Consider the following 221,910-nt stretch of genomic DNA (forward strand, 5'->3'; position numbering starts at 1 on the left):
GACAAGCGGCGGAGCCGGGATTTAGAACCATAATAATACTAACGATGGTATTTGTTAAGCGCTTACGATGTGCCGAGCACTGTTCTAAGCACGAGTAGATACAGAAGAAGCAGCGTGGCTCAGTGGAAAGAGCCCGGGCTTGGGAGTCAGAAGTCATGGGTTCTAATTCCGGCTCTGCCGCTTGTCAGCTGTGTGACCCTGGGCCAGTCACTTCACTTCTCCGGGCCTCAGTTCCCTCATCTGTCAAATGGGGATGAAGACTGTGAGCCCTGTGTGGGACAACCCGATCACCTGGTATATCTACCCCAGCGCTTACCACATAGTGCTTGGCACATAGTAAGCGCTTAACAAATCCCAACATTATTATTATTATTATTATTAGGAGGTAACTGAGGCACCAAGAAGTTATGACCTTTGACTCCTAAGCCCATGCTCTTTCCACTGAGCCAATTAAACTCTTCCTCCCAGCGACTCAAAGCAGGGGTCTCCCCTAACTGGCGTGTCCGAGAACCAGCCCTTCCCCCTGGATGCTGTGGGGCCCCCTCTGTTGCTCTTCCACGCACCTCTGCTTATGGACAGGAGAAATGAAGGAAAGAAAATGACCCCAAAAGGCCGCTCCTGCATGAGAAATCTCCCCTCGAAAACCTCCCGCGATTGGATCTGCCAATCTCACGATAATCCCTCTCAGACAACAGTGGGCCAAAAGCACTCAGTACAGTTCTCTGCACTTAGTAAGCACTCAATAAATAGGATTGACTAATTTACAACATGATACAGTAAAGAGGACTGGTTGTCAGGGGACAAGCGCCTTCATCTGGATTCCACCTTTTGTGTGCTGTGTGACCTCAGCCATAGCACTTAATTTCTCTGTGCCTCAATATACTCATCTGTAAAACGAGGATTGAAGGTCCGGATGTCTCCCCTGTAGACTGTGAGCCCCATCTGGGCAGAGAGAGTGTCTGATCTGATTGTGTTTTAGCTACCTCAGCACTTTGGCACCCACTACGCATTTAATAAACACGATTATTAATTTATTATAATGATGATGATGAGACCATCTTGACCCTCCCCAATATGTGGCCTGGGGCGAGGGGACCCTGAGATAGGTCACTCAAGCCAGTGCAACTTGGGGGTTGTTGGCAGGTTCATTGGCTTTGTTCGGGGACAGGAACCTGACCCATCTCCTCCTCGTTCTGGGGCTGCTGGCTGGCAGCGGGCTCCCCTGAGGTCTGGATTCATGCTGGGGCTCAGCCCCGGTTTGTTCACTCTCGCTATGTTGCAGGACAGGACTGGGGAGGATAGCCCAGGGCCCCAGGAGTCCCTTCACCAATACAGGTCCAAGGAGGCCCTGGCATAACCAGGAATTCTCTCGATTTCTTCTCCAAACTCGGCGGCTACCTGTGCATGCCACACTACCCCAGAGCATCCCTGCTGGTACTCCAAACTCAACACTGCCCTTCCCCCCATTCATCTGAGCAAAGCAGCCCCCAACCTTTTCATTCATTCATTCATTCAATAGTATTTATTGAGCGCTTACTATGTGCAGAGCACTGTACTAAGCGCTTGGAATGAACAAGTCGGCAACAGATAGAGACAGTCCCTGCCGTTCGACGGGCTTACGGTCTAATCGGGGGAGACGGACAGACGAGAACGATGGCAATAAATAGAGTCAAGGGGAAGAACATCTCGTAAAAACAATGGCAACTAAATAGAATCAAGGTGATGTACAATTCATTAACAAAATAAATAGGGTAATGGAAATAAATACAGTTGAGCGGACGAGTACGGTGCTGTGGGGATGGGAAGGGAGAGGTGGAGGAGCAGAGGGAAAGGGGGAAAAGAGGGTTTAGCTGCGGAGAGGTGAAGGGAGGGTGGTAGAGGGAGTAGAGGGAGAAGAGGAGCTCAGTCTGGGAAGGCCTCTTGGAGGAGGTGAGTTTTAAGTAGGGTTTTGAAGAGGGGAAGAGAATCAGTTTGGCAGAGGTGAGGAGGGAGGGCGTTCCAGGACCGCGGGAGGACGTGGCCCAGGGGTCGACAGCGGGATAGGCGAGACCGAGGGACGGTGAGGTGAGCGGCAGAGGAGCGGAGCGTGCGGGGTGGGCGGTAGAAAGAGAGAAGAAGACGCTCGTTTTTTCAGGTCAGCAACTCCCCACTTCAACATTCATTCATTCATTCAATAGTATTTATTGAGCGCTTACTATCCCACCCCGGGATTAGGCTGTCTAGCACCCAGATCCGATATTTACCACCCTCGGGGTAGGGGTTGGGAAAAAGGGAACCCTCACCCTTCCTGGACACTGAACATGGTAGGCATCCAGGACAGGCTTACCTGCTAGATCACTTTTTAAATCACGATGTGAGTAGAATGGAAGAGGTTACTAGAATACAACTAACATGATGCAGCTCTGCCGGGGAGCCGTTTCAAGCAAAATGACAGAATCGTGTAGCCATCACTGTGAGTAGATCATAAGCATTTCACAAAGAGAACCAAGTGTGACTAAAATTCACCGTTTATTAGAAAGTCATTGCTAAGCAATTGTAAATAGGTTCCTGAGAGGTGCTAATATCTACCGATGAGTTCCAAAGAGGTGCTAACAACTACTTGAAACAGCCTTATAAAGCTTCTTCGACTTCCATAAACTTAAAATTCCATTCAGAGTGACGAAGCCGGATACTATTTCGATTATTTTCGAAACATTTTCCCCTTATTGCCCACTGAAACAAATGGTTGTCGTAACTTTTTTTTTAAAACAACACAGTGATTGCAGGAACTCTGATCTGGGAGGAAAGTTGTCTGTATGGGGTCTTCCTGTGGGGAGCACTCGATAAATACTAAGGCGACAACAATCCTTTCCTGGTTAGGGTTGGAGGAGGGTTAAGGTTCAGGGAACTCCAGTTTGCGCAGCAGACAAACAACTTTAAAGTTTTCCATCACCTTGCCCCCTCTTACCTCACCTCCCGTGGCTCAATGGAAAGAGCCCGGCCTTGGGAGTCAGAGGTCATGGGTTCGAATCCCACCTCTCCCACCTGTCAGCTGTGTGACTGTGGGCAAGTCACTTCACTTCTCTGTGCCTCAGTTACCTCATCTGTAAAATGGGGATGAAGACTGTGAGCCTCATGTGGGACAACCTGATTACCCTGTATCTATCCCAGCACTTAGAACAGTGCTCTGCACATAGAATGCACTTAACAAATACCAACATTATTATTACCTCCCTTCTCTTCTACAACCCAGCCCATACACTTCACTCCTCTGGTGCTAACCTTCTCATTGTGCCTCGTTCTCACCCGTCTCGCTGCTGACCTCTGGCCCGCGTCCCACCTCTGGCCTGGAACGCCCTCCCTCCTCAAATCCACCAATTTCTCTCCTCCCTTTCAAAACCTTACTGAAAGCACATCTCCTCCTGTAGGCCTTCCCCGACTAAGCCACCTTTTCCTCATCTCCCACTCCCTTCCGCATTCATTCACTCAATCGTATTTACTGAGCACTTACTGTGTGCAGAGCACCGTACTAAGCGCTTAGAAAATACAATTCTGCAATAGAGAGAGACTATCTCTGCCCACACCGGTCTTGCATCACCCTGACTCGCTCCCTCTGCTCTTCACCCCTCTCCCCGCCCCACAGCACTTATGTATATACTTGCAATTTTATTTATTCATACTGATGTCTGTCTCCCCCCACTCTTGACTGTGAGTTCGTTGTGGGCAGATTGTCTCTCTTTATGCTGTACTTTCCCAAGCGCTCAGTACAGTGCTCGGCACCGGTAAACGCTCAATAAATATGTTGGATGAAGGAAGGAACCAGGCCCAGGCAGCATGGGCCCGGAGCTAAATTGAGGCTTAAGAAGTCTCCTAGTCTACTTCTACCCAGCGAGTCCGTGGAAAAGGCACACAGACAGTCCACAGAGAGTACAGACATTTGAAAGTTGGGTTTTTAATAGTACGGAGGCGTGTCCGATAGTCAACGTGGTCCCGGCCTAGAAGTGGGGGCGATCCAGCGGGGGTGGTCTGGCTTGGGCTGTGCGGTGCTGAGCTGTGCTGGGGGGCACAGGGTGCGGGCTCAGAGGACGGTGCGCGGCTGCTGGGTCATGAGCACCCCGAAGCGCTTCTTCACGGTGATACGGTGGCGGGAGTACTTGTCGTCCGGGGAGAAGCGGGCAGGGTGCGCCGAGCAGGTCTGCTGGCCCGCGGGGTCCAGTTTCTTGGAGTTAGAATAATAACAACAATAATGATGTTGGTATGTGCTAAGCGCTTACTCTGTGCCAAGCGCTGTTCTAAGAGCTGGGATAGATACAAGGTAATCAAGTTGACCCACGTAGGGCTCACAGTCTTCACCCCCATTTTACAGGAGAGGTAACTGAGGCCCAGAAAAGCGAAGTGACTTGCCCAACATCACACAGCTGAGCTTGGGAGAAACAGCGTGGCTCAGTGGAAAGAGCCCGGGCTTGGGAGTCAGAGATCATGGGTTCGAATCCCACTCTCTGCCACTTGTCAGCTGTGTGACAGTGGGCAAGTCACTTGGCTTCTCTGTGCCTCAGTCACCTCACCTGCAAAATGGGGATGAAGACTGTGAGCCTTACTTGGGACAACCTGATTACCCTGTATCTACCCCAGCGCTTAAAACAGCGCTCTGCAACAAATACCAACATTATTATTATTATTATTACAAGCGGCGGAGCCGGGATTAGAACCCTGTGAGTCCGTTATTGGGCAGGGATTGTCTCTCTGTTGCCGAATTGTGCATTCCAAGCGCCTAGTACAGTGCTCTGCACATAGTAAGCGCTTAATAAATACTAATTGAATGAACCCACGACCTCGGACTCCCAAGCGGGGACTCTTTCCACTGAGCCAGGCTGCTTCTCGATATGCATGAGGGGCGGGGAAGTGGGGGGTAAATGTGAGAGCAGGAGCCCCCGGCCACCTGCCCGGAGCGCTCTGCTCTCTTACTGCGTGGCTCAGTGGAAAGAGCACGGGCTTTGGACTCAGAGGTCATGGGTTCGAATCCCGACTCTGCCACTTAATAATAATAATAATAACGTTGGTATTTGTTAAGCGCTTACTATGTGCAGAGCACTGTTCCATGCGCCGGGGTAGACACAAGGGAATGAGGTTGTCCCACTTGTCAGCTGTGTGACTGTGGGCAAGTCACTTCACTTCTCGGTGCCTCAGTGACCTCATCTGTAAAATGGGGATTAACTGTGAGCCTCAAGGGGGACAACCTGATGACCTTGTATCTCCCCCAGCGCTTAGTACAGTGCTCTGCACATAGTACGCGCTTAACAAATACCAACATTATTATTACAGCAGCGTGGCTCAGTGGAAAGGAGCCTGGGCTTCGGAGTCAGAGGTCATGAGTTCGACTCCCGGCTCTGCCACTTGTCAGCTGTGTGACTGTGGGCAAGTCACTTCACTTCTCGGTGCCTCAGTGACCTCATCTGGAAAATGGGGATTAACTGTGAGCCTCACGTGGGACAACCTGATTCCCCTGTATCTCCCCCAGCGCTTAGAACAGTGCTCTGCACATAGTAAGCGCTTAACAAATAGCAACATCATTACTGCAGCCGTGCCCGCCGGCCTCGTTGCCTCGGCCTCCTCCTGCCAACCGTGGAGCTGCTCCCCCGGCTCCCTCCCCGGCCCTTTCCCCCCCTCTCCTCACCTTCAGGGTGTAGACCCGATCCCCCTTCTCGTTAAGGTAATATTGCAGAAACATGGCTCCGGGTCCGGGTTCAGATTCGGCTCCGAAAGCAGCAACGGGGCTCGAACCCCCCCCACGTGGCCGTTGGTCCCGCCCAGGCACTTCCGGTAGACCGCCCCGCACTTCCGGTAGACCGCCCCGCGGAATCCTGGGAATTGTAGTCCTCGTCCCCTTCTCCCGCTGCTCGCCGGGAGGGGGCGCGCTGGCTGGGGAGGTGACGGTGGAGGGCAGCCGCTTCATTCATTCATTCATTCAGTTAGTCAGTCATTCATTCATCCATCCCAGCGTATTTATTGAGCGCTTACTGCGGGCCCAGCACCGGACTAAACGCTGGGAGTGGACAATTCGGCAACAGACAGAGACAATCCCTCCCCAGTAATAATGTTGGTATTTGTTAAGCGCTTACTATGTGCAGAGCACTGTTCTAAGCGCTGGGGGAGGTACGCATAGTCTAAAAGGGGGAGACGGACCGCAAAACAAGGAGAGTCGGGCATCAGTGCCATCAAGTAGAATCATAGATATATAAACATCACTCAGAAAATGAATAGAATAATAAATAATATATAGAAATATGCATAAGCGCTGTGGGGAGGGGAAGGGGAAGAGCAGGGCAGAGTAGGGGAAAAGCAGAGTAGGGGGAATGGGGAGGAGAGGAGGGGAGGAGGGAAAGGGAAGACTCAGTCTGGGAAGGCCCCCTGGAGGAGGGGAGCTTTCAGGAGGGCTTTGAAGAGGGGAAGAGAGTTAGTTTGGTGGATGTGAAGAGGGAGGGCATTCCTGGTCAAAAAAAAATTTGTTCAGCGCTTATTATGTGTCAAGCACTATTCTAAGCACGGGGGTAATCAGGTTGTCCGACGTGGGGCTCACAGTCTTCATCCCCATTTTACAGATGAGGTAATTGAAGCACAGGGACGTGAAGTGATTTGCCCAAAGTCACACAGCTGACAGGTGGCAGAGCCAGAATTAGAACCCATGACTTCTGACTCCCAAGCCCGGGCTCTTTCCACTGAGCCACGCTGCTTCTTCATCTGCCGGGAGCCGAGATCCAGGCGGTGGCCCGGGCGCCTCGCTTTGTCGCCGAGTCCCACGCCTACATGGGAGCCCCCCCGGCCCATTGCCGGGAAGGGAGGAGCGGGAAGAGGCTATTGTAGAAGTGGGGCGCTGGAAGAGGGCAGGACGGGGGAAAAGAGCATCTGGGAACTGGAAGGGAACGAGCCACCAGTTAAGACAAATTAATTTTTGTGTTCTGCGCTCCCGGCCCTTGGTGGACTCCCCACTTTCCATCAGGCTGGGCACTCCACTCTGGCCTGGCCCCCTCTCTGCCCCTCACTCCCTCTGGCCCCCATGAACTGCCTGTCCCTCCCTCCTGACTTCCATGAATTGTCACCCTCCTTGTCCCCACCCTCCGCCTGGCCCCCATGGACTATTCCCCTCTCCACCCTCCTCTAAGCCTCCATGAACTGTCACCCTGTCCTCCTCCCCCCCGTCTGGTCCCCATGGATTGTTCCTCTCTCTGTCCCCCACGTCCCTCCCCCGTCCCCCACCCCCATGACAGTTCCCCTCTCCGTCCCCTCCCCCCTCAAGGTCCCCATGGATTGTTCTCCATGTCTCCCCCCCCCTTTCTGACCCCTCTGGCCCCCCATGGATTGTTCCTTTCTCCTCCCCCCCATCCCCATGGAATGCTCCCCCCTTTGCCCCCCCCACCCCGCCGATTGATTCTGTTTTGATTCAATCTCCCTCTTCCCCCCACTGTTGCCCCGGACCCCTGTGTGGTTGCTGCCAGGGCCAAGGGCCCTCTCCCTGTGCCAAACTGGAGCCCAGCAGCCCCCCGACATTGGCGGCCAAGGCCGAGGAGACAGAAGGGGATGGAGGTGAAGGTCGGGAGACCTGGGAGGGGTGGAAAAATTTTCAGATATTCCGCTCCCATCCTCCCCCGCTCCGGAGAGAGGTGGGGGCGGACTAGGCTGGGACAGGAGCAGAGGGCGTCCCGCAGCAACTGCCTGCTGTGAGCATCTGTGAACTGAGGCAAGGATCTGCTCCGCAGAGAATAATAATAATAATAATAATGGCGTTTGTTAAATGCTTACTGTGTGCCGGACACTGTTTTAAGTGCCGGCTTAGATACAAGGTAGATCTCACTCTAAAATACTCAGGGTCCTTCTGGAGACAGGCCGCAGACTGTAGATCGTCCTCTAGACTGTAAACTCGTTGTGGACAGGGAACGTGTCTACCAATTCTGGTATACTGTACTCTCCCAGGTGTTTAGTACCATGCTCTGCACACAGTGAGCGCTCAATAAATACTATCCATCGATTGATTGAGGGTAGGGCACCAAAACCCCAGACCATCCATTCCTACTTTCTCTTCCACTCCAGGAATAGCTAGAAGCTAGGGGAGGGAGCAGCCAAGCTGAAAAATCTTCCCTCTCCTCTCCTCTTCCCCGACTTCCAGGGTCACCTCCCTCTCAGCTTTTGGTCTGAGGGTGGCCAGAGCCATACAGGCTGGTTGGACGAGGCCACTGACCTCTGCCAGGAACCTGATGTTCAAGTCCCCCCGCCCCGACCCTTCTACCCACTTTCTCTGCAGGCTTGGTTGGGCAGGAGACAGCCACGAAGCTCAGCTGCATCCCCTGTCCTGCCATCCCCGACACCCTGATCCCACCGGCTCAGCCCTCCTGGAAGCCCCTCACTATGTTCCCGCTGGCCAGCCCGCTGCTTCAGCCTGTTTTCCCTGGCATGATGCTGCTGCCAGGGCACAGGGCAGCAGCCGGAGTTTCTGCCCCTGGGAGAGTCGTCATCAAGGTCCAGGCGGACGGGCATCCAGAGGAAGCCCCCCACCCTCGGACCTTCGTCCTCACCCAGACCACCCTGAACTGCGTCACGCCAGGCCCCCACACTCTCCCAAGCCCGGAGGGGATCCCTCCCCACTTCCTGGCTCCTCCCAATGTCAAGACCACCATGCTGCTGGCAAAGGCTCCCCCGGCCCGCTTCCCCTCTTCCGTTCCCCAGAACCAAGCCTGGGCAGAAGAGAGGGCTCCCAGGGGGTGGGACCTCCCCTCGGGGCCCCCCGACCCCAGGACTGAACTGGGCAACCTGTCCTGCGCCTCCAAGGGTGTCTATGAGAACTTCCGCCGCTGGCAGCACTACAAGGCCCTGGCGCGGATGTACCTGCCCTGCAGCCCTGACACCGAAGCTCTCGCCTGCTTCCTTATGTGAGTTGAGCCAGGAGAGGGGAGTGGGGTTGGGCGGGCCTGGACCTCTGGGAGGGAGAATGGTGGGCAAGGGGAGCGGTTCTCGGAGCCTGTCACGTGCCGAGCCCTGTACTGGCCATCTACCTTGTGCAGAGTACTCTGTTGGCTGCCGACTGTGTGCAGGGCATTCTATGGGGTGCTCTGGAGTATTCAGCTGAAGTAGAAGATGCAGTCCCCAGCCTCGATTTGCTCTCACGCTGTAACTGTGTGCAGCCCAGTGCTGCGTTCGCTGGCCCGGCTGAAGCCAACTATGACCGTTGAGGAGGCTCTGGCCCGGGCTGTGCAGGAGTGGGAGCGAAACAGCAATTTTGACCGCATGATCTTCTACGAGATGGGCGAGAAGTGAGTGCCCCCACCCACCACTCTGCCACTGGTGGAGAAGTGAGTCTGTCCGCCACTTCCCCCTTTCCTCCCTCCCTTCCACTTCCTTCCCACTCCCCATCGTGTCCCTGCTGCCCCGTGGGGTCCAGGCTCCCTCTTGGCTGGGGGGCAGGAAGCCAGGAATGGCACTGTCTCCTCCTGCCCCGGGCTGCTCCGGGTCAGGGGTCAGGGGTCAGTGGAGACGTACCCCCACACCTCTCCCCCTAGGTTCATGGAGTTTGAGGCCGAGGAGGAGATGCAGAGAATGCAGCTGTTGGGTGGCTCTCTGTATCCAGTCCTCCAAGCTTGCCCAAAATTTGATCCCTCGGGACTTCCGGATCCTGACGCCTGCCAACAACAAGGTGCCAGCCACTAGTGGGCTTGTGGCCACAGGAAAATGGGGAGCTGGAACAATCCCTCCGGGGAAGGAAGGGACCTGCTGACACCTCCCTCTCCTGGCAAACCCGGCTCCTCTGCGCTGGGGATGCTGATATCAAGAATGAGGAGGAGGGGAGGAGGAGGAAGAGGAGAAGAAGAAGGGAGAGGAGGAGGAGGAGGAATGCGACTGGGACTGCAGCCCCCTGGCCCTTGTGAACTTTGGGCCCCACAATGGCACCCACAGTGGCAATGATCCTTCATCCCCCACCCCATGTCCTTGGACCGCTGTGACCTGGGCTACCTGGAGCTCAGCTAAGCCTCAACCATCGGCCTGAGCACTGCCCACGGCCTACCCAGCCCAGGACTATGTCACCACCAGGGGTACAGGGACCCTTGGAGGAACTGTGTGCTGCTCACCCTACTGTACACCCACCCTCGTGGTCAGGGGTAGACCATCCAACACCCCTGACTCTCCCTTCTCCATCTCTGACTCTCCCTCCAGTGACCCAGCACGGACCACCTAGCAACCCTGACTTTCCCCGCTCCATCCCCGACTCTCTACCAAATGACCCCCACTTGAGTTTGTCCCCCCTGAGCAGTTAGCGACTCATCCCACCTCCACCCTCTCACCCACATCTGTCTAGACAGCAGAGTCCTGATGCTTACGGTCTTTCACTGTCCAGAGAGACTGCTCCATATCCCAGATCACCTTGGCTGCCCTGCTCTGTGCTGGTTGGGAAGCTCCTCCACCTCCTGCTTCCAAAGGGGGTCGGCGATGAGGGATTGGGCTGTGGGAATCCAGCTTGGCTAGACACTCCTGGCCCTCACTTTGCCTTTCCTTCCTCTCCTTCCCAGTTTGCACCTCCCCGAAGGTGGCTTTCCAGATCCACCACCAGCACCAAGACCACCAGGGGCCCCCGCCCCTGCCTTTGCCCCACGAGAGCCCGCAGGAGGCCGTGACGCAGTGCGCCGACGGCATGGCAGGCCAGCCTGGAGCTCGGCCGGCCACGGCCCTGGGTCAGTGGCAGGAAGAGCCAGAGGAGGCGGAGGAGGCAGAGGAGGAGGTGGAGGAGGTGAAGGAGGTGGTGGAGATAGAGGAGGTGGAGGAGGCAGAGCAGGCCGAGGAGGTGGAGGAGTCAGCTGAGGCGGAGGAGGCGGAAGAAGTGGAGGAAGTGGAAGAGATGGTGGAGGAGTCAGAGGAGTCGGAGGAGGGGGAGGAGGAGGCCAAGGAAGAGGCCTATCTGGACCCTGGGCTGCTGCGGTACGTGGAGGAGCTCTGCACCCAGGATGCCTTTGTCTCCAAGGTGAGCCAGACACTGAGGCATCTCCGTCTGCCAGAGGCTCAACTCCAGGTTGGGATTTAGGACAAAAATGAAAACAACAGGGGGACCCCGTGAGCCCCCGTTCTTGGTCAGTCCTCTGACTTCCCCATTACGATGATGCGATTTCCAGGCACGCTGCCAAGATGACGCTGCCTCCCCTGTTGGCAGCCTGATGAGGCAGCCCCAATTCTCACTGGCTTCAGGCTGAATGCCAGGGTCCCGTGGGGTCAGAGGGTGAGTTGAGGATTCTGGAGCCGGGGACCCAGACAACCGGCAGGAGTGGGGTGAGGAGACTCTTGACCCCGAGTTCTAATCTCTCCCCCCGACCCCGACCTTGACCCAGGTGGAGGCTGTGATCCACCCCCGTTTCCTGGCAGAGGTGCTGTCCCCCGAACTCCAGCGAGACCCTCTGGCCTTGAGCGAGGAGCTGGAGCAGGAGGAGGAGCTGACCCCCGCCCAGGTGCCCTCAGTGGGGGAAGGGGGAGCCCGGGGGGGTGGAGGGCGGCCCGTCGAGAGGGAACAATCCCAGCCCTCCTCGCCCGGAGTGGAGAGGAGGGATGGGCGAGTGGGGTGCCGGGAGGTTAGTGGGGAGCTTGGGGACATGAGGGAAAGGAGAAGAGAGGAGAATCTGCAAACACGGAGGGGAAGGGGGGTAAGGGCTGGGGACAGGCTAGCAGGGGAAGGTTTGGGGAAGCCCGAGGAAGAGATAAAGGGACTGGGGTGTCAAGACTGGTGAAAAGGAGGTAAAGGGCCTGATACTCCCATTCCTTCCTCTTCCCTCTCCCACAGCTGATACAGAAGCGGTTCCTGGCCCTGTGGGAGGAAGGGGTGGAGCAGGAGCCCTCCAGCTTCAGGGAGATGTCCAATTCCAGCCCCTCCTCTGAGGAGGAGGGGGTGGAGGAGGAAGAGGAGGAGGAAGAAGAGGAAGAGAAGGTGTGGGGGCCATCCTGGAGGGGCAAGTCAGCTTCTCTGGGCAAGCGGGGGAGGGGGCTGGAGTGGATGGGGTCCAGCCAGAGATTCGAGCAGACAGTGGCAGGAGTCCCTAGGGGGTTCAGGTGGGGTGGGACTCCCCGGCTAAACCTCAGTCCCTGGGACCCCCAACAGGTGTCCCCGGCCCCAAGGGTGGGGAGTAGAGGACCCAATCCCCACCCTGAGATGGCCAGATCACCCGCCAGGAAGGGGCCCTCCCTATTCCCTCCCTCTTGGATGGAGACCAGGATCCTGAATCCTCTTTCCTGGGGGCAGGGACCACCCCTATCTGGTGCCCTCCAAGAAGGCTCTGAGGCTTGGGAACTTCAGTGCAGAGACCATCGGGGCCCCAAGGCGGAGAGGGCGACCCCCAGCCTGAGGAGGGAAGGAGAATGGGAATGGCCCACCCAGGCCGCACCATCCGAGAAAGGGCCCAGCCCTCCTGGGGACCAAGTGGGAAGACAGTTATTCCAGGCCCCTCTTCCGGAGGCCAGACATCAGAGTCCCAGCTTCGAGGCACAGGGTCACTCTGACCTCGTCAAAGGCAAAGATGGCGACTTCCCCCAAGAGTCCAGCAGTGCCCTCTCCCCAGCCTGGGGCCCCTCCAATCTCCAGGGCGGGCCTCCGGTGGGGTCGAGGGGAGTGGAAGGCGACAAAGACTCAGACATGACGGTCTTCTCCTTCCTGCTAGCAGCCAAGCTCAGCCTCTCTCCCCGGGGCCCCGCTTCTGGGCCCAGCACGGGGAAACCCTCTTTGAGGGGACCCCCACAATCCCTAGACACGTGGTCCCATCCCACGGGAACCCCAGGCCTAAGTGCACGCAAGAGATGCCGAGACAGCAATGGCCCCGGGCGGCGGAAGAAACGGCGGAGAAGCCTGTAGCGAGAGGGAGGGGGGACCGGTCCCCTCCTCCCCGCTCTCCCAGTGTGGCCCCATTTCGTCTTCCGCTCCCCCCAAGTCAATCGCTGCTCCCCACTGGCTCGCTGAAGGGTTGGGAGAGGCCCCTCACTGGCCGGAATGTGGGATGAGCCATGCAGGAGGTGGTGCCTCGGCTGTTGATGAAATAAAGATATTTCCCACTAGAGTAGGTCTCGTCAGTCTCCAACAGAGGAAGATAGTGTCGGGGCGGGGGGAGGGGTCCCGGGAGTGGTGGTCCAGGAAGGAGCCGGGATGGCCTCGTGTTCCCCACCGGCAGTCAGAGCCAGACCCAAGCGTCCTGCAGCCTCCCCGTGCAGTGTCCCCGGCCCCAGCATAGGGAGCAGGCCGGCTCTGATATCCACCTCCACTTCCTTGCCCATCCTCTCAGATCAAGCCGTCCTTCCCTCTGCCTCTGCACTCGAGATCTGCCTTCCATAAACCAGCTCAGCCACCTGCAAGTGCCTCGCTTCCGACCTCCATCCTTCCTGCTGTAGGGCAGTGAGTCTTCCCGGACAGTCTCACAGCAGAGGGCTAGTTAGGGCAAGTACAGAGAGAGCTTTGGGAAATAGGGCCACAGAATGAGTGATGGGTGAAGGTGTTTCCATTGTAGAAGGGAAAGTCGACGGCTGTCCAGGGACACATTTCTCACGCCATTCGCCAGAGCACTCCCTACCCATCGTCTGTGGGGTCCGAGCAGAGGCAGTTTGTCCATCTGGAAGCAGGGGGATGGATGGGATGAACCTTTGAGAGCCCAGTCCCCTCCGACCCCAGCCAGGTTCTTGCATGGATGTGCTCCCCACTGTAGAGTTTCCAGTTTTTAATAGATAGAGATATAGATTTATATTTATATACAAAATACTTTTTTACAAAAAACAAACGAAATCAACTTAAAAAACAAACGGAAGGTAAGGGCCATGACCCTGAGTCTGGGGCTTGAGCGAGCTGGGCGCAGGAGATGTGGAGGGTAGGCGTCGCCTCTCAGTCACTCTTTGGCTTTGATGGGGTCACAGTCCCTTGAGCCAGGGGCCCGTGGCCGCAGGCGGGGGCCGGGACGGTAGGTGCAGCCTGGGCTGGGCGGGGCGGATGCAGGTAGGTGCTGAAGAGCCTCCCATAGAGTGGGTCGCGAAGGGCGAAATTTTGAAATTGGTCTGGGGATGAGATCGAGGGAGGCAGGATCAGAAGAGGAGAAGGGAGGGCCAGAGGGAGAAGTAGAAAGTGGGAGGAGAGAGAGAAGGAAGGAGGGAGGAAAAAGAGGCGTTGATAAGGGGAACCTCTTCCTCCTCTTTCTCCAGATCAGGGGAGAATCCAGGCTGCCATTTCCCAGCCTCCTCCTTTCCCTGGACCCAGGCATCCTGCCCCTCAGCCTCCCCCCTCACCCCCTGCAGATTACCTGGGCTTTCCCTGGAGTCGGGGAGACTCACCCAGAGAGAGGCCAGGTGCAGGTGTGGTTGCAGGTGTCGACGCCGGTGCAGACGCCGGTGTCAAAGGCGGGGCAGGGGTGGGGGCGAGCCGGCAGAGCTCGGCGTGGAGGGCCGCGGCCGCGGACGGTGGGGAGCCCAGCAGCAGATGCAGGATCGCCCCAAACCCACGAGCGTACAGGCGGCGACCAAGCCCCCCAGGGTGCTCTTCGGCAAAGAGCTGGGGGGCAGGAGGGGCCTTCAGGTCCGGGAACCTGGTCCAGCTGCCCCAACCTAGCACTGCCCGGCCCCACCCTGCTCCCTCCAGCTGTTCCTGCCTGGTCACGGGAGCCTGCTCCTCTGTAGATTACATGCGTCAAGGCCCCTCCTTCTGCGTGACTTCAAAGCACCTTACAAGTCTGGTCCCTTCACTCTCAACTCCTCTCCAGGGGCGGGGAGGGGAAACTGAGTCCCAAGAATAGGTGAGGGGAGGGGAGCTGGCTCCCCAGCCCCTAGGCCCGGATGGGTGTGAGGGTGGAGTGGGGGGCCGGGCCGCGGCCTGCGGTACCTCGAAGGCCAGGCGGGTGAGCTCCTCCAGGCGCCGCCCCGCACCGTCCAGAGCGGCGAGGGCCAGGGCCACATCGCGGAAATCCACACAGCCATCAGCGTCCTGCAGGGCCCAGAGAGAGAAGGGGTAGGTGATCCTCAGGGGAGGGAGAGCAGGGGGAACGCTGATGACCCATCCTACGGTGGCCTTGGGGCCTGGTTCTCCTGGCTTGCTAAATCTTCTAGTACTGTCCTTGTCCAGCTCGGTTTAGCCACCCGACCTCCCTACGGGGGGTTGGGTAGGGAGCTACCCTCTGGGGTAGCTGCCCAGATGGGGCCCCTGGTCACCCTGGCATGGCCGGGGAAAGGGAGCGAGACCCAGGCCTCCCCGGCGCCCTCGTTCCCCCGGTCCCCTACCTGCTGAAAGAAGCTGAAGGCCCCAGAGACCGTGCACGGGTCCGAGAGCTGCAGCTGCTGAGCAAACTCCTCACGACTGACCATGCGGCTGCGGCCTGGCTCTGCCCCAGCATCTACCCGGCCAGGGGACAACCTGCAGCAGGGGCAGGGGGTCCAGAGTCATGGGGTCAGAGGTCAGTTCCCTTGATCCTTGAGGCCTATCAGTATCCCCGGCTGGACCCCCTGCCCCATCCCCTCTGTGTTCCTCCCTCTGCCCAGTTTTTCTTCTAGTCTCCCTTTCCGTCTTGAACTGAGTCACCCAGACTTGGGCTCTCCCTCTGCCCCTGTACTCCCCTCCCAGGCCCCCAGCCCTGACTCCCATGCACGAGCCCTGGGCCCCTCTCCCCATAGCCCCCACAGTCCCCACGGCCCCTCACTGACCCGGCTCTCCTGAGCACCTTTTCCAGCTCCCAGAGCCGTGGCTCCAGCGCCACCTTCAACTGCCCCACCACAGTCACCGGAAGATTCCCTACAAACTCACATTCCGTGGCTGGGATGCCCAGGGCCCTGGCGGGGGGAGGGATGGGGTTGCTCAGTGAGTAGCCCGTGACACCCCCAAACTCTCCGGGACCCCAGGTCCTCACTCACCGATCTCCAGACCCGCCTCCCCCACCCGCAGCCCTCCGGTCCCTCCGCCTCCTCCCTCCGGCGTAGGTGCGGTCAGTCGCACGGGCTCGGCACACTCACTGGGCCATGACCCGCTGGACATTGCTGGCATACAGGGTGGGGTTCGCGCTCTCCTCGGGGCTGGGCTGGTACACGGGGAGGAACTGGAACAGGGTTACCCGTCCACTATCAGAGCCTCGATCCCATCTCCAACCGAGTCAGAGTCCTGATCCCGTCCCTCTCACCACCCAGTCAGACCTCTGATCCCTTCACTCCCATCCTCCAGGCAGACCTCTCATCCCATTCTCCCACCCCTCAGTCAGAGCCCTGATCCCAGCCCTCCAACCCCCCAGTCAGCGCTCAGACCCCAGCCCCAAGTCAGAGTCTTGATCTGGGGCCTCCCTCACCACCAGCCTTCCCCTCTCCCAGCCGGCTAGGGTCTCACCTCAACTTCCACGATGCTGCAAGGCTGTGAGGCCGTGAGCCAGAGCACCTTGAGCCTGGGGGAGAAGCAGGGGAATCAGGTCAGTCCAGAGTCAGGGCATCCCTTTCCCGCTTGGGGTGTCTCAAATTGAAATGGGGAAGATCCCAGGGAGAGATAGTGTTTCCTTCGCCCACTGGTCACACTCAGCCCTAGCCAGGCCCTAGCCTGGGCCTCTGCTGGCCCTGCCCCTAGGATCCGGCAGAGGATCGGAGAGGCACGGACAAGGGGCTGGAGACGAGTCCCCTGAACGAGGAGGGGACTTTGGGAGACAGACACCGGTTGGAAAGGTCCAAGGGAAAGGGTGCTTTAGCCTAGAGAAGAGATGGCTGAGGGTCAAGGTCTGAAAAGAAATCGTCACTTAAGTCAGGACTTGAGTTTCAGCAGGAGACTGAGGGCAGACAGCAGGAAGGACTTCCAGACAGGGAAGGAGGAAGGAGTGTGAGACGGGGTGGAGGGGGGGGTTCGAGATCACCTTCCTGAGCTGAGGAGGAGGGGAAGGGAATAGATCAGCTTGTCCAGGGGCAGGCGGGTGGACACATTGACCTCCACCTGCGACCCCGCCCCACCCGCCCTGAGAGTGTCTGTAGGACTCACACTCCGGGGCCTCTCCATGCCCAGCTGGTGGTGTCCTGGAGAGAAGCAGAAATGGGGGAGGCTCACTCTCTCCCTAGAGACCCACCCAACAGCTCTTCCCTCTCCCGCCCCCCCACCTCACCCAACCGGAACTCACCACGCTGTTGGGGTAGCGGATCAGAACTGGCTGCACCGGGACCCCTGCGATGAAGGCTCCTGCGTGCCCCCGTCCCACCCCCCCACCCCCCGGGGACAGGTTAGCTGAGGAGGACAGACAGGGAGCTGGGGACTGGCTTCCTCCCCACCCCTACTCCCCCACCTCTTTCCCAACCCACTCTCCCCCGGGGACGAGGGGTGTCTCTACCCCCATTTGGTTGCTCTCAGCAAGAGCCCTCCGGGCCACACTCCTACCTGGTTTGAATTTGAGGAGAGCCTTTTTGTTAGAGCAGGTGCCCTCGGGGAAGAACAGCACCTGGAAGGCCAAACGGTGGGGCCATGAGGGGGACCCCTTGACGGGCCTGGGAACCAACAGTCTGGACAGAGTGGGACGGGCCTACGGGTGCAGGGGAAATCCCGTGGGGTCGACCTTCACCTGAGGCCACCTGCCTCCTGAGGTCGCCCGGCGCCGCACCTCCTCCACCACGTTGCGGCGAGAGGCGGGGTCGTGGCGGTTCACCAGAATGGCCTGGTTGAAGCGGAGAAGCGCTGGAGGGGAGGGAGGGGGACGGCGGGAGGGTCGATCAGCTCGGGGCCTGAGGCCTCCCCTTCTCATCCCCCTCCTATCCGCCCCCCATTTTCTCCCCTTCCTCCCCGCCCCAGCGCCCCCCATCCGGCCCCTCCCGGCCCGATCCCTGTCCCCTCCCCCTCCGCCCAGCCGGACCTCCGATGACCGGCACGGAGAGGTTCTCTGCCCGGGACACGACCTTGGGCAGGTCGCAGGGCAGCAGCACGATGGGGTCGAAAAAGGTGGAGTGGGGGGCGGCCACGAGGACGGGCGCCTGGAGGCGGGAGGCGCGCCGGCCCCGCACCCGGATCCGCAGGAAGCCCAGAAGGAAGAAGAGCAGCCGGCTCAGGCCCAGGACCCCGCCGTGGCACAGCGTCCTGTTGGGATGGGCGCGGGGTCAACGACGGTCAGCGGGGTCAACCGGGCCCACACCCGCCCGCACCCACACATCCTCTCCGTCGGGAGGTGCGGGGCGGGGGTGTGGGGAGGGGTCGGGGGGTGGGGGGGGGGTCCCCTCACCTCCGCCAGCCGGTGACGGGCTCCCGTTGCAGCTGTTCCTCGGAGAGCCCGGCTACCTGCAGGCGGGCGAAAGGCCACAGCAGGAACAGGACCAGGAAAGCCAGGAGCACGCGGACCGGGGCCAGCAGCGCCCCCAGCAAGCAGAACTGGGCAAGGAGAGGCAGCGGTCAGGGCCTCAAGGTCTAGCCAAGAAGGGGCGGGGGCAAAGGCGGGACGATGGACCTGGCAGCGGGGGAATTGAGCTTTCCCCGTCTCTTTCGCTGCTGATCTGCAACAAGCGCCCCCGCCCCCCGACCCCCCGACCCACACACAGTCACACAGTCACACATGCACGTGCACGGACAGCCACACACACACACACACACACACGACCCTGGAGTGTTCTCCAGTAACCAGGGTGAGGAGCGGAAGAGGGAAAACAGGACAGGGTGGGGCGGGACTGCCAGAAGCCCGGACACTGGGTCGCGTCCGGCCCCAAGGAGACCGCAGATAAACAGGGGGGCACAGAGAAGGGGGAGGAGGCGATCCCATGCCCCCTCGGCCCCTCCTCTTCCCGCCCCCTTCCCTCCCTTCTCCCCCCACCCCCCACCCCTTTCCGCGTCCGGGCCCTGCGGATGCTGCAATGCAGGACGAGGTGGTGCGGGGCGGGGGGGGGGGGGGGGGAGGGGGGGAGTGGAGGGGCAGAGCCCGGCAGGCGGGGATGAAGCCTTCAGCCCCCGCAGCCCCCGCAAGCCCCCGCAACCCCCTCCACCGCCCCCAGCCCCCTCCACGCTCCTCGAGTTCGGTCTGTCGCCCCCAGCCGCCACTCCCCACCCCGGCCTTTCAGCCTCATCCTCCACACCTCTCCCGTCTCTCCTCATCCGGTCTGCCAGACCACCTCCTCAAATCCCAGGGACGCCCCAGGGCCCCGGAGCCCCCTGCCCGGCCCCCGGGCCTCACCTTGATCCTCTGCAGGCGGGAGAGACGGAGCTCGTGCACGAAAGGGTTGGGGGCCGGGAGGGGGCTGGGGGTGAGATCGGAGGGGGCCCGGGGGCCCGGGTTACCCTGGTTCATGGCGGCGGCTGCCGGCGGCCCCGGGCCCGGCTCTGCGGAGCGGCTGCGGCGGGCTCTGGCCCCGGGCCCGGCCTGATGCTGAGGAGGAGGAGGAGGAGGAGGAGAGGAGGAGGAGGAGGAGGAGGAGAAGGGGACCTAGGGCGGGGCTTCCTACCTTCCGGACCCGAGACCCCGCCCCCCGCCCCCCGCCCCTCCAGCCCGGACTCCCCGGATGCTCCCCCTCCCTGACCCCCCTCCCTCCTATCTCGCATCCTCCTTCTCCGCTTCCCACCTCCGGATGGCAGGAAAGAAGCCACCCGATCCCTCCCGGACCCCAGACGTCCCGGCCCCAGTCCTCAGCCCCCAGCCCCCAGCTGGAAGTCACCCCCCGTGTCTTTGACCCCAAGGCGTGGGGAGGAACGGAGGTCATGGACGGGGGCGGGGGGAAGCGCTAGAGAGACTTGGAGGTCCCAGAAATAGGGACTCTCGGGAGGGGAAGCCCTTCCCTGCACGTTCCTCCCTCATCGAAGGCTGGGCAGAGTGACCCTTTCCCAAGAGGCCTCAGACCCAGATTGCCCGATGTCTCAGCCCCAATCCCAGTTCTCCCTTTTACCCCGGCCCAGTGACCGGGGAACAAAACGGAATATAGGGGTCACCTTGGAGGGAGTTGGCAGAATTAGCTCCCTCCAGGAGGAGCGGCTGGGGACCTCTGCGTTGGGAGAAGAGAGGAATTTTCCCTACCCAATTTTACCCAACCTCCACCACCCCCCTGCACAAACACCCCGCCCCGCGTTGGGTCCCTTCCCAACTCAGAAACTCCCGCCTCCTAGATACTGTTTGGGAGAGCCCCCCACGCCACCCCCGACCTGAGCTCTAACACCTAAAGCCGTCCTGTCGGTCTGGCAGCAAATCATTTGTTTGTCACCAAGAGCCCCCCACTGGGGCTCTCATATTTGGGATCTTCCCACACCGGGAACCCTAGGGAGCCTCAGCCTATCTCTCTCTCAAACCCCCACCCACACAGAGAGGACCAGGACATCACGGATGGGATGAAACGTCCAATACCCCGGACTTCCGTTTCTCTCCATCCCTGACTGTCCTTCCGAAAGAAAAGCTTCCGTTATTGCTCTGGGAGGAGGCTCGTTGCCATCGCCCCGAGCCTGGCCCAGACGCTACTCAGAAGGCTGACACACACACGCACAGATTTAGAGGAGTTAAATCCAAATATGCCCAGAATAAATCATCGCAGAAGCGTTTGTCGCAGCGCCCTCAGGTGAAGCATTGGTTTAAGTGCTTCTGTGGTTCGCTGCTGGTCCCCTCTCTGCCTGATATTGCGAGTGTGACTGTGTCTGGTTTCTGTGCGTCTCTGTGTAGGCCGGACCCCGTGTCCCTCTGAACAGCCCGCTAGATGACTCGGTTCTCTTAGTTCCTGGAGCTTCTCTCAGTGGCTTCCCGGCTCAGGCTGAGTTCCTGCTTTGAGGGAAATTCCAGGTCAGGGAGAGACTCGGGTTGGACAGTGCCTTTCCCTCAGTGCGGGCAGTCGGGGATGAGGATAGAGAGCAAGAACCCGGAGAGTGGAAAGAGCGGAGAAAAGGTTTGGGAAAAGGGAAGAGTGAGGGAAAGTCTAGAGGGAGATGGATGGGGGCGATTCCAGAGCAGGGATGCAGCAGAGCTGGGGATGCAGAGGAAACGCTGGAGGGGAAGGGGCTGGGGAGAAGGAAGGACCACTGTAGATGAGAGTGAAACTGTGAAGGAAGGAAGAGAGTCGGGGAGGATGAAGCTGACGGTGAGGGAATTCTGCCGGGTCAAGGGTGGTCGGGAGGATACAGGAGTGAGCAGGACGAGGGGGAGGCTGGAAGGCTCACAGATCAGAATCAATCAATCAATCGTATTTATTGAGCTTCTGCTCTAGGCAGAGCACTGTACTAAGCGCTTGGAAGAGGTAATAGAATTAATAGACAAGGTCACTTATTTACTTATAACCATCCTCGGCACTTTAGTATATACATTTACTCAATCACACATTCACTTATTCGTTTTGATTATCCAATTTGTAGAGAACTTTGATGTTTGTCTCAGTCAGTAGTTAGAAATAGGAAAAATGTGATATTTACTTGTTTTGAACTTCCAAGGCCTTATTACAGCATTGCACTTGAGGGCGGTGGGGCGGGGGCGGTTGCTCAGAAACTGATGCTGTCAGTCCTACTGCTCTACTATCAGTCAGTGGTATTTTTATTAAGTACTTACTGTGCACAGCACTGTACTAAGCACTTGGGAAACTCCGGTATGGCAGAGTTGGTTGACAAGTCCCCTGACCACAACAAGCATAGAATCTACTGGGGTAAACAGCAAGAGGACAGAGATTTGGGTGCTGGTATTTGCTAGTCCCAATAAAGCAGGCTAGGAGTAAAGGTGACTGGGGGTGGAGAAGGGAAGACGGGCAGAGAGGCACACAGGGAAACGAATAGAACCACAGGCAACTTAGTGGCAACGTGTATTGGTGGCTGGAGGGAAAGGGAGTTAGAGATGAGGCAGGCAGAAAACTGACCGAACAGTAAAGAAACAGTAGGGGCAGCCTCTGGAAAGAAGGACATCATATTCTCAACCCACCAGGACACAGCTCTCCCTGATCAGGGTGCAGCTGCTGGAAAAAAGGAGCTGGAATGGACATCTCCTGGGCTTCAGTAGTCCGCTTTAGACTGATGGAGTTTGGAAAAGGCCTAGTGTCTCCTCAATAGCGGTAAATCACACCGGAGGAGTAATTGAATTGACTTGATATGGCACAATTCAAGTAGCGGTATATACCACGGTAAGATTATTATGAAACGCTCAGGGCCTTAAACTGTTTATCATCAACCAGTTCTGGCAGATTTTGCTGGTCTCCCCACGTGAACGCTCAGTCTCATCATTGCCAACTTCATGTCCTTGTTTCTGAAGGTGTAAATGATGGGATTCAGGAAAGGAGTGATGACTGCATCGAAGACGGCCAGGGTCTTATCCACGGGCAACTTGGGGAATGGCCAGATATAGACAAAGATGCAAGGACCGAAGAACAGAACCACCACCGAGATGTGAGCCGACAGGGTGGAGAAAGCCTTAGACAGCCCAACGGAGGAGCGTTTCCGGACACTGACCAGGATGAAGACGTAGGAAAAGATCAGGAGGAGGAAAGTCCCCATGGAGATGAACCCACTATTTGCTGTGACCATTAACTCCAACCAGTAGGTGTCCGTGCAGGCCAGCTGGATGATGCGAGGGAAGTCACAGAAGAAACTGTCCACTTCGTTCGGGCCGCAGAAGGGCAGGTTCACGACAAATGCTGCCTGGCTCATAGCATGGATAAGCCCTATGATCCAGGCTGCGACCACGATCCAAATACACATTCGAAGGGTGACAATGGCCACGTAGTGGAGGGGACGACAGATGGCGACGTAGCGGTCATAGGCCATGGCCACCAGCAGCACCATCTCAGAACCCCCAACAATGTGAATGAAGATCATCTGAGCGAAGCAGCCCCCAAAGGAGATGATTTTGCTGTCCCTTAAGGTGTCATAAATCATCTTGGGGGTCACAGTGGAGGAAACACAGATGTCAAAGAAGGAGAGGTTGGCCAGCAGGAAATACATGGGGGAGTGCAGGCGGGGGTCGGCGACGACCGTGAGCACAATGAGCGAGTTCCCCAGCACAATCGCCATGTAGAAAACGGAGAAGAGCACGAATAGGAGATGCTGCATCGCCCAGTAGTCTGAGAGTCCGAAAAGCTGAAACTCGGTCACAAACGAGTGATTTTCCCTGCCAATTGGTTCCATGCACGGGGCCGGCATCTCGTTCCCCTGCAGCAGGAGGAGGGGGTGGGGACCGCGATTACTGGGGTTTCAGTGCTGCTGGATCAGAGAGGGACTCCGGGGAAGGATTAGAGCCGGCAGGACTGGGGGCCGAGGGGAGAGTGGGCAGGAGCAGACAGGCAAGCAAGCAGGGACACGCTGCCCTTTCTGGAAACAGAGCTTTACAAAGGACTGGAGTGGGGGTTTCCCCGGGCTGTGCTGTGTTCCTCCTGCCCCCGACATCCCAGCCACAGACTCATCCAGCAGCACTGCATCTTGGCTCTTGGTCTGAATGGAGAACCTTCCAGGTCCCACTCCCACTCATCTGAGTTCACATACGTGAGTCAAGGTGGTCAGTCTCTATGTCCTCCCCCGTCTCCATCCACCCCTTGATCTTCAGGCCACCCCATGATGTCCATTTGTATTCTGTTCCTGCCACCCTGTCCATCCTACCTCGACAACGTCACCCAGTCCACTTCACCCCCATTCTTGTTCCTGGGGTACAATGCTGCCCTGCAATTTTTTCCCACTCCGGTTTCCCCGGGCCACTGTGGGTTCTGGGTCTTTTCTCAGAGGTCCTGGCCACCTGCTCACATTCTCCTCCCATCCAATATGCTGCTCCCTGGCTCATCCCCGACTCACCTTGATCCAGCGATTTTAGATCTGCTTTCCAAGCACTGTGAGTATTTGGTGCTCTGGCACAGTGCTCCGTTTGCAGTCAGTGCTCAATAGATATCATTCATTGGACTAAGAAATCCGAGGAATCAGAGGGAAACAAGTCACTAAGCATAAATTGGTCCTGGGCTTTGCTGATCAAGCTCTCATTACTTCAGTAAGAAATCCAGGTTCCTGGTTCCAACTCTGGGACTTCAGGGGTCCAGCAGAGGGGGATTCTGGTCAGCAGTGCTGGGATCAAGTATGGTCACTGCTCAGCAGCACTGGGGTCCAGCTGTGACCTCTGGTCAGTGGTCTTGGGACACAGTTGGGGTCACCTACTTCAATACTCAAATTTCACAGCACAGAGTCGTTGGTCTCTCTGAACCCCTTCCCTCCCCAACATTGAACAGGGGCCACTTAATGCCCCAGATAGGTGCCCGTCTTCCATTCTTAAATAAGAGGTTCCACCTCTCAGGGCCCTGGGCAAGAAGCGGAGAAGAGGAAAGAAAACTGTCACTGGTGTGGGCAAAGATGCAGACATCAATGGGGCAAGTAATTGGACCAGAGTCTCTGCTTCGGTCCAGCTGCAGCAGATCGAGGCAGAGTTGGCCAGGACCCTGCAGAGGGACAAGCCCCAGCCGCTGGAGTGGCCCCAGGTGACAGGTGGCATGGTATGGGGGCCAGAAGGATGGAGAAATGTTTGGGGAACGGCAGGGAGGGTCTGGTCTTGTCCGGGGGATGGGGGAGCAGACTGGCTGGTGCTGGGCTTTCTCAGCTGATGCTCCTGGAATTTGCCCTCCCAGGTCCAAGGTGCCAGTGGGAACTGGGGGCTTTCTTCATTGGCCATTCGGGGTCAAGGGCCCCTCCCTACCCGATACATCTTTTGCCGAGGCAGCAGGGACGGTGGTCCTGAGCAGCTCACCTCGGCCCCTTCCCGGCACACAGCTATATCTCGGTTGCGGAAAGGAGCCAATTAGTAGGCCCGGATCTTGGTGGCCAAGGGCGGTGCCCGCAGGGCCCTGGGACTGCAGGCTGAGCCCAAGGTCCCTGGGAAGACGTCTTCGAGTCCCACTACGGGTCCCAAAGGGGATGTGCTGGCAACGTTGCCTGGTGATAACGGGGAGGGGTTGGGCAGAGGACAGAGAGAGTAGCAGGGGGTGGTTGGAGAGTTGGGAGCTCCCAGTGGGAAGCCAGTCCTTCCAGTGAGAATCCAGGCTTTGATCCCTCGGGAGAGTCTGAAGGAACTGGGGGGAGAAATTCCACAGCAGTCCCTTGGGAAGAACCTATGTATCTGTAAGCCTTCCCTGAGACCTGAGACCTCTCTTCTTCTGGGTCATCAATCAATCGGTCAATCACGTGAATGTCTTGAAGGTCTCCTGGCAACTAGGCACTGTACTACGTGCTTGAAAAACACAGGATTAGCCACACCCTCCTTCCCTTTCCTCAAGGAGTTCCAGTTTAAAGGGAGAGACAGACAAAAATTATTTCCAGATTGTCAAAGCGGTAGAAGAACAAGGATAAATAAAGCGAGGCAAGTAACAAACACAACAGACACAAACAATGGAACAAACAACTGCATGTACATTTAGAAGGAAGAATGAAATACGTGAAAATAGGTACATGTGTATAGGGCTTAACTTCTCTCCATCTAGGGAGAGGCATATCACTCGCAGGGAAAGAGATATGTCTCCCACTGGGCCAATGACTTGGGATCACGGGTGCTAGTCCTTGCCCAGAGAGTGCAGTCCCCACCCTTGCTGTGAAATTGCCCCATCACAGACTTTTGTACCTCTCCCTCTTCCCTTCCTTCAATCAATCAGTGATATTTACTGACTGCTTACTATGTGCAGAGCACTGTACTCAATGCCTGAAAGAGTACAATATAACAGACATACTCTCTGTGTACAATGATTTTAGCGATACTGTGATGGTTGAACTGATAGATTTTGGTGACAGATTGGACATGTGGGTTGAATGGGAGCAATAAGTCGAGGATAATGCCAAGAATACTGGCTTCTGAGACCGGGAGGAGCGTGATCTAGTGGAGACAGCCCAGGTCTGGGAGTCAGAAGGACGTGAGTTCTAATTTTGGCTGTACCACTTGTCTGTTGTGTGACCTTGGGCAAGTCACTTAACTTCTCTTTGCCTCAGTGACCTCATCTGACAAATGTGGATTAAGGTTGTGAGCACCATGACAGACAGGCACTGTGTCCAACCTGATTAGCTTGTGTCTACCCCTATGCTTAGTATAGTGCCTGGCAAATAGTAAGTGCCTAACAAATACCATTTAAAAAAGGAGGGTGGGCGTGCTGCCTACTGTAATGGGAAAGATAGAGGGGAGGACATGGTTTAAGTGTGAAGGAGTTCTGTTTTGGAAATGAGGTTTTTGAGGTGTTGGTGGAACATCCAAGGAAAGATATCCTGAAGGAAGGAGGAAATATGGGATTGAAGAGAAGGGAAAAGATCTGAGATGAAGATGTAGATTTGAGAATCATCCTTCAGTGATGGTAGTCGAAGCCATGGGAGAGCATGAGTTCTCCAAGGGAGCGGATGTAGATGAAGGGTGGAAGGTGGGGATTGGGGGGTAGATGTTTTCTTCACGAAGGAAGGAAACAGGAGGAGAAGCAGATGCCGTGATTTCCTGTTTCAGATCTGCTCTGGTGTACAGCTCCAGGAGTTCTGGTAATCTCTGCTCCTTCTGGAGGGCAGAGATCCTGGAGCTGTGCAGGTAAGAAGGGAGGATTGGAGAGCTGACTCGACCCGAAGGGATTGGAGACCCCCAATGAGACCCAGATTGGAGCTCGCTCCCGCCATTCAGCCAATTCAGCACACCCTGGCTGTGGAGCTGAAGCCCAGAGTATCTCAGACATCCCGAATCGGGTCCCACACTTGCCTACAGATCCAAGCCATCTGGCCAGGAGCTGAGGTCTTCCACCATGCCAGGCCTGCAGCAAATTACCCCAGATTCTGCCCTGCTCAGTGGAGCCCTCTGACCAGCTCTTTCTATGGAGGCTCCTGGGGTGCAGGTGATCCCAAGAGGACAATGCAATTGCTTGATACAAACTCCTCTTGCTCTCCCTCCCATCTGGAGTGAGGGAATTAGTTCTGGAGTGAAGGTAACAGTTCTGGAATGAGATCTGGATCAAATGAACTGAATCCGGGAATGAGGGAGTCAGATCTCGAATGTGGGAAGTGGCTCTGGAGTAAGGATGTCATCCCTGGAGTGAAGGTCTCATTTCTGGAGTGAAGGTGTCAGTTCTGCAGTGATGTCATCAGTTCTGGAGTGAGGTAGCTCATTCTGGAGTGTGGGAGTTGGTCCTCGAGTGAGGGAGTTGGTTCTGGAGTGTGGAAGTCTATTCTTGGGCGAGGGAATGTGTTCTGGAGGGAGGATGCCAGAACTGGAGTGAGGGAGCTAACTCTGGAGTATCCCAGGACTGCTCTCTCTTCCTCACGTTTCCAAGTTCCAAATGAAAGCAACCCAGGAGAGCTGCCCTGGCCCTGGCCCGGCTGGGCCACTGCTTCCCACACCTTTCCCGCTGGCCACCACGGCTGAGACAGATCTGTTCAGTTTTCTTTTCTCCTCTCGCCTTCTTCCTGGAGTCCACGACCAGCAATCGTGGCCTATCCCTAAGGGTCCAGCAAAGCTGTCATTCTCCTCTCTCCTTTCTCCGCCCCAACCATTCCCTCTGGGGTCACTCTCTGACCAGGCCCCGGGAGACTGCGTTCTACAACAGGGCCGCCCAGCACCGTGCCTTCTGACAACCTGGCTGGCCCCCTGCCCGCCTTCGCCAGGCAACATCACCAGAGGGTCCCTTGCTGAAACCCCGGGGGACACAAAGCCGGGAACCCGGGGAACGCCAGGACCAGACGGTGGCCCCTGCAGCAGGGCTCTCAAGAAGCTGCCCCTGGCCCGGGGGCCGACATCTAGCGCTCGGCTCGGGGTGGACACTGCGCCGGCGGAGTGACCAGAGGACATTCCTCACGCTGCTGCCCAGAGTCTGGGATGGAAGAAGAAGTAGCGAGGGGTGAGGTAATTACACCCGCCTCCGTCCTCCTCATCCTCCTCACGCTCCTCTTTCCCGTTTCCCTCTCCGTCCTTCCTGCCATCCCTCACGACGGCCCCGCGTCAAGCGGGAGCTAAAAAACAGAGAACACGAAGTCGAAAACTATTGTCGTTCCAATGCTCCCCTCCCTCTGCCTTCCGCCCCGGCCCTGTTCTCCCCAGCTCCCCTCCCCCCGCCGCCCTCGCCCCGCTGGGGCTGGGAGGGGTTGGGGCTGTCCGGCAGAACGCCGCGAACTTTCAGTTTACAGGACACATTTGGTCCCACTGAGGGAAAAACTGGAATAAAAAACAACAACGCGGTGCCCTAATAATCAGCCAGAGGCCGTCGCCCTTCCAGGTCTAAGCGTGAACACGTTGTCAGACGAGAAAGGAAAAAGACATTCCTGACTTTCCTAAGGAGACATGACCAGAACCGTGAGGGGAGATCCACCGGGACGGCCGCTCAGGAGCCCAGCGGGGGCCTCAGGCGTGAGAGCAAACCGCTCCGTTCTTCGAAGTTAATCAGTCAAAGGTATATCGTGATCGCTATGTGCAGAGCACTGTACTGAGTGCTTGGGAGCGTGCAATACGCTCCTGAAAGGCGTGGCTGTCGGGAGCTGCGGGCGCGGAGCCCCGAGCGCTGGGCGTGGAGCTGACCCTGGAGGGCGGCCCGTCTGTCCCGCGGGCGCGGCGCAGGGCCGGGCGGCCGGGCGGCTGGGTTGGGGCCAGCCCGCCGCCGCGGACACCGTCGCTGTCTGCTGTCCGCGGTTCCGGAGGCCATCGGGGGATTCCTCTCTCCCCTCGCCCGGAAAGGAGAGCGGGGCTCCGCTGGCGACTGCGGGCCCCTCGGCAATCCCATCATCGCCGAAAATTCCTCTGCGGTCCGTGATTTTCCTTCTGCGCCGCTCGGTCCTGACGCCCCTCGCCACTCCCGAAGCCCCGCATTTCTCTCCTGTGAATCGGAACCTCCGTCCCGGCAGGACCAAAGGGACGTTTGCGCGGACTCCGGCGATCCCCGCCTGCTCCCCTCCCGCTCTGCACGGGGGACCTGGTCCCGGCCCTGCTCACCGAGCCGATGGGCGGGGACAATCGCTCGGTGGTGACCGAATTCGTGCTGCTCGGACTTTCAGACTACTGGGCCATGCAGCGTCTCCTGTTCGTGCTCTTCTCCGTTTTCTACGTGGCGATCGTGTTAGGGAACACGCTCATTGTGCTCACGGTCATCTCCGACCCCCGCCTGCACTCCCCCATGTATTTCCTGCTGGCCAACCTCTCCTTCTTTGACATCTGCGTTTCCTCCACTGTGACCCCCAAGATGATTGATGACACCTTAAGGGAAAGCAAAATCATCTCCTTTGGGGGCTGCTTCGCTCAGATGATCTTCATTCACATTGTTGGGGGTTCTGAGATGGTGCTGCTGGTGGCCGTGGCCTATGACCGCTACGTCACCATCTGTCGTCTCCTCCACTACGTGGCCGTTGTCACCTTTCCGTGGTGGTGGCCTGGGTCGTCGGACTCATCCACGCCTTGAGCCAGGCAGCGTTTGTCGTGAACCTGCCGTTCTGCATCCCCAACGAAGAGGACAGTTTCTTCTCTGACTCTCCTCGCGTCATCCAGCTGGCCTGCACGGACACGTACCGGCTGGAGTTCGTAGTCACGGCCAACGGCGGGCTCATCTCAGTGGGGACTTTCCTCCTCCTGATCTTCTACATCTTCATCCTGTTCAGTGTCTGGCATCGCTCTTCCTTCGGGCTGTCCAAGGCGTTCTCCACCCTGTCTGCTCACATCTCGGTGGTGGTTTTGTTCTTCGGTCCTTGCATCTCTGTGTACGTGTGTCCATTCCCCACTTTGACCTTCGATAAATTTCTTCCCCGTTTGATGCGGTTGTCACCCCTGTTCTGAATCCCCTCATCTATACCTTCAGGAACAAGGACATGAAGATGGCGATGAAGAGACTGGGGAGTCACTTGGCGGGTTCAGGGAAAACCCTAAAGAAGACTTTGTTGATAAGGAGCATGAGAACTTGTGAGCTTCTGTGTCTTTGGTCACAAACAGCATCATTGATTTGGCAACCAGGACGCCTTACATATCCTGCGGTGGCTGCATTTCTTACATGGTCTTTATTTGCATCATTCATTAGGCATAAATTGAGCATGCACTGAGCACTGGTCATTAGGTATTTATTGGGCAGCAGACATGCATTGGACATTAGGCATGCAGTAGGCAAAAGACATCAGGTTTACACTGGACACAGGACATACTTTGGTCTTGCATTAGGGATTCTCCACCTTGCCCACTCACATTTCAGGGGGGTTTTGTTCTTCAGTCCTTGAATCTTCATCTATATCTGGCTATTCCCCAAGTTGGCCATGGATAAGTACTTGGCCATCTTCGACAGAGTCGTCTCCCTTTTCCTGAATCCCATCATCTACGGCTTCAGGAACAAGGACATGGAGGTGGTGATAGTGAGACTGCACATTCATCTGGGGAGACCAGCAAACTCTGCTAGAACTGGTTGAGGGAAAACATTTAAGGGCTGAGAGTTTCATAGTAATCTATCCAGTGCTTAATATAGTGCCTGAAACATAGTAAGTGTTTAACAAATGCCATAAAAAGTGCCTAGATTTTGCCTATTACTGAACTAGTGCCTTCTTGGTTTTGGTTTCCTTCTCCCTCACCCATCACTGCATCATTGGTCAGTGGGCTAGCTAAGAAAGAGAATTTTGCAGCTGTGTTGAGCTCTGGGTTGCCAAAAACCATTTTGGGTTGCATGCATGGTTTTTCTGGTCCAGGCTGATACATCACCTCAGTTTTCTTTAGCCACACTGTCAGCCCGTAATGCCAAGCTGATTCTGACACTGAAATGGTTTACAATTATTTGCATGCCTTCTTGGATGACTGTTTCTTGGGCTTGGGAAGATCCTTGAAGTCTGTTGAGTTGAAAGAGTTTCCCAGAGCTGCAAAAGTGTATTCTAACATTTTTATCCAATCAATTAATCAGTGGCATTAATTCATTCAATCATATTTCATTCAATTGTATTTATTGAGAGTTTACTGTGTGCAGAGCACTGAACTAAGCTCTTAGGAGAGAACAATATAACAGAGTTGGTGGACATATTCCTTTCCCACGAGTTTACAGTCTAGAGAGGGACACCGGCATTAATATAAATAAATAAATTACGGATATGTACTAGCATGCTGTAGGGCTGGGGGAGGGGTGAATAGAGGGAGCAAATCCCAGCGTAGGGGCAGTACAGAAGGCAATGGGAGAAGATTATACGAGGGGTTAGTCAGGGAAGGCCTCTTGGAGGAGATGTGCCTTCACTAAGGCTTTGAGCTTGGGCAGATGGGGGTCACATAACTATAGCTGTACAAATACCAAATACCGTTATAGCTGTTATCAAATGCTTCTGTAATTATCCTTCAAAGGCATTTCTTTAATTGCCATAATCTTTAGCTACAGGCCCCAGGAGAGTGTGTATATGTGCAAGCATGGGTGTGTGCGTGCGTCTGTGTGTGTGTGTGTGTGTGTGTGTGTGTGTGTACACATGTGCGTGTGAGTAACTAGAGAGCAGACCCTCTGGCTTCTTGTGTTCATATAGATAGAACACAGAGCCCAGCGGAGCAAAGTCTCATCCAGTCAGGGAATGTTTTGCCAGTCAGTAACTAGGGTTTGTTAAGGTTAATGAGAAATGGTGCATGGGGACCCCAAGGAGCCAATTAACACCCCACCTTCTTGTCCCAGGGGTCGCAGCAACCATCACCCATGCACTCTCCTTAACAGCCAAGGAATGTCACCTGGGGCAAAGGCCAATTACCGGCTCTTCCTGTTCTTCACTTGGTCTTAACTGGTAGCTTTACCTCTTGGGCTTCCACAGTCCCCTGGGCTCCCACCTGGCTGACCGCGGGGTGGAGCAGAAAGGGAGGGAAGGAGGAGGAGGAGAGATAGGGAGAGAGGACGAGTGGGGAAACCTGGAACCAGTGTCAGGGTGCCCAGGAGTCTGCCCTGGGAGCTCGGAAATGGAGGTGCAGCATGAACGCAGAAGAGCTGGGTTGGAAGGGACGCTGCGGGGTGGGTTACACATTAGGGTGGGCGTCTTTGTGGTGGGCTCTCCAGTCCAACCCTTTCGGCTACCAGTTCCAAAGCCTCTGCTTGTGCCAGCTCCCAGGAGGTGAAGCGGGGGTAGGGGGTGGAGGTCGGGGGGGAGAGGTGTCTCTTTGTGACTAATCCTTTGCTATTCCTGCCCAGATGCCAGCGGCCATGTGCAAATCAACCAATCCAATCAACAGATCAGCGGCATTTGCTAGAGCCTCTTGGGTATAGAGTGCTCTTCTGAATACTTGGTATGTACAACAGAGTTAAAAGACACTCTCCCTGTCTTCCAGGAACTTACAATCTAAGAGGGGAGACTGCCAGGCAGACATAAATTACTTACAAATTGTGGGAGCAGGAGAAGGAACAAGGACAGGACATGTAGCCTTAGTATACCAGGAGGAAATAGCTCTTCTACGTTCATGCCTGAGTCTGTGCTTTCTTGCCACGGAGAGAAAAGCACTCAGGGCACGGGGAAGCTTCTCAGACATTGTCTCCAGCATCATCTCAGGCTCTGTCTCTGCCGAGGAGACAGAGGCTTCTGCTCAACCTCTGCCACTTGGAAGGAGGGGAAGGGAAACGGCCAGACTTTTTTGCCTGGGGCTGGACCCAGCCAGCTGAGGCAGGATGAGGTAATTGAGGCACAGAGAAGTTAAGTGACTTGCCAAGGTCATACAGCAGACAAGTGGGGAAGCCAAAATTAGAACGCTTGACCTTCTGACACCTAGGCCCTTGCTCTATCCACTAAGATATGCTGTTTCCCTGACTTTTTCTCTGTCCTCCTGCCTGCTCTAGAGAAAGACCTGGGCAGTGAGGTCAGGGCTACAAGATGTTCTCTCATCATCCTGTGACCTGCTGGACCTTGCCACGGAGTTTTGGAGCATCCTCTCTTCCCCATCTCTATGGGAGCTGTTGGAGTGCCAATCAGAGCAGTGATGGGTGGGAGCTCTGAGACTCCATCCGTGGAGGCAAGGATCACAGCAATCAGTTGGTTTTCCCAGGGGTGGGAATGGGTGAAACCCTGAGTGGCCATTGGCAGAAATAGTTTACAGGCAGGTCCCAGGTTCCAGACACCCCAAGGGAAACACTGCTACTAACTGATGATTCCTTAACCCAAAATAAACCACTCCATGGTTCAACAACTCTAGGGATGCATAGATATTTTTGGATGCCTTAATCCAAATTAAACCTCTCTACAATACAACCAACCCCCAGGGATATATCACTATTATCAGATGACTTATCCCAAACTAAACCACCCCTTGATATCACCACCCCAGGGATACATCACTTATTGCCTTACTTTCTGCTAAAGCCCAGAAGCCCTGACGTTTCAGCTGAATGATATAGGCAAACAAGTACTTTACCGCTTTTTCCCCAGAAATGACTGCATCTTGGAGGTAGCTCTATCTACAGTTTGAATCAGATCATTAAAATGTAGGGCAGACTCTTGAAGAGCTTGGAATGGATGATGCAGAAGTCGGTGAGTTACCCTTAAGCATACTAAATTATTATTATTGTTATTATTATTATTATTATCTGCATCTCATTCAGAGGAATAATTGATCAACGAGGACCTCATCCAACTTCAACCATCCCCTGCAAAAGATGCTAAAACAGATGAAGAAAATATAAACCACCAGCTAAAATTTGGGGACTCAAGAAGACTTGGTATTAATTTTCCAAAAAAAGATGAGATATAAAAAAAGTTTGACAAAGACCCCTAGGAAGAAGGGTGTTCACAGATGTGTAGAGGGGTTCAGAATGAGTTGGCTTACTACAAGATACTTTACAGAGATGAAGAGAAAATGGTGCTGACCACAAGTCAGCAGGACAAGCTACCACTTCTAGGCTGAAAACTCCTTTTGAGCAGGAATCATGTCTATCAACTCTATTGTCTTGTACTTTCCTAAGTACAGCATGACAGTGTAAAAAGCATGAGCCTGGGACCCAGAGGACCTGGGTTCTAACTCCAACTCCCCCACTTTTCTGCTGTGTGACCTTACAAAAGTCACTTAACTTCTGCGGCATACATTGGCCTTCATGGTGATCCTGCCCTACTTTGGTCTCAACAAGGTGGATACTGTTTGGGGTTTTTTGGTTGTTTTTTAATGGTATTTGTAAAGCACATACTATATGCCAAGCACTGTACTAGGCACTGGATAATTAATAATTATGGTCCTTATTAAGTGCTTACTGTGTGCCAATCATCTTGCTCACCTCCTACACTGTCAACCTGCTCACCTTCCAGTGCTGATCAGGAACCAAGTCGGGCAAGGCACCATCCAACAGCTCGGCCCACCTTAGGGTGGTCACTCTCTTTTCCATGCTGTGTGTTTTTGTCTGTGTGTGGTCATTCAGCTGCTTTTCCACAGACAAAGTCTTCTCGGTATTTTACACTATCTAACCCTTCCCGAACCCCTTCATCTATAAGTTGAGGAACCAGGAGGTACAGGGGCTATATGGAGGCTGAGAAAAGAATGTGAAAGCTTCTAATGAACATGGTCCCACAGGCAGGGTTCCATGGGACTCAGACAAATGCTTCTCAGCCCCATAATGCTCCAGGGAGACGATCACCACATCTGACACATGCCACTCGGCCTTGTTCCTTCTCCTCAAACCTGGAAGGGGCTGTCACTGTCACGGTAAAGGGTGAGGGGGTGGAGACCCTGCAAGAGAAAAGATGTGAGAAAGAAAACACAGAACAGTTTAAAAATGGTGGAGTAAACCTCCAGCAGTGGGAGATGGGCCCTTTTCTTGGAAACTGTTGGAGTCATGGTGGAGCATCGACTAATCTGTGAGTATAGGTGGGAGAAGAGTGGGCAAGGAAGGGAGGAATCACTTCCTGATGATGCAAACACTGGTCCCAGAATTGCTAGTGTCATCTCTTTTCCTTGCTGTAACGACTGCCTCTTTTCTAGGATGGAATGCTGGTCTGAGCCCTGTAAACTGCAGACCCAAGATGGCTCAAATTTTGGGGCCCAGCCCAGTCCAACACGGCCCTCTCTATGCCAGCCCAGTCCAGCCCAACCCGGCCCAAACCACCCTAGCCCATCCCAGTCCTGCCCACCCCCAACTAAAGCCCCAAGCAGACCAACCCCCAGGTGTTGCCGTGGTGACATACAGTTGCCATGCTTTCCTGGGCCCTTGGTTTAACTCAAGCTGGATCTCCTGCTGCTTTGTGATTAAGGCTCAGGGAAACAAGTATCCAATTCAGCAATGGGTTTGGGGAGATGGATAGTCTGATTCAAAGGGCTCTTTTTTACAAGGGTCATTTTATGTGAATAATGGGACAGTGTGGATGATGGTGAGAACCAGCATGGCCTAGAGGAAACAGCATGGGCCTGGAAGTTTGAGGAGCTGGGTCCTAATCCCAATTCTGCCACTTTGTGACTTTAGGCAAGTTATTTTTACTTCTTGGTGTCTCAGTTTCCTCATCTGCAAAATGGGGATTTGATATACTCTCTCTCCATACACTGTGAGCCCAATGGGGGACAGAGTTTGTGCCTAATCTGATTTATCTTGTATGTACCCCAGTGCTAGGTACGTAATAAGCATAATAACAAGTGCCACTATTATTATTATTATTTATTATGGCATGTGCTGAAACCCACTAGCACAGCTACAGAGAAAAAGAGTTCCAAGAATAAAATTGGTCATTTTCTGGGCACCTGTGGCAAAATATTGAGTCTCACCTATCTTGTCAGCTGCTCCTGCTAATGAATTGAGAGGAAAATCAAATTGGAATCAAAGTCAGGAACCATGTTCCCAGGCTCCAAGAACTCAAAATGCAGCCAGATTGGCGCAGAGGGCAGTGACAAGTTCAGAGTGACCAGTTATCTTCATCTTAATAATAATGGCATTTGTTAAGTGTTTACTATGTGTTAAGCACTGTAGTAAATACAGGGACTGTACCGACCTGTTTACCTTGTTCAACTAAGGGGTTACACTCTGATAAGAAGGAGAATAGGTTTTGAATCTCCATTGTACAGATGAAGAAACTGAGGCACAGTGAAGTTAATTATGTGACTTGCCTAAGATTGTGAAGCAGATAAGTATCATAGCAAGATTAGAACCCAAGTCCTCAGACTCCCCAGACTGTGCTCTTTCCACTAGGCCATGCTGCTTCTATCCCAAGTGTCCTTGCTTCAAAGAGAAGCCATCCAGGACAAGGTGGTTTGTTAGGTCAGTTACAAGCAATGTAAGCTAACTGAATGGGAGACAGACTTGTGTCCAGCACTGAGTGTGGGAAGAATCCATCACTCTCATTCCCCTGGGGGAAAATAGCTTTATTTACTGCTTCTTTCAAGGTTAGGGGGACTGAAGCCATCTGGCCTGAACAGTCTAGTTCCTGGGGGTTTAGCTTAAATACCTAAGGACTGTGAACAAGAGGGAGAGCTGGAGAAGGGATGGACTGGGGAAGAGGGGTGGGGGGGTGGACTGGCCCCCAGGATGCAGAGAGGTATGGTCCACGGGAGATCGTGGTGCACCCAGGTCCTAACAGGTCTTCTCCCATCTATCCAACCCACCTGAAGAGAATGAGGGGAGAAACGGAGGCAAAAACCAAATTTTTAGCAATCACTCAAGACAGCTAGGGGCAGGTTTAGTCAGTGTCTTGGAGAAGTGGAGTGGAGAGGGAAGGTTGATGACCTTGTCCTCACCATGGTTCTTTATTCCTTCAGGCTGATTAAGAGGTTCAGCAACTGGACTCCCATGAGCCTGCAAGCAAACCAGTCCAGTGCCATTCAGGAGTCCCAACAGGCTGTCTGGTGAGAAGGAGCCCCCATGGGGTGTGGAGCCAGGAAAGTGGGGAGTTGTGTCTCCCAGTCTGGGGACCAGGGCAGATTTTATGACCAGACCCTGGGTCCCCTTTCTTTTTCTCTCCAGAAGAATATAGGACATTCAGGAGAGCAGAGCGTTTTATTTCATCCCAGAACTGCTACAGTAGCCAACTCCACACCATCAATGTCAAATAAAGGGACTATTTCCCCTCATGTTCTTCTAAAACCACCATCACTCAGCACTTCCTGAAACCACTGTGAGCAAGATTTCGGGGCCTGTGGTTAGGCCAGAAATCTGGTCGCAGACACTATTAGAAAGTCAATTAGCTGTGTCAGGGAAGGAAAGGAAGGAAGGACAGAAAGAAGAAACAGAGAGAGGATGCAAGAATCCTTGCAAATATGAGCTCATCTTCCCTCCCAAATCCTCTCCTCCATTTAACTTTCTCAAAGTTATCATCGCCACCATTTCTGAAGCCTTGGCATGAACCTCAACTCCTCCTTCTCTTTCAATCGCTCTATTGGTTCTGTTGCTAAATCCTGTCTGCTTTTCCTCCACAGCTCTTTCAGAATCCACTCCTTCCTCTCCATCCTAACAGCCACCACCCTGGTCCAGAAGCTTATCACATCCCATCTTGATGACTGCATCAGCCTCTTCATTCATCTCCCTGCCTCCAGTCTCTTCCCTTTCCAGTCAGTCCACATTTAATTCCGCTATCCCAAATAATTCCATAAAATATTGTTCAGTACACATTTTCCCATGTCTTAGAAACCTCCGATGGTTGCCCATTCCTCTCCACATCAAGCAGAAACTTCTGAGCATTGACTTTAAAGCACTCAATTGATTTTAAAGCTCTCTCTTCTCCCACTTCACCCCAGCTTGCACACTTCATTCTCCTTAGGTTAACCTATTCATTGTACCTTGCTCATATCTCTCTTACCATTGACCCTTTGCTCTTGACCTTCTCAGTGCCTGGAATTCCCTCTCCCTTCAAACCTTCCAGTTCATAGCTCTCCTCATCTTTAAAGCCCTTTTAAAATGATATCTTCTTTAGAAGGTCTTCCCCAGTTAATTGCTAGTCACCCTAGGTAACCCTTCAGCACCACCTATCCTACCCCTAACAATTGTGAACATACCTTAATGAACTACTAAGTAGCCCCTTTGTCTTCTTCATTTTGTATTTTTAGTGTCTGTCTTCCTCCACTAGATTGTAACCTTCTTGAAGACAGGGATTGTGCCCATTTCTATTGTACACTCTTGAGAGCATATAACGGTGAGTCCCATGTGGGACAGGAACTGTATCCAACCTGATTAATGTGTTTCTACCCCAGTACTTAGAACAATGCTTGACACATAATAAGAGCTTAATATGATAACAAAAATAATAACATAACTAGTGTACTCTCCTGATAGCATACTAAAATGCAGTAAGTGCTCAATAAATACTAGCAATTTATTGATGAATACTCTGAGTTTTAACCATCAACACCCATACTGTTCACTGCCTAAGGAATTTTTTCATTCTTCCTAACAAAAATACAGACGTTTCTCTGGGAAGAGTCAGGTTGGTAGAAGTCACAGAAACCTACTCTGATCTCTCACTGTAATACACGCAGAGGCAGGGCTCAGAAATCTCTCTCTCAGCTTGGTCAAGGCCACCTTCAACTCCCCATTCCAAGGTGTAGGTAATAGGCCTTGGGAATACAGTGGGTGAAGACAGTGTACAGCATGTCCAGAGCCTTGTCTATGTGTGGCTACTGAATGGCCTCAGGTAGACGGCCCCACACAGATGACCATGACTAGGCGATGTGGGCAGATAAAGTGAACCACACCTTTGTCATGCTACCTGGAGAGCCATTCTGCAAGATGATCAAGGTGACTGCATATGACAGACCAAGAGAAGAACGGAACTCAGGGAGAGATACCTGCTGTCTGTGACCATAGACAAATTGACCATTGAGATGTCCTCACAGGCCAGCTTAGTCAACATATAGTCACAGAAAGAATGGCCCACCTTACTGAGGTTCCAGAAGGGCTGGTTGGTGGTGAAGGTCCTGCTGGCTGGCAATGTGGATAAGCCCCAAGCTCTAGGAGATGATCTCCAGCAGGAACCAGGCCCAGTGGCTCATTAAACCCCACTGGCTGTACTGAGCCCAGGGTCCAGCCAAAATGGGCAGCCAATGGCCTAGTGGCATAATGATATGGTCTTGTCCTCATGTCTGGGTAGTCAGAAACACAGCAGGCACTATGGAGGTAGCTTTGGGAGACACATAGCTGCATCAAAATCCACAGGGAATGCTGGAGTTTTCCACTCTGGACAGCTGCAGAGCAGGCAAGAGGCCAAGGGGTGGGACTAGATGTTTCTCTTAGCTGGAAAGGCCATGAAGTCTCCAAAAATGGGCACAAGCAGCAGGTGAGTGAAAAGGAATTTTAACCAGGAAACTCAAAAGGTGGGCGAAGGGCAAAGACAAAGGAAAAAACAAGCTCTTGTGGGCAGTTATCCTCCTCCAGACTGCCCCACACCACATCCCACACCACACTCCTGTCTGTCTCCTCCTCATCCCCATTTCAGTCCTGCCCCTGTGGAAGGGGAGGCAGCAGTTTGGGCAGCCAATGGTGTCTGAAAGGCCCAATTCAGGAGCCCATGTTAATAATAATAATAATAATAATGTTGGTATTTGTTAACTGCTTACTATGTGCCCAGCACTGTTCTAAGCACTGGGGTAGGTAGAAGGTAATCAGGCTGTCCCACGTAGGGCTCACAGTCTTCATTCCCAATTTACAGATGAGGTAACTGAGGCACAGAGAAGTGAAGTGACTTGCCCAACTTCACACAGCTGACTAGCTGCGGAGTCAGGATAAGAACCCATGACCTCTGACTTCGAAGCCCAGGCTCTTTCCACTGAGCCATGCTGCTTGGCAGCCAAGGTATGGGGCTGGGTTGGGAGCTCCAGCCTGGGTGTATGCACACTGAAAAGTGCACAAGAAATTCTCTGAAAAACACACTCATGAATACGCTTTTGCTTTTGACTGCCTCATCTTGGAATCGCAGAACATTCTTCAACACTGCCACCCCCGACAAGGCAGAAGCAACACCAGCAAGAGGTCTCTCTCTCCCCTAAGGCAGGGCCCCTCCCCACTAGACCCAAACTGTCCTTCCGGTGGCTCCCCAAGTGACCCGTTTATCGTTGTACTATACTCTCTCAAGTGATTAGTACAGTGCTCTGCACGGAGTTAGCGCTCCATAAATACGATTGAGTGAATGAATGAATAAATAGAGTCTTGGCCGAGGAAGCCCCTTTGGCATAAGAGGGTCAGCAGACTGGGAATTGGCAGCCATTGCTGATGGGTCAGAGAGAGTGCGGGCTACTTCACTTCCTTCCTCAGAGTCATGAAACGCTTTGCAGTCACAGCCTGAAAACCCTCCCCTCCCAACACTCTGAGTGGGTGGGCAGTGAGCCTAAACCCTACAAAGGAAAGGTCTTCCTCCCCAGAGACCCCTGGGAACCCTTTGAGCTGAGATGGTGAGAACTCAGCTTCTTCAGAGCCGCCTTCATGTCCTTGTTCCTTAGCGTGTAGATGATGGGATTCAGGATGGGGGTGGCCACGGTGTAGAACACGGCCAGCACCTTGTCCACAGGGTAGGTGGTGAAGGGCCATAGGTAGATGAAGACACACGGGCCGAAGAACAGGATCACCACGGTGATGTGAGCAGAGAGGGTAGCACGGGCCTTGGCCATGCTGGTGGAAGACTGCCGCCGCCAGACGGTGGCCAGGATGACCGTATAGGAGGCCAGCAGGAGGACAAAGCAACTGGTGGAAATTAGGCCGGCGTCAGCAATGATGAAGAGCCCCAGCACATAGGTGTCCACGCAGGCCAGCTGGGTCACCCGGGGGAGATCGCAGAAGAAGCTGTCCACCACGTTGGGTCCGCAGAAAGGCAAGTTGACGGTGAAGGCCAGCTGGCTGGAGGAATGTATGAAGCCGATGACCCACGAGGTCACCGACAGCCCGACGCACTTCCGCCAACTCATGATGGCCATGTAGTGGAGGGGCTGACAGATGGCCACATAGCGGTCATAAGCCATGGCCACGAGGAAGACCTGCTCGCTGCCAGTGAAGAGGTGGACGAAGAAGATCTGGGTGATGCACCCATTGTACGAGATGGTCTTGGGCTCTGAGAGGAAGTCGACGATCATCTTGGGGGTGGCGAAGGAGGCTTGGCACACGTCGATGAAGGAGAGGTTGGCCAGCAGGAAGTACATGGGCGAGTGCAGGTGTGGGTCGGAGGCCACGGCAAGGATGACAAGGAGGTTGCCCAGCACGATGGCCAAGTAGAACGCAGAGAAGATCACAAAGAAGGTCAGCTGCAGCTCATGGGAACTGGTGAGTCCCAGCAGCACAAACTCGGTCACCAAAGATGTGTTCGTTCCGTCCATCACTGGCGTTGCCATTTGTCCTGAGATTGCCCCAAAGAGAAGAGAGGGTCAGACAGGGGCCCTGGGGGTAGTTTCCCGGTGAACTCACAATGGCAAGTGAGTTCAAAGCCTTATATTGAAGGCACGTCTCCTCCAAGAGGCCTTCCCTGACTAAGCCCTCCTTTCCTCTTCTCCCACTCCCTTCTGTGCTGCCCTTGCACTGGGATTTGTTCCCTCTATTCATCCTTTCCTCAGCTCCACAACATTTATTTATTCATTCATTCACTCGTATTTACTGAGCGCATACTGTGTGCAAAGCACTGTACTAAGAGCCTGGAAGAGAACAATACAACAACAGGCAGAGATATTTCCGGCCCAAAATGAGCTCAAGTACATATCCGTAATTTATTTTTTTATACCAATGTCTTTCTTCCCCTCTAGACTGTACACTCCTTGCAGGCAGGGAACGTCTCTACCAACTCTGTTATATTGTACTCTCCCAAGTGCTTAGTACAATAATCTGCACAGAGTAAGACCTCAATAAATATGATCGATTGATTGATGAGTCTTCCTGTCCACAGATTCGAATTTCCTGAGCTCAGTCACCAGCCCCCGCCCTTTTTTCTCCTCCTAACTCTCCAAGAAGTGCCATCTACCCACCTATCCCTACTTAACTCCTGCCTCTCTTACCTCTGCCATCTCCCTGGGGGTCAGCCCAAGAAATGACCCTCTTCCCTAATACCCCAGAGCAACTTAACCAGGACCTCCTGATTACCCTCCCCTTCCCCTTGAAACCTCCTGGACCATGAGACCAGAACCAGGCCAATCTACGGCTACCTTGATCTGATCTGGAGAGAGCCAATGACTTGCGTGTACCGCCCGGTGAACTGATGTAATCTCTGCCATCCTGGCTGGCTTCTCCATAGCCCTCCCCTCCTCCAGTGCCCTCTCCTCACCCAAAGCCTCAGCTATGGGGAAATTAATGTTCTTTCCCAAATCCTAGGAAAGCACCTGCTGGGGCCAACAGTTTGCCATTCTATCCTGATACACGGTTATAATCAGTCCTTGATTTGACCTTTTTTAACCAGTCGAATTCCTGTTACTCCTTGCTACAGCCGCCTTCTTCTTCTTATTTCTTCAATTTGTATCTCATTTCTGCCTGTGACCCTACTCTGTTTACAATCCCTCCCACCTACCCCACCCGCCCTGCTGCCCCTCCTTCTCGGCCACGGTTGTCCTCTTTACCTCGGTCTCCCCGCCGCCCCGTACCCAGCCCTGACCAGACCCTGGCGCACGGCATAAGAGCCGCTCCTACGGTTTCCCTGTCCATTCCGACGCTGCTGCCCTTAGCCCCAGAACTTGCTCCCGGCCCGCCGGAACTCGGACAGTGGGCAGGTAAGAAAAGGGCAGCAGGGGAAACCCTGCTTCAAGAGTCTTTCCCTCCCCCGCTGTTTCTTAGACCCGCCGTGTCCGGACCCGGGGTCTGACCCAGGAGATGTCGCCGGAATGTTACCCCACCAACCCCCCGCATTCATTCATTCCTTCATTCAATCGTATTTATTGAGCGTTTACTGTGTTCAGAGCATTGTACTAAGCGCTTGGAAAGCACAATACAGCAATAAAGAGACAATGCCTGCCCATAACGGGTTTACAGTCTGGGGGGGGGGACCCCAAATCAGTTTCAGCGCCGCGCGCGCATACACACACACACACACACACACACAATCTTTAGTGACCCAAAAAGCGCTTTCTCCTCCCGGACAATGGAGATACTCTTCCATGCTGGACAGACCAGGTCTGCCCTCTCGCTAAACAGCACCCGGAACGGGGCGGAAGAGGTTACCCTTCGGATGGCCTGAGTTCCCCCCATCTCCAACAGGGCCTGAAGCCAGAGTCACTGTATCCGCCTCCCTCCTTCCCCAGCCTTCCAGCCCCTTTCCTCCCTCCCGTAGTGCTAACCAGCCCCCTCTCCCATCTCCTGCCCCATCCCGGGCGCCTTCCAGCCCTGCGGTGCTAGCCCCCCACCGCCTTCCCGCTCCCAGTGAGACCCTGAGCTCCAGGCATCGCGGACGGGCAAAGACCGTCCGCTGAAACAGGCAATTAATTACTGTCCAGGCCTGTGGCCGGAGTCCCTGCAGTCCGGCCCCGCCCTCGGTCCGTGCTCGGTCCGATCTCCCACCCTAATTCCTCCAGGAGCTGAAGCCGGCTGAGCGCTGGGGAGACGAGCTGGCAGTAACCCCGCTGTGGCCACTAGAAACAACACGGAGCCGGTGAGCCACCTGGATTTTTCGTCTACACCATCTTTTCCAAGATGTGTTTTCTGGACAGAAGCTGTTGGGTGGTGATCAGAAAAAATAAGACCGAGAGGAACGACAAAACGTTTTGCTAGACTTCAATAATAAAATTCAATAATTGCCTCTTCAAAATTGTTTGGTTTATTAGACCAGAAAGGGCCAGTTCATGGGTGACTGCCAGCCCCTACCTCCGGACGCACTCGCACCTGTAGTTTGGCAGTCAGGGCTGTCCTCTTCCAGGGTCGAAGCCACACACATTCACCCTCAAGTACACGTATCTTTTTCATCTGAAAAATCCATGTCTTCCTTATCCCTCCTCTGTTGGTTTTTCTCTGATTTCAGGTCTCTGAATAATCTTCTTCCTCCAGAACTTCCCCCCTACGCTCAGCCATCGGCCACTGGCTCCATCCTCCTCCTTCCTGGGCACCAACACTAATAGCTGCTGTTAAAAATTAGAATAGTGTTCGTGCCCACATTTTCACGAGTTAATTGATAAAACTCTGCCCCTCCATGAGCTCTGCCCACTCTTGTCTCTCGGCTGGTGCCTCTCTTCCCCCACCTTTCCCAGGGCTTACTACAACTTCTCTGTACTCGGACTCTCGTGCCCCCCAAAATTCGCCTTTTGGAGTCCCCAGCTCCGCTGGTTTCTTGCCTTCTCCTTCACTCTCTAGGTCTCCGTCCCCACCCCTCCTTTACCGGATCCCCTTTCTCCCCCACCTACTTCCGAAGCCCAATGAGGAGGGAGGAGTCGTCAGGCTCGTCCGGCCAAGTCAGGACCCCCGGGACTCCCCATCAGCTTCAGGGCAGGACGGGCCTTAGACGAGTTATATCAACTTCTTCCCACAGCCCCTGATTCCACTGGGCCTTAGTGAGCGAGCCACATCCTGGATCCCACAGGGGTCGACCTGGAGTCTCCGTGCCAGAGGAGTAATTACAGGAGTTCTGTTTCTCTGCCACCGGGGAGAGAGTTCACGTCTCCTGGGTGACTCGGGGAACGGTGAGAAGGCCCAAGGCCACGATCCCTTGCTGATGGCAATGACCCACCTTCTTGGCTCTGAGCCAAGCCTCTGCCGCGAGAGGCCAGAAGATGGCACGTCTGTAGAATCTTCATCTGAGACACCTTTGCTCTTGGGGACCACTGGGCCAGGAACCCAAACCCTACCAGGACTGGGGCTCACTGGAAGAGCTAATTGGCTCTGGGTGGACCTGTGGTCCTACTCATCTGAAGCGGGCAGGGCCATTCCCAAAGGGAATGGCAAGCAGCTCCGTATCCACATGTGCCAGCTCACAGATGCACAGTCGGGTGGAACCTCTTTAGTCTGTGCCAGGGATATCAAGCAGCAGGAACCTGTTCTCATTACCTGTCCCGTGGAAGTGTGGGTGTAAGGGGTGGGGGGACAAGAATAGTCTACAAAGTCAGACAGGGAGGGAGAAGAGGGGGACGGAGAATAGTGGAAACAGCAACAATCTTTCAGATGAGGAGGATGACGACAACAGTGTTGACCACAATCTTCGCATTCGTCACTTAGCACGGCACTCGACCTTCTGCTTTTGTCTTCTTTCCCTTCTTTCAGGCTGGCCCCTTGTCCATGGAGTGATTGAAGCACGAATTTCTTAGCCTCTGTCTTTCCTCAGCACCTCCCACTCGACCCAGCCAAGGGTAGGGTTGTATATGCACTGTGAGCATGTCACACCTCTCAGACACCCGCAACACCCCTTTATGCAACATCACACCGTCAGTCCTGTCACTTTTGAAGACGAAGCGTTGATTCTCTATATTGAAGAACCCAAGACCACCATCACCATTGTACTCAGTCAGATCTCTAGTCCTCCCAGCTCAGGGTTCTGGGTACTGATGGCTCTGGGCCCGGGAAGGTGAGGGTCTCCGTGCTGATGGGGCCATACATTTTGACGTTCCATCAATAACTCCAATTCATAACATAACAAATTAACATAACTTGTTCCCATTGTCTTGAACCCAGAGAGTGAGCACAAACTCCAGGTCCAACAAACAGTTGGATTTGGGGTGGGCAGGCTTCCAGGGGTCCTAATTGATCTGCAGCCTCTTGCCCACATCGCAGTCTGCCCTGCATTTGACCAGACATGTGTTTTTCTTTGGGCTACATTTCAACCAGTTATCATGGTCAGGAGGGGTCAAACTCAATGAAATCACTGAAGGCCTTCCCTGAGATTCATCTCCCCACTTTAGTACTCCAACTGCCACTTCAGCACTTCCTTGTCACCTGACACTTTAGTATTCATCCTCATCCCACTACCCCAAATCACTTCTGTGCAAATCTTTACACTCTTATTACTTCTTAGCTGCAGTTTATTTCTGCACTTATCTCTTGCTCTAGACAGTAAGCCCCTTAAAGGCAGGGTTTGCGTCTACAATCGTGATCTCCCGAGTGTATAAAACAATGCTCTGCACATAGAAGGCTTTCAGGAAATATTATTAATCGACTGATCCCTCAGCATTGACAGATTTTGGAGAATTAGATTAGGGCCACACTACTGAACACAATCATTTCCATCCAGTACACTTTGGGCAAAATTATCCAGATACTTCAAGTGCACCCTGGCTTTCATCTGGAAGCATGTGGCTTATGGAGAACCAAGTCTGCTGGGGCTGACAGGCCCAGGAAATGGGCAAGCCCAGAAAGCTGACTGTGTCTGACCTGATGATCCTGTGCCTAACCAGGCTCTTAGTAAAGTGCTTGACACAAAATAAGTGCTTAACAAACATCACCATTATTATTATTATACCAGATCCAGCCTACGTTACTGGCAGCTTCCCCCTGTCTCCTGCTCCTGAACCATATGGCAACAGCAAATAGAAATGTTTCCAGCCGAAGACGTTGCAAGGTTCTTGGCGGGAGGTGGTGATAGGGGAGGAGGGGGAAATTTGACCCTCATTAAGAGACGCTCCTCATGACCTGTGAGGTCTCAGCTACTATCCTACTCCATTGGCATCGGGTCCTCAGGTGTCTCAGAGCTGCCTTCATGTCCTTGTTCCTTAGCGTGTAGATGATGGGATTCAGGATGGGGTTGGCCACAGTGTAGAACACAGCCAGCACCTTGTCCACAGGGTAGGTAGTGAAGGGCCACATGTAGATGAAGACACATGGCCCGAAGAACAGGATCACCACAGTGATGTGGGCGGTCAGAGTCGAGAGGGCCTTGGCCATTGCAGCCGACGACTTGAGCCAGAGAGTGGACAGGATGACCGCATATGAGGTGAGCAAGAAGAGGAAGCTGGTCAGAGAGAGAAGCCCGCTATTGGCCATGATCAAGAGTTCCGTGACATAGGTATCCACTCAGGCCAACTGGGTCACCCGAGGGAGGTCACAGAAAAAGCTGTCCACCACATTGGGGCCACAGAAGGGCAGATGGACGGTGAAGGACAATTGGCTCAGGGTGTGCACGAAACCAGCCGCCCAAGAAGTCAGCACCAGGATGGTGCAGAATCGTCGGCTCATGATGGTCACATAGCGCAGGGGCCGGCAGATGGCCACGTAGCGGTCATAGGCCATGGCCACCAGCAGCACCATCTCCCCACCAGTGAAAAGGTGGATGAAGAAGATCTGAGTGATGCACCCATTATATGAGATGGTCTTGTGCTCCGAGAGGAAGTCGGCGATCATCTTGGGAGTGGCGAAGGAGGCCTGGCACAGGTCGAAGACCGAGAGATTGGCAAGCAGAAAGTACATAGGTGAATGCAGGCGGAGGTCGGTGGTCACGGCCAGGATGACAAGGAGGTTGCCCAGCACGATGGCCACATAGAGCGTGAAGAAGACCATGAAGAAGCCCAGCTGCAGTTCATGGGAGTCGGCAAGTCCCAGCAGGACGAACTCGGACACAGCGGAACGGTTGTCCCCCACCATTGGCTTAGTCTTCAGCCTCCTCGGACCTGCCCTGAAAGGGTGACAAAGCAGAAGGAATGGGGAATCGGCCGTTAAGAAGGGAGCAGTGTCGGAGAACCTGACTCCAATAATACAGGCTGATTAGCCCACAGTGAGTCAGTCAATTAGTCAGGAAAACCCAAGGCTTTTAGCCCTCCTTTGAAGGGGGGCCAGAAACTTAATCATCTTGAACTGCTTGCTCCTAGTGCCCAAATGTGCTGGGCCCCTCCTACAATACCTCACCCTGCCCCCAGATGTGAGCAGCCCATTACCCAGAGTCAGGGTCTTAAATCCCTACATGGTGGGGGGGAAAAAACAATTCCTGGGACCCAGTGGGAGTGAAGAAACACCCTCCCTGCTCCCAATCTAAGCAGGTCTCTTTATAGCAATCCCAGTCAAGAGGCGGATTGGCAACGTGGAAAGCACTGACTCCATCAAAACTTCTAGGCCAATTGGGCCCAGGTTACTGATTTTTTAAATAGGATTTATTATACACTTACTATATGCCAGGCACTGCCCTGGGGTAGATGCAAGCTAATCAGGTTGGACACAAACCATGCCCCACTTGGAGCTCCCAGTCTTAATCCCCACTTTACAGATGAGATAACTGAGGCACAAAGAAGTAAGTGACTTACCCAAAGTCACACAGCAGACAAATGGAGGAGCCAAGATTAGAACCCAGGTGCTTCTGACTCCCAGGCTCACACTCCATCCAATAGACCACGCTGTTTCTCAGTGTGGATTGACTTTCACCCAATCCCACAATAAACCAGGTTGCTAAAACCCTTTCAAGTTTGGCTGAAAATGAATCCTGATGCAAGGCAGAAAGCCGTCTCCCGGAATTCCAAGCAGCTGGGGGCAAAATGCATTCTCTCCTTCTCGAACGTGATGAAACAGCCTGTAAGCACACAAATTCCAAAGGTCCTGATTAATTTCCCAGCACTCTGAGTCAGATCATCTCTTCAGCCAACTCCAGCACTTATGAACTTATTTATATCCCCCTCAGTGCTCATGTATGTATACACATGCACTCTATTATAGTTACTTTGACCACACTGGTGGTAAATATGCTTATGTTTGTCTCTCCTGTTAGAGTGTAAATTCCTTGTGGGGAGGGAATGTGTCATTTTGGTATTCTGTAGGGGGCTTCACAAAAAGCGCTCAAAAATACCATTGATTGATTGTTCATTCCTAAGTATCTAAGGACCTAATCACATCAAGGGGATGCTCAATAAATGCTGTTGTTTCTACTACTGCCCAAGGCAAGCACAGATCAATACTAAAATTTCACCGTTAACCAGAGAAGACCCCAAGGGCAAGAAGACTTTGCAAACTGAAGAGACTAAATCAGCTGGATGACTCAGGAGTACTTACTGAGTATCAAACACTGTGCTAGGCACTTGGGAGAGTATAACAGCCATCTCTAAACCTCACATTTACTTTTACCCTCCTAAGCACTAGTGTATCTATGTGTAATCAATTACATAACCAATATTTGTGGTTATTCTATTAGAAAATACTTATGTCTGTCTCAACTTGCATTTCTGCTATATTTTCCCAAAGTTGAGTGCAGTGAATTGCACCCAGCACGTTCTCAATAAATGTCATTTACTTCTAATACTCCAGCAGAAGCAAGAACACAGTTCCCTTCCAAAGACTCCCGGGAGTGCTACCCTTTTCCTTTCTCTCACCATGACTCAAAGCCCCACCTCAGAGAAGGTGTTGGTCAGTGGTCTGTTGTCTATTGGTCTAGGAAGGAGTTCTGACCGGTCACACACACATCACCTACTCCCACTTTTGTGGCCAATGGATGGCCTGATGTCTTTAATAACGACAATAGTAATTTGGTGCTTACTATGAGCCAAAACATGATGCCAAAAGCTGGGGTTGATACATGACAATCAGACTGGACGTATCCCCTGCCCCATTCGGGGCTCATAGCTCAAGGGGTAGGAAGAATGGATATACCATTTTTGCAGATGAGAAGATGGAGGTCCAGAGACATTGACTTGCCCGAGGTTACCCACTCTTCTCAATTTACAGCCCCTCTCTTGGGGTGCTCATCCACCCCCACGGCTCATAGTTTCTAATCTCTATGCAGTTGATTCCCAAGTCCCAGCCAGGGGAACTAACTGGGAAAACTTGGGCGCAGTCTGGAACTGGGAGTCAAGAGACCTGGAAGTCAGGTTTTAGTCTCCGTTCTGCCACTTGCCTATTGTGTGACCTCGGACAAGTCACGTCTCTGTGCCTCAGTTTTCTTGTCCACAAATGGGGATAAAATACCTGCCCTTCTTCTCTCTAAGACAGTGAACCCAATAGGGGGCAAGGAATGTGAACAATCTGATTATAACTCCCCCAACGTTTTTAGCACAGGGCAAGTGTTTAATAATATCACCATCATCAAAACAGAGGATGAGACTGTTCTCGAACCACCCGCCGGAGGATCAGTTCAGCCCAGCCCAAACCCGGCCTTTTTTCAATTATCCCGAGTGGAAGGAAGCATATCGACCGGTGCTGCCAGGCAAGGAGGGAGGGATGGATGGTCAGACAGACCGGGCACTCACCCCTACTCCCACCCCCGCCCCGAGGACCGAGAGGAGAAGGGAGGAAGAAATGTTGGAGCTGATGGATCCAGACCCTGTCAAGGGGCTTGAAGCAGCCGCGAACCCCTCGGAGGAGCCAAGTCCTCTTGACAGTTTCTCCTGACAGTTTCCTCCCTGGGTGGGTGCGGCTGGGAGGGAGGGACTCCTAGTCCCCCGACCCCCGAGGCCGGGCAGCCCAGGCGGCAGGCGGGGAGGAAGATACAGTCGAGGATGAGGAGCAGGGGGACAGGGAAGGCAGGGAAGGGTGGGCAGCTGGGAAACCCAACCTGGACGGCGGTGTGTCCTGGAGAAGATCTGGCCCATCGCCTCCGTCTCTGCCTCAGGTCGTCAGAACTGGCGGCTCAGATGTGCGGGACCGAAGCACCGGCGCGCTGCTGGCAGCTCGGGCTTTTTCCTACCTTGTCAGGGGAGTGTGAGGCCTCCAGAGGGAGGTTCAGCCCGCCCCGCCCCGCGGGTCAGGAGGGTCCCTCTTGGACACCCCCACCCCCCACCCCGGGCTTGGCCCTCCCTGCCAACGAACCTCAGTTTGGGCCTAGCAGCGTATGGGCGGCCGTGGCCCAAGCCTGCTGGCCGCCGGCATTAAGACTGGGAGAAGGGGAGCTAGAAGAAGTTCTCCCTTCAGGGGTTACCTGGAAAGCAGCCCCCAGACTCATTCCAGAGCCCCTAGAACAAGCTTTGTGCCAGGCACTGTACTAAATGCTCAGGCACTATACTAAGAGCTGGGGTGGACTCAAGCAAATCGAGTTAGTTACAGTCTCTGCCACCTGGGGCTCACAGTCTTAATCCCCATTTTACTAATGAGGTAACTGATCTGATGGCTGAAAAGGGGTCAGCATTACCACCAGCACCCTGGAACTCTCCTTTCAGGAGTTATTTACCACAGCAAACTGGACGTGCAATGGCCACTGTGCCGGGGGAGACGGCGGGGGTGGAAGGAGGAGGAGGTAAAGGAGGAGGAGGACAGACTTCTGGCGCCTGGTGGTTGGGAATGGTGAGACCCCACCTGGGGCGAGGAGGTTGTAGTGGCCTGTAGAAGCAGGTGGAGGGCACGGACTGGGGCCGGGAGTGAAGGGAACTGGCTTCTCTTCCGGCTCCTGCACCGACTGATTGATCGTTTTGGGGAGGGGAGAGGAGGGAGGGTAAACTGTCGACAGAGCTGACGGGCTCCAGGCTTACCGAAGGCGACACCGTTAGCTCCAGATCCGTGCGGTTTCACCGCTGGTTCAGATCCCGAGATGCTCATAGCCCCTGGGGCCTCTTCCCTTTTTTCTGACTTTCCCTTCCCGTCTCATGTCTCGCCGCTTCTCCTTTCCTTTCCCATCGGGTGTCCTTCCTGGACTTCCCTTCTGAACTCCCTGACTCAGTCTGGCCCACACACGAGCTCATAGACACTCACAGGCTCGGCCACACTTGTGGCCTCTCCCAAACACACAACCCCCGGACCTGCCCATGCTCAACCCACCCTCTGGCTCTGCTCCACTGACTATGCTGGATCAGGTCTTCCCCCACCCCTGGGCCATTTCCGGAACCTAAGCGAGGTGCAGGAAACAGTTTGGTGGCACAGATGCAGGCCAGGATTATTAATCAATCACTGGAATTTATTGAGTACTTACTGTGGGCAATGCATTGTACTAAACGCTTGGGAGAATCAGCTTTGAAACTGTCCGTTTTTTTTTTTTTCCCAAGGCCTTCTGGCAACAGTGGACCAGGACTGGGGGTTAGAAGACCTGGTTCTAATCCTACCTTTGCCAATTTCCTGATGTGTGAGATGAAGCTAGTCACTGAATTTATCTGTGCTTCAGCTTCCTCATTTATAAAACGGGGTTTTGATGCCTGTTCTCCCTTCTACTTAGATTGTGAGCCCCCAGTGGGACAGGGGACTGTGTCCAGCTTAATTTGTACCTACTCCAGCGCTTAGACCAGTGCTTGACAAGCATCTAAACACTTGATAAATACAATAATCATGGTAATAATAGCCTCACAATAATAATAATTGTGGTATTTATTAAGTGCTTACTATGTGCCAGGCACTGTTCAAAGCGCTGGAGAAAATACAAGGTAATCAGGTTGCCCCATGTGGGGCTCAGTCTTAATCCCCATTTTACAGATGAGGTAACTGAGGCACAGATAAGTAAGTGGCTTGCCCAAGGTCACACAGCAGACAGGTGGAGGAGCTGGGATTAGAACGCTCGTCCTCTGACTCCCAAACCTGTGACCACCATCTTCTCCCTACTTAACAAGTTAGGAAATAGAGGCCCAGAGAGACTAAGTGATTTGCCTGAGGTCACAGAGCAGGCCAGGGGCACAGTTGGATCTCAAACCTCAAGGCTCGATCAGATATGGAGCATCTTCCCTGTCAGATTTCTGCGCCACAGTGGCCCAGGGTGGAAGAGACCCACTTTTGTGTCCCAGGAAGTCCCATCACTTCCTGGAATCTTGGTCCTTTGATCCACGAGAAGCGCTTTCTGAGCCCCATGTGGGACAGGGACTGTGTCCAACCTAATTAGTTAATATACCCCAGAGCCTAGAACAGTGCTTGACATATAGTAAGCGCTTAACAAATACCACCACCGTCATCATCATCAAACCCCTGACCCTCACCCCGGGTCTCTCCCAGGAAGCACCAGGAGTACCAGCCCTCCGCTGCAGACACGGTGGGGAGGAGCCCTGATGGGAATGATAATAATTATCTCTTCTCATTGACCACGTCCCTATCCCTGCGCTTCTCCCAAGGGTCTGGAGAGCTTCTGAAGCCAGCTCCACTGGACAAGACCGGTCAGCTGGGGTCCCGCAGAGGAATAGGGTCATTTAGGATGCCAGAAAGGGCTGGCTGCCGGCAGGAGGACCTAAGTTCTGTGCGGCAGGAAGGGGTGGCAGAATCGCTCTGAGCGAACTCCCTCCTGGTTGTATCGCATTGCAGCCTGGCCGGCCGCGGCCTGCCGGAAATACCCCCAGGAACCCCAGTGGGATGGGAGTGGGGGACACTCCTTATGGGGGAGGGAGAGACAGGGAGGGAAGCTGGGAGAGCCCCTAGTGAGGCTGGGACTGTCCTAGAGAGATAAGAGGGAGGGGCTGACAGGGACAGGTTCGGGGATGTGTTTATGGCGCTTCTGCTTCCACCACCCCGAACTCGGCCACCGGTGTGGGCAGCCAGGACCCTCCTGGGCCCTCCCGGACACCCTCCGATCCGCAGAGCCCCAAGTTCCGCGGCCTTGCTTGGGATAACCGGAGGGCGTGTGACTTCTCTGAGACCGGCAGCCTGAGGCCCGCGGGACTCGGGGGGAGCGGATAGCTCAGCTGGGGATGGAGAGCTCGGGTGGAAACGGAGAGCTCGCGTGGGAATGAAGAGCTCAGCGGGAGGGCTCACCGCCTCCAGAAGGCCTTCCCAGACTGAGCCCCCCTTTCCCTCTGCTCCCCCACCCTCTGCTCTTCCCCTTTCCCTTCCCCTCAGCACTGTGCTCATTTGTATACATTATTTATTACCCTATTTATTTTGTTAATGAGGTGTGTACCTCCTTGACTCTATTTGTCTTGATGATGTTGTCTTGTTTGTTCATTCAATAGTATTTATTGAGCGCTTACTAGGTGCAGAGCACTGTACTAAGCGCTTGGAATGAACAAGTCGGCAACAGATAGAGACAGTCCCTGCCGTTTGACGGGCTTACGGTCTAATCGGGGGAGACGGACAGACAAGAACGATGGCAATAAATAGAGTCGAGGGGAAGAACATCTCGTAAAAAACAATGGCAACTAAATAGAATCAAGGCGATGTACATTTCATTAACAAAATAAATAGGGTAATGAAAATATTGTTTGGTTCTGCTTTGCTTTGCTTTGCTGTCTCCTTCGTTTAGACTGTGAGCCCGTGACTGGGCAGGGATTGTCTCTATCTGTTGCCGAATTGTCCATTCCAAGCGCTTAGTACAGTGCTCTGCACAGTGTAAGCGCTCAATAAATACTATGGAATGAATGAGGGGAGAACTCGGGGGGAGCGTGCTGCGCCTCCTGCCGGAGCTCGGAGAAAGGAGGCCCAGGCCGCCTCCAGTCAGAAGAGCCCCTCTCCTCTCCCCCGGCCCGAGCGGGGAAGTTGGTCAGTCCCCCCGGCAGCCCGGGACAGGGCGTGGAGGGGCCCGAGGGCGGTCCTTTGGGGTGCTTCAGGAGGACTGATCCCTTCCAGGCGAGCGTCAGTGGAGACGACGCCAATGCTTCGCGCTCGGCAGCCGGGTTTGGGGTGTGGGAAGGGGGAGGGACTCTTCCCATCTCTCTTTAACGAGGTTTCCAACCTAATGACGGACTGGGCGGGGACCCCTCCCGCCCTTCGACCCCACCCTCCGCCCCAGAAAGCTTCGATCCCGTCCCCAGCCGCAGCAGCGACCCCCGGGACGGCGGGGAGGGGACGGGGGACGACCCAGCCGGGGCTCCGTCTGCGGATCGAGTCCCGGGCGGGTCACTCTCCCGGCCGCCGGCGGCGGCAGGAGGCAGCGAGCGTCCGCCCCAGCCTTTGGGTGGCCGCCTTCACCTCGGCGTTCCGCAGCGTGTAGACGAGCGGGTTCAGGCCCGGGGTGACTACGGTATAGAAGACGGAGATCACCTTGTCGACCGGGAAGCTGCGGAAGGGCCGCAGGTAGATGAAAACGCACGGCCCGAAGATCAGGCTGACCACGGTCAGGTGCGAGGCGCAGGTGGCCAGGCCCCGTCCGTGGCGCAGGCGCGACCTCAGCGTGGCCAGGATCACGGTGTAGGAGGCGAGCAGGACGACGAAGCAGGCGAGGGACAGCAGGCCGCTGTTGGCCACCATGAGCGCCTCCACGACGGCGGTGTCGGCGCAGGCCAGCTTGGTGAGCTGGGGGACGTCGCAGTAGAAGTTGTCCAGCCGGTTGGGGCCGCAGAACGGGAGCCGCAGGACGAGGGCGGCCTGCGTGGCCGAGTGCACGAAGCCCCCGGCCCAGCAGGCGGTCACCAGGCGGCGGCGCAGGCGCCCGTCCATGACGGCCAGGTAGCGCAGTGGCCGGCAAATGGCCACGTAGCGGTCGAAGGCCATGGCCGTGAGCAGGAGCATCTCGCTGGCCCCCAGCAGGTGCAGGGCGCACACCTGGGCCAGGCAGGCCGGGAAGGAGATGGTGTTCCGGCCCCGCAGGAGGTCTTCCAGGACCTTGGGCACGGTGACGCAGCCTAGGCCCAGGTCCAGGAAGGCCAGGTGGGCCAGAAACAAGTACATGGGCGCTTGCAGGAGGCGCCGGTCAGCGCGCACGGACACCACAATCAGGAGGTTCCCCAGCACGATGGCCGCGAAGGCCGCCGAGAAGAGGCAGGAGAGAAGCAGCCGCGGCGCCCGGGAAGAGGGCAGTCCCAGGAGGACAAACTCCGTCACGGCAGAGTTGTTCGCGCTCTTCTCGGCCCTGAGGGACCTGCACACGGGAGGGTCCGGCTCAGGCAGGGGGTACTGAGGGCAGACCCCCGACCCCGCCGGCGGAAGTTTAACCGGGAGGGAAGGAGTCGCCGATGCGGGCGGGGACCCGAGCGTCAGGCCCCTTGTTTCTCTGCCTGGGAAAGGGCAGAGCCGGCAGAGGGACAGAAGGCGAGAGGCCGGCTCGGGGAGAGCAGGAGAGGGTCGGGCTTGATTCCAGGGATCCTGTTTCCCGAGGATCAGGGTGTCGGGTCCCTGGGATTGGGAAGGGGAATGAGTCGGGCGGCGGGGGCTGGGGGGGGAGCCCACCAAGGCCAGCAGGGCCACCGTGAGCAGGACAGGTCAGCCCCGAGGAGTCCGTTCAGACAGAACCCCAGCCATGGCCTTCCGGGTACTCTCTGGGGTGGGTAGGACGGGGTTTGGTGGAGTTGGGGTGAGGGCTACCTGTCTGACGGCCCGTGACAGGCGCTGGGTGTCATCGGGGCCACGTTGGCTTCAGGCAGCTCAGCCGGCCCAGGTGCTCTGTCCAGAGGCAGGACAGACTGTCAGACACCGCCCCCCTCTTGCTTCCCCCCACCCCCGGTCCGTTCCGCTCCACTGCTCACCCCTCTGCACAATGGACAGTCCCACTGCTCCACCTGCCCCTCCCCCAACTTACCCCTCCGCACCCTGGACCCCGCACTGCTTCCCCTGCCTCCCCGGACCCCGGACCGTCCCATCCCACCGCTCACCTGGACAGTTCCCCTGCACCCCTTTCTCCTCTAGACCTCCCCACTGGAGGGAGTACCAGGGACCGGGGAAGAGTTTGAACGAAGTTTCCGAGGCGAGAGAATCAGAGCGAGGTCCGGTCAGACGAGGATCTGGGGAGGAACAAAGCGCATGAGCAATCGGAGCAGTGGATGATGAGAGCGGAAAAGTAAGAAGCGGAGAGCGGCAGGGGAGCCTGAGAGATGACGACTGGGCGAGGAGTGAGGAGGGCAGCTGTCAATCAGGTGAGCTCTTGGACCAATCAGAACGTAGCCCAAGGAGCTACTCCTAGAACAATAGCCACTGTGTCTACGGCTTCGGCCTAGCGCTCTTCTGGGCGGAACAGCGGACAGAAGAATGAATAAAAGGACCTGTCTTTGGAAGATCTGTGGTTAGTGTGTTTTGCCTTCTCGAACTAATGATTGGTTTGGCCCGACTCCCTGTGCATGAGGCCTCCTGTGTCTGGGTGTAAGGAAAGATTTAGGGGATAGGATAGAGAAGCATCATGGCTAGTGGATAGAGCACGGGCCTGGGTGTCAGAAGGTCATGGGTTCTAATCCCGGCTCCCCCACTGGTCTGCTGTGTGACCCGGGGCAAGTCACTTCACTTCTCCGAGCCTCGGTTACCTCATCTGTAAAATGGGGATTGAGTCTGTGAACCCCGCGTGGGACAGGGACTGTGTCCAACACGATTTGCTTGTATGCACCCCAGAGCTTAGTGCAGGGCCTGGCACAAAGTGAGGGCTTAAATGCCATGGGAGAGAATTAGAGAAGGGTAGGGCCACTGGGATGGTCAAAGAACGAGAAAGCATGGACCTGGGTGTTCAAAATGCCCAAGAGAAGGTTGAGGAAGCAGTCTCCTAACTCTGTTCCAGACCAGAGAAGTCGTGATCACGTTTCTCGAGCTAGGAGCCTGCGCGGAAATGGGCTTACTCTGCTTCAGGAAATACTTCAGGTAGACCTTTCGTGCAAAGTGCAATAATTCTTGCTGCTCGGGGTGACAACGAAATTTCCATGTTCAGAGTCCTGCAAAGATGTCAGTATGTGAGTCCTGATTGCTTAGCAGCCATCCTACCTGCTGACAGGGGGATCATCATCAGTGGGGTTGATTAGGAGCTTACTTTGTGCAGAGCACTGAAGTAAACCGGGATCGTCCAAATGATACATTAGTGTCCGACCCAGCTCCAAGGTCCCGGGACCTTGCCATGGGCTAGAACAGGAGTCTCGGTCCGGCCCTAAATCCCCTCGTCAGGATCTAAATCTGAAGAATTTGACCCCAACCCCAACCCCACCCCGGTATCTAATCTGTCCTTCAGCGCCTTCCGTCCCGGTCAACTATGGCAACTCGATCTGAGGCAGAAGATTTCCCCGCTATTCCGATCCGTGGGGCAGAAACAGAACAGGAAGCAGAAATTTGTCACCATGCAGAGCCACCCAACGCCACACTAGAATGCTGGGGGCGGGGGCGGGGGAACACACGGCCCTGGAAAGATCAACAGCTCCCCACGAGTACGGAGCCAGAGGAACTAGAGAAATTGCGAGCAGCGGGAGTGGGGTTAGACCCGCAGGGTGGAAGGGCCGTTCTGGTCTGTCTCCCCGCTCAGGGCCCGATTCGACTGAGGGCAGGAGCTAGGTTAGTGAGAGGGGGAGGGAGAAGGTGGCCTAGGCCCCCGTGGCTCCCCCGGCTCCCCCGCCCCTTACACAGAGAGAGAGAGAGAGAGGCAGGGCAGCCTGAGGACCGCGGTTCCCGTCGTAGTGGAAGGAGCGGGAGGCTGAGGAGGCGGAAGAGGGCGATGGTCGAGGAGCGGAGGCCACAGCGCAGGGGTCAAGGGCGGGGGGCGGCTGTGCTGGGGCCTTTACCAGTCTGAGCTCCTGGAGCCGCTCAGGGGCCAGCACTGCCCCAGCCTGCGCTCCGCTGGCCTCATCCCTTTATAACGCTGCGTGGCGCAGGGAGGGGAGGAAGACAAATGGCGGGAGGGGTCTTCCGTCTTGGAAATACTCTTCCCCCTTCCCCATCCCCCCTCTCCCCTCCTCCCTCCTCCCTCCTCCCTCTCCACCGCCCTCCCAAGACCTTGCCGACTCACTCACCCAGATTAACAAGCTGTGTGAATTCCATCGCTGCTCAGGGGAGACTTCTGAGGGAGCCCGGAGACGATGCCCCAAGGTGATGGCGCCCTGAGGAGATGCCCCGGGGTGATGCCCTGGAGCGATGCCCGGAGGCGATGCCCCGAGGGGATGCTCCGAGCGATTGGAGGAATCTAGATGGGGGAAGGGCTAAACTTCCGTTGGCGTTTCATCTCGCTCCTCTTTCCACCTTCCTGCCCGCTTCACGACCGTTTGGGGCTAATGATGGAGCCGCAGCCCCTCCAAACCCTCCACCCTACCGTCCCCACCCGGATCCCGCCTCCAGAGAACGTGGGTTCTGAAGCAGCCTGTCTTAGTGGAAAGAACCCGGGCTTGGGAGTCAGAGGTCGTGGGTTCTAATCTTGCTCCTCCACCTGTCAGCTGTGTGCCTTTGGACAAGTCGCTTAACTTTTCTGACCCTCAGTGATCTCCTCTGTAAAATGGGGATTAAGACTATGAGCCCCACGTGAGACAACCTGATTACCTCGTATCTACCCCAGCGCTTAGAACAGTGCTTGGCAAATCATGTGTTTAACAAATACCATTATTATTATTCTTATTATGTCAGATTCTATTCGGGCTTTCGGTGTCCGGGGAGAGCTGTTGCCCGCAGGAAGACCAAAAGGAGAGAAGGGAAGGACAGGGCAGGACGGGACAGGGGAGGAGAGGACAGAGGAACATAAACCGGAGGCTGCGGGAGGGTCGAAGTGGAAGGAAGCTCAGGAAGGAGAGCCGACATCTGCCTGCCACCATTGACCTCCAACTGGGATCCGGGCTGACATGAGCAGATCCAAGCTCTCCAGCTCCTTCACACCTGCTCCCTCCAACCTGCTGCCTCCCACGCCCACTCCCGACCTTTGCAAAGGTCATTCCCGTAGAGGGGAGGGGTCTGCGTCGTCCGGCAAGGAATAGCAAATAGCAGTAGTGGTAGGTAAATTTCCTGCCCACAACGAGTTTACAGTCTAGAGAGGGAGACAGAAAATATAAATAAATAAATTACGGATATGTACATAAGTGCTTTGGGGCTGGTGGGGGGGACGTTAATGAAGGGAAAAAATTAGGGAGAAGGGAATGAGAGAAGAGGATGTGAAGGCTTAGTTAGGGAAGACCTCTTGGAGGAAATGTGCCTTCGATAAGTGCTTTGTCTTGTCTTGGCTGTCGAGTCGTCTTCGACCCAAAGCGACTCCATGGACACATTTCTCCCAGAACGCTCCATCTCCATCTACAATCGTTCTAGTAGTGTATCCATAGAGTTTTCTTGGTAAAAATACGCAAGTGGTTTACCATTGCCTTCTTCAGCGCAGTCAACTTGAGTGTCAGCCCTCGACTCTCTCCCATGCCGCTGCTGCTCAGCCGAGGTGAGTTTTGACTTGCAGCAGATTGCCTTCCATTCGCTAGCCACTGCCTAAGCCAGGAATGGAATGGGTATGCTTCTGCTTGACTCTCCCTCCCTTAGTCGAGATTGGTAGAGTACTGGAAGCTCTCCAAGTGCGATCCTGAGAGGGGTCAATAAGTGTGTACCAGTGTTTATTAAAGTTCTCACTTTGCAAGTAGCCCTATACTAAACTCTAGGTTAAGAGAACACGGGTGAAAATTAGACAGGGGTCCCTGGCCTTTAAGGGGTTCACAATCTAAGAATTAAGGGGGGAGAAACTGGCGACAAGCACATACGGAAAAAATAAACCTAAGAACACAAAAACAACTTAAAAAGCAAGGAGAGGAATAGATCCAAAAAGACACTAAAATAAAAGCCGTAGGGGACTGTGAGTAGGAGACCGGAGTTTCAGGCTTCTCGCGGCCTCAGTCTAACAGTAAAGTCACCATGAGGCTTAACTAAAATCCGCCCTTTCCTATCCAACCAAACTGCAACCAAGTTAATCCAAGCACTTATCCTATTCCGCCCTGATTACTGTATCAGCCTCCTTGCTGACCTCCCTGCCCCCTGTCTCTCCCCACTCCAGTCCAGACTTCACTCTGCCGCCCGGTTCATTTTTCTACCAAAACCTTTCAGTCCATGTTTCCTCACTCCCCAAGAACCTCCAGTGGTTGCCCAACCACCTCCGCATCAAACAAAAACTCCTATCGGCTTTAAAGCACTCAATCACTTTGCCCCCTCCTACCTCACCTTGCTACTCTCCTACTACAACTCAGCCTGCACACTTTGCTCCTCTAATGCTAGTCTTCTCACCGTATCTCCAGCTCGTCTCGCCGCCCACATCCTGCCTGTGGCCTGGAACGCCCTCCCTCCTCAAATTAGACAGACAATTACTCTACCCAACTTCAAAGCCTTATTGAAGGCACAACTCCTCCAAGAGGCCTTCCCTGACTAAACCTTCCTTTCTCTTCTTCTCCTACTCCCTTCTGCGTCGCCCTGACTTGCTCCCTTTATTCATCTCCCCTTCCAGCCCCACAGTACTTATGTAAGCCCCACAGGACTTATGTACCTATCTGTAATTTTTTAATTTATATTAATATCTGTCTCCCCCTCTAGACTGTAAGACCGTTGTGGGCAGGGAATATGTCTGTGTATTATTATATCGTACTCTCCCAAGCGCTTAGTACAGTACTCTGCACACCGTAAGATCTCAATAATTACGAATTAATGAATTAATTAATGAATGAATACCCAAATTGATTCTCCCTGCTACTTAGGCTGTGATCCCCATGTAGAACAGGGACTTTGTCCAAGCTGATTAACTTGTATCTACCCCAGCATTAAGAACAATGGTTGACACATTGTAAGCGCTTAACTAATATTATACAATAATAATAATAGAACTTCCCGACTATCGGGGAAGCGAAGCATCAGAATGAGCGACTGAAGTGTGGCGCCTCCAAGCCTGGAATCTTTAAGGAAAAAAGAGCCGGTTTTCTTGGAGCGGTTAATCACTCACCTCCCAGGAGGCAGGAGACAGTACACGACGACCCCAGAAGCCCCTCCCGGCCCCTGAGGTCTACGAGTGTAGGAAGAGAGTCCCAGCTCGGCCCCAACTTCCCATCTCAGCGGTTCTCTCCCCTCACCCGTCCGCCCTTAGCCTCCCTCCGTCGCCGCCCACCCGGTCGTGACTTCCTTCTCCTTCCCGCATCCGGGGGCTGTGTGGGATTGGGGGGCTGCGAGGAGGAATGGGGAGACTGGAGCCCCTTCCCCCGCAAATGAAAGTAACTTCTGCAGGAGGAACTGAGCCCGAGGCCCCGGGCGGGATGAGGGAACAACGGGGGAGCTGGTGGACGCGGGACCTTCGGAGCCCGGTCCGGGGGCTCCTGGACACTTCACGAAGCTCAGAGTTGGCATCGTTCAAGGGCCGCGGTAGCACCCGGCCAGTGGACTGCAGGGCTGGACCTCCCCTTCCTCCACTCCCTCTCCCCTGGCCACTGAGCGGCCGCCGGGGCCAGCGCGCCGAGGAGTAACGGGTGAGTTGGGGGTGGCCTGGGGTCGGGGCTGGGGGCTGTGCCAGAGAGGGAAACGGAGGGAGGGAGGGACAGAATTTCGATTACCCTCTTCCCCTCCTCCCTAGCCGCCCCCCTCTCCGGGGATCCCCGATTCTTCCCGGGGCCAGAGCATCGCTGGGAGTCCAGGCCCCCAAGGGAATTCCCCGTACCCTGAACCCAGCCCACCTCCTGGGGTTTTGTCCGAGCGTCGTCCTGTCCCCTGTTCGGGGAGGTCCCGCCTGTCCGGATCCTCTTTCCGGGTTGGTCCCGCCGGCTCCTTGCCAGAGTGAGGAAAAGAGTGAAGACCCAGGGGTCCCAGCCCAGGAGAACCCAGTCCCCACCCCATTCTCACCCTCCCTTTTTTGACCGTAGTTGCCTCTCTCCCCTTGCCCCACCCCACACGCTCATCAGCCCCGAAGCATCACGTAGGCATCCATAATTTATTTTCCTAACCGTCGTCTCCCTCTTTAGACCGTAAGCTCCTTGTGGGCAGGGGATGTGTCTCCCAACTCTGATGTACTGTACTCTCCCGAGCGCTCAGTACAGCGCTCTGCCCAGGGTGAGCTCTCAATAAATACCAACGATTAATTGACGGATCGACCGATTCCTCCCCCCCCCCCGCCCCCGCCCCTCGCAAACGGCCTTCCTCCCCGGGAGCTCCTCTCCCCGGGTCGGCCGGGGTCCCCGCGAGGGGACCGAAAGCGGGGTCGGTCCTGACCTGTCCGGTTTCCCAGGAGCGGAGTCGCCAGAGATGGGAGGACCCCTACCCTCACCACGGCTGCTGTTTGCGCTGCTGCTCCTGCCGCCGCCCCCGCCGGCGACCCCGCCAGCGGCCCGGGCCTGGACGGTCCCGGGCTGCACCGTGCTGGACAGCGGCCTGCTGCCCCACGCCCGCGCCCTCGCCCCGCGCTGTCCTGGCCCGTCCGGCCCGTCCGGCCCGACCGGGCCCGGGCTCCTCGTGGCCTGTGCGAACGTGACCCGCCTGGCGACGGTCCTCGAGCGCGTGCCCGCCCGCGCCACCGCGCTGTGCCTGGAGGGCACCGTCCCCCTATTGCCCGGCGGCGTCTTTGCGCGCTTCTCGGAGCTGCGGCAGTTGAGGCTGCAGCTGGGTCCCACCCGCGTCCAACAAGGGGCGTTCCGGGGCCTGGGCGCGCTGCGCCAGCTCCACCTGGTGCACCTGGCGCCCCGCTGCGCCGCCCTGCGCCTGCCCCCGGGCGCGCTGGACCCCGTGGCCGCGCTGAGGGTCCTGTCCTTCCAGGGCTACTGCCTGCGGCCGAGCCGGGCCGTGCGGCTACCCCGCCTGCTGCGCCACCTCGCCCTGGGCCCCAGCTGCCTGACCCAGCTGCAGGAGCTGCGGCGGCTGTTTCCCGGGCTCGGGCGCGGGGACCTGAAGACCCTCGACGTGTCCGCCAACCCACGGCTCCGCGGGACGGGGCCGGCCGGAGCCCTGCGCGGCCTGCGGCTCCTCTCCCTGAAGCTGGACGGCACCCGAGTGCGCGCCGCCGAGCTGATGCGGTCGGGGCTGCGCGGCGTGGACGCGCTCTCGCTGGCGGCCACGGGGGCGGCCCAGGTGCCGGGACCCGCATCGGCGCGCTTCCAGCTGCTCCGCCTGGAGCTGGCGGGGAACCGCGTGGAGAGGCTGCGGCTGGAGTCCCTGCGGGGCCTGCGCCGGCTGGAGGCTCTCGGGTTGCGGGCCAACGCCCTGCGGGAGCTGCCTCCGGGCTTCCTGGCCGCCCTGCCGCGGCTGCGGAGCCTCGACCTGTCCCGGACGGGGCTGGGCCCCGCCGCCCTGTGCCGGGGTCCGGGAGGCTTCGGGAGCGGGCCGGGGCCGGCCGAGGGCGGCCCGGGCCTGCGCGCCCTCGACCTGTCGCACAACAACCTGAGCGCCCTGGAGCCCGGCGCCTTCGCCTGCCTGGGGCAGCTCCGGAGGCTGCGCCTGGAGGGGAACGGGCTGGACCACCTGCAGGGCGGGGAGCTGGGCCCGCTGCGGCGGCTGCGGGAGCTGGAGTTGAGCGGGAACCCGCTGGGCAGGCTGACGCCCGGCTGGCTGGCGCCGCTGCCCGCGCTGACGGCCCTGGGGCTCCTGGACACGAACCTCCACGTCGTGCCCGGGAGCCATCTGCGGGGCCCCGCGGGGCTGCGGCGGCTGCGCCTGGGCACGGCCGGGGACCTGGAGCTCTACCCGCCGTGGCCGCCCGCGCTGCGCCATCTGGAGCTGCGGGCCGAGGGCAGCTACGTCCAGTTCACGGTGCACAAGGCCGAGGCCTTCCCGGCGCTGGAGACGCTGGTGGTGCGCGCCCACTACCTGCTGACCGACCCCTGGAACGCCACGGCGCCCTTCCCGGCCCTGCGCCGCCTCGACCTGCGCGGCTGCAGCCCCGAGCCCTTCGCGGCCGCCGGCTCCCGCCACTTCTTCCCCGCCCTCCCGCGCCTGGAGCGGCTGCGCTTCCGCGCCGACGGCGAGGGCAGGGGAGGCCTGCGGCTGTTGGGGCTCCCGCGCCTGCGGGTGCTGGAGCTGCGGGACCTGGGCCTGGGCCCGGCCCCGCCCGGCCACCGGAGCGAACGGCTGGCCGACCTGCTGGGGCCTCTGCCGGCGCTGCGGGTGCTGCTGCTGCACCGCGTGGGGCTGAGCGCCCTGTCGGCCGAAGCGCTGGAGCCGGCGGGCCCGGGCCGGGCCCGGCTGCGCCTGGTGCGGCTGAGCTCCGAGGAGGCGCTGGAGCCGGGGCCGGAGCTGGAGGAGCGGCTCCCGCGGCTGCCGGCCTTCGTCTACTTTCGCCACGTGTCCTTCGCCTGCGGCTGCGACGGCGCCTGGCTGGGCCCGTGGGCGGCGCGGGCCCCCGCCTCCTACGTGTCGGGCCTGGAGGGGGCCGAGTGCGAGGCCCGGGCGGCGGCCCCGGGCGCCGGCCCCGGCCCCGGCCCCGGCCCCGGCCCCGGCCCCGGCCCCGGCCCCGGCCGCGCCCCGCTGCTCCCCTTCCTGCACGCCCACTGCCCGCCGCAGGGCCCCGGCCTGCTCCTCTTCCTGGCCAGCTCCGCGCTGCTGCTGCCGCTGCTGCTGCTCCCGCTCCTGCCGGCCGCCGCCCTGCGCGGCCGGGCCTCGGGCTCCGGCCGGCGGGGCCGCTGCCTCCTGCTGCGGCGGCTGCTGCCGGCCCGGCGGCCGCGGGGCCCCTACCGCTACGACGCCTTCGTGGCGCACTGCGCCCGCGACCGGGGCTGGGTGGTGCGGGAGCTGCTGCCCGCCCTGGAGGAGGCGGCCGGGCCGGGCCGGGCTCTGCGGCTCTGCCTGCCCGAGCGGGACTTCGTGCCGGGCCGGGCCCGGGCGGACGGGGTGGCGGCGGGGCTGGCGGCCAGCCGCGCCGCCCTGTGCGTCCTCAGCCCCCGGGCGCTGCGCAGCCCCTGGCTCGCCCTGGCCCTGCGCCTGGCCACGCAACACCTGCTGGACGCGCCCGGCCCGCCCCGCCTGCTGCTGCTCGTCCGGGACCCCGCGGGCCGCGGCCGGCCGCCCGGCTGCCCCGGCCTGGCCCGGCTCCTCGGCCCCGGGGCCGTCCTGCGCTGGCCGGGGGCGGGGCCGGGGGCCGGGGCCGAGGCCGAACGGACCGAGTTCTGGGAGACGTTGAGGGAGCGGCTGGAGGCGGCCGGGCGGGAGGACTAGGGGCCCTCGCGGCCGGGCCCGGCCAGAGCTCGGAGGGGCGAGCCCGGGCTTGGGACTCGGAGGGCGTGGGTCCTAACCCCCGTCCCGCCACTTCTCGGCTGTGTGCCCTCGGGCGAGCCACTTCAGAATAACGATGGCATTTGTTAAGCGCTCACTCTGCGCCAAGCACTGTTCTAAACTTCTCTGGGCCTCGGTGACCTCATCTGTCAAATGGGGATTAAGAGTGGGAGTCCCGTGCGGGCCCGCGACTGTGTGCAACCTGATTTCCTTGTGTCCACCCCAGCGCCGAGTACAGTGCCTGGCACGTGGTAAGCGCTTAAAGAACACCACCATTATCGTTCTATCTTTAGGCACCTTAGCCGGTTACTGTTTCCGGCGTCCACCTCTCGGTCACTTTGGGTCCGCCTGCTCCCGCTTCCACTCCGAGTGCCTCTAGATCAGGAACCTCGACTTCTATTCCTTCTATCCTCTAGGCGCCCCCCACAGCGCTCTGCGCCCAGGGGGGGTTCAGAACAACGCTGCTGGGGGGGATGATGATGAGGATGATCGATTAATCAATCGATCCATCAGTGGCATTTGCCGAACGCTTACCGTGTCCAGAGCACTGTACTAAGCGCTTGGGAGAATACGATTTAACAGAGTGGGTAGACATGATGGAGTGGAGGAAGAGGAGGAGAAGGAGGAAGGGCGGCCGTGGCCAGGAACGGGAGGGACACTGTTGTCCATCGGGTGGAACCGGGGGCGGCTTTGAGCCCGGGAGGCGGTGTAGACAGCCTCCGCTGGGCTGGAAGCTACCGGACTCTCGTTGGAGGACTGGCCGGGGAAGCGAGCCGGTTTCTCTCTTTGTGAATTTCTCCACTCCCAGCCTGGCTTGGCCTCCTGTCCGTCCCCCTTCTCCTCCCAGGCCCCCGGCCCCACTCTCTCCTTCCAGATCCGAGCGGTCCCCTCTCCCGACGGGGCCTGTGGCCAGACCCGGCGTTCGTCGGAACGCGAGCCGGGATGCGGCTCAGAGGACGGGACTTGGCAGCCTTTAAACCGGCTCCTTCTCCCCGGGGATCGGGCCCGGCAAGGGTCAAACAGTCGATCGGTCGTTCGTATTTATTGAGCTCTTACGTCTGCAGAGCAAGGTACTAAACGCTTGGGACGGAGGGGTTTCGGGGACCTGCCTCCCTCGTCCCTGCCGAGATCCCAGGGCGGACCTCGGCCTCTCCCCCGGGGCTGCGTCTCTCCGCTCCGGTCTCGAGGAGACCCCAGGGGCAGCCGCCGGCTGGGAGGAGAGGCAGCGCTGACAACTGGCAAGACGCCTCCCGCTGCCCCGGGGACCGGGGCCGGGGCCGCCCGCTCCTACCCTTTCCGCCAGGATAAATTCCAAGCCGCCCAGAAAGCCAGACCGCATTTCGGCGCTGTCGTGGCACCGGACTCAATCTCCGTCCACGGGTCCCGCTGACCGGGATTGCAGCTCGATTCGGAGAAGCGGCTAACGGCTTGAGGTAAAAGGGTGCCTCGGTTTCCCCACTGACACCTGAGGATTCCGGCAGTGAGGAGGAAGCAGAGCCACTCTTGTGGGACAGAATGGCCCGGCCCGGGTCTCAGGGAGCAATTGGGCCGGTGCTACCCGTCGCAGGCTCGGGGAGGGGATGTCTCAGCACTGACCAGCAGAGAGTAGGTCGGGGGCGATTGGGGGCTTCGGGGGTGGGGACAGCCTGGAGAGTGGGCACAGGATCAAATCCTCCCGGTCCTGGGTCTCATCGGCCAATTTACATCCCTGCAGACCTGTAAGTTCAGCCAGTCCACCCCTCTCCATCCAGCCTCCAGCCCCTATATCCAGAGAGGGACCAGCAAAGCACACGTTCCCACAGGGAGCCACGTAGTCAGAAGCATCAGCGGGTCCTGGGCGGGGGAGAGGACAGGTCCACGGACCAGTGTCCACTAAGTGTCACTGGGGGAGAGTCAGGGATGGAGAGGGGAGAGCCAGGGGTGTTGGACAGTCCATGCTGGGTCACTGGGGGAAGAATCAGGGGTGTTGGATGGTCCATGCTAGGTCGCTGGGGGAGAGTCAGGGGTTGAGAAGAAAGAATCATGGCTTTTGGATGGTCTGTTCTGGGTCATTGTGGGGAGAGTCAAAGCTTCCAAAGTCGATGTGAAGTGAAGCCAGTATGTGCCCAGCTCCCTCACTCAAAGTCTGGGGACTCACGGTTGGAAAGCCCCTGACTCATTCCTCCTCACCCGCCAAAACCCAGGCCACTAAGTGCTCTTTTGATTGGTAATTGACAGATTCATTTATATGTGCCTGTGACTGATAGTGGTAACAATAATATTATTCACTGATGCCCGTTGGATGCAAAGCACTGTACTAAGCTCTTAGAAAATAAAACAGAGAAATTATACAATCCCTTCCCAAAAGAGGTTAGCCTTCTAACAGGGGACAACAATATAAAACTACTTAAGGAGTGATAAAAAAAAGTGGGTAGATAGTTGAACAAGCAAACAAACCTAAGTGCTAAGGATGGATGTAAATAACCTATAAGAAGCAGCGTGGCCTATTTGAAAAAGCACAGGCTTGGAACTCAGAGGACCTGCGTTCTAATCCTAGCTCTGCCACTTGCTTGGGCAAGTCAATTAACTTCTCTGTGCCTCAGTTTCCTCAACTGTAAAATGGGGATTCAATACCTGTTCTCCTTTCTACTTAGAATGTGCACCCCACTTGAGCGGGAACTGACCTGAGTAACTGGATTCACTTTCCCCTCTAGACTGTTAATAACAATAATAATAATAACAATAATAATGACACTTGTTAAGTTATCGGCGAGGAGTCGAGGATGACCCCTAGGTTGTGGACTTCTGGTAACAATTAAAATTGTGGTAATAATAATAATAATGGTATTTGTTAAGTGCTTATTTTGTGCCAAGCACAGTTTTAAGTGCTGGGGTAGATATAATCAGGTCGGTCACAATCCCTGTCCTACGTGGGGTTAAGAGAGGAGAAGAACAGGTATTTACAAGGAGAATGATAGTGTCAATGGCAGAGATGGGAGACTTGTGAAGAGGAGCGGGTTTAGGAAGGAAGATGTTTCATTTTAGCCATTCTGAGTTTGTTTGAGGAACCGATGGGACATAGAGATGGAGAGGTCCTGGAGGCCAAAGGAGAAGCAAGATTGCTGCTTAGATGAGAAGTCAGGGCTTGAGAGTTAGATGTGGGAAGCGTCCTCACAGAGGTGGAAGTGAACCTGTGGGAACTGATGAGCTCCCCGCGACCGTGGTTATAGAGTCAGAAGAGCAGGGGACCTAGAGCAGCCCTGCACAAAACCCAAAATTGAGAGCTGAGAGGCAGAAGAGGAACTGGTGAAGGAAACTGAGAAGGAGCGGCCAGAGAGGTGGGAAGGGAACAAGATTAGAAGCAGGTCAGCAAACCCGGGACCTCATAGTGGTTCCAGAAGGGGGGAGTGGTCCACAGGGTCAAAGGTCCAGGAGAACTAGGACAGATACCTAGTCTCTGGTTCCTAACTAGGAGAAATTCACCCACCTGTGGTTATTTGTTAAGTGCTTATTTTGTGCCAAGCACTGTTTTAAGTGCTAAGGTAGATATAACATAATCAGGTCGGACACAATCCCTCGAGTTCTTCTTTCTACCCCTTTTCTTATCGTACTTGTTAAGTGCTTACTCTGTGTCAAACACTTGTAGGAGCTTGGGAAGGGACAAGTTATTTAGGTTGGTCACAGTCCCTATCCCACCTGGGTTTCACACTCTAAGTGCCCGTCCCCTAATGCCCAGTAGAACGCTCTGCCCACAGTAGGCATCCAGTAAAGCATGGATCCCCACCCAGGCCTCGCCCTAATTGGTTCCTGTTGATGGCGTGACTCCATTTCTTCTCCAGGACAAATGGAAACCCTGGGAAAAAATAACGACTCTGAATCCGTGAGCGGGTTCGTCCTCCTGGGCTTCCCATGCCGCCGGGAGATCCGGCCCCTCCTCTTCTCCTTCTTCTCCGCATCTTACGCGCTGACCCTGCTGGGGAACGGGGCCATCGTCTGTGCCGTGCGCCGGGACCGCCGCCTCCACACCCCCATGTACCTCCTCCTGGGGAGTTTCTCCTTCCTGGAGATCTGCTACGTCACCTCCACGGTCCCCAACATGCTGGCCAACATCCTCTCCGAGACCAAGGCCATCTCCCTCGCGGGCTGTTTCCTCCAGTTCTACTGCTTCTTCTCGCTGGGCACCACGGAGACCTTCCACCTGTCGGTCATGGCGTTTGACCGGTTCCTGGCCATCTGCCGGCCCCTGCGCTATCCCTCGATCATGACCCCGCAGCTCTGCACGCTCCTGGTGGTCACCTGCTGGGTGGGAGGCTTCCTCTGCTTCGTCCTTCCTGTTTACCTGGTGGCCCGGCTGCCCTTCTGCAGCCCCAGAGTCATCGACCACTTCCTGTGTGACCCGGGGCCCTTGCTGGCCCTGTCCTGCACGCCCGCACCTGGCGTGGAGCTCACCTGTGCGGGGCTCAGCTCCCTTCTCCTCTTGTCCACCTTGGTCTTCATCCTGGGTTCCTACGCGCTGGTGCTCCGGGCGGTGCTGCGGGTGCCCTCGGCCGCCGGCCGGCGCAAGGCCTTCTCCACCTGCGGCTCCCACCTGGCCGTCGTAGCATTGTTCTACGGCTCCGTCATGGGCACCTACGTGAGCCCCGGGGCCGGGAGCCCTGGAGGAGGCCAGAAAGTCGTGACCCTGTTCTACTCGGTGCTGACGCCGCTCTGCAACCCGCTCATCTACAGCCTCCGGAACCAGGAGATGAAGGCCGCTCTCTGGAAAGGGCTGGGGGCGCGGGGAGCGGGTCCGAGGCGGGGGAGGGGCTGCAGGGACCCGACCAGCTCCTGGGAGCCACAGAAATGAACCTCGGTGGGCAAATGCTACGGAGTCCACTCGCTCCCCAACTGCTCACCCTGAAAATCTCTCCAACCATGGTTCAGAGAGAGGCTGGGGTTGGGGCTGGGATTGGGGGGCGAGCGGGCAGGAATACCATCTCTATGGTATGGTACTCTCCTAAGACCTTAGTACATGCAGTGTCCTGTGCAGAATAAGCGTTCAATGAAAACCACTGATTCAAATAAGGAACTCGAAAGAGTGGCTAGGGCTTCGCTTCTGCTCTAAAGTCTTGTTTGGTGGTCGAAATTGTGTTGGCTTGTCTCCTCTTTTAGACTTTAAGCTCAATGGGTGCGGGGATCACTCTTTGTACCTCTGAACCATCACAACAAAATGTACTGAGCTTCTTCTGGGAACCTACTGTATGCCTAGTACTGTACTGGCCATGGTGAAGCAGTGTGCTATAATGGATGGCGCACAGGCCTACGAGTCAGAAGGACCTGGATTCTAGTCCAGGCTCCACCACTTGTCTGCTGAGTCACCTTGGGCAAGTCACTTCACTTCTCCATGCCTCAATTACCTCGTCTCTAAAATGGGGATTAAAACTGGGCACCCCACGTGGGTGGGACAGGGACTGGGCCCAACCTGATTAACTCGTATCTACACCGGTGCGTAGTACAGTGCCTGGCACATAGTGAACACTTAACAAATACTTTTTTTAAAAAAAGCACACCGTATTGAGAACCTCCTGTGTGCACAGCACTGTACTGGACATCTACTATGCGCAGCATGCCATACTGAGAACCGCCTATGTGCAGAACACTGTACCGGACATCTACTGTGTGCAGCATACCATACTGAGAGCTTTCCGGGTGCAAAAAATTGCACTGGGCATTGGTGCGCAAAGCACTGTCACGGGTGGCTTCTGTGTACAGAGCACGGGACTGGACACCCGCAGTATGCGGAAGCCGTGCTGGACGCTTAGTACTTGAAAGAGTGGATGGACGGTGAGAGCTCCAGGAGGTCGAGATCGGTCTGAGAACCTGGGACTCCCCCTGGGCCTTCCCCGGTGCTTTCCCCGGAGAGCCACTGTAAACCCAGACCCAGCCTATCCCCGTTTAGTCACCCCGGGAGGAGGCGCCTGAACCTCTCCGACCCGCGGGACTCGGTCGGTCCCAGGGCTCCCGGCACCCGGCAGGGCTCACCCCCGTCCTGAGCCTGATGCCCCTGCCCTGCGGGCTCCGACCCCGGGGCGCCCGGGAGGGAAGGGCCGGGGAGGAGGAGGAGGCAGCGCCGCGGGGGAGAACACGTGCCACTGTCAGCCGCAGGGAGAAGCCCCCGCAGAGCCGCGCGGGGCCAGGACCCCTGGGTCCCATCGGGCCTGAAGGCGGCTGAGCGCGGCGCCACGAATGAATTTCAAGCCGCGGGCGGAGCGTGAAGAGACCTTGGACCCCGTTCCCGCCGCCACTCGCCACCAGCCCACCGGCCCGCTCCCACCGGCTTCCACCTAGGCCCCGCAGGTGCGTGCCCGCGTTCGTCCAGCGCCCTCGGCCCTGAGACCCTGAGCTCCGACCCCAAAGTCTCCCTTCCACCCATACTCCACCCTGGATCATCTTCCTGGAACATCGCTCGGCGCATCTCTCCCCTTTCCAGACCCCTCCAGGGGCAGGTTACCCTTCTCCCTCCCCCTCGCGCAAGAATTCCTGACCCTTGGCTTCAAGGCGTTCCCCATCTCATGCCTCTGCAATCTTTACCTGCTACTCCCCTGCTCCCTCTCTTCGCTGCTTTCATGCCCACCTTCTCCCGGGGCCTGCCTCTCCACTCGGCCACCTCTGAGGACCCTTCACTCATGCTGTTCGTCCAACCGGCACCTACTCCCTGCCAAAAATCTGCCAGATCACGGCTTTCCTCTTGAAAATCTCCTGAAATCCCACCACCCCAACAACCCTTCCTACCGCCCCAAATAGCATCAACCCAGAAGTCTCCCAAAGCCTTTGTCTTTTATTTCTATCCTCAGAACTATATGGACACTCTGCAAAATCATTCGATCAATCGCGTATTCAGTTACTTCATCTCAGTAGAGTCGTTTTACTACCTAACAATTAACCGGTGGTGTTTATTGAGTGCTTACTATGTGCAGAGCACTGTACTAAGTCCTAGGGAGAGTACAGTTCAACTGAATTAGCAGGCACGTTCCCTGCCCATAACACACAGTCTAGGGGACTGTTATATCCTTGCTCTTCCTTCCAACAATAATAGTAATGATAATAATAATGATATCTGTTTAGCACTTTTATGATGCACCAAACACTGTTCTCAGTTCTGGGGTAGCTACAATACAATCAGATCAGATTAAAGTCCTGTCCCACACAGGGCTCACAGTCCAACAGTGGGGAGAATATATATTTAATCCTCATTTTTCTAGATGAGGAAAATGAGGGACAGAGAAGTAAAGTAACTTGCCCAAAGTCACAATGCTCTCACGATTTATAAATATTTTTTGTCTACCTCTCCCATTAGAGTGTAACCTCCTTACGGACAGGGAACATGAGACCTGCTTCTGTTGAATTTCACCAAGTGTTTGTAGCCTCTCGGCTTCTTGTGGGAAGGGATCACATCAACCAAGTCTGTTGTAATGTACTTTCCCAAGTGCTTTAAACAGTGCTCTTCACACGGTAAGCACTCAATAAATACCATTGATCTGTTTCTATTTTTTAATGGTGCTTAAGCACTTATTATGTGCCCAATACTGTGCTAAGGACTGGGGAAGAAACAAGGTAATCAGGTGGGCACAGTCCCCGCCTACATGAGGCTTACAGTCCAGTTTAATCCCAATTTAAAAGATGAGGTAAACGAGGCACAGAAAAGTTAAGTGACTTGCCCAAGGTCGTACAGTAGACAATTAGCAGAGACAGGATTAGAAGCCAGGTCCTCTGACTCCCAGACCTGTGATCTTTCCAAGCTGCTTCCCACTGACTGATTAGTTCGAAGTTTAGTACTCAACAGGTCGTCAATAAATAACATTATTTGCAGAGCACTGTGCTGAATAACTGCCTTATTCAGAGCATTGTTGGCCAAACTCTACCCTGGTGCCAACTCTGTCCAGAAATTGTATAGGGCACCCCCTGTGTTCGGCATTACGGTCCCAAATGCCATTTTGGTGAAAAACAATAAAAGAAAAAATGTGGTCCTTTCCCTGAAGGAGCTCAGCGTCGAATGAGTGAGGCAAGCGGGTATATCTTGTAAGTGTACAGTAGGTATGGGTGAGAAAACAGAAGTAAATCGGCAGGTGCACAGATTGCTATACGCACAAAAGCTGAGGGAGTCGTGAGGGCGTAAAGACTGGGGCTCATAGGAAAGATTCCTGGAGGTAGAATTTCAGGAGGTTTTGACAAAGGGAGGGCTGAAGTCGGTGAGGAAGGGTGAAAGAAGTTCCCTGTAGAAGGAAAGGCCTAAGAAAGAGTCGGAAGCAGGAGAGTTGAGAAGGAAAAGGTAAAGAGGTTAGATGGGGAGGAGCAAAGAGGGAGAGTGCAGGGCAGGAGGTTTGTAGGGGAAAGCAGCATTTAGGAACTTGAAGTCAGTGGTAGCTGCATCGTTCACTCTGGTCACCACTTGCCCTGCCGCCCCACTCCCTCCCACCCATTAGGCAGAAATCACTTCCCTTGCCAACCTGTTACCCACCTCACCCCCGCCCCGCCATGCCGACGGCCTCCTATCCCGGTGTTCCCCAACCCCGACACCCAAGCCGCCGTTTCTCCCACTTCAGCCCCTTCCAGGCTGCGGAACGATGACCCTCCCGGGCAGCGGTAACTTCAGCGGCTCCAGCAATGGGTTCATCCTCCTGGGCTTCCCGAGCCGGCGGGAGATCAGGCCCCTCCTCTTCTCGCTCTTCTCCGCGTCCTACGCGCTGACCCTGCTGGGGAACGGGGCCATCGTCTGTGCCGTGCGCCGGGACCACCGCCTCCACACCCCCATGTATCTCCTCCTGGGGGGTTTCGCCTTCTTGGAGATCTGCTACGTCAACTCGGACGTCCCTAACATGTTGGCCAACATCTTCTCCGAGACCAAGGCCATCTCCCTCGCGGGCTGCTTCCTCCAATTCTACTGCTTCTTCTCGCTGGGCACCACCGAGTGCCTCTTCCTGTCGGTCATGGCGTTTGACCGGTTCCTGGCCATCTGCCGGCCCTTGCGCTACCCCTCGGTCATGACCAAGAGGTCCTGTGCCCACCTGGTCATCTCCTGCTGGGCGGGCGGCTTCCTCTGGTTCCTCCTTCCTGTGTACCTGGTGGCCCGGCTGCCCTTCTGCGGCCCCAACGTCATCGACCACTTCTTGTGTGACCTGGGCCCACTGCTGGCCCTGGCGGCCGCCTGTAGCCCCATCCCGGGCACCGTGCTCATCTGCGGGCTCATGAGCTCCCTCCTCATCTTCGCCACCTTGCTCTTCATCCTGGGCTCCTACGCGCTGGTGCTCCGGGCGGTGCTGCGGGTGCCCTCGGCCGCCGGCCGGCGCAAGGCCTTCTCCACCTGCGGCTCCCACCTGGCCGTGGTGGCGTTGTTCTACGGCTCCGTCATGGTCACCTACGTGAGCCCCGGGGCCGGACAGACGGAGGGCATGGAGAAGTTCACCACCCTGTTCTACTCGGTGCTGACGCCGCTCTGCAACCCGCTCATCTACAGCCTCCGGAACCAGGAGATGAAGAACGCCCTCCGGGCCGGGCTGGGGCGGGGCTGGGTCTTATCCGGGTGGACCCTAGGGTGGGGCACGGGGAGGGCTGGGAGCCAGAAGTGATGGGGGCCACCGGACCAAATGCCACCGACTCTGCTGGGTCCCGGGCCTTGGTGCTGCCCTTTGAGGAGCCTGCCCCCCAAGAAGGCTGTCGTACACGTACCGCTCCCTCCCCTCCTCACTGACCTCCAGGTCGGATCCTCAACATTCTTCCCCTTTGCAGCCTCACCCAGGCTCCTGTGGACCCTAGTCAGATTAGCCACGAACTCCCGGTCCAGCCCCGCTCACCCACCCCCTGCCTCCGCTTGAAGGTTATGTTCATGAAGACGCTTGCGGAGGGGATCGCAGTGGCGAAGGAGAGGGAGGGGGCTGCTGGTGGTGATTTTGATGATAAGGACTGTGGCGAAGATGATTAGATTTTCAAATCCACCCAGAGATACAAGGGAGCGTCGCGTGTGGCCGTGCCGCCCCTGAATCTTCGCGCTGGGTTTTCAGAACACCCCAACCCCTCCAAAGCTACTCTGAGGGTCTTCTCGCTGTACCTCAATCTCATCTATTTCGCAGTCGACCTCTCCCCCACGTCCTGCCTCGGGCCTGAAACGCCCTACCTCCTCATATCTCACTGACAATTACTCTCTCCCACTTCAAAGCCTTATTAAAGGCACATCTCCTCCAAGAGACTTTCCTAAATCCTCCTTTTCTTTTCTTCAACTCCCTTCTGCAACACTCTGACTTGCTCCCTTTATTCATGACCCCCGCCCAGACCCAAGGCACTTTTGTTCATACCTGTAATTTATTTCCTTGGGTTAGTGGAAAAGAGCACGGGCTTGCGAGTCAGAGGTCGTGGGTTCTAATTCCGGCTCCGCCACTTGTCATCTGTGTGACTTTAGCCAAGTGCCTCAATTACCTCATCTGGAAAATGGGGATTAAGACTTTAAGCCCCCGTGGGACAACCTGATAACCTTGTACCTACCCCAGCGCTTAGGACAGTGCTTGCCACAGAGTAAGCGCTTAACAGATTCCATTATTATTACTAACGTCTGTCTCCCCCTCTAGACAATAAACTTGTGTGGGTGGGGAATGTGTCTGTTATACTGCATTCTCATAAGCGCTTTGCAGAGTACTCACCTACCACTCCCTAGCTCACACTCTTCTCTCCCCTTTACTATTTCTTCTTCCCTCTGACCTAGAACATATTGTCACCCAGGCCTGGAGCCCCTTCCCTACAGCTCCGCCAAACCACAGCTCTCCCCATCTTCGAAATTCTTCTAAAATCCCTCCCCTGCCAAGCCTTGTCCACTAATTCCTTAAATGCCAAATTGTAGCATGTAAACCACCTACAGTTAGGTATTCCCGTCCTCGTGTACATATGCATATTCAATTATACACTTATTTATTCTCATTCCACTACTGAATCTGTAAATATTTTTCATTGCCCAACTGCTTAGCTCAGTGCTCTGCAGAGAGAAGGTACTCAAGCAATATTATTGCTTATTAGTATTATTAAAAATAATAATAATTCTGGCACTTGTTAAACACTTATGTGCAGACACTGTTCTAAGCACTGGGGTAAATCCAAGTTAATCAAGTTGGGCACAGTCCCTGTCCCATATGGGGCTCATTATCTCAATCCCCATTTCCCAGTTGAGGTAGCTGAGGCCCAGAGAAGTAAAGTGACTAGTCCAAGGTCACAAAGCAGACAAGTGACAGAGCTGGGATTAGAACCCTTCTGACGACCAGGCCCGTGCTTTATCCACTATGCCACTCTGCTCTGATTGCTGGCCTTCTCCAAGTGCTCAGTAAACTCTGCAAAAACTGCAGGGACCCCCTAGATCAGGGAAAGGGTTAGTGTGAGGGTAGGTTGGGGGAGGTGGGGGGTGCTCTGATGGCTCCCCCTGGCCACCTTGGCCCTTCCTGGGACCCAGGACGGTACCCATCATGCCTCCCATGAGCCTCCCCGTTCCTACCAGACGCCTTACCAACCCTAGAACCCAAAAGTTTCTCTCGGGCTCAGCACTGGCAGAGCTAGAAGTGACCACCCCCAGCCCAGCCCAGCCCAGCCTTAGCATCGGCTCAGCCCAGCTCTCTTGGTTTCTGAGTTGAGGAGAGACCAGCCTGGTCTCCTGACTCCCCCACGTCACATAGGGGGCAAATACCCGGGCCCCGGGACAGGAAGAGTGGGAAGCCAGAGATTAGGTGTCAGTAAGGTCAAGATGGCCCTCCCTCCCCAGCACATTTGGTGGGGCTGGAAAGGTGAGAAGCAGAGAGGCACAGGGGCTGCTCAATGAGACCCCCGGGATCCTCCTTCCAGAGCCCAGCCCGCTGAGACAAAATCAATGGAAATAAGACAAACTCAGAGCATCCATCGCCCCCAACTCTGTCTCCCAAGCTGGCCACCCTGGAGAGCCAATTAGCCAGGAAGGGAAGTTGCCAATTAGAAACTAGGGCTGCTGCTTAGAGTGTGGGGATCCCAATTAAAGTGTTGTGTGGTCGTGAGCATGTCAGCCTTTCTCTTAGGCCAAGTTCTACCCTAGTTTCCTGGGTACAATGGGGGAAAATGCAAGGGGGGACTCAGGGCAGTTCTGCTCACCCCATGAGCAGGAGATGGGCAGTGCAGGCAGCCTGAGCAGGGGTCTGGACATGAGGCATGGGGATGGGGAAGAGGGAGAGCCTATCTAGCCACAGCATTGGACCCGTTCTGTCCATTTTTCTCCACTCCTCAAGAACTTCCAGTTGTTTTCCATCCACCTCTGCCAACAAAAACTCCTTACCATTGGCTTTAATGCACTCAGTCACATTGCCCCCTTCTACCTCATCTTGCTATTTTCCTCATCCAACCCAGCCCACATACCTGGCTCCTCTAATGCCAGCCTACTCACTATACCTCGGTCTCATCTACCTTGCCAATGACCTCTCGCTGACGTCCTTCCTCCGGCCTTCATATCCGATAAACAATCACCCTCCCCACTTACAAAGTCTTTCTGAAGGCACATCTCCTACAGGAGGCCTTTCCTGACTAAACCCTCCTTTTCCTCATCTCCCACTCCCTTCTGTGTTGCCTTTGCATTTGGATTTGAATCTTTTATTCACCACTCCCTCAGCCCCACAGCACTTATGTACATATCTGTAATCAATTTATATTCATGTCTGCCACCCCTTCTAGACTGAAAGCTTGTTGTTGGCAGGGAATGTATATACCAACTCTATTATATCGTACTCTCCCAGTGCTTACTACAGTGCTCTGCACACAGTAAGCACTCAGTAAATAAAATGAATCGATTGATTTACCTGGCCACGTACGTGGGGCTCCCTGAAACCTTGCTATATTGGCCACATGACAATTCCCCGGGGTCAACCTCTAGGGCCAACTGGGTCGGCTGCCGTCCACACCATCGGCTCCCCTCTCGCCGGTGAGCCGCTGTCAGTGCCTCCAACTCCCCTCCCACCGGTCAATACCTCAGGCTCCCCTCCCACCAGTTAGCTGACATCAATACCTCAAGGTCCCTTCCCACCAGTCAGCCGCCATCAGCGCCTCGGGCCACCCTCTTACCAGTCAGCCACCGTCAGTGGCTTGGGCTCTCCTACCACAATCCTGGCCCAGACCCACCCTATTAGATGAAGCCCAAGGGCACATCCCCTGGGGCAGGGTGGGAGTCATCATGGGGTGGGAGGGAAGGGGGCAGTGGGGTGGGGGAGGCCCTAGGTCCCAGCTGAAAGCCCCACAGGCTTAGGGTACCTGTGGGACCTGGGGGCTGGGGGACCAGCACCAAGAAGACGTTAGCTCATGAGCAACCCGGAGCAGGGGGCGTAGTGAGTGAGCGGGGCTGGAGCAGGTGCCTGCAGGCTAGACGCTTCCCCCAGGAGCGGCGAGGCCGGTTCAACACAAACAGGCGGGTCTGTCCAAAAACAACTGTAAAAGTCCAGCCGTAAGTGGTCTGGCAATAAATACGAAATCTACACATCGGCAGGCCCGGCCACCTGGGCCCCCTGCCCTCCCGCCCCCAGTGCCCCGTTAGGTGAGCCCGGGGCTACTCGCTCTGCGGCCGGTAGGCCACGGTGGCTGCGGCCTGGCTGCTGCAGCCCTGCAGTTTCCCATTCACCACCAGGAGGAGGGGCGTCTCCACACGCAGGCTGGGGAAGGAGAAGGCCTGGAGAGAAAGGAAGCTGCTCAGCACAGGCCCTTTGGCCCAGGAACGCAGACACACAAATACACACACACATGCACACTCTCTCTCTCTCTCATGCCTGTACATACACACGTACCTTGCCCTTGTACTGGATGTGATGCAACCGGAGGTGGGGCTCTGGGATGGCCACAGAGTCACCGATGAGGACCCCCCAGCTCTGTGCCATATTGTACACAGTCACTGCATAGCAAGGCCCCTCGGAGTCCGCGAGCCCGAATGTGCTGTTGCCACGGGAAAGGTGGGACGAAGAGGAGGAAAATGGGTTACTGGGTTACCCCCTCTCCGGCATCCAATTCCCAACTCTTCTTGGGCTTCTCCAAGGCCTAAGTTGGGTATAGGCACCTCACCCCTGCCCCTCTGGAAAATTTCTACGCCCAAAATGATCCAATTTATTCAATTTGAGCCAGAGAGGATTGTCTGAGCTGTGAGGGGTGGTGGTCTGTGCTGGCTGGAGTCTCTAGACTGTTAGCTTGTTGAGGCAGAGAATGTGCCTGTTATATTGCTATATTGCATTTATTCATTCATTCAATCGTATTTATTGAGCGCTTACTGTGTGCAAAAGTACTGTATTACGTGCTTGGGAGAGAATAACAATAATAAACAGACACGTTCTCTGCCCATGACAAGCTACAGTCTAGAGCGGGGGAAGACAGACAGCAACACAAATAAATTACAGCTATGTATGTGCTGTGGGGCTGGGAGGGTGAAAGAACAAAGGGAGCAAGTCAGGACAATGCAGAAGGGAGTGGGAAAAAAGAAAAGGGAGGGCTTAGTCAGGGAAAACCTACTCTCCCAAGTACTTAGTACAGTGCGCTGCACACAGTAAGTGCTTGATAAGTAGGATCGACTGACTGAGTCAGGCTTGGGAGATGGAAGGAGAGAGCGGGGAGGGAGTCTGTGCTGAGGCCAGGTTGGGGGGTGTCCAGGCTTGAAGTCTGTATCGGAGCTGGGGTCTGCACTTACAAGGGCACTTTCTCCTCGGTTGTGAGGCTGAACAGCACCTTCCCGAGCGCCACGGCACCGCTGTTGGCTCCAGGCCTCAGGGCACTCAGAGCCTTCCGCTCCAGCGTCATCTTCTGCCCAGAGGCCGCCTGGTAGCGCCCATCCCCACAGGGGCCCAGATGGGCCGGCCGCAGGCTTCCCAGCATATTCTGCAGCTTCTTGGTCTTTACCTTGCCCTGCAGCATAGGAAGTGGAGGTCAGGGAAGGGAGGTGAGGAAATGCAGAACGGGGCAAGGTGCTGGGCACCAACCCCCCACTACTCACCCCTTCCACTCTGCCCCGGGCCCGTTCCCTGAGGCACTGGGCCCCGATACCTTGCTGTCCAGCAGGCTGGTCAGCCTCTCCAGAAAGTCCAGCAGCTGCTGCTCCCGCCGCTGCGGCTCGGGCCAGGCCGGGTCCAGCACTGCCGCCTGAGAGAAACCTTGCAGGGCCTCGGCGTAATTCTCCTCGTACTTGTACAGCTGTGGGGAAGGGGAAGAGGGGGAGGCGGAGGGGGAAGCAGGGGACGAGGCTGGCCCCAGCTCGGCACAATATCTTCTCTCCATGCACGACCACATTCCACTCTCCTGCTCTGCATTCCATACTCACCCTACCAACTCCTGGGCCAGGAGCTACTAGGAGCCTCTTCGATATGCCGTCCAAAGTGGACAGGAACACCCCCAACCTGCCCACCTCCCTCGCCCCACGCCCAGCCTCACCGTGGCCCTGTTCAGGTGGAGATCGGGGTTGCAGGAGGCTGTCCTGTCCACCTTCTCCTAAAGGGGCAGCAGGAACACGGCCACTCAGAGGGGCCAGGCCAATGACCTGGGGCGCTGGGAGGGAGGGCTAGTTTGGGGGAAGGGGGAGGGAGCCAGAGGCCGGTTCTTGCCTCTGGGGCTTTGAAAACATAGACTCAGGGTGCAGTGGGCCAGAGGGAAGGCAAAGGGACCCAAGGGACCCATGGGAAGGCAAGAGCCATCAGCTAGGGGTCCTCGGGGGTAGTGGTCCCAGGGAGAGGGGCTGGTGGGGGAAGAGGGAGCGTCTTAGGGGGAGCGGCCCCAGAAGAAGGGCCCAGAGAACAGGGTGGTTCCTGTCACCTCCCTCCTCTCCTCCCCCCAGCATCCCCTTAGGGATAGCCAGTACCCACCGCATGTGCATAGGCATTTAGGGCCTGCTGGGAGACCTTGGGGTTCTGGCCTGAGTTGAAGAAGAGGGAGAGATAGGCGTTGCCCAGGATATCTAAGAGAGACACGGGGACACATGGAAATCAGAAAGTCCAATCTTTCCCACCGACACTCACCAGGTCTAGGGCTCGACACATCCCTCGAGTCTAGAAAAGAAAGCCGGTATCCCCACTGCCCCCAGTGCTGTCCAGTGGCTCCCATCCACTTTGCAGGAGGGGCAGGAGTGGTCAGAAGAAACAAAGGAGGTGGGAGAGTCCTGGGTGGGGCCAGCGTGTGCGGCCAGAGAAGCTCCACGAGCTACTCAACTGGCAGCAGGATCCCACTGGGACCCCGGCTGCCACCGCCGCCGCCAAATCGCAAATCCCACATCCAGGGTTCGCTGCCTGGGGGCTTGGCTGGTGCTGGGCCCCGAGCCCCTGGTTCCACTGAGTCTCTGGGCTCACTGCTGGTCCTCAGCACCTGCCCACCTGCAGCCACCCCCGCCCCACCCAGGACATTCTACCTCTCAGCTCTGTTTCTGATGATCTGCTCCCTCCTCCCCTAAGGGTCTGGTGGGACAGAGAGGGTGGGTTCGCCCCTTCGGCAGTCAGAACTTCTATTCTCCAACTACACCCACTCCCTTGGAGATCCTCTTGCCTTCAAGACATCTCTACTGGGATGTACTCACGTCACCTCCATCTTAACATGTCCAAAACAGAACTCCTTATCTTCCCACCCAAACCCTGTCCTCTCCCTGACTTTCCCATCACTGTAGATCACCTTGCTGACCTCCAGGCCTCCTGTCTCACCTCACTGCAGTCCAGACTTCACTCCGCTGCCTGGGTCGTATGTCTACAAAAATGTTCAGTCTATGTTTCCCCACTCCTAAAGAACCTCCAGTGGATGCCCAATCAAATCACCTCTGCAAACAGAAACTCCTTTACTATCAGTTTTAAAGCATTCCCTCCTACCTTACCCTGCTACTCTCCTACTACAAGCCAGCTCGCACACTTTGCTACTCGAATGCTAACCTTCTCACTGTACCTCCATCTCGTCTATCTCACCGCTGACCCCTCGCTCCCATCCTGCCTCTGGCCTGGAACACCCTCCATCCTGAAATCCTACAGTTAATCTACCCAACTTCAAAGCCTTATTAAAGGTACAACTCCTCCAAAAGACCTTTCCAGACTAAGCCTTCCTTTCCTCTTCTCCCACTCCTTTCTGTGTCGCCCTGACTTGCTCCCTTCCCAGTCCCATAGCACGTATGTTCAATACCTGTAATTGATTTATATTAATGTCTATCTCCCCCATTCTAGACTGTGGGCAGGGAATATGTCTATTGTTGCATTGTACTCTCTCTAGCGCTTAGTACACTGCTCTGCACATAGTAAGTGCTCAAATATGATTGAATGAATGAACTTCTCTGGGACCCAGTTTCCCCATCTGTAAAACGGAGAGAGAAAGCTCTGCCCCTCCCTGCCCTCAAGAGGGTAGGATGGGAAAAATAAGGTAAATGGTGGGAAAGGGGAATGGGGTGCTGGCCACACAGTAAAGGTAGATACTCACGCACATGACCACCCCCCCAGCTCAGGAGCAGTAGTCAACAGTGCTGCATCAAGGACGAGCAGGGACTCAAGAGAACCCCTAGTTGCCAACAACCCCCTTAAAGAGATGGGGAACCCCCATCCAGTCTAGCAGACCTGGGCCGGAGAAGACACTCACACCAGGAACGGCCATCATGGACATCCATCTGCACGGCCAGCTTGGCTTGCCGGACACTGTCCACCACATGGCGGGTGTGCTCGTCCCCACTCTCAGCCCGCAGCTGCCTCAGGACCATGGAAAGGTTCTGCAGGGAAACCTTGTTCTTGCACTGCATGTAGAGGGAAGGAAGGCAAGAGAGGAAAGGAAGAGAGAAGGATACAGTCAGTCCCTCCTTCCTCCCTCCCTCCCTTATTTCCAGTTGTGCCCCCACCGGCCTCATGGACTAAGACCAGATGGGAAAGCCTCGGGGCCTGGGGCCCGGGTCACTGGGTCCCTCCTCCTGCATCCGCGAAGGGGAGGGGCTCACGTGGGTGAGGGCTCCAGAGAAGCAGGTGTGGGCTGCAGCCAAGTCCCCTTTCTTCCAGTAGACCTCGCCCAGCTGGTTCCAGGCCTCCACCAACCCGGGCTCCAGCTTCACGGCTTTGGAAAGCAGCTCCTCGGCCCGGGGGCTGTAGTCAGGAGTGACGTTCAAGGCCTTCCCGGTCAGCATCAGGGCCAGCGGTTGGGCCTGGACAGAGCCTGGGAGGGATCCAGAGAGGGACTGGGGCTGAGATCCGGGGCAGGAGTGCAGACTGGAGCTAGGACTAGACCCGGGGCAGGGGGCAGGGGCCAGGACTGGGGCTGGGATCCGGGACAGGAGCACAGGCTGGAGCCAGGGCTGGGCCCAGAGCAGGGGCTAGGGATGGGCTTGGTGTTACAGAGGTTGGGGCCTCCAACCGGCCCAGGGCAGGATTAAGACTGAGCAATAGGACGGGATCTTTTCGACCCCACAGCCCTGGCCCTACTTGGGGGCACAGAGGGTCAGAGGGTGAGTGCAAAGAAGAGGGTCCCTCCAGGCTTCCCAGCTGGGACTGAAAGGTGATACCCTGGCAGGACCTTGGGGAGAAGCTAACTGGGGTCAAGGGGAGGGTGGTTGGTCCTGACCGAAGGGGGTTGCCAGAGAACATACTTCCCATCTCTTCCATCTGCTGCAGGGCCAACTCCATCTCCTTCCGCACATCCTGGGCCTTGCGGCCGGCTGCCTCCACACCGTGCGTCTCCAAGTAGTGATCCCGGAACGTGTACAGACGGTCCACCAGCTCCTGGGGGCCACAGCAAGGGGGCAAGAGGGATGTCAGGGGCTGGGGGAGCCTGGGCGGGAGTCAGGGAACCCAGGAAGGGTTTCCTCCCATCCTCACGGCATAGTGGATAGAGCACGGGCCCGGGAATCAGAAGGTCATGGATTCTAATCCCGGCTCCAGCACTTGTCTGCTGTGTGTCCTTGAGTGAGTCGCTTCACTTCTCTGTGCCTCAGTAACCTCATCTTTAAAATGGGGATTAAGACCATGAGCCTTACGTGGAACAAGGAACTGTCTCCAACCCAATTTGCCTGTATCCATCCCAGCAGCTAGTACAGTGCCTGGTACCAAATGAGTGCTTAAGAAATGCCCTAATTATTATTATTATCCCTCTGGAGGTAGGATCCCAGAGTCAGAAATCAACTAGTCCACCTCGCTGCCTTCAACCAAGATCTCTAATTTAAGACCAGGAGGAGGAGCTGGGGCTTAGCGAGACCTCTGTGCTGCCTTTGATCCTGGGAACCAGTGCCTTCGCTTTGTCGACACAGTACTCTCCTGGTTCTACCCCTACCTCACTGACCTCTTCTCTTCCATCTCTCATCCCCTAATCATGACCGCCCCACAAAGCTCTGTTCCAGGTCCCCTTCTTTTCTCCCTTTACTCTCAGTCAGCTCATTCTCCCACCTGGCTTCCGGTACCTCCTCTCTCAGGCCGACTCCCAAAATAACTTCTCCAGTCCTCTCACCTAACCACAATCCGGAATCTCCTCGTCTCCAAGACATTTCTTCTTGAAAGCCCCACCGACACCTCAAACTCGACAAGGTTAAAACTGAACCTATTTCCTCCTCCTAATTTTTCCACCTCTGTCGGTAACACCTCCATTTTCCCTGCCCCAGAAGGCTGAAACTTTGGTGCCACACTTGACTCTTTCAGTTCTCACATTCATTTAACTGCTAAATCCTGCCAGTTCTTCCTCAACATGACCTGATTCTGCCCCTTCCTCTCCACCCAAATAACTACCACACTGTCCATGCTCTTGTCATATCATGATTAGGCTACCGAGTGAGCCCCTCCACTGGTCTTTCTGCCTCCAGCCTCTCCCTCCTCTAAACTACACATCATGATGCCATACGGATCCTCTTCTGGAAACATCTCTCGGCATGTGTCTTGTCACTTCTCAAAACCCCTCAATGATACCTATCTCCCTTCGCATCGAAAAGGAACTCCTACCTATTGACTTCAAATTTCTCTTCACCTGCTACGGCCCAGCCTGGAAGTTCTTCCCTCCCCTCCAAAATCTGCCAGATGACAACTTTCCTCATCTTTAAGATTCTCCTTAAAAATTCCCACTTCTTCCAGGAAGCCTTCTTTGCTTAACTCCCACCACTCCAAATGTGTTAACCCAATCCCTCTCTTGGCCCTTTGAAGTTGCATTCCTATCCTCAGCACCTCAGCACCTTTACACAATATATATTTTTATTTGTAAGACTAATATTTATTTCATTATTTCATCCTGATACACTTGAAAACCCTGAGCAGCTGGGTCAGTCCCGGCAGGAGCAGAGGAGAAGCCGGAAGGCTGCCGGTCCTTCCAGGAGGGATGGACTGGGCTTCTCCTGGCTTGTGTGAATTCACCATTTCCCTGCCCTTCTTTGAATGTGCTGTTTTCTCTTCACCTTCCACATGGATTGGTAGCCGCTGGCCCTGGCGATCCTTCCCCAGCATTCAGCAGAGTGCTTCCAGTCTGTACGCCCCTCGAGAAACCATCTTATTCATTCATTCGATAGTATTTATTTAGCCCTTATTATCTGCAGAGCACTGTACTAAGTGCTTGGAATATACAATTTGGCAGCAGATAGAGACAATCCCTGCCCAATGGTGGGCTCACAGTCTAATCAGGCTCACAGTCTAAAGAGAGTCTTATCACTCTCTTATATGTTACTCTCCCAAGCGTTTAACACAGTGCTCTATGCACAGTGAGTGCTCAATAAATACGACTGAGACGTGTAAGTCCTTAATAAATGCACCTGTTACTGCTGCTATGAGAAGCTGCATGGCTCAGTGGAAAGCGCCCGGGCTTGGGAGTCAGAGGTCGTGGGTTTTAATCCCAGCTCCGCCGCTTGCCAGCTGTGTGACTTTGGGGCAAGTCACTTCAGCGTGCCCCAGTGGAAAGAGCCCGGGCTTGGGAGTCAGAAGTCGTGCCACTTCTGCCACTTGTCAGCTGTGTGACTGTGGGCAAGTCACTTAACTTCTCGGTGCCTTAATTACCTCATCTGTAGAATGGGGATGAAGACTGTGAGCCTCTCGTGGGACAACCTGATTACCCTGTATCTACCCCAGCGCTTAGAATACAGCTCTGCTCATAGTAAGCGCTTAACAAATTCCAACATTATTATTATTCGCTTCTCTGTGCCTCGGCTACCTCATCTGTAAAAGGGGGATTAAAACTGTGAGCCCCACGTGGAACAACCTCGTATCCCCCAGCGCTTAGTAAGCGCTTAACAAATACCACCATTATTATCATTACAGCCACGCCTAAAGGGGTTCAGAAGGACACGCCACTCCAGACACACGACTGCAGATCGTTTTCACGCAACTCCATGCACGACTACAGACAGGGGAACACAAACACCCACAGGTGACCGTCCGAAGTGCTCACTGCACACTCCCACCCACACTGGGCTGTGCTCGGGCCCCTCTCCCTGGCGCCCCCCGGGTGGGGAGCCCACCCTCCCTCCGCCCTCCTGCTCCTCCTGCCCCCTCCCCCGGGGCCTGGCCTACCTGCAGCGTCCGCAAAGACCCCTCGGCGTCGGCGGCCCGGCCGGCCATCGCCCCTGGGCCAGGCCGCGGTCCCGCCGCTCGCCCTGGGCAACCTGGAGCCGAAGCCACAGCCCCCCTCCCCTCCCCCCGCGGCCACAGCGCCCCCCCGCGGCCTGGAGGTCTCGCGGCGGCCGCCGCCTCCCCCCGCCTTCATTTCCTTAATAATAATGTTGGTATTTGTTAAGCGCTTACTATGTGCCGAGCACTGTTCTAAGCGCTGGGGTAGATACAGGGTAATCAGGTCGTCCCACCTGAGGCTCATAGTTAATCCCCATTTTACAGATGAGGTAACTGAGGCACAGAGAAGTGACTTGCCCCCAGTCACACAGCTAAGTGGCAGAGTCTGGATTCGAACCCATGACCTCTGCCTCCCAAGACGAGGCTCTTTCCACTGAGCCACGCTAATTCCTTGACCTCCCTACGACTCGGCTTCGGGCCACTGGCCATTTCCTCGGTCGCCCTCGCCCCTGAGCGGCCCCCCACCCCCAGCCCGGGCCCCATGCTGCCCAAGGGGCCAGCAACGCCAGGAGTCCCCGAGCTCATTCCCTAAGTCCCACCCCCAACCGCACCCCCATCCTCTTCCACAGCCAAATGGCTCTCCACCTTTTTTAAAAAATAAGGTATTTGTTATTATTAATAATAATAATAATAATAATAATGTTGGTATGTGTTAAGCACTTACTATGTAGCACTTACTATGTGCCTAGCACTGTTCGAAGCACTGGGGGAGAGACAGGGTCCTCAGGTTGTCCCCCGTGAGGCTCCCAATCTTAATCCCCATTTTACAGATGAGGTCACTGAGGCACAGAGAAGTGAAGTGATTTACCCAGAGTCACACAGCTGACAAGTGGCAGAGGTGGGATTCGAACCCATGACCTCTGACTCCCAAGCCCAGGCTCTTTCCCCTGAGCCACGCTGCTTATCACTACATGCCTGGCACTGTACTATGTGCTAGGGTACATTCAATATAACCAAGTTGAACGCAGTCCCTGTCCCACCTAAGGCTCACAGTCTTAATCCCCATTTGACATGTGAGGTAACTGAGGGACAGAGAAGTGAAGTGACTTGCCCAAAATCACACAGCAGACAAGTAGTCTGTAGAGAAGCAGCGTGGCTCAGTGGAAAGAGCCCAGGCTTGGGAGTCAGAGGTTGTGGGTTTGAATCCCGGCTCTGCCACTTAGCTGTGTGACTGGGGGCAAGTCACTTCACTTCTCTGTGCCTCAGTTCCCTCATCTGTAAAATATAAGACTGTGAGCCTCACGTGGGGCAATCTGATACTGTATCTACCCCAGAGCTTAGAACAGTGCTCTGCACATAGTAAGGACTTAACAAATACCAACATTATTATTATTAAGTGGTGGAGCTGCGATTTAGAACCCAGGTCACCTGACACCCATTGTTCCAATCGATCGATCATTAGTATTTATTGAGCACTTACTACTCTTGGGAGAGTTCAGTACAACAGAATTAGTGGACACGTTCCCTTTCCATAACGAACTTACTGTCTACAATCAGAGGTCCTGGGTTCTGCTGTGTGACCTCAGGCAAGTCACTTCACTTCTCTGTGCCTGTTACCTCATCTGTAAAATAGGGATTAAAACCTACTCCCTCCTACTTAGATTGTAAACCCCATATGGGACAGGGACTGTGTTCAACCCGAGTAACTTATATCTACCCAAGTTTAGAACACTGCTTGACATACAGTAAGCACTTAACATGCACTATAATTATTATTATTATTCTGGGCTTTGGTCAGTCCCTGGGGGGCTGGGGCAGAGGGCTACCCAGACAGCCAATAGCTAGCAATGGATCCTCTGGGAGCTCACCCCCTCTCCAGCCTCTTCTCTGCCTCGGAATCCATCCTGACTGACCACCCCCTTCAGGCTTGGGTGCATTTGGCATTGGGAAAACCCACCCTCCCCAAACTGGGGGAAAGTCTCGACAATTTTGGCCTTCCAGTCACTCTCCAGGATGGTATTGTTCATTGGCAGCAGGAATGATGGCCTTCTGGTGAGGCTCTCCAGCGTTCTTGGGAAATAAAAAACAAAGCACAGACCAATCCCTGATTTCAATACTGTATTGAGGATGGAAACTTGTTACAAACAGCCTGAATGCCCAGATCATCCCCTCTTTCCCCCACCCGAGGGGAAGGCTGGTTTCAGGGCTCTCTGTTTAACTCCAATAAATAACTAGACTAAGACGATGACCAGGGTGTGAATGGGTAGGGTTAGGGAGAGGAAAAAGACTTGATTGGCTGGGAGCAATGAGAGCCCTGGCCGTGAGCAGTCTGGAGTTCCTAGGCCGTGAGCAGCCCGGCATCCCTAGGCCAAACTTCTCCTCCGGGGTTCCTCCAGGATGGCTTCACCCAGGCCCGCCTGATCCTCCACAAAGGAAGATGGGACAGGTGACAATTGCCCAGAAACCCCTGGGAATTTCTCATAAACAACCTTAGCCTGGGATGCAAACATGCTGCAGGCCCCTCCCTCCCTTCCTCTACCCTCCACCCTCTTCTTGCTACTGCATAGTCTAAAAGAGGGGCACCCACTGAGGCAAAAAAAAAAAAATGCAACAAGAAATAGACCAACTCTTGCCTCTTCTGAACACTCACCTACACACTAGATGAAACACCAAAACACAAATGCATGAAGACTCAACAGATTCCCCTCTGGAGACAGATGGGTCCCCAAACCCCACATCCCATGGCCCGCCAGGCAGACATATGAAATGGCCCACGGTGCCAGCTAAAAATGTCTGCACCAGCTTCCAGCCCCCAAATCCTGAGACCCACCCTTAAGAGGAAAACACCCTCCACTCTTAAGAGGAAACACACTCCACTACCCTGCCCACACATCCAAGCTGCTTATCTGAATATTAACCCAAGCCTGCCCCACTCTCACTTCCCCAAACTTGTGTCTAATCGCACACTTCCACCCCAAGTCAGACAGACGCCGACCGGACCGGTGACGCCTGCATATTGCTGTCGGTGGGGACCTGCTTGCAGTCTGCAATGGAGCCGGGGTCACCTCAGTGTTGGTTCTCTCTCTGCCCCAAGTCCAAGGAGAAGTGGGAGGGGAAGTGGGATTTAGAAGAGAAGAGGGAGAGAGAGCAGGGAGGTGTTCTAGGGAAAGAGGGCGTGGGAAGGGGAACAGGACCAGGACGGGGAGGCCACTGACTGCACGGTGTCTGAACCGGACAGCCTGGCCCAAGCCCGCGAACCCCTGGATGTGGGCTGAATGCCAGAAAGTGGTGGCTGTGCAGGGCAACCTGCCCATCCCTCCCCCGGGGCCCCGGCTCCACGCCAGTTACAGCCTCTTCCCTTTGAAGGGTTTGTTGAGGCCAAGCTGGGACTCCTGAGCGTGGCGGGGGGAGGCAAAGCTGAAGAAGGTGTTGCTGGGCTCAGCTGTGGGAGGGGACCCTACAAAGAGTGGCCTGAAGAGGAAGTCTCCGTCCCCAGCAGCCCGGTTCTGAGCCGGTGACGCGTCCGCAGGAAATTTGGGGGCATTCCCTGAGGAGAAAGGAGAGAGAGCCAAAGCAGTGAGCGGCAGGGAGGTAGAGCCTGTAGGAACAAAACTTTTGAAATGAGAAGCTGCGTGGCCTAGTGGATACACATGGACCCGGGAATCAGAAGGACCTGGGTTCTTACCCCAACTCCATCACTTGTCTGCTACGTCACTTTGGACAAGTCAATTTAACTACTCTGTGCCTGTTTCCTCATCTGTAAATTGGGAATTAATACTGTGAGCTCTATGCGCGACAGGGACTGTGTCCAACCTGATTATCTTGTATCTATCCCAGTGCTTAGTACAGTGCCTGGCACACAGTAAGCACTTCACTAATACCATATCCCCCCCAGAAATGGGGATCTCCCTGCTTGGAACCCCTCCACCAAGGAACCGTTATGCAGGGCCCTCCACTAGGCCCCCAATTAATGGCCCATAGCTCCCTCCCGGCATCCCCAGGAGGGTAACAGAGGTTTGGTCATGGCTGCACCTTGCTTTGCCCATTCTTTCCGGTTGGCCCTGCCTGCTCTGCTCAGACCCCACCAGGTTCTGCCTGCCCTGCTCTCTCTGCTCCTCTTGGTCTGCCCTGCTCACTCTGCCGCTCTGCCTCGCTCTGTCTGCCCTGCTTACTCTTCTCGCTGCCTTATTCTTACCCAAGGAGAAGGCCAGAGCAGGTGGCTGGGAGGGCATGGTGGGTTCCATACTGCCCTCGTGGTTGGCGAGAGCGATGTTGCGTAATCTGAGGCTGTCGTAGAGGCTTTGCAGCTTCTGGTACTGGCGGTTGCGCTCCATGAGCTTCTCAGAGATGTCGCTGAACTTTTTCTTGTACTCTTCCAGCACTCTCTTCAGGGATGTGACCTCCCCTTTCATGGAAGTCAGCTCCACATCCTTGCTTTGGATCTGCTGGGTGTACACCTTCTCCATCTGCTTCAGATGACTCTCAGCCCTACTGAAGTTGTACTCCTGATAGAGGTGTTCCTGGTGCACCTGGTCCAGAGGAGCAAGAAAGGAGACTTGACGGTCCAGAGGAGCAAGAAAGGAGACTTGACGGTCCCGGGAGTGGGACCCTCTTGTCCCCGGAAAACCAAGCCCAGAAAGAGGGCTGGAAAGCTGGGAGGGGAGAGCACGGGGCCTCAGGTTCAAGATTGAGACGGGGGGAGCTGTAATGGTATGAGACTCCCAGGGCTTGTGGCACCCCCACCATCTGGCTTCAGGGGCCACTGATGCCTCCTCCTTCCCTTCCCATCATCACAAAAATCATTATTATTGTTATTATTTATAATAATAATTGTGGTATGGTTTACTATGTGCCAACCACTGAACAAAGTGCTGGGCTAGCTACACGTTAATCAGGTCTTACACATTCCCTGTCCCACTTAAAGCCATTAGTCTAAGTAGGAAGGAAAACAGGTACTTAATCCCCATTTTGCTGATGAGGAAGCTGCGGCACAGAGGAGTTAGGTGACTTGCCCTAGGTCACTCAGCAGGGAAGTGGTGGATCCGGGATTAGAACTCAGATCCTCCATCTTCCAGAACCAGGCTCTTGCCACTAGGCTACGTTGCTGAGGAGAAAGCCCATCCTGCTAGAGCTAGTGGGTGAAACCTGCCCTCTGTGACAATATCTGGACCACTGGGAAGGCTTTTACAGTTAAGAACAATAATAATAATAAACTCCGCACCAGGCACTGTTCTAAGCGCTGAAGGGCTCTGGCTGGAGTAGGGACAAATATGAGAGCAGTTCCCTCCAGTAGAGAAGTCCTGCTCCTTCTCCTGTGGTTTCTCTTGAATTTACCTGATTGTTTTCTGCCCCAGGGGGTCGGTCCGGTGCTCTCCCCACCTTAGATCTGCACTCCCCATGGGTCAGGACTGTGTCTGAATCCATATCCTTGTAGCAAACCTTTCCTCGGGGCTCAGTAGTGCTTGGCACATTATAACATAATAAATCAAAATAAATGAGCAGCAAAACAAAAATTCATGAACCCAAAGGGAAGGCTCACTCCCTAGACCACCACCCTTTTGGTTCTAATGGGGCATCAATTCAATTGCCACTTGGATGTGTCACCAGATGGGAAATGCCCCCAACGGTTCAGTGTTTCAGCAGCAGCAGGACCACCACCACTGGGGATCCCAGCTACCTAAGGCACAGGATGCTCGACTTTTTCAAAAAGGCCAGACAATCCCTCCAGGAGCTTCCAATCCAACAAACCAGCCCATGGGGAGGAAGGATACCTGATACGTCCAGAAGGCCAGGGCCCGGGAGCTGATGTCCAGCACGATCTCTGGCCGCAGCCCAGCCAGCACCATGGCCTTGTACTCCTCTGAAGGGCTGAGCTCCGTGCGGACGATGTCCAGCTTGCCGGAGAGGGTGCTGCTACAGGCAGGGCAGACGGCCGGGGAGCGACTGAACTCCCCGCTGCCGTGTTGGTCGCAGAAGATGTGGGAGCAGGCGGTGACCCAGGCGTAGCCCGAGAGCTTGGCGCGGCACTTACGGTAATTGCAGAGCAGCATGTCTTCACACAAAGACATGGTCCAGAGAGGGGGGCATCAAGCCCCAGGTGGGAACCCTACAAGTTGTGGAAATAAAGAGAACCCCGATTAAGTTCGGATGCTGATCGGAAGGGTCTGTCAGGGCTCAGGAAACTAAGCAAAGCCCAAATTGCCTATTCCATTTACTCAGAGAGCCACTTGAAATCACTCCCTAGGCTGCAGAGGACTACAAGTTTTGCTTTTTTATCATTATTATTATTAATGATAATATTGGTTTTATTTGTGGTATTTGTTAAGCGCTTACTATGTGCCAGGCACTATGCTAAGCGTTGGAGTAGACACAAGCAAATTGGGTTAGACTTAGCCCCTGTCCCACATAGGGTTTACAGTCTTAATCCCCATTTGACAGATGAGGTAACTCAGGCACAGAGAAGTGAAGTGACTTGCCCAGGGCCACAGAGCAGACAAGTGGCGGAATGCGGGATTAGAACCCGTGACCTTCTGACTCCCAGGCCGCTGGGGAAGGTGCAAGATAGGTAAGACAAAGAACCAGTCCCACATGGGGCAACGTTAGTGGGGTGTGAACCCCGTGGGGGAGGTCCGGTAGGAAGGTCGTCAGCACGAGGTCTGGGGGCAAATCTGCCTGTCTCCATGCTCACATCTGCCACCTGAGTCCCTTCCCTGTGGCCTGGAAGGCCTGAGGCCACATTGTGGGATGCAGAAATCCAGGTTCCTCCAGTGGCATTTCTTGGGTATAGACAGGGTGGGCGCCTGGCCGGCTTCGGCCCAGAACCCGTCGCTCCACCCGCCTGTGGACCTGGCAGACCCCAAGAACACCGTGTTGGGGCAGCTGCGACACTCCACAGGAGGTGGGAATTCAGCCCCCTCAACACTACCCTCTCCCCAGCAGCGTGGCTCTGTGGAAAGAGCCCGGGCGTGGGAGTCAGAGGTCATGAGTTCGAATCCCGACTGTGCCTCTTGTCAGCTGTGTGACTGGGGGCAAGTCACTTCACTTCTCTGTGCCTCAGTTCCCTCCTCTGTAAAACGGGGATTAAGACTGTGCGCCTCCCATGGGACCTGATGACCCTGCATCTACCCCAGCGCTTGGAACAGTGCTCTGCACAGGGAAAGCGCTTAACAAATACCAACATTATTATTAGGATCACACCCGGGGTTGAGGAGAAACTCCCCAAGGAAAAACAAGGCCTGCTCTCCTGGACCTCTCCGGACATGGGGATTTTCGAGGGGGAGCGGCCCTAGAGACCTCAAAGGGTCCGTTGCGGGAGCCCCGGGCCTTCACTTGGGCGATGAGGCCGGGAGTCGCCTCAGCCCCCAAGGCGACGGCGCGCGGGCTGAGGGGAAAGCGCGGGAAAAGCCGGCTGCCTCTCTGCGCCTGCGCGGCGCTTCACCGCGCAGGCGCCGTCGCTCCGTCTCGCGCGCCGTCGCTCCGTCTCGCGCGCCGTCGCTCCGTCTCGCGCGCCGTCGCTCCGTCTCGCGCGCCGTCGCTCCGTCTCGCGCGCCCTCCCTCCCTCCCTCCCTCCCCAACGGAGGCAACGGCCAACAGGGAGGCGGAAGCCGCCTTGAACATCCGCGGGAGCCCCTCCCTTCAGTCCTCCGCCGCCCTTCCCCTCTTACTTAGATAGCGTGGCTCAGTGGAAAGAGCCCGGGCTTGGGAGGCAGAGGTCATGAGCTCGAATCCCAGCTCTGCCACTTGTCAGCTGTGTGACTCTGGGCAAGTCGCTTCACTTCTCTGTGCCTCAGTTACCTCATCTAATAATAATAATGTTGGTATTTGTTAAGCGCTTACTATGTACCGAGCACTGTTCTAAGCGCTGGGGTAGACACAGGGGAATCAGGAGGTCCCACGTGGGGTTCACACTCTTAATCCCCATTTTACAGATGAGGTAACTGAGGCACAGAGAAGTTAAGTGACTTGCCCACAGTCACACAGCTAACAAGTGGCGGAGCTGGGATTCAAACTCATGACCTCTGACTCCAAAGCCCGGGCTCTTTCCACTGAGCCACGGTGCTGTGTGGGACCACCTGACTACCCTGTATCTCCCCCAGCGCTTAGAACAGTGCTCTGCACATAGTAAGCGCTTAAATACCAGCATTATTATTATTAAAACAAATAACCACCCTACCTGTGCCTTCCCCTCCCTCCGCCTCCCTTAACTGCACCACAGTCTCGACCTTCCCACAATCAACCGAATTCATTCAATAGTATTAATTGAGCACCTACTATGTGCAGAGCACTGTACTCGGCACTTGGAATGTACAAATCGGCAACAGATACAGTCCCTGATCGGGGAAGAGACAGAAAGGGAATGTACATCTCATTAAAACAATAGCAATAAATAGAATCAAGGTGATGTACATCTCATTAATAAATAGGGTAATAAAAAATATATGCAATTGAGCCCTCACTGTATGCAGGGCAGGCACTTGGAAAAGTTCAACCATATTGGTCACATTCCCTGCCCACAAGTTTATAGTCCCACCGTCAAACCTGAAACGGCCCTTTTGGTGGTATTGTTAAACTCTTACTATATGGCTCAGTGGAAAGAGCCCGGGCTTGGGAGTCAGAGGTCATGGGTTCGAATCCCAGGTCTGCCTCTTGTCAGCTGTGTGACTGTGGTCAAGTCACTTAACTTCTCTGTCCCTCAGCTAGCCCATCTGTAAAATGGGTATTAACTGAGCCTCACCTGGGACAACCTGATTACCCTATATCTACCCCAGCGCTTAGAACAGTGCTCTGCACATAGTAAGCGCTTAACAAATACCAACATTATTATTACATGCCAGCCACTGTTCTAAGCACCAGGGTGGATAAAAGCAAATTGAGTTGGACAGTCACAACCTTAATCCCCATTTAACTGATTACACCAACCCAAGAACAACCCAGAGCAATTATAATTATACAGAGGAACAAGATAGGTTTATATCTTCAATTCTTTATTCAGCCGTACATATTCATTCATTCAAATATTTTGTAAGCACCTTGAAGAGAATGTAGGATTTTTTTTTCTGGAAACTCTCCCATAGTGCTCTGCAGTCAGCATGCACTTACCAAATGCCCTTTCTTGACTGAAACTGCCCTACATGCTGGCAGCCACTTTTAAGTAATAACTCCTCCCGCTATGCCATGTGCAGTTTCAGTGCCCTTGTGCAAACAGAGATGAGTGACTCAGGCCCATTTTATTAGAGGGACTAAATATTGTTAGGGTTTGCTCCAATTCCAGGCTTCAAGGGTTGGGTCCCAGACCCATTTCTCCAGTCTAATAATGGACCTCTTCGAGCGAGACCAGGGCCTGTGAACAGATAGGAAGAGTCATTCTAATGCTATATATAGGAGAACACTTTATTTTCTGTAAAAAGGTATGCTTGTCTGACCCCGCAAAGTTCGGAGGCACGAATAGATGGCCGACCCATCTCATGGTGCCCCGAGTGAAGACAGGCCACTTTTCTCTGTGATGGACTAAAATCCCACTGCCCACAGCTCCAGACAGCAAGAGGAACAGCCATCAGGGGGTTGGGAGGCACGGGTGTGCGCGAACACAGACACACACCACAGAGCAAGGAGGGGGGCATGAGGCTAGCTGCTGTAGCCTTGTTAATGGCTAGACACTGGACTGGACACTCCCCGGGGGAGTGCTTGGGCTGTGTTGGCACAGCTCCAAATGATGGGGACAACAGGCAAGCAGTTGATTTTTCCATCAGGCACAGCTACTCGAGGCTACATGAGTCCAAAGGAAGTTATTACTCGAATCAAAGGTATTTATTAAGTACTTACTGTGTGCAGATCACTGTACTAAGCAATTGAATTCATTTTCAAATCTACTTGGCTTGCTTGTCCCCATTTACCACAGTAACTAGATAACTATCATAACACTTTGGGAGCCTTTTTGAAGACTTCAGAACTCAGACTGCCACTCTCCCAGAACTTACCCCTGAGACTTCTACCATCCTGAAGTGCAGGCTGAAAAAGACAAAGTCAACTTCAGTTGGGGTTTTGTTCCTCCTGAGGAAGGGTCTCTCTGGGGTTTCCTGCAAGGAGACAATGATGCTGCCTTAAGGTTGCTGAGATAAGGCCTGAAAACCCCTGGGCCCTACCAAAATCCAGCCCTTTTTCAGGAACTGGCAGTGGGGACGAGAACTCCCAGTCAGCATGCCACCATGTGACTACTGTGCAACACATAAATGGATGGATTGGTCCTACAGCTGGCTCCCTACTCAATCCCAGTGACCAGATATTCATTCATTTCATTCAATAGCATTTATTGAGTGCTTACTATGTGCAGAGCACTGTACTAAGCGGTTGGAATGTACAAATAGGTAACAGAGACAGTCCCTGTCCTTTGACGGGCTTACAGTCTAATCGGGGGAGACAGACAGACAAGAACAATAGCAATAAATAGAATCAAGGGGAGCAATAATGCCCAGTTCCATCCGCAGGATGGCCATAAGTAGGCCTCAGGCGAGAGACCCTTCCCTCCTGCTCAGCGCATGTGTATAATCAGGGTGGTCAGCTGAAACACGGACTGAACATGCATTTCATCAAGGCAGGGGGGGCAGGTGATCCTCAGGGGGCAGCCCAGGTTGGCGCGCCATGGGCTGCTCCCACAGAGTGGGCTCCTCCAGATTGACTAAGGGGGGCCCACGTGTTCAAGCTCTACCCTCACCCACAGATGGCATGGATGCAGTCAATCGAACCTTACCCTCTCTTCCTCATCACCGATTCCAGGGCATTTCCAGCCTGGGCAAGGCCAAATAACAGGTATCACGGGGTCCTTGCCACCATCTCAAGTCTCTAGGGAACAAGATCCACATGAAAGCTGGAGGACCCTGTTTCCCCATCCCCTTCCCCCAGCAATCCCACATCAGAAAGTCATGGAGTTGGGGGCTCTGCTCAGTGCATGTGTGTAATCAGGAATCAGGTGAAACACGGACTGAACATGCAGTTCATCCCAGCAGATGGCCTTTGGCCCTGGATCTCCATCAACCATAAGTGAACAGGTAGGCAGGGGAAAATGGCAACGAACCCATCATCTTAACCATCTCTCCTCCTGCTCCACTCACTTGCTCCTGTCTCACCACCCTCCCCAAACGGCTCGGCCACTTCATCCTCATCACTGACGACTGAACCAATGGTTCCATTCGAGAGGACCAGATACAAAGCCCCCACCCCCATTAGGGGCAGGGGCTACCTTCCCACCAGACAAGTTACAGCTCCCTCTTTGGCTTATACCTCTCCCAAGCGTTAAGTGCAGTGCTCTGCACGCAGTAAGCGCTCAATAAATACGATTGATCGACTGATTTACCTTCTCCCAAATAGGCACGTCCTGACGCTGGTCCCCATGCCATGTCGGGCTGCTGGTTCTGGCCGTCAGGGAGGACACTTGAAGACCCACGTGGCTCCTTCACTGGGCTGGAGCTGGTGAAGCATCAGGGCACCAGAGTTGCAATCGGCTGAAAGTGCGGAGGAGCCCAGGGGCATGTTAAGTGCCGAAGCCCCTTTCTCTGAGCAAGTTGGAGGGAGAGGGGGAGAGTTAGACCAGGAGAAGCCTGGACTAGACGGTGCCATTTTGTCCAAAGGGGCAGGAGGGGGTATCTCCGGCTCCCGGGTAGCGGCAGGGAGTTATTTTACGCTATTATATTTTATATTCAAGTTTATATTATAGTTTAAGGTATTCTAAGTGCGGATCAATGCCCCCACCCCCAGCCTCTGACGTCAAAAATCACGAGATTGGACTGGTCTGGTAACTGGGAGCTCACCCAGTACGAAATTCCCTCTCCCCCTAAGCCCCCGCACTTGGCCGAAGCAGAAACTCCCACCCTTCCTTCACCATCAGGCCAGGCAAGGGAAGAGTGAGAAAGGGCCCTAAAATGCGTCACCCATTCGGTGCAATATTCAGCGTTTAGAAATGTAAACGGAAACACGGTACCTGCCCCCCGCCAAAAAGGAGACGGTCCTTCATTCCTACGGTCCCGCGCGGGGGTAACCCAGCTGCAAGTCGAAGAGAGGTGGCAGATGCGGCCCATCCAGGCTGCACGGGATGGGAGATGGCGGCGGATGGAACCTGCAGGAAAAGAGAGCGGGTGGGCCGCATGGCAGCGCTTTTGGGGGGCAAGAAAGAGTGTGATTGGCTAGGGAGGCCCGAGCACCGCCCCTAACCGGAAGCCTCCCTCGTCATCCGGGAATGTATGTGCAGCAAAAGTCGGCAAAAGTGGCAGGGAAGAGTAGTCTGAATTGGGTTAGGGAGCCGGCGGCAAACCAACCGTGCCCCCCCTCAGCCATTGCACTCAGCCCGCCGGCCGTGAGTCGTTTCCAAGCCCCGGCGGGAGGGGCATCCGCCGCGGGCCGGGCGGACGCTAGGGGGCGCCGGCGCGGCGCGGCTTCTCCTGCCCGGTCGGCCCCCGCGCGAGGCCCCCTTCTCTGGGAACTCACCCCCCCGCGGCTCGGGGGGGGCCCTGCTAGGGCCGCCGCTGGCCCTCGTCTCAGACCTTCCCAAGGGCTGGCCAGAGAGTGACGCATGCGCACTCCGCCCGTGGCCCCTCCGCTGAGCTTCCCACTGCCACGTGCTAAGGCGCTGCGGCGGAAGTCTATATAAGCTCCGGAGATCACCCGGCCTTTACCTTAGGGCGACTTCCCATGAGGTAGAGCGGCGGGGAGAGATGCAAATGAGGCCGGCTCCTCCCTTCTGTCCGTGGGGGCCCGCGCGGGCCTCGGGACCGCCCGTCCTTCTCCACCACGACTCCATGGCGGCTCGCCGCCGGACCGGGAGGAACGGGGGCCCTCGAAGGGCGGAATTAGAGGTGTCCCCGTGCCCGCAGGGCGGCCAGGGTCGCACGGACGGGCTGCGCTGGGAATGGCAGGACCGAGGGGGCTCCTGGCGCCTCTACGCCCCCGCGCTGGACATGGACATCTCCCGAGCTTTCAGGTCCGGGCCCCGTCCCAGCCCCCTCCTTCGCCCCTCCCCACTTTCTTAGTGTCTAGAGCCCGGGCTGGGGAGTCACAGGTCGTGGCTTCTAATCCCCACCCCGACTTGGGGCCAGTCGCTTCACTTCTCTGGGCCTCGGTGACCTCCCCTGGAAAATGGGGATAATAATGTTGGTATGTAAGCGCTTACTACGTGCCGAGCACTGTTCTAAGCGCCGGGGTAGCTACAGGGTAATCAGGTTGGCCCACGTGAGGCTCACAGTTAATCCCCATTTTACAGACGAGGTCACTGAGGCCCAGAGAAGTGAAGTGTCACACAGCTGGCAAGTGGCAGAGTGGGGAGTCGAACCCATGACCTCTGACTCCGAAGCCCAGGCTCTTTCCCAGACCGGGAGCCCCAAGTGGGACGAGCTCATCACCTTGTACCTCCCCCCCGCGCTTAGAACAGTGCTTGGCGCACAGTCAGCGCTTAACGAATGCCGTCATCCTAGGACGAGGCCCGCAGAAGAGGAGAAAAGCCCCAGTGACTTCCCTTCGCAGCATCGTGGCCCCTCCCTCAGGCGACCCACCGTTGGTGGTCGTCGGGGTGTGAGCCCATTTCTGCTCCCGGCTTGCCCCCTTCCCCGCACACCTCCCGTCCTTTCCTGCTCCGGGACACCCACCCCGGCCACTGCAGCTCGAATCATTTTTTGAATTACTGCCTCTCTTCCTGCTGAACAACCCACCCTGCCTCTCCTTCCCCCCTCCAAGGCGAAGTCCCGGCCACCACAGCCAGAAACTGTTCCCTGAGCCAACCTGCGGCTACCCCGCGCTGATGCGAGTGACAGCACCCCGCCGTCTGTCCCCATCCCACACTCTCTCCCTTGTGCCTCTGTACACACTTTATTTATTTCCCTGGCTCCCCTCCCCTCCACAGTTCCCTCTTGGGGACTTACCTCTTCAGACAGTGAGGTTTCCTGAGTGTCTACTGTGAGCAGAGAACCGTTCTAACTCTAGTAGATATAATCTACTGTAGAAGCAGCATGGCCCCGTGGAACGAGCAAGATCCTGGAAGCCGATCCCAGCTCTGCAAATTCCTTACTGTGTGACCCTGGGAAAGTCACTGTGCCTCAGTTTCCTCATCTGTTAGATACCTGTTCTCCTCCTCCTTAGACTGTGACCTCATGTAGGATAGGGATTGTGTCCAACCTGATTAATTGGTATCTACCCCAGGGCTTAGGACAGTACTTGACACATAGGAAGTGCTTAACAAATGTAATAATAATAATAATAATAATCCCTGCCCTCGAGGAGCAAAATCTTCCTGTGCTTATTTGGTGAGACCCAATGGTTCCTCTAATCTTCAACTCTTGGAAACTTAGTATAGACCCAGTTATTTTTTTCCTTCTTCTTCAAAATGGTTGCTTGAGTTTTCCCTGTGCAGTAAACAAAACTGAAGGGACCTATGATGGAGGACTTAATAATAATATTTATTGAGCTCTCAATGGATGCAGTGCATCGAATGAAGCAATACGAAGAGATAGGCCCCCTGACCACAAGAAACTTGCATTCTTAAGAGCGGATTCAGACATAAAGGTATTTACAAACAGAGTGGTCTAATCGATAGTGTACCATTTAATAAACCGGTGCTGAGGGTGGCTGTAAAAAAATGTTCAACTGCTAGTAGTGGCCAGTAGGTTTGTATTGTGTGGGTTGTTGGAAATTAACCTGGGAGGGCTTCCAGGAGGAGGAGGAACTTCAGAAGAACTTTGAAGAAGAGGAGAGCTACTATCTAATAAAAATAATAATCATGGCATCTAAGCGCTTGCTATATGCCAAGCACTGTAATAAGCACTGGAGTATATACTAGATAAGGTTGGACACAGTAACCATCTCACATAGAGCTCACAGGCATTGGGCAGGTATTGAAACCCCATTTTACAGATGAGGAAACTGAGGCAGAGAGAAATTAAGTGATTTGCCCAAGGTCACACAGCAGGAAAGTGGCAATGTCCGAATTAGAACCCATATCTCCCGGCTCCGCGGCCCGAAGTCTTTCCACTAGGCTACACTGCTTCCTGATGGATGGTCTGACAGATTTGGGGACTTAGGGTGGGAGTTCTAGGCCTGGGGGACGGAGTGAGAAATGGAAGTAGGAGAGCCAAAAGGGAGCTTACATTGAGAAGGCAAACTTTGGAGAAGGGAAGAGGCAGAGCAGATAGGAAGTAGCAGGCGAAGGAAGCCACGTAGGTAAGGATGAGAAGAATTTTTTTAATGGTATTTTGTTGTGTATCTTCTAAGGGCCAGGCACTATACAAAGCACTAAGAATGGAAGCTGATTGCTAGAATTCTTTGAGGCAGGAAGAAATGGAAATCCAACGAAGGGTGTTAAGGAGTGGAGAGATGTGTGGTTTGTTTCTCCCTGTAAGTCTTTTAAGAATGTTACATTCCTCAGGAGTCCAGATCGTAAGGAATTTCTCCTTGTATCCATTATATCTTTGTGTTTACTTCACCTTCCCCCATTAGAATGTGAGCTCTTCAAGGGCAAGACACAAGGTGAGTTTGTCCGACCTGTGTCCGGCTGGCTCAGAGGAGCTACTTCCACCGTGGCCGGTGGGCTGGACTAGGCTGGGCCGGGTAAGTTCTGTTCTCTGACTCCCTGACTTTGGGAATTGTATTTCAGGGCAGGAGACAGTCTGGTGAGCATCTCACCCGATGGGGGAGACACAGAACTGCAAGTGGACCTGAAGAGGATGGTCCAAAGAAACGTGCAGACCGGAATGGAGCAGCGGATCGCCGCTGCAGTAGGAGGGCCCGGCTCCTGTGAGGGTCTAGCAGTGTCCCAGCGGGCGTGGGTGGACCTTCCTCCTAGGGACAGACTCCTGCCTGCCCTACCTGAGCAGCAACCCCAGCCCTCAGCCCGGTAGCCAGCTAAGACCAAGAGGGCTAAACTCAGGTGGGGTTTGATCCTGCCAGGGAATTGAGGCGTGGGCCCCAGGCCTGGGGTTGGGCATCTGGAGTCCTTTGGCTGGAGGGATACTGAGAGGCCATGAATCTCTTCTCTTCCCCCGGCCTCCTGAAAGGCGAGTCCAGGAGGGGAGATGTGTGGTGCAGAGCCCCTCTCTGCTCCGACAGTATCCCCTCTCGGTCCCTGTTGGCCCACAGATTACATCTGGCAGTGGCAGGAAGAGGAGGAGTGGGTCCCATACCCTCCCGAAACCTGCCTGGCTCTGGAAGCAGCCCGGGAGGGAGGGGGCGGCAGCAAACCGAAGGTGGACCTAGCAGTCGGCCGCACCCGCTACACCCTGGACCCAGGCAACATGCTGCAAACCAACCGCAGGAGTGGCTTCCAGCGCCAGATGGAGCGTCGGCCCTCGGGTATGGCCTCTCCGGGGGCCGGGGGTTGGGGGAGAGCGGGCCGAAGAGACCACAACCTAGTGGGCGGAGTAAGAGTGAGGGAGAAGGGAGAGATAGATTTGGGAGTACAACAGGGTTCCGGGGATCCAGAGAAAACTCCTCTGTGTTGAGGGAGGGGAGAGGTGGACCGGATCCTGGGTTGGGTAGGCTAGGGTAGGGGCTGCCAGCTCTGTTTGAGCATCCCCATGAATGGAATCCTGGTCTAAGCCAGGCAGAGTCGAAGTCAAGATGGACAGCCCTGGCCCTGATTCCGTAATGGGCCAAGGTCCACCGTGACTGGCCAGGGCTAGCCAGGAGTGACCAGTCATGTTGATAAGCACCTCTAGAGTAGATCCTGCTGTCTGTGTTCCCTCTTTCTCAAACTCTTCTTGGCCCGTTCCCCCCACCCCCACCCCAGGTTCTCTCTGAATAAATGCTCCCCGTGACCTCTCTTCTGCCTTCTATTTCCTCCTTTGCTCAGTTGCTGTGGAATTAAATGGAGCCGGAGGTTCCAGTGACATCTCATTGGCGGACGGGCCCCCTGTGGTCAAGAAAGCCCGTGGGCGCCAGCAGCCAGGAAGGCCCGCGGATGCCAGCGGTAGGAAACAAAAGGCAGTGGCAGGAGCAGATGCAAAAGGAGATGCCAGAGAAGGAGAGAGCAGTGGTGAGAGCCTCAGGAAGTGGATTGGTTGGGGGAAAGAGGTGGATAAGGGTGATGAGGCTGGCATTGTCCTGGGCCTACAGCATGCCACTCTGGAAATGGCAGCTAAGCTTAGCCCAGCAACCACCAAAGGCATCTTCGGACAGTAATGATGGGAGCGGGTGGAGAGGGGCAACACCGTGCCCTATCCAGGTGTGGATGGGCAAGGGACAAACTGATCTGGATCCTCCTACCGGCTGACAGGGAGCTGCCAAGGGTAGTTCTCTGCAAGGTACCAGGGGTGCCTTCTGACTCTGAAAGGGCCAGAAGTGGCCCATGGCCCCAGCCTGGTCAGGGTTAATCAAGGACACTATCATGGGCAAGATTGCTGGACTGGGCAGTTTGGGTCATGGGCCAAGGGCAGGACTGCCTTGCGGACAGTACCCTGTCAGGAGCAGCTGCTGACATGATTTTGTGTGTGTGTGCGTGTGCGCACATGTGCACATGTGTATACATGAATGCAGAGGCTGTGAAGACCTTGCTTTTGAAGGGGAAGGCTCCAGTGGATCCAGAGTGCACAGCCAAACTGGGCAGGGTGAGCACATTCACAGTCTCCTGACTCCTGGGGATGCCCGCGGGGATTTCCCCTCCTCTCCCCCGAAGCTCCCGGGAATGACTCCTTACCCTGGTGAGATTCAGCCACAGACCTGTAATCAGGCTCTAGGCGAGAGGTTCACCATCCTGGTTTTCTCACAGAACCCTCCAGGGTCATGCCTCCTTTAGTAGGGCTCCCTGGTAGTCTCTGGCAAGAAATTCCCCCCTGCCTAAAGCAGCTCTTTATCTTCCCTTGGTTCTGAAGGGAGAAGTGGGGGCTGGGTCACTGACCCTCCAGATGGGGCTAGGAGCAGGGTACGCAGAATGCAGGAAAAGGAGAGCCAGTCTATCAGTCCCAGAGCCTCGTCGCCACAAGGCGTTGTTCTCAGGACTGAGGCCGTAGGCCGGGGTGGCCAGGTACTGGCCAGAGCTGCTGCCAAAGCCGGGGCCTGTCGAGGAGGAGCTGGCCTAGCCAGGCTCTCGGTCCTTCCCTGGGGGTTTACGAGAACTGCAGCCCTGACTGCTCTTGGCCTCTGCTCTCTCTCTATAGGCCCATGTGTACTGTGAAGGGGACGACGTGTATGACGTCATGCTGAGCCAGGTGAGCTGAGCAGGGGGGCTGGAGGGAGCAGGAGGGTGAAAGGAGCTCAGCTCCCACTACAGGCACCCCCAGAAAACCATCTTCCCAATACCCCTGACCCTTGTTTTGTCTCGTCTTCTACCTCTCCCCGCCTCTCCCCGACCCCTTTCTGCTTCCAGGACCTCTCAGCCACCTTTACTCTAGTCCTGTTTCTTGGGCAGATCCAGCTGGCTGGCCGGCCGGCCGGCCTGCCTGCGCCCCACCTCCATCCAGAGAAACCCTGCCCTTTGCCCTCTCCTCGCATTGTTCTCTGCTGCGGCAATGGGCCGGGGGCCCAGGCCGCACAGACCAAAGGTGGAGGGAAGAATTGCCTGGCGGTGACCCTGAAGCCTGGGGTGGGGGACACTTTTTTCTTTGTTACAGAAACACAATGGGGGTCCCAGTTCTGGGGCCAGAGCTGGAGCTCAGGGTCTGTTCTGAAGCTCTACGTTGGGATTAAGTGAGAGTGGAGCCAGAAATGGATTTCCTGGGCTCCAGGGGTCCCGCAAGAGCCAGTCAGCGGCTGGCCTCATTTTCCCCAGCTCCTCAGGGGTCAACACCCACTGCCCTAGGACCAGGAGCTGGGGGGCAGGTGCACCTCCCTAGGCCCAGGGCCCCAGACTGAAAACTGGGACTGATCACCCCATCCTGCTCTCTCGCCCTGCTGCAGACCAATCTCCAGTTCAACAACAACAAGTACTACCTCATCCAGCTGCTGGAAGACGACAGCCAAAAAATCTTCAGTGTCTGGATGAGATGGGGGCGAGGTGATGGGTTGCTGGGAGCTGGGGAGGGCCCGGTCCAGCTCTCTGTGGGGGCTGGTTGAGAGCGGAGGAGCCCAGGGCTCAGGCTGGATTTCCTGAGGAACTGGACCACCCCCACCACCTCCCTCCCCTGGAAAGGGTGGGATCTCTGCGGAGGGGTGGAGGGGAGAAGTGTAGCAGGGCCCCGAGGCAGTTCACCTCAGGTGAGACAAGGCTGACACTGGCACTCCCCAAGTGGGTACAGGGCAGGGACTGGCCGAGCGGCACAGCAGTCAGGCTCGCAACAACCTGAAAGGGCGTAGTCCCTGGCTGGTCAGCCCCCTGCCCCCCGCATCCCAGACATAACCTAAGCCCATTTCTTGCCTCTTCCAGCAGATTGACTGATAACCCTTTCTAGGAGATGACCGGGGACTGTCCCTCCCCCGAGGAGAAGTGTCTCTCAGGGCGTTTCCATTTCCTTTTCAGTGGGAAAGTCTGGACAGCGCTGCCTCATGGCCTGTGCTGGGGATCTCAGCAAGGCCAAGGAGATATTCCACAAAAAGTGAGTGGCTGGTTGGATAGAGCAGGGCATGGCAGGGAAGAGCTAGGCAGAGCAGCACTGGGCTGGGCAGGGCAGAACTTATTCAGGCTCTCCTTTCAGCTCAGGAGTTTCCCTCTCAGTTCATCTCTGCCCTCTGCCTATCAAGTCCACCACAGAGCGAGCTGACCGCAGATTGGACCGAGCGCTTGAGGGAGGGAGGTGGGGCCGGGAGAGGAGGTGCAGCCTGCTGCAGCCAGGAAGAGCTAGAGGCTCTGCAAAATAATATTGCAATGTATAAAGTATTTTTTAAGCACTTACTCTGTACCAGGCACTATACTAAGCACTGGGGAAGATACAAGCTAATAATTTGGTATTTAAGGACTTAAGAACACTGTTCTAAGCGCTGGGGTAGATACAGGGTAATCAGGTCCCACATGAGGCTGACAGTCTTCATCCCCAGTTTACAGATGAGGTAAATGAGGCACAGAGAAGTTAAGTGACTTACCCAAGATCACACAGCAAACAAGTGGCAGAACTGGGATTAGAACCCAGGTCCTTCTGACTCACGGAACTGCTCTATCCACTAGGCCATGCTACTTCTCTACATTGCTGAACTGGGCCCAAGGGAGGCCTCAACCTCTTTCAGACCTGGGGGACCTGGGTAGGGTGGGGGTGGGTGGGGGCTTGTGTGTGTGTGTGTGTGTGTGTGTATCTGGGGTAGGGGGGATGGAGGGAGGAGGAGAGAGCCCTCTTTGGCAGGGAATTCTGTGGTACTAGGGACAGAGGCCAGAAGCTGAAGGGAGGGTGGCATTCTGAGGTGCTGGGGAGGGGCTGTAGCACAGGTAAAGTATATTTGAAATGCTGAGCTAGAAGAGGGTTAGGCGCCTCGCCCCCTGAGGCCTGGTCCCCACCCAACCCCTGAGCCCACTGTCCCCTGAGGCCACTGTCTTGGGGCTCTGCAGGTTTCTTGACAAGACAAAGAACCACTGGGGGGACCGGAGCCACTTTCAGAAGGTCGCGGGCAAATACGATCTGCTGCAGACAGACTACACCAGCGAAAGCCAGGTCTGGCTGCTGAGGGAACTTGGACTGGACTTTCCAAACCAGGGTGGGCAGGCAGGAGGGACCCTGGAGCAGAGGGAGATGAGCTGGAAGGATAAGGATGAATAGGGTGTTGGGTTTCCTGGAGCTCATGGGGGCAGGGCTCTCTCTGTATCAGGGCCTAGAGGAACTCCCCCCACCTACATCCCGGCCCCTGCCAGAGTCGCAGTTGGACACCCGTGTGCAGGCGTTGCTCAAGCTGATCTGCAACGTGCAGGCCATGGAGGAGATGGTGGTGGAGATGAAATATGACACCAAGAAGGCCCCACTGGGTATGGAACCCTCCCTGCTCTGCCCTGCCCTGACTCTGTGGCTCTCGATGGGGCTTTCCTGAGTAGGGGGGGCAGGGGTGAGTGCCCGGATAGGGTGTGCCTAGCTATGTACTCCATTCTCCACTCGGACGACTCACAGGGAAGCTGACAGTGGCACAGATCCGGGCAGGGTACGAATCCCTGAAGAAGATCGAAGCCTGTATCCAAGCCAGGCAGGGCGGGCGTGCCCTTGTGGAGGCATGCAATGAGTTCTACACCAAGATCCCACACGACTTTGGGTGAGTACTGGGCCCAGTTCCCTTGGCCTTTTCCTGTCGGTCTTGTCTTCCAGGCTGCAGGGGAGGGTGGGGGACTGCCCATGGGGTGTGCTCTTCAGGGCCTCTGGCATGATGGGATAGGGCATAATGTCAATGTTCTCTGGTCTCTGCTTCTGGAAGCCCGGGAGTCTTCCGCCCCTTCTGCTTTGGCTATGATGTCCTGCCCCCACCTCCCCCATCCCTGAGCCAGGGGCATTGCAGAAGGCACAGAGCTGCTTCCTGCTTGCTTCCCTCTCTCTGCCCCCGCCTCAACACCTGTCCTCCCTGCCCGCACTCTCAGTGGGCATCTCAGAGAGGCTTCTGCTACTGTCTGTGCCCTTAGAGACCAGCCTGGGGCTTTCCGTGGACCGGCCTGGACCTTTGCTGCCGGACACCATGGCTTGGCCCAAAATCTAGAGCCCATCAGCCCTGATTGGGCGCTCACCCCAGACCCCCTCTCCCCCTGCCACCCTGGGATCCTGATCAGCTGGGCCAGTCCCCTGTCTCTGGCAAAGGAAAGAAATTCTACAAACCACCTTGCCTTGTACCAGCTACTTCACCAGGGAGTCGTCCTCAATCCTCACCAGCTGCGATGTGTCACCATATCTTCTCGTACCACACTGTCCTCAGCCTGCTCTTCTCCAAACTAAATTGTGATTCCTGTTCCCAGGTCCGTTTCACCCCTGGGTTCACGGCCACTCTGGGGCCTCCGCGCTTTCCACCCCCCACGCGGGGCCCCCAAACCTGGCTTCCCTGGTGGTACCTTCCGCAGGCTCCGCCCCCCACCACTCATCCGGACAGAAGAAGAGCTGAGTGCCAAGGTGCAGCTCCTGGAGGTGAGGAGGCCAAGGAGGCTGGTGGGGCGGGAGCAGCAGGGGCCGGGGGAAGGAGCAGCAGGGACCGGGCACCCTCACACCCCGGCACTGTCCGAGCCCAGCTGTGGTCCGTGTGGTCCTCACAGGCCTTGGGAGACATTGAAATTGCCATCAAGTTGGTAAAGTCAGAACAGGATAGCCTGGAGCACCCCCTGGACCGGCACTACCGCAATCTGCACTGTGCCCTGCGCCCGCTGGACCACTCCTGCCATGAGTTCAAGGTGAGGGGCTGTCAGGGCCACCCTGGGGGAGAGATGAATAGGGGGAAACAGGGCAGCCGAGCCCAGCCCACCACCTCCCGCCTCTTGCTCAGGTCATCTCCCAGTATTTGCAGTCTACACACGCGCCCACACACAATGACTACACCATGACTTTGCTGGAGGTCTTTGAGGTGGAGAAGGAGGGTGAAACACTGGCCTTCAGGGAAGAGCTGAGCAACAGGTACGGTCTTGGGTCGGAGAGGGGGAAGAACCGGGGGCGCTGAGCAGGGCTCCTGGGCCCGGGTGGGCCCTGCTGTAATGACCCCTGGGCTTCCTTCAGGATGCTGCTGTGGCATGGCTCACGGCTGGGCAACTGGGCAGGGATCCTGAGCCAGGGGCTCCGCATAGCCCCACCTGAGGCTCCCATCACAGGCTACATGGTGAGTAGTGGGGCATGGAAGTGCAAGTCTCCTTGTCAGGAGGCCTGTGGGTCCAGACTGAGAATCCCACCACTGGGGTGAACTACAGGGCGGGCTCCCTATCCCCCAGCCCGGCCTGCGGGCAAGAGTCCCTGCCTCTCCCTGGATTCCCCAGCCCTCAAAAGCGCCGTTGGCTTGCTCCAGCCCGGGGAGGCGTGAGGCTGGAACTGCAATGGCATTATGCCTGGAACTCGGGGAGGGCAAGGGCTGGGTGGCACCTGGACGCTAGTGCCTGAGCCTGAGTCTGTCCTCTTGCCAGTTTGGGAAAGGAATCTACTTTGCCGATATGTCTCCAAGAGGTGCCACTACTGCTTCGCCTCCCGCCTCCATGACACAGGACTGCTGCTGCTGGCAGAGGTGAGGAGGGCGGCGGGGGTGGGGGGCTGGGGACCAGCGAGGGGCGCCAGTCCCAGCTCCTCTCATCCTGCAGGTGGCCCTGGGGGAATGGAACGAGCTGCTGGAAGCCAACCCTGAGGCCCAGGGGCTGCTGCGGGGCCGGCACAGCACCAAGGGGCTGGGCAGGAAGCCCCCGAGCCCCAGCAGCTGCATCTCCCTGTGAAGTACGATTGGCCACTCTGCCAGTCCGGGGCCGGTTGGAAGACAGGACCGGGGAAGGCCGGACTAGGGAAGGCAGTGATGTCTCCCTCCTGGCAGGAATGGAGCGGCCGTGCCACTGGGACCCACCGGCTGACACAGGGGTGCAGAATCCCCACGGTACACCCTCAACTACAATGAGTTCGTCGTCTACGACCCCAGCCAGGTCCGCATGCGCTATCTGCTCCAGTTCACGTTCAGCTTCACGCAGCTCTGGTGAGCATAGAAGCTACGCAGGGCATGGGCAAGTGTTCCTTCGATTTTTTACTCTCCTGAGCGCTCGGTACAGTGCTCTGCCCCCAGGAGGTTCTCAATAAAGGCTTTCAATGATAGTGCTGATGAGGGTGAGGGATGCGATGGAAACACCGAGACAACACTAGGGCTTTCTCTGACAGTTTTAATATAGTAAACATCCCCCTGCCCCACACCTCCATTCCTGGCACCCGGGCCCCACAACTGGACGCTCCTCACTCCCAGGCCAAGAAATAGACGTTGCCCATCACGTCTCCCACAGCCAGTGCAGCACGAGCAGGGCCTGGACGGGGTGCCAGACAGCTCACAGCCCCCTCGCAGCGGAACAGGCCCCGCTGCAAAGGTCAGAGGGGGACAGGAAGGACGGGGTGAGGACTGTCCTCCCTGGCCCCCTCCCCCGCCACCCCCCACCACTCCAATCACCCCAGCCCCAGGTCTCACCAGTCTCAGGCTGGGCCGCTCCCACAGCTTCACATCGCGGTCCCTTGCGGCAGTCTACCAGGAGGCCGGCAGCACGTGGAGCTGTGACTGCACCTGTGTGGATCTGGGTCGGGGGTGGCAAGGGGTGGATTTGCATGGCCTTTCTCCATTAGGGTTTCCAGCCTGTGCTCCTCCTCCTTTTATTCCCCCCCCCCCCCCGGCTAATTAATTATTGTACTTCTAAAGCCCTTACAGTGGGCCAAGCATGTACTTAAGCACTGGGTACATACAAGATAATCAGACTGGAACAGTCCTGGGACAGGGAACATATCTTCTAACTGTTGTATTGTACTCTTCCAAGTAGTATAGTGCGCTCCACATAGTAAACGCTCAATAAATACCTAGTGATTTGATGGCCTCTAAGTAGGAGGAATAGGATTTAGTCCCCATTTTTACAGATGAGAAAACTGAGGCACAGAGAAGTTAAGTGACTTGCCCAAGATCACACAGCAGCCATATGGCAAAATGGGAATTAGAACCCAGGTCCTCTGACTCCCTAGCCCATGCGCTTTCCCTTTTCTATCTTTTCCCTTCTCCTTCCCCACTTTTTCCATCCCATCTCCCCCTACCACCCTCCCGCACACACCTTCTTGCGCAGACACGGCTCCAGTTTCCTCTTGCCACGGTCCTGCCGCTGCTGCCAGATGTCACCTTCAGCCCATTCCCCACCAGGGTCTCGCTCCCCCAAGCGCCACAGCAGCCCCTGGGAGCTGGCACACAGGAAGGAGCAGCCTGCCAGCCACAGGGAGAGAGAAGGGTCAGAGGCTGAGCCCCCAGGGGCACCCTTCCCAGCAGTCCCCCCCAGCCCAGCAGTGCCCACCTCCAGCGGCCCCAGCTCACCAGATTCTGGCACCGGCCTGGGTCACCCACAGCACCGGTGGCTGGGGCCGTTCCAACTCCAGCTCGAACTCCAGGTCTGAATTGATCTCGCCGGACTCACTCTGCTTCTGCATGGACACAGCAAATGAGACTCGGCCTCTTGGCCCTGGGCTCCATTCATTCATTCATTCATTCAATGGTACTTATTGAGCACTTATATTTATTGAGCACTTACTGTGTGCTGAGCACTGTACTAAGTGCTTGGGAGAGTCCAATATATCAATAAACAGACTCCCTCAACAAGCTTACAGTCTGGAGGGGGGCAGCGGGGAAGATGGGGATCATGGTGCCCCCACCCCCCAGCTGGCCCCACCCCCAGCAAGGGCCACAAATTCCCATGTCCCTTCCCACCCCGTCCCACCCTCCCCAGCAGGACATACAGGACCGACAGAAGGCAGGGGACAGGGACTCAGGAGAAAGACACCGTGCTCCTTGTGTGTGGAAAAGATACTGAGGCCCGTTTTCTGGCATGGGACCCTGGGGGAAGGAGCGGGGGTGAGTTAGGCCCTTGGGATCAGCCAGCCCGACGTTGGCCAGAACGGTCTGGAGAGGGAAGTAGCAAGCCATTCCTCTGAACAGCTTCCCCACCCCTCCGGTCCAGACCAGGTTGTCCCACACACACATACACCCCACCACCTCCAGCCTGCTTTGCGGCTGCTTCCTTCTCCCCCAGGTCCTCCCAGTGCCCCCACCAGAGGCAGCGGGCAATCTTGACTAAAGGTACTTTCCCAACCACTCGGATATTGTTCTGCATACAGCATTTGGTAAATGCCACTGATAGATGGAGTTTTAGGGCCAGTTCCTGGCGCCTGAGGGGGGCCTCACTGGAACGTCTTGCTGGAGGTGGTCCCCGGCTCCAGCAGCAGCAGCTGGTCAGGAGGATTCCCCAAGAGCAGGGTTTGGCCGTCGGGGGTCAGCCCCAACCCGGAGACGAAGGGAGCTGGGCGCTGTCGGCTGTGGCAGAGCTGCAGGCTGTAGATCCAGATGGGGTGAACAAATGCTGATGATAGCATGATGGCCTCACGTCCCCTTCTGCCACCCTTCCCTCCTCCATCCGGGGCGGACCCCACAGACACACACACTCAGGCACACACACCCGCCGAGGGGACTGGCAAGACGGGGATCCAGGGACCGGGTCCCCTCACCTGAGGCTCCCTCCAGCAGCAGCCTCCTCCGTCACCTCCCACTCGCTGACATCATGGTCGTCGTTCAGCAGCACGAAGTTTCGCCGGGTGAAGCCAGCTCAGCGAGCAGACACGGCCGGGGGCCTGGCAGGCCCAGGCGGAGCAAAGGGGGGTCAGGCTCCCCGCTTAGAGGTTCACTCCCCCCTCCCTCCCTAGTGCAGGCAGTTGAGGGTCCCGCCTCCATCCCCAGACTCCCCACTCACCTGGGCGGAGGCCACGGGGCTGGCTTCCCGCCACAGGATCAGCTCCCCAGCCTCGTTGCGGATAGAGCCAAGGATCCAGTCGGGGGCCCAGGACACAACCGTGATTGGCCGTGGGGCTGCCTGGGCCTCACTCGGTTGGCTCTGCAGACAAGGGACAGGGGCTTCAGGCCATGGCTTCTGGTAGAGGTGCAAGCCCCCACCCACCTTTGCTCTCTGCCCACCTCCCCTTCCCCTGGCCGACCTGTCTCCTCGGGCACCGCCCAGAGGCGCACGGACCCATCCCGCGAGGCGGTCAGCAGGCAGCCCGAAGCCTCCGATACAGCTGCGGTGTCAACTGAGTCACTGTGGCCCAGCAGGGTCTGGGTCTGGGACACCTATGGAGGGGTGGGTGGAGAGCCGGTCCAGCAGGGGCCCCGCCTGGCTCCAGGCTGAACCCCTTCCCCACGGCACTCACCAGCAGCGGACCCCAGAGATCGGGCGTTCCATCCAGCCCAGCGGTCACTACCAGCAGCTCCGACCCAGCCTGACATCTGCTGCCCATCACACACAGATGAGAGCCTTCAAACCACCGACCGGTGTGCACCCCCAGGGTAGATTTCTCGGTAACTCCCTTTCGCCTTCTCATGGTCGTTGAAGGGAATTGGGGGCTGGGAGACAGTTGGCTCGGGGGGGGGGGAAGGTAGCGGCAGAAGGACAAGCCTTCCTCTAGCAGGGCTCCAGAGTGCGGCAATAGGGCCGCTGCCCATTGGTTGATGGCCCCGGGGAAGGCAGAGTTAGGGTTAAGGATGGGGGAGAGGAGATGGGAGGATGGGGGGGAATCCTCACCCGAGTGGGACTTCAGGGCCGCTGCACACTGGCTGATGGGCCCGGAGTGGGCAGGGATGCTGGTCAGCTCCACCCCCATCCTGTTCCACACCTTCAAGATTCCATCCCGGTCCACAGAAAGCACGTGGTCCTCCTGCCCCCCCCGACCCCAAAACTGGTGTAAGATCCCCGATCCTCCCTCTCCTCCTCATCACTGGACCATCTGTGGGTCCTCCTTAATTCCACCATGCCCCAAGATCACCCCCTTCCCCTCCCTCCTCCACCCCCCCCAAACCCTTTACCCACACTGTCCACTTCAGCCCCTCTTCAGCCCCCGTCCCCCTTCCCGGAAGGCCAAAGCCCAAACCGCCTCTCCCACCCCATGCCTCACCACAGCTAGCACGGCGCTCACGGCACCCTGATGCCCCTGGAACCGGCCGAGCTGCTGACCAGACACGGGTGACCACAGCTGGACCAAGCCATCATTGGAGCAGGAGAGCTGGGGTTGGGGGGGCAGGGGTCAGGGAGCCACGGGCAAAAGCCCCTGCTTTGTCAGCCCAGGGTCAGCTCCCCCTCACCCTCTACCCCCACCTGCGTAGTCGGTCTAGGGAGGCAGAGAGTGACGCCAGCGGCGGGAACTCCTGCCCCAGACATCCTAGAGGGTTTTGGTGGCCGCCGAGCTTGGGACCCAGGACTGATGACCTCTCTGCTCTTTCGGGTCATACCAACCTTCCCCATTCCAGAGAGGAGGGAATTCTTGGGCCTTGAGGAGGTGGGGACTTGGTCACCAACCCCCACCTTCTTCTGCTCTCCCCCATCAAGGTCGCTCACCAGCAGGTAATCGGGGGTCCAGGCGCAGCCAGTGATCCAATCGCGGTGGCAGGCAGGGAAGGAACTGGGTCAGGCTGGCGTTCCGGCACGTCCACTCTCCAGCAAAGGAGGCTCTGCATCCACAGGGGTATAAGACACGGTCAGGGAGGAGGGGTCAGCCACAGAGGGGAGGGAGGGGCAGCCCATCTGGCATCCAGGACGGGCTCTCACCCAATCACGGCTTCCGCTGGCCAGGTACTGCCCGTCGGGGCTGAAGCTGCAGCAGGTGACCGGGCCCGTGTGGCAGCGGAGTTCCGAGCCGGCGGGGAGCTCCGCCGCCCCCCGGGCCTCTAGCAGCCCATCCACTGGCCACAGGCGAACCGTGAAGTCGCCTGCGTGGAGAAGGGGGAGTCCCTGAGAACTGAGGGTGGGGGCTGGGAATCAGAGATGGAGCTGGGTGGGTCTAAAGAGGCCAAGGCGGAGCCCTGGTGAGAGGGAGACGGAGAGCCTTGGGCAGGCCGAGGGGTGGAAGCGGGTCGTGGGGCGGGGGCCGTGAGACCCCCACCCACCCCCAGAACTATACCTGAGGCCGAGGCGAGGAGCGGGAGGAAGTGGCCAGGCCCAGAACTGGCCCCTGATTGTCCACGCAGCAGCCAGAGGGCCCTGGAGCTTCCCCCCGCCAAGCTCCAGCCACGCAGGGCACCGTCCGACCCCCCAGCGACCAGCACGGTGGGGCTCAGCCAGCCCAGAGCTTCCAGGGACACATCCGACACTGCACATCGCGTCTCCTCCGTGCCTGGGAGGAGGGAGGGAGGGAGGTATGCGGGAGTGGGGAGACGAAAGATGAGGTGGGGGGACCCCCCACACCCTCAGCTCAGTACCAAGAAGCAGCACGGCCCGTTCTGCCCGCTTGTCTGCTGTGTGACCTTGGGCAAGTCACTTTCACTTCTCTGTGCCTCGGTTTTCCTCATCCTGTAAATATGGGGATTAAATCCTACTCCTTCCTACTTAGATTGTGAGCCCTGTGTGGGACAGGGACTGTCCAAGCTGATGATCTTTTATCTACCCCAGGACCTAGTACAGTGCTTGTCACAAAGTAAGTACTTAACAAGTACTGTAGTTAGATGGTTACCTGAGACAGCGTAGACTCTGATCCCATCAGACCCGGTGTCCCACAGCCACACGTGCTCCATCCGGACTGAGCGCCACAGCCGAGGGCAGGCGAGAGGTGGGGGGACCCCAGGGACCCCCGGGGTTGGCCCAGGGATCCTGACCACACCTGAACCTGTAAAACCAGGCATGGACAGCTGGACCAGACGGTGGAGACCCCTTCCCACCTCCCAGGGGGTCCCCTTTATGCTCCCCTCCTCTGGGAATCCAAGCCCACTCCTCCCTCCACCCTCTGCCCTGACCTTGCCATCCCTCCCCGGTGGTCAGCAGGCAGCGTCCAGCATGCAGAAAGAGGCGCCGCTGTTGTTCCACCACGGTGGGCAGGAGGTGGCCAGCTGAACGCCCTCCTCCAGGCCACAGCTCCACGGCCCCATCCAGACGGCCGACCACCAGCCCCAGTCCAGAAGGGGCAAAGGTCACAGCGCAGACCGATGGACCGGAGGCACCCAGCACCTGCACAAAAATTGACCACCGGTGACAAAATCACCTCGCCACCTTGTTCCGTCGAGCCCCTTCCCCCAATCCCAAACCCCCAGCTCCTGCCCTTCCACCCCCGCCCGGTGCTGAGCGAGGAAACCGGTCAGGTCATCCAGCAACGAAGGAACAGTGGTGCTCCCGTTCCCAGCCTCCCATATGGCCACCAGCTTGCCTCTTTGGGAGTGAACGTCACCACAGCTGAGGGTCCGGGAGGCAAGTGTGCTGGCAGGCCCGGGCCCGCCCGGTGGCTCCAATGGTGTCACCACAGCTGAAGAGGAGCGGAGGGGGAGCGGAGAGGGAAAGGGAAAAGGGGCAAGGAGTGCATGGAGAGCCTGAGCTATCGAGATCCCTACCCCGAACCTGTCCTCCAGCTCAATTGTCTCATTCCCCGTGACTCACAGGCTGTTCAAACCCCTTACCGCAACGCATCCTCCGCTCTCACCCCTCTGGCCACGATGGGTCTCAATCGTCCCCAACCATCGAGGGGGTGCCCCCAGAGGCCAGGGTTTTTCTGGGGTCCACTCAGATCCCTTAATCTTTCCCTTCTTCATCCCCCTGTTCCTCCTCACCTTCAGGGCTCCATCCAGGGACACAGTGGCCAGCAGTTTGCGGTCAAGGCTCAGGCCACAGCCGGTGATGTGGAACTGGTGGGCTTGGGTCCGCTGGATCCTGGCCCCAGAGACCCCACCTGTCAGATTCACCCTTCCCTTGTCCCCTCCCCTCCAGGGAATGGGAGGGGCTGAAGTGGGAGACCGAAGGGCCTATTGGACACTAGTGAGTCAGCAGTGTTAGAGAGGAGGAGTCCCCAAGAAGTGACTTGGAAATGGGTAACCGGCCTAAGGGCTGGATTTCTGGATGGGGTGAGGGGACGGTCTACCGGCAGCCGCTGCCCTGCAGGTCCCAAAGCTCCAAGATGCCATCGAAGGCAGCAATGTAAATGGTGGAATCTGAGAGGAAGACGCAGGAGGAGATGCCATCACAGCCGCTGACCAGTGACCGTTCTTCCTGTACGGGGCAGGGAGACTCAGCCCACATGGCGATTCAGGCCCCCGCCCAGCTACTCAGCTGCCCCAGCCCATGCGAGAACCACCTGCCAGGAGCGCAGGGTCAGCAGACGAAGGACCCGTCAGCGTACGAGCACAGCCGGCGCAGACGCCGCGTTGGGGGATGATGCCCAGGGCTGTGGCAGGGGAGGGGCAGGGCCGAGCGTCAGGGGTGAGCTGGTGGAACACACAAAACACACACTCACACACACACCACAACACGGTTTGGTTGTTGGATGGAGAAGGGTAATGTGGAAGAGGACAGAGTGGAACTGTGATACCAGGCAAACAGTGGACGATGGAGGGAGTGGAATGAGGAAGGTGGAGGAGACGGGGAGACAGGGGATGGGGGTCTGGGGCTCAAGGGGGTGGGGGTATTCCAGCTCTGGTCAATACTCCGGCCTTCAGAACTTGAGGTTTGTGTGATCGCCTTAGCGGAAACTGGTGCCGGGTTGGGGCGGGGGCTCGGGGGTCCGAGAAGAGGCCACCCGAAGCCTGGAAAGGCACAGGGGTGCGTTGGGGCTGGTTGGCCGCCTGCTGGGCCAGGAGGGCAGGGCGCCGGGCCAGAAGCGCCGATTCGGACTGCACGAAGCTGCGGAAAGCCACCAGCGCCGGCTCCGGGGGCTCCGGGGACTCTGGGGGCTCTGAGCCTTCTGTCCGGGGGATAGGGGGAGTCAGGGTCACCTCAGTTACGTTGTTCCCTCTGGCCCCTAGGGAGCCCAAAGAAAACGTCTCCGCCTCTTCGCACCCCCCTCACCGTAGAGCGCATATGCCTCCCCAGGGCTGGCAGAAGCCCCAGCTCCGCGTGCGCCGCAAAACGTGCAGGTTTGGTGAGGAGCCGGAGAGAGGGCACGGTTTGCCGCTCTGTAGCCTGCGGGGTGAGTGGTGAGGAGAAGAACTGACCGTCTGGTCCATCTTCCGGAAAAGAGACGAAGGCAGAGGGTGATGGGCTCTGCCTCCTAAACTGAGGGAGGGGGGAGCCCAAGAGGGGTGGAAAAGAATGAGGAAGGGGTGGTGGGGAGGGTCGGGGCTCACCAAGTGGTAAGGCAGGTCCACCAGGGCTTCGGGCCGCCGGCCCTGGAACGTGTCCGAGGCGTCCGGGTCACAAGCGGCCCAGAGTTGAGCTGCGGGGGGTGGGGGGTGTATAGAAGGGTATCAGCACCCCAAACTGACCCTGGTGTTCCCACCTCCAGGGCTACCGGCCACTCACCCGCAATGACTGTGTGTGCAGTGCGGTCCAGCCCGGTCTCCCTGCGGGCCCTTTGCTCAGCCGCCGTTCTGAGCGGTCCGGGGGGCAGACACAGCCGGGTCCCGGGGGCCTCCAGCATCCCCGTGCCCTGCAGGCTGAGCTGGCAATTAGTGGTGGGATGGGGGGTGGGGGGCGGCGGCATCGAGATGAAGCGGCCAAGTGGGAAGCAGAGGGTTGGGACCTGCTGAAATTCCCAGGGACCAAGGCCCCTGCCCACATCCGCCCCCACACCCAGTTTCCCAGCTCTGAGGGCTAAGTCCACGCCAACCCCCAGACCCGAAGCGGGGCCGCAAGTCACCTGCGTAGGCTGCGGACGAGATAGGTGAAGGGACCCAGAGGGAGGGGCTCCCCACTATTGCCTGCAGCCACGGCCTCGGCCCAGCCCCCGGCCCCCTGGGGCAGCGTGGCCCACGTGCTCAGGATCCCGTGCAGCTCCTCCACCGTCAGCCCTGGAGACATGTGGGGCCTCAGATGGAAACCCCAAGACCCCAAGCTCCTGCCCCGAGGAAGCCCCCTAGCTTCGAGTGCCCCAAATCCTGGTCGGCTGGACACCGCCCCCCGCTGCCGCTCTCCGCAGGGCCCCAGGCCACACTGACCACTGCGGGTGATCCGGAGGGCAGCCAAGGCGCGGGGCACCACTGGCCCCAGTTCCCGCTCCAGGTCTCCCAGCAGATGCTGCAGCAGCAGGGGCAGCGTGGCTGGCAGAGTCCGGAGACGTTCGGACACCTGGACCGTGAGGGGGTGGGAGGGGTGGGTGAAAGCACCAGTCACACGCCCAGAACCAGAGCTGAGGTGGGTTGTGGGGTGGGGTGGGAGGTGCTGGGCCTCTCAAACCCAGTGTTGAGGGATGGGTGGGGGGCGGGGGGAAGGGACTGTACTAGTTTTGCTGTGTTCCTCTTTTAGACTGTGAGCCCGTTGATGGGCAGGGACTGTATCTGTTGCCAATACATTCTAAGTGCTTAGTACAGTGCTCTGCACACAGTAAGCACTCAGTAAATACGATTGATTGATTGAATGAATGAACAGGGAAGTGGGCTGGCGGGGAGGATGGGGGGACAGGGCGGAGAGGCGAGGTGGGCTGCGGAGGAGTAGGGCAGGGCTCACCTGCTCAAACACAGCGTGCAGCCGGAGATTGGGTCGGCCGCCTAGAGTCAGGGTAGCGAGGCAGCCCCGCCCCACGCTTCAAGCACGGCAGCAGGTCCGCATCTGCATGAAAGGTTAGTAGGGAGCGAGGGTGTACATTCAGGGGGAACCCCAAAATCTGGGCACAACTCACGCAGGCAACCACCCCCTGGTCATAAGGTCCTGTGATGGGGACCCCACTAGAGGTCCTGGCCAATCGCTCCTCACCTCCCACCCCACACGCCGACCAGACCAAACCCACGACCGCCTCCCAAGGCTGATCGGCAGTGCGACCTGTGTGGAATAATGAGCGGGCCAGAACCTGTGCCCACCCTGCAATGACAGCCCGTGCCAAACAGTGAGCGGGCCGAACCTGTGCTCGCTCCGCAATGTCAGCCCGTGTGAAACAGTGAGAGGGCCAAATCTGTTCCCGCTCTCTCAAGACACACACCTGGTTGTTGAACGGCGACTCTTCGAGCCGCTTTCCGTGCAGCGAGAGCTCCTCCCTGACGAGGCGTGCCCGGGCCGCCGGCTCCAGAAGCCCCAAGGTCACAGCGTGAGCGTCCCGGCGGCGCAGCAGGGTCTCCCCGAGTGCTGAATCCCCTGGGTCTGGGGCCGCCAGGCTCAGGACCACATGCACCCGCTTCCAAGGAGAGTGAGGAGAGGCTGAGGGACAGAGCTGCGAGCCTCCACAGAGGGCCATGCCCCATCCAGCCCCCTCCCGCAACCCCTTGGCCCCCACCGCCCCTCCGGAGCCCCCACCTGGGGCAGGGTCTCAGGAATCCAGTCTGCACTCGGCCGACCGCTCCGTTCTTCCCAGTCGATCGGCACCGTCGACGACCAAGACCAGAGTCTGGCTTGGGGGCAGCGCCTCGGCAGCCTCTGGCAACAGCGTCTGCACTGACCACAGCAGGGCCCTAAGGGGTGAGGGAGAAGGAAAGAGAGGGCAGTGGCAGAGTGACCACAGCCCAGGGGACCCAGGGGACCCAGGGGACCCGGGCCCGGAGGAGTCTGCAGCTTAACGGCGACAAGCTGCTCTAAAGGGGAACTCACAGGGGAAGACAACAGAAACATAGATGCAACCCACAAACCCTGGAGGGAGCAAAACTGAACAAAGAAACCCTCGCGAGCTGAGGGTGCCTGTAGGATGGCAGTTCGTATGGAGGGGGCAGTAGTAGGGGAAGACCTCCTGGAGGAGGCACCTGCCTGGCTTCCAACCTGATTAGCTTGTTATCTACCCAATTCTTACTAACAGTACCTAAGCGCTTAGCCAAATATGGCAATTTTTATTAGTAGAAGTAGTAGCTACTAACGGCCTTGCCCCCTCCCACCCGGAATCCAGGATCTCCTCACCGGTAGCCCGAGGGGGGCCGAGCAGTGCGGCCTAGCAGACGGCTCAGGTGGGCATGGAGCCGGCGCAGCATCGTAGGGAGGTGGCTGTGGTCGGGCCGGGCCCCCACAAAATGGAAGAAAACGGGGAGCGGCGGGAAAGCATCCTCCCGGTTCGGGGCCCGCAGCGCTGACACCAGAGATGCCTGGGGAGAGACGGTTGTCACCTCTCAGGATCAACTCCTGTGTGCCTCCTCCAATGCCCCCGGACCTCCCCGTGCTCCATGGCTGTACCAGGAACGCCGTCTTGCCCTGACCGGGCTCTCCGCTGACGACACTCAGCACCCCCACAGGGCGCCGCAGCCGCCGGACAGTGTCCCGGAGGAGGCCGGGCCGGGCCGGGCTGGGGGGGCTCTGCAGCTGCTGGAAGGCATTCTGCACGGTGTCCTCGGCTTGGATGGGGTCCGCGTCGGCTGGGCGCTGGCCATCCAACCCTTGCCTCTGGCTGCAGGGAGAGACCATCTCAGAGCGGGGACGGCAGCGAGGAGGGCAAGTTGGGGGTGTTGACCGATAGTGGGGAAGGGGACTCTGGGGTGGAAGTTGTGGAGAAGAGGGGATCATGACTGGGGGAGGAGGAGAGGGGAATGGTAGGAGAGGTGAAGGGAATGAATGGAAGGGAGAGGAAGGGGTTGAAATGAAGGGGTTAACCCTAAGGCAACTGCCCCCAACCTAGGGGCCAAGGATCCCCCACCCCCCAGACCCTGTGGTGCCCCTGGACCTGCAGAAAGAGCCGCTGCAAGGCCGTCCACATGTCCCTCAGGACCATCTGCCCAAACTGCTCCAGGCCGGACACGACTGGTCGCCCCCCCCGCTGCGCCACCCCACACGCACGGGTACCTGCGTAACATGTGGGCACAAGGAGTGGACACGACCATGTGCTCAGAGACTATCCCCGCCCCGCCCCCAGACCTCAGTCTGCTCCCTGGCCCAACCCCCTCACCTGCGGCAGGTCACCCCTTTCCGCCCCTCCAGGTGATTCTTCAGCTGGGAGACCCGACGCGCCGCCTCCTCCGACTCGGGAACAAAGTCTTCTATCCAAGCTTCTGGCACCGAGCTGACGCCCGGACACTGCCCGGTAAGGCTGAGCCCCTTCCCCACCCCCCATCCCCGTCCACCAGGGGCTTCAGCTTTGACCCCGGGGGAAGACCCACAAGGAGAGGGATGGATGTCCAGGTCGGGGGGGCAAGGTCAGGGCATGGATCTGGGGGCCAGACAAGGAGGCGGGGCCAGGGCCCAGGGCGAGGCCAGAACAAGGGGGCGAGCCCAGGGCACGGGACAGGATCAGGACCCCGGGGCGGAGAACCTGAGGAAGTCCGGGTCCCGCAGGTAGATGAAGGTGGCGGGGGCCCGCTGAGGGTCGCTCAGGAACTGCATCAGCTCCATCTCCGTCACCGAGCGCCCGGCGGGGTAATCCTGAGCCTGCGGGAAGGAGAGGGGAAGAAAGACAGGGAGGGGGCAGAGAATCTCAGCCAAGGAGCCCTCTCCACCAGAGTCTTCCTAAGGAACCAACAGCGAGGCCTAGTGGAAAGAGCAGAGGCTGGGGAATCAGAGGAACTGGGTTCTAATCTGCCCGATGCTTGCAGTGTGACCTTGGGCAAACCACTTAACTTCCCCATGCCTCAGTTCTTTTGTTCTCCCTCCTACTTAGACCGTAAGTGGGACAGGGACTGTGTCTAACCTAATTCCCTCATATCTACCCTATGCTTAGACACATAGGAAGAGCTTAGCAAATATCATTTAAAAAAAAAAAAGAACCAGAGATCCCTGGAATTGTGTGTTAGCGCTCCAGGCCCTCCCCCGCCCCCCGCCAGGGCCCGACTCCACCACCCCCATTCATCCCCTCCTCCTCCCAGCCCCGCCCCCTCGGCTCCCCAGTCCCCTCAGCTGCTCGACCCCTCACCCAGCGGAAGTGCGGCAGGGCCGGGAGGCTGTAGGCGCTGGGGACGTGTCCGTAGCGGGTGCCGAGCATCGCCACGAGCAGCTGAGAGTTGTGCACCTCGCCCAGGCACAGCTCCAGCTGCCTGCGGACACGAGGTCAGGGTTGGGCCGTGCCGGGCATGTGGCAAGGACGGGGGGTGTCGGGGTCACGGGAGGAAGGACGCGCCCTGGGGACCGCATAGGGGCGGCCAAGGTCCAGCGAGTAGGCCTGCTCCCCGGGGCGCATCAGGTCCGCCCACCTGCCCAGCCCCACCTGCCCCGCAGCTGCTCCTCCTCCGGGACACCCCAGCGCAGGTCAATGAGCCGCAGGTGCAGGCGATGGGCGGCGGCTCGGGCCTGCAGGGCGGGGAGCACCCCGCGCAGCAGAAGATCCCGCTCAGCCTGCATGTCCCGGAACGTGGATGAGACGAAGAGCCGGACACTGCGCCAGCTGCGAGGGCAGGGAGAGGGTCAGCTCGGACACAGGGACGGCCAGCTCCTCATGGAGCCCCGAGAGTCCGGGGACCCCCGGCCACACGCACACACACAAGGGCACACACACACCTGTGCTGGCCGGCTGGAGGCAGGGGCCCCGGAACGCTGTCCTCCAGGGGCGGGCGGGGGAGGCGCTGGACCCCACTGCGGGGCGGAGGAAGTTGGTAGGCCTCGTCTATACGGCCCACATGGTCCAGCAGGCGGGACGCCCCGCGCTCTGCAATGAACCTGAAACGAACCGGCCGCGGCAGGATGGAGTGAAGTCAGATCTCGGGAGGGACTTCCCTGGGAGGGCGGGCAGCAGAGCTGGGCACCTGGGGCGCACGCCAGGATTAGGAGAGAAGGCTGGGGGGCCGGCTCTACAGGAATGGACTTCCAGGAGAATTAGAGGGGACCAAGATGGAAACTCCCTTCCTCCCTCCTTCTTCCCCTCCTGAGGCTTGACAAATCTCGGGAGGCTCTGGCAAGGGTCAAGTAACTGGCATTCCTGCGCTGCTCAGTCCTAGAGGGCTTCCCTGAGCAAGGGGTGTGCCTGGGTGAAGGCTCCAGGATGACAGGGAAGAAGAGGAGGCGGGTCTCTAGCTAAATTATAAACACCTTGAGGGCAAGGATTGTGCCTACTCACTCCAGCACTTAGAACAGTGCTTGGCACATAGTATACACTTAACAAATGCCATTATTACTATTATGATTACTATGGCACTCTCCCAAGCGCACAGGTCAGTATTCTGAACACATTAGGAGCCAGTCAATGCTATTGACTGATGAATTGGTAACCGGGTCTTGATTTCCCCCAGGGCCCCAGCCCACCGCCCCACCCCCACTCCCGGACCCCTTACTTGAGTAGTTGGTCACTGCAGCCATTCAGTCTCACATCATTGGGATTGTCACTGGGTGGCCTGTTGGGGGAAGACACTGTGAGGGGAGGGACGATGAGGGGCTGGGGGGGTGCGTTCTAGAGTTCAGAAGGAGAGTCTGCAGAGGAGGAGACTTTCGCACACTTTATTCATCCCTCCCTCAGCCCCACAGCACTGAGGTGCATATCCATAATTCATTTATATTAATGTCTGCCTCCCCCCTCTAGACTGTAAGCTCGTAATGGGTAGGTAATGTATCTGTCAACTCTGTCACACTGTATTCTCCCAAGAGTTTAATAGAGTGCTCAGCATACGGTAAGTATTCGATACATACGATTAATTACGCTTGATCGATGGGGACGTGGAAGGGAGGGAAATGAATGGGGGTGTAAGCAGATGGGAAGGAAGACGGACGGAGGACCACCCTCCCACTCCCCGCCCACGCTTTCTGGCTGCCCCTCTGCCACCCGCGTTTCTACCAGCACCCGGCCCCACACACACCTTTGGCCCTTCCCAGCCAGGTCCACACTGACAAACAGACAGGATGGATTCAACCGCTGCCACACCAGCTGCTGCGCCGCCTCAAACTTTGGGTCTGGGAGGAGCCCGAAGGAGAGGACCGTGTTCACCTGGTGAGAGGGGAGAGAATGTGAGCAGGAACCCAACATTTGGCTCGGGGCGGATCAGGACCGCAGGCCACGGCCGGCCAGACTTACCTGCATCCGCTGCGCGACTAAATCCATCAGGTAGGAGGCGGCCTGGCTGGGGCCCGGCTCGTCTCCTTCTGGCAAGTCCTGGATAAGGAGCAGCTAGTCACTCCATCCACTCCCACCGGGACCCGCCCGAGCCCACCGCCCCTCCCCGGCATGGGGGGTTCACCTCGGCCTTGGCTCGGAGCTGGATCACTGAGTCCAGGATAGACTTCCCTGGCTCAACCTCTTCCTCGCTCAAGGCCCAGTCTGTACAGAGCAGAATTCGGGCCCACTCCGCCCGGGCCGTCACCATTGTGGCCAGCAGCAGTTCGGCTTCCACGACCTGCAGGGGACGGAGGGAGGAAAGAAGTGGGGGAGGAGGGTCAACGCTCGAGAAGGGTGGGGAGAGGGCAGCTGTAGAAAGGTGGGGGTGGCAGAAGAGAGCCAGGGTCCTCCGCGATTTCCCTGGGGTTCGTATTTGGGCTGGTGGTGTCTGTCTTGGAGGGTGCAGGGAGGGAACCAGTTCCCCGTCCCCCTGGTCCTCACATAAATGAATGGAGCCTGTTGTCCCCCCGGTGTGGGGCAGCAGATCTTGACCCTCTTGGGGAGGCTTGAGAACGACTTCCAGCCTGCCCAGCAGATGATCAAAGTCCGGCCCGGCAGTGGGGGTAGCGTGTGCCGCACGGACAGCTCCACGGCCGTCTGGAGGGTGTCTCTGTACCGCGCCAGCGTGGCTTTGTCAAGCCGTAGCTGCCTGGGAACCGGGAGGGGGAAGAAACAAGGCAGAAGACCCGGCGGTCACAGACACCCCCAGACCCAGCCTCCCCTTTCCTGCAGCAGCCGACCACAGAGCCGTGCTCTCTGCCTAGACACGGACAAATGGACAGAGACACATTAGGCCAGAGAGGGGAGAAACAGCCCCATAAATGCGGCTCTGTCTTCCTCCCATTCCACCTCAGTGCGGATGGACGGATAGACGGACAGACGGAGGGACGGCCCCCTCCCCCTCTCACCTGGCCTTGTGCAGGTACGCTTTCTCTCGCTTCACCTGTTTGAACACCACCGGCACTGCCAGGTGGGCCCGTAGTTTTTTACGGTTCCGGATCCCCACAAGCTGAACGGGGAAGAGCTGCCGCAGCAGGGCCACATTGGAGGGAATTGGCTCCGCTGTGGTCGGTGGGGAAAGGGGAAGATGTGAGCTTGCTTTTTCCTCAGAGATCCTCTAGCTCCCCCCACCCACTGGATTGGAGGCTAGAGGAGGTGTCGACGGACATGGGGGTCTCTGGGGAACATGGGGGACACGAGGAGGTCGCGGGGTGAAAGCAGAGAACCTGTCTCCCCGCTGTTACACTGTACTCTCCCAACGGTTTAGCGCAGTATTCGGCCCGCAGTAAGCACTCCATAAATTCTATTGCTCGCTACCGTTCCAAATCAGCTGGATCCCCAAGTCGATGACCATTTTGTAAGCTGACAGGAAGCGGAAGGGGAACTGGCGACTCCGGATCACAGACTCCTGAGGGGATGGAGTGGGGGCCTGAGACAAGGCGCTCCACTGCTGTCCCCTTCCCCCTCCTCTTCCTCCCTCCTGCTTTTTCTCCTCCCCAGTGGTCCGGGGAGCCGACCCCAAGCATCCTGTAGCTCACCACCATCCCGGCCCCTCACCGCATGTCCTAGCCGTCTCAGGAGGAGCTCGTGGTGTCTAGCGCTGACCCCAGCCCGAAGCACGTTCCGCAGATTCCTCAGTAGGGCCATATAGGGCAGCTGACCGCTGTCTGTGCGGGAAGGAGCTGTGAGACTCCCGCCACCAGACCTTTCCATCACTCGCAGGGGGTCCGAGGGGTGGTGACCGGGAAGGTCTGAAGGGGCCGCGCTGATCTGGGGGGGGCGGGTTTCATGCCCTAAGGGACGGGGAGCGCTCTGTACCGATGATCCGCTCCCAGGAAGGCCCCGTGTTCCCGTGGAGGCTCAGCTCCCGCTCCCATGTGTCCGGCAGTGGCAGCTTCATGCGGGTCCCGGCGCGGCTGGGGTCCCAGGGCCCCGGCAGGCGGCTGCGGGAGAAGGACGACAGATCCGACGGGTACCTGGGAGGGGGAGAGGTTGGACTGTTCCAGAGAGACCTATGGCATGGGGGGAGGAAAAGGTCGGCCTTTGGAGAGCGAGAGGTTGCAGGGGACTGGGGGGGCGCGGGGCAGGAAGAGTCCAACAAGGATGGAGAGGGATTGGAGGATGGGGGTGGGGGTGGGGGAGGGCCAGGGAAAAGGCTCCCCATCCAGCACCTGTAGCCCAGCAGGGCCCACACGTGCTCCGCCGGGTCCCGGAGGTGCAGACGCTGCACCAGCTTCTTCAGGGTGAACTGCTCCCGTGGCGCGTTCTTCCGCACGCCTGGGCTGTCCGCCGCCGCCTCAAACTGGACACAGACACGGACCCCATGCCATCAGACGGTGCCATCAGCCCCCACCCCCCAGAGCTGAGAGACCCGCACACCCCCAGAGACCCTGTGACCGCTCCCTCCCTCGCTAAGATGGGCGGGGGGAGCTCACCTTGCTCTGCTCTTCCCCGAACTTCTGGACCAGAAACGTCAGCTTCTTCCAGGCCTGAGTGGATGGTGGCTTGGACTTCTGAGCGGGGAGAGTCAGTCAGTCAGTCAATCGCATCTAATTGAGCGCCTTCTGTGTGCACAGCACTGTACTAAGTGCTTGGGAGAGTACAATATAACAATAAACAGACACATTCCCTGCCCACAAGGAGCTTACGGGCTAGAGGAGGAGTCAGACCATTAATATAAATAAATAAAATTACAGATGTGTACATAAGTGCTGAGGGACTGGAACAGATGATGAATACATGGAGCAAGTGCGGGTGAAGGGAATAGGAGAAGAGGAGAAAAGGGCTTAGTCAGGGAAGGCCTCTTGGAAGAGACGTGCCTTCAATAAGGCTTGGAAGGGAGGGAGAGTAATTGTTTGTCAGATATGAAGGGGGGGGTGTTCCAGGCCACCGGCAGGACTTGGGCGAGGGATCGGCGGCAAGATAGACAAGATCGAGGTACAGTGAGAAAATAAGCAATAGAGGAGTGAAGTGTGCAGGCTGGGTCAAAGCAGGAGAGAAGCAAGGTGAGGTAGGAGGGGGGCAAGGTGATTGAGTGCTTTATAGCCGATGCTAAGGAGCCTCTGTTTGATACAGAAGTGGATGGGCAACCACTGAAGGTTTCTGAGGAGTGAGGAAACATGGCCTGAATGTTACTGTAGAAAAATGATCCGGGCAGCAGGGTGAAGTAAGGACTGGAGTGGGGAGAGACAGGAGGCAGGGAGGTCAGCAGGAGGCCAATACAGTAATGAAGGCAGAAGAGGGGGCCAAGGCCGGGGAGATGGGGGCAGTGAGGGAGAGAAATAGATCATCCTCTCAGTGGAGGTTCCCTTCTCCTTAAAACTCCCCCGCCCCCCAACCCCTGGGGGCTTTCTCCCAGATGCACTCCCCCAAGGAAGGATGCCCCGGCCCAGGAAAGGGATGAAAAAGGATCACTGACCAAGCGTGGGGGGGCCCGACGGCAGCTCTTTGCGCGGTGGGTGCGGGGCAGGTATTTGCGCAGCTGGTACTGGTCAAACTGGACGAACTTGTCGGCCATCGCAGCTCGGAGACAGGCGGGCAGCGGGACCAGCTTGCCCTGAGGGTCGCCTGCCAAACCCTGCAGGGAGAGGGGAACGGTTGCCAGATCTTGGGCAGACAGCAGCTCCCTCCCCATTTGACTTGAGCAAGAAGGGACAGGGAGAGCGCGCCCTTTGAGCCCCCTGAGAGCAGAATGCGGGGAAACGGGTTGAGCTTGCAGCAGGAGGGAGCGAGGTTAGGTACCTCCTAGGATGGAGTGGGAAATGCAAACTGGGGCAGGAGGAGTAGGATGGAAGGAGCCACTCCGGCTCCTTCCTGGGTCCTCAGCCCCGGGTGCCCCAGGAGGAGGAGAGGAGGGCGTGGCTGCCCCCGTCATACCTGGAAGAGCCGAGCCACCTGGATCCAGTCGGAGGGCAACCTGACGCTGGCGGAGAAATAGCGGCGCACGTAGGGGCGGCAGGCGGGCAGGAAGGCGGCGATGGCCAACAGCAGGTTCGTTGAGATGCGGACATTCAGCTCCTGCCTGGTGTACAAGGCGGCCTGGGGTGGTGGTGGGTGGGGAGGGGGCGTTCAGTCAGTGGGGGAGAGGTCCCGAATGCCACCCTCCACACCCGAGTCTGGGAAGCCAGTGCCCAGCTCCCCCAGGTACCTTGAGGATGAACTCGGGCTCCCTCAGGGCGAGGTCGGTGCAGACACGCAGCAAAGCTTCCCGTGTGGGGTCCCCGGCAGTTCCCAGGGTGTCCCCCGAGACCAGAGAGCTGCACAGGAGGGTCAGCAGGGCCAGCTGTGGGGGACGTGGAAGAGCGGAGGACTCAGGGCCTTGAGGCCCTGTGGGAGAGGACAGCAGCACCCCCATCTCTTCGAGACCCCGCTCCTCCCCAAACAGCCCCCGGCTCCCCTCCGCGCTCCATGGCCCTTCACCTTCTGCTCCTGCAGGATCCGGTCCGAGTCCTCGGTCAGCGCTTCGGGCTGACGCTCCCCCTCATCTCCTTCCTCTCCCTTCTCCTCCTCTTCCTCCTTCTCCTCCTCCAGACTGAGGCTGTATCGAGGCAGCGATTGGCCAGGCGCCACTGTCTCCTCCTTGATGGGGTGGACTCCGGGGTCCTGAGAAGGGGTGGCAGTCATTGAGGGGAGAGCGGGCAGTCCCTCACCAGGATGACTCTACTGGAGGTGCAAGGTGGAGGGGCTGAGGCTTCTCCCTGCCCTCCCCATCTCTCAAGTAGGGGCAGACTGCCAGCACCCTTCCAGGGACGTCTCCTGGGCCCCCTCTCGTTCCTCCTCCAGGAAGCGTTGCCAGTCTGAAGAAATCAGACGCGAACTCCGAGATCAGTGCAACTATTCCATCCCGGTCGCGTATATGGGTATGTGCACAGGTGGGCACAGGGTCACACACGCATGAGTACAGGCACCTCGTACTGCAATAATGTGTGTTTTCATTACACGCTTAGTACGGTGCCTGGCACATAGTAAGCGCTTAACAAATGCCATCATCATCATCATTATTATTATTGTTATTATTATGTAACACGATGGTGGACTTGGAGACCGCTCTTCCCTCAACACAATCCACACGTTAGCACGAGTAGTTTCGGTGCGGGAAGAAACACCAGTACGCAGGAGGGTGGCTTCGGCCTAGGCGAGATGGGGCTACGCTTCCCAGTGTCTGCCTCAGCCTGAATCCACTATGCCGTCAAGAACTTTGGAGTCCGGCAGCTTTACGTTATTTAGTACCGAAAAACGGCGATGAGTAGCTAGGGGGCTATAAAGCACTCCGCTTGTGGCCAACACAATTCAATACAGGGATCTGTACGGAGAAACGTCAGTCACGGTGGGATAGGGGAACGCTTGTGGTTTCTAAAACGCCATTCCCCCCCACGCCACGAGGCTCTCGCAAGACCCGTGCCCCGCATTCCAGGGTGCCCGGGCACAGGCAAGAGCGCAGATACGGCGGTGTATGTGCCCGCCGGCTGGAGGACACGGAGCGGGTACCGGCCTGTACGATCCGGGTCCGGAGTCCGGCCCCACCAGGCCCCGCCCGGCCAATTCTGCCCATGCGAGAATACCGGTGCCCTCTGCCCCAGGGGGAGAGGCAAACCCCCCGGGCCCCCCGCCCGAATGGGGGGGCCGGGTCGGTACCTGGATGGGGGCGCCGGGGGGTGGGACGCTGGAGGGGCCCGGGGAGCGGCGCGACAGAGGAGCCGTGGCTCCGGCCCGCGAGAGGAGAGTGTTGCGGGTGTCAGGCCCGCGCAGGGCGGCCCGGACCAGGGCGGGCAGGGGCAGGGGGCGGCCGCAGTCGGCGCTGGCCAGGCTGGAGGTCAACAGGCGAGGGCCCGTGGTCAGGAAGCGGTTCTCCAGGGAGAGGACGGCCGGGCGGTCCGGTCCCACCGGAGGCGACAGCGCCTTCATGGTCGGGGCCTCGGCTCGGTTGACTCCTGCGGGGCGGAAGGGATTAAGGGGCCGGAGGGAAGAGACGGACAGGGATGCGGGGGACGGGGGCGAGGGACGGGGCTTCCCAGTGGCCGACTGCGGGCCCAGGGGGCTGACACCGCCCTCCTCCCCCGGGCCGCACCCTCTCCCCTCCCCCGTCCCGGGCCCGTCCCGGGCCGTTCCTGATGACAACACGCCGGCTCGAGGGAGAGGAGGAGGCAAGGAGCGATCCCGGACTGCCCAGGCCTAGGAGCAAAGAAGCCTCCTCCCGCCGGCTGCAAAGCCGTCTAGGGGGGCTCGTGGGATCGGGGCGGGGCTACCTGGCGGCGGGGTCGGGCGTCGCGACCAGTCGAGGGGGGGAAAATGAGACTGGAATCCGAGGACGCAGGCGCAGGAGCTGCCTTGGGCGGGGAGGACGAGGAAGTAATGGGGCGGGGCCGGAGGCGGTGCTCGCAGCCGGGCCAGGGAGGCAGGGAGAATGACTAATCTCGTCTTTTTTTTTTTTCCAATAGTACTTGTTAACCCCTTACTCTGTGCCAGGCACTGTAGTAATCATCATCATCGTGATATCTGTTAAGCACTTGCTATGTGTCAATCTCTAGGGTTGATCACTCAGTGGTATTTATTGAGCATTTACTCTGTGCAGAGCATTGTACTAGGCACTCTGGAGAGTACAACACGATTGGTAAACACGTTCCCTGCCCACAGGGAGCCTACAGTTTAGAGGGGAAGACAGGCATTAAAAAAAATCAGGGTTGTGGACGTATGTAATCTGATGCTGAAGATGGGGTGACTATCAAGTGCTTAAAGGGTACCGATCCAAGTGCGTAGGCGACACAGAAGGGAGAGGGAGTAGGGGAAATAATGAAGGTATTTATTAAGCGCTTACTATGTGCCAGGCACTGTACCGAGCTCTGGGGTAGATACAAGCAAATCTCACCGGACCCAGTCCCTTGCCCATGTGGGGCTCACAGTCTCAATCCCCACTTTAAAGATGAGGTAAAAGGCAGAAGGTAGAAATAAAGTGACTTGTCCAAGGTCACACAGCAGACAAGTGGCGGAGCGGGATTTAGAACCCATGATCTTCTGACTCCCAGGCCCCTACGCCATGCTGCTTCTCCATACGGGGAAAGCCTCTTGAAGATGTGATTTTAAATAAGGTTTTGACGGTGGGGAGAGCGTTGCTCTGCACACAGTAAGTGCTCAATAAATACGACTGAATGCATGAATCTATGAAGGGGGAGGGCGTTGCAGGCCAGAGGGGGGGTGTGGGCAAGAGATGGGCGGTGAGACGGACGAGATCGAGGTACAGCGAGCAGGTAGGCTTCAGAGGCGCGAGATGCGAGATTAGCTAATTACTGTGCGTCCGCTGTGTGCCGACCGCTTTCTGTCCGTTAAAGCATTTGGGGGCAAATCCCCAGCGACGCGCGGACTCCTCTTCTAGCCCCGCGTCTCAGCCCGTGCCCACCTGCTTCGGGGAGTGGCGGGTTCTCGCTCCGCTCCTCGACTGGGCCTCGTCCCACCGACCTCGGCCGCGGGGCTTCGCCCAGAGCCTCGGTGCAGCCGGGACCTCCCCGCCCCCCGGACGGCGAGTGTCGGCTCCAGGCCCCGAGCCCGGTCCCGCCCCGCCCCGCCCTGCCCCGCCCCGGTCCCCCTCGACGAAACCCCGGCTCCTCCGCCCCCGAGCCCCGCCCCCTGAGCCGCACCCCCTGCCCGGGCCCAGAGCCGGAGTCCCACGGTGCCGGCGCTAAAGTCTCGCTGCCGCAGCGCCTCGTCCGGGCGGCACCTATGGAGCCCCCAAAGTCCGAGACCTCCCTTTCCCAGGACCCCGCCAGAGAAGACAGGGCCTCAGGCTCCAGGCTGGGGTGGGGGGTTGGCGGGGGGGACTTGTCTCGGGCGGGGCAAGACTGAGAGGATTGAGACTGTGAGGACTGTGCCTCCGGCGGGGCGAGGGGAGTCAGGAAAGGTGGCCGACGAAGGGGAATAGGGGAGGGGGACGTGGGCTGGGCAGTTCAGCTCAGCCCCCACCCGACTGTTGACTTTTCCTGACCCGATAAAGCCGAAGAGAGGGAGAAGAGAAGGAGGGAGGGCGAACACTATCTCTGCCGGGGGGCGGGGGGACTGGACCTGAGGACCCAAGGTGACCCACAGCTGTCTTCCCTACGAAGTCGCTGCCCCTCTCCCCTGGGCGGGGGCGGAGCGGTCAGCCGGGCCGAGGACTCCAGGGTTCAGCCCCCTCCCCCACCCTCGTGAGCCTCATTGCCTCGGAGGGGGAGGGAGGAAGGGAGAGAGGGACGCCCCTCCCCACGGCCGCGGGTCTGCTGGACCGGCCGGGGGCTGCCGGGGCCGGACTCTCTGCCCTATAAAGGCTAAAGGGACGGGGCCGGGCTGGGCAGGCGGACCAGGAAGGCGGGCGGACAGGGCCAGGCCCGGCCGGAGGGCCACTCGGACCGACGGACAAGGTTGGACTGGACAGGTAGACCGGACAGACCGACCGAGAGTCCGACAGGCAGGCGGTTGCCGGGGGGAGACGGGAGCGTCCGGCGCTTCCCATTCAGGTGAAGGTGGCGGCCGAGGCGGTCGGGGGCCTCGGCTCCCAGCCGTCCCCTCCCTCGCCCCCCGCTTTCCCCGGCCTCCTCCCTCTCCTGGTCTCGAGGACCGTTCAGTCAGCAAGTCGCTGACCCCCGCAGGACATCGACCGGACCTGTCGGCCCCCAGCGAGCCCGGATCCCTGCCCATGGCCTCTCCTCGGCGCCTCAGCCCACCCTTGGTCCTCGGGCCCCTGGAAGAAGCCCCTCCCCGGCCGGACCGGCCCAGAGCGCCCCCGGCTTATGAGGCGCAAGACACCGGGCCCCGCTACGAGTTTTACGCCAACTCGGCCGCCCCCGGCCGGCTCCGCCGCAGCCGCCCCTCACTGGAAGCCCTGCGCAGCCCCGTCGCGGTGAGACCCGGGACCCTCTGGGCCTCCCCAGCTCCTTGCCCCAGGAGGCCCGCCGGGACCCCTCCCCGGCTCCAGTGCCGCTGCCTCGACCCCGACCCCCGTCCCGGACCAGGCGGGGTCTCCCCCTCAGCGGGGCCTTGTCTTTGCAGGCGGAGGTGGCGGCGGCGGCCCCCGGCAGCCCCGAGGAGGGCTGCGGGGACCCGGACCCCAGAAGCGAGGAGGACCCGGAGAAGGACGGGGGCGGCCAGGCCCCGGTGCGCTTTGGCTGGGTCATGGGAGTCATGGTAAGGGAGGAAGATGGGGTCGGGGGGCGGAGGGCGAGCTCGAAGGGGCTGACCCCCCTCACGGCTCCCACCTCGCTCCCCTCCTTCCAGGTACGCTGTATGCTCAACATCTGGGGCGTCATTCTCTACCTGCGGCTGCCGTGGATCACCGCCCAGGCGGGCATAGGTGAGCAGGGCCAGGGGACGGGGCGAGGGGGCCCAGGGGCGGGGCGATTGCGGGGCAGGTCCCGGGGCGGGGCGGACCAGGCCAGGGACCCTGATTACGTCCCACCCACCCCCGACCCGTCTTCCCTCTCTCCCCTCTTCTCTCTCTTCCTCCCTCCTTCCTTCCTTCCCTCCCTCCCTCCCAGGGCTCACGTGGGCCATCGTCCTGCTCTCGGCCGTGGTCACCACCATTACCGGCCTGTCCATCTCGGCCATTTCCACAAACGGCAAGGTCAAAGCTGGTGAGGTCGCCTCGCTTCGCCCCCCCACCTCCCGACACGGCCAAGGCTGACCACCTGCTGGGGGGCACGAAAAGTTCCTGTTGTAGCCTCTGACCTCTTCCCCGGACTCCTGGCCCGTCCTACCCACCCCCCTTCTAAATCCCTCCTCCCCTTGCTCCCACCCCCCCTCTCTTTTTCTTCCAGTCCCCTTCCCCGGGAAACGGGTCTTGGTTTGGCCTAACCTCCCCCTCCCAGGGGGGACCTATTTTTTGATCTCCCGCAGCCTTGGCCCCGAGCTAGGAGGCTCCATCGGTCTCATCTTCGCCTTCGCCAACGCCGTGGCCGTGGCCATGCACACAGTGGGCTTCTCGGAGACTCTGTGCGAGCTGCTCCGGGTGCGGACCCCTCCCTTTTCCCCTGCCCCGTGCCTCCTTCCCCTTACTCTGACTCTAGGCCCCCGGCCCCCTTCCCCATATAATCGCTCTAAGCACCCCGTGGCCCCCCAGGAGTACGGGGTGCAGCTGCAGCAGATGGAGCCCCAGAACGAGCTGCGGGTCGTGGGCGTCGTGACTGTGACCATCCTGCTGGGTGTGGCCCTGGCCGGCATGGAGTGGGAATCCAAGGTATCGCCAACGCGCTGGAGCGGGATAGAGGTGGGGTATCTAGTTCGGAGAAGGGTCCGAAGACCCGAGTCGCTTCTCCCCACCTCCCACCCAGGCCCAGATCGTCTTTTTCTGCCTCATCCTCGTCTCCTTTCTCAACTTCTTGGTGGGGACGCTGCTGCCCGCGGATCCCACCCGCCAGGCTAAGGGCTTCTTCGGCTACCGGGGTGAGCAGGGGCGGGGGCGAGGGCCGCGGCAGGGGCGGGTAGCCCCCTTCTCCCTGTGCCAAAACTGATGACTCGGGAAGGCTCACGTGCATGTCGAGAGCATAGGTTTGTCCCCTGCTCGTTTAGGGGGAAGGGGACGGGCCTAGTCGGGCCCGGGGTGTTGACGCTGAAAGAAGTTGGGACAGAGTCTCACCCCCTCTCCTCCATCCCCCTCTCCTCATCCCCCTCTCCCGCCTCCCGCAGGGAACATCTTCCTGGAGAACCTGAGCCCGCAATGGCGCGGCTCTGAAGGCACTTTCTTCACCATGTTCTCCATCTTCTTCCCCTCGGCCACCGGGGTCTTGGCCGGAGCCAACATTTCCGGGGACCTCAAAGTGAGGAGAGGCTGGGGCCAGGGTCGGGGCCGGGGCCGGGGCCGGAGCAGGGGTGGGTCAGCTGCCAAACACTAACCGTCCTGCTCCATCTCACCGCCTCCCCAGGACCCTGCCACGGCCATCCCCAAGGGGACTCTGCTCGCCATCTTCTGGACCACGCTGTCTTACCTGGGCGTCTCCGCCACCATCGGTACGGCCCACGCATTCGTCTTCCCCACTCCTCTCAGAGGGCGGAGACAGGTGCCTGGGCAGGGCGGGACTAACACCAGTCACCACCCCCATCCTCGGGGGGAGGGGCCCAATCCCCTTCCCCCGGACTCCTCAGGTCCCCTCCCGTCTTCCCCCTCCTTCTCCCGTTTCTTCCCCAGGCTCCTGCGTGGTCCGAGATGCATCGGGGAACCGGACGGACATGGGTGTGGGCAACTGGAGCTGCTCGGGCCCCGAATGCCCCTACGGCTGGGACTTCAGCACTTGCCGGGAGCGAGGGGCCTGCGCCTTCGGCCTGGCCAACCACTACCAGGTGCGGGGCCGGGAGCCGGTGGGGTGGGGTGGGGGGGGGCGGTCCGGAAGAGTGTGGTGGCCGGTTTGGGGCCTGGGGGCCTCGGGAGACCCTGTGAACCGCCCCTCTGTCCCCCCAGACCATGAGCCTGGTGTCCGCATTCAGCCCGCTGCTTTTCGCCGGCATCTTCAGCGCCTCGCTGTCCTCTGCGCTGTCCTGCTTCGTGTCCGCCCCTAAGGTTTTTCAGGTCCGCCAACGCCCGGGGACGGGGCCGCCCAGGGGTCTCTCCTCCTTCCCGTGCCTTGGATCCCTTTGCTGAGCCTCTGACACGGCCCCTTCTCTCCACCCGCCCCACGCCACGAACCCCTCCCCCTTCCCCGTCCCCGACCCTCCCTTCCGGTCCTTTTCTGTCCACCCCAACCCCTGGCCGGGCCCCTTGTGCCCTCCTTGCGCCCCTGACTCGGGTGTCCGGCCTCCAGTGCCTGTGCCAGGACAAGCTCTATCCTCTGATCGGCTTCTTCGGCAAAGGCTACGGCCGGAACCAGGAGCCCCTGCGCGGGTACCTGCTCACCTTCCTCATCGCCATCGGCTTCATCCTCATCGGTGGGGACCCCGCTCGTCCCCCTCAACGCGACCCATCCCTCCTTCAGTCGCGCCCTTCCCGCCCCCTCCCCCGCTCTTTCCGCCCGCGGGCCCTTAGGCCTGGCTGCGCTCTGCCCGCAGCGGAGCTCAACTCCATCGCCCCGGTCATCTCCAACTTCTTCCTCTGCTCCTACGCGCTCGTCAACTTCAGCTGCTTCCACGCGTCGCTCACCCACTCCCCCGGTCAGCAGGGCCGCCGGGGCCGCGGCGGGGGTGAGGGAGGCGCCCACGGGGACGGCCTCGGGGAAGGGGGGGTGCCGAGCCCCCTGACCCGCCCCGCGTCGCCCCCGCAGGCTGGCGCCCGTCGTTCCGCTGGTTCAGCCCGTGGCTGTCCCTGGCCGGCTCCCTCCTGTGCCTCCTCATCATGTTCCTTCTCACCTGGTGGGCGGCGCTGGCCGCGGTGCTGCTCGTGCTGCTCTTGCTGCTCTACAGCTCCTACCGGAAGCCCGGTCCGGAGGGCGGGGAGGAGGCCGGCGGTGGAGGGGACCCTGCCCTGCCGGAGCTGGACCGGGGGGCGCGGGGATGAGGGCGGAGGTGGAGGGGACCCTGGAGCTGGACCGGGGGGCGCGGGGATGAGGGCGGAGGTGGAGGGGACCCTGGAGCTGGACCGGGGGGCGCGGGGATGAGGGCGGAGGTGGAGGGGACCCTGGAGCTGGACCGAGGGGCGGGGGAATGAGGGCGGAGGTGGAGGGACCCTGGAGCTGGACCAGGGGCGAGGGGACCGACCCAACTCTGCCCTCCCACCCCCTTCCAGACGTCAACTGGGGCTCCTCGGTCCAGGCCAGCTCCTATCACATGGCTCTGTCCTATTCGGTCAGTCTGACCAGCGTCCAGGACCATGTCAAGAACTTCCGGTGAGACCCCAGGGCCGGGAGCCGAGGTTCCCGTTCTGGTCTGGCCCTGCCGGGGCGCTGAGCCCCTCCACCAACCAGTCCCGCCAATCACCCTCCTCCCTCCTCCCCCCACCCCACCCATTGCCCCCATCCATCTCTGTCTTAGGCCCCAGTGTCTGGTATTGACCGGGCCACCCGCCCAGCGCCCTGCCCTGGTGGACTTTGTGGGGGCTTTCACCAAACACATCAGCCTCATGATCTGTGGAAACGTGACCGCGGTGAGCTCATTCTCTAAAAGAGCGTGGGGGGGAGGGGGGGAGGATGGGTGAGGAGGTGAAGGGAAATGAGGGGAGAGGAGGGGAGGTGACGGGACTGATCCCCCCCCCTCCGCCCCCACCTCCTCCCGCCGACTCCTCTACCCCCAGGAACCCCAGGGCGTGCGGGACTCCGAGGACCACGTCAAGTGGCTCAACAGTCGCAAGATCCGCTCCTTCTACACGGTCATCTCCGCCCCGACACTCCGCGCCGGCGCCCAGAGCCTCATGCAGGTGGTGCTCTGCCCGACTCCCTCGGCCCGACCTGCGGAACCTGTCAATCAGGCCGGGGCGCGCAAAGGGGGAAGAGCATCCCCCTCCACACACCCCTCCTCCCCCGCCCCCAACCCCTGCGGACGGTGGTGCAGACCCGACCCAGACCCTTGCCCCCTGGCCCTTCCCCGGATGCGGCCCTGCCGTCTCCCCGCCCTTTCTCTAGCCCTCAAGCCCCGCCACGACCACAACCCCCAACAATCGATTAGACTGTAAGCCCGTCAAACGGCAGGGACTGTCTCTATCTGTTGCCGACTTGTTCATCCCAAGCGCTTAGTACAGTGCTCTGCACATAGTAAGCGCTCAATAAATACTATTGAATGAACCCCCGCCCCCCTACCCACCTTCCTTCAGGTGTCAGGTTTGGGCCGGCTGAAGCCCAACGTGCTGGTCCTGGGCTACAAGCATGATTGGCAGGAGGAGCCGTCGGGGGCCGTGGAGGAGTATGTGGGCGTGATCCAGTGAGTGGGGACGCGGGGCGAGACGGTAGGGGGTGAGGGACCACGGAGGGAGGAGGCGATTCTTCCCGCCCCAACCCTCTCTCCTCCCCAGTGACGCCCTGGACTCCAACTACGGCGTGTGCGTGCTGAGGATGCCGGGGGGCCTGAGCCGCGCCCTGCGACCCCGCGCCCACGGTGAGTGCGGGTCTGGGTCGGAGGGTGGGACGGGACGGGGGAAGGGACGCGGGGCAGGGGGCCGACCAGGGCGAGTTCAGCACGCTCATCACCCGGGTCGCGGGAGTGGTTGCGGGGCTGGTTGAGGGGCTGGCTGCGGGGCTGGTTGCGGGGCTGATTGCGGAGCTGGTTGCGGGGCTGGTGGCGGGGCTGATTGCGGAGCTGATTGCGGAGCTGGTGGCGGGACTGGTTGCGGGGCTGGTGGCGGGACTGGTTGCGGGGCTGGTGGCGGGGCTGATTGCGGGGCTGGTGGCGGGGCTCCCGGCCGCGACGGGGCGGGCCGGAGGCGCTGGGGCTGCCCTCTGGTGGTCAGCGCGCGTTACAGCCGCCTCCGCCCGCAGTGAACCCGCTTTTCTTGGACTGGGACAGCGCTGTGGACAGGGAGCGAGGACCCGGGGAGCCGAAGCGCAGGCCAGGTAGGGGCCCGGCTCACCGGGCGGGAGAGGGCTGGGGGACTGCCTGGAAGTCATCCAGCAGGGGCGGGGGAAAGCTCAGTCTGCCGTCTGTCCTGCCCCCCCCGCCCCCAAAGCTCCCCCCGACCAGCAGCCTCGCACTCCGTTCCAGTCCAAGCAGGGTCGTCGGACAGTGGACGTCTACTGGCTGAGCGATGACGGTGGTAAAGACCTCCCCCTCCACCCCGGATACTTGGCCCGCCCAGGGCTCAGTTGCTCTGTCTCCTCCAGACACCGCCTGTTCCTTCTCTCTTCCCCGGGGCTGACCATCCCCATCCCCCATCTGCTTCTCTCCAGCCCTCGACTGACAGTACTGATCCCCCTTGGTCCTACCCCGTCCATCCAGGGCTGGCCGTCTTCACCCCCCTCCCCAGAGCTGACCGTCCTCACCCCCCTTCCTCAGGGCTGACCGTCCTCATCCCCTACTTGTTGACACGGCGGCACAAGTGGGCGCGCTGCCCCGTGCGGGTGTTTGTGAGCAGCGCCCCGGGTCAGTTGGAGGAAAAACGCAACGAGTGAGTGGAGGGGGCCACCGGCTGCTAGGGCATAGATGGCTGGGAGCGAGGGTCCAGGGTCAAGGCCGGGCTCTTACTCCCTTCCGACCCCGTCCTTCCCACCCCCAGGATCCGCTCCCTCCTGACCAGGTTCCGCCTCGGCTTCCAGGACGTGGCGGTACTGCCCGACCTCAGTGGGAGGCCCCAGGAGAAGAGGTCGGGGGGATTCCCTGCAAGGCCGGCTGCGCGAGGGCTGGGGTGGGGAGGACTGGTCTGGCAGGGGCAGGCCCGGAGGGACTTGGGGTCAGATAGGGTTTTGACCGCCCCGCCTCTGCAGCCAGAAGGCCTTTGAAGACCTGGTTGCCCCACACCGCTGCCAAGAGCCACCTGAAGAATTGGAGGGGCAAGGAGAGAGGGAGGGAGAGCCTGCCCCACCTCCCCCCCCTGCCGGGAGCATCTCTGACCGGGAGCTGCAGTTCAACCAGAGGAAGGTAAGGGGCTGGGTCGGGGGGCGGTGGGGGCGGTTACAGCTGCTGACAGCCGCCCCCCGACCCCCACCCTGCCCCCAGCCCAGCACACTCAGCTTCCTCTCTCCCTGTGCGCCCCACCTCATCTCCCCTCTCCCACCCTCCTGCAGTCGGAGCGCCAGATGAGGCTCCATGAGGTCCTGCAGCAGCATTCCGGGGAAGCGGCCCTCATCGTGCTGTGAGTGTCGGGAGGCGGGCGAGGGCGGTTAGGCAGGGGAGGGCGAGGATCCTGCAGCCCCTGACCCAATATTCCCCCAGGAGCCTGCCTGTGGCCCCACGCACCGCCTGCCCAGGAGCCCTGTACATGGCCTGGCTGGAGACGCTGTCTCGGGGCCTCGCCCCCCCCGTGGCCTTTATCCGAGGGAACCAGCAGGACACGCTGACCCTCTACTGCCAGTGAAGGTCCCGCAGACTCTGTGACTCTCCGCGACCAGTGACTGTCCCGCAGGCACCGTGACTCTCCGGCAGACACCGTGACTCTCCACTATTAGTGACTGTACTACAGACACCGTGATTCTCCCGTCAGCGTCACTGTCCTGGCCTTCTGTCTCCTGAACCTCCACCCCACACCCAGTGACCCTCTCCTGCCAAGGCCTGCACTTTGGGGTCAGATGGAGGGAAAGACAGGGAGATGCCTGTTCGATTAGCCTGTCTGGCTGCACTCTGGTCTCCACTCATCCCAAGGGGCTGCCCCTCGGCCCTCATAATAAACTATTTAAACCCCATTGCGGGCTGCGTCCCCAACAAGCCCACCTCCTCTCGGCCTTCTTCAGCCTCTTCTAGCTGTGCTACTAGGAAGTTTTTCCAGCTGCCTAACCTCTTTCTTTTCCGCTGCAGCCTCCACTCCCTCCCTCTGGGGCTGCCCAGGGGAGAAGAGCAGCAGCAGCAGCAGGAGATGCCCTCCCTGAAAGACGCAGCCTTCGGGCTGTTCCTCACCAGGCCAGACAGGCCCAGTCTCTTCCACACCTGAGTGGGGAGGGGTCAAGTGGCTCCTCCAGAGGAAGCCGAGGAGTCAGATGTACAAAACCAAAATCCCATTTATTGTCCTGTCCAGCGTGGCTGGGATGGGGGAGCGCTCCGGGGCCCTGTCCATTCCTGGCAGGTCAGTCTCTCCATGTCACCTCGACCTCATCTGTGCGGTACCTGAAGGGAAAAGGAGGGCAAGAGGGTGATGGGGGCAGGTCCCTAAAACTCGGCTTTGCCCTTAAGCCCCTCCTCCCCGCCAAGGAAGTGTCCCCACCTCTGGGTGATCCCGGAGTCACTGAGTGGAGTCTGTTGTCCCGCACGGAACATCTCCCAGCCGGCCTGGGCAATCATGGCCCCGTTGTCAATACAGAACCTGGAGCCCGGGGTGGGGAGACCAGCTCATCAATACTATACTCAGGATGCAGGGGAAGTGCAGAAGGACAGGGTAGGTCAGGGAGGGCAGGGGGCACTTAGGAATATCTCGTTCAGGGCAGAGGGCAGGAGGTAGGGGGAGTCTGGGAGACAGACCCCGGTCCTCACCTCTCGTCAGTTGCAAAGAGCCGTGCCCCACGTTCCTGACACATAGTTTCCATCATTTCCTGCAGCCGCATGTTACCTGGCCCAGGGCAGGAGTGGGAGGAGACAAGTGATCAGTTTGGCTCTCCCTCCCTTCCAGCTGGGGTTCACCCACCCCCAGGCAAGGGTCGGGAAGCTGAGTCCAAGTGGCGGCCCCCACCCTCCCCATGACACTCACAGCCTACACCCCCGACGATGAGGGCTTCCCGCGAGCCGCAGTGCGCCATAGCCCGTTCGGTGATCTCCACCAGCATCGCGAACACCGTCTCCTGGAGGGCAGCGGAGTCCATTACCAGAAGCAGCCCCGGATGAATCCCCCTGCCCACCTTCACCCATTCCCGCCCTTGTCCCCGCCCCCACCTGCAGGGAGAAGCAAAGATCCTCTGCGCTACATTGGCCGGCATCCAGCATCCGGTGAGCAGCTTCCTGCGAGGGATTGGAGAGAGGGACAGAGCAGGAGAAGGGTTAACCGGGGGGCGGTGGGGACGGGGAGGGACACCGACTGGTCCAAATGAACAGATTGACGGCACAAGGGGAGACCATAGGCCCGGGGAGCCCCAGGGCCAGCACTCCCAGGTCCCTTCCTCTGTCATGCCTCACTCCCCCCAGGACCTGCAGGGCCACAGAGGATCGTCCCCGGACCTCCTCCTCACCTCGATGTAGGAGAGGATCCCAGAGAAAGACACGTCCATTCCCTTCACAGTATAGGGCAGCTCCACCAGTTTCTGACCCCTGTGGGGTTAGAGAAATAACCTAAGGAAGGGTACCCAACCATCTCTCGCTGCTCCCAGACCCTCCCCTTTTGTCCTTGCCATCTTCCCCCTCCCCACTGTCTCTAACATTCAGCACCTCCCCTTGTCGTCCCCTATATCCCTCACCGCTTGGCCATCTGCTCGATATTGTAGCCAGGGCTGGGGTCATTGGAGATCTGGGAGAAGGGGATCAGAACTCAGTCCCGGGAGAGGGAAAAAGGCGGGTGGGGTTGCAAATGGCTCCCTCTCCCTGCCTCCGCTCTCGGACGTTCTCACCTTGAGTACCCGGGCGAAACGGTCCAGACAGTTGCCCACAGCAATGTCGATGGTTTCCCCAAAGATGCGGTAGCGATGCTCAGAGTATGCGATCACCTGGGGAGGAGAGAAGGGGTGGGGGAGGGGGAGGGCTGCTGGGGAGAACCGGCGGGCGGCCACCACGCTCAGACTGTGAGTCTAGCAACTGGCCCTCCCCCCTCCCAGCCCTGTGCAGTCCAGTTGATACGGGGCACCGTATCTTCATCCTTCTCCTTGTTCCCCCCATCTCTCTCCGGCTCTGAGGAAAAGGACGCCGGCCTTCACCGAAAGCTGCAAAGCCCAAGGCCGGACCCTCTCCCCGGCGGCCCCGTGGGCCGCCCTCAGGGCCACGGTACCTGAGTGTTTCCGCCACTGACGTACAGTACGGTGGGGTTGTGGGCTCCAGTGATGAGTCTGCCCATTTCGATGTGCCCTATGCAGTGGTTCACCCCCAGCAGCGGCTTGTTCCAGAGCTGGGCCACCGTCCGGGCTACTACAGCCACCGACACCAGCGGAGCGCCCATCCCGGGGCCTGGGGTCAAGTCAGGGTCGGACACACGGACGCAAGTCAGGAGGCAGCACTGGGCAAAGCGGGTTGGGGAAGGGCTGTACGTGGAAGCGGGCAGGGCTTGGGTTCGAGGGGCGAGGATCAGGGCTGGACGGTGGCCAGGATGGGGAGAAGGTGGTGCGGGGGTGGGTCAAAGGGGTCCGGGAGTCCAGCCTCCCCCCCCGCAACCACCTCGTCTCACCTTTGGTGTAGGCGACGCAGTCGATGTCCCGCGGCGCCAGTCCGGCCTCGGTCAGGGCCTCCTGCAGCAGGTCCAACACGCAGGCCCGGTGGTGCCGGGCGGTGTCTCCGGGAAGGAAGCCTACGGAGGGGTCACGGGTCAGGGGTCGGAGGGCCCACGGGGGGCAGGCTGAGAAGCGGCGTGGCTCAGTGGAAAGAGCCCGGGGTCGGGAGTCAGAGGTCGTGGGTTCTAATCCCGCCTCCGCCGCCTGTCAGCTGGGTGACCTTGGGCAAGTCGCTTCGCCGTGCCTCGGTGACTTCATGTGCAAAATGGGGATCCACTGTGAGCCTCGCGTGGGACAACCCGATGAGCCCGTATCTCCCCCGGCGCTCAGAACAGTGCTCCGCACATAGTAAGCGCTTAACCAGCAGCAACTTTATTATTAGGCTGATTAGGGTGGCCGTTGCTGGGGGGCGTCCGTTACCGGTGCCCGGGGGGGTGAGATAGGTCCGCCTCGGGTTGGCCAGCACCACCCCGTCCCGGACGACGCCGACGCCGATCTTGTTGGCGCTGCCCTCCAGCCCGAGCACGGTGGGCATGGCCGGGCCCGTCCGAGGAAAGGGGCGGGGGGCGGGGTGCGGGGCGCGGGGTGCGGGGCGCGGGGTGCGGGGCGCGGGGCGCGGGGTGCGGGGCGCGGGGCGCGGGGCTTCCAAAGCGGCAGTCGGGGCCTCCTCGCCGAGCCGCGCGCTCCCGATGCCTGCGCGCCTCCGCGACCCCTCTAGGCCCCGCGCATCGGGGGCGGGGGGGCGCGCTCTAGGGCCGACCCCCGTCACGTGACGGCGGCGACCAATGGGCGCCGTCCCCCGCGCGTCATCGGGCCCGCTCGTCCCCCAATCGCCGGGGCCGGCGACGCCACGTGAGGGATCGGTGGCACCACGTGACGGGTCCCCATCGCCCACGTGGGGGGAGGGCGCGCTCCCGCCTTTGTGCCGGGGAGCCTGCGCCCCCGGAGAGGACAGGTGCGCGTCCCCCCTGCTGATCCCCGCCATCCCGGGGCTGGGGGCGAAGGGCGGACATCAGCCCCCTTCCCTTCTCGCCCTTCCCGCCTTAGGGCCGGTGCGGGGATCCTGCTGCGTTGGGCGGTGCGGGGCCTGGACCTGGGCCGGGCGGCGTCGGCCATGCCGAAACGTGGGAAGAAGGAGGCGGCGACGGAGGAGGCCGGAGGCGGCGGGGAAGAGGCGGCCGCCCCAGGTAGGGGCAGGCGGGGCAAGGGCCATGAGAAGCGGCGTGGCTCAGTGGGAAGAGTCCGGGCTTGGGAGTCAGAGGTCATGGGTTCGAATTCCGGCTCTGCCACTTGTCAGCTGTGGGACTGTGGGCCAGTCACTTCACTTCTCTGGGCCTCAGTTCCCTCATCTGTAAAATGGGGATGAAGACTGGGAGCCTCACGTGGCACAACCTCATTCCCCTGGAGCCACCCCGGCGCTTAGAACAGTGCTCTGCACGTCGTAAGCGCTTAACAAATACCAACATTATTAAGAGGGAGCGGGGAGGGGCGCGGGCCGGGGTGGCGGGTTTGGGGGCCCCCTAGCCCCGAGGACCCTGTTCCCCCCCCCACAGAGCCCAAGGCTAAGAAGGGGAAGAAGGGAGCCAAGGAGCCGAAGGAGAAGGCGGCGACGAGTGAGGATGCGGGCCTGTACGAGGACCCCCCCGACCGGCGCAGCTCCTCCAGCGGGCAGCCCGCCACCCTCAAGATCTGCTCCTGGAATGTGGACGGGCTCCGCGCCTGGGTCAAGAAGAAGGGGCTGGACGTGAGTCGGGGAGGGAGGGGAAGGGATGGTCTCTCTGTGGCCGAATTGTCCATCCCGAGCGCTCGGTCCAGTGCTCCGCACGTCGTAAGCGCTCAATAAATACGATTGATGAATGCACGGATGCCGGTCCCGCCGCCTCCCCCCCACCTCCTCGGTGACTCGAGCCTCTGTGTCGCCACCCTCTCTCTCCCGGCCAGTGGGTGCGTGAGGAGGCCCCGGACATCCTCTGCCTCCAGGAGACCAAGTGTGCGGAGAGCAAGCTGCCTCCCGAGCTGAAGGACCTGTCGGACTTCCCCCACCGGTACTGGGCGGCTCCCGCCGACAAGGAAGGCTATAGCGGCGTGGGCCTGCTGTCCCGCCGGCGCCCGCTCTCCGTTTCCTATGGCATCGGTAGGGGCCGCCCACCTGTTCCGGGGGTCGGGGAGGGAATCCCGCCGATCTCTCTCCCCCGCCACCCACGTCCTTCCGTCTCCCCCCCCTTCCAGGTGAGGAGGAGCACGATCAGGAGGGCCGAGTGATCGTGGCGGAGTTCGAGGCCTTCGTGCTGGTGACCGTCTACGTGCCCAACTCGGGCCGGGGCCTGGTGCGGCTGGACTACCGTCAGCGCTGGGACCAGGCCTTCCGCCGCTTCCTTCAGGCGCAGGCGGCCCGCAAGCCGCTGGTGCTGTGCGGGGACCTGAACGTGGCCCATGAGGAGATCGATCTGCGCAACCCCAAGGGCAACAAGAAGAACGCGGGGTTCACGCCGCAGGAGCGGCAGGGCTTCGGGGAGCTGCTGGGGACCGTGGACCTGGCCGACAGCTTCCGACACCTGTACCCCGCGGCCGCCTACGCCTACACCTTCTGGACGTACATGATGAACGCGCGGAGCAAGAACGTGGGCTGGCGCCTCGACTACTTCCTGCTGTCCCGGGCCCTCCTCCCCTCCCTGTGCGACAGCAAGATCCGCTCGGCGGCCCTGGGCAGCGACCACTGCCCCATCACGCTCTACCTTGCCCTCTGACCCCGACCCCCCGCAGTCAGTGTGTTGGTTTCTTGATGATTTTTTTTTTAAAGCAAAAGATGCTATTGCCCATGCGCGGGATCTGAATAAAAAGCCAGAGTACTAGGATCTTGTTGTGGGTATGTGTGCGCGTGTGTGGGTATGTGTGCGGGCCTGTGTGTATGCAGGTGCAAACTGTCAAGGGCAGAGGGCACCAGGCTGGGATCGTCCCAGCTTTCCCCCTCCACAGATGGCTAAGGCAGGTCAGGGAAGGATGGAATCACAACCTCGTTTATTTACAAGCACGGGACTGGGGTGTCAACCCCAGGGGCGGGTGGGGCAGGGAAAGCACAGAAAGCGGGGGTGGGGAAACCCCATTTTAAATAGCTATATACACATACATCAATTCCTGTGATTCTGTACAAAGCGGTAGCCGGCCCCACACCAGAATGGGGGGTGGAGGGGGCAGGGTGAGGTCACCGTCCAAACGAGTGCAATAGCAGCAGTAAGGTCCGGAGCGGGGGGAGGGGAGGGTATTGAACCCCAAGCCCCCCTCCAGCTGGGAATGTGTGAGGGATGAGGTGGCACAGAGCAGGGGTTGGACAGCCGGGAATCCCCCACTCCCACCGCAGTTTTAGTGGTTCTGGGCCCTGGGTCCCTCCCTCCCTCCCTCCCCCGCTCACCAGTGGAGGCCGCCTGGCTCCCGTCCCCTGCCTCACCGGGGAGCGGGGAGCAGAGAGCATCCGGCGCCCCACACCCCGGGGCTGTAGTGTTTCCATGGCCCACAGGGAGTCTGCGGGCGTGGGCCGGGGCGGCACACTCAGGAGAAGCTCTGGACGGGGTGGCTGACCTTCACGCAGGCCCAGTAGAAGGCCCGGCCCAGGCAGAGCACGGCCAGCAGGATGACCAGGGCCCAGGACGCGTAGATGCCCCCGTACCGTTGCGCATGCTGCCATGTCCCAAACTAGGGGAAGGGGACGGGGAGGGGGAGGAGGGGAAGGGGAGGAGGAGAAGAGTTCCCTCAGCACTGACTACCCCCTATACCCACATCCTCCCCCAGCCCCTTCAGGGACTCTTGAGAGACCCCAGGCCGGGTACCTCTTGACCAGAGGACGCTGTGCACGTGGGGGCACCTAGGCCCCCTCCGTCCCCAGTTTAAGATGCCTGGAACCGGAGCCCTGGCCCCTGGAGAAGCACCAGAGGGGCATCCGAATCAGGGCTGGCCGCCCAGAGTGCCTAGGTCAGCGTTTCTGCCCCAGCCCTTTCCGGGTGCCTACCACAATCCTTCCTGATGCAGTTTTAGGACACTGAGGCTCCCAGTCCAGTCGTTCAGGTTTGTCTGTTCCCCGTACCCTGCTCCTTTGCTGCCCTTCCCTCCCTCAGGCAGGGGAGCAGAAAGAGGGGCCAGAGGGATGGGGTGCCCGGGCGTGGGGTCACTCACAGCAAGGCCCGTGGCCGTGACGGCCAGCAGCAGCCCCAGAAGGAAGCAGCAGATGCATCTCTTGCGGGGGTAGCGGCGCCCAATGGACGAGCTGTGAGGGGGACAGGGAGGCCGGGATCCATCGGAACTCCGTCCCACGTTCCCCTTCCCTCCCTCCACTCCAGGCCCGCCCGCTGCCAGCCCATCGCCGCCCACCTCCCTAGACTTCTGCCCGCAGACCACTTACACTTTCCTGCAGTGAGGGCAGCGAGCCAGAGTGCGATCGGTGAACTCTGTCCACTGGGGAGGGAGAGGGTGGGTCAGGCAGAAAGTCAGGCAAGTCACCGAGGGAAGGGGTGCGGGAGGAGGGAGGAGGGCAAGGCTGACAGGGCAAGGCTGAAGGGGCAAGACTGAGCATCCCACGGCAGTGATGCCCCACCCGCCCTGGGTCCCCAATTCCTTTCAGCAGTGGCCCAGCCCCCCTCCCTGCCCAGTCCCCCCCGGCTTACCAGGAAGGAGTTCTTGCAGTGGCCACAGATGACTCTGACACCTAGAGGCTGTGGTTCTGGGCTCAGGGGGCCCGGGTGCACGGGGCCCAGGTTGATGATTCTTTTACTGCCCAGGAGAGAACAGGGAGGTTCAGACTGGATCCCCTCCCCAGCCCCAAGCCTGCCCAGGATGCCCACGCCCACCATAGCCTCCACCTTGACACCCACAGCTCCCTCCTCCCCGGGACTCACCAGTAAGGCCGGGGGCAGGCAATGCGCTGTGATGTCACTTTGCAGATGAGGAGGCAGTTGCAGGGACAGCGCACGTACTTCTTCCCGGGGGGGGCATTCTTAATTGGCTGGGGAAGGGGGAACGGAAGGAGAGGGGCTGATCAGGAGCCCGGGGCTCGCTCCCTCCCACCGCGCGCCACTGTGAAGTAAGAGATGCAGGGAAGGGGAGATTTCGATTTTCAAGGGACAGAAGAGACTACGCTTCGGGTGCTTCGGACACAGTTCATCCTCCCGCCTGCCTGGAACTCCCTTTTCCCACTGGAAAAACGACAGCCCTCCCCACTTTCAAAGCTCTTCTGAGCTCTGGCCTCCTCCGGGAGGTCTTCCCTCATTCACTTAACCTCCACACCTCTGATCCCACCAACTGCCCCTCCATATTCATTCATTCATTCATTCAATGGTATTTATTGAGCACTGACTGTGTGCAGAGCATTCACTGTTCAGCACTTCCTAAGCGCTTGGTGACTACGTGTAAATCTTTATGCCTTCTTACTTACCGTGAGCCCGTTATTGGGGAGGGATTGTGTCTATCTGTTGCCGAACTGTACATTCCAAGCGCTTAGTACAGTGCTCTGCACATAGTCAGCGCTCCATAAATACTATTGAATGAATGAATCTACCGCAGAGTTTGTCTCCTCTGCTAGACTGTAACTCCTTGAGTATTAGGATCATGTCTACAAACTCTTGGGCTTTCCAAAGCGCCTTGGCAAAGTGCTCAGCCATCACTAAATCAATGGTATTTATTCAGTGCTTACTAGGTGCCGGGCTTGTACATGGTGGGCCTTGGATGAGCGCTACCCGATAAAATGATGATCTGATCGAGGGATTAAGAAGAAGAGTGACACGGGGGTGGGGTCGAGGGCCCGTGTCAAGTGCGGAGGAGAGCCCGGTGGTTAGGGGAAACAGCACGTCTCAGTGGAAAGAGCCCGGGCTGGGGAGTCAGAGGTCATGGGTTCGAATCCCGGCTCTGCCACTTGTCAGCTGTGTGACCGAGGGCAAGTCACTTAACTTCTCTGCGCCTCAGTGACCTCATCTGTCAAATGGGGATGAAGACCGTCAGCCTCACGTGGGACAACCTGATTACCCTGTATAATAATAATAGTGGTGGTAGTTGTTAAGCGCTTACTATGTGCTGGGGGGATACAAGGTGATCAGGTTGTTCCACGTGGGGCTCACAGTCTTCATCCCCATTTGACAGATGATGTCACTGAGGCACAGAGAAGTAATAATGTTGGTATTTGTTAAATGCTGACTCTGTGCAGAGCACTGTTCTAAGCACTGGGATGCACAGCCTAATCGGGTCGTCCCACGTGAGGCTCACAGTCTTCATCCCCATTTGACAGAGGAGGTCACTGAGGCCCAGAAGTGATTGGCCCCCAGTCACCCAGCTGACAAGTGGCAGAGCCAGGATTCGAACCCACGACCTCTGACTCGATTAGACCGCAAGCCCGTCAAAGGGCAGGGACTGTCTCTATCTATCTGTTACCGATTTGTCCATTCCAAGCGCTTCGTCCAGGGCTCTGCCCATAGTAAGCGCTCAATCGATACTATCGAACGACTCCCAAGGCCGGGCTCCTTCCACTGAGCCGGGCTGCCTCTCTGGCGAAGTGAGGGCGCTTGGCCGAGTGCTCCGCACCGTGTAAAGCGCTGAACAGACGCCCCGGTTTTGACGGTTAGGGAGGCGTCCCCGGGGAGGGGGGCCCGACTCACGGTGGCCTCGTTGCAGACGCCGCACTTGACCACGTGCTGGTGCATCTTGCCCTCCACGTTGATGAGAGACTGGCAGACGCGGCAGGTGATCATGGGGGCGCTGCCGCTGTCCGGGCTGGTCAGGGGCGAGTAGGGGGGAGGGTCTTCCCCGGGCAGCACGGCCGGGCGCCCCTCTGGGAAAGGGGGAAAGGCTGGAGGGAGGAACGGGGTCAGGGCCCGGTCGGGGGGGAGCAGGAAGGGCCCCGATGCCCGCCCCGCCCCGGGCCCCGGTGCTCACCTTGGGGCGGGGCCAGTTTGCCCGCCCCGTAGGGAGGCGCGGAGGGCACCAGGCCTCCGCCGGGCCCGACCCCTCCGGGCCCCACCAGCCCGTTGCCGCCGCCGCCGCCGCCGCCGCCATCGCTGGGCTCGGAGAGCAGAGGGGACCGCTCCCCGTCCGCCGCCATGCCCGGCCCCGGCCCCGGCCTCCTCCCCGACCTCCTCCTCCTCCTCCGCTACCGGGTCCCCAGTGCGCCTGCGCGGCGCCGCCCCGTTGCCCCCCCCTCCCCCGCGGCGCACGTGACCAGAGAGGCCCTTCACTTCCCTCGCCCCCCAGACACACGCCCGCACCCCATTGGCCGCCTCGGCCCCGAGTCCCGCCCCCTCGTCGGCCGGACGCTCCTCTATTGGTCGGCGCGCCCCGGCCGCCCCTCCACGTGACGCCAGCGGAGCCGCACGTGACTGGAGAGGCCGCCCCTCCCCCCCGCCGCTCCAAAGGGCGGGGCGCCGGGGGGCGGGCCCGGCCGTCGCACGTGAGAGGCCCGTCCTCCTGCATTCGCTCTTTCCCCTGGCGCTCTGGGCATGTAAACAGTAGCCTGCCCTGCCATTGGCCGAAGTGGGGTCCTCCTCATCCTCTTCTACGACCTCCCCTCCGTCTCTGGGCGGAGCCGGGGCTGGGTTTCCCCGCCGGAGCCCGGGGCAGAGAGTCGCAACCTACCTCCCTTCCACCCGACAAGTTTAGACTGTGAACCCGGCCTTGGGCAGGGATGGTTCCTATCTGTTGCCGAATTGCCCGTTTCAAGCGCTTAGTACGGTGCTCTGCGCCTCGGAAGCGCTCAGTAATGATAACGTTGGTATTAGTTAAGCGCTTCCGAGGCGCAGAGCACCGTTCTAAGCGCCGGGGTAGATACAGGGTCATCGGGTTGTCCCACGTGAGGCTCACAGTCTTCATCCCAATTTTACAGATGAGGTAACTGAGGTACAGAGAATAAGAATAATGTTGGTATTTGTTAAGCGCCTACTATGTGCAGAGCACTGTTCTAAGCGCTGGGGTAGATACAGGGTCATCAGGTTGTCCCACGTGAGGCTCACAATCTTAATCTCCATTTTACAGATGAGGTAACTGAGGCACAGAGAAGTGAAGTGACTTGCCCACAGTCACACAGCTGACAAGCGGCGGAGCCGGGATTAGAACCCGTGACCTCTGATTCCCAAGCCCGGGTTCTTTCCATTGAGTCACTCAATAAATACTATTGAATGAAAGATGGAGGACGCGGGGGCCGGTCTCAGTCATCTGGAGGCCACAGCCGGCTCAGTCCTAGTGGCCCCAGAGCCAATCACCTGGCCTTTGGCGGCCATACACCTTGCAGCATTCATTCAATAGAATTTCTTGAGCACTGACTGTGCAGAGCACTGTACTAAGCGCTTGGAATGTACAATTCGGCAACAGATAGAGACCGTCCCTGCCCCATGACGGGCTCACAGTCTAAACGGGGGAGACAGATGGCAGAGCCAAAGAGAACGAAACAAAAACCAGATATTATCACGATAAATAGAATCAAGAGGCCCGAGGCCCTCCAGTGCACCGGGTGGAGGAAGGTCCAGCTGCCATGACCATCCCCGGGAGGTCTCCTTCGACTTCCCCGACTGGGAGAGCCAAAACTCGGCCGCAAATGCACATGTAGGTGGCCGGCACGGGGAGCGACGGTGTTGCATGTATGTGTGCTGGGCAGAGGGGGCCGGCTTACTAATAATAATTAATGGGGGTATTTCTTAAGCGTTTGTTATGTGCCAGGCACCGTACTAAGCGTGGGGAGTGGATACAAGCAAATCGAGGTGGCTACGGACCCCGTCCCACATGGGCTCACAGTCTCAATCCCCATTTTACAGATGAGGGAACTGAGTCCCAGAGGAGTGAAGTGACCTGCCCAAGGTCACACAGCAGACAAGTGGCGGAGCCTGGATTAGGACCCGTGACCTTCTGATGTCCAGGCCGGTGCCCTATCCACTATGCCATTCTGCTTCGCAGAGCTTCGCACACAGTCAGCGCTCAATAAATACAGTCGAATGAGAGTGGTGCCGCAGGGGTGTGCAGTCGATAGTACGGTATCGGCCTCAACCACCGAAGGCGAAGGGAGTAGCTCACGACAACTGCCTTCAGTCACCCTGCAGCCCCAGAAAATTGTCTGCGTTCTGGCAGGGCCCTGCCTTGTGCCCAACATTGGTGAGTAGGGACTGCCCTGGACCATGCGTGTTGCTCTCCCATCCCCGGTACCTCAAAGCCTCGACGGCACGAGGGGTCCAGGCCGGGTTACCTGTCTCAAGCTTCAGTTCGTCTCCACTCCTCCTCTAATTGCTCTCTGTCGCTGGCCAGATCCTAGTCAGAATCTTTCAAAGGATTTGTGTTCTAATCCCAGTCTGGCCACCTGCCTGCTGGTGTGAGTCTAGGCAGCCACTTAATTTTTCTGAGTCTGTTTTCTCATTCCACCTCTTATCCGACAATTACTCTCCCTTCCTTCAAAGCCGTACTGAAGGCACATCTCCTCCAAGAGGCCTTCCCTGACTAAGCCCTCCAGGAGACCTTCCCTGGCTGAGCCTTCCTTCCACTCCCTTCTGAGTCACCCCGGCTTGCCTCCTTCCCAGGCCCACACCTCTTATGTACATATCTGTAATTTATTCATTTATTTAGGTGAATGTCTGTCTCCCCCTCGACACTTGTAAGCTCCTTGTGGAAAGGGAATGTGTCTGTTTATTGTTATATTGTACTCTCCCAAGTGCTTCACACAGTACTCTGCACACAGTAAAGCACTCCATAAATAATAATAATAATGTTGGTATTTGTTAAGTGCTTACTATGTGCCAAGCACTGTTCTAAGCACTGGGGTAGGTACAAGGTAATCAGCTTGTCCCACATGAAGCTCACAGTCTGAATCCTCATTTTACAGATAAATTGTTACCTTATCTGACTGACTGACTCATCTGAACAATGGAAAGTCTCTCCTACTTCCACTCTGAGGCCCTTCCAGGTCAGGGATTGCGACCAACCTGATAATCCTGAATCTGCCCCTTAGATTCATGCTTAGCACCTGCTTAGCACATGGCCATAATAAAAACCACATTGATCTAATCAGCCTCCTCTCTGCCTCCAGTTTCTCTCCTCTCCAGTCCGTGCTTCATTCTGCTGCCTGGATCATTTTTTTTAAAACATGGTTTTGTGCCTGTCTCCCCACTCTTCAGAATCCTCCACTGGTTGTCCATTTCTCTGTGTCAAACGGAAACTTGAAGGTGCTGAGTCAGTTCTCTCTCCCCTCTACTTCCTTTGCTCCTCTCCCCCAGTAGCCAGTTGGCAGACTTCTCTCCTTTCAAGCCACCCTCTGCACTCTGCCTTAGTTTCACTTCTCCTGCTGCTGCCATCCTACTGCTTAAGCCTTCCCTTTAACCTTGAGCTCCTTCCTCCACATCTGGAGGGTCACTGCTCTCCCCAACTCTGAGGCCATTCTAAAATAACATCTCCAAAGAACCTTCCCTCATAAATCTCTCCTCACCTAATCTATTTCCTCACCTACTGCCACTTCAGCGTTTCTGCATCCCCAAAACAATGGTGGTGATAATGATGATGATATTTAAGTGCTTCCTATGTGTCAAGCCCAATTCTATACGCTGGGGTAGATACAAACTAATCATATTGGACACCGTCCCTATCCCACTTGGGACTCACAGTCTGAATCCCCAATTTACAAATGAGGTAACTGAGGCACAGAGAAGTTAGTGAGTGGCCCAAGATCACACAGCAAACAAGTGGCAGACGTGGGATTAGAACCCAGGTCCTTCTGATTCCCAGGTCCATGGTCTATCCACTAGGCCGCGCTGTTTCCCATGGCCTAATATCCAACATACTTGGATACTCACAACCCCACCCTTACCCACTGAACTTCTGTACATATCTTTAAATAATATTGCTTCCTGCTATCTGTAATTTATTTTAGTCTCTGTCTTCCACTCTATAGTGTAAGCTCTTTGAAGGCAGGGGTCCTAACTTTCCTCTTTCAAGTTTTTAATATAGTGCTGGACAGAGTGAGAGCTCAAAAATGCCTTCGATCGAGCAGCCACTAAAGACTAGTTAACCACACATGACCTGAATTGCAGTTGACTGAAGACATGGCCCTTTCCATTCAAACTCTGCTGGTCCAAGCACTTATCCTGTCATGCCTTGACTGTAGCATCATCCTCCTTGCTGACCTCCCTCCCTTGACCCCACAGCTCCCTCCAGTTATCACCCATCGGCCTCCTACCGTTCCTCTCCAAACTCCTTGAGCAAGTTGTCTACACGAGCTGCCTCCACTTCCTCTCCACCAGTTCTCTCCTTGATCCCCTCCACTCCATCTTCCATCCCTTTCCCTCCACAGAAACTGCCCTCTTAAAGGTCACCGATGAGCTCAGTGACCTTTAGAGAAGCAGTGTGGCTTAGTGGAAAGAGCCTAGGCCTTGGAGTCAGAGGTCATGGGTTCTAATCTCGGCTTCGCCACTTATCAGCTGTGTGACATTGGGCGAGTCTTCTCTGTGCCTCAGTTCCCTCATCTGTCAAATGGGGATTAAGACTGTGAATCCCACGTGGGACAATGTGATTACCTTGTAACTACCCCAGCACTTAGAACAGTGCTGGGCACATAGTAAGCACTTAACAAATACCATTATTATTATTACCTCTTCTCCTCTGCAATCTCGTATTTCCTCCTGCCTTCAGGACATCTCTGCTTGGATGTCCTGCCGACACCTTGAATTTAACGTGTCCGAAACAGAACACCTCATATTTCCACCCAAATCCTGTCCTTCCCCTGCCTTTCCCATCACTGTAGACAGCACCACCATCTTCCTTGACTCACAAGCCCATAACCTTGGCATTATCATCAACTCATCTCTCTCATTCACCCACATATTCAATCTGTTACTAAGTCCTTTTGGTTCAACCTTCCCAATGCTGTTAAAATCCATGCTTCTCCATCCAGCTGCTACGAAATTAATCCAAACACTTATCCTGTCCCCCCTTGATTACTACATCAGCCTCTTTGTGGACCTCCCTGCCTCTTGTCTCTCCCCACTCCAATCTATACTTCACTCTGCTGCCTTGATCATTTTCCTACAAAATCATTTAGTCCATGTTTCCCCACTCCTCAAGAACATCCAGTGGTTGCCTATCCACCTCCACATCAAACAGAAACTCCTTCCCATCGGCTTTAAAGCAGTCAATCACCTCGTCCCTTCCCTCCCCACCCACCCCCCGACCTCCCTGATACAACCCTGCCTGCACACTTAGCTCTTCTAATGCCAAGCAACTCACTGTACTTTGATCTTGTCTATTTTGCCACCTACCCCCTCACCCACATTTTGTCTCTAGCCTTGATTGACCTCCCTCTTCATATCTGTTTCCCCCTCTAGGCTGTAAGCTCATTGTAGGCAGGGAACATGTCTATGAGCTGTTATATTGTACTCTCTCAAGCACTTAGGACAGTGCTCTGTACACAGTAAGTGCTCAATAAATACAATTAATTGATTGTAATCTATTCAATGCTACTGTGATTGAGAATAATGATGATAATAATGATGGTATTTGTTAAGCACTTACTATGTGCCAAGCACTGCTCTAAGCGGTGGGGGGGGGATACAAGGTAATCAGGTTGTCCCACGTGGGGCTCACAGTCTTAATCCCCATTTGACAGATGAGAGAACTGAGGCACAGAGAAGGTAAGTGACTTGCCCAAAATCACACAACTGACAAATGGCAGAGTCAGGATTAGAACCCATGACCTCTGATTCCCAAGCCTGTGCTCTTTCCACTGAGCCACACTGCTTCTCTTAGAATATGATGAAAGCTACGGAAGTAGGCATCCCGATTTGTTTCGGGACTCCTCTGGGGCTCTTTCAACTCAACGTGCTTTAAGTATCACTGAGAACTGTGGGAATTTTTCAGAGACTGCTGAATGCCAAGCTCTGGAACTATGTGACAAGTACATGACTGGGAATTGCTTTCACATTCAACCTGATGTTATAAACTGACTGATGAAAAGTCTGAAAAGAATGAAGCCATCTATCAACACTCAGCAGGTACTCAACCAATTATCTTCACTGGCAACCTGGAACTTAATAATAATAGTAATAATAATAACTTAATAATATACGGTACTTGTTAAGCGTTTACTATGTGCCAAGCGCTGTACTAAGCACTGGGGTAGATTCAAGATAATCAGGCTGGACACAGTCTTTGTTACAGTCCTTGAGCGATACAGAAGGGAGAGGGAGCAGGGGAAATGAGGGCTTGATCAAGAAAGCCTCTTGTAGGAGATGTGATTTTAATCAACAAATCAATCAGTCGTATTTACTGAGCACTTACTGTGTGGACAGCACTGTACTAATCACTTGGGAGAGTACAATACAACAAAGTTGGTAGACACGTTCCCTGCCCACAAGGAGCGTACAGTCTAGAGGGGGAGACAGACATTAAAATAAATTACGGATATTGGCATAAGTGCTACGGCAGTGGAGTTATACTCACCTCAACACTGCTGGGTTTGGAGGGAAGTGTCAGAAGGCAGGATGACAGTGGGATACTCCGTTAGGTGCTGAGCAGCGACCTGAATTTGGTCGATGAGAAGCAAGCAGGACAGAGGCAGCGTGACCTGATGAATAGAGCATGGGCCTGGGAGTCAGAGGACCTTGGTTCTAATCCTTGCTCGGCCACTTGTCTGCTGGGTGACTTTGAGCAAGTCACCTAATTTCCCTGTGCCTCAGTTTCCTCATATGTAAAATGGGGATGAAGACTGTGAGCTCCATGTGGGACAAGTACTGAGTCCAACCTCCATCTACCCCAGTTTTTAATATAGAGCCTGGCACATAGTAAGTGCTTAATAAGTGCCATTAAAAAACAAGAACAAAAACCACAGAAACAGTGTTGTAAGAACACAGGAAGTGCAGCCTCGGACACTGTGACAAGCCAGCCAAGATCCGGCAGGTGGGCAGTTTTGGTGTGTTAAAATGAAAATAGGAATGGCTCATTTCGTAAGAGTAAGAGGCAAGACTGAAATGGTACCAGATATTGGAAGCTCTGACATGTCAGCATATTAAGGAGCTCCTTCATGAGGGTGTACTTTGTCTCAGGACTGTTCTGCTGATCAGGCTTTCTAACCACAACCAGCCCTAAGGGGGAACTTGGCTGTCTGTAGGGTGGCTCACTGACTAGTCTTTCTTGGCTCCAGGCTCCAGGCTCAGGGCAGGGGCACGAGGGAGGGGGAGGTGGCTGCTTGGCCAGAGGATCAAGGAAATAGTGGGGCCATTTCAGTCCTATCTGCTAGCCTTAGCTCTTGTCCACATCAGGGGGCTGAGTTGGGGTGTGGGGGGGGTGTCAATGGGGGCAGCAAGGGGTCTCAGAAAGTCCTGGAAGCCTGCAGGGGGAGAGGAGGGGAATCTAGGGACAGGGCTGGAGCCGAGAGAGGGAAAAGCTAGGGCCAGAGTCCAGAGTCAGGAGAAAAAGGCCGAGAGGGAAGATGGGGTGGGGAAGGACACTCACTGGGAGAGGAAATGAGACCCTCCCCTCCAACCACTTATGGAATGGTTGAGTCGAGTTTCCTTTGTGAGTGGATGGATTTGTGGGTCCCAGGGCTTGTGTTGTGTCTGTTTTTGAGTTTTTGGGAGGGTGTATACATCTCTATGTGTATCTGTTTGGGGGGAGTTAGAGGAGGAGGAGGAAGAGGTTGGGGGAGGAGCGGCACTGGAAGATATGACCGCTCCCCTCTCATTGTCTCTGGCTGCTCCTTCTCGGTCTCTTTTGTGGTCTCCTCAGCTGCCTCCCACCCTCTAACTGTGGAGGTGCCTCAGTTTTGGGCTCAGTTGTGGGTGCCTTTCTATTTTCCATTTCCATCCATTGCCTCGGAGAACTCATTTGCTCCCACTGCTTCAACTCCCGCCTCTAGGCAGATGATTTCCAAACCTACAAGTCCAATCTTGCATTTCTTCTGCCTTCAGAACGTCACTACTTGGATGTCCTGTCGACACCTCAAACTTAAAATGGCCCAAACCGGCCAGCGTTCCGGATTGGCCTGGGAGAGCTTCCCCAGGTCCTAACAGGGGCTTTCCTGGGTGTTTGTGCCCGATTTCAGGGTCTTGAAAGGGTCTATCTTCAATTCATCTTTTCATTCATTCAATAGTATTTATTGAGCGCTTACTATGTGCAGAGCACTGTACTAAGCGCTTGGAATGTACAAATCTTCCCCTTTCCTGGTGGGACCAAGGGCATTACACATGCCCACGACCACTCACACACACCCATCCTCCCTGGGGACAGCCTGCATGGTTCTTATGAGAGGGACCCGGGCCAAGGATTTGGACAACAAGGGGCTCCTTTTGCGACGCTCCAAAGAAGGTGGGGGATATGAGACGGGAGCTGGGTGGAGTTGGGCCCCTGGGGTCATGGACCTACAGGTACAGGGATGGTAGCAGGTGCTTAGACTTCTGAGTCCTGATAAAAGTTTATCTGCCTGTGTGAGAGCAGATAAGGGCAGGTAAGCTCCGAAGGGGCGGAGCACCAGGAGTCGGAGCAGGTGTAGGGACAAGTCTTGCTGCACCTTGGTCCTCCTGCCCCTGGTCCCCCTGCTCTTCCCAAGACTCAGGTTCCCTCCTGGGCCTGAGCCCTGAACACCCCTCCTCCTCCATGGTCCTCTGCTGGCCATTGCTGGGCCCAGCCTCCCTACAGTGGCTGTGTCCAACCTGCTTTGCTCTTATCCACTCCTGCGCTTAGTAAAGTGCCTGGCACAGAGTAAATGCCTAATAAATACCACAATTATTACTGTGAGATGCTCTTGGCTATCTCTTCATCATGGGCTGGGCTGGGCTGGGCTCTGTCCTGGAGGCTGCGTTGGAGCTTGGGGCTAGGATCTGTGTTGGAGGCTGCCCTGGGGGCTGGGATGATAGTCATAATAATAACAACAAAATTAAAAATAATAACAATTGTGGCAATTTTTTTATTATCAAAAATAATGCTATTTGTTAAGCCCTTACTAGGTGTCAAGCACTGTTCTAAGCGCTGGGGTAGATAGAAGACCATCAGGTCATCAAGCACAGTTCTAAGCAGTGGGGAAGATACACGATAATCAGTTCAGACATAGTCCCTGTCCCACATGGGGCTCCCAAACCAGCCCCCCAGAATCTGGGCTGGGGGTTGGGATCTGCACTGAGGCTAGGCTGTGGGCTGCTCTGGGGCTGGTCTTGGGGGTTGGGATCCACGTTAGAAGCTATGCTGGGGCTGGACTGGGGGCTGCACTGGAGCGGGGCTGGGAATCTCTCTGGGAGCACACCACAGCCAGCCCTGTGCCTTGAGGGATGGTGCCTGGGGAGGGGCTATCAATCAGTGGCATGGTGTGTTGGATAGAGCATGGACCTGGGAGTCAGACAGTCGTGGGTTCTAATGCCGACTGGGCCACTTGTCTGCTGTGCGACCTTGGGCAAGTCATTTTACCTCTCTGTGCCCCATTTACCTCCTCTGTAAAATGGGGATTAAGAATGCGAACCCCACATGGGACAGGGTTGGACTGTGTCCAACCTGATTACCTTTTATCTACCCCAGTGCTTAGAACAGTCCATGGTACATAGTAAACTCTTAACAAAATACCGTAATTATTATTATTAATTGAGCACTTACTGTGTATTGAGCACTATACCGAACACTTGGGAGAGAACAATAGAGTAGGGAGAAAAATTCCTGCCCTTAGGGAAATTACAGTCTAGCGGGGGAAACATATTAAAATAAATTACAGGGAGGAAGCAGTAGAGCATAAAGATATCTACATAAGTTGTTGGTGGGGGGAGGGGGCGGAATATCAAAGTGCTTAGGGAATATTTTTAGGGAATATGGACTCAAGTGCATAAGTTCGCAGAAGGGAGGGAGAGTAGCATGAGGAAGGCTTCCTGGAAAATGTATAATTTTAGTTGGGCACCATCGGCTTGGGAGACAGTTGAGGGCGGTGACTATGGTAAACCACTTCCGTATTTACACCAAGAAAACTCTTTGGATGCACTACCACAATGATTGCCGATGGAGGTGGGGGGTTTTGGGAGAGATGTATCCATGGAGGATGTGTCCATGGCATTGTGATGGGTTGGAGATGTCTCCAGAGCATAAGGTAAGACGAGGGCCCTGAAGAAGGGGCAGTGGCGGTCCGTCAGACACAAAGCGGGAAGCATTTCCAGGAAGGAGGAAGGAAGTGCGTTCGGGGTCGACGGCGAGAGGGATGAGATCGAGCATGGCCCCCAGAAGCAGAATCCTGGATCGGGATTCTGAGGAACCGAGTTCTAATTCCTGCACTTAAGCAAGTCGCTTCACTTGTCTGTGCCTCGGTTTCGTCTTCTGAAAAATGGGGATTAAGTATTTGCTTGATTGAGAGCCACACGAGGGACAGGATTGGGTGCGACCAGGTTATCTTTTATCTACCCCAGCGGCAATCGGAGCGAAAGTACTTATTAAAACGCTTCCTGTGAGTAGAGCACCGTACTAAGAATAAACATTTGTGACCCCGGGGAGAGGGGACTAGCTCTAGACACATAAAGCTAGAACCCTAAAATATAGCTCTTGTCCAGTAAGCGTGAAACAAAAACCACATCTATTACAGAGAAGCAGCTTGGCTTAAGTGGAAAGGGCCCGGGTTTGGGAGTCAGAGGTGGTGGGTTCTAAAACCGCTTCTGCAACGTGTCGACTGTGCGACTTTGGACGAGTCACTTAACTTCTCCGCGCCTCAGTTCCCTCATCTGTAAAATGGGGATGAAGTCTGTGAGCCCGATGTGGGACACCCTGATTACCTTCTACTACCACGCACAGTGCTCTGCACATAGTAAGCGCTCAATAAATACTATTGAATGTACTACATACTTGTACATAGTAAAGACTTAACAAATGCCATCGTTCTTATCGCTATTATGAGGGACAGTGAGAGGACTGCGGTTAGAGGAGGGAAGTATAAGGGCTGGGTGGTGTCGGGGAGAGGAGCGAGGACGGGGAAGCAGCGTGACTCAGTGGAAAGAGCCCGGGCTTGGGAGTCAGAGGTCGTGGGTTCTAAAACCGCTTCTGCAACGTGTCGACCGTGTGACTCTGGACCAGTCCCTTAACTTCTCCGGGCCTCAGTTCCCTCATCTGTAAAATGGGGATGAAGTCTGTGAGCCCTACGTGGGACACCCTGATTACCTTCTGCTACCACGCACAGGGCTCTGCACATAGTAAGCGCTCAATGAATCCTACTGAATGTCTTTATTAGGAAAATGATAGCAGGGGCGGCGGCGGCGGCCAACAACCTGGGCCGGTTGGCCGAGCCCCTCCCCCAGCGGGGATGGGGAGCGGAAGGCCTGGTTGGGGCTGAGGGGCCCCCTGTTTTCCCTTTCCCCTCCTTCTTCCTTTCTTCCTCCCCCTCCCGCCCAGGAAGTCGGGCAGGTGGGGGCGATTGTGGCCCAGGAAATACAGCCCGCCGCCCCCTCCTCCTCCTCGTCGTCGTCGTGGTGGCCCTCCCTCCCCTTCGGTCACACACACACACACACACACACACACAGAGCAGGCCCCGCCTCGCGCCCCGCCTCGCGCGCCCCGCCTCGCGCGCCCCCCGTCCTGCGAAGCGGGCTCGCGCTGGGGCTCCGGCCGCGTCTCCCGGGCAACGGGCAGGCTCGGCTCGCGCTGCCATTGGCTGCGGCCCCGGCGCCCCCGGGGGGTTAAAGTCGGAGCCGAGAGGCGGCGCGCGCGGACTCGGGGCCCCTCGCCGCTCGCGACGCCGTCGACGCCCGCGCCATGGACGGAGGGTGAGGCGGCCCGGGGAGACCCCGGCCTGAGATTTGGATCCAGGAGGAAGGGAGGGATTCCCGGGCCGCGGCGGCGGCGGCGGCGGCGGCGGCGCGCGCGGGGAGCCGGTCCCCGAGGCTCCCGCCGCGCGCCCCCGAGCCCCGGACGGACGGGACCGGCCGGGATTGGGGAGGGCCGGGGGAGGTGGGGCTCCGGCCGCCGGCTTCATCCCTCGGGATCCTCCGGACCCCCCGCAGGCCTCGAGGCCCCCGGGACCCCCCGCAGCGCGGCGCCGGAGGAGCTGAGACGCTGGCGGCTCTTGGAGGGCAGGGCTCGTGCATTCGTTCATTAGTATTTATTGAGCGCTTACTACGTGCAGGGCACTGGACTAAGCGCTTGGACTGCGGGGTGCCCGGTGCCCAGTAGGCGCTCAGTCCGTGCCACCGATGGACTGGAAGAGGGCGGCCGCGCCGGACTGGGACAACTACTGGGGCCCCGACTTGGCCTCTCCCACCCAGCTCCGCCCCACGATCTCCCCCACGAACTTGCAGCTCTCGCTTCACCCCCGCCCCTTGCTCCCTGCCCCTTTCCTCGCCGTCATCTCCCTCGCTCCCCGATCGTCGGGGGCCCGGGATGCTGCTGAAATTCAGCCCTCCCAGGACCGCCGAGAGCTAGGTGGCCTTGCCCCCTTCCGCCGAAATGATGGAGGGGAAGGGGCTGCTCGCACACGCAAGGGAGCGAACGTCGCGAATCACAGGGTCTCGAGGGCCTGTGAGTTGGGGACAGGTTTTCTTATTCTAGAGGTAGGGTCCTTCCGGGTGGCTCCGAGCCCGCCTCGGCCCCGCGCCCTCGGATGGCCCCGAGGGGACGGTGGGTTGCTGTAGGTTGGCTGGGCCCGGCTCACTCGCCCTTCCGATCCTCCCAGGTACAAATACGAGGAGTACCAGGACACGGCCAACTGGCTCCAGGCCCGCACCAAGCACCGGCCCCAAGTAGCCGTGATCTGCGGCTCGGGGCTCGGGGGCCTGGCCGACCTGGTCACTGACGCCGAGGCCTTCGACTACAGCTCCATTCCCAACTTCTCCCGCAGCACAGGTATGGGCCGGGGAAACAAGGAAGTGCTTAGTCCAGTGCCTGGCACGTAGCAAGTGCTTATCAAATACTATAATTATTAGTATTATCATTATTGACCCCTTCCCCGGGAGGCCGGTGGGGAGGACGGATGCCGTTGGCTCACATGATCAGAGGTAGGAAGGACCTGGATTGAGTAGGAAGGACCTGGATTGACGGGGGTGAGGGGGGCTGGTTTCTCCCTGGAGGTGGCTCCCCCCCACTCGGTGCAGACCCGTGGGGAGGCGAGGGGCTCGCGTCTGCCCGTCCTTGTTTGTGTGAGGAGGACCCGTGTCCCTCCGTGTCTGTCCCCTCCCACTTGAGTCTGTGTGACTCAAACCCCTCCCATCCGCTTCCTCCCACTCCAACTCCACTTTCCTGTTTTCTCCCACCCCAAACTGGCCCAGTCCCAGACCTGATTCTTGGCTCCGCATGGGCTGCGTCAGCACTACAGTCTCAGGGAGCCCTCCTGGTAATCACACAGATCCACACACTGGCATGGGAAGTGCATACACATCCAGCAGGCATACCACAGGCATCTAACAAGGCATTTTTGAAGGCTCGCCCTGGGCAGGGAACGTATCTGCCAACTCTGATGTGCTATCTCAAGCACGTAGTACAGTGCTTTGGACTTCGTCAGCAGTTAATAGCGTTGAGTGATTTGTACAAACCCATGGTTTTTTATGGTATTTGTTATGGTTTTATGGTCTTTTATGGTTTTATGGTATTTGTTAAACGCTTACTATATGCCAGGTACTGTACCAAGTGTGGAGGTAGAGACAAAATAATTAGGTTGGACACAATCCTTGTCCCCCACGGGGCTCATAGTCTTAATCTCCATTTTGCAGATGAGGTAACTGAGGCACAGAGAAGTTAAGTGACTTGCCCAAGGTCACACAACAGACAGGTGGCGAAGCCGGGATTCGAGCCTAGTCACGTACCTACACTGGCATTCGTTTGTGCGTGCCCACACCTGTACATGCACCAATGTACTTACGCACCAAGCTGTGCCCGCACACGGTCTAATGTGTGCATTCCCTTCCTGTTGAGGAAGACAGGGACTTTGAGGAGGGAGCCTTTGGATCCTTGGGTCTGGGTGCCCCAGTCTCGACCTTCCTATGGGGTCCGGGGTCTCTGGTCACATCTTTGCTCAGACTCTGTCGTCCTCCAATCCCCCCACGACAGGGAGGAGTAGAGGGAGAGATGGGCTGGGGTTTTCCCCCTCTCCTCCAGGAACTTCAGGCTCCAACTCCCTCACCTTAGCCCCTACCTGAACCCTTATTTCGCAACTGGAGCCTGGGGCTCTAGCTGCCTTCCCCTGCCTTAGTGGAAAGAGCCCGGACTTGGGAGTCAGAGGTCATGGGTTCTAATCCCAGCTCCGTCACTTGTCTGCTCTGTGACCTTTGGCAAGTCATTTCACTTCTCTGTGCCTCAGTTACCTTATCTGTAAAACGGAGATTAAGACTGTGAGCCCCATGTGGGACAACTTGGTTATCTTGTATTTACCCCAGCGCTTAGAACAGTGCTTGACATGTAGTAAGCGCTTAACAGATTCCATCGTTATTATTATTATTGTTATGCTCTAGGCACCCCTCTCTCCTCCTTTCCCCTTCCTCTCCCCTGGAGAGACTCTGTGGGAAGCAGGGAGACACCTCCAGGGAGAGGCTTGGGTTTAGGGTGGGGTAGATGACGGGTTCAACCTTGAGACCTAGAGGCTCAGAGAGTCAGAGACCCTGCCCGGGCCGGGGGGAGGAAGCGGTGCTTGCTGTCTGGCTGAACACAAGCAGAGGAGGAAGGGTACTAGGGGTGAGGCCGAGATGATGCTGAGAAGAGAGAGACAGAAAGAGACAGACTGGATGGAAGAGTGGACTGAGAGAGTGGAAAGATGGGAGGGGCCCGGCCTTGACCCCTCCTCCCCCACAGTGCTCGGCCATGCCGGCCGCCTGGTGTTTGGGAAGTTGAGCGGCCTGACCTGCGTGGTGATGCAGGGTCGATTTCACATGTATGAGGGCTACTCGCTCTCGAAGGTGAGGGGGCTGGGAGTGGGGGCGGCAGGGGAGGGGTGAGGGCCGGGAGTGGGAGCAGAAGGGGGAGGGGTGGGGACTGGGAGTGGGAGCTGGGGGGTGGGGCCGGGTTCAACCCCCTTCCCTCCTTGCCTTCAGCTCTGGCTCAGCTTGGGACCTACTGTCCTGCCTAGGAACTGTGTTTCTTGCTTCCATGCCTCTTCTGTCCTGGAGACCCCCCCCCCCACCCGGCTCATGACTTTTGAGAACTTCGGGGTGCTTGGGGGACTGGTGGCTGGAGGGTGGAGGAATGGCAGTCACAGGTGAGGAGTTCCTGATCCAGAATAGGGCCAGGGACGACGGGGGTGGGGGGTGGGGAGGCATGAGGAGGGGAGGGGACTCCCCAGCGCCCCTAGTGGCCGGGTGGGAATGGGGGACGTTGATGACCCTGTCGCCGCTGCAGGTGACATTCCCCATCCGAGTGTTCCGACTCCTGGGCGTGCACACGCTGGTGGTCACCAATGCGGCCGGAGGGCTCAACCCTGATTTTGAGGTCGGAGACGTCATGCTGATCCGTGACCACATCAACCTGCCTGGCATGAGTGGCCAGAACCCCCTCTGCGGCTTCAACGATACTAGGTGAGGACCGCCTTGGGTGGACGGTGGGGGTGGGGAGGGAACCAGGAGGGTCTGGTGTCCTGGGGTGGGGGTCAGGGCGGTGGAGCCCTCTCCACACTGAGACCCATCCTTTCCTCAGATTTGGGGAGCGTTTCCCCGCCATGTCCAACGCTTACGACCGGGAACTGCGGGACCGGGCGCACCAGGTCTGGCTGCAGATGGGGGAGAAGCGGCCTCTGCAGGAGGGCACCTACGTCATGCTAGCGGGACCCAACTTCGAGACCATCGCCGAGTGCCGCCTCCTCCGCCTCCTGGGGGCCGACGTTGTCGGTGAGCCCGTGGACCTTGTGGCCGGGAGACCCCGGGGAGGGCGGGGACGGGGTAGGGAGAGGCGAGTGGAAGGGAAGGGTGGATGGGGGGGCGAGGAGACACCGAACGAGATGCAGGGAAGAGGGAGGGTGGGGAATTGTGGGGGAAGGTTGGCGGGGGGGAGAGAGGGAGGGTGGGCATGGGAGGGAGTGCGGGGGTCCGCCCGGGGAGCCATGCTGACCCGCTCTCCACGGGGCCCGGGCCCGTTCCTCCAAAGGCATGAGCACAGTGCCGGAGGTCCTGGTGGCACGGCACAGCGGCCTGCGCGTCTTCGGCTTCTCCCTGGTCACCAACATGGTGATCACCGACTACGAGAGCCGGGCCACGGCTAACCATGAGGAGGTGCTGGAGACCGGCCGCCAGGCTGCCAAGAAGCTGGAGAGACTGGTGTGCACGCTGCTGGGATCCCTCTCGGCGCCTGGAAAAGGCCACTGAGCTCCCGGGGCTGCCGGCTCCTCTCGGGCCTCTTGCGAGGACCGATTCTTCACCCGCTGCTTGGCATGCCTGCCCTCTGGCAGCCGTCCCCCATTCAAGCACTTCCCCAGTCAGGGACAAACTGTCTTTGTGCCCCTCCTCCTCTTCTTCTTCCTTTTTGTGCCTTGGGAGGGGGCGGGGCTCCCCCTGGCCGGAGCCCACTGCTTTCCGGCTTTGCTGACGAGCCCTGACTTGGGCCCCCGCGGCCTGCCATCCCAACTACTACAGAATTCTGTGGGGAGGCGACCCCGGTCCCTTGCTTCCTCCAGCTGGGCTTGGCCCGGCACCTCTGTCCCTGTCCCCTCCGCCCTCCGCCGTGCAGGAATAAAGTCACCTTGGGACAACAGACAGGCCAACTCTGTGCTGAGAGGCGGAGCGGCTGCAAGGGGCGGTGAAGGCGGGGGGAGATGGAGGAAGAGGAATGTGGAGGGTGAGATGGGGCAGGGGCTGCCTGGGCATGTATGAGAGAGACGTTTGCTGGGGGGGGGGGGGGGCGGGTGTGTGTGGGTCGTGCCGACCTCTGCCTCCGCTCCCACACCTGAACCCGTGTCTGTGAGCATGCCCGGGCCGGGCACATGGGTTTCTGCCCATCTCCGCTGCTCCCTATCTCTGTGATAGAGCCCCCATCTCATGGGATCTCAGGCTGGGGAGGGGAGGGGTCCTCCAAGTAGGCTGGTGATCAAGACCGACATCGGGGCAGTGGAGCTTGGGCGGTTTGAGAGGCCGTGGCCTGGGACCCCACGGCTGGCCGCGGCAGAGGATCAAGCCCAGAGCCAAGTACCGTGGTTCCAGGGGATGAACGCGGAGCCCAGCGAGTCCGGCCAAGAGCCTTGGTTGAACTACCCGGCGCTCCCTGTCCGTAATGATCTCTTGAGCCTATCTGGTCCCTGGCCCCCATTGATTCCGCCCATGTTTCCTAGCTCACTGATTTCACTGGGTTCTTCCTACCTCAGGAGGCCCCTCTGATTTTCTGACACCGAGGTCTCTCTGACCAGTTAACCTTGATAATTGCTGGCCTTGGTCCCCTAAGCCCATCCCTCCCCCTCGGGCCGGGGGCGGGCGGGAGGGAGAGACATGCCAAGCCCATTTCCAGCCACGTGGGAGCAGAGATGCAGCAGCCCATTCTCCTGCAGGGAGAACAGGGGCAAAGGGTTTAGGGAGCAGTGGGTAGTCAGTGGGCGCCTTGGCGAGCTCTGTGATATGGGTAAGGAGGAACTGGGGATGTTTGACTTGGAGGGTGCGTGTGTGTGGGAGAGACGGAAAGATTCTCCAACCGGCAGGCCGACCATCCCTCCTTGTAGTGGAAGGGCTTTAATATCAGTAACATTGGAGGATTGATTTAGCAGTAGTGGAACAAGAGTTGACTGCTTCCACACAGGAAGCAGGATTGTGGCAGAAGGCACTTCTTCTCGTGGCCAAAAGAAAATGGAACAGCCCATAGCTCGGCCGGGCCTCACCTCCACCCCATCCCGAACCAACCCTATCTCAACCCAGCCCTAGCCTCTGCCCAGTGGCACCATTTGCTCCTCTTCCTTATCCCTCCTCTGATATAAGACCCTTTGTTCTGGGGGGGCACAACGCAATCCAATGTTGGCCTGGATGCCCTCTCCCTTGGGGCCTGGACCCCCACTATCATCTAGGTGTGGGAAGCAGCGAGGCCTAGGAGATAAAGTATGGTTCTGGGAGTCAGAGGACCTGGGTTCTAATCCCGACTCCACCACTTGTCTGCTGTGTGACCTTGGGCAAGTTACTTAACTTCTCTGTGCCTCAATTACCTCATCTGTAAAATGGGAATTAAAACTGTGACCACCCCCATGTAAGAGATAATTTACTACTATGTGCCAGGCACTGTACTAAGTGCTGGGGTGGATACAAGCAAATAGAACTGGACGCGGTCCCTGTCCCATGTGGGGCTCACTGTCTTAATCCCTATTTTACCGATACTGTAACCGAGACACAGAGAAGTGAAGTGACTTGCCCAAGGCCACACAATAGAGAAGTGGCAGAGCCAGGATGAGAACCTATGACCAAACACGAACTGTGTCCAACCAGATTAGCTTGCATTTACCCTATCGCTTAATACAGTGGCTGGCACATATACCATAAAAAAAAACCCAAAACCTAGGGGGAGGCAGAGGCACTGCCCTGCTCCCCTTGCCCCCCCACACCCCTTCCCATGTGGCCCAGGAAGTGGCCACGAGGAGGGAGCCAGAACTCCTCGCAGGGCAGACCCTATCTGGCTCGGCTTCTTGGTTCCAGGGATCAAGGCACTGCCGTAGGCCCCGCGGAGCTGGTGTTATCGTGTGGCATCCGTGTGTGCCTGGAGGCGCTGCGCGCCGGCTGCGAATCCAGCTCCGGCTCTGACTCCAGGCCCAGCTCTAGGCCCAAGCCTGGCCCCGCCGCCTGCGCTGCCCCCTCTTCCTCCGCCAGAAACCCTTCCACAGACGCAGGCTCGGTGGCCCCCCACGGTAGGACCCCCTCCAGCTCCGACTCCACGGCCTCGGCCTCCACCCAGGCCTCCTGCTCCCAAAACCGGTTTATCTCTGCTGCAGCCGCCTCTTCACTCAAGGAGGCGGCAGCAACCATCCCCAACGCTGGCCCTGACCATGGCCCCAGCAGCAGAGGGAATGTGATGGGGAGCAGCAGCAGCGGGAGCACGGCGGGGCGGTGAGTCCACGGGAGGGCTGGAGCCATCACTCCTGGGGGAAGGGAAGCTATAAAGAGAGGTAGAGGGTGGGGCTGGATCCTTCCCCAGTCACACCCCGACTTCCTCCCGTGCATGTCCCCAGCGCACTGACCGACAGGTCCGTGGCCCGCCATGCCCACACGTCAGCCCTCAGTCCACGCAAAATCACTTATTTGCTTTGCCTGGTTCCTATCTATGTTCCCACTGAACCCTGTGATCGTTCCCCCCTCACACTCCCCGCCCCATCCTTTGTGACCCACCCCTGTCCCCTTGTCCCTGTTCTGCTCCCTGAGCCTAGTCCACCTGTCCACCCTAATCCACCTGTCCCCTGGCCCGGGCTTGGGCCCCTCACCGGTCCTGGGCTCTGGCTCCGCCAAGGTCTGCTTCAGCTGATGCCAGAATAGCCTGTCCACTGGGGCGGAGCTGCTGGCCCTGACCTAGGCTAGGAGAGGGCGGGGCCATGGGGGGCGGTGGAGGGACACGGACCCCTCAGGCTAATGGTCAGCGCTGCCTGGCCAGAATGATGCCTGTGTAGGGGAGGCCCTGGGCTGGCAGCCAGCGATCCAGGTTCTGGCCAGAAATTGATCACCATGGGCACCCCCACACACACACCACCCACCAGCACCCTGCTCTGATCTTCAGGGCCATAGGTAAGGAGTCTCCAGGCCCGGGTCAGACTGGAAACCAGACATCCTTGCCCCGCATTAGGGACCAATCCACATAGACCTGCAGGGATTCGGGAATTCAGCTTCTCCCCGGGGCAGTTCAGCCCTGCCCCACCCCCTGCTGCCATCTCCACGTCCCTTCTGCTTCAGGGAGTGAGAGGCAGGGGCTGTGTTGGAGGGGCCTTGGGACCTCCCTCCTCCTTCTTCTCCTCCTCCTCCTCCCCCTTACCTGGGGTTGTGATCTTGAGGAGTTTGGAGTGACTCTTGTCTCCTGTGCCAGCTCATCAGTGCCCCATCCCTACCTCGCAAGCCCCTCCCTGCCTCCAGCTCCCCAGCTCGGCTCTATAACCGTGGTAGGCAGAAGGCAGAGACGCCAGGAACTCTGGCCCAAACCTTCCTCCGCTGGGCCGCGGGGAGCAGCCGGGGCACTCGGTGAGGCCTGGGCCGGGCAGAGCCAGGCTGAAACCTTCCAGGATACACGGTGGGCATGTGGGTCTGTGGGGACACGGAGGGGGTCAATGGGCACAAGTCACAGGGGGAATGGGTGGGGTCCCAGACACGGAGGGGATCGGTGGCCTGGGGTTGCGGACTGTCTGGAGGGGAGGGGCCCGGCCCTCCCCCTCCCTCTGCCCCTCTCTCCATCCCCTCTTCCTCCCCGTCAGGAGCGATGGTGCCAGCTGTCCCTAGGAACCCCCACCCCGCACTGCTCCACCTGGTCCTCCCTCTCCAGCTCCCGCTGCTGCTGGGCGCGGGGATGGAGTCAGGATGGGGTCCCACCCCGCCGGCCCCAGAGGATGAGGAGTTGGAGACCATCATGTACGTGCATCTGCTGGGCAGTTCCCTGAATGTGGAGGAGCTGCAGGAGTCCCTGGACCAGTCCCTGCTGCGGTTCCGTCGCCTGCACCTCGATTTCCCCCGCCGCAGCAGCCCCGGCAGGGGCCGCGAGTACTGCACCGGCCTCATGGCCTGGCGCGGGGTGGCGGGGCCCGACGGCCCCTGTCCACTCCGCAACACATTCATCCATGCGCCACTGGAGGCTGTGCGTGCCGTGCGCCTGGCACCCAACATCAGCTGCGGCCCCGAGCGGGAGGCTCGCTGCTACCAGAGCCTGCCGCTCTCCGCCACCGAGTGCCAGCTCGCCACCGGCACCACCCCGCCCAACTGCCGCTACGTTAGTGTCAGTGTAGCCAAGAAAGTGGTCCTGGCCCAGCTGCCCGGCTCCCTGCAAGGCTGGCTCGTTCCCATCTTCTATCAGTGAAACTCGAGTCCTTTCCCTCGCTGACTCACTCGCACCATCCACCCACCCATCCATCCATTCCCTCCTCCACACACCCCACCTTTGCTTTTGGGCCCTTCACCCACATGCACACAAGCCCACCTATAATTGTGTACTTAGGCACCCCTGCACACCAGCACACACACTTGCATAGGCCATACTCACCAAGAGAGGCATGTTCATAATTATGATAGGACTAGAGCTGTTTGCATACACACATCCCACCCCAATACAGAGGTTCTCATGTCCAAACACACACACACACACACACACACTCACTCACCCTAGTGCCTTAGGAGACATTAGGGGAAATGCCAACCTGTGACCTAGTCCCCTACCCTGGACACTGCTCATTCTCATCACCCCCATCCTCCCTTCATGGGCCCATACAAAGGATCAAACCCTAAAGCTTCCCTCTTTCCCCTTAACTTAAGCATGAGGTCGCTAGGCCTGCAGGGGAGGAAGGTCTGTTAGCCTGACAGGCATGGCCAGCTGTGGTGTGTGTTTGGGGGAAGTAATAATAATTATGGTATTTGTTAAGAGCTTACTATGTGCCAAGCACTGTTCTAAGCACTAGGTTGTCCCATGTGGGGCTCACAGACTTAATCCCCATTTTACAGATGAGGTAATTGAGTCACAGAGAAGTTAAGTGACTTGCCCAAACTCACACAGCTGATAAATCACAGAGCCGGAATTAGAACCCACGACCTCTGACTTCCGGGCTCTTTCCACTAAGCCACGCTGCTTCTAAGCTAAGAGGGTTTCATTTCTATTGGCATAATCCCGCCCCCCCAACCCCTGACTCCCATCTCCGTTTTCTGCAATAAATGTTGTTTCTGCTCCAGGGAGTGGGCAGCTGGGATTGAGATTTTCTTCTTTTTATGATATCTGTTAAACACTTACTATGTGCCAGGCACCGTTCCAAGCGCTGGGAGTTTGGGGTGTGCTGGGAGCTAACGGACCTGAGGTCCCGGAGTTGGCGGTGATGGGTCTGGGGGTCCCGATACTGGGGTCACAAGGTCCGTGGTTCCGATGTTGGTGCGCATGGTCGTGGGAGGGAGGGTCACAGTACCGGGACCCCGCTGTCGGCGAGGGGCAAGGGGAGCTGTTATGATGCTGGGCCTTATGGTGTTCTGGGACTTGGGAGGAGGCCTCAGCCTAAGGAGAGTCAAAAGCTCAGCAGTGGACAAGGAAATACAGGATCCCTGGATTCCCAAATCCCGACTCCCCCCGCCCCCCAAATCGGGGTCCACGTTGAGAGAAGTCGAGGCCCTGGGCTGAATGTGTGTGAATGTCTAGTGTGTGAATGTCTAGTGTGAGCCCCCCGCAAGTAACCGTGACCCTCCATGGCGTGATGACAGAGCCACCAGCCAGAGGGGTGGCAGAGGAGCAGGTGGAGCTGTGGGCAGCCTCGGCAGGCCTTCCGTCTGGGGGTGCGGTGGGCGGGAAGGAGGGAGCAGGGTCGGGAGGACCCCCGCCCGCAACGAGGGGCGGCGGATCCTCACCCGGCTCTCTTCCCTGTCCGCCCTTCGCCCTGTGGCTTCTTCTTTTGCAGGCAAAAGCAGCCGCGAGGTGTTGGGGCAGGAGGAAGAGGACTGGGGGGAGTCCCCGCTTTTACCCCGGAGGCCAACGTGGCACCTCGGTGAGTAAACATACACCAGTAAGTGTCACCTTTACCCCGCTTAAATATCAAGCACATTTCCCCTTTCTAGTCACCATTAACTTAATGACCTCACCTAACCTAAGAATCAACAGGGCTCTAAAGGCGGGAAGGTGATAAACGCCGGGGATTAGCGCATATTGATGATGATGATCATCATGCTGGTATTTGTTAAGCACTGACTATGTGCCAAGCACTGTTCTAAGCGCTGGGGTAGATAGACGGTAATGAGGTTGTCCCACGTGGGGCTCACAATCTTCATCCCCCTTTTACGGATGAGGGAACTGAGGCACAGAGAAGTTAAGTGGCTTGCCCATAGTCACACAACAGACAAGTGGCAGAGCGGGGATTGGAACCCACGTCCTCTGGCTCCCAAGCCCAGCTCTTTCCACTAAGCCACACTGCTTCTCTTATGGTAATCACTATCCCACCACGTGAACTGAGGCAAAAGATGATAAACAACAACAACAATAACAACAGTAATAATACAAATTATAAAAAAACCCCACCCCAATGGTAGTATTTGTTACACTATGATGTATTTTGGGGGGAAGCAGCGTGGTGTAGTGGACAGGGCACCGGCTGGAGAGTCAGAAGGACCTGGTTTCTAACACTGCCACCGCCACTTGTCTGCTGTGTAACTTTGGACAAGTTACTTAACTTCTCTGGACCTCGGTTATCTCATCTGTAAAATGGGGTAGGGACTGTCTCTCTAGACTGTGAGCTCGTTGTAGGCAGGGATTGTCTCTCCTTATTGCGGTATTATACTTTCCCAAGCGCTTAGTACAGTGCTCTGCACACAGTAAACGCTCAATAAAATACGACTGAATAAACGAATGACTGTGTCCAACCTGACTAACATATCTACTGCAGTGCTTAGAATGGTGCTTGGCACATAGTAGGGGCTTAACAAGTGTCTTTTACTATTATCATTAATAAATGTTTACTATATGGCAAGTGCTGTACTAAGCGCTGAGATACATAAAATCAGGTTGAATACAGTTCATGTCCCAGATGAGACTCAGGAAGTTTCACAAGCCCGTAACCTTGGCATTATCCTTGACTCCTCTCTCCCAGTCACCCCACATATTTGATCCATCACTAAATCCTGTCAGTTCCGTCTTCGCAACACCACTAAAATCCACCCTTTCCTCTACCATCCAAATTGCTACAGTGGGAATACACTCATCCCATCTCACCTGGAGCAGCAGCGTGGCTCTGTGGAACGAGCCCGGGCTTGGGACTCAGAGGTCATGTGTTCAAATCCTGGCTCTGCTGCTTGTCAGCTGTGTGACTTTGGGCAAGTCACTTGACTTCTCTGTGCCTCAATTACCTCATCTGTAAAATGGGCATTAAGACTGTGAGTCCCATATGGGACTACCTCATCACCTTGTATCCTCCCCCAAACTTAGAACAGTGCTTTGCCATTATTATTATTATTATTATTATTATTATTACTGCATCAGTCTCTTTGCTGACCTTCCTACCTCCTGTATCTCCCCAATCCTCTCCACTCCAAGCCATACTTCACTCTACTGCCTGGATCATTTTTCTACAAAAATGTTCAGGTCATGTTTCCCCACTCCTCAAGAATCTCCAGTGGTTGTCCCTCCACCTCCACAACAAAGGAAAACTCTTCACCTTTAGCTCCAAAGCACTCAATAACCTTGCCCCTTCCTGCCTCACATTGCTACTCTCCTACTACAACCCAGCCCGCACACTTCGCTCTTCTAATGCTAACCTTTTCACTGTTCCTCAATTTCACCTATCTCACTGCCGACCTCTCACCCCATCCTGCCTCTGGCCTGGAATGCCCTCCCTCCTCATATTTGACAGCCAATTACTCTCTCCAACTTCAAAGCCTTTATTGAAGGCGCATCTCCTCAAAGAGGCCTTCCCTGCCTAAGCCCTCCTCTTATCTTCTCCCACTCCCTTCTGTGTCACTCTGGCGTGCTCCCTTTATTCATCCTCCAAATCCCACAGCACTTATGTACCTATCTGTCATTTATTAATGTTAATGTCTGTCTCCCCCTCAAGAGTGTAAGCTCATTGTGGGCAAGGAACATGTATGTTATACTCTCCCAAGCTTTTAGTGCAGTGCTTTGGACACAATAAGTGCTCAGTAACTATGATTAGCTCATTGTGGGCAAGGAACATGTATGTTATACTCTCCCAAGCTTTTAGTGCAGTGCTTTGGACACAGTAAGTGCTCACTAACTATGATTAAGTGATTAACTGACCGAGGCAGAGAGAAGTTAAATGACTTGTCCAAGGCACACAGTAGGCAAGTGGAGGAGCCAGGATTAGAGCCTAGTTCCTCTGAGTCCCAGGCCTAGAGGAAAGAACACAGGTCTGGGAGTCAGAGGACCTGGGTTCCAATCTTGTTTCCACCATGTGCCTGCTGTGTGACTTTGGACAAGTCACTTAACTTCTCTGGGCCTCAGTTTTCTCATCTGCAAAATAAGAATTCAATACCTGTTCTCCCTCCTACTTAGACTGTGGGGTCTGTGTGGGACCTGATTATCATGATTCTACTCTAGAGTTTAGTACAGTGCTTGACATATGGTAGGCACTTAACAAATACTGCAATCGTTGGCATATTATGATGATGACGATGATGTCACACTGCTTATAAAGGAATTATAGGAAACAAGCAGGCTTTTCTCTCATGCTGCCCCAATCTCATTCATTTAAAGGACAGAGTCCTCTTTTAAAGTTAGAAGTGCAGGCATGGACTGCCTTGTGTCAGTTATTGTACAAAGCAGAACACCTTCATCAAGCCCCAAACAGCTGAAGTATTGATAAGGTCGAGAGGGAGTGCAATTTAGAGGGTTGGTACAATTTAGGAGGTTGGTCGAGGCCCTGCAAACCTCATGCCCTGGTTTTAAAGCTCTTTGAACCCCTGTATTAATCTGGCTTTGATCTCCAACCCACAAAATGAGGGAACCCTCTGAAACTGGAGAGCATCAGGCTGAGCACAAACAGCAGGAAACACTTCTTTCCTCAGGAAGGGGTGGATACAAGGAACTGTATCCACATCTTCCCTCAGGAAGGAACTGTAATGCTACAGGAAACACTGGTATATCCTGGGGGGTTGGACAGATCCATGGGCCAAAGTTCATGCTGGGTCACTGGGGTCCAGTTAGGGCTGGAGAGGGGACAGTCAGGGGTGTTGGATGGCCTGTGTTGGGTCACTGGAGGACAGTCAGGATTGGAGAGGGGAAAGTCAGGGGTGTTGGAAGGCCAGTGCTGATTCACTGGAGGTCAGTCACTGTTGGAGAGGGGACAGGCAGGAATGTTGAACAGCCTGTGTTGGGTCACTGGGGGACAGTCAGGAGTGTTGAACGGCCTGTGTTGGGTCACTGGAGGACAGTCGGTGTCAGAGAAGGCTCAGTCAGTAATGGGTCACTGGAGGGCAATCAGTGTTGGAGAGTGGACAGCCAGGACTGTTGGATGGCCTGTGCTGAGTGACTGGAGGACAGTCAGGGTCAGAGAGTGAACAGTCAGGGGTGTTGGAAGGCCTGTGCTGGTCACTGGAGGATATTCAGGGTTAGAGAGTGGACAGTAAGGGGTATCGGATGGCCTGTGCTGTGTAACTGGGTGACAATCAGGGTCAGAGAGGACACAGTCTATGGACCCAGGACTATGCTGGGTTACTGCAGCACAGTCAGGATTGGAAAGGAGACAGTCGAGGGTGTTGGATGGCCTGTACTGGGTCACTGGGAGACAGTCAGGGCTGGAGAGGAGAGAGTGGGGGGGGGGTGGACGGTCTATGCTGAGTCACCAGGGGAGAAACAGGATCTGAGGGCAAAATGAAAGGAGATGGGAGGACAGCTGCCCCCCCCCCCAATCCTCTTCTTCCCTAACCACTCCTTCACCACCCCAGCCTTGACTGATTTCTGGCCAGGACCCTGGAGGCAAAGAAACCGTACATTTTATCTCAAGGGGCAGCTTGTTCCTGGGGCTCCGAGTTCCCCAGACCTAAACTCCTCAGTGTCCAGGATGGTCTTGCACAGGGTGTCCCTACCTCTGCCTGCCCCAGGCAGGGTCTTTGAATCACCTCTGCCTTAAGGCTGCAGGCAGGTGGGAGGGTGAGTGAATGGCAAGAGGGTGTAACGGAGTGAGACGTTCTCAGTCGGAGCCCACAGAGAAGGCAACCGAACAGCCTCTGATCTGCCGCTGGAGCTGATCCAGAGCTAGAACATGGGGCTGGGTGGCCAGTGGACCATGGACAGACTGTGATTCTGGGCAGCATCAAGCACAGACTCTGGACATACAGTGTTTAGCATGTCAACCTTCACTGGGTCAGATTCCCCTCCCACGGTGTACATGGGGAGTGGGGTGAGGGAGTCATTTGCTGGACAGCTCGACCTGGCCCAGTGAGGTCAATTGGTGGCCAGCAGGGCCTGGAAGCTGGGTCATGCAGGATGATGACATCTCAGGGCCCTCCCGTCAGACCTCAGGACAGTATCCCGGGACCAGCCCAGACCCCTCTGACCTTCCCTCAGCTTCCCTCCCCTGCTACTCTAGTTGAGTCCCGAGTCCTCGGTCTCTCCAAATGCAGAATCTTGGCCCCCCAAACTCTCCAGGACAGACGATCCAGGTCCTCAGCTTTTGTGGTGCAGACCCCCCAGATGCACAGTTCCACCAATGCAGACCCCCCAGGGCTCCAGCTTCTTCAGAGCAGACTCCGGAAGCTCCCCAGTCAATCACTCAATCCATCATATTTACTGAGTGCTTACTGTGTGCAGAGCGCCGCACTAAGCTCTTGGGAGAGTACAGTACAAAAGAGTTGGTAGACACGTGCCCTGCCCGCAGTGAGCTTACAATCTAGAAGGGGAGATAGGCATTCATAAAAATAAATCACATGGATTTTATAGATGTAATATATAATAATATTTTGTATATACATTATACTTATGTAAACTCTGTGGATTATCCCCTTTTGGATCTCCAGGCTGGGCCTAGAGTCTTTAAAACTGTAAGTTATGTTATTAATTATTTATTTATAGTAATACCTGTCTCCCCTTCTAGACTGTAAGCTCATTGTGAACAGAGAATATAGCTGCAAACTCTGTTGTATTGTATTCTCCCAAGTTCTTATTGTTATTATTATACAAATGATATATTATATTATTGTACTAATTGTACATTATATAACAATAATAGTAATAATAATCATATTTGTTAAGTGCTTACTATGTGCCACACACTGTACTAAGTGCTGAGTGGAGATGAGCAAATAGGGTTGGAGACAGTCCCTGTCCCACATGGGGCTCACAGTCTTCATCCCCATTTTATAGATGAGGTAATGAGGCACAGAGAGGTGAAGGGACCTGCCCAAGGTCAAACAGCACACAACTGGCAGAGCATGATACACAGTAAGGGCTCAATAAATACCGATTCATTCTTTCATTCAGTTGTATTTATTAAGCACTTACCATGTGCAAAGCACTGTATTAAAAGCTTGGGAGACTACAATATAGCAATAAACAGATATTTTCCCTGCCTTAAATGAGTTTACAGTCTGACGATGATTATGACGACTGGGGAAGGGAAGGGGCCAAATGAATGATGCTGGTCTCTGGGGAGTTACACATGGCCCAGGGCACTCTCTTCATCTCTCCACCAATCTTCAGCACTGCCCCAATCCTTTATGCATCCTCTCACCCGCTGCGGTTTGGACAGATCCATGGATGACCATCCATTCTGGACCATCTTGAGATGGTCAGAGATAGAGAGGGGAGAGTCAGGGGTGTTGGATGGTCCGTGCTGTGACCCTGGACGGAGAGTCAGGGTGGAGAGGGGAGAGTCAGGGGTGTTGGATAGTATGTGCTGGGTCACTGAGGGAGAGATAGGGAGATAGAGCATGGGCCTGGGAGTCAGAAGGACCTGGGTTCTAATTCTGACACCACCACCTGTCTGCTGTGTGTCCATGGGCAAGTCATATAACTTCTCTATGCCTCAGTTACCTCATCTGCAAAATGGGGAATTGAGTCTGTGAGCCCTGTGTGGGACAGGGACTGTGTCCAACCTCATTCTCTCGTATCTACCCCAGTGCTTAGTACAGAGCTTGGTACATAGTAAGTGCTTAACAAATCCCACACTTAGTATTATTATTAGAGAGGGAAGAGTCAGGTGTGCTGGATGGTCTGTGCTGGGTCGCTGAGGAAGAAACAGAGAAAGAGAGTGGAGAGTTCGGGATTCATTCAATAGTATTTTATTCATTCAATAGTATTTATTGATCGCTTACTATGTGCAGAGCACTGTACTAAGCGCTTGGGATGAACAAGTTGGCAACAGATAGAGACAGTCCCTGCCGTTTAACGGGCTTACAGTCTAATCGGGGGAGATGGACAGACAAGAACAATGGCAATAAATAGAGTCGAGGGGAAGAACATCTCGTAAAAACCGATGGCAACTAAATAGAATCAAGGCGATGTACAATTCATTAACAAAATAAATAGGGCAATGGAAATATATACAGTTGAGCGGACGAGTACAGTGCTGTGGGGAAGGGAAGGGAGAGGTGGATGAGCAGAGGGAAAAGGGGAAAAAGAGGGTTTAGCTGAGGAGAGGTAAAGCGGGGGTGGCAGAGGGAGTAGAGGGAGAAGAGGAGCTCAGTCTGGGAAGGCCTCTTGGAGGAGGTGAGTTTTAAGTAGGGTTTTGAAGAGGGGAAGAGAATCAGTTTGGCGGAGGTGAGGAGGGAGGGCGTTCCAGGACCGCGGGAGGACGTGGCCCGGGGGTCGATGGCGGGATGGGCGAGACCGAGGGACGGTGAGGAGGTGGGCGGCGGAGGAGCGGAGCGTGCGGGGTGGGCGGTAGAAAGAGAGAAGGGAGGAGAGGTAGGAAGGGGCAAGGTGATGTAGAGCCTCGAAGCCTAGAGTGAGGAGTTTTTGTTTGGAGCGGAGGTTGATAGGCAACCACTGGAGTTGTTTAAGAAGGGGAGTGACGTGCCCAGATCGTCTCTGCAGGAAGATGAGCCGGGCAGCGGAGTGAAGAATAGACCGGAGTGGGGCGAGAGAGGAGGAAGGGAGGTCAGAGAGAAGGCCGACACAGTAGTCTAGCCGGGATATAACGAGAGCCTGTAGCAGTAAGGTAGCCGTTTGGGTGGAGAGGAAAGGGCGGATCTCGGCGATATTGTATAGGTGAAACCGGCAGGTCTTGGTAATGGATAGGATGTGTGGGGTGAACGAGAGAGACGAGTCAAGGATGACACCGAGATTGCGGGCCCGAGAGACGGGAAGGATGGCCGTGCCATCGACGGTGATAGAGAAGTCTGGGAGAGGACCGGGTTTGGGAGGGAAGATGAGGAGCTCAGTCTTGCTCATGTTGAGTTGGGATGTGAAATGATCTGTGCTGTAACACTGGAGGGAGCATCATGATGGAGAGGAGAGCGTCGGGGTGTTGGATGGTCTGTGCTGGATCGCTGGGAGAGAAACAGGAGTAGAGAAGGGAGAGTTAAGGGTATTATATGATCTGAGCTGCAACCCTGGAGGGAGAGTCAGGGATGGAGAGGGAAGAGTAAGTACTTAGACTGTGAGCCCCTCAGCCTAATTAACTTGTATCTACCCTAGTGTCTAGAACAGTGTTTGACACATAGTAAGGGCTTAACAAATACCATAAAAAAGTAGAGGATGTTAAATGGTCCATTTCTGCCATCACCTACTGTCTTTACACTTAGTGGAGGTGTTGGCGTGAGCTGAACATGCCAACATGAGTATGACATGAGCCTCAGCTGTTTCAGTGGTGGACTGGACTGGGTCTCTGAACTACAACTGGTTTGAGGAAATGGTCATGATGGTGCCTGGTAGGCAGGGAAATCTTGCTCTCTCTGTCTCCGGCTAGAAGCCCTCTGCTCAAAGGACTCGAGAGCTGGAAAGCTCGTATCACAACTGCTCTTAATTTACAGTTTTCTTATCTGGGAATTAAATACCTGTTTTCTCTGCTCAGATTGAGAACCCCACACAGGACAGGGCTTGTGTCTGATCTGATTGTACTGTATCTACCCCAGCACTTAGTATAGTACTTGGCACACCGGAAGCATTTAACAAATAGCTCACTTACTCTCACTAGCTACTAAGACACGCCTGGGGATCAGAGTGAGCAGAGTGTGCAGACTGTGAACGCCTGCCAGGGTCCTGAGTCCTGAGTCCGGAGTCCTGAGTTGAGTAACAACCCAGAACCTCCAGGAGCACAGGCTCTTCACCCTGGGACCGGGGCCAGGGGTGGATGGGAAGGGCCAGAGCCAGGGCCAGGGCCGGGTATGCAGGGCTAGGGCAAAGGCCAGGGTTAGCTACCGAGGGCCAGGGCCAAGTCTAGATATGCAGGGCCAGGGCCACGGTTAGAGCCAGGGCTAGATGTGTAGAATTGGGGCTGGGTCTGAGAAACTTGGCGATCTAGACTGTGGGAGGGATGGACACGTAGGGGAATCTGGGAGAAACAAGTAAAATTTTCAAGGAGTTGCTATGAGACACGCCTCAGCCCTGGGGAAGTCAATGTTTATTCCAAAGAAGGTTGAGAAATTCAACAACACATTCCAGGGAGGGAAGGTTCCCAGCGCCGGCCCCCTTCTCTCTTTTCCCTCCCTCCCCGCTACAGGGACCTACAGAAGGGAGGAGAGATCCAAAGCTCTTCCTTAGGAGAGAATCTATGTGAGTGAGAGTTCACGTCTATGTTCATGCGTCTGGGGGTGTGTGATAGTGTGTGTGTGTGAGAGAAAGAGAGACTAGGGAAAAGGAGATGAAGATATTTTTACGAAGGAGAAATGTAGTTGTGACGACCGTGAGGGGAGGTGCTAATGACTTTGGCTCGGGATCGATGGGGAGAGCCGTAGGAGGGAATGGGGCGCAGACGGGAGGTCTCGGCGCCCCCCGCCCCGACTCCCGGGCGGCAGCTCAGCTGCTGATGGTGATCCTGCCCCGGCGGGGGATGCTCAGATAGCGGCAGCGCGGGAAGCTGATCCCGTGCATGAGAACACACTCGGTGGACATGTACTCCTCACTCTGAAAGCAGTGGCCGCCGGTGGAGCCCCGGCAGGGCATGGAGGGGCGGATCGAGTCCAGGGGCGCGTGGAAGAAGGTGCCGGTGCCCTGGCAGTGGCCGTCGGGCTGCACCACGCGCCTCTGCACCATCATCACGTTGCAGTATTGCTCCTCGCCCCCGGGGACCCGGGTCTTGGGGAAATCTTCTAGCTGGCGCCGGGGCAGCGGGTGCTCGCCGTCGGGGATTCCGGCCTCCAGGGTGGCCCCGAACAGCAGCGGGAGAAGGAGAGGGAGCAGCCTTGGCAGGAGGGCCGGACGGGGGGTTCCGGGGAGAGGGCGCGCCATCGCTCCTGGGGGCAAAGGGGAGCTGGAGGGAGGGAGGGGGCGGAGGGTGGGACCCCATCATCCCCGCAGCCCGGACGTGCCCACTCCCCGACCCACTGACCGATCCCCCCCCACCGTGTCCGTGTCCCACCGTGCCCACCCCCCGACCCTCAGTCCCCGCGGAGTCACACACTTTCTCTCTTTGCCGGGCTCCTGGCCCCGCCTCTGGAAAGTCCTGGTTCGTGCTCTTGGGCTGAGGCCGCTGCTCTCTCCTCGGCCTTGCCCTTGCGCCGGGCCCCTTCCGGCAGCAGGGGATTTAAAGTGGGGTCCCTGGGGTCCCGAGGGTGGCTGACTGGCCCGAGGTGGGAGCGGACCTCCGGAGGGGAGGGAATGATTGCCAGCAATGACGGGAAGAGAGTCTTCAAACCCGGACCTGGTGGGGGCGGGGGGCGGGGGGCGGGGGGCGGGGAAGCGGCCGGCCCACTCCATGACAGTCATCTGGCTTCTTCCATCTCCGAGGCCGCGGGGCACCACCGTTCCACCTCTCTGACCCCTCTGTGGGTGTCCTGCCTGCAGAGCCGCTCTCTCTCTTCCCCAGGCTGCATCCCTGTAGACGCCACATCCCTGTTGACGCCACCCCCCACCCTCCTCCCAGTTTCACAACCCCTTAGCCGTGATATTGTCCTCTCTCATTCAGCCTGCATCTCCAGTCTGGGGTACTGGTCCAGCTGTGAGCCCGTCATTGGGCAGGGGTTGTCTCTATCTGTTGTCGAATTGTACATTCCAAGCGCTTAGGACAGTGTTCTGCACATAGTAAGCGCTCAATACAGACTATTGAATAAATGAATGAATATTGAGGAGGTCGGTGTTAATAATGTTGGTATTTGTTAAGCGCTTACTATGTGCAGAGCACTGTTCTAAGCGCTGGGGTAGACACAGGGGAATCAGGTTGTCCCACGTGGGGTTCACAGTCTTAATCCCCATTTTACAGATGAGGTAACTGAGGCACAGGGAAGTGAAGTGACTTGCTCACAGTCACACAGCTGACAAGTTAAGGGACAGAAGTGGACGTGTTAGGCTGTAGTAAGAGATCGGCGAGGTAAGGATAGGAAGGAGTTAGGTGATCGAGTGGCTTAAAGCCATTGCTAAGGATTCTCTGTTTGAAGTGGAGATGGATGGGCAACCAGTGGTGGTTTTTGAAGGAAAAGAGAAATATCGACTGAGTGATTTTTTTAGAAAAACGAGGCGGGCAGCTGAGTGAAGTGTGGACCGATGAGAAAAGCAGGATAAAGGAGAAAGCCCTAACAACTAAATTCAGACAAAACAACTGAATGTAGAGATAAATCTTTCGTAATATTTACTAAACGAAAATACGCATCCATGCACGAGCTTGAAAGATAAGGATCAGAATACGGAAGTGCCACAGGCGGGTGCTGGTCTGACATGACCGAGGGGTGGTCCACTTTTTGTGAAAATGGAGAGAGCTGTGGTCTGGAAGATTTGGTTGCGGAAGGAGTTTAAGCCTGGGGGTAGCGTGTGAGAGAAAAGCGGAGCAACTTGAGGCTGGAGCACGGACAGCCTGGAAGAGTTCGGGAAGCCCAGTGTTAGTGGGACACGTGTCGCACAATAGAGTTTTTGAGCTGAGTAGGGAAAGAGATGTCTCCTTCGCTCGGTGAGAGGAGGCCTCGGCTCCTATGAGGGATTTAAAAGTAAAATAAAGTTAATTTAAAAAAAAAAAAGGGCTCGTCCGGGAATTGAACCCGGGACCTCTCGCACCCTAAGCGAGAATCATACCCCTAGACCAACGAGCCAGCAGTGACGTGATTGTGTCTCGAAGCCCAACAAATACTTAACACCACGTCACCACGTTTTTCTGGTCGGCCGCCGGCAGGGTTTGGTGCCATCTGCTGGAGGAAAGGCGCTATTACCGGAGTCTCGCCCTCGGGCCATCTCTCCCACTCCCGGCCTCCACGTGGTGGAACCAGAGGTTCAAATACTCTCCGTCCGGCCCAGGCCTCCTGGACAAGCATTGACCGAGAGGCTGGGGGCAAAGGAGCTGGGGCCTGAGGACTGGGTTTGAGCTAGGCTGCAGAGAGTTTCCAAAACCATCAAAAAGCCAGAATTGTTCCCACAGCATCCAGCGCTTAGAAGAGAACTTGACACGTAGTAAGCGCTTAACAAAATGCCGTTAAAAATCGTGGTCAGCCTTGAAGCAAGCCACTCTCCCGGATCTCCGTGCTTCAGAGGTTTGCCCTTGGAGACAGATGAGCGCCGGGGGAATCGAGCGAAAGGATTGGAAAGGCAGTTGAAAAGTGAGGGAAAAAAGGGCTCGTCCGGGATTTGAACCCGGGACCTCTCGCACCCTAAGCGAGAATCATACCCCTAGACCAACGAGCCACTTGCAACGAGTGTAAAGAATTCGCCTTAGGAAGCAGAACGAACCATCCGTTGCTATATTTCCAGTCCACTTTTATTCAGAGTCCCGACTGTAAGAGTTCGTTGAGGTCTTTCTCGGCAGATTAACCTCTGAACACCCTGGGTGGAGAAGCGTCATGATAGTTCCTCATATTAAAGAAAAAAAATTCGCGCAGGCCCCAGCGAGATTTGAACTCGCGACCCCTGGTTTACAAGACCAGTGCTCTAACCCCTGAGCTATGGAGCCTCCGAAAGCGAAACGTCTTCCCAACCCTTCTGAAGGATCAGTGAGGACTATTTTTTTTTTTCTTTCTTTCTTTTTTGGCCAGGTGCTAGAAAATGGGGATCTCCAGTTTCCCCAGCCGGGTTGAGTGACGATAATTAGAGGAAATGTGATCTTTGTTACGTACCAACGTAGCCCTCCTCCCCCTTCATCTGTGCTGCCCACACCCCCCGCCCAGCAGGAAAGGCGGCGGCCGGTCCTTCCTCGCCTCCTCGGGGCTTGGGTGCCTGCTTTCCTTCAATCCCAGCCCAGCTCCAGGACGTCCAAGGAAGCTCGAGAGGGAGAGGGGTATTCCCCATCTCGCCCATGAGGACGGCAGCTTCCAGAGACTTTCTCCGCCGACCCCTCCGTGGGGAAACGTGTCCGCGGCGGGACTCAAACCCGGGAGCCCCGGGCCCGGGAAGCAGCGCGACGCCTTAGACCGCTCGGCCACGTTGCGGAGCGCTCAGGGAGCGGAGGGTGGGGGAGGCCGGGGTTGGGGGCACACGGGGCCTGGGGGCGCGGGGCTGCTGCTGGGCACTACCCAGTCTGCGGGTGGAGGTTCATTCATTCAATCGAATTTACTGGGTGCAGAGCACTGTACTAAGCGCTTGGAATGTACACAGATAGAGACAATCCCTGCCCAACAAAGGGCTCACAGATAAGGGGGAGACAGCAAAGCAACCTAGGCCTAGGCCGCCCTAATCCCTGCCCTCCGGCCTTCCCTCTGCCCCTCCACCCCAGCCCAGTCTCTGCTCGGACCCCGAAAAGGAGGCAGCTGGGGCTGGGGCGGTCGGTGGGGCAGAGGGGAGGAACGGAGCGGGTTAAAAAGAAATACGGCTGGGCGGGCGGGGCGAGCACAGCAGACTCATAAGCAGCTGCGGAGAAACAGACGTGTGTGGCTCGTTGGTCTAGGGGTATGATTCTCGCTTTGGGTGCGAGAGGTCCCGGGTTCAAATCCCGGACGAGCCCTTTTTTTTTCTTTTTTTTTTAAAACACCTCCCTCTTATCTCCCCGCCCCACTTGGGCCAAGCCGTCGGAGTCTCCAATTTTAATTTAATAAGCTTCTCCCTCCGCGCCTCCCACGCCCGGTGCTGAGAAGAGGGGCCCGGGAGACTCCTCCAGATTTTGCCCTTTCACTTCTGCGCCGGTGTTTTAGGAGCGAGAAGACCGAGGTAGCTGTTTCTCCGTTTGGGTTCCGGACTCGGGAACGTGAAGGCAGCTGAAATGAGTGTATGAGATCCCATGGGGGTCACGGTGACTGTGGGCCTGCCCAGCAGGTAGAAGAGTGATAGAAGAGTGAACCACTAGGACCCTGGGAGGATTTGGAGAGATTTCTAAGAATCGGCTTTCGGTTAAAGAAATGATTTTTTTAAAAAAAGTAATATTTACTGGAAAGAATCATGGCATTTGACTAGAATATTAATAGTCTATTTCAGAACTAGGAAATTACTTTTAATCTAAAATAAATTTTTGTTCTTCATGGGACGCATGCATTTTTTAAAAATGCCTTTATTAACCAGAATCTGCAACGGGCAGACCTAACTTTAGAGACCAGCCCCCCCGCTGCCCGAGGTCTTTTGGGCCCCCTAAACGCAAGCAGCGGGATCGATTACCAGAGCGGTCAAAACGGCGGGGGTTATCGGGAGCAGCTGAGAGCTGGTAGGAGAACTGAGCGCATAAAGCAATTCAGGCTGCAGATTGCCAGGCAAGGTTAGACCTCAGTTTGGGCTCCGGGGTCTTCCCTGCCCATGAGTCCCCGAGGAAAGTCCGACCCAGGCAGGCCCGGCCCGGCCGCCCCTTCCCTATTTGGTCGTGGAGGGGGTCTTGGCCTTAGAGAAGGGGGGAGGCTGGAGGTGGGAGGTGGGGCCTGCACAACAAGAGCTGCCCAAGAAGGGGACGGGGTGGCGACGAGCACACTCAGAAGAGACTCTGCAGAATAGTTGCCATGTGGCTCGTTGGTCTAGGGGTATGATTCTCGCTTTGGGTGCGAGAGGTCCCGGGTTCAAATCCCGGACGAGCCCGCTGTTGGTTTTGCACCGAGTGGCAGACAGTTTCCTCTCATACCCTCGGCACGTTTCTCTTCATCCCTCCCAAGGCCGGGAGCTAGGTAGAAAGGGACCGGTGAGACCCTTCCTTTTCTGTCCCTGTTTTTTCCCTAGAAGCCTCGGACCTCAGCCTCCGTTCCTCTCGTCAACTATTTAGGATCTCCGGCCATTCCCGCCACCTGTAGCCGGAACTTCGAGGCTCCCCGGACGGGAACTAGGCGGGATCGAGGTTAGCAGGTGGGCTGCATGGCTCCTGCCCCTTGTCGTTAGGAGGCCTGTGTTCCCCCAAATCAACAAAGACCGCCACCACTCACACGTATTCCCATAGTCTGTGACACACAGCACTCACAACAAAACACTCGGGTACGCATACACACACCCCCACACACCTCTGCTCCCATTCACTAAGCAAATAACCGTCCCATGTACACAAGCAACAACTCGCTCCAAACGTTCACATACGCAGCCCTGTGCACACAAATACACCCCTCACCCTCACACGCTTTTAGAACACATACAGTCATATTCACTCAGACTCATAGCCTCCCATATTTTCATGCACACCCATACCCTCTCACGCATTCATGTACTAGCATGCAAAATCACTCACGTACACCCCCACACCCCCACATACCTCTGCTCCCACTCACTAAGCAAACAACCCTCCCATGTACACAAGCAACAACTCACTCCAAACGTTCACATACGCAGCCCTCTGCACACAGATACACCCCTCACCCTCACATGCTTTTAGAACACATATAGTCATATTTACTCAAACTCATAGCATACCCTCTCACGCATTCTTGTACTCGCATGCACTATCACTCATTCATTCATTCATTCAATAGTATTTATTGAGCGCTTACTATGTGCAGAGCACTGTACTAAGCGCTTGGGACGAACAAGTCGGCAACAGATAGAGACAGTCCCTGCCGTTTGACGGGCTTACAGTCTAATCGGGGGAGACGGACAGACAAGAACAATGGCAATAAACAGAGTCGAGGGGAAGAACATCTCGTAAAAACCGATGGCAACTAAATAGAATCAAGGCGATGTACAATTAATTAACAAAATAAATAGGATAATGAAAATATATACAGTTGAGCGGCGAGTACAGTGCTGTGGGGATGGGAAGGGAGAGGTGGAGGAGCAGAGGGAAAAGGGGAAAATGAGGGTTTAGCTGCGGAGAGGTAAAGGGGGGATGGCAGAGGGAGTAGAGGGAGAAGAGGAGCTCAGTCTGGGAACGCCTCTTGGAGGAGGTGAGTCTTGGAGGAGGTGAGTGCACTCAGGTACACACACACACTCACACTGTAGCCTGTGGCTACAGTTGAAAGCAGTGTGGCCTTAATGGAAAGAGCACAAACCTGGGAATCAGAGGATCTGGGTTCTACTCCTGATCCTGCCACCTACCTGCTGTATGACCTTGACCACTTCACTACTCTGTGCCTTAGTTTCCTCCTCTGTACAAAGGAGGATTCAGTACCTGTTCTCCCGCCTACTTAGACTGTGAGCTCCAAGTGGGAAAGCAACTGGGTCCAACTTAATTATCTTGTCTCTATCCCAGTGCTTAGAACCGTGCTTGGCATATAGTAGGTGTTTAACAAGTACCACAGTTATTAAGATCCCTATTTTTCCTCGAAGCATCTGAACGCACAAAGCCCTATAAATGGAATTTCCCAGGCCCACTTTTCAGGGTTCTTCCACCACTTTAGTCCCCCAGCTCCCTGTGAACCTGTCTCCTTCTGATCCTCTAATAATAATGACATTTATTAAGCACTTAACTAGGTGCTAAGCATTCTGCTAGGTACTGGGTCCACAGAAGATAATCAGATCAGACAATCCCTGCCCTCCATGGGCTCAGAATCTAGCAGGATGGGAGAGCAGGGATCTTTATCCGTATTTCACAAATGAGGAAACAGACACCCACAGAGGTTAAGTGAATTGCTTGAGGTAAGGTGCTGGCCGGGGCAGAACTGAGACTCGAATACAGATCTTCAGGCTCCCAGGTCCAGGCTTAATCCACCTGGCCAAGTAGTCCCAATACAAATTTCAGCTCCAGGAACTGAATGGTGGCACTTCCTGGCTTGGGCCCTGGGGGAACAAGGGTCTATCTGTAAAATGGGGAAGCTGCATGGCCTAGTGGATAGAGCATAAGCCTGAGAGTCAGAAGGAGTCTACTGTGTGACCTTGGGTGAGTCACAACTTGAGCAGCGTGGCTCAGTGGAAAGAGCCTGGGCTTCGGAGCCAGAGGTCATGGGTCGACTCCCGGCTCTGCCACTTGTCAGCTGTGTGACTGTGGGCAAGTCACTTAAATTCTCTGTGCCTCAGTTACCTCATCTGTAAAATGGGGATTAACTGTGAGCCTCACGTGGGATGACCTTTCATTCATTCAATAGTATTTATTGAGCGCTTACTATGTGCAGAGCACTGTACTAAGCGTTGGAATGAACAAGTCGGCAACAGATAGAGACAGTCCCTGCCGTTTGACGGGACCTGATTACCCTGTATCTCCCCCAGCACTTAGAACAGTGCTCTGCACATAGTAAGCGCTTAACAAATACGAGTATTATAAACACGAGTATTATTACAACTTCTCTGTGCTTAGTTACCTCATCTGTAAAAGGGGGATTAAGAGTGTGAGCCCCATGTGGGATAGGGACTGTGTCCAACCTGATTAACTTGTATCTACCCCAGTGCTTAGAACAGTGCTTAAGTACTTAACAAGTACCATTATTATTATTATTATGCGGGCTCTGCCACTTGTCTGCCGTGTGACCTTGGGCAAGTCACTTCTCTTCTCTGTGCCTCAGTTAACCTCATCTATAAAATGGAGAATAGGACTGTGAGCCCTGTGTGGGACATGGACTGTGTTTAACTGGATTACCTTGTATCGATCTCAGAGCTTAGAACTGTACCTGGCCCATATTTAGTGCTAAACAAATACCATTAATAAAAAAATCCCCTCTCCAGCAGAACCCACAGCACAGTCAGACCCAGATCCATCAGACAAGTTACCTAGGCCTGACTTGGACCACAGGATCCCGAGGCCTAGTGGAGAGAGTATGGCCCTGGCCAGTCAGGGGACCTAGCTTCATCGATTCATTCAATCGTATTTATTGAGCACTTACTGTATACAGAGCACTGTAGCAAGAGCTTGAGAAAGTAATCCTGGGTCTGCCATTTACATGCTATATGACCTTGTAACTTCTCTGTGCCTCTGTTTCCTCATTTAGAAAATGGGGTTTAAACACCTGTTCTCCTAAACAATGAACACCATGTAATACAGGGACTGTCAACCTGATTATCTTGTATCTACCCTAGTCATATATACTCCATCTGGTGAAGTCCATGTGTAGTCATTTAGTTTGGATAAACATGATAGGATAGAAGGACCACCGATTCTTTTGAAACGTGGTTTTGAGAAGGCTTTTATAGAGCAAATTAAACCAAAGTGATCTTTGGAAGGCTAAATAACTCGATTTAGATTAACATATTTTGGACACAATCGGGAGGTCTAAATCTCTGGAGAAAACACTAACGCTAGGAAAAGTCCAGGGAAAACGTGGAAGCAGCTAGATGGACAGAGACCATAACAACGACAACGGAAGAACCGTTAGAAAGATTGCGGATTATGGCAGAGAACAGGACGTTCTGGAGAAAGTGTATTCATGGAGTTGCTATGCTAGAGAAGCAGCGTGGCTCAGTGGAAAGAACACTGGTTTAGGAGTCAAGAGATAGGGGATCTAATCCCGGCTCCGCCGATTGTCAGATGTGTGACTTTGGGCAAGTCACTTAACTTCTCTGTGCCCCAGCCCCATGCGGGACAACCTGATCACGCGTAGAACAGTGCTTTGCATATAGTCAGTGCTTAACAGATATCATTATGATTATGAATCGGAAACGACTCGACGTTAGTCGTAGGTACAGTATTTGGCACTTAACAAGTACCGCCATTGTTATTATTATTTGGTCTGTAGTAGCCCAAGGGTCAAGGTCCTGCATTCTCCCTCCCATTTCAGCTCTGGGCCTGCTTGATCGCCACTGGGTACTCTTGATTGCCAGGGCAAGTCCCTCACAACACTTCTTCCCTTTGTTCTCCGGTTTTATGAAAGGGGTAGCTGAGAACAAAGATAGAGCTACCCCCTTGATCTAATCAGGACCCCTGGTCTGCTATTCAAAGGGATTTAATCACCTTGGAAACAAGGCAGAGGCTGGATGGAGAACCCCGTCCCAAGGAGTTATTTATTGCTGCCTTTCCTGATGTATTTATCCTGCATTGTACTCCTTGATTCAGTCAGCAATTTTGTATATAAGGAAGTTCTGGATCCTTCAGAGTTGAGGGGCCTTGACTAACAGAGGAAACTCTGTCCGTCAAACACCCCTCCCTACTAGTGCTAAAAGAAGTGCTCGTACTAATGAACTGGTCTCTAGCATACCCACTCAAACACAATGTAGAGTCCGGAAAGTTTTTCTTCCAAGGGACAAACTGGTCCCAAGGATGATGTGAGCCAAGATGGGGCTGGGGAGAAGGACGGGGCTGGGCCCTGAACAGTGGGTTCTCTGCCCCCTGTTTCCCCTTTAAGTGTGTCCATTTGGGACCCATCTTAGGCCCTAATTTGGGAAGCAGGCTGGGGGGCCGTTTATCCAGATTTGTACTGGACATTATAGCTTTCAGTTGGTCTGACTCTATCCGTTCCTCTGTTGCAGAGGGGGAGTCCGGTGTCCTTGAGTGCCGGGCGTTAGCGGCCACCCTAAAACTGGCACCCGCACTGTGTTGAGCCAGGACCCGGGAGTGGATGGGCTGGGGGGCGCGGGGCTGGGGTGCTTGGCAGCAAGCCTGACTCCCCCAGGACAGTGGCCAGCCGCGAGTGAATGTTTAATCTTTTGTTTCTGGAAAAAGAGTTAAAGTCAGTGGGACTTTGTCCTCCTTCCTCCCCCGCACTCCAGGCCAGCAGAGCCACGGTCACCCCAAAAGTCTGGCCCCCTGGCTCGGTCCGTGGCAGCCCTTCGAGGAGCCGGGACCCAGGGCCAGGCTTGGTGCCCACACTGTGGGGAGGGGGAGGGGGAGGGCCGTTATCGTCCGGTGAACTTGGCACCGGGCTGTAGCTGGATGGGGCTACCAACTCTCCCTGCTCAGCTGCTTCGGAGGTCGCTGCGGGCAAATGGGGATTAATAATAATGTTGGTATTTGTTAAGCGTTTACTATGTGCAGAGCTCTGTTCCAAACGCTGGGGTAGGTACAGTGTAATCAGATTGTCCCACGTGAGGCTCACATTCTTAATCCCCATTTTGCAGATGAGGTAACTGAGGCACAGAGAAGTTAAGTGACTCGCCCACAGTCACACAGCTGACAAGTGGCAGATCCGGGATTCGAACCCATGACCTCTGACTCCCAAATCCATGCTCTTTCCACTGTGTGAGCCCCTCCGGGGGCCACCCGATAACCTTGTATCTCCCCCAGCGCTTAGAAGAGTGCTTGACACATAGTAAACGCTTAACAAAATACCATTATTATTATTATTATTAGAGAAGCAGTGCGGCCCAGTGGAAAGTGCACGGGCTTAGGAGTCCGAGGTCGTGGGTTCTAATCCCAGCTCGGCCACCTGTCAGCTGTGTGACTTTAGGCAAATCACTTGACTTCTCGATGCCTCAGTTACCTCATCTGTAAAATGGGGATTAAGACTGTGAGCCCCAAGTGGGACAACCCGATGACCCTGTATCTACCCCAGCCATTAGAACAGTGCACCCATTGCCCGGCCCGGACTGTGAAGGGCAGAGCAGCTGCCTTCGCCGGGGGAGGGCACAGTGGTCAACCCTTGTTGACCAACCCTCTCCTGGGGCATTGACCCTCGAGCGTCAGGTTCAATGTCCAGTCCCAGGGAGGCCCGGAGCCGGCCGTGACGGCAAGCCAGGGGGTGGACGCTGCGGACCTACATCTTTGATCCACACTTGTCCTGGAAGTCCAATAACCCCCGCCTGACTGGCCCCTCTGGCCAGGACCTTTCCCCCCCCCCCCCCGCCCAGACACCCGCCCGTCCCCTGGCAGTGCTGCCTTCCGCTGGGGCCAAGGCGGGTAACAAAGGGGCTTCTGTTCCCATTGCCCCCCCCCCCGCCCCACCCCCACAGCCCCACGGCACTGTGGGCTCCGCCCCAACCGGCTCTGCTCCCCGGTTTGTGCCGATTCCGCCCCTTGGCCTGGGTCCTGGATGGGGCGGAGCTGGAGCCGGACCCGCCCCTCGGGACCCTTTAAAGCCGGGGCCAAGGACCCCAGAGCCAGGAGGAGGCCAGGTCACCAACGGATATTGTGATCCATCTCCGGACAGAGAGACAGTGACCGATTTGTAAGGCTTCGGCACCCCCACCCCCCACCCTAGCTCCCTGCGACCCATGCTCTCTCTCTCTCCTATCTCTCCCGCCTGTCTCTGACTCTCTCCCCTGTCTCTAGTGCCTGCCTGCCTGTCTCTATATCTCTCTCCTGCCTACCTGTCACTCATAATAATGTTGGTATTTGTTAAGCGCTTACTATGTGCAGAGCACTGTTCTAAACGCTGGGGTAGACACAAGGGAATCAGGTTGTCCCATGTGGGGCTCACAGTCTTAATCCCCATTTTACAGATGAGGTATCTGCTTGTCTCTCTCCTGCCTCTCTCTCTCTTCTCTGTCTCTCATTCCTGCCTGAATGTCTCTCTCCGGTCTCTTTCCAGGCTGTTTCTCTGTCTCTTTCTCCTTCCTGTTTCTTTCGTGCTTATTTCTCTGTCTCCTCTGTCCCACCGGCCTCTAGCCTGCCTCACTGTATGTCTCTCTCCAGCCCATTTCTCTCTACTGCCTGTTTCTTTGCCTCTCTGTGTCTCTCTTCTGCCTGCCTGTCTCTAAGTCCCTGTTTTCTGTGTACCTGTCTGACTCTCTCTTGCTTGTCTTTCTTGTCTCGGTCTCTTTCCTGCCTGTTCCTCTATCACTCTCCCTCCTGACTGTTTGTCTCTGACCTGCTGTCCTTTTCTGCTGCCTGCCTGCCTGCTGGTGTTTCTGTTTCTGTCTCTCCTGTCTCCCACTGCCACACCCTGGCCTCGCAGCTGCTCTGGGCTTAGGCTCAAGAATCACAAGGGAAAAATTCGACAGATCCAGCTTTCAGGATCCAGGATCTCGGCTAGGCCGGGCTCCGCCCCCTCCCACTCCGCCGGAAAACTTGCGAACTTCAAGGGAGTGGGGAGGGCTCTCCTAGACTCGTCGAGGCTCAGAGAGGCTTGAGAAGGCTGCTGGACTGGTGGGGGGTGGTGCCGCTCGACTAGGCCGAAGGGGCTGTTTGGAATCCGCGGCAAGGGCTTGGAGGGGGCAGCGGCTGGAGCAATAGGCCTTACTGCCCTGCTTGAGGGCAGGAGGAGGCAATGAGTGTATGTGTGGTGGCGGGGAGGGAGTCAGGGTGGAGGGTTTGGAGTCAATATAGGAGGGCTTGGGAGGGATGGGAGAGGGTGGGAATAAGGGGTGACAGGGAACGGGGGGCTCTCTGGGATTGGGGCCAAAGGTGTGGGTCAGGGCCTTATACTGGGGGCCCAGGCTCTGGTTCAGCAAGAAAACGAGACTTCCAGGTTGGTTGGAATGAGTCCCCAACCCCCTGCTGCCTCTCTCTCTCTCCCTCCCCACGATTGCCAGTGGGGCCGGAATGACTCCCATGGAGCCCACAGTGATGGTCCTGGGGGGATCTAGCTGCCCTCCGCCCTCAGCCCTCTGCCCTCATCGCTGCAGCTGCTGCCCCCAAGCCTGATGCTGTGGCTGTCTATGCCAGGGCTGGCTCAGGACAACTTGCAGTACAAGAATTTCCTAAGCCATCACTTCATCGGGAGTCTGTTGGGCCATGATAACTTCTCTGACAAGAAGACGGCTCAGTTCCTGGGCCACAAACAGTACAAGGAGTTGAACACATTTATCCATGGCGGAACCCTGAACATCAAGGCTGCATGCAAGGCAGAAGGCATTCCTCTCTGGGGGGGCTTGATACAGGGTGAGCCCTGTTTCCAGACCACCACCTGCAGCGTCCATAGACCACAGAAGTTCCCAAGCTGATATCAAGCCCACCATAGCCCCAGGCTTATTGTCCTCAACTGTGTCAATGCGTTTCCCATCCACCTAGAGGACCCTTGTGTCCTCTGAGGGGAGAAAGGGCAGGGCATTTCTGCCTGGAGCGGTTGGGCTCTCAATAAAGAAACAGTCTCTAGCATTAGCAAGATTCAAACCCTGGCTCCCCAGCTCTGGTGATCCCCCTGCCCTGGCTTTTGCTTTCGGCTGCCAGCCCAGGGTTTCTGCCCTTCCAGCCCCAGGAAGCTGTTTGACCTTCAGTGACCTGTATGGACAGGGCGGGGGACTGGGGGAGCGTGACCCTAACCTACAGAATTTTTATCTCCCATGGGCTGGAGGAAGGGAGCACAGAGAAAGGGCTACAGCTCCAGATAACCAAGAGTAAGAAAGAAGCCCCAGCAGAGAGGGATCAGAACTGGTCTGGGCCCAGGGCCAAGTCTGGGACCTCCCTATGAGGGACGGGTGGCCCCCCATCTCCCTTTGCCCCCACAGCCAAGCAGGGTAGAGGCCTCCTGTCATGCTGGTGAGAGCGGGAGGTTTAGGGTTTTAGATCAATTGCAGCAGACCATGCCAGGACTGGATTGGTAGGATGATGTGAGCATCACCTCCCAACAGGGTCCTGAAGAAGGGGTTCTGCCCCATGCCCTGGCCTGCTGGTGGTGTTGAGGCCAAAGTCCTAACAGGAGAGTGAATGGAAGAGGAGCCAGTGTCCTCTCCCTGACCTCCAGCCCCCAAGGCCACAGGGCACAAGATATCTTTGATTCATCCTGACTGAAGGGGCCAGGAGAGCATGGGAGAAACTCCAGGAGAAATGGAGAGATCATTGATAACACTCTTCCAGCAAAACAGACTCTTCCAAAAGAGCTATTTGCTTTAAGAAAGTTGGTGAATTCCAATGACCTTGGCTCTGACCAGGTAATCAGTCTCAGGTCTTCTTGTTCTCCCCTGGCAGCCTGGGCAGTCCCTACCCCACTGCCCCTCTCCTCAGGCTGTCCAGATGCAAAGGTCTCTCGTCCTCATCCTCCTACCCAAACCTTGAGCCAGCTTCATACCTTCTCCTCTTCCCAGAAAGCGCTGTGGTCTAGCACGCATCTGTTGGGGAATTCAGAGGGGATATTGTGACTAACCTTGGACTCCACATTTGTTGAGTATCAGTTATATGCGTGCCTCACTGGAGGAATGGAAGGGGTCAGCTAGCAAGCTGAGTGCTGGGTGGAGGAGTGGGAGATTCAGCTGGCAGACTGAGAACAGGGTGGAGGAGTAAGGGGATTCGGCTGGCAATCTGGCTGCTAGGAGGAGGAGTGAGGGGATTTGGCTAGCAGACTGGGCCCTGGGTGGATGAGTCGGAGATTCAGTTGGCAGAATGATCTTTGGGTAGGGAAGCGGGTCTCCTTGAATGCAAGAATCTTAGCTATCAACTCAGTTGTATTGTACTCTCAAATGCTGTGTGCAGAGGTCAGCATGCAATAAGCACTCAATAAATTCTATTGATTAATTGATTGTTTCAGCTGGCAGATTGGGCACTTGTTGTAGGAGTGGTAGTGTCATCCAGTAGACTGGACTCTAGGTGGAGGAGTGGAGGAGTCATCTGGCAGACTGGGTGGGCAATGGGAAGAGAGAAGGTGGTCAGATGTCAGACGGGGCTCTGCGTGGCAGATAGAGGGGATTCAGTTGGCAGACTGATCTCTGGGTAGGGATTCTGGCTATTAATTCCATTGTATTGTATTCTCTCATGTGCTTAATACAAGGTCTGCACACAATAAGCACTCAAAAAATACCATTGATTGATCAATTAATTGATTGATCATTTCAGCTGGCAGATTGGGCACTGGCTTTAGGAGTGGGGGCATCATCTCACAGATTTGGTAGTGGGTAGAAAAGTGGAGGGATCAGCTGACTGACTGGGTGGAGGAGAGGGTGGTCAGTTGGCAGACTGGGCACTACATAGAGGAGTTGAGATATTCAGCCGACAGACTGGACTCTAGCTGGAGGTGTGGGGAGTTTTGCTGGCAGAATGGAAGCTATGTGGAAGACTGGAGGGAGACAAAGAGACAAAAAAGAGAGAGACAGAGAGACAAAAAAGACAGAGAGGAAGAGTTCTCCTGTGGGGCAACACATCTGGACATTTATCCCCAGGGTCTGGGGGAGGGGGAGGGCGATCCCTGTTGCAAGAGGGGGTTGAGGAAGAGGGTGGGCTTTACTTGGCGGTGGAAGATAACTGTCTCCTAACCTCTGACCTCTACTCCGCTCTCCCCCATTCTCCCTCACTCTGCCTAGGGTGCCCACAATGTTTTGGCAGGGGACCTACTCACTGCTGCTCCTGGCACTGCTGGCACTGCTTGGACCAGCCCTGCTGCCTGTTTCAGGGCAGAAGACCATGTACCAGCGGTTCCTGCGCCAGCATGTGGACCCAGAGGGTGAAAATGGCGGCGACGCCACAGCCTACTGCAACCGCATGATGCAGGCGAGGAAGATGACCGCTCAGCGCTGCAAGGCCTTCAACACCTTCATCCACGAGCCCATCTACAAAATCAACAGCATCTGTAGCACAGACAGCATCTCATGCAAGAACGGCCGCATGAATTGCCACGAGGGTGTCGTCCGGGTCACCGACTGCAGAGAGAAGGGGGGCTCCAGGCCAGGCAACTGTAGGTATCGGGCCCAGGTCAGCACCCGCCGTGTGGTCATTGCCTGTGAGGGGGACCCTCAAGTGCCCGTGCACTTTGACCGCTGACCGGCCCAGCCCAGGCCTGGAGCTATGGGGGCAGTGCTCACACTGATTTTTTTGTTCCTGCTTCCTTCCCTGAGAGGGAGACCAATGAGGTCTGCTGTCCCCATCCCCTCACCCCTGCCCATACCACCCAGCCCTTCACGGCCACTCCTGGCCCCTGCTTCTCCAGATTTCAGGGTCACCATTGTCTCCTAGTAGAGATGGGTCCCGCCGGATGGCAGACTAAGGATTTTAAACCTAACTGTCCATCGGTTTTTCTCCCCAGTCCCGTACCCCGAGCCTCACCAGAGCCCACCCCAGGGGCGAAATTTCCAGCCTCCAGAGTCAGCACTGGGCCAGGCTTGGGAAGCTCGTGGCCTGGATGTTGACCCCACGGGAAGCTGGACTGTGGAGCACTGCCCAGTACTCACCAGGGGTATATGCCACTGACCTGTCCTCTTTCCTGCAATAAAAGTCATGGATCCCACAATTTTTTAATTTATGGTTTTTGTTAAACATTTACTATGTGCCAGGCACTGTACTAAGCACTGGGTAGATACAAGTTAATCAGGTTGAGCACAGCCCATGTCAGATATGGAGCAGTCTTAATTGTCATTTTACAGATGAGGGAACTGAGCCACAGAAATGGTAAATGATTTGTCCGAGGTCACGCAGCAGACAACTGGTGGAGCCGTAATTAGAAAAGAGGTCCTTCTGACTCCCAGGCCCATGCTCTATCCACTAGGCCACACTGTTTACCACGGGTCTGGCATGCTCTGGTGTTTGAGGGGGTGGGGATCCCAGTAAGAATGGAGGGAAGGGGAATTCTGCTCAACCCCGCCCACTGAAGTGGTCCCAGTTATCTAATCTCCTTTAATTCAGGCCAGCCTATGGCTAACACTAAACTCCCATTTTAGATGACCAGTCCCAGGGATGGCCGGGTCCCACCTGTCTCCACCCCCGGGCATTCCCCACTTCCTTGGGAGTCCCAGGTCGGCTCCCCACGTTGACCTCAGGTATGGTTGAGAATAACTACTGGTCATCACAGGGCACCCTTTATCAGAGGAAGTTGTTTGGATGTAGAGGAAAGGGTGAATCCTGGTAGTGATGTGAAGACAGAACTGTAAGGATTTGGTGACAAACTGAATGTGCAGATTGAATAAGAAAGATGAGTCAAGGCTAATGTCAAGGTTACAGCCTTGGGAGACAGGGAGGATGGTAGTGTTTTCTGGACACCCTTCTACTTCTCCCGAATACACCCATCAGGCTGAGCGGCCTACAATATGTTCAAGGAGACCCCTACAGGACAGGGAACAAGGGCTGGGGGAGAGGGTCCACCTGTTCTCTCCAGTTGGGTGAAGTGGAAGGGTGTCCCTGCATCCCCCATGAAGACCTGCGTACTAGACTATTAACCATCTGTCCCAAGATGATCCTGGGGTACCGATCATCTCAAGGTCAAATGCTGTCTCGTGACCCCCTGAGCCAGCATGCGGAACTTGGAAGTGAGGGTGGGACACCAACCCCCAACCAAAACTGCCAGATTGACAGCCCAAACTGGGAATACAGAAGGAGCCCCTCGCCCCCATGCCAATCAAATTAGGGATGGAGGAGGGGGGAGGGCAGAGATTGGATAAACTGAGGCCAGAAGCTGGAATGGCCTAAGAGCACAGGGGATAAATACCTGCTGCCTCTAACCTCTGTGCAGTGGAATGGGACTTGCAGCAGCGGCTGGAGGTCGCTTCTGTCCAGAGCTTGAAATGGCCGCTCTGCCTGCACCAAGTGAGGAGCCATGGGATGGGTGAGTGTCCTGTCCTGCTGAAAGCTCGTGGGGTTGGAAGCCAGACACTTCACCATGGGCATGTAACATTTAAGTGGATTTGATGTCTAAGTGGGTGCCTCCCGAGGGGGATGTGAAAATGGTGGGAGCTAGTCGCCTCACCAAGTGCGAGTAGTACATAAGTGGATTTGATGCCTAAGTGGGTGCCTCCCAAGTGGGATGTGAACATGGTGGGAGCTAGCCACCTCACCAAGTGTCAGTAACACATAAGTGGAATTAATGCCTAAGTGGGTGGCCTCCCGAGTGGGATGTGAACATGGTGAGAGCTAGCTGCCTCACAAAGTGCGAGTAACACATAAGTGGGTAACGCAAAAGTGGGTAACGTATAACTGGGTTTAACGCATAACTGTATTTAACGCAAAAGTGGATTCCTCCTGAGTGGGGCATGCAAATGGTGGGAGCTGGCTGCCTTACCACGTGTAAATTAATCATAAGTGGGATCTGCCTGGGTGGGCCCGGGTGTCCCGCCAGATGCGAGTAACATATAAGTATATTCCTCCCGTTAGGTAAACTCTAACACCAAATTCCTCCCGAAAAGAAAGGTCGATTCGTGGTGTTTAAATAACCAAATAATTTATTTCGCCCCACAGAATAAATTTATACAAAAACTGAGGCTTTCCGTCCCCGACCTCTCTCTCTCTCTCTCTCTCTCCCTCTCTCTCTCTCTCTCTCTCTTTCCCTCACTCTCACCACGCTGATTCTGAACTAACCCATCCCCGGCAATGGGTGACACCATCCTCTCTCCATTCTGTCTCCTTCCCATACTGTACTAGACAATTGACCAACCTGTCCCATTCTATCTCCTTCCAATATTGTACTAGACATCCTGTCTCCGTTTTATCTCCTTCCTGTGGGAGATCAATCATCTTAAGTTTGTGTCAATTATGTTACCTTATATGGACCACTCTTAAGAACTGGGTTCTGACTGGAGGCTGTAATACGGGCAACACAAGGGGATTGGGTAGGATTTTGGGCGCGCGCTGGAAGAGTTGCAGTCGAGTGGGACACGGAAATGCTTGAAAATAAAGGTACCAGATTCGGACGGCTAGGGGCTGTTCGTCACTCATACCCCCCTGGGGTCAATGGGCAGACAGCCACTTTCCTCCCTTTCCTGCCCTCTCAGCTCGCTCTCTTGAGTCTGTTCATTTCTACACCTTGAGTCTGTTCATTTTTACAAGTCTAAAACTGAGCTCCTTATCTTCCCTCCCAAACCCTGTCCTCTCCCTAACTTCCCTGTCACTGTGGACGGCATGACCATCCTTCCTATCTCACAGGCCCTCAACCTTGGTGTCCTCCTTGACTCAGCTCTCTCATTCACCTCACACATCCAATCTGTCACCAACACCTGCCGGTCTCACCTTCACAATATCGCCAAGATCCCCTCTTTGCCTCCTCTTCCTCCCCCTCCACCCTCCACCACACAGCATTTTTGCAACTAGAACAAGTTTTGGCCCAGAACTGTAGGTGGATCACTCCCCTAACCTGATCTGACCCTCCCCTAAGTGGCTTTACAGGGCTCAGAGCTCTGCTCAGCCCCACCTGGCTCCACTGGATCTGCCTTTATGTTTTCTCAAAGGGGCTCTGGGACCTAATAATAATAATGTTGGTATTTGTTAAGCGCTTACTCTGTGCAGAGCACTGTTCTAAGCGCTGGGGTAGACACAGGGGAATCAGGTTGTCCCACGTGGGGCTCACAGTCTTAATCTTCATTTTACAGATGAGGTAACTGAGGCCCAGAGAAGTTAAGTGACTTGCCCACAGTCACACAGCTGACAAGTGGCAGAGCTGGGATTCGAACTCATGACCTCTGACTCCAAAGCCCGTGCTCTTTCCACTGAGCCACGCTGCTTCTCTGACCTGTGGCCCCATTCTGTTAGGTTTCTAAGCAGCCTGGGCTTGGGAGTTAGAGGCTGTGGGTTATAATCCTGACTCTGCCATTTGGCAGTTGGGTGACTTTGGGCAGGTCACTTAACTTCTCTGTGCCTCAGTTCCCTCATCTGTAAAATGGGGATAAAGACTGTGAGCCCCATGTGGGACAACCCGATAACCTTGTATCTCCCCCAGGGCTTAGAACAGTGCTAGGCACATATAAGAGCTTAACAGACACCATCATTATTCCTGATCACGGCCTCCTAACCCCCTCCATTGCCTTTGCCCAACTCCTGGCTCAGCCAGGTGTCCAACTAGGGTCTCTGAGTGCCACCCTCAGCCTGATGTGTGGATTAGCCTCTGGAGGATTGATTGCCTGCCGGGGTTCTCCTCAGTGCTGGATGATATGATTAGTTGATTGATAGATAGATTGATTGATTGGTTGATAGGAAGAGGTTATGAGTTGGGCAGTGTGGAGAGCAGGGAGGATTTGGAAAGGAGTGGGAATGACGACACCTGGGCTGGCTTGGCTTTACTATGGATGGGCCTTCTGGCCAAAACACACAGCCTCTGGCCCAGCCTTGTCCCTAGGACTGGGGGAAGAGGTGCAGTCCTAGGAGGAGGAGAGCGGAGTCTAGATCCGGGAGACCAGCCCAGGCACAGGAGGGTTGAGGAAGGGGGAAGCTCATAAATTCTGCCTTCTAAGTCCCCGATACTCCGGTCTCCTCCCCAGCTCAATCGAGACCTGGGGAAGGGGCGCTTTGCTCTGGGCTGGACCCCTGGGGAAAGGGAGGCAGCAAGGTAGTTTCCCCATTTCCCAGAAGAAGAGGGAGGGCTTCCCCCAAGTGGTTTCAATACAGTATCCCTTCCCTGCCCCACTAGCCTGCCACTGCCTCAGGGGCAGGCTCAATCCCTCCCTGTTCCTGTCTCTCTGTGGCTCCCTGAGGCTGATGGCACATCTCAGAGCCCCTGCCTCCATTTTCTCACACTCCAGCTGGGGTCTGACTAAGGGCAGAGAGCCCCTCCCTCCCCTCAGCTCCCAGGAGCTCAGACTGCACTGTATTCTCTCCCTCCTTCCCTCTGACCCCTTGTCCTTCCATCCCTTCCTCCTTCCCTCCCTCCTTTTCCCCTGCCCCTTTTCCCCCATACCCCTTAACCTCCTTCTTGCCCACGTCCCTTCCCCTCTCCCCCTGCATCTCTGCCCTCATCCCATCTCCAGGGGCCTTTGGGACTGAGGACTTGCAGAGCTCAGGTCCAACACCCACAGCCACTAGGGCAGGAAGCAGATTTATTACATCAAAAACAAAACTTCCAGGGAATAGTGGGGTTAAGGGGAGGGGCTGCACAGAAACTCAGGGGGAATGCTGAAACCTCACTGCTGGGTGAGGGGGGATCAGGGAGGGTCCAGGGCCTCTGTTAGGGAAAAGCTCTTGAGATTCTTGATGGGGGGAGGGCAGGCGATACCTCTACCCATCGAGATGGACAGGCTGCCCCCCAACACAGGCCACAACGATGTTGCGGGACTGGGCTAAGGAGTGGTACCGGCAATTGGGGGGCTGGCTACCGGGGATGACCTTGCAGTCGGTGACATTCAGTCTCTGGGGGCTGCGGTGACAGTTTTTCTTCTTTGGGTTGCGGCATGGCCCGGCCGGGGTGCGGCACAGGGCGACCAGAGCTCCCTGGTTCTCGTGGATGAAGGTGTTGAGGGGTTTGCAGTGGTTCCCCGTGTTGAGCCTGCGGCGCTGCATCAGCACATTGCAGTATTGCCTCGGCCCTCCTGGGACCTGTGACTTGGGCTGGTCAACATGGCGCTGTAGGAAGACTGCGAACTGACCGAAGGTGCAGGTGGCCAGGAGTAGCAAGGCCAGGGGCAGCACCTGGGGCAGCATGTGGCCGGGGGTCTTGGTGGTGGCTGCCATCACTCCTGTGTGAGAGGGGCATATGGAGAGGTTGGTGGAGAGGAGAGGACCCGTCTTGACTACTGCATCAACCTTCTCACTCACCTTGTTACTTCCTGTTCCGAACCCGATCCATATTTCACTCTGCTGTTTGGTTCATTTTCCTAAAAAACAGTTTTGACCTTCTCTCCCCACCCCCCACGTGGTTGTCCATCCACCTCCACATTAAAGAGAACTTCTTTACCATCAGCTTAAAGGCACTCAATCAGCTCTTCCCCTCTATCTTAACAGGCTGATCCCCTACTATAACTCAACAGGCACACTTCTCTTCTCTAACACTAACCTACTCACTGTACCTCAGTCTTGTCTATCTTGTTGATGATCCTTTGCCCACCTCTTCCCTCTGGCCTGGAACTCCCTCCCTCTTCATATATGACAGCACCATTCTCTCCACTTTCAAAGCCCCCCTAAAATCGCATCTCCAAGAGGCCTTTTCTGACTAAGCCCTCATTTCCCCTATTCCCTCTCCCTTCTGCATTGGCTATGCACCCGGATCTGTACTCTTTAAATCCATGATATTCACCCCACCCTCAACCCCACTGCACTTATTTTTACCCTGCCATTTCCCTTATCTGTAATTCATTTCAGTGTCTCCCCCTCTCGCTTCTCAGCTCCTTGTGGGCAATAATAATAGTAAGAATTATGGCATTAGTTAAAAGCACTTACTATGTACCAGGCACAAGTGGAGTTGGACACAGTCCCTGTCCCGTGTGGGGCTCACAGTTTCAAACCCCATTTTACAGATGAGGGTACTGAGGCCCAGGGAATGAAGTGACTTGTCCAAGGTCACACAGATGACAAGTGGCAGAGCTGGGACCCATAACCTTCTGACTCCCAGGCTTATGTTCTAACCACTATGCCATGCTGCACCAACTTTACCGTACGGTAGTTTCCCATGTACTCAGTAAGTGCTCTGTAAACAGTAAGCACTCAATAAATGCCAATGATAGACTGTTTGATCACCGCCCCTCCACACCCTCTCAAGGTGATCATAGACCTGCCTCTGCTGGGACTGACCCTCTTTATGCTTTAAACTGTTCCCCTCGCCTCAGCCCTCCCCTCTCCACACCCTTCCCTGACCTGGGTTATTATTAATTGGGTTGTTAATAATAATAATAATAATAATAATAATAATAACCCAGGTCAGGGATGTGCCAAGCACTGTTCTAAGCTCTGGAATAGATAAAAATAAATCTGGTTGGGCATGGACTGAGGGTGGATCTGAAGGGAGCAATTTAGGGAGGGGTCCAGGTAGAGCAAGGAAGAAGGTTGTGGTGATCTTGTCCTTGCTGGAGAGGTTGGTGGATTAAGAGGAGATTCCACCCTAGCTCCCATGCCAGGCCCCGGAGGTTAGTTTCAGTCTAAAAACCTCATCGTCGAACAGTTTGGACTCCGCATTGTGATGTCTCCTCTCCCTACTGGTCTCTCCCTACTGGTTTCCAATTCTATTGGCTGAACCATGTTCCTTCTGACCCTCTATATCCCTACTGACCCTCTGTGTCACCACTGACCCCACCTGGTCCCTACTGGCCCCACAGTCTCCTCATGTCCCCTCTGAGTCCCCGTCGATCCTCTGAGTCACTATAGATCCCATCATGTTCCCACTGGCCTTTGGCCGTGTCCCCACTGATCCTGACACTGATTCCCCTCTGGGTCCCCACTGACCCTGCTGGGGTCCACCCCTCCCCACCCCAGATCTTCCTTCTTGTCTGCCACTACCATGTGCCATCTCAGAACAGCCATCCAGCACAGAGGTCCAGACTCAGGTTTGAAATCACAGGGGTGAAGGCTAGGGAGTCATCAGAGCCAAGTCAATCCTTCTCTGGATCAGGGCTCTGGGAGCATGGAGTTGTGCCCTTTCCAGGTGCTTCCCCGGATGCCTAGGTGACTTCTCTACTCCTTCCCCATACCTCACGGAGCTGAGAGGGCCCTGTCCTTTGCAGATCCCTCCCCTGGCCCAGGTTCTTGCCTCTTCCCCTCCCCAGAAGACCTCTTTGCCCCAGTCCCAACCCCAGCACCCGTCCCTTCTGAGACCTGCCCCCGTCCCACTCCAGTCTTCACTGTCCCCAGTCCTGACCTGTGGCTCCAGCAGACAGTGGATCATCCAGATCCAGTGGGTCCTGGGTTGGGAAAACCACTGTTAGCTGCTGATATAGGGCCCTTTGAAGGGAGGGGTCTGGGAAGGGAGGAGCTGGGTGAAACTGGTCAGACTGGCAGGGGGAGTGGCCTATCCCCAGCTCCCTGGGGCCTTCCTCCTCCTCCTCTTCCTCCCCCTCCTCCTCTTCTTCCTCTTCCTCTTCTCCTTTCCTCCTCCTCCTCCTCTTTCAGGCCAAGTGGGACTGGGTCTGGTTAGTGATAGGGCTGGGAGCTGGGACAGCTAGATCCCCTGATTGTTGAGTGTGGCCGGCTCCGGCTGCAAAGATGGGGCTGTGCTGTTGGAGAGAGGGGAGCTCGGGGGATTTGAGTCTGATCACGAAGCACAACCCAGTCCTTCCCTGCCACCGCCCTCCCTCCAGATTGTGAAAACACCCCTCTAAACCATGTACCCCCTGGCCTGGTGGTGTCCCCCCTGCCAGTGACCCTCCACCCTGCCCCCACCCCCTTCAGAGATTTCTGGGCTGCTTCCTTTGACTCGACCTCTTTGGGAGGTTGAGGGGGCTGCAGGAGCTGGGGACACTGCAGGGATTGGGATGGCCGTGGTGGTGGGGGGGCTGTGAGGATGGTGGGGGCTGTGTGCCAGAAGGGGCTGCAATCAATAAATCGATCAATCAATCATATTTACTGAGCTCTGACGGCGTGCTGGGTACTATACTAAGCACTTGGGAGAGTACACTATAACGAGTTGGTAGATACATTCCCTGCCCACAACCACCTTACAGTTTAGAGTGGGAGACAGACATTCATATAAATAAAAAATTACAGATATGAACATAAGTGCTGTGGGGCAGAACCAGGGGCCCTCAGAGTTGGGGAGGGCATTGGCAACCTCATAGGAGCAGAGAGTACCGGAGGATAGCAGAAACAGCATGACCTAGTGGGTAATTATGGTACTGGTTAAGCGCTATGTTTCGGGCACTGTATTAAGCACTGGATAATAATAATAATGTTGGTATTTATGAAGTGCTTACTATGTACAGAGCACTGTTCTAAATGCTGGGGTAGATATGGGGTAATCAGATTGTCCCATGTCAGGCTCACAGTCTTCATCCCCATTTTACAGATGAGGTACCTGAGGCCCAGAGAGGTTGAGTGACTTGCCCACATTCACACAGCTGACAAGTGACAGAGTCGGAATTCGAACCCATGACCTCTGACTCCCAAGCCCCTGCTCTTTCCACTGAGCCACGCTGCTTCTGGATAAAGCACGGGGCTGGAAGTCAAGAGGAAGTGAGTTCTAATCCTGCCTATGCAACTTGTGTGGGTACGGCCTTGGCAAGTCACTTCATTTCTCTCTGCTTCAGTTCCCTCATCTGTAAAATGGGGTTAAGACTGTGAGTTCTATGTGGGACAGGAACGGTGTCCAACCTGATTAACTCGTATCTACCTCAGGGCTTAGTACAGTGCCTGGTACAGAGTAAGTGCTTAATAAATACCATGAACACAGGAGTTCTAGGTGTAGGGAGAGATGCATCGTGAGGGAAAGGATCAGTGGGAAGGTATGGCGGAGGGTAGAGGATAGGATACGGTAGTGTGATGGAAGGTCCAGGTGCATGGGCCAGGGGCAACAGGGATAGGTGAGTGGGATTGAGTATGGTATAGTGGATAGAGGACAGGCCTGGGAGTCAGAAACTCACGGGTTCTAATTCCAGCTCTGCCACTTGTCTGCTGCATGACCTTGGACAAGTCACGTCACTTCTGTTGGCCTCATTTACCTCATCTGTAAAATGGGGATTGAGACTGAGAGCCTCGCATGGAACGGACACTGTGTCCAACCTGATTTGTCTGTCGTCCTCAGCGCTTAGGACAGTGCCCGGCACATAGTAAATGCTTTATAAATACCGTTATTGTTATTATTATTAAGGCCGGGATGGGTCTTCCCTCCCCTGTCCCGGCACAGACTTCCTTCCCCAGGCTCCTTGGAGGAGCTGGGGGGAATTGATCCTGTGGTGCTCTGACATATCTCTCCACGTCTCCGTGCTCTGGTGCTTCTTCCTTCAACTGTTGCTCTGACACTTCTCCCTTCATCCATGTCTCCATACTCTGACATTTCTCCCTATGTCCCCACCCTCTGACACTTTTCCCAATGCCCCGACACTTCTCCCCCGTCTCTGTGGAACGTCTGTTTCTGCTCCGTAGGTCTGCGTCACCTGTGGCCTTTGTTCTCCTGTTTGTTCTGTTATCGTGGTCAAGTGTTAGGCTGGCCTCCACATCCACCGCTTGATGTCTTTGCTTTGCCCCAGCCAACCCCAGTTTAGAGCAGTATGTAGCTCCCGTTGTGATGCAGAAACTGAGGCACCCAAGTCCCCCAGAACACAATTCTGGGAGGAGCAGCTGAGCCAGTCTCAGGAGGAGGAAGAGGAGACCTACTAGGGCCTGAATAGGGACAAGCTGAGAGAGAGTTAATATTTTCCAGGTCAGTCCCTCAGGAGGCATGAGTTGAACCTGCAGTGAGAGGGACTCAGAGCAGTCAAAAGGAAGAACTTGTGCCAGGAAAGGATGTGAGAAGCTTGGGGTCTCTCAGCCCAGGAGAAATCCCAACTTTGTGAACTGCGGACAAGCCAGTCTGCCCGAAGGGAGAGGAATGGCTAGGAAGATCTCTGGAGGACCCACTTACTTCCATGTCTCCAGGCTCAGATACACAACTTCCCTGAAGCTTCTCAGTCAAACCCTGGAGTCCTGCTCCATCGCGGGGTGGTTCCGGGTCTCAGCCGTCCTTGTTCCAATAATCAGGGCCAGCAAGAGACCCCTGGGAAACCGTTGGACCATTTCCCCATCACTTCCATTCCCCCAGCCCACCGCCCCCACCCACAGACCAGCCAGGGACCTGGGATGGGCCAAGGGGTTATGTTTGTTACACGAGGCCCTTGCCTAACCTTTGACTCCTCCCTTTCCCATTCCCCTCACCAACCGTCCCATCTGTTTTTGGTACATCTTGGACTTCCGGTTTGACTTAATCCTGCTCTCAATCAATCAATCAATCAATCAATCAATGGTATTTATTGAGTGCTTACTGTCTGCTCCTTCCCTGACTCCAGGCAGCCCCTGCCTCCAGAATAGCAAATGGGGAAGGGTCTCTAATGAGCTGGACTGGACACTCCAGCAGTTACAACCAAAATTCTGCAGTGGGAGGAGAGCAGTAAGTGATTGAGATCAAGCAAATGAAGCTCAGAAAGCCAAAGTTCTGGATGAAGGCAGTAGGAAGGGGTGTCCAATGGTAGTTGCTTGCATATATGTATGTGTGTGTGAGTGAGACACAGAGAGAGAGAGAGAGAGAGAGAGAAAGAGAGAGATTCTTTTTTCACTGACTCAGGCAAAAGAGCAAAAGTTCAATCATGAAATCAAGAGCATTTATTGAACAGCCTTTCTCGGCAGAAAACTATACTAAGCATATGGAAGTGTACAATAGGGTTATTAGGCAGGCTCTCTACCCTCAAGGAGCTTAAAGTCTAGCAGGGAAGACAGACCATAAAATCAATTATAGATAGGAAGAAGTAACAGAGTTTTAAACTATGTACGTAAGTGCTATGGGGGTGGAAGAAGGATGTGTATCCAAGTTCCTTAGGTAAAGTAGAAGTGCTGAAGTGGCAGTAGGCCTGAAATAGGGAGATGAAGGGCTATTCTGGAAAGCTCTCCAGGAGCAGGTGTGATTTTAGAAGGACTCTGAAGAGGTGGAGAGTAGTGGTCTGCTGGATATGAAGAGGGAGGGAGTTGCAGGCAGGAAGGTCAAATGAGCAGGTGGTCGGTGGGGAGAGAGTTGAGAAGGAGGCAGAGAGAGTACGATGGCTTCAGAGGAGCAAAGTGTTTCGGCTGAAGTGTGGTGACAGAGGAGGGGAAAGAGAACTGAATGAATGCCTTAAAGCCACGGCTGAGCTTGGTGACTGGAGGCACAACATCATGGAAACAGTGGCTTGGACCTATTGGACTGTGTCCAACCCAATTGGCTTTCATCCACCCAGTGCTTAGTTCAGTGCTTGGCACATAGTAAGTACCTAACAGATACCATCATTACTCTTATTGGAAAAATCCCTCCAACCCAGGATGGACAGGGAACCCATCCATAGCCTGGGACAAAACCACTTGGACTCTGGCGGTGGGGCAGGCTGGCCAACCATCACAGGGCCAGCAGATAGGCTGCCTGTCACCTGAGTCCACTGGGACCTGCCCCGAGGGAGTTCTGGTCTCTGGAGGGCCTTCTAGGTCTCAGCCCGGTCCCTGTGACAGAGCCCTGGCCCAACTTCCACTCCCTTCTCAGTCATCCTGACTCGCTCCCTTTATTCATCCCCTCTCCCAGCCCTGTAGTGCTTATGTCCATATCTGTAATTTATTTATTCACATCAATGTCTGTCTCCCTCTCTAGACTGTAAGCTCACTGTGGGCAGGGAATGCTATATTTTTATATTATTGTACTTCACCCTCCCAAGTGCTTAGTACAGTCCTCTGCACACAGAAGATGCTAATAAATATGATTGATTGATTCATCTTCCACTTCTCTCTGGTATAGAACATCCCCTGATCTGTCACCCCATCACAGCTCCCTTGTACAGTCTTTGCACTGGAAAAATGTCATGCCTCATTCAAATAGGCTGAAGACATGTGCATTCATGGTCTGATCGTGCAGATCTGCCCCTCTGGTCAGCACAGTATCTACTCCTTCCTGATCTCACTATACAAGGCAGCTTGCCTGAAACCGGTTGGGTCTGGGGAGGACCTCCCCTGGGGGCTTCTGGAAGAGGGTACCCTCCACAGATTCTCTCTGTCTTTGCCTGGAGGAGAGAGGGGAGACTGGGACTTCTGGCCATCTCTGTTCCTCAAGGGTCAGTCATCGAGCCTGGTCTCATGAAGTCCTTGGAAATGAGGGTGGCTGCAACCTCCCTGTCCCACAGCCTTCTTCCTTTGCTGAGGGGCTTGGGCCAGGCTGCCTGTGGCTCGGATGCTCCGCCAGGCCCCGGAGGTGGCCATGACTGTCCACGTGTCTCTCTGAGGAGCGGGCCCTCCCCTGCTCCAGCTCCACTCCTAAGGCCCAGGTTGCTTCAAGGGGAACAATTAGGGGTTTCCCCAGCCCGGCCTCTCCCTAGCCTCGATTTCCTGCCCAGAACTCACAAACAACAAACAGCCTTTGGTTCGACTCATCAAGAAATACGTTATTGGGAAACCCTGCCTTCCATTCGGTTTCCCTGGGCATGTTGGTGGCCTGAACCTCTCTTAGTTGTGGTAATTATGTTCGGTTTTGTGGATGTGGGTCTGCTCATGCCCTGCCCAACAGAACAGATTGCAGAGCAACAGAAATTACATCAGACGTGGAGAGACTGCCCCCCAGGTCAACCTCACAGCCCACCCAGCCCAAGAATTTGTCTCTGACCAGGAACACCAGGGCCTTTGGAGGGATCGTGGGTGTTGGTTGCTGTCCTTGACCCCTGCCCTCATGGTTAAAGATGGGCCATCCAATACCACAAATTCTCCCCTCTCTGCCCCTCCAGTGGCCCAGCCTGGATGCTCGTCCAAAATCCGGCCTACTGACCCTGCTCTTGTCCCCACACCTGTTCTGACTCAGGTCCTTCCTTCCGCTCCCAACCGTGAGGTGTGTTCCCCTGTGGGCATTTTGGTTCCCCTTACTGATCACTTGTTTCCTTCCATGAGTAAGCCAAGTCGCAGCTCCAAAAGCTCTTCCTGAAGATGGGCAAAGATATCAAAGTCCCCCAAACTCGGCTAAACCACCCAAAAAGCTACCTCTTCCACCAGTCAATCCTGGATCAATCTCCACCTTCTGACCTTGCCTCCTCAGTACTCAAGGATCTGTCATTGTTATTATTTTATTTGTTAAGCACATACAAGTGTGTCAAGCACTGTTCTAAGCGCTGGGGTAGATGCAAGTTAATCAGGTTGGACACAGTCTCTATCCCATATGGGGCTCACAGTTTAAGTAGGAGTGACTGATTTGTTTTTCAGGCTATGACTGCACCTATCACTCACTTTTAACTATGGGATATTTGTCAGTTTATGTCAATTTTCTCATCATGCCCCTTTTACTCTCCATACCCCAACCACCTTACCTTGAGACCAAAATGACGCCCCAACATCACCCTCTCATCTGAACTCAACTCATTAGCTCCCCTATCCTTTAGCTGATCTCAAACCACTCTCCCACAGCCCAGGATCACCTCCCTAGTTCACTTTCTTTGTTCTTGATCATGAACCACAGAGTGTTGCTGGCAGAAATCCAGATGTCAGGCTGCCTTACATGGGACAACCTGATTACCCTGTATCTACCCCAGTGCTTAGAACAGTGCTCTGCACATAGTAAGTGCTTAACCAGTACCAACATTATTATTGTCCAGAAACATTATTTTTCAAACTTTATTGACTCCCATGGTTCCTTTTTCTCCCCAGTCCATTCCAGACTTCACTCTGCTGATTGGATCATTAAAAAACTTAAAAAACTGTTCAGTCCATGTTTCCCCACTCCTCAAGAACCTCCAGTGGTTGCCCATCCACCGCCACACAAAATACAAACTCAATCATTCAATCAATCATATTTATTGATCACTTACTATTCCTAGAGCACTGTATTAAGCACTTAGTAGAGTATAGTGCAAGAGATTTAGCAGACATGTTCCCTGCCCATAACAAGCTTACAGCCTAGGGGAGAGACAGACTTTGATATGAATAAATAAATAATATATAACATATCACTTAATTAAAACTTCTTGCCATTTAAACTCCTTCCCATTGGCTTCAAAGTACTTAAGAACTTTGCCCCCTCCTACCTTACTTCTCTGATCATTTTTTTAAATGAAACTTGTTAAGCGGTTACCATGTTTCCAGCACTGTTTTAAGCGCTGGGGTAGGTACGAGTTCAGCAGGTGGGAGACAGTCTCTGTTCCCCATAGGGCTCACAGTCAAGGAGGGAAAACAGGTATTGAATCTTCATTTCAGAGTTGAGGAAAATGAAGCACAGAGAAGTTAAATGACTTGCCCAGGGTCACCTGGCTGGCAAGTGGCAGAGCTGGGGTTAGAACCCAGGTCCTTTGGCTCCTAGGCCCATACAAGAAGCAGTGTGGCTTAGGGGAAAGAGCACAGGCTTGGGAGTCAGAGGTTGTGGGTTCTAATCCCGCCTCTGCCACTCATCTGCTGTGTGACCTTGGGCAAGCCACTTAACTTCTCTGTGCCTCAGTTATCTCATCTGTAAACTGCGGATTAAAACTGGGAGCCACCCGTGGGAAAAATCTGATTAACTTGTATCTACCCCAGGGCTTAGAACAGTGCTTAGAACACAGTAAGTGCTTAACAAATACCATAATTATTATTATTCTATAATGGCCATGCTGTTTTTTTTCTACAGTGCTGCCTGCACACTCTGCTCCTCAACACCAATCTACTCACTGTACCTCAATCTTGTCTATCTAACTGCTGAGCCCTCACCCACATCCTGGCTTGAATCTTCCACCCTCTTCATCTCTGACAATCAATCATGTTCCCCACCTTCAAAGCCTTACTGAAAGTACATCCCCTTTAAAAGGCCTTCTTCGAGTATACCCTCACGTCCTCTTTTCCCAAGGCTTTCTGCGTCACCCTCATCTTTGGATTTCTATTCCACCCGGTACCAGATTCGGATGGCTAGGGGCTGTTGGTCACTCATACCCCCTTGGGGTCAACGGGCGGACAGACACTTTCCACCCTTTCCTGCCCTCTCGGCTCACTCTCTTGAATCTGTTCATTTCTACACCTTGAGTCTGTTCATTTTTACACGTCTAAAACTGAGCTCCTTATCTTCCCTCCCAAACCCTGTCCTCTCCCTAACTTCCCTGTCACTGTGGACGGCATGACCATCCTTCCTATCTCACAGGCCCTCAACCTTGGTGTCCTCCTTGACTCAGCTCTCTCATTCACCTCACACATCCAATCCGTCACCAACACCTGCCGGTCTCAACTTCACAATATCGCCAAGATCTGCCCTTTCCTCTCCATCCAAACGGCTATTGTGCTGGTACAAGCTTTCATAATATCCCCCCTGGATTATTGTGTCAGTCTCCTCTCAGATCTCCCTTCCTCCTGTCTCTCCCCACTCCAGTCTATTCTTCACTGTGCTGCCCGGATCATCTTCCTACAGAAACTCTCTGGGCATGTCACTCCCCTCCTCAAAAACCTCCAGTGGTTGCCTATCAACCTCTGCACAAAGCAAAAACTCCTCACTCTTCGCTTCAAAGCTCTCCATCACCTTGCCCCCTCCTACCTCACCTCCCTTCTCTCTTTCTACTGCCCACCCCATACACTCCGCTCCTCTGCCACTCACCTCCTCACTGTCCCCTGTTCACGCCTAACCCGCCTTCGACCCCTGGCCCACCTCCTACTGCTGTCCTGGAATGCCTTTCCTCCTCACCTCTGCCAAAATAACTCTCTTTCCCTCTTCAAAGCCCTCCTGAGAGCTCACCTCCTCCAGGAGGCCTTCCCAGACTGAGCCCGGCCCTTTCTCTCTGCTCCCCTTCCCCTCCCCCCTTTCTTTCTGCTCCCTTTCCCCTCCCACCCCCCACTCTTCCCCCTTCCCCTCCTCTCAGCACTGTGCTCATTTGTACATATAATTTATTACCCTATTTATCTTGTTAATGAGGTGTACATCTCCTTGATTCTATTTATCTTGATGATGTACTCTTGTTTTTGTTTTGTTCTGTTTTGCTTTGCTGTCTTTCTCCCCCGTTTAGACTGTGAGCCTGTCACTGGGCAGGGATTGTCTCTATCTGTTGCCGAATTGTACATTCCAAGCGCTTAGTACGGTGCTCTGCACATAGTAAGCGCTCGATAAAAGCTATTGAATTAATACACCTAGGTCACAAAATCCTCTCATGCGATTGCGAGATCAGAGTCGTTTCTCTGATAAATTCCGTAACACTTCTCCTTCCCAAAAGATGCGGCAGAGCAACGGCTGCTTGCAGCCTCAGTGGCCAGACACTCCTTAGCCCACCGGGGATCCCTCATCCGGCCAGTGGGAGGGGGAGGCCCAGCCAACACGGGGCCACGGAGTTGAGGCCGCAGAACAGTTGGAAGGTTTTCCCTCGCAGGTCGCGACGATGGACCGAATGTGGTGGGTGCCACGGTAGCGGCAGTTGGGTTAGAGGATAGAGTTTGGTACCAGCTTGCGCACAGTCTGGAGCAGGGTCCCGGTTCTGCGGTAGCTATCGTCCCATCCATTCTTGTAGGTGAGCCGTGTGCCCCAGCACACCGCCCCCACCTTGCTGTCCTCCACCTGCATGGATGTGATGAGTGGCTTGCAGCTCTCATTCATTCATTCATCCATTCAATAATATTTATTGAGCGCATACTGTGTGTAAAGCACTGTACTAAGCGCTTGGGAGAGTACAATACAACAAGGAACAGACACATTCCCTGTCCACGACAAGCACACAGTCTAGTCTCGTTGGTCACGCTGCGGGAACACGTCAGCCGGCTGCAGTAGCTCTGACTGGCCTCCCCTGGCTGGGACAGGGGCCGGGGCCACTACGGGCTGCCACTGGAACTCAGTGGTCATAGTCTCTCTACAGGAGGCTGCAAACAGGATTAGCCAGAGAGGTGGCTCTTAAGGACCATCGCAGCCTGGCTCAGCTCAGGGACCCTGAAGAAGAAGTGGGTGAAAGGCTCCCCACCTTCACGGCCCCTCTCCGCTCCTCTTGCCTCCCATCCCCTGTGGAGGAATCTCATCTTGGATTTAGAGATTGACGTGGCCCTTGTCTTAGGTGTCTCCATTTGGCTTTAGACCTTCAAGACCAGTCTGAGACAGTCACCAGAGGGCACTCCCACCCTTCCCCCCACCCTCCATAGAACTGCCCCTGCTCCCGCCATTCAGTGACTCCAAGTTCCGATCCCCTGACCCTTTCCTCCCCGCTTTGCCTCTTCTTCCTCCCCCTCCACCCTCCACCACGCAGGATATTTGCAACTAGAACAAGTTTTGGCCCAGAACTGTAGGTGGATCGCTCCCCTACCCTGATCTGACGCTCCCCTAAGTGGCCTTACAGGGCTCAGAGCTCTGCTCAGCCCCACTTGGCTCCACTGGATCTGCCTTTATGTTTCCTCAAAGGGGCTCTGGGACCTGTGGCCCCATTCTGTTAGGTTTCTAAGCAGCCTGGCTTAATGGAAATGAACCTGGGCATGGGAGTTAGAGGCTGTGGGTTCTAATCCTGACTCTGCCATTTGGCAGTTGGGTGACTTTGGGCAGGTCACAACTTCTCTGTGCCTCAGTTCCCTCATCGGTAAAATGGGGATAAAGTCTGTGAGCCCCATGTGGGACAACCCGATAACCTTGTATCTCCCCCAGGGCTCCCTCCTTCCCTCCCTCCCTTTCCCCTGTCCCTTTTTCCCCATACCCTTTAACCTCCTTCTTGCCCACGTCCCTTCCCCTCTCCCCCTGAATCTCTGCCCTCATCCCATCTCCAGGGGCCTTTGGGACTGAGGACCTTCAGAGCTCAGGTCCAACACTCACAGCCACTCGGGCAGAAAACAGATTTATTACACCAAAAACAAAACTTCCAGGGACTAGTGGGGATAAGGGGAGGGGCTGCAAAGAAACTTAGGGGGAATGGGGGACTCCTGGGTGGGGGGGGTCAGGGAGGATCCCGAGCCTCTGTTAGGGAAAAGCTCTTGGGATTCTTGATGGAGGGAGAGCAGGCGATACCTCTACCCATCGAGATGGACAGGCTGCCCCCCAACACAGGCCACAACGATGTTGCGGGACCGGGCTAAGGAGCGGTAACGGCATCCGGGGGGCTGGCCACCGGGGATGGCCCTGCAGTCGGTGACTCTCAGACGCTGGGGGCTGCGGTGACAGTTGTGCATCCGCGGGTTGCGGCACCTCCTGGCCGGGGTGCGGCACAGGGCGACCAGAGCTCCCTGGTTCTCGTGGATGAAGGTGTTGAGGGGTTTGCAGCGGTTCCCCGTGTTGAGCCTGCGGCGCTGCATCAGCACATTGCAGTATTGCCTCGACCCTCCTGGGACCTGCGACTTGGGCTGGTCAACATGGCGCTGTAGGAAGACTGCGAACTGACCGAAGGTGCAGGTGGCTAGCAGTAGCAAGGCCAGGGGCAGCACCTGGGGCAGCATGCGGCCAGGGGTCATGGTGGTGGCTACCATCACTCCTGTGTGAGAGGGGCATATGGAGAGGTTGGTGGAGAGAGGACCCGTATTGACTACTGCATCAACCTTCTCACTCATCTCCTTACTTCCTGTTCCGATCCCGGTCCATATTTCACTCTGCTGTCCAGTTCATTTTCCTAAAAAACAGTTTCGACCTTCTCTCCCCACCTCTCCACGTGGTTGTCCATTCACCTCCACGTTAAAGAGAACCTCCTTACCATCAGCTTAAAGGCACTCAATCAGCTCTGCCCCTCTATCTTAACAGGCTGATCCCCTACTATAACTCAACAGGCACACTTCTTTCCTCTAACACTACCCTACTCACTGTACCTCAATTTTGTCTATCTTGCTGGTGATCCTTTGCCCACCTCTTCCCTCTAGCCTGGAACTCCCTCCCTCTTCATATATGACAGCACCATTCTCTCCACTTTCAAAGCAGCGTGGCTCAGTGGAAAGAGCCTGGGCTTCGGAGTCAGAGGTCATGGGTTCGACTCCCTGCTCTGCCACTTGTCAGCTGTGTGACTGTGGGCAAGTCACTTAATTTCTCTGTGTCTCAGTTACCTCATCTGTAAAATGGGGATTAACTGTGAGCCTCATGTGGGACAACTGATTACCCTGTATCTACTCCAGCGCTTAGAATAGTGCTCTACACATAGTAAGCACTTAACAAATACCAATATTATTAAAGCCACCCGAAAATCACATCTCCAAGAGGCTTTTTCTGACTAAGCCCTCATTTCCCCTATTCCCTCTCCCTTCTGCATTGGCTATGCACCTGGATATGTACTCTTTAAATCCACAATATTCACCCCACCCTCAACCCCACTGCACTTATTTTTACCCTGCCATTTCCCTTATCTGTAATTCATTTCAATGTCTCCCCCTCTTTCTTCTCAGCTCCTTGTGGGCAATAGTAATAACAATAATTATGGCATTAGTTAAAAGCACTTACTATGTACTGGGCACTAATGGAGTTGGACACAGTCCCTGTCCCGTGTGGGGCTCACAGTTTCAAACCCCATTTTACAGATGAGGGTACTGAGGCCCAGGGAATGAAGTAACGTCCAAGGTCACACAGAAGACAAGTGGCAGAGCTGGGATTAGAACCCATAACCTTCTGACTCACAGGCCTATAAAAACTATGCCATGCTGCACCAACTTTACTGTACTGTAGTTTCCCATGTACTTAGTAAGTGCTCTGCAAGCAGTAAGCACTCAATAAATGCCAATGATAGACTGCTTGATCACCGCCCCCACACCACCCTCTCAAGGTGATCATAGACCTGCCTCTGCTGGGACTGACCCTCTTTATGCTTTAAACTGTGCCCCTCGCCTCAGCCCTCCCCTCTCCACACCCTTCCCTGACCTGGGTTATTATTACTACTACTAGTAATAAGATCTTACTATGTGCCAAGCACTGTTCTAAGCTCTGGAATAGATAAAAATAAATCTGGTCGGGCATGGACTGAGGGTGGATCTGAAGGGAGCAATTTAGGGAGGGGTCCAGGTAGAGCAAGGAAGAAGGTTGTGGTGATCTTGTCCTTTCTGGAGAGGTTGGTGGGTTAAGAGGAGATTCTACCCCAGCTCCCATTCCGGCCCTGGAGGTTAGTTTCAGTCTAAAAACCTCATTGTCGAACAGTTTGGATTTCACAGTGTGATGTCTCCTCTCCCTACTGGTCTCTCCCTACTGGTTACAAATTCTACTGGCTGAGCCATGTTCCCTCTGACCCTCTATATCCCTACTGACCCTCTGTGTCACCATTGACCCCACCAGGTCCCACCAGGCCCCACGGTCTCCCCATGTTCCCTCTGAGTCCCTGCCAATCCTCTGAGTCACTATAGATGCCATCATGTTCCCACTGACCTGTCTGTCCCCCCACTGATCCTGACACTGATTCCCCTCTGGGTCCCCACTGACCCTGCTGGGGTCCACCCCTCCCCACTCCAGATCTTCCTTCTTGCCTGCTACTGTCATGTGCTATCTCAGAACAGCCATCCAGCACAGAGATCCAGACCCAGGTTTGAAATCACAGGGGTGAAGGCTTTGGGGTCATCAGAGCCAAGTCAGGCCTTCTCTGGATCAGGGCTCTGGGAGCATGGAGTTGTGCCCTTTCCAGGTGCTTCCCTGGATGCCTAGGTGACTTCTCAACTCCTTCCCCATTCCTCACGGAGCTGAGAGGGCCTTGTTCTTTGCAGATCCCTCCCCTGGCCCAGGTTCTTGCCTCTTCCCCTCCCCAGAAGACCTCTTTGCCCCAGTTCCCAACCCCAGCACCCGTCCCTTCTGAGACCTGTCCCCGTCCCACTCCAGTCTTCACTGTCCCCAGTCCTGACCTGTGGCTCCAGCAGACAGTGGATCATCCAGATCCAGTGGGTCCTGGGTTGGGAAAGCCCTATTAGCTGCTGATATAGGGCCCTTTGAAGGGAGGGGTATGGGGAGGGAGGAGCTGGGTGAAACTGGTCAGACTGGCAGGGGGAGTGGCCTATCCCCAGCTCCCTGGGACCTTCCTGCTCCTCCTCCTCCTCCACCTCCTCCTCCTCCTCCTCATCTTCTTCCTTTTCTTCTTCTCCTCCTCCTCCTCCTTCTCTTCCAGCCCCAAGTGGGACTGGGTCTGGTTAGTGATGGGGCTGGGAGCCGGGATAGCCAGATCCCCTGATTGTTGAGTGTGGCCGGCTCTGGCTGCAAAGATGGGGCTGTGCTGCTGGAGAGAGGGGAGCTTGGGGGATTTGAGTCTGATCACGAAGCACAACCCAGTTCTTCCCTGCCACTGCCCTTCCTCCAGATTGTGAAAACACCCCTCTAAACCATGTACCCACTGGCCCAGTGGTGTTCCCCTCTCCCCCCAGTCACCCTCCACCCTGCCCCCACCCCCTTCAGCGGTTTCTAGGCTGCTTCCTTTGGCTAGAGCTCTTTGGGAGGTTGTGGTGGCTGCAGGAGCTGGGGACACTGCAGGGATTGGGGTGGCTGTGGTGGGGGGGGGGGGCTGTGAGGATGGTGGGGCTGTGGGCCAGCAGGAGCCGCAATCAATAAATCAATCATTCAATCATATTTATTGAGCTCTGATGGTGTGCTGGGTACTGTACTAAGCACTTGGGAGAGTACACTATAACGAGTACCCTGCCCACAACCACCTTACAGTTTAGAGTGGGAGACAGACATTCATATAAATAAAAAATTACAGATATGAACATAAGTGCTGTGGGGCAGAACCAGGAGGCCCTCAGGGTTGGGGAGGGGCATTGGCAACCTTATAGGAGCAGATAGTACCAGTGGATAGCAGAAACAGCATTACCTAGTGGGTAATTATGGTATCTGTTAAGCACTATGTTTCAGGGACTGTATTAAGCACTGGATAATAATAATAATAATGTTGGTATATGTTAAGCGCTTACTATGGGCAGAGCACTGTTCTAAGTGCTGGGGTAGATATAGGGTAATCAGATTGTCCCACATGAGGCTCACAGTCTTCATCTCCATTTTACAGATGAGGTAACTGAGGCCCAGAGAAGTTAAGTGACTTGCCCACAGTCACACAGCTGACAAGTGACAGAGTCAGAATTCGAACACATGACCTCTGACTCCCAGGCACGTGCTCTTTCCACTGAGCCACACTACTTCTGGATAAAGCATGGGCCTGGAAGTCAAGAGGAAGTGAGTTCTAATCCTGAATATGCAACTTGTCTGTGTATGACCTTGGGCAAGTCACTTCAATTCTCTGTGCTTCAGTTCCCTCATCTGTACAATGGGGTTAAGACTGTGAGTTCTATGTGGGACAGGAACGGTGTCCAACCTGATTAACTCATATCTACCCCAGGGCTTAGTACAGTACCTGGCACATAGTAAGAGCTTAACAAATACCGGAGAGATGCATCATGAGGGAAAGGATCAGTGGGCAGGTATGGCAGAGGGTGAGGATGGGATGTGGTAGTGAGATGGACTTTAGTGAGATGGAGGGTCCAGATGCATGGGCCAGGGGCGGCAGGGATAGGTGAGTGGGATTGATTGTGGTATAGTGGATAGAGAACAGGCCTGGGAGTCAGAAACTCATGTGTTCTAATCCCAACTCTGCCACTTGTCTGCTGCGTGACCTTGGGCAAGTCAAGTCACTTCTGTTGGCCTCATTTACCTCATCTGTAAAATGGGGATTGAGACTGAGAGCCTCGCATGGAACGGACACTGTGTCCAACCTGATTTGTCTGTTCTCCTCAGCGCTTAGGACAGTGCCCGGCACATAGTAAATGTTTTATAAATACCATTATTGTTATTATTATTAAGGCTGGGATGGGTCTTCCCTCCCCCACCCTGGCACAGACTTCCCTCTCCAGGCTCCTTGGAGGAGGTGGGGAGAATTGATCCTGTGGTGCTCTGACATATCTCTCCATGTCTCCATGCTCTGGTGCTTCTTCCTTCAACTGTTGCTCTGACACTTCTCCCTTCATCCATGTCTCCATGCTCTGACATTTCTCCCTATGTCCCCACCCTCTGACGCTTTTCCCAATGTCCCGACACTTCTCCCCGTGTCTCTGCGGAACGTCTGTGTCTGCTCCGTAAGTCTGTGTCACCTGTGGCCTTTGTTCTCCTGTTTGTTCTGCTATCGTGGTCAAGT

At 56.4% G+C, this 221,910-nt stretch overlaps 25 protein-coding genes, 1 long non-coding RNA gene and 9 other non-coding genes across 41 annotated transcripts; 13 read left to right on the top strand and 22 right to left on the bottom strand.

Annotated features, from left to right (window-relative positions):
• Positions 1 to 3,911: 3,911 nt before the first annotated feature.
• On the bottom strand, positions 3,912 to 5,805 carry NOP10 (NOP10 ribonucleoprotein). The gene is made up of 2 exons (XM_029077941.2): positions 5,654 to 5,805; positions 3,912 to 4,198 (listed from the first exon to the last, which is right to left on the bottom strand). The coding sequence occupies exons 1-2, from the start codon at positions 5,705 to 5,707 to the stop codon at positions 4,058 to 4,060; spliced, it is 195 nt and encodes a 64-aa protein (XP_028933774.1). The 5' UTR covers positions 5,708 to 5,805; the 3' UTR covers positions 3,912 to 4,057.
• Positions 5,806 to 7,436: 1,631 nt separating this feature from the next.
• Positions 7,437 to 13,046, top strand: NUTM1 (NUT midline carcinoma family member 1). The gene is made up of 9 exons (XM_029077415.2): positions 7,437 to 7,560; positions 8,276 to 8,900; positions 9,153 to 9,281; positions 9,528 to 9,661; positions 10,533 to 10,768; positions 10,856 to 10,981; positions 11,343 to 11,459; positions 11,789 to 11,932; positions 12,245 to 13,046. Exons 2-9 carry the CDS (start codon positions 8,380 to 8,382, stop codon positions 12,848 to 12,850), a joined length of 2,013 nt encoding a protein of 670 aa, XP_028933248.1. The 5' UTR covers positions 7,437 to 7,560; positions 8,276 to 8,379; the 3' UTR covers positions 12,851 to 13,046.
• A 642-nt stretch (positions 13,047 to 13,688) lies between these two features.
• LPCAT4 (lysophosphatidylcholine acyltransferase 4) lies at positions 13,689 to 19,276 on the bottom strand. Its single transcript, XM_029077301.2, has 14 exons — positions 19,131 to 19,276; positions 18,192 to 18,337; positions 17,829 to 18,049; positions 17,541 to 17,653; positions 17,360 to 17,420; positions 17,106 to 17,164; positions 16,970 to 17,004; positions 16,337 to 16,391; positions 15,973 to 16,055; positions 15,667 to 15,792; positions 15,247 to 15,379; positions 14,852 to 14,953; positions 14,308 to 14,524; positions 13,689 to 14,034 (listed from the first exon to the last, which is right to left on the bottom strand). The coding sequence occupies exons 1-14, from the start codon at positions 19,242 to 19,244 to the stop codon at positions 13,865 to 13,867; spliced, it is 1,635 nt and encodes a 544-aa protein (XP_028933134.1). The 5' UTR covers positions 19,245 to 19,276; the 3' UTR covers positions 13,689 to 13,864.
• Positions 19,277 to 22,075: 2,799 nt separating this feature from the next.
• Positions 22,076 to 23,032, bottom strand: LOC100083343 (olfactory receptor 4F6-like). The gene has a single exon (XM_029077416.1). It carries the CDS (start codon positions 23,030 to 23,032, stop codon positions 22,076 to 22,078), a length of 957 nt encoding a protein of 318 aa, XP_028933249.1.
• Positions 23,033 to 28,821: 5,789 nt separating this feature from the next.
• On the top strand, positions 28,822 to 29,962 carry LOC100085899 (olfactory receptor 4F6-like). The gene is given in 3 exon segments (XM_029078182.2): positions 28,822 to 29,230; positions 29,233 to 29,616; positions 29,619 to 29,962. Coding segments are annotated over 3 exon segments (1,083 nt in total). The 3' UTR covers positions 29,909 to 29,962.
• A 10,123-nt stretch (positions 29,963 to 40,085) lies between these two features.
• On the bottom strand, positions 40,086 to 41,057 carry LOC100092194 (olfactory receptor 4K15-like). The gene has a single exon (XM_003429134.1). The coding sequence runs from the start codon at positions 41,055 to 41,057 to the stop codon at positions 40,086 to 40,088; it is 972 nt and encodes a 323-aa protein (XP_003429182.1).
• A 5,037-nt stretch (positions 41,058 to 46,094) lies between these two features.
• On the bottom strand, positions 46,095 to 47,214 carry LOC100092202 (olfactory receptor 4K5-like). Its single transcript, XM_007658515.2, is given in 1 exon segment — positions 46,095 to 47,214. A coding segment is annotated over 1 exon segment (969 nt). The 3' UTR covers positions 46,095 to 46,245.
• Positions 47,215 to 54,282: 7,068 nt separating this feature from the next.
• Positions 54,283 to 56,988, bottom strand: LOC100092206 (olfactory receptor 4Q3-like). The gene is made up of 4 exons (XM_029077417.2): positions 56,922 to 56,988; positions 55,974 to 56,102; positions 55,687 to 55,764; positions 54,283 to 55,243 (listed from the first exon to the last, which is right to left on the bottom strand). Exons 3-4 carry the CDS (start codon positions 55,719 to 55,721, stop codon positions 54,283 to 54,285), a joined length of 996 nt encoding a protein of 331 aa, XP_028933250.1. The 5' UTR covers positions 55,722 to 55,764; positions 55,974 to 56,102; positions 56,922 to 56,988.
• A 2,492-nt stretch (positions 56,989 to 59,480) lies between these two features.
• On the bottom strand, positions 59,481 to 59,618 carry LOC114816311. The gene has a single exon (XR_003764075.1). It is a non-coding gene; the product is annotated as a small nucleolar RNA SNORA7 (small nucleolar RNA).
• A 2,674-nt stretch (positions 59,619 to 62,292) lies between these two features.
• On the top strand, positions 62,293 to 65,190 carry LOC114815971 (toll-like receptor 11). The gene is made up of 2 exons (XM_029077418.1): positions 62,293 to 64,440; positions 64,540 to 65,190. The coding sequence occupies exons 1-2, from the start codon at positions 62,293 to 62,295 to the stop codon at positions 65,188 to 65,190; spliced, it is 2,799 nt and encodes a 932-aa protein (XP_028933251.1).
• Positions 65,191 to 68,884: 3,694 nt separating this feature from the next.
• On the top strand, positions 68,885 to 70,072 carry LOC100680733 (olfactory receptor 11H6-like). The gene has a single exon (XM_003429367.3). The coding sequence runs from the start codon at positions 69,071 to 69,073 to the stop codon at positions 70,070 to 70,072; it is 1,002 nt and encodes a 333-aa protein (XP_003429415.2). The 5' UTR covers positions 68,885 to 69,070.
• Positions 70,073 to 73,829: 3,757 nt separating this feature from the next.
• Positions 73,830 to 75,184, top strand: LOC100086234 (olfactory receptor 11H6-like). Its single transcript, XM_029077419.1, has 2 exons — positions 73,830 to 74,797; positions 74,992 to 75,184. The coding sequence occupies exons 1-2, from the start codon at positions 73,830 to 73,832 to the stop codon at positions 75,182 to 75,184; spliced, it is 1,161 nt and encodes a 386-aa protein (XP_028933252.1).
• A 3,479-nt stretch (positions 75,185 to 78,663) lies between these two features.
• On the bottom strand, positions 78,664 to 86,811 carry TTC5 (tetratricopeptide repeat domain 5). 2 transcript variants are annotated; one of them, XM_029078384.2, is made up of 10 exons: positions 86,703 to 86,810; positions 83,813 to 83,945; positions 83,171 to 83,382; positions 82,822 to 82,972; positions 81,084 to 81,175; positions 80,656 to 80,712; positions 80,272 to 80,418; positions 79,919 to 80,133; positions 79,032 to 79,176; positions 78,664 to 78,916 (listed from the first exon to the last, which is right to left on the bottom strand). In XM_029078384.2, the coding sequence occupies exons 1-10, from the start codon at positions 86,748 to 86,750 to the stop codon at positions 78,797 to 78,799; spliced, it is 1,320 nt and encodes a 439-aa protein (XP_028934217.1). In that variant the 5' UTR covers positions 86,751 to 86,810; the 3' UTR covers positions 78,664 to 78,796. The 2 variants fall into 2 exon arrangements, with proteins under 2 accessions (XP_028934217.1, XP_028934218.1); XM_029078385.2 differs by lacking the exon at positions 80,656 to 80,712 and having other exon boundaries at positions 86,703 to 86,811.
• Positions 86,812 to 88,802: 1,991 nt separating this feature from the next.
• Positions 88,803 to 94,084, bottom strand: CCNB1IP1 (cyclin B1 interacting protein 1). The gene is made up of 4 exons (XM_007656776.3): positions 93,993 to 94,084; positions 92,471 to 92,805; positions 90,895 to 91,228; positions 88,803 to 90,246 (listed from the first exon to the last, which is right to left on the bottom strand). The coding sequence occupies exons 2-4, from the start codon at positions 92,765 to 92,767 to the stop codon at positions 90,044 to 90,046; spliced, it is 834 nt and encodes a 277-aa protein (XP_007654966.2). The 5' UTR covers positions 92,768 to 92,805; positions 93,993 to 94,084; the 3' UTR covers positions 88,803 to 90,043.
• Positions 94,085 to 95,662: 1,578 nt separating this feature from the next.
• On the bottom strand, positions 95,663 to 99,309 carry LOC103165291. 3 transcript variants are annotated; one of them, XR_484500.3, is made up of 5 exons: positions 98,674 to 99,309; positions 98,050 to 98,162; positions 97,447 to 97,538; positions 96,677 to 96,775; positions 95,663 to 96,039 (listed from the first exon to the last, which is right to left on the bottom strand). It is a non-coding gene; the product is annotated as an uncharacterized LOC103165291 (long non-coding RNA). The 3 variants fall into 3 exon arrangements; XR_484499.3 differs by having other exon boundaries at positions 98,050 to 98,197; XR_484498.3 differs by having other exon boundaries at positions 98,050 to 98,248.
• Positions 96,111 to 96,255, bottom strand: LOC114816294. Its single transcript, XR_003764059.1, has one exon. It is a non-coding gene; the product is annotated as a small nucleolar RNA SNORA79 (small nucleolar RNA).
• Positions 97,221 to 97,297, bottom strand: LOC114816297. Its single transcript, XR_003764061.1, has one exon. It is a non-coding gene; the product is annotated as a small nucleolar RNA SNORD126 (small nucleolar RNA).
• Positions 97,631 to 97,705, bottom strand: LOC114816298. Its single transcript, XR_003764062.1, has one exon. It is a non-coding gene; the product is annotated as a small nucleolar RNA SNORD126 (small nucleolar RNA).
• A 127-nt stretch (positions 99,310 to 99,436) lies between the features above and the next one.
• PARP2 (poly(ADP-ribose) polymerase 2) lies at positions 99,437 to 110,334 on the top strand. Its single transcript, XM_029077681.2, has 18 exons — positions 99,437 to 99,669; positions 102,331 to 102,470; positions 102,813 to 103,025; positions 103,525 to 103,707; positions 104,208 to 104,278; positions 104,828 to 104,878; positions 105,567 to 105,663; positions 106,126 to 106,201; positions 107,143 to 107,245; positions 107,400 to 107,553; positions 107,693 to 107,831; positions 108,622 to 108,685; positions 108,811 to 108,945; positions 109,038 to 109,165; positions 109,265 to 109,364; positions 109,663 to 109,760; positions 109,834 to 109,958; positions 110,058 to 110,334. Coding segments are annotated over exons 1-18 (2,061 nt in total). The 5' UTR covers positions 99,437 to 99,487; the 3' UTR covers positions 110,060 to 110,334.
• Positions 110,335 to 110,377: 43 nt separating this feature from the next.
• TEP1 (telomerase associated protein 1) lies at positions 110,378 to 131,452 on the bottom strand. Its single transcript, XM_029077420.1, is given in 63 exon segments — positions 110,378 to 110,584; positions 110,691 to 110,772; positions 110,774 to 110,793; positions 111,316 to 111,461; positions 111,583 to 111,676; positions 111,989 to 112,085; positions 112,434 to 112,580; positions 112,754 to 112,845; positions 112,847 to 112,876; positions 112,996 to 113,121; positions 113,217 to 113,369; positions 113,450 to 113,523; positions 113,818 to 113,953; positions 114,191 to 114,298; positions 114,631 to 114,713; positions 114,716 to 114,743; positions 114,841 to 115,001; positions 115,193 to 115,405; positions 115,742 to 115,772; positions 115,774 to 115,821; positions 115,823 to 115,894; positions 116,022 to 116,030; positions 116,032 to 116,232; positions 116,676 to 116,925; positions 117,134 to 117,261; positions 117,347 to 117,382; positions 117,696 to 117,952; positions 118,057 to 118,170; positions 118,331 to 118,423; positions 118,510 to 118,643; positions 118,847 to 118,997; positions 119,145 to 119,274; positions 119,653 to 119,728; positions 119,993 to 120,003; positions 120,122 to 120,313; positions 120,433 to 120,486; positions 120,488 to 120,587; positions 121,024 to 121,205; positions 121,294 to 121,479; positions 121,760 to 121,867; positions 121,869 to 121,896; positions 122,000 to 122,113; positions 122,363 to 122,478; positions 122,960 to 123,080; positions 123,251 to 123,427; positions 123,541 to 123,699; positions 124,311 to 124,370; positions 124,830 to 124,957; positions 125,045 to 125,122; positions 125,208 to 125,363; positions 125,567 to 125,774; positions 126,034 to 126,187; positions 126,443 to 126,533; positions 126,683 to 126,792; positions 126,944 to 127,101; positions 127,297 to 127,427; positions 127,561 to 127,638; positions 128,544 to 128,702; positions 129,002 to 129,163; positions 129,273 to 129,407; positions 129,545 to 129,727; positions 130,760 to 131,055; positions 131,371 to 131,452. Coding segments are annotated over 62 exon segments (7,449 nt in total). The 5' UTR covers positions 131,030 to 131,055; positions 131,371 to 131,452; the 3' UTR covers positions 110,378 to 110,464.
• An 877-nt stretch (positions 131,453 to 132,329) lies between these two features.
• LOC103167193 (solute carrier family 12 member 3-like) lies at positions 132,330 to 141,326 on the top strand. Its single transcript, XM_039913866.1, has 26 exons — positions 132,330 to 132,369; positions 133,741 to 133,991; positions 134,141 to 134,275; positions 134,366 to 134,441; positions 134,626 to 134,721; positions 134,956 to 135,095; positions 135,207 to 135,323; positions 135,418 to 135,529; positions 135,773 to 135,903; positions 136,009 to 136,093; positions 136,272 to 136,423; positions 136,542 to 136,649; positions 136,882 to 137,005; positions 137,126 to 137,227; positions 137,338 to 137,493; positions 137,799 to 137,898; positions 138,044 to 138,155; positions 138,303 to 138,425; positions 138,819 to 138,925; positions 139,017 to 139,099; positions 139,668 to 139,754; positions 139,994 to 140,105; positions 140,214 to 140,300; positions 140,422 to 140,575; positions 140,722 to 140,789; positions 140,870 to 141,326. The coding sequence occupies exons 1-26, from the start codon at positions 132,330 to 132,332 to the stop codon at positions 141,009 to 141,011; spliced, it is 3,000 nt and encodes a 999-aa protein (XP_039769800.1). The 3' UTR covers positions 141,012 to 141,326.
• A 304-nt stretch (positions 141,327 to 141,630) lies between these two features.
• On the bottom strand, positions 141,631 to 144,561 carry LOC100086081 (O-sialoglycoprotein endopeptidase). The gene is made up of 11 exons (XM_029078175.1): positions 144,412 to 144,561; positions 143,949 to 144,068; positions 143,556 to 143,731; positions 143,182 to 143,277; positions 143,032 to 143,081; positions 142,807 to 142,885; positions 142,514 to 142,579; positions 142,332 to 142,422; positions 142,118 to 142,193; positions 141,852 to 141,950; positions 141,631 to 141,754 (listed from the first exon to the last, which is right to left on the bottom strand). The coding sequence occupies exons 1-11, from the start codon at positions 144,524 to 144,526 to the stop codon at positions 141,715 to 141,717; spliced, it is 1,008 nt and encodes a 335-aa protein (XP_028934008.1). The 5' UTR covers positions 144,527 to 144,561; the 3' UTR covers positions 141,631 to 141,714.
• A 290-nt stretch (positions 144,562 to 144,851) lies between these two features.
• On the top strand, positions 144,852 to 146,846 carry APEX1 (apurinic/apyrimidinic endodeoxyribonuclease 1). The gene is made up of 5 exons (XM_007660108.3): positions 144,852 to 144,946; positions 145,039 to 145,178; positions 145,545 to 145,735; positions 145,933 to 146,125; positions 146,221 to 146,846. The coding sequence occupies exons 2-5, from the start codon at positions 145,106 to 145,108 to the stop codon at positions 146,736 to 146,738; spliced, it is 975 nt and encodes a 324-aa protein (XP_007658298.1). The 5' UTR covers positions 144,852 to 144,946; positions 145,039 to 145,105; the 3' UTR covers positions 146,739 to 146,846.
• Positions 146,847 to 146,988: 142 nt separating this feature from the next.
• On the bottom strand, positions 146,989 to 151,103 carry PIP4P1 (phosphatidylinositol-4,5-bisphosphate 4-phosphatase 1). 2 transcript variants are annotated; one of them, XM_029077263.2, is made up of 7 exons: positions 150,904 to 151,103; positions 150,627 to 150,799; positions 148,878 to 148,984; positions 148,647 to 148,752; positions 148,385 to 148,437; positions 148,159 to 148,249; positions 146,989 to 147,681 (listed from the first exon to the last, which is right to left on the bottom strand). In XM_029077263.2, exons 1-7 carry the CDS (start codon positions 151,067 to 151,069, stop codon positions 147,538 to 147,540), a joined length of 840 nt encoding a protein of 279 aa, XP_028933096.1. In that variant the 5' UTR covers positions 151,070 to 151,103; the 3' UTR covers positions 146,989 to 147,537. The 2 variants fall into 2 exon arrangements, with proteins under 2 accessions (XP_028933096.1, XP_028933095.1); XM_029077262.2 differs by having other exon boundaries at positions 150,627 to 150,817.
• A 9,879-nt stretch (positions 151,104 to 160,982) lies between these two features.
• LOC100084590 (purine nucleoside phosphorylase) lies at positions 160,983 to 167,607 on the top strand. 2 transcript variants are annotated; one of them, XM_029078333.2, is made up of 6 exons: positions 160,983 to 161,050; positions 163,613 to 163,782; positions 165,721 to 165,824; positions 166,264 to 166,439; positions 166,558 to 166,748; positions 167,005 to 167,607. In XM_029078333.2, exons 1-6 carry the CDS (start codon positions 161,022 to 161,024, stop codon positions 167,220 to 167,222), a joined length of 888 nt encoding a protein of 295 aa, XP_028934166.1. In that variant the 5' UTR covers positions 160,983 to 161,021; the 3' UTR covers positions 167,223 to 167,607. The 2 variants fall into 2 exon arrangements, with proteins under 2 accessions (XP_028934166.1, XP_028934167.1); XM_029078334.2 differs by lacking the exon at positions 160,983 to 161,050 and adding an exon at positions 162,603 to 162,707.
• Positions 167,608 to 171,279: 3,672 nt separating this feature from the next.
• Positions 171,280 to 171,870, top strand: RNASE11 (ribonuclease A family member 11 (inactive)). The gene has a single exon (XM_029077422.1). It carries the CDS (start codon positions 171,280 to 171,282, stop codon positions 171,868 to 171,870), a length of 591 nt encoding a protein of 196 aa, XP_028933255.1.
• Positions 171,871 to 182,030: 10,160 nt separating this feature from the next.
• Positions 182,031 to 183,264, bottom strand: LOC114816112 (ribonuclease pancreatic-like). Its single transcript, XM_029077924.2, has 2 exons — positions 183,050 to 183,264; positions 182,031 to 182,882 (listed from the first exon to the last, which is right to left on the bottom strand). Exon 2 carries the CDS (start codon positions 182,875 to 182,877, stop codon positions 182,446 to 182,448), a length of 432 nt encoding a protein of 143 aa, XP_028933757.1. The 5' UTR covers positions 182,878 to 182,882; positions 183,050 to 183,264; the 3' UTR covers positions 182,031 to 182,445.
• Positions 183,265 to 184,595: 1,331 nt separating this feature from the next.
• On the bottom strand, positions 184,596 to 184,667 carry TRNAP-AGG. Its single transcript has one exon. It is a non-coding gene; the product is annotated as a tRNA-Pro (tRNA).
• A 514-nt stretch (positions 184,668 to 185,181) lies between these two features.
• TRNAP-AGG lies at positions 185,182 to 185,253 on the bottom strand. The gene has a single exon. It is a non-coding gene; the product is annotated as a tRNA-Pro (tRNA).
• A 192-nt stretch (positions 185,254 to 185,445) lies between these two features.
• TRNAT-UGU lies at positions 185,446 to 185,518 on the bottom strand. The gene has a single exon. It is a non-coding gene; the product is annotated as a tRNA-Thr (tRNA).
• Positions 185,519 to 186,433: 915 nt separating this feature from the next.
• On the top strand, positions 186,434 to 186,505 carry TRNAP-UGG. The gene has a single exon. It is a non-coding gene; the product is annotated as a tRNA-Pro (tRNA).
• Positions 186,506 to 186,631: 126 nt separating this feature from the next.
• LOC100073569 (ribonuclease 4) lies at positions 186,632 to 198,854 on the top strand. 2 transcript variants are annotated; one of them, XM_029078267.2, is made up of 3 exons: positions 186,632 to 186,708; positions 187,696 to 187,818; positions 197,932 to 198,854. In XM_029078267.2, the coding sequence occupies exon 3, from the start codon at positions 197,942 to 197,944 to the stop codon at positions 198,386 to 198,388; it is 447 nt and encodes a 148-aa protein (XP_028934100.1). In that variant the 5' UTR covers positions 186,632 to 186,708; positions 187,696 to 187,818; positions 197,932 to 197,941; the 3' UTR covers positions 198,389 to 198,854. The 2 variants fall into 2 exon arrangements, with proteins under 2 accessions (XP_028934100.1, XP_028934099.1); XM_029078266.1 differs by lacking the exons at positions 186,632 to 186,708; positions 187,696 to 187,818 and adding an exon at positions 193,822 to 193,925.
• Positions 187,486 to 187,557, top strand: TRNAP-UGG. Its single transcript has one exon. It is a non-coding gene; the product is annotated as a tRNA-Pro (tRNA).
• A 4,489-nt stretch (positions 198,855 to 203,343) lies between the features above and the next one.
• Positions 203,344 to 206,134, bottom strand: LOC100086893 (ribonuclease 4-like). Its single transcript, XM_016226134.3, has 3 exons — positions 206,106 to 206,134; positions 203,990 to 203,994; positions 203,344 to 203,959 (listed from the first exon to the last, which is right to left on the bottom strand). Exon 3 carries the CDS (start codon positions 203,957 to 203,959, stop codon positions 203,537 to 203,539), a length of 423 nt encoding a protein of 140 aa, XP_016081620.1. The 5' UTR covers positions 203,990 to 203,994; positions 206,106 to 206,134; the 3' UTR covers positions 203,344 to 203,536.
• A 10,528-nt stretch (positions 206,135 to 216,662) lies between these two features.
• Positions 216,663 to 219,687, bottom strand: LOC100093111 (ribonuclease 4). The gene is made up of 2 exons (XM_001521507.4): positions 219,638 to 219,687; positions 216,663 to 217,308 (listed from the first exon to the last, which is right to left on the bottom strand). The coding sequence occupies exon 2, from the start codon at positions 217,301 to 217,303 to the stop codon at positions 216,851 to 216,853; it is 453 nt and encodes a 150-aa protein (XP_001521557.3). The 5' UTR covers positions 217,304 to 217,308; positions 219,638 to 219,687; the 3' UTR covers positions 216,663 to 216,850.
• Positions 219,688 to 221,910: the final 2,223 nt, after the last annotated feature.

The sequence above is a fragment of the Ornithorhynchus anatinus genome, chromosome 13 (genome assembly GCF_004115215.2).
Source record: "Ornithorhynchus anatinus isolate Pmale09 chromosome 13, mOrnAna1.pri.v4, whole genome shotgun sequence".
NCBI lineage: Eukaryota > Metazoa > Chordata > Mammalia > Monotremata > Ornithorhynchidae > Ornithorhynchus > Ornithorhynchus anatinus.

Bases quoted from the DNA above. Each gene is read 5' to 3' on its own strand.
- LOC103167193 (XM_039913866.1), top strand. From the start codon at position 132,330: ATGGGCGGTGAGACGGACGAGATCGAGGTACAGCGAGCAG. The intron at 134,442-134,625 runs GTGAGCAGGGCC...CCTCCCTCCCAG, and splicing joins CACCGCCCAGGCGGGCATAG to GGCTCACGTGGGCCATCGTC. The intron at 140,576-140,721 runs GTAAGGGGCTGG...ACCCTCCTGCAG, and splicing joins TGCAGTTCAACCAGAGGAAG to TCGGAGCGCCAGATGAGGCT.
- LOC100084590 (XM_029078333.2), top strand. From the start codon at position 161,022: ATGGGTTGGAGATGTCTCCAGAGCATAAG. The intron at 163,783-165,720 runs GTATGGGCCGGG...CCTCCCCCACAG, and splicing joins CAACTTCTCCCGCAGCACAG to TGCTCGGCCATGCCGGCCGC. The intron at 166,749-167,004 runs GTGAGCCCGTGG...GTTCCTCCAAAG, and splicing joins CCTGGGGGCCGACGTTGTCG to GCATGAGCACAGTGCCGGAG.
- CCNB1IP1 (XM_007656776.3), bottom strand. From the start codon at position 92,767: ATGTCTTTGTGTGAAGACATGCTGCTCTGCAATTACCGTAAGTGCCGC. The intron at 91,229-92,470 runs GTATCCTTCCTC...CCTCTGGACCAG, and splicing joins TGGCCTTCTGGACGTATCAG to GTGCACCAGGAACACCTCTA. The intron at 90,247-90,894 runs GTAAGAATAAGG...CTTTCTCCTCAG, and splicing joins TGCTCTGGCCTTCTCCTTGG to GGAATGCCCCCAAATTTCCT.
- LOC100086234 (XM_029077419.1), top strand. From the start codon at position 73,830: ATGACCCTCCCGGGCAGCGGTAACTTCAGCGGCTCCAGCAATGGGTTC. The intron at 74,798-74,991 runs GTGGGGCACGGG...TCCCCTTTGCAG, and splicing joins TTATCCGGGTGGACCCTAGG to CCTCACCCAGGCTCCTGTGG.
- APEX1 (XM_007660108.3), top strand. From the start codon at position 145,106: ATGCCGAAACGTGGGAAGAAGGAGGCGGCGACGGAGGAGGCCGGAGGC. The intron at 145,179-145,544 runs GTAGGGGCAGGC...CCCCCCCCACAG, and splicing joins GGAAGAGGCGGCCGCCCCAG to AGCCCAAGGCTAAGAAGGGG. The intron at 146,126-146,220 runs GTAGGGGCCGCC...CCCCCCTTCCAG, and splicing joins CTCCGTTTCCTATGGCATCG to GTGAGGAGGAGCACGATCAG.
- LOC100093111 (XM_001521507.4), bottom strand. From the start codon at position 217,303: ATGGTAGCCACCACCATGACCCCTGGCCGCATGCTGCCCCAGGTGCTG.
- PARP2 (XM_029077681.2), top strand. From the start codon at position 99,488: ATGGCGGCTCGCCGCCGGACCGGGAGGAACGGGGGCCCTCGAAGGGCG. The intron at 99,670-102,330 runs GTCCGGGCCCCG...ATTGTATTTCAG, and splicing joins GACATCTCCCGAGCTTTCAG to GGCAGGAGACAGTCTGGTGA. The intron at 105,664-106,125 runs GTGATGGGTTGC...TTTCCTTTTCAG, and splicing joins CTGGATGAGATGGGGGCGAG to TGGGAAAGTCTGGACAGCGC.
- LOC100086081 (XM_029078175.1), bottom strand. From the start codon at position 144,526: ATGCCCACCGTGCTCGGGCTGGAGGGCAGCGCCAACAAGATCGGCGTC. The intron at 143,278-143,555 runs GTACCGTGGCCC...TCTCCTCCCCAG, and splicing joins TCAGTGGCGGAAACACTCAG to GTGATCGCATACTCTGAGCA. The intron at 142,580-142,806 runs GTGAGGAGGAGG...AATCCCTCGCAG, and splicing joins GGATCCTCTCCTACATCGAG to GAAGCTGCTCACCGGATGCT.
- LPCAT4 (XM_029077301.2), bottom strand. From the start codon at position 19,244: ATGAACCAGGGTAACCCGGGCCCCCGGGCCCCCTCCGATCTCACCCCC. The intron at 18,050-18,191 runs GTGAGGGGACCC...CCATCCCAACAG, and splicing joins CCCGTCACCGGCTGGCGGAG to GACGCTGTGCCACGGCGGGG. The intron at 17,005-17,105 runs GTGAGTTCCGGT...GCTTCTCTCCAG, and splicing joins TCCGCTACCCCAACAGCGTG to GACACCACCAGCTGGGCATG.
- LOC100680733 (XM_003429367.3), top strand. From the start codon at position 69,071: ATGGAAACCCTGGGAAAAAATAACGACTCTGAATCCGTGAGCGGGTTC.
- PIP4P1 (XM_029077262.2), bottom strand. From the start codon at position 151,069: ATGGCGGCGGACGGGGAGCGGTCCCCTCTGCTCTCCGAGCCCAGCGAT. The intron at 150,818-150,903 runs GTGAGCACCGGG...TCCTCCCTCCAG, and splicing joins CAAACTGGCCCCGCCCCAAG to CCTTTCCCCCTTTCCCAGAG. The intron at 148,438-148,646 runs GTAAGCCGGGGG...CTCCCTCCCCAG, and splicing joins ACTGCAAGAACTCCTTCCTG to TGGACAGAGTTCACCGATCG.
- LOC100092206 (XM_029077417.2), bottom strand. From the start codon at position 55,721: ATGACACCCAGCGCCTGTCACGGGCCGTCAGACAG. The intron at 55,244-55,686 runs GTAGCCCTCACC...TCCCGTGTGCAG, and splicing joins TGTCACGGGCCGTCAGACAG to GTCCCTCAGGGCCGAGAAGA.
- LOC100073569 (XM_029078267.2), top strand. From the start codon at position 197,942: ATGTTTTGGCAGGGGACCTACTCACTGCTGCTCCTGGCACTGCTGGCA.
- NUTM1 (XM_029077415.2), top strand. From the start codon at position 8,380: ATGTTCCCGCTGGCCAGCCCGCTGCTTCAGCCTGTTTTCCCTGGCATG. The intron at 10,982-11,342 runs GTGAGCCAGACA...ACCTTGACCCAG, and splicing joins AGGATGCCTTTGTCTCCAAG to GTGGAGGCTGTGATCCACCC. The intron at 11,460-11,788 runs GTGCCCTCAGTG...CCTCTCCCACAG, and splicing joins AGGAGCTGACCCCCGCCCAG to CTGATACAGAAGCGGTTCCT.
- LOC114816112 (XM_029077924.2), bottom strand. From the start codon at position 182,877: ATGGCGCGCCCTCTCCCCGGAACCCCCCGTCCGGCCCTCCTGCCAAGG.
- TTC5 (XM_029078384.2), bottom strand. From the start codon at position 86,750: ATGGCCGGCCGGGCCGCCGACGCCGAGGGGTCTTTGCGGACGCTGCAG. The intron at 82,973-83,170 runs GTGAGCCCCTCC...CTCTACATGCAG, and splicing joins TCTCTGGAGCCCTCACCCAC to TGCAAGAACAAGGTTTCCCT. The intron at 80,134-80,271 runs GTATCGGGGCCC...CCTATGCTGCAG, and splicing joins CCAGCCTGCTGGACAGCAAG to GGCAAGGTAAAGACCAAGAA.
- NOP10 (XM_029077941.2), bottom strand. From the start codon at position 5,707: ATGTTTCTGCAATATTACCTTAACGAGAAGGGGGATCGGGTCTACACC. The intron at 4,199-5,653 runs GTGAGGAGAGGG...TCTAACTCCAAG, and splicing joins ATCGGGTCTACACCCTGAAG to AAACTGGACCCCGCGGGCCA.
- LOC100092194 (XM_003429134.1), bottom strand. From the start codon at position 41,057: ATGGACGGAACGAACACATCTTTGGTGACCGAGTTTGTGCTGCTGGGA.
- RNASE11 (XM_029077422.1), top strand. From the start codon at position 171,280: ATGGTGCCAGCTGTCCCTAGGAACCCCCACCCCGCACTGCTCCACCTG.
- LOC100083343 (XM_029077416.1), bottom strand. From the start codon at position 23,032: ATGGAACCAATTGGCAGGGAAAATCACTCGTTTGTGACCGAGTTTCAG.
- LOC100086893 (XM_016226134.3), bottom strand. From the start codon at position 203,959: ATGCTGCCCCAGGTGCTGCCCCTGGCCTTGCTACTCCTGGCCACCTGC.
- LOC114815971 (XM_029077418.1), top strand. From the start codon at position 62,293: ATGGGAGGACCCCTACCCTCACCACGGCTGCTGTTTGCGCTGCTGCTC. The intron at 64,441-64,539 runs GCCGGCCCCGGC...TGCCCGCCGCAG, and splicing joins CCCGGGCGGCGGCCCCGGGC to GGCCCCGGCCTGCTCCTCTT.